At 39.5% G+C, this 267,449-nt stretch overlaps 13 protein-coding genes and 1 long non-coding RNA gene across 26 annotated transcripts; 11 read left to right on the top strand and 3 right to left on the bottom strand.

Moving 5' to 3' along the window:
* Positions 1-1,259: 1,259 nt before the first annotated feature.
* On the top strand, positions 1,260-19,655 carry LOC144021314 (ovochymase-2). The gene is made up of 25 exons (XM_077525496.1): positions 1,260-1,420; positions 2,629-2,759; positions 3,868-3,961; positions 4,045-4,185; positions 4,326-4,423; positions 5,588-5,702; positions 5,776-6,012; positions 6,261-6,470; positions 7,912-8,052; positions 9,326-9,571; positions 9,647-9,832; positions 9,966-10,075; positions 10,154-10,254; positions 11,381-11,658; positions 12,830-12,993; positions 13,069-13,252; positions 13,340-13,558; positions 14,499-14,633; positions 14,860-15,081; positions 15,203-15,385; positions 15,812-15,924; positions 16,421-16,515; positions 16,606-16,895; positions 17,056-17,216; positions 18,570-19,655. The coding sequence occupies exons 1-25, from the start codon at positions 1,270-1,272 to the stop codon at positions 18,759-18,761; spliced, it is 4,197 nt and encodes a 1,398-aa protein (XP_077381622.1). The 5' UTR covers positions 1,260-1,269; the 3' UTR covers positions 18,762-19,655.
* A 125-nt stretch (positions 19,656-19,780) lies between these two features.
* fam13a (family with sequence similarity 13 member A) lies at positions 19,781-117,658 on the top strand. Of its 3 annotated transcripts, XM_077525497.1 has the most exons (25): positions 19,781-20,178; positions 21,991-22,186; positions 23,203-23,412; positions 24,780-24,957; positions 82,278-82,319; positions 82,992-83,130; positions 86,311-86,382; positions 88,529-88,728; positions 95,330-95,371; positions 97,710-97,751; positions 97,825-97,998; positions 98,271-98,466; positions 99,412-99,479; positions 99,671-99,713; positions 104,780-104,900; positions 109,266-109,473; positions 110,340-110,481; positions 110,594-110,675; positions 110,757-110,962; positions 111,049-111,132; positions 112,090-112,185; positions 113,524-113,673; positions 116,002-116,192; positions 116,343-116,444; positions 116,624-117,658. In XM_077525497.1, the coding sequence occupies exons 1-25, from the start codon at positions 20,152-20,154 to the stop codon at positions 116,742-116,744; spliced, it is 3,132 nt and encodes a 1,043-aa protein (XP_077381623.1). In that variant the 5' UTR covers positions 19,781-20,151; the 3' UTR covers positions 116,745-117,658. The 3 variants fall into 3 exon arrangements, with proteins under 3 accessions (XP_077381623.1, XP_077381624.1, XP_077381625.1); XM_077525498.1 differs by lacking the exon at positions 82,278-82,319 and having other exon boundaries at positions 19,782-20,178; XM_077525499.1 differs by lacking the exon at positions 113,524-113,673 and having other exon boundaries at positions 19,783-20,178.
* A 1,302-nt stretch (positions 117,659-118,960) lies between these two features.
* Positions 118,961-129,157, top strand: ppm1kb (protein phosphatase, Mg2+/Mn2+ dependent 1Kb). Of its 2 annotated transcripts, none has more exons than XM_077524366.1 (7): positions 118,961-119,128; positions 119,909-120,438; positions 121,244-121,344; positions 124,365-124,530; positions 125,584-125,728; positions 126,564-126,698; positions 126,784-129,157. In XM_077524366.1, exons 2-7 carry the CDS (start codon positions 119,969-119,971, stop codon positions 126,991-126,993), a joined length of 1,227 nt encoding a protein of 408 aa, XP_077380492.1. In that variant the 5' UTR covers positions 118,961-119,128; positions 119,909-119,968; the 3' UTR covers positions 126,994-129,157. The 2 variants fall into 2 exon arrangements, with proteins under 2 accessions (XP_077380492.1, XP_077380493.1); XM_077524367.1 differs by having other exon boundaries at positions 126,862-129,157.
* Positions 129,158-129,619: 462 nt separating this feature from the next.
* abcg2d (ATP binding cassette subfamily G member 2 (JR blood group)) lies at positions 129,620-143,242 on the top strand. Of its 2 annotated transcripts, XM_077524962.1 has the most exons (16): positions 129,620-130,448; positions 132,102-132,324; positions 134,618-134,677; positions 134,759-134,873; positions 135,823-135,975; positions 136,049-136,206; positions 136,479-136,630; positions 137,697-137,798; positions 137,919-138,169; positions 139,726-139,808; positions 140,202-140,291; positions 140,923-141,044; positions 141,748-141,902; positions 141,974-142,063; positions 142,141-142,247; positions 142,874-143,242. In XM_077524962.1, exons 2-16 carry the CDS (start codon positions 132,110-132,112, stop codon positions 143,019-143,021), a joined length of 2,001 nt encoding a protein of 666 aa, XP_077381088.1. In that variant the 5' UTR covers positions 129,620-130,448; positions 132,102-132,109; the 3' UTR covers positions 143,022-143,242. The 2 variants fall into 2 exon arrangements, with proteins under 2 accessions (XP_077381088.1, XP_077381087.1); XM_077524961.1 differs by having other exon boundaries at positions 129,620-132,324.
* Positions 143,243-143,916: 674 nt separating this feature from the next.
* pkd2 (polycystic kidney disease 2) lies at positions 143,917-158,123 on the bottom strand. The gene is made up of 14 exons (XM_077525172.1): positions 157,258-158,123; positions 156,330-156,443; positions 155,758-155,891; positions 154,312-154,787; positions 154,002-154,230; positions 152,197-152,367; positions 151,332-151,513; positions 149,948-150,068; positions 149,778-149,876; positions 149,582-149,703; positions 148,175-148,292; positions 146,745-146,911; positions 146,524-146,671; positions 143,917-145,505 (listed from the first exon to the last, which is right to left on the bottom strand). The coding sequence occupies exons 1-14, from the start codon at positions 157,688-157,690 to the stop codon at positions 145,341-145,343; spliced, it is 2,679 nt and encodes an 892-aa protein (XP_077381298.1). The 5' UTR covers positions 157,691-158,123; the 3' UTR covers positions 143,917-145,340.
* A 1,488-nt stretch (positions 158,124-159,611) lies between these two features.
* Positions 159,612-168,436, top strand: g3bp2a (G3BP stress granule assembly factor 2a). Of its 3 annotated transcripts, none has more exons than XM_077524021.1 (13): positions 159,612-159,794; positions 161,171-161,289; positions 161,377-161,458; positions 162,902-163,075; positions 163,163-163,253; positions 163,765-163,870; positions 163,960-164,140; positions 164,603-164,698; positions 164,770-164,872; positions 164,964-165,023; positions 165,419-165,550; positions 165,683-165,810; positions 167,307-168,436. In XM_077524021.1, the coding sequence occupies exons 2-13, from the start codon at positions 161,195-161,197 to the stop codon at positions 167,580-167,582; spliced, it is 1,524 nt and encodes a 507-aa protein (XP_077380147.1). In that variant the 5' UTR covers positions 159,612-159,794; positions 161,171-161,194; the 3' UTR covers positions 167,583-168,436. The 3 variants fall into 3 exon arrangements, with proteins under 3 accessions (XP_077380147.1, XP_077380149.1, XP_077380148.1); XM_077524023.1 differs by having other exon boundaries at positions 165,683-165,801; XM_077524022.1 differs by lacking the exon at positions 159,612-159,794 and adding an exon at positions 160,033-160,343.
* A 2,655-nt stretch (positions 168,437-171,091) lies between these two features.
* Positions 171,092-187,633, top strand: uso1 (USO1 vesicle transport factor). 4 transcript variants are annotated; one of them, XM_077523748.1, is made up of 26 exons: positions 171,092-171,337; positions 172,047-172,133; positions 172,586-172,650; positions 173,403-173,479; positions 173,681-173,692; positions 174,728-174,828; positions 175,389-175,491; positions 175,568-175,623; positions 175,707-175,827; positions 176,533-176,711; positions 176,842-176,982; positions 177,052-177,140; positions 177,378-177,532; positions 177,733-177,938; positions 178,370-178,390; positions 179,857-179,967; positions 180,290-180,408; positions 180,531-180,712; positions 181,352-181,473; positions 181,555-181,693; positions 182,664-182,833; positions 183,164-183,229; positions 183,327-183,425; positions 183,519-183,623; positions 185,821-186,036; positions 186,210-187,633. In XM_077523748.1, the coding sequence occupies exons 1-26, from the start codon at positions 171,272-171,274 to the stop codon at positions 186,273-186,275; spliced, it is 2,874 nt and encodes a 957-aa protein (XP_077379874.1). In that variant the 5' UTR covers positions 171,092-171,271; the 3' UTR covers positions 186,276-187,633. The 4 variants fall into 4 exon arrangements, with proteins under 4 accessions (XP_077379874.1, XP_077379875.1, XP_077379876.1 ...); XM_077523749.1 differs by lacking the exon at positions 173,681-173,692; XM_077523750.1 differs by lacking the exon at positions 178,370-178,390 and having other exon boundaries at positions 186,210-187,630.
* Positions 187,634-188,066: 433 nt separating this feature from the next.
* coro2aa (coronin 2Aa) lies at positions 188,067-212,468 on the top strand. Its single transcript, XM_077523753.1, has 12 exons — positions 188,067-188,229; positions 204,250-204,450; positions 204,649-204,765; positions 205,677-205,826; positions 206,076-206,255; positions 206,374-206,490; positions 208,459-208,563; positions 208,642-208,738; positions 210,096-210,208; positions 210,301-210,391; positions 211,592-211,818; positions 211,957-212,468. The coding sequence occupies exons 1-12, from the start codon at positions 188,215-188,217 to the stop codon at positions 212,089-212,091; spliced, it is 1,548 nt and encodes a 515-aa protein (XP_077379879.1). The 5' UTR covers positions 188,067-188,214; the 3' UTR covers positions 212,092-212,468.
* A 1,454-nt stretch (positions 212,469-213,922) lies between these two features.
* On the top strand, positions 213,923-216,694 carry LOC144020613 (uncharacterized). The gene is made up of 3 exons (XR_013283931.1): positions 213,923-214,060; positions 215,874-216,035; positions 216,231-216,694. It is a non-coding gene; the product is annotated as an uncharacterized LOC144020613 (long non-coding RNA).
* On the bottom strand, positions 214,734-220,847 carry anp32b (acidic (leucine-rich) nuclear phosphoprotein 32 family, member B). 2 transcript variants are annotated; one of them, XM_077524257.1, is made up of 7 exons: positions 220,600-220,847; positions 217,696-217,845; positions 217,503-217,625; positions 216,252-216,453; positions 215,906-216,018; positions 215,747-215,801; positions 214,734-215,455 (listed from the first exon to the last, which is right to left on the bottom strand). In XM_077524257.1, the coding sequence occupies exons 1-7, from the start codon at positions 220,651-220,653 to the stop codon at positions 215,370-215,372; spliced, it is 783 nt and encodes a 260-aa protein (XP_077380383.1). In that variant the 5' UTR covers positions 220,654-220,847; the 3' UTR covers positions 214,734-215,369. The 2 variants fall into 2 exon arrangements, with proteins under 2 accessions (XP_077380383.1, XP_077380382.1); XM_077524256.1 differs by having other exon boundaries at positions 215,888-216,018; positions 220,600-220,843.
* A 1,728-nt stretch (positions 220,848-222,575) lies between these two features.
* hemgn (hemogen) lies at positions 222,576-226,624 on the top strand. 2 transcript variants are annotated; one of them, XM_077525597.1, is made up of 5 exons: positions 222,576-223,828; positions 223,939-224,019; positions 224,832-224,922; positions 225,246-226,129; positions 226,204-226,624. In XM_077525597.1, exons 2-5 carry the CDS (start codon positions 223,962-223,964, stop codon positions 226,239-226,241), a joined length of 1,071 nt encoding a protein of 356 aa, XP_077381723.1. In that variant the 5' UTR covers positions 222,576-223,828; positions 223,939-223,961; the 3' UTR covers positions 226,242-226,624. The 2 variants fall into 2 exon arrangements, with proteins under 2 accessions (XP_077381723.1, XP_077381724.1); XM_077525598.1 differs by having other exon boundaries at positions 222,577-224,019; positions 224,832-224,910.
* An 823-nt stretch (positions 226,625-227,447) lies between these two features.
* On the top strand, positions 227,448-231,584 carry trmo (tRNA methyltransferase O). Its single transcript, XM_077525466.1, has 6 exons — positions 227,448-227,656; positions 227,861-228,003; positions 228,098-228,272; positions 228,599-228,756; positions 229,477-229,956; positions 231,187-231,584. Exons 1-6 carry the CDS (start codon positions 227,508-227,510, stop codon positions 231,414-231,416), a joined length of 1,335 nt encoding a protein of 444 aa, XP_077381592.1. The 5' UTR covers positions 227,448-227,507; the 3' UTR covers positions 231,417-231,584.
* Positions 231,585-232,149: 565 nt separating this feature from the next.
* Positions 232,150-244,868, top strand: spag5 (sperm associated antigen 5). 2 transcript variants are annotated; one of them, XM_077525397.1, is made up of 25 exons: positions 232,150-232,223; positions 232,499-232,575; positions 232,664-232,765; positions 233,370-235,756; positions 235,943-236,141; positions 236,217-236,333; positions 236,647-236,739; positions 237,115-237,249; positions 237,322-237,441; positions 237,538-237,630; positions 238,120-238,254; positions 238,552-238,645; positions 238,745-238,892; positions 239,147-239,197; positions 239,291-239,465; positions 239,708-239,829; positions 240,213-240,381; positions 240,455-240,590; positions 241,318-241,555; positions 241,861-241,993; positions 242,999-243,079; positions 243,152-243,301; positions 244,278-244,352; positions 244,450-244,530; positions 244,658-244,868. In XM_077525397.1, the coding sequence occupies exons 2-25, from the start codon at positions 232,549-232,551 to the stop codon at positions 244,727-244,729; spliced, it is 5,133 nt and encodes a 1,710-aa protein (XP_077381523.1). In that variant the 5' UTR covers positions 232,150-232,223; positions 232,499-232,548; the 3' UTR covers positions 244,730-244,868. The 2 variants fall into 2 exon arrangements, with proteins under 2 accessions (XP_077381523.1, XP_077381524.1); XM_077525398.1 differs by lacking the exon at positions 232,150-232,223 and adding an exon at positions 232,230-232,408.
* Positions 244,869-245,684: 816 nt separating this feature from the next.
* foxe1 (forkhead box E1) lies at positions 245,685-249,333 on the bottom strand. The gene is made up of 2 exons (XM_077525608.1): positions 249,188-249,333; positions 245,685-248,859 (listed from the first exon to the last, which is right to left on the bottom strand). The coding sequence occupies exon 2, from the start codon at positions 248,834-248,836 to the stop codon at positions 247,775-247,777; it is 1,062 nt and encodes a 353-aa protein (XP_077381734.1). The 5' UTR covers positions 248,837-248,859; positions 249,188-249,333; the 3' UTR covers positions 245,685-247,774.
* Between the last annotated feature and the right edge of the window lie 18,116 nt (positions 249,334-267,449).

Genomic DNA, 267,449 nt, shown 5'->3' on the forward strand with positions numbered 1-267,449 from the left:
GATCCCCAAGCAAATGGCGATAATGGCGAAATGCAGCACATTTATCAATCTGCAATATTCCCCCCGAAAACAAGCTTGGCGAAACGTTATGTAAGGATTTTTTTTTTTTTTTTTTGCTTTTTGCCTTGGTCTTCGTGTCCCCAACGGAGCCATAAGCTGCTTTTGTTGCGTCATCTGTTCTGTCATGGAGAGAAAATAAAAAGTAAGTACTAATCTGGAAATAAGAACAACTAGAAGGAAAAGAAACGTGTTCACAGCAGGAAATACAACAGGAAGTATAAGTTGAGACCGAAAGCAAACAACCTCAAAATAGCGTTAATGGAAGAAGCCGGATAACATCTGTGTTGTTGTCGCAGCAACCTTACATGCTCTACATTTCTGGCCTCTAACATTGGTGGACCAGCTAGACCACAGGGCATGCCTAATATATTGTCCAACATGGCCGCCCCAATGGGAAAGGCCTACGGGAAAGAATCTGAGGTGTGCCTAATGTTTTGTCCAACATGGCCTTAAAAAAAGGACAAGTACGGGAAAAGTCTTCAAAGCACGAAACACGGACCTCAAGAAAACATTCCCAAAATGGCGTTAATGGAAGAAGGATCGCATCTCTGCTGTTGGCATGGCAACCTCACATGATTGGTCTGTAACATTAGTGATCCAGCCAGACCGCCTCTTGTCATGCTAGCCCTAGCATCAACGCTAACCTTACTGTTCCTAATCGTATTCAGTACTCATGGCAACCCTCGTTGCCTATTTTAGTGGTCTTAAATATCAGTGGACCAGTCAGCACACTTCTCATGTTATGTTAGCATTAGCATCATTTTTAGCGTTACTTTTCAAACTTAACCTATTAAAGCTGTCTATATCTCTTTGTTGTGTGGGCATTAGCATCGAAGCTAACAGTCTATTCCGAGTCATATGTCGTCTTAAGTACCGGCGGGCCAACCAGGGTTGCTTTTAGCATCAGCGCAAATGTTACTTGTTCCCATATTGCCTATTATACTGATCTGTAATGATAAAACATTTCAAAAGTGAACAAACTTTAAAATTGCATTTTAAATAGCGCATTTCATGGGACCCAATAGGGTTGAACTGAATGCTGCTCACATGGGCCTTGTCTGATAAAAGCATGTAATAATGAGCAAAGTTTCATTGCTCATTTACCCACCCTGAACGTGATGCCCCACCTAACGGCCAAAGTACACACACACACATGCACACGCACACACTGCACTGTTCAGTGTCTCCACCATGGCGAGGAGAGGGAGCATGGAGATGGACAAGGAGCACGGTTCTTCCCGGGGTTTGAGCACCCTGGAAATATGTCTGATGGTCCTCTTCTTGGTCATGACTGGCGTGAGCGTGGCCCTAGTGGTCCTCTACTTTGTCCAGGAGGAAGACACCGCGCCTCTACAAGAGGGTGAGGATGAGCCGTCACTGAAGTTGAGCAATCGTAATGAGGAAAAGTGGTGTCGAAAATGGATGGATAGATAGAAAAGTGTAGATATGATGTTGAATTTAAAATTCGGCTTCATAAAATAATTGTAGTTAAATCAATTGGTGTGTAGTTATGCAAAGTAAAAATAAGTTAAATTAGAAATGTGAAAAAAAAAAAAGTTCACCTAAAAATAATTATTAATTAAATCAATTAAATAAAATGACCCTTTGGAAACGAAGAATTTCAACTTTAAAATGTTATTATTTTTTTTTCTTTTAAATGAAAAAACACGTAAATTGGGAAAGAATTTGCAGCTTTCAAAAATATAATCAAATGCAAAAAAAAAAAAAGAGAGAGCCATATGTCTATATAAAATACAAAAAAATAGAAAATCATAGAAGCACAAATAAAGCTTGGAAAAACTGCAAATAATGCTAAAAATTATTAATCATTTAATGTGTATGGTTAGGTAAATGTGGAAAAAAAAGGCAAAAATTCAAATTATATAAAATATAACTTTTGAAAATAAAATGCAAACAAGTTAAATTAGTTTTTCTGAAAAAGTAGCAAAAGACAGCAATTGAGCTTTAAAAATAAAATGAAATGACACTTATTGTTCTAAAAAAAAAAAAAGTTTACAAAGTTGTCTATTTAAAAAAAAAAAAATTAATTGTATTTAGGAAAAATCCCTTGACAGTGGTTAAAATAGCAACACATGTTGCACATGAGGATCAATCTACCGTACTGAATACATTAAATGCCTCATTAGTCAGCCAAATGATGCAGCTTGTTTTAGATCTACTAAAAAAATTTATTCTCTGTAATTTTTTTTTTTTCGGCATACAAGTTTAAAAATGAGACTGGGTAATGAAAGAAAATTGTAGATTTTTTTTTTCTTTCCAAAAAGTAGTATTTGCAATTTTAACCAATTCAGGCAAATGACAAAAATAAGTTTAGTTTTAGTCTTTTCCACTCTTGTGATTTGCTTTATTTGTGCTGATAACCAAACAAGAAGAATCTTTTTTTCCCGAATATTAACTTCAGTGGCGTGCAAGCGGGGTGAGGCCGGCAGGGCATCCACAGTCCCCTGCTCCCACCACCATGTGGAATTACTGTTCTTTGAAAAAAATGCCACCATGTCTTTGGCAATGTTCAGCGCAAGTGAATGCATAGCTGTGTCCCCTCTCCAGGGCCGGACTCAGGGTGCGGCGGCCCGCAGGAGCTGACCGCAGCGTCGGGCACCTTCGCCAGCCTCCATTACCCCAGTAGCTATGACAACGGCAGGAGCTGCTCCTGGCACATTACCGTGGACCCCGATAAGGTGACTTGACGCCCGCTGTCGCATCCGTTCTCATGCTCAGTTACGACTTTTTCTCGTTTTGCTTCCGCAATGATGGACAGTTATGTCATGTTTTTCGAGAGTTTCTTCTTAGTTTCATTTCTCTGATGATGGAGAGTTGCGTGTTCTCGTTTTACTTCTGTGAGGAAGGACAATCAGGACATTTTCTTGTTTTTCATGTTCGTCTCTGTGACGAAGGACAATTTGGAAGTTTTTCTGTTTTTATGATGATGGACAGTGGCTACATTTTGTTTTATTTCTGTCATGGTTTTTTTCTGGTTTCATTTCTGTGATGCCAGCTATGACGTTTTCTCTACTCCTTTGACAATGGTCAAACGCAAATGTTTTTTGTTTATCTGTTCCATTTAATTAACGATTGACAGTTATGATGCTTCCTCGATTTAGTTGTTCAATGATGAACAATTACGACAATTTCCTGTTTCCAAGTAAATTTTTTTTGATAATGAACACTGAAATTATGACATTTCTATTTTTTCAGTTTTATTTTTTATTTATTTTTAATGTTTCATTTCATATATGATATACAGTTACACTGTGGTGAGCAGATGACATTTTCTCACTGTTAATGTTATTTAACACCATTTTTCATTCATTTCAATGATAAACGAACTGTTAAGACATTTTTTTCCATCGCCTCTTGTTTGAAACTGCCATTGAATAAATACATTTCACCGTACTTGACTCGGCTACTGTAGTCAGAAGTAGTTTCCCCCCCTCTTGAAAAGCAGCTTTTCTTTTGAAGTGCCTACCACAGAGGCTGAGCGCGTTGCCAGATCGCAAGTGGAGTTTGTTTACTGATTGTCTAATGTGAGGCCAAGCAGCGGAGGACAGCTGGGGTGGACGCGAAACAGACAGATGGCTGCCTCTGTCCCCTTCATCCTTCTTTTCTGACACACACAAAAAAAAAGAAGACAGACCGCAGAGAAAACCTCCGTGCCAAAGCTTCACACTCTCGTAGCATTAAAAGTGACGAGCTTGTGTCGTACGTGTCAGTTAGCAACATCTCATTTGCCCCTCCCCACTCAATCAAAAGATGAATGAGATGATGAAACGTTTGTTTTGGTCGCAGGTGATCTCAGTGTGGTTTGAAGAGTTTGCCTTGGAGGACACCAACTTGTGTACTGCAGACTTCATCACACTGCGAGATCCACTGGGAGTCATCGGTCAGTTGAACAGTCCGAAGTTGAGGATGTCCAAAATTGACAATGGTTGGTGACGATGATTTTTTTTTGTGCGACGTTTGCAGGGAAATACTGCGGCTACAGCAAACCGTTGCCTTTGGTGTCTCTCACCAACCGCCTGACCGTCTACTTTGACACCAATGACAGGAAAACGGACCAAGGATTCAAGGCTCATTACGAGGCCGTGTCTCCGGAGCGCACGTCGGGTAAGATGACGCCACATGACCTAGAAAATGGAGTGTCGCTGGATGAAGGTGGAGGAATGGGAGAAGGGGATCATGTGTGTGTGTGTGTGTGTGTACACGTGTACCCTTGGAAATGAAGTGTCGTCCATCCTTGCCTCCAGAAATAGCTGGAGCTGGTGGCGCTCTCCAAGGTGACCAAGGGGATCTGCTGACCCCTGGCTTTCCGGAGCAGAACTACCCTAATGGAGCGCTCTACCAGGTAGTGCAAGAATGTGGTAACCAAAAGGTTGCCTTGGGAGAGTTTACGCAACTGTACATGATACAAGCATTTATTTGAAGGAGGTGTTTATTTGTAAGCATGGGTATCCTGGTGAAAAATGTTTTTGGAACCCCAATTGGAACCAATTATCCGATCAAACAATGACAACAAAAACCAGTTAAATTCGGAAAATCAGTTTTGATACACATTGGACCAAACTGAATTGAGTCGTTCCATTTTAATATATCAAGATACGTATCGACTCGTCTTTTATTCCGAGATAAACACTTTTAATACACTCAAATTAACGGTACTAACAAATTCATTCTTGCTGTAAAATGACAAGAGACTCATTGCATCATACCCTCTCGAACTACCCAATCGACTCACATCTCAAATTGAAACGGCACACTTTAAAATAAACCATTCTTGAATTGTATTGCACCTCATGTATTGACATATTATCAAATCATCTTTTATTGCAAAAATGCACACTCCCTCAAAGACATTTCATCCCATTTGAACTCTGTTGCTAACCAAAATAGCAGCTCCTACCAAGGTTATTATAGTTTTGGAATTTTCATTTTAGTTAGTTTTTATTTTGTTTTGTTTTTTAATGTAGTTAGTTTTAATTTGTTTCAGGGTGGTTCTATTAGTCTTAATTAGTTTGACTTATTTTAAATAATGTTTAATTTGAGTGTCGTTGTAGTTTTAGTATGAGATTTTGTTATTTTAAAAAGTGTATTAATTGTGGGCAATAGTTAATTAATAAACACTTTGTATTAACTGATGCTAGATGACTTCACTCCTGTGTGAGACACTTTCAAACGATCTTATTCCGGTTAATATCAAAGTAAATATACTTAAACTCACATTTAAGATTATCCCCAAAGGCTCATGTATTTAATTAATTACCGAAGACTAAAACGAAGGACATTTTTGCTGTAATTATACTTAGTTTTAGTTTAGTAAATGTATTTTCATTTAGTTTCCGTTTTCAAAAAGCATTTTCGTTTTTATTTTATTTTGTTAACGAAGTTGTTTTTTAATTATAGTTTTAATTTTTTTGTAAGTTTCCGTTAACTAAAATAAGCTCGGCTCCTATTGATGTGTGTAAACAGCCTCGCAAATTATTATAATTTTTTTTTCTGTGCGTTTAATAAGTGGAAAATCACCGTGCCTGAAGGCGAGCGTGTCCGATTGACGTTCACCTCCTTCGACTTGGTCCCGGAGGTGTGCGGAGACTTTGTTCAGGTCTACGATGGCTCTTCGTCTTTAGGTAAGCGCATGATAATAACTCATAATACTTCTGTTTCAAAAAGGCTTATTAACCTTTCCGTGTCCATTGGAAGGCAAATTTTGTGGGGGGGCCTTACCCGACCCGGTGGAATCCAGCACCAACACCATGATGGTGCGCTTCAAATCGGACAGCAAGAAGAGCTCCAGAGGGTTCCGTGCCACCTTCACCAAATCCAGCCTCCCGCCTGTTGTGATCCCCACCACCATGAAGCCCACAACCACGTCCAAACCCACCACCCAGACACTCCCACCCACCACCCAGACACTCCCACCCACCACCACTTCTACTGGTAAAATACTGTTCTTCTTTGGTCCTGTAAACGTATTGCTTGTGACAAATTGCACTTAGGCCTCGCAAGCTGGCATACAGTAAGGTCAGCATTTTTCCATCCTGAGCTTTTTTGTATTGTATTGACAGTTTCTATAATTGCAACCTGGGAGTGGCGGTATTAAGAAGTGGATTAAGTCGATTAAGTACCCACTTAAGGTCCAGGTGCCGAATGAATTTTCGCACAATCACAGACTTTTCTTTTCTCAGGTGGTGCAGTTATTCTCAGCGGGCGCAAAGGGACCATCCAGTCAGTGGGCTTCCCCGATCCGTATCCCGCGCACCAGAACGTCTCGTGGAGGATAAGCGTACCCAAAGGGTTTCTGGTGAAGATGCAAGTTGTTGAATTGGCCATCACGGGGGAAACGGGACAGTGCAAGGATGACAAGTTGGTCATATCGGACGCTTACAGCACACTAGGTGATGTATTTGATACATTCCTATTGCTTGTTAGCATTTTGATTAGTCTTCATCTTTCTTTTCTTATGAAACGTCAGTAAGTATCAAATGTTAGCATGTAATGCCACTTTTCCACTGCAGGTACTATTCTGGAGTATTGTGTAGCGTTTGCGTAATCCTGCCAACTATCTAACAATATCTAAGACTACAAATGAAGTAACGTCTCAATAAAGGAAGGAAGGAAGTTTACTGGCTGGCTGACTGACTGACTGACTGACTGACTGAGCTGAGCTGAGAAATTACTAACTAATGAACTAATGAACCAAATTTTTTGCATAAAAACAGGGGAATCTAACTAACTAACTAACTAACTAACTAACTAACTAACTAACTAACTAACTAACTAACTAACTAAATAACTAACTAACTAACTAACTGAAGTAACTCACAAAATTCCAGGTAAACTAACAAATGAATGAGAAAACTAACTAACTAACTAACTAACTAACTAACTAACTAACTAACTAACTAACTAACTAACTAACTAACTAACTAACTAACTTAAAGGAGCTCACTCAATTCCAGGTAAACTAACGAACGAACAAGAAAGAAACCCCCCTAACTAACTAACTAACTAACTAACTAACTAACTAACTAACTAACTAAAGTAACTCACAAAATTCCAGGTAAACTAACAAATGAATGAGAAAACTAACTAACTAACTAACTAACTAACTAACTAACTAACTAACTAACTAACTAACTAACTAACTAACTAAGTTGAAGGAACTCGCTAAATTCCAGGTAAACTAACGAAGGAACAAGAAAGCAAACTTAACTAACTAACTAACTAACTAACTGAAGGAACTCACTTGATTCCAGGTAAACTAACAAATGAACAAGAAAACTAACTAACTAACTAACTAACTAAGTAACTAACTAACTAACTAAGTAACTAACTAACTAACTAACTAATGAGCAATCTAATGATCAAGCTAACAAACCAGCAAACTAGCTAATAAGGGAACTAGCTAAGTAACAAGCAAACTAACAACTAAGAAATGAACAAACTATCTATCAAAACAAACGAATTAACTAACCGACTGACTGAACGGCATACAGTATTATTCCCCACAGTCTCGGCTTTGCTGCCGCACTGTTGCGGCCCTCAGTCTCTCCCCGAGGATAAAATATGCAGTATGTCCTCTTAGAGTGTACTTTGAAATATTGTCAGAATGCTATCAGATTGTAGATCCAGACTGAAGACATTTCCCCGAAGTGAGCCTCTTTAACTTTGAAATGAGGATCCCTGATGTAGTGGATATGATAATGGAATAGCATCAGAGTCTACACACACGCACGCGCGTGCACGTGCAAATGCACGCACACTCACAACAATGGTCGGGAATGATAAATGGTGTCCTCTGCATGCCCGCCTAATGGTCTCCATGTCAATTTCCAGGCACGCATTGTGGCTACATCCGACCTCCAGTTGTGGTGGCCGCCACCAACACTCTGTCTGTCTCCTTCTTCTCTGACAGTCGCCTCACTGACAGGGGCTTCTCTGCCAAGTGGGAGGCCGCGTACCCTGAGGATATAGCAGGTACGCACACGCAAACACACATACTGTACATTGAGGAGGCTGATTAAGCATCGCAATAAAACGTGACACCCTTCTGTCCCGCACTTATACCAGAGCGATTACAAAAGCAGCATGGACTTTGTCACGTTGAGCCTCCATCAGCATAAAAACAAAGATTATCATTTTTATTTACGACTTTCTTGATAAGATAGCAAGGTCGTGCATGGGCATGATGGAGATATACTTACTAATATGTATTTGGAGTGCACAATAAACAATTTTGTTTGTGCATTAAAAGTGAGCGGAATCTTAAACACAGTAATTCGTTAGAAAAAGTTTCACATTGTAACACAACAGACAAATGACATAGAATTACAATTTTTTATTGTCATCTTTTTATTGTACATGGCTGTATTGTATTTCAATATTAATATGATGTACCTTTATCTGAAATAGTCCAGTTTTTCTTTTCATTGAAGGGATGGAAATTAAAATGTGATTAATTGGCAAAATAATTGAGAGATTAGTCTTTTACTAGAATAATTATTAATTGCAGGCATTATTATTATTATTATTATTATTATTATTATTATTATTATTATTATTATTATTATTATTATTATTATTATTATTGCATTATTATTACTATTATTAGTATTATTATTGCATTATTATTATTATTATTATTATTATTATTATTATTATTATTATTATTATTATTATTATTATTATTATCATTGCAGTAGTCGTAGTAGTCAAGTCAAGTCATCTTTATTTATGTAGCGTAGTAGTAGTAGTAGTTGTTTGTTAATGATACATTTATCTAATGTACAAAATAGCTATAATAATAAATTATGCTAATTAAATATTATTTTTACGCATTAAAGTATATAGTAGTACTCATAAAAAGTGACAATAATCACATTCTAAATTAATACATTTTTCTTTTCTTTTTTAATGTTTTTTTTTTTTATATATATTTTGTGATACCCAATAATCTATCTACTATAATCCATGTACATTTATAATCTACTATCATTTGAGATATACTGTAATTGTGCATATAATTAAAGTTCTAAAATGGTTAATTATTATTGGTTTACACAGGTTATACACATTACAAAATAGATCACGTTAGTATTTGTATATGAAAGTATGATATAGAGTGAACGTATGGTATATTTCAGAAAGGAAAATAAAAGTATGTGACCTTGGGTCAGATTCCCTCAAAATAGCCAAGGATGCTTGCTTCCAAAATACACAAACTGAATTGAAGTTTTGATTTTTGGTTCAGAAATCCAGGGATGCGGCTTTTCATCTAAGGAGGAGATTGGGGTGATGAAGTCTCACAACTGGCCAATGAACTACAAGGCCAACGCCGAGTGCATGTGGAGCGTGGCGCTGCCGCCTGGCAAGAAAATCTCGCTGACCTTCACTCACTTTGAGCTCGAGGCCAAAGACTTACTGTCATCCAAGTGCTTCGACAACGTTGTGGTGTACGACATTAACGGCTTGACCAACGCCTTGAATCAAAAGCACGGTGGGTACTATACTAGCGACACGTGGCAACCTCGGACGGTGGAAAAACTCAAATTACTCTCGGAATCTTTCGTAGGACCATTTTGCGGCTCCAACATCCCTCGAACTATCAAGACCAAAGGAAGCAGACTGGTGGTACGCTTCCATTCAGATTTATTGACAGAGGCCAAAGGTTTCCGGGCCTACTGGACTACAAATCCCAGCCTGCCTGCGCCAACTGAGCCACCTGTTCTGCCTAATCCTTGGGACGACATCGAAATAGGTGGAGTATTGCTATGAAAGTTTGAAGTGGGATTAGATTAGGGTTAGGGATCGAGTTACAGTATCACGCCAAATATTTCTTCCACCTTTGCTCCAACAAAAAGATGAATAATTTGTTTCTGATCCTCTTCCAGACTGGCCCATCCCATGTGGGAAACCAGCCATCCCTACCTCCATTATGTCCCGCATTGTGAACGGAGAACCAGCCAGGCCGCACTCGTGGCCTTGGCAGGTGTCCATGCAGGTGGGAGATTACCCCCTTAGCCCCTCCTCTCTAGCAGTATTTATGTCTTAACTCAGACGTGGTTGTCTTTATTATCAGGTGTGGCCGTCCAGTCGACCCGAACCAACTTTCTTCCACACGTGTGGCGGCACTCTTATTCATAAGAACTGGGTGCTCACAGCAGCTCATTGCTTCATCAAGTAAGTCAATCGGTATCAGCTGTATTCCTAATAACTACAAAATACTGTATGCATGTATTAATTTTGTCCACACGGGGTCGCTATCCTCACATTTTACACTCTATTATCTGTGACTTTGAATGTGTGTGGCTTTAAAAGGTGGGGCCTGGCCTGGTGAGTGACATGGGAGTCAGCGAATGAGATGAAGTGGCAATAAAATAACAACATAGGCCATTGCAAGCCTTTTTTTTTCATCAATTGCTTTTTAAATTTTAATATTTAAATGTATTTCATGACCAGAATTATTATAGTTTTGGAAGTTTTCATTTTAGTTGTTTTTTATTTCATTTTGATTTGTATTTTTATTTTTTTAAAGTTTAGTTAGTCTTAATCAGTTTTCAGGGTGGTTCTGTTAGTTTTTATTAGTTTAAGTTATTTAATAAATGCTTAGTTTTAGTTAGTTTCAGTATTAGTTTTAGTTTAAAAAAAAAAGTGTATTACTTGTACGCAGTATTTAAAAAAAAACACCATGGGAGCGACATCATCTGAAGGTGCTTTTCTATTGGCTTCTGCTAGATGACATAATTTCTGTGTGACACACTTTCAAACGTCTTTTGCGGTGAATATCAAATTAAATCTGCTTAAAATCACATTTAAAATCATCCCCAAAGGCTCATGCATAAATTAATTATCAAAGACTAAAACGAAGGACATTTTTGCTATAATTATAGTTTGTTTGTAAACATAAAATGTAGTTTCAGTTAGTTTTTGTTTTTTTAAAAAGCATTTTTGTTTTTATTTAATTCGTTAACGAAATTGTGTTTTGAATTTTAGTTTTCGTTTCTTCGTTAGTTTTAGTTAACTAAAATAACCTTGTTCGTGACATGAATAAAAAGGCGTATTTCATTACAAGAATAAACAGTTCTTATGAATACATCATTTGAATGAAAGAGAAGAGAGAGAAGAATAAATCTTGTATTTTCCACCCCTGTTTACAGGACATACTGTACTTGAATTTCACATTCAAATTGATTTACTCACAGATGTTTGTTAATCTTAGCTGGGCTTGAACCCTGTCGCCCGTGTAAAGCAGGTGCTCACTGTACTCGTTATTATTTTTGTACTAATCCATCCACTTCCCGCCCAGCTACGCCGACGAGCTGCACCGCTGGCAAATGTGCCTGGGCAAGCACAACCTGACCTTCACGGAGCCCAGCGAGCGCTGCTTGGGCGTGACGGGCATCTACCGCCACGAGGGCTTCAAGTATCCCACTGTTCCCACCGTGGAGTTCGACATCGCCCTGGTCAGGCTGGACGGGGAGGCTGAGGTCGGGGATCAGATCTCTTACGCCTGCCTCCCCTCCCCGGAGGTGGTCCTACCCGGGGGAAAGAAGTGCTACGCCACCGGCTGGGGGGACGAGACAGGTGTGTTGCACTCTAAAAATATCTGGGTCTAAAGTAACTCAAATTGGGTCAAAAAAGGGACCGGGGCTTATTCAATCAACCCAAATAGTTGGGGCAACTAAAAACCACACAAACTACCCCCAAAGATTGGGTTGATATGTGAGGTATCAATTTAATTTTGGGTTAAATAGCTCAAACATTTGGTTGGGATCACTTTGGAACAATTCAATTGGAGTATTCAATTAACCCTCCAAATTGGATGAAATGAATAACCCAATTAGGTTATATTTTTGGTTTATTCATTTGACCCAACTTATAATTAAATAACCCACAAAGCAGCCAAAAAATTTTTTTTTCTTTTGTTGAAATTGCGTCAAAAAGGGAACCGACCAAATTTTGTTGCTTATTTAATTAACCCCAAATCTTGGGTCGACTAAAAACCCAACAAACAACCCCCAAAAAATTGATATGTGGTTTGTTAATTTAATTTGACCCAACTTTTTGGGTTAAATAGCGCAAAAAATTGGTTGGGATCATTTTGAAACAATTCAATTGGGGTATTCAATTAACCCTCCAAATTGGATGAAATGTATAACCCACAAACACACCCACTCCAAAAAAAATAAAAATAAAAAATAAAAAATGGGCTGCCTTGTTAGTCATTAATTTAATTTGACACAACTTTTTAGGTTAAATAACTCAAAATATTGGGTCGGCTCATTTTTGTGTCAATTCATTTGGGTTATTCAATTACCCCCCAAATTGGATGAAATGAATAACCCAGAAAGAAAAAAAAAATTGGTTGCCTTGTTAGTCATTAATTTAATTTGACCCAACTTTTTGGGTGAAATAACTCAAAAAGTTGAGTTAGCTCATTTTTGGCCCAATTCAATTGGGTTATTCAATTAACCCAAAAAGTTGGGCCAAATGGATAACCCACAAAACAACCCAGAAAATGGGCTGCTTTATGGGTAATTTAATTAGAAATTGTGGGTTAATTTGACCCAACTTTTTGGGTTTAAATAACTAAAAATGTTGGATCGGTCCATTCATGACCCAGTTTGGGTTATTTTTGACCCAACTGTTTTTAGAGTGTAGCGTTTGTTCTGACAAGACAATTGCCTGGTAGACTTAGATCTAGATGATGGATGTGTATTGCACGAACAAACTTTTGTATTCTCGTTTACTTTAGGGGATTCCCTGAACGCCAAAGTAGCAGAGGCTCTAAACCAGGTGGCCTTGCCCGTGGTACCGTACGACACGTGCAAGCGGATGGACTACTGGTGGTTCCAGGTGAAGACTTCCATGATCTGTTGCGGTTACACGCTGCCCGACGAGCTCAAGTCCGTCTGTCAGGTAAAAAACACCGACACGAGATGGACGGAAGAAGGAGGGTTTCCCCCATGACGTTTCCTGGATTTTGCCACACAGGGAGATTCCGGCGGTCCTTTGGTGTGCCAGGATGGTCCCGACAGTCCCTGGGAAGTGCACGGAATCACCAGCTTCGGTCCCATCGGGTGCATCATGAACAAGAAGCCGTCGGTGTTCACCCGCTCGTCTGCCTACATTCCGTGGATCGAAAACGTCATACGCAAGGACATCTACAACCAACACAGTAAGGTTCATTCTTGTGTTTCTCGTTTGGTTGAGAAGTAGCAAATGTGCTCATGCTCTGTACTGGATCGTCATCCTCCCCATGTAGCATCTGGCTGCGGCGGTGCAAAGGACTTGACGGGCACAGGAGGCACGTTGTCGTCTATGGGCTTCCCAGGCAGCTACAGCAACAAGGCCCGATGCCAGTGGAACATCCACGCGCCCCCCGGCAAACTGGTGCACCTTCACTTCACCAACTTTTCTTTGGAGGAGAGTCTAATGTGCTTGAGCGACAAAGTCAGCATTTCGGATGGAACGGGAAGTCTGGGTATGGAAATGTAATGTTTATTTGTTTTATTGACTGTATATTAGATATATCTTAACTTGTTTATTTAATTTAAGTTTCTATTTTTTGTGTGTTTTACATTTTGTTTTTTATTTTGATGTTGTTTTTACTACTATATCCATAGTTTTGTGTTAACATAATTTTTTTATTTGATATTTGTTTTAATATATATATATATATATATATATATATAAAATAAATTTTCATTTTATGTAACTTATTTTATAAATATCAAATCATGATTGCTTTGTTCTGTTGTCATGTTTATTTACTTGGATATTAGATTACATAATTTATTTAATACACAAACATATTATTTAATCGGCTTATTGTTAATCATTAAATAAATTAATATTGATTATTAAATTACATGAGAGGTGATCGAACACCATAGTCACCACAAACACATAATATAATAAAAATAAAATAATAATAATAATAATAATAATCATACAATAATGCAATAATATAAGGCTTAAATGAATATAGTCTGTCATTTAATAAAAAAGATTAAGATTACAATTATTGCATTTAAAATATATGTCCAGTATTAACATATCTACAAAATGTAAATTTTTACCCCACCCTTTAATGTTTTTTTACGCATAAATCTTAACCAAAATCAATTTAAAAAATAGTTAAAGAAGTTTGAATTATTTTTTAAAACATTATTATTTATGATTTATTTACTTGACTAATACTATTACTAATACTATTAAATACACACGTTTAAAAATGTATTGTTTTCTTTTAATTATTTTGAATTTTATTGGGAATTTTTTTATTTTAGATATTTTTTGTCTTTTTTTTAAATTTATTTAGTACTTAATGTGTTTTTAAAAATGTGTTATTTTCATTATTTTGTGGTAAGTATTTGTTTACTGACAGCTTGTGCGTGTTCCTTCCCTTCCTTCCCTGTCAGGCACCTACTGCAGTCACACGCCACCCATGGACCTGGTGAGTGACGGGAGCTCGCTTCACATCAGCTTCTCATCCAACGACAAGGTGGTGGACACCGGCTTTGCGGCCACCTGGAAGGCGGTTGACCCTTCGGAAGGTAAAAGGTTTCACTAGAGTAGACAGTCTACTGCAGTTGTTCTCAAATTGGGGTGGGGTCTGCACAACAATTTGCAATTTATTATTGTGGTGTCATTTAAAAAGTTATAGTACGGTTAGTATGGCAGTAGTACAGTGTGCAGGTTTGTTATCCCCCTGTATCAAAAAAAGTTTGAGAACTCTAGGTCTAAAGATGTCATCTCAACTATGACTTCATTACGTTACAGCTCCTTGCGGGGGAATGTTCAGCAGCCCCCAGGGTGAACTCACCAGTCCCGACTGGCCCAAAGACTACCCCACCCAGGCAGTGTGTACATGGAGGGTCCGAGTCCCCGACGCCAAAAGCATCCATGTGGCCTTCACGCACTTTGAGCTGCAGGCCGTCAACCTGCTGGGCAACTGTGTGGACTACGTGGAGGTCTTCAGCGGGAGCAACATGATGTCCCAAGGTCTGTCATAGCATTTGTTTGTAAATATAAATATATTTAAAGGCCACATTTACAGTACTGAAAAGTTAATTCATATTGTCAAACAAGACATAAAACTATAAGGGACTCGTGTTTTCCACAGGTCTTTTCTGCGGCTTTGCCCTGCCGCCTAAACTGAGCGTGCCGGGCGACACGGCAGTCATCCGCTTCTTGAGCAACAGCGCCAACCGGCAGCAGGGTTTCCGAGGCTACTGGACCACCGACGCCGGCGTCATCCCGACACTACCCCCTCCCACGCCCAACCCGTGGGACAACATCACCATCAGTGAGTTTGGAAACGTAACGTGCCTCATTTACATTCAAGTACCTGAAAGAGATTCTCGTATAAGAGTACAAATAGTTGAAATATAAAATAACTTTGGTAGACGTTAATATTGCCTGAGTAAAAGTCTTAAAATGTCTGACAGTTGCTGTCTCCTACTTAAAAGTTATTTTCTGATATTATATGTGCGGGAGTATGGGAAGTAACAGTATTTTTAAAAAGTGAGTTGTTAGGATTTTGATCATTTGTATTTGTTTTAATTCAGTATCAGTTTGGGTCTGCATGTTGGCTATTGAGCTAAATTAGCTAGCACACATTAGCCACTTGCCTAAATAAGCTCTTGATAATTAAATCGTGACTTGACTAAATTAATATATATTACAAGACTGTTTACAAAGCATATCTAATACTTGGCATATCTCGTACCAGACTGGCCAGAGGACTGTGGAAATCCGGCAGTAACCCCCAACACGGGCATAGCAAAGGTTGTTAATGGAGAAGAAGCGGTACCCCACTCCTGGCCCTGGCAAGTCTCCATGCAGGTAATTGTCCAATATGGAAATCATCATAGCACAAACAACATAAGGAAATTAAATGTATAGAATCAGTGGTTTTGTTTTGTGTAAACAGAAATACATTTAAAATTACATTTTTAAAATGTTTCAAACAAAAGAAAGGCCCCACAAGCTTATTATTATTGCTAAGATACAGATGGAAAACATCATCTACATGCTAACAATTAGCATCTACATGGCTGTTTGAGAGCCACTTCGAGGAACTGATATTTGGACACAAACTGGGAGCAACACATGTAGACAGAAAATATAATAATAATAATAATAATAATAATAATAATAATAATAATAATAATAATAATAATAATAATAAAAATAGACAGAAAATATCGCCAAATGAAAAAAAAAAAAAGCCACTCTCTTCTTCTTTTGTCTGTATGTCTGTATTATACTGCCCCCAGGTGGCCAAGGCGGGCACACCAGATGGAGCGTCAGAATGAACTATATATTGTTTCCTCTGCAGGCCTCACCAATGTTTCCCATCCCTTACATGCACGGCTGTGGAGGTTCATTGATCCACAAGGAATGGATCCTAACTGCTGCCCACTGTTTCATGACGTAAGATAGACACAAAACAAGGATTATTTTGTTTTGGGTTTTTTTTCCCCAAAAAAGCATCACTTTCAAATATTCCTTCTGGCCTTCCAGACCTCTCAACAAAACCTCGTACTGGCGCATGTGCCTGGGGAAACACCACATGAACTCCTCCAGGGACGTCCCGTCGGCGGAGGCGTGCTACAAGGTGGACGGCATCATCCGCCACGAGGGATTTGTCTATGAGCAGGACCGTACTGACATCACCCATGACATCGCCCTGGTGCATCTGGCCCAACCCGTCAACATGACACGGGAGATCAGCCCCGTCTGCCTGCCCCGACCCGGGGCGGAGGTGGAGGCTGGGACGCGCTGCTTTGTCACCGGTTGGGGAGATGAGAAAGGTAAAAAAAAAAAAATGCCGTGTGAAAGGTACCGGCACAGAAATGGAGGGATGAAGTTGATTGGGCAATTTTCAGATCTTCTGGGGTAGTTTCAGAGTCGTAACACTGGCAGGACAATGCTTAAGTGTACAGACATTTTACCTTCTCTATTTATTCATAGGGAACATCTTCCCCAAAGTGTCTGAGAAACTCAACCAGGCTGCTCTTCCTGTGGTGGACTTCAAGACATGCAGCAAGCCCGCCTACTGGTGGGACACGCTGCGACCTTCCATGATCTGTGCCGGGTACGAGTCCCCGGATGAACTCAAGTCTGCGTGCCAGGTGAGATGACATGTCTGCTCCATAGGAGGCATCGCTTTTCTGGAAATGGCACCGACAGGATGTGGGGCGTCAAGTGGACTTGGCAATTTACTTCAGCGATTTAGTATCAGATCTGTAACACATCTGTGTGTAAGGGTACAGGGACGAGGGCGTTAAGTTTGTTTAACTTGATTTTGACTGATTTTACAAGGCCCACAGAATATTGTGTTCGATTGCTAGAAACAAACATGGAACCTATCAAAAGAAAGATTAGCATCTCTTCTTTCATCAGGAAAAAAAACACATTTGTATCTGTTTCCATTTTGCAGCAAATAGCATTAGAATACAGTTAAGTTTCATCAATATTCATTCACATTCACAAAAAGAGCTTATTGCAACATAATCCTGGCTGATCTCTTATACTCTGCTGCGGTCGTTTTTTTTTTTTGTAATAACTACCCTTGTTTTAAGCCACCTCTATATCAGAAGCTGCATCAAAGCCTTCTGTATGCTCTTGCATTAAAAAAAACAACAAAACATATAAATACATTTTTGGGAATGAAGGATAAAGTATTAAAAACATATTTACACGTTTTTGTAATTGAATGAGTTCAGCATATTCTGCAGTGCCACTAAAGGGGTGTGAAATAGTTGTGTTGAAGGCATTTGTCAACAAATACTCATTGTAATTCATCTCAGGATCTTTTACAATTGATGCGTCAATTTTGCAGCGGCTACTAAATCTATAACCCCTTTCACACTGCCCTTTAAAGCCGACTTTCCTGTGAAAGTCCCTTAAAGGTAATGAAGGGACGATGTTTAGCTTTAAAATTTCTAGGCTTGGACTTAGTATTAAAGCCAGAAAAGTGGATTGGTGATACGTATGTGTAAGGGGATTCCACAATGCTGGGAGGGGGGTATGAAGCATGAGGTTTAACACCTGATATTGCTCTCCCAATATCAGGCCGTTTCTGGATTCTGTGTGAAAGCCAAAAGCAGATAAAGGCAGGCTCCTCTTTTCTGGCTTCTAGTCAATAGACCCTTTCAAACCGCTTGTTTTATTTATTTATTTATTTTTTTTTACCCTGTGTCACTGAACTGTGTGAATGGTACCAACCCAAAATGTAGGAAGGATGTCTATTAGTTTTCTAATCAAGTTACAAAACATTTTTGAACATTTGTCGGTATATTTTTGGACTTGGGAATGGGAGCTGTATTCTCACGACTCGCGTTTACGTAACCGCCTGTTTTGTTTGTGACCATTCATCCAAAATACCTCAGTTTGCATGCTTATTCGCACACAAAGACGTAAATAGGGAGGGCATTGTTATCGTCTTGGCTGTAGCTTCATCCAAGTCTCTTTTCACCCCGCAGGGCGACTCTGGGGGCCCCTTTGCATGCAAGACCGTCGGGGTCAACGCAACCTGGGAGGTGCACGGCGTGGTCAGTTTCGGACCTCGGGGATGCATCAAGGACAAGAAGCCGTCGGTGTTCACGCGCGTTTCTGCCTTTAGCCATTGGATCCACGACAACATCAAAAAGTTCACATACGAAAGGGCCAACTAAGATAGAGTGGTACCTTGACATACGTCAAGTTTCATTTGTTCAGTGAACACACATGTAAGTTAAATCACTCTTATTGAATAAGAGAAAAAAACTACAGTATTTTGCTGTATAAAAAGGATGAACACATATTCCCAATATGATTTCATGCTTTATAATTCAATGCGTATTTGTGCAGCTCCTACTGGTGTGTACACTTTGGCCACCAGAGGGTAGTATAAAACATATACTGTACGTCCATCCATTTTTCGAACGTGCAAGTACTAAACACAAGTTACGTGTACTTTCACCTTTACCGTTTTGCTGTCTAACAGTGGAGCGCATGAGGCTCACCAGTCTGTCAACTTTTTGCAGGTTAAATAAAGCAAAAATAAATACATAAATAATTTGCTTGTAAGTCAAGATATCGGTATATTGTTATTTTATGCTGCTACAACTCAAATGTATAACATACACTAATACAGTAAAAAACTATGCAAATATGGAGCCTGCTCACCCCAATGTAGGACAAGGAACCATATTATATAAATAAATACAATGTTAATTATTTTCAACATATTTCAAAAAGTTGAAAATATATAATTTTACAATGTTACATTAAGGAGTAGCCTTTAGAGCACTAAATGCTATTATCTTGAAATGTCTGATAATGTGAATATGAGTAATTGAGGTTAAGTGTGTCTTATTTCAGAAGAAATCAAATATACACAATTCCCATGTCTCTTATCCTATATTACATAAATGTTAATCCATGAGAACAAAATGGTGTCTGTCTCCTTATAAAACAGTAGTACACTACAAACCATGTGCTTTCTCCCAGCCATAAGGAAAGTGGGTACTAATGAGGCCTACTACAGAATGTGAAAATCCTGGTGAAGTTGACGACCACCCAAAAAAAAAAAAAAACAAATCTTTTCAATTTGCCGAGAATTCACAAGCATTTTTATAAATTATATAATGAAACTGTACAGGTAAAAAAAAAATAGGCAAATTTTTTTCAACATGACAAAACCCCTGTGTATTTTCTTTTTCATCGTTGCAACTGCGCATGCGTCGAAAGTTTTGATTCCAAGAGACAGCCGAAAGGCCGTTTGAAGTTAGGACCGGCTCACGTGACCGCGCCTCGCAACCAATGGGAGAGCCCGACTCAGATTCCAGCCCAAGAGGCCAAAGACGAGAGGGAGGAAGCGATACAATGATAATAATGGAAAAACTAGCGACATAACTTTACCGGCATCTTTTGTCACACTTCTCTGCCTTTTCGCGTCGCTATGGGGTAACTTAATGGTGCATTTAGGTGCGAAAATGACATCATTTGTGTAAGAAAGTTTACTCCGGACGACTTGAAGGAGAGACGCATTTCTCCCCCCACATCCTCACCTTATGTGGAAGAATGGGAGCTGGAGCGCTGACCATCTGTGTGAGTAAAATATTACATTTTAACGTATTATAGATGTCTTCCGTGACTGCGTGGTGGAACTTTCTTACAGTGGTGTGCTCTTGTAATGATGCGTAATGATGTTCGAAATAGCGTTTGCGTTAAAAAAACAAACAAACGCCTTTCTCTTTGACGTGACGTCATCAACCAGACACCAGAAAGTGGACAAAACCGCATTCTTCCATTGATGTAGTTTTTTTTTTTCCCCATGGAGCACACTCAGCACTCTGTCACTCTGTGACATAACAAAAAGTAGGACCAGCACATCATTGTATCTCATTTTGTATCGTCCTTAGAAAAGTGTGCAGTTAATGGTCATCAAATGCATGCCAAAGATGGTGGCGAAAAAACAACATATGAAGACAGGGATGCCCATTTGACTAAAAGTGACTTATAATTAACCAAATAATGTTTTTGGATTCTTTTGAGGTGCCAAAAATAAAAATGAAATTCAAATACAACCCCCAACAATGAAAGCCATTTTGTAAGCCATTTTAAGCACATAAAAATGTAAACATTCAAATAACCTGATTTCAACCCAATAGAGCATGCATTGCAACTACTGACGAGAAACAAACAAGTAGTGGCAATTGCTTTCCTCATAGGGTAAAACAACCTTGCATGGCTACAGCTACAGGCAAATTAATGCTTACAAATTATTATGTTGCTACAATTCCACATGGAGTATGAAATTCTTCTGACTCGACAGTGAGGCATTAAACCTCATGCGGGGGGGAAAAAAAACCTCATGCGGAATCCCTGTTCACATGGATGCCGTCCCTCCACTGCTTGGCCCTCTAGTCACTACAAAGCATGCTTGGAAAATCCTCTCTGATACTGGTGTTGATTGCGGAAGTGTGTCGTGTTTATCATAGCATATACCACCGTCAAAGCCCACTCGGCAACATATGTGAGGAGGTGGGGGGTCGGACTCGGGGGTATGGGAGGCAGTTTAAGCAGCTGACCCTGGGTGGGCCATAAGCCACTATTGTAAGCCACAGCAAGGGTCCGCTCCCTTGTATGTGGTTAGTCCCACCACTGCTATGGAAACCAAGTGTGACAGACTCTGAAGCAGTCTATTCAAGTTTAATGATTCCAATTTTCCCCGTTGACTTGATGAAGTTAACCTGGGCTGTTTTGGTGTTTTTGCAGCGGTTAAGTTCTTTTACATATACCAAAATATATATACACTTAAATCTTAAATTAATAAAATAAAAAAAAAGTAGTTTAACCAATCATGCACAATTTCCATGTTGCTGTTAACAATATACAGTACATAGCACAAAAAAAAAGGGCCAAGAGTTGGGTCCTTGCTGTGCTAATGTAAACAAATGTGAGAGGCATGCTTGTAAAGTGTGTTTGCACACAAGCACAAATTGAGACAAGATAGACATAACAGCTGCTTAATATTTACCCATGGAATCTAATGACCACTGGTGGTTGTTTGATGAGGTCTTTAAATTGCACAGTGCATCAGATTAGTATTAACAGCATTTTTCACATTTTGTTAGCTTGCATTGTGAATATTTTCCAGATGCACTGCATGCTAGTGCGAACCCCTAATGAGACATTCAGCCTCTTCTGCACGCTTTCAGCATCTTTCACCTCCCTCGAGGGCTTCTCTATAAGTGTCTGTGTGGAACACATTTAATGTGTTGCATGGTAACCCGAGATCTGTCGTAGCAACGCTCACAGTCCCGCTCTCCTTGTTCTCCTCTTACCGGCACGCGGGTGCAGCATGGCCAAGGTCAGCTTCTTCGTCGTCTTCTTTACTAACCGCCGTTCTGTGTGCAGCAAAACAAAGCGGCGGTGCAGGTGAAGGAGGACATGAAGAAGATGGTCCAGATGCCTGTCCTGAGAGCACTCACGCTGGTGGCCAAGCACGACAGGATGTTCGGGGCATCTCTTGCCGAGCTAGAAGAGAGGGGCCTGACGGAGGACGGCGTGCCCCTGGTAGTGCGCAAGATGGTGGAGCACCTGCGCAGCAATGGTGAGGCAAAAAAGTAGCGATTCATTTTGGCTGGCATAGCCCCACTAGGGTCACAGGGTGCTCGAGCACTGGGCTAAACTCACATTGGGGGAGTGGGGGTTGGGGGGGTATTTCACTGCATATTTTCGACAGTGGACAGTTTTATTTAGGTTTTTCAAGGCAGTTACAGTGTGAACTGTTTATGTTTGAGCACTAGTTTGTTTATTTTATCAGCCATTTTTAAATTTATTCTCAGTTTTAGTACAGTTTCAACCATGCTTTTTATCATAGTAAGTCAACCTCATCCCGTTTTTATTTAGTAAATTTTTAGTCGACTATAAATCCAGCATTTTAGTCTTTATTTTAGTCCAAGAAAACATCATTTTATTGTATAGTTTTAGTCAACAAAAACTGTCAACGTTTTAGTCAGGACAGTCATTTTACCCATGTATATATTTTTTGTCAGTAGTTAATATTGAACATTTCGGATCTAAAACTGTTTCACATGAAATGTTCTCTCATCTTTTTGATGAAAAACAACTTCATGCACAATTACAGTACCGTATATCAACAAGTGGTTATTATGGCTCCATGTTGTGAGCTAGTAGTTAGCGGTCGGATTAACATTACGTTATAACTATAATTTACTTTATTTTATTTTACTTTTATTTAAACCTTTAACCGCGAATCCACCCCGTTTCTGTCGTGTGTTTGTGCATGTTTTGAAAGGGGGTGTGTCACTGTGTGTCACATGACAGTGTCACAGTGACAGATTAGCAGAGACAAGATTTTACAAAATCATAATAATTTTCATCTCGTTGTTGTTCATGAACTAAAATGTCCACAGATTTTAGTCCAGTTTTTATGAAGTGAAGTACATTTTCATTTCGTCTTCCTTAGTCGACGAAAATGCATACGGATTTAGTCTTAGTTATTGTTTATTAATGAGGGTTTTAGTCCTGTGAAAAATACGTGTTGACGAAATAATTTTTGACGAAATTAACACTATAAAACGGTGATGATTGTGACCCCCACAGCGCTGCAGCAGGAAGGTTTGTTCCGGGTGAACGGCAACGTGCGCGCCATTGAGGCCCTGCGGCAGCGCCTGGAAAGCGATCAGGAAGCGGACATCGGCAGCGACACGGACACGTGTACGGTGGCCAGCCTGCTCAAAAGGTACCTGAGGGACCTCCCCCAAGGCCTGGTGGAACCTGGCGTCCAAAAGGCGCTGGTGCAACACTACCAAGGTGAGGGAAAGATTTGCTTGGTTTGTTTGGTGGGTTTGAATTCATCTGTAGGAGCTGACATTTTGTATCATACACAACAAGACTAAAGGAAGTCTGGTGGGATACATGTTCGTCTACAACTGTGTAATTTTAGTTAAATATCATTCTCCACTTGATTTATTTTTAGTTTATTATCAACAATATATTTGCGTGTTTTTTTTAAAAATATATAATATTTAATTATACTTTAAATGGTGCAACTGCCATTTTGTGTGCTATTTTATGGCTTAAGTTATCAAACATTTGTGAAGTTGATTAAAGCTAATCATGGTCAGATCTTATCAGGTTTGTTTATTTGATTTTATTTATCATTATATATTCAGGTAAATAAGATTTTTTTTCCATTTGGTGTCAGTGCTATAGGTCAAAATTCTAGAAAATTGTTTTGAAAATATGTATTAGAAAAAATATAAAATTATTTTAATTTCTTGGGGTTTTGCTTTTCTTTTGTAACATGTATAAATATATTTATGTAAATATTCATTTTTTTAAGTTAGGTGTAAGTTCTAAATAGGTATAAATTCAATTAAGTTCTAAGATTTATTTTTAAGGGCTTGTAAGGGATAACTGTCAATTAACCGTTTTTAATAGTAAAGTTATCCTATTTACTTTTTTATTGTGTGTTATTACTGTATTTAAGTATGCAGTATTCTCTTAGTATGTATGTATTTAGGTATAATTCTTAACTACGGTAGGGTTTAATTAAGTTAATTGTAAAAAGGCCTTAAAATGGTAACTTTCACAACAAAAATGGTTCAATGTATAAAAACAAAAACAATATTCTCTGTGCTCTTTTGTATGTTTCTTGTGGTAAAACATTTTTTCAAGTAGAAATACATGTACGTAAATATAAATAAAGCATGTTTGTTGAAAGCTTGTGTAAGAAGACCTCACGATTTCAATAAATATTTTTTTCACGCAAATTTTTTTTCAGTCAGAATAAAAAAAAAAAATTCATGTATATACTTTTTTACCCTTCCCCTTCAAATTTGTGTGTGGACTTCCCTCTCTAAATCACTGTTATTGTAAATTGCACTGGTTCATTAAACAAATTTAGACAACTGGATGAACAATCAGGCTGCGCCATCAGACACGCACACGCCTACACACACGCATACATGCCTGACAAAATGTGCGTCATTGGGCATGCCGGGGCCAATCAGCATACATGTGTTTATCCAACTCTGACCCCGTTGTATTTCCCTAGTAATAGTATCAACATATTTTCCGGCTCTTTGCAGCACACGAATGCTCACGTATGCGATGCGGTATAGCTCATGATTGGAACAGGTGCCTTATTTCCGTGCCTGTGTTTTGTGTGTCCATAGAGTTTGGCGACGAGGGCTCCTGCTTAACCTTGAGGGAGCATCTGAAGAAGTTACCGGGCATCCACCTCAGCCTGCTGCGCTACCTGTGTCATTTTCTCACACAGGTGGACAGCAACCACCAACACAACCGCATGAACGCTCAAAACCTTGCCGTGGTGCTTGGACCCAGTGTCTTCCAGTGAGTGTGAAAATTCAAGGCTTTAATGCGCATAGCAAATTTTGTTTAAACCAGTTATGAATGGACCGAAATGGGATGTTGAATAATAATAATAACTAGAAAAAAAAAATTTCCCGTGGAAATTTTGGATGTGACTGCTGACTCTTGCAAGGCGGAAAGCCGAATGCAGTCTGGGTCACTTCCTACACGTTAACTTTGCAGGAGGATTAGCATGCTAAGCTAACATTAGCATTAGCGTGCTAACTTAGCATGAGCATTAGCATGCTAAGCTAACATTAGCATTAGCATGCTAACTTAGCATTAGCATGCTAACTTAGCATTAGCATTAACATGGTAACTTAGCATTAGCATGCTAACGTAGCATTAGCATGCTAAACTTAGCATTAGGAAAAAAAAAAAAAATTAAAAAAAAAAAGAAAAAAAGAAAAAAATAAATAAATAAAAAAAATAAAATAAAAAAAAAAAAAAAATAAAAAAAAAAAAAAATAAAAAAAAAACTTAGCATTAGCATGCTAACGTAACATTAGCATGCTAACGTAGCATTAGCATTAACATGCTAACTTAGCATTAGCATGCTAATGTAGCATTAGCATGCCAAACTTAGCATTAGGAAAAAAAAAAAAATTAAAAAAAAAAAAAAAAAAAGAAAAAAAAAAAAATTAAAAAAAATAAAAATAAAAAAATAAATAAAAAAAAACTAAATAAAAAAAAAACTTAGCATTAGCATGCTAACGTAACATTAGCATGCTAACGTAGCATTAGCATTAGCATGCTAACGTAACATTAGCATGCTAACGTAGCATTAGCATGCTAACGTAACATTAGCATGCTCAGCTAACATTAGCATGCTAACTTAGCACTAGCATGCTCACTTCCTGGTGAAACAGGTCACTTCCTGTTGAAGTCGGGTCACTTCCTGTTGATATTAGGTCACTTCCTGTTGAAATCGGGTCACTTCCTGTAGATTTTAGGTCAGTCCTGGGTCACTTCCTGTTGAAATTAGGTCACTTCCTGTTCAAATTAAGTCACTTCCTGTTGATATCAGGTCATTTTTAGGTCATTTCCTACTGAAATTAAGTCACTTCCTGTTGAATTTAGGTCTGTCTGGGTCACTTCCTGTTGAAATTAGGTCAATCCCTGTCATACCTACTCAATTGGCCAAGATGGCCGCCACTCAGGGGCCGAGAATCCTGGGTGCACCTCAACAATTGGACAAGATGGCCGCCACTCTGTGTGTGTGCAGTGGTGCTGAAGTCCCTGGCCTAGCTAATCAATTGACCAAAATGGCCGCCGCTCCATGTGGGCAGAGGCCGAGAATCCTGGGTGCACCTCAACAATTGGCCAAGATGGCCGCCACTCTGTGTGGGCAGTAGTGTGAGAATCCCTGTCCAAGATGGCCGCCGCTCTGTATGGGCAGTAGTGTGAGAATCCCTGGCCAAGATGGCCGCCGCTCTGTATGGACAGTAGTGTGAGAATCCCTGGCCAAGATGGCCGCCGCTCTGTATGGACAGTAATGTGAGAATCCCTGGCCAAGATGGCCGCCACTGTGTGTGGGCGGTGGTGGGGAAATTCCAGGCGTGGATGACAACAAGCAGCTCTGATTGGCTGAGGCAGTTGCTGTGCAGAAGTGAGAGAGTGGGCAGAATAGCTCAAAAAGCACCATTTAAATAGCAGTTCATTACATTACATTTCATAAACAAAAATATTATATTGTGCTTTGATTTTTTTTTATTAAGCGAAAATAGGGAATGATCTGAAGAGTTTAAAATTCGAATGGTTTTAATTGATCAAGAAATGTGGAAGTTAAGCCATAATCACTAAACTGAAAATGGGTTACTGTCACTTTAACAAATATGCGCATTCACGCACACACATTTCCTAAGTACCAGGTGGGCGAACATTTTGCTTGCTTCAATTGAGTTCTATGAGAAAGCGCACACCTCGAACAAAAGGCTCTCACGACTGAACGGTTTAAGATACAGATTTCAGAAATGCCCCGTTAGAACGGCAAGGCTTTGGGGAACGCAAGCATGTTCTCATCTTTTAAATCGGATAAAAAATGACCAAATTAGAGCAGGTTGAAAACGTGTGACTTTGAAAAAAAATGACAAAAAAAGGCGGCGAAAATAACATGGGGCTCAATGGGCGAAAAAGTGCGACTTCCCCTCGCTTCAAGTCAAATTAAAGGTACTAAATGACACCTTTGCCGCACAAAAGTGGGTTTGTCAGAAAGAAGACCCTTGTGACTACAAAATATCCAAATTTGATGTTTACTGAGCAAATATTGTGGCCACGGTGACGAGTTGAAGTGAAATTTTTGGAAAGAATTTTTTTTGTCTCTCCACTCTAGCGCTGATTGCTCCACTCTAGCAAACGCAATACACACTAATGGAAAGAGCCTCTTTTTCTTCATTTCACACCCTGTCTTTGAACCCGCACAGGAGGGAGCGCTTACATTTCTTAAAAAAAATTTCAACACAGAGCTAAAGATGGGAAAAATTGCAACAAAATGAGCTAAAAATCGTCTCGGTCGGTCAATGTATGTGCGCGCAGCGTGGCTTCGAAAAAGGTGTTAAATTTGTGGAGGTTTTTTCCCCTTCTCCATTCATTCCTATGGGACTTTTTGGGGGGGTTTTTGGGGAATTGCGTCGCCATGGTAACTCGAAATTCCGAAAAAAAATGGTACCCCGCCGAGTCAAATCGAGACGCATCTTTTGATACCTCACTTGTGCCGGTACGTTCTACGGTACGACCCGCATTTCGTCTGAAAAAATGTGAAGAATAAGACATAATAATAACTAGAAAAAAAAAATTTCCCGTGGAAATTTTGGATGTGACTGCTGACTCTCGCAAGGCGGAAAGCCGAACGCACTCTGGGTCACTTCCTACATGTTAACTTTGCAGGAGGATTAGCATGCTAAGCTAACATTAGCATTAGCGTGCTAACTTAGCATGATCATTAGCATGCTAAGCTAACATTAGCATTAGCATGCTAACTTAGCATTAGCATGCTAACTTAGCATTAGCATTAACATGCTAACTTAGCATTAGCATGCTAACGTAGCATTAGCATGCTAAACTTAGCATTAGGAAAAAAAAAAAAAAAAATTAAAAAAAAATAAAATAAAAAAAAAAAAAAAAATTTAAAAAAAAAAAAAAAAATTAAAAAAAAAAAATTAAAAAAAAATAAAAAATAAAAAATTAAAAAAAAACTTAGCATTAGCATGCTAACGTAACATTAGCATGCTCAGCTAACATTAGCATGCTAACTTAGCACTAGCATGCTCACTTCCTGGTGAAATCAGGTCACTTCCTGTTGAAGTCGGGTCACTTCCTGTTGATATTAGGTCACTTCCTGTTGAAATCGGGTCACTTCCTGTAGATTTTAGGTCAGTCTGGGTCACTTCCTGTTGAAATTAGGTCACTTCCTGTTCAAATTAAGTCACTTCCTGTTGATATCAGGTCATTTTAGGTCATTTCCTACTGAAATTAAGTCACTTCCTGTTGAATTTAGGTCTGTCTGGGTCACTTCCTGTTGAAATTAGGTCAATCCCTGTCATACCTAATCAATTGGCCAAGATGGCCGCCACTCAGGGGCCGAGAATCCTGGGTGCACCTCAACAATTGGACAAGATGGCCGCCACTCTGTGTGTGTGCAGTGGTGCTGAAGTCCCTGGCCTAGCTAATCAATTGACCAAAATGGGGGCTCTGGGTGGAGGAGTGGAACCGTCACTTACCTTCGGTGCCGGTTGGCGTGGGTTCGCTTCCCCACCTGGGAGACCATGTTTGATTGTGTGCGTGTTTGTGTGAGTGAGTGAAAAAAAAAAAAAAAAAAAAAAAAAAAAAAAAAAAAAAAAAATTGACCAAAATGGCCGCCGCTCCATGTGGGCAGAGGCCGAGAATCCTGGGTGCACCTCAACAATTGGCCAAGATGGCCGCCACTCTGTGTGGGCAGTAGTGTGAGAATCCCTGGCCAAGATGGCCGCCGCTCTGTATGGGCAGTAGTGTGAGAATCCCTGGCCAAGATGGCCGCCGCTCTGTATGGACAGTAGTGTGAGAATCCCTGGCCAAGATGGCCGCCGCTCTGTATTGACAGTAGTGTGAGAATCCCTGTCCAAGATGGCCCCCGCTCTGTATGGGCAGTAGTGTGAGAATCCCTGGCCAAGATGGCCGCCGCTCTGTATGGACAGTAGTGTGAGAATCCCTGGCCAAGATGGCCGCCGCTCTGTATGGACAGTAATGTGAGAATCCCTGGCCAAGATGGCCGCCACTGTGTGTGGGCGGTGGTGGGGAAATTCCAGGCGTGGATGACAACAAGCAGCTCTGATTGGCTGAGGCAGTTGCTGTGCAGAAGTGAGAGAGTGGGCAGAATAGCTCAAAAAGCACCATTTAAATAGCAGTTCATGACATTACATTTCATAAACAAAAATATTATATTGTGCTTTGATTTTTTTTTATTAAGCGAAAATAGGGAATGATCTGAAGAGTTTAAAATTCGAATGGTTTTAATTGATCAAGAAATGTGGAAGTTAAGCCATAATCACTAAACAGAAAATGGGTTACTGTCACTTTAACAAATATGCGCATTCACGCACACACATTTCCTAAGTACCAGGTGGGCGAACATTTTGCTTGCTTCAATTGAGTTCTATGAGAAAGCGCACACCTCGAACAAAAGGCTCTCACGACTCAACGGTTTAAGATACAGATTTCAGAAATGCCCCGTTAGAACGGCAAGGCTTTGGGGAACGCAAGCATGTTCTCGTTTTTTAAATCGGATAAAAAATGACCAAATTAGAGCAGGTTGAAAACGTGTGACTTTTTAAAAAAATGACAAAAAAAGGCGGCGAAAATAACATGGGGCTCAATGGGCGAAAAAGTGCGACTTCCCCTCGCTTCAAGTCAAATAAAAGGTACTAAATGACACCTTAGCCGCACAAAAGTGGGTTTGTCAGAAAGAAGACCCTTGTGACTACAAAATATCCAAATGTGATGTTTACTGAGCAAATATTGTGGCCACGGTCACGAGTTGAAGTGAAATTTTTCGAAAGAATTTTTTTTGTCTCTCCACTCTAGCGCTGATTGCTCCACTCTAGCAAACGCAATACACACTAATGGAAAGAGCCTCTTTTTCTTCATTTCACACCCTGTCTTTGAACCCGCACAGGAGGGAGCGCTTACATTTCTTAAAAAAAATTTCAACACAGAGCTAAAGATGGGAAAAATTGCAACAAAATGAGCTAAAAATCGTCTCGGTCGGTCAATGTATGTGCGCGCAGCGTGGCTTCGAAAAAGGTGTTAAATTTGTGGAGGTTTTTTCCCCTTCTCCATTCATTCCTATGGGACTTTTTGGGGGGGTTTTTGGGGAATTGCGTCGCCATGGTAACTCGAAATTCCGAAAAAAAATGGTACCCCGCCGAGTCAAATCGAGACGCATCTTTTGATACCTCACTTGTGCCGGTACGTTCTACGGTACGACCCGCATTTCGTCTGAAAAAATGTGAAGAATAAGACATAATAATAATAAACGCTTTTTCTGGATGGATACTAATATGTGACTGCTTTGCAGCAGTCACATAACTAGAAAAAAAAATTTCCCGTGGAAATTTTGGATGTGACTGCTGACTCTTGCAAGGCGGAAAGCCGAATGCAGTCTGGGTCACTTCCTACACGTTAACTTTGCAGGAGGATTAGCATGCTAAGCTAACATTAGCATTAGCGTGCTAACTTAGCATGAGCATTAGCATGCTAAGCTAACATTAGCATTAGCATGCTAACTTAGCATTAGCATGCTAACTTAGCATTAGCATTAACATGGTAACTTAGCATTAGCATGCTAACGTAGCATTAGCATGCTAAACTTAGCATTAGGAAAAAAAAAAAAAATTAAAAAAAAAATAAAAAAAGAAAAAAATAAATAAATAAAAAAAATAAAATAAAAAAAAAAAAAAAATAAAAAAAAAAAAAAATAAAAAAAAAACTTAGCATTAGCATGCTAACGTAACATTAGCATGCTAACGTAGCATTAGCATTAACATGCTAACTTAGCATTAGCATGCTAATGTAGCATTAGCATGCCAAACTTAGCATTAGGAAAAAAAAAAAAATTAAAAAAAAAAAAAAAAAAAGAAAAAAAAAAAAATTAAAAAAAATAAAAATAAAAAAATAAATAAAAAAAAACTAAATAAAAAAAAAACTTAGCATTAGCATGCTAACGTAACATTAGCATGCTAACGTAGCATTAGCATTAGCATGCTAACGTAACATTAGCATGCTAACGTAGCATTAGCATGCTAACGTAACATTAGCATGCTCAGCTAACATTAGCATGCTAACTTAGCACTAGCATGCTCACTTCCTGGTGAAACAGGTCACTTCCTGTTGAAGTCGGGTCACTTCCTGTTGATATTAGGTCACTTCCTGTTGAAATCGGGTCACTTCCTGTAGATTTTAGGTCAGTCCTGGGTCACTTCCTGTTGAAATTAGGTCACTTCCTGTTCAAATTAAGTCACTTCCTGTTGATATCAGGTCATTTTTAGGTCATTTCCTACTGAAATTAAGTCACTTCCTGTTGAATTTAGGTCTGTCTGGGTCACTTCCTGTTGAAATTAGGTCAATCCCTGTCATACCTACTCAATTGGCCAAGATGGCCGCCACTCAGGGGCCGAGAATCCTGGGTGCACCTCAACAATTGGACAAGATGGCCGCCACTCTGTGTGTGTGCAGTGGTGCTGAAGTCCCTGGCCTAGCTAATCAATTGACCAAAATGGCCGCCGCTCCATGTGGGCAGAGGCCGAGAATCCTGGGTGCACCTCAACAATTGGCCAAGATGGCCGCCACTCTGTGTGGGCAGTAGTGTGAGAATCCCTGTCCAAGATGGCCGCCGCTCTGTATGGGCAGTAGTGTGAGAATCCCTGGCCAAGATGGCCGCCGCTCTGTATGGACAGTAGTGTGAGAATCCCTGGCCAAGATGGCCGCCGCTCTGTATGGACAGTAATGTGAGAATCCCTGGCCAAGATGGCCGCCACTGTGTGTGGGCGGTGGTGGGGAAATTCCAGGCGTGGATGACAACAAGCAGCTCTGATTGGCTGAGGCAGTTGCTGTGCAGAAGTGAGAGAGTGGGCAGAATAGCTCAAAAAGCACCATTTAAATAGCAGTTCATTACATTACATTTCATAAACAAAAATATTATATTGTGCTTTGATTTTTTTTTATTAAGCGAAAATAGGGAATGATCTGAAGAGTTTAAAATTCGAATGGTTTTAATTGATCAAGAAATGTGGAAGTTAAGCCATAATCACTAAACTGAAAATGGGTTACTGTCACTTTAACAAATATGCGCATTCACGCACACACATTTCCTAAGTACCAGGTGGGCGAACATTTTGCTTGCTTCAATTGAGTTCTATGAGAAAGCGCACACCTCGAACAAAAGGCTCTCACGACTGAACGGTTTAAGATACAGATTTCAGAAATGCCCCGTTAGAACGGCAAGGCTTTGGGGAACGCAAGCATGTTCTCATCTTTTAAATCGGATAAAAAATGACCAAATTAGAGCAGGTTGAAAACGTGTGACTTTGAAAAAAAATGACAAAAAAAGGCGGCGAAAATAACATGGGGCTCAATGGGCGAAAAAGTGCGACTTCCCCTCGCTTCAAGTCAAATAAAAGGTACTAAATGACACCTTTGCCGCACAAAAGTGGGTTTGTCAGAAAGAAGACCCTTGTGACTACAAAATATCCAAATTTGATGTTTACTGAGCAAATATTGTGGCCACGGTGACGAGTTGAAGTGAAATTTTTGGAAAGAATTTTTTTTGTCTCTCCACTCTAGCGCTGATTGCTCCACTCTAGCAAACGCAATACACACTAATGGAAAGAGCCTCTTTTTCTTCATTTCACACCCTGTCTTTGAACCCGCACAGGAGGGAGCGCTTACATTTCTTAAAAAAAATTTCAACACAGAGCTAAAGATGGGAAAAATTGCAACAAAATGAGCTAAAAATCGTCTCGGTCGGTCAATGTATGTGCGCGCAGCGTGGCTTCGAAAAAGGTGTTAAATTTGTGGAGGTTTTTTCCCCTTCTCCATTCATTCCTATGGGACTTTTTGGGGGTTTTTTTGGGGAATTGCGTCGCCATGGTAACTCGAAATTCCGAAAAAAAATGGTACCCCGCCGAGTCAAATCGAGACGCATCTTTTGATACCTCACTTGTGCCGGTACGTTCTACGGTACGACCCGCATTTCGTCTGAAAAAATGTGAAGAATAAGACATAATAATAATAATAATAAACGCTTTTCCTGGATGGATACTAATATGTGACTGCTTCGCAGCAGTCACATAACTAGAAAAAAAAAATTTCCCGTGGAAATTTTGGATGTGACTGCTGACTCTCGCAAGGCGGAAAGCCGAACGCACTCTGGGTCACTTCCTACATGTTAACTTTGCAGGAGGATTAGCATGCTAAGCTAACATTAGCATTAGCGTGCTAACTTAGCATGATCATTAGCATGCTAAGCTAACATTAGCATTAGCATGCTAACTTAGCATTAGCATGCTAACTTAGCATTAGCATTAACATGCTAACTTAGCATTAGCATGCTAACGTAGCATTAGCATGCTAAACTTAGCATTAGGAAAAAAAAAATAAAAAAAAAAAAAAATTAAAAAAAAATAAAATAAAAAAAAAAAAAAAAAATTAAAAAAAAAAAAAAAATTAAAAAAAAAAAAATTAAAAAAAAATAAAAAATTAAAAATTAAAAAAAAACTTAGCATTAGCATGCTAACGTAACATTAGCATGCTCAGCTAACATTAGCATGCTAACTTAGCACTAGCATGCTCACTTCCTGGTGAAATCAGGTCACTTCCTGTTGAAGTCGGGTCACTTCCTGTTGATATTAGGTCACTTCCTGTTGAAATCGGGTCACTTCCTGTAGATTTTAGGTCAGTCTGGGTCACTTCCTGTTGAAATTAGGTCACTTCCTGTTCAAATTAAGTCACTTCCTGTTGATATCAGGTCATTTTAGGTCATTTCCTACTGAAATTAAGTCACTTCCTGTTGAATTTAGGTCTGTCTGGGTCACTTCCTGTTGAAATTAGGTCAATCCCTGTCATACCTAATCAATTGGCCAAGATGGCCGCCACTCAGGGGCCGAGAATCCTGGGTGCACCTCAACAATTGGACAAGATGGCCGCCACTCTGTGTGTGTGCAGTGGTGCTGAAGTCCCTGGCCTAGCTAATCAATTGACCAAAATGGCCGCCGCTCCATGTGGGCAGAGGCCGAGAATCCTGGGTGCACCTCAACAATTGGCCAAGATGGCCGCCACTCTGTGTGGGCAGTAGTGTGAGAATCCCTGGCCAAGATGGCCGCCGCTCTGTATGGGCAGTAGTGTGAGAATCCCTGGCCAAGATGGCCGCCGCTCTGTATGGACAGTAGTGTGAGAATCCCTGGCCAAGATGGCCGCCGCTCTGTATTGACAGTAGTGTGAGAATCCCTGTCCAAGATGGCCCCCGCTCTGTATGGGCAGTAGTGTGAGAATCCCTGGCCAAGATGGCCGCCGCTCTGTATGGACAGTAGTGTGAGAATCCCTGGCCAAGATGGCCGCCGCTCTGTATGGACAGTAATGTGAGAATCCCTGGCCAAGATGGCCGCCACTGTGTGTGGGCGGTGGTGGGGAAATTCCAGGCGTGGATGACAACAAGCAGCTCTGATTGGCTGAGGCAGTTGCTGTGCAGAAGTGAGAGAGTGGGCAGAATAGCTCAAAAAGCACCATTTAAATAGCAGTTCATTACATTACATTTCATAAACAAAAATATTATATTGTGCTTTGATTTTTTTTTATTAAGCGAAAATAGGGAATGATCTGAAGAGTTTAAAATTCGAATGGTTTTAATTGATCAAGAAATGTGGAAGTTAAGCCATAATCACTAAACAGAAAATGGGTTACTGTCACTTTAACAAATATGCGCATTCACGCACACACATTTCCTAAGTACCAGGTGGGCGAACATTTTGCTTGCTTCAATTGAGTTCTATGAGAAAGCGCACACCTCGAACAAAAGGCTCTCACGACTCAACGGTTTAAGATACAGATTTCAGAAATGCCCCGTTAGAACGGCAAGGCTTTGGGGAACGCAAGCATGTTCTCGTTTTTTAAATCGGATAAGAAATGACCAAATTAGAGCAGGTTGAAAACGTGTGACTTTTTAAAAAAATGACAAAAAAAGGCGGCGAAAATAACATGGGGCTCAATGGGCGAAAAAGTGCGACTTCCCCTCGCTTCAAGTCAAATAAAAGGTACTAAATGACACCTTAGCCGCACAAAAGTGGGTTTGTCAGAAAGAAGACCCTTGTGACTACAAAATATCCAAATGTGATGTTTACTGAGCAAATATTGTGGCCACGGTGACGAGTTGAAGTGAAATTTTTCGAAAGAATTTTTTTTGTCTCTCCACTCTAGCGCTGATTGCTCCACTCTAGCAAACGCAATACACACTAATGTAAAGAGCCTCTTTTTCTTCATTTCACACCCTGTCTTTGAACCCGCACAGGAGGGAGCGCTTACATTTCTTAAAAAAAATTTCAACACAGAGCTAAAGATGGGAAAAATTGCAACAAAATGAGCTAAAAATCGTCTCGGTCGGTCAATGTATGTGCGCGCAGCGTGGCTTCGAAAAAGGTGTTAAATTTGTGGAGGTTTTTTCCCCTTCTCCATTCATTCCTATGGGACTTTTTGGGGGGGTTTTTGGGGAATTGCGTCGCCATGGTAACTCGAAATTCCGAAAAAAAATGGTACCCCGCCGAGTCAAATCGAGACGCATCTTTTGATACCTCACTTGTGCCGGTACGTTCTACGGTACGACCCGCATTTCGTCTGAAAAAATGTGAAGAATAAGACATAATAATAATAATAATAATAATAAACGCTTTTCCTGGATGGATACTAATATGTGACTGCTTCGCAGCAGTCACATAACTAGAAAAAAAAATTTCCCGTGGAAATTTTGGATGTGACTGCTGACTCTTGCAAGGCGGAAAGCCGAACGCACTCTGGGTCACTTCCTACATGTTAACTTTGCAGGAGGATTAGCATGCTAAGCTAACATTAGCATTAGCGTGCTAACTTAGCATGATCATTAGCATGCTAAGCTAACATTAGCATTAGCATGCTAACTTAGCATTAGCATGCTAACTTAGCATTAGCATTAACATGCTAACTTAGCATTAGCATGCTAACGTAGCATTAGCATGCTAAACTTAGCATTAGGAAAAAAAAAAAAAATTAAAAAAAAAAGTAAAATAAAAAAGAAATAAAAAAAAAATAAAAAAAAATAAAAAAATAAAAAAATAAAAAAATAAAAAATAAAAAAAAACCTTAGCATTAGCATGCTAACGTAACATTAGCATGCTAACGTAGCATTAGCATGCTAACTTAGCATTAGCATGCTAACGTAACATTAGCATGCTAACGTAACATTAGCATGCTAACTTAACATTAGCATGCTCAGCTAACATTAGCATGCTAACTTAGCACTAGCATGCTCACTTCCTGGTGAAATCAGGTCACTTCCTGTTGAAGTCGGGTCAATTCCTGTTGATATTAGGTCACTTCCTGTTGAAATCCGGTCACTTCCTGTTGATTTTAGGTCAGTTCTGGGTCACTTCCTGTTGAAATTAGGTCACTTCCTGTTCAAATTAAGTCACTTCCTGTTGATATCAGGTAATTTTTAGGTCATTTCCTACTGAAATTAAGTCACTTCCTGTTGAATTTAGGTCTGTCTGGGTCACTTCCTGTTGAAATTAGGTCAATCCCTGTCATACCTAATCAATTGGCCAAGATGGCCGCCACTCAGGGGCCGAGAATCCTGGGTGCACCTCAACAATTGGACAAGATGGCCGCCACTCTGTGTGGGCAGTAGTGTGAGAATCCCTGGCCAAGATGGCCGCCGCTCTGTATGGGCAGTAGTGTGAGAATCCCTGGCCAAGATGGCCGCCGCTCTGTATTGATAGTAGTGTGAGAATCCCTGTCCAAGATGGCCCCCGCTCTGTATGGGCAGTAGTGTGAGAATCCCTGGCCAAGATGGCCGCCGCTCTGTATGGACAGTAGTGTGAGAATCCCTGGCCAAGATGGCCGCCGCTCTGTATGGACAGTAATGTGAGAATCCCTGGCCAAGATGGCCGCCACTGTGTGTGGGCGGTGGTGGGGAAATTCCAGGCGTGGATGACAACAAGCAGCTCTGATTGGCTGAGGCAGTTGCTGTGCAGAAGTGAGAGAGTGGGCAGAATAGCTCAAAAAGCACCATTTAAATAGCAGTTCATTACATTACATTTCATAAACAAAAATATTATATTGTGCTTTGATTTTTTTTTATTAAGCGAAAATAGGGAATGATCTGAAGAGTTTAAAATTCGAATGGTTTTAATTGATCAAGAAATGTGGAAGTTAAGCCATAATCACTAAACTGAAAATGGGTTACTGTCACTTTAACAAATATGCGCATTCACGCACACACATTTCCTAAGTACCAGGTGGGCGAACATTTAGCTTCAATTGAGTTGTATGAGAAAGCGCACACCTCGAACAAAAGGCTCTCACGACTCAACGGTTTAAGATACAGATTTCAGAAATGCCCCGTTAGAACGGCAAGGCTTTGGGGAACGCAAGCATGTTCTCATTTTTTAAATCGGATAAAAAATGACCAAATTAGAGCAGGTTGAAAACGTGTGACTTTTAAAAAAAATGACAAAAAAAGGCGGCGAAAATAACATGGGGCTCAATGGGCGAAAAAGTGCGACTTCCCCTCGCTTCAAGTCAAATAAAAGGTACTAAATGACACCTTTGCCGCACAAAAGTGGGTTTGTCAGAAAGAAGACCCTTGTGACTACAAAATATCCAAATTTGATGTTTACTGAGCAAATATTGTGGCCACGGTGACGAGTTGAAGTGAAATTTTTGGAAAGAATTTTTTTTGTCTCTCCACTCTAGCGCTGATTGCTCCACTCTAGCAAACGCAATACACACTAATGGAAAGAGCCTCTTTTTCTTCATTTCACACCCTGTCTTTGAACCCGCACAGGAGGGAGCGCTTACATTTCTTAAAAAAAATTTCAACACAGAGCTAAAGATGGGAAAAATTGCAACAAAATGAGCTAAAAATCGTCTCGGTCGGTCAATGTATGTGCGCGCAGCGTGGCTTCGAAAAAGGTGTTAAATTTGTGGAGGTTTTTTCCCCTTCTCCATTCATTCCTATGGGACTTTTTGGGGGGTTTTTTGGGGAATTGCGTCGCCATGGTAACTCGAAATTCCGAAAAAAAATGGTACCCCGCCGAGTCAAATCGAGACGCATCTTTTGATACCTCACTTGTGCCGGTACGTTCTACGGTACGACCCGCATTTCGTCTGAAAAAATGTGAAGAATAAGACATAATAATAACTAGAAAAAAAAAATTTCCCGTGGAAATTTTGGATGTGACTGCTGACTCTTGCAAGGCGGAAAGCCGAATGCACTCTGGGTCACTTCCTACACGTTAACTTTGCAGGAGGATTAGCATGCTAAGCTAACATTAGCATTAGCGTGCTAACTTAGCATGAGCATTAGCATGCTAAGCTAACATTAGCATTAGCATGCTAACTTAGCATTAGCATGCTAACTTAGCATTAGCATTAACATGGTAACTTAGCATTAGCATGCTAACGTAACATTAGCATGCTAACGTAGCATTAGCATTAGCATGCTAACGTAACATTAGCATGCTAACGTAGCATTAGCATGCTAACGTAACATTAGCATGCTCAGCTAACATTAGCATGCTAACTTAGCACTAGCATGCTCACTTCCTGGTGAAACAGGTCACTTCCTGTTGAAGTCGGGTCACTTCCTGTTGATATTAGGTCACTTCCTGTTGAAATCGGGTCACTTCCTGTAGATTTTAGGTCAGTCCTGGGTCACTTCCTGTTGAAATTAGGTCACTTCCTGTTCAAATTAAGTCACTTCCTGTTGATATCAGGTAATTTTTAGGTCATTTCCTACTGAAATTAAGTCACTTCCTGTTGAATTTAGGTCTGTCTGGGTCACTTCCTGTTGAAATTAGGTCAATCCCTGTCATACCTACTCAATTGGCCAAGATGGCCGCCACTCAGGGGCCGAGAATCCTGGGTGCACCTCAACAATTGGACAAGATGGCCGCCACTCTGTGTGTGTGCAGTGGTGCTGAAGTCCCTGGCCTAGCTAATCAATTGACCAAAATGGCCGCCGCTCCATGTGGGCAGAGGCCGAGAATCCTGGGTGCACCTCAACAATTGGCCAAGATGGCCGCCACTCTGTGTGGGCAGTAGTGTGAGAATCCCTGTCCAAGATGGCCGCCGCTCTGTATGGGCAGTAGTGTGAGAATCCCTGGCCAAGATGGCCGCCGCTCTGTATGGACAGTAGTGTGAGAATCCCTGGCCAAGATGGCCGCCGCTCTGTATGGACAGTAATGTGAGAATCCCTGGCCAAGATGGCCGCCACTGTGTGTGGGCGGTGGTGGGGAAATTCCAGGCGTGGATGACAACAAGCAGCTCTGATTGGCTGAGGCAGTTGCTGTGCAGAAGTGAGAGAGTGGGCAGAATAGCTCAAAAAGCACCATTTAAATAGCAGTTCATTACATTACATTTCATAAACAAAAATATTATATTGTGCTTTGATTTTTTTTTATTAAGCGAAAATAGGGAATGATCTGAAGAGTTTAAAATTCGAATGGTTTTAATTGATCAAGAAATGTGGAAGTTAAGCCATAATCACTAAACTGAAAATGGGTTACTGTCACTTTAACAAATATGCGCATTCACGCACACACATTTCCTAAGTACCAGGTGGGCGAACATTTTGCTTGCTTCAATTGAGTTCTATGAGAAAGCGCACACCTCGAACAAAAGGCTCTCACGACTGAACGGTTTAAGATACAGATTTCAGAAATGCCCCGTTAGAACGGCAAGGCTTTGGGGAACGCAAGCATGTTCTCATCTTTTAAATCGGATAAAAAATGACCAAATTAGAGCAGGTTGAAAACGTGTGACTTTGAAAAAAAATGACAAAAAAAGGCGGCGAAAATAACATGGGGCTCAATGGGCGAAAAAGTGCGACTTCCCCTCGCTTCAAGTCAAATAAAAGGTACTAAATGACACCTTTGCCGCACAAAAGTGGGTTTGTCAGAAAGAAGACCCTTGTGACTACAAAATATCCAAATTTGATGTTTACTGAGCAAATATTGTGGCCACGGTGACGAGTTGAAGTGAAATTTTTGGAAAGAATTTTTTTTGTCTCTCCACTCTAGCGCTGATTGCTCCACTCTAGCAAACGCAATACACACTAATGGAAAGAGCCTCTTTTTCTTCATTTCACACCCTGTCTTTGAACCCGCACAGGAGGGAGCGCTTACATTTCTTAAAAAAAATTTCAACACAGAGCTAAAGATGGGAAAAATTGCAACAAAATGAGCTAAAAATCGTCTCGGTCGGTCAATGTATGTGCGCGCAGCGTGGCTTCGAAAAAGGTGTTAAATTTGTGGAGGTTTTTTCCCCTTCTCCATTCATTCCTATGGGACTTTTTGGGGGGGTTTTTGGGGAATTGCGTCGCCATGGTAACTCGAAATTCCGAAAAAAAATGGTACCCCGCCGAGTCAAATCGAGACGCATCTTTTGATACCTCACTTGTGCCGGTACGTTCTACGGTACGACCCGCATTTCGTCTGAAAAAATGTGAAGAATAAGACATAATAATAATAATAATAACTAGAAAAAAAAATTTCCCGTGGAAATTTTGGATGTGACTGCTGACTCTTGCAAGGCGGAAAGCCGAACGCACTCTGGGTCACTTCCTACATGTTAACTTTGCAGGAGGATTAGCATGCTAAGCTAACATTAGCATTAGCGTGCTAACTTAGCATGATCATTAGCATGCTAAGCTAACATTAGCATTAGCATGCTAACTTAGCATTAGCATGCTAACTTAGCATTAGCATTAACATGCTAACTTAGCATTAGCATGCTAACGTAGCATTAGCATGCTAAACTTAGCATTAGGAAAAAAAAAAAAAATTAAAAAAAAAAGTAAAATAAAAAAGAAATAAAAAAAAAATAAAAAAAAATAAAAAAATAAAAAAATAAAAAAATAAAAAATAAAAAAAAACCTTAGCATTAGCATGCTAACGTAACATTAGCATGCTAACGTAGCATTAGCATGCTAACTTAGCATTAGCATGCTAACGTAACATTAGCATGCTAACGTAACATTAGCATGCTAACTTAACATTAGCATGCTCAGCTAACATTAGCATGCTAACTTAGCACTAGCATGCTCACTTCCTGGTGAAATCAGGTCACTTCCTGTTGAAGTCGGGTCAATTCCTGTTGATATTAGGTCACTTCCTGTTGAAATCCGGTCACTTCCTGTTGATTTTAGGTCAGTTCTGGGTCACTTCCTGTTGAAATTAGGTCACTTCCTGTTCAAATTAAGTCACTTCCTGTTGATATCAGGTAATTTTTAGGTCATTTCCTACTGAAATTAAGTCACTTCCTGTTGAATTTAGGTCTGTCTGGGTCACTTCCTGTTGAAATTAGGTCAATCCCTGTCATACCTAATCAATTGGCCAAGATGGCCGCCACTCAGGGGCCGAGAATCCTGGGTGCACCTCAACAATTGGACAAGATGGCCGCCACTCTGTGTGGGCAGTAGTGTGAGAATCCCTGGCCAAGATGGCCGCCGCTCTGTATGGGCAGTAGTGTGAGAATCCCTGGCCAAGATGGCCGCCGCTCTGTATTGATAGTAGTGTGAGAATCCCTGTCCAAGATGGCCCCCGCTCTGTATGGGCAGTAGTGTGAGAATCCCTGGCCAAGATGGCCGCCGCTCTGTATGGACAGTAGTGTGAGAATCCCTGGCCAAGATGGCCGCCGCTCTGTATGGACAGTAATGTGAGAATCCCTGGCCAAGATGGCCGCCACTGTGTGTGGGCGGTGGTGGGGAAATTCCAGGCGTGGATGACAACAAGCAGCTCTGATTGGCTGAGGCAGTTGCTGTGCAGAAGTGAGAGAGTGGGCAGAATAGCTCAAAAAGCACCATTTAAATAGCAGTTCATTACATTACATTTCATAAACAAAAATATTATATTGTGCTTTGATTTTTTTTTATTAAGCGAAAATAGGGAATGATCTGAAGAGTTTAAAATTCGAATGGTTTTAATTGATCAAGAAATGTGGAAGTTAAGCCATAATCACTAAACTGAAAATGGGTTACTGTCACTTTAACAAATATGCGCATTCACGCACACACATTTCCTAAGTACCAGGTGGGCGAACATTTAGCTTCAATTGAGTTGTATGAGAAAGCGCACACCTCGAACAAAAGGCTCTCACGACTCAACGGTTTAAGATACAGATTTCAGAAATGCCCCGTTAGAACGGCAAGGCTTTGGGGAACGCAAGCATGTTCTCATTTTTTAAATCGGATAAAAAATGACCAAATTAGAGCAGGTTGAAAACGTGTGACTTTTAAAAAAAATGACAAAAAAAGGCGGCGAAAATAACATGGGGCTCAATGGGCGAAAAAGTGCGACTTCCCCTCGCTTCAAGTCAAATAAAAGGTACTAAATGACACCTTTGCCGCACAAAAGTGGGTTTGTCAGAAAGAAGACCCTTGTGACTACAAAATATCCAAATTTGATGTTTACTGAGCAAATATTGTGGCCACGGTGACGAGTTGAAGTGAAATTTTTGGAAAGAATTTTTTTTGTCTCTCCACTCTAGCGCTGATTGCTCCACTCTAGCAAACGCAATACACACTAATGGAAAGAGCCTCTTTTTCTTCATTTCACACCCTGTCTTTGAACCCGCACAGGAGGGAGCGCTTACATTTCTTAAAAAAAATTTCAACACAGAGCTAAAGATGGGAAAAATTGCAACAAAATGAGCTAAAAATCGTCTCGGTCGGTCAATGTATGTGCGCGCAGCGTGGCTTCGAAAAAGGTGTTAAATTTGTGGAGGTTTTTTCCCCTTCTCCATTCATTCCTATGGGACTTTTTGGGGGGTTTTTTGGGGAATTGCGTCGCCATGGTAACTCGAAATTCCGAAAAAAAATGGTACCCCGCCGAGTCAAATCGAGACGCATCTTTTGATACCTCACTTGTGCCGGTACGTTCTACGGTACGACCCGCATTTCGTCTGAAAAAATGTGAAGAATAAGACATAATAATAATAATAATAATAATAAACGCTTTTCCTGGATGGATACTAATATGTGACTGCTTCGCAGCAGTCACATAACTAGAAAAAAAAATTTCCCGTGGAAATTTTGGATGTGACTGCTGACTCTTGCAAGGCGGAAAGCCGAATGCACTCTGGGTCACTTCCTACATGTTAACTTTGCAGGAGGATTAGCATGCTAAGCTAACATTAGCATTAGCGTGCTAACTTAGCATGATCATTAGCATGCTAAGCTAACATTAGCATTAGCATGCTAACTTAGCATTACCATGCTAACTTAGCATTAGCATTAACATGCTAACTTAGCATTAGCATGCTAACGTAGCATTAGCATGCTAAACTTAGCATTAGGAAAAAAAATTTTTAAAAAAAAATAAAATAAAATAAAAAAAAAATAAAATAAAAATAAAATAAAAATAATAAAAAAAAAAATAAAAAAATAAAAAAAACTTAGCATTAGCATGCTAACGTAACATTAGCATGCTAACTTAGCATTAGCATTAACATGCTAACTTAGCATTAGCATGCTAACGTAGCATTAGCATGCTAAACTTAGCATTAGGAAGAAAAAAAAAATTAAAAAAAAAAAAAAGAAAAAAAAAAAATAATTAAAAAAAAAAAAAGAAAAAAAAAAGAAAAAAAGAAAAAAGAAAAAAAAACTTAGCATTAGCATGCTAACGTAACATTAGCATGCTTGAGGCAGTTGCTGTGCAGAAGTGAGAGAGTGGGCAGAATAGCTCAAAAAGCACCATTTAAATAGCAGTTCATTACATTACATTTCATAAACAAAAATATTATATTGTGCTTTGATTTTTTTTTATTAAGCGAAAATAGGGAATGATCTGAAGAGTTTAAAATTCGAATGGTTTTAATTGATCAAGAAATGTGGAAGTTAAGCCATAATCACTAAACTGAAAATGGGTTACTGTCACTTTAACAAATATGCGCATTCACGCACACACATTTCCTAAGTACCAGGTGGGCGAACATTTTGCTTGCTTCAATTGAGTTCTATGAGAAAGCGCACACCTCGAACAAAAGGCTCTCACGACTGAACGGTTTAAGATACAGATTTCAGAAATGCCCCGTTAGAACGGCAAGGCTTTGGGGAACGCAAGCATGTTCTCATCTTTTAAATCGGATAAAAAATGACCAAATTAGAGCAGGTTGAAAACGTGTGACTTTGAAAAAAAATGACAAAAAAAGGCGGCGAAAATAACATGGGGCTCAATGGGCGAAAAAGTGCGACTTCCCCTCGCTTCAAGTCAAATAAAAGGTACTAAATGACACCTTTGCCGCACAAAAGTGGGTTTGTCAGAAAGAAGACCCTTGTGACTACAAAATATCCAAATTTGATGTTTACTGAGCAAATATTGTGGCCACGGTGACGAGTTGAAGTGAAATTTTTGGAAAGAATTTTTTTTGTCTCTCCACTCTAGCGCTGATTGCTCCACTCTAGCAAACGCAATACACACTAATGGAAAGAGCCTCTTTTTCTTCATTTCACACCCTGTCTTTGAACCCGCACAGGAGGGAGCGCTTACATTTCTTAAAAAAAATTTCAACACAGAGCTAAAGATGGGAAAAATTGCAACAAAATGAGCTAAAAATCGTCTCGGTCGGTCAATGTATGTGCGCGCAGCGTGGCTTCGAAAAAGGTGTTAAATTTGTGGAGGTTTTTTCCCCTTCTCCATTCATTCCTATGGGACTTTTTGGGGGGTTTTTTGGGGAATTGCGTCGCCATGGTAACTCGAAATTCCGAAAAAAAATGGTACCCCGCCGAGTCAAATCGAGACGCATCTTTTGATACCTCACTTGTGCCGGTACGTTCTACGGTACGACCCGCATTTCGTCTGAAAAAATGTGAAGAATAAGACATAATAATAATAATAATAATAATAAACGCTTTTCCTGGATGGATACTAATATGTGACTGCTTCGCAGCAGTCACATAACTAGAAAAAAAAATTTCCCGTGGAAATTTTGGATGTGACTGCTGACTCTTGCAAGGCGGAAAGCCGAACGCACTCTGGGTCACTTCCTACATGTTAACTTTGCAGGAGGATTAGCATGCTAAGCTAACATTAGCATTAGCGTGCTAACTTAGCATGATCATTAGCATGCTAAGCTAACATTAGCATTAGCATGCTAACTTAGCATTAGCATGCTAACTTAGCATTAGCATTAACATGCTAACTTAGCATTAGCATGCTAACGTAGCATTAGCATGCTAAACTTAGCATTAGGAAAAAAAAAAAAAATTAAAAAAAAAAGTAAAATAAAAAAGAAATAAAAAAAAAATAAAAAAAAATAAAAAAATAAAAAAATAAAAAAATAAAAAATAAAAAAAAACCTTAGCATTAGCATGCTAACGTAACATTAGCATGCTAACGTAGCATTAGCATGCTAACTTAGCATTAGCATGCTAACGTAACATTAGCATGCTAACGTAACATTAGCATGCTAACTTAACATTAGCATGCTCAGCTAACATTAGCATGCTAACTTAGCACTAGCATGCTCACTTCCTGGTGAAATCAGGTCACTTCCTGTTGAAGTCGGGTCAATTCCTGTTGATATTAGGTCACTTCCTGTTGAAATCCGGTCACTTCCTGTTGATTTTAGGTCAGTTCTGGGTCACTTCCTGTTGAAATTAGGTCACTTCCTGTTCAAATTAAGTCACTTCCTGTTGATATCAGGTAATTTTTAGGTCATTTCCTACTGAAATTAAGTCACTTCCTGTTGAATTTAGGTCTGTCTGGGTCACTTCCTGTTGAAATTAGGTCAATCCCTGTCATACCTAATCAATTGGCCAAGATGGCCGCCACTCAGGGGCCGAGAATCCTGGGTGCACCTCAACAATTGGACAAGATGGCCGCCACTCTGTGTGGGCAGTAGTGTGAGAATCCCTGGCCAAGATGGCCGCCGCTCTGTATGGGCAGTAGTGTGAGAATCCCTGGCCAAGATGGCCGCCGCTCTGTATTGATAGTAGTGTGAGAATCCCTGTCCAAGATGGCCCCCGCTCTGTATGGGCAGTAGTGTGAGAATCCCTGGCCAAGATGGCCGCCGCTCTGTATGGACAGTAGTGTGAGAATCCCTGGCCAAGATGGCCGCCGCTCTGTATGGACAGTAATGTGAGAATCCCTGGCCAAGATGGCCGCCACTGTGTGTGGGCGGTGGTGGGGAAATTCCAGGCGTGGATGACAACAAGCAGCTCTGATTGGCTGAGGCAGTTGCTGTGCAGAAGTGAGAGAGTGGGCAGAATAGCTCAAAAAGCACCATTTAAATAGCAGTTCATTACATTACATTTCATAAACAAAAATATTATATTGTGCTTTGATTTTTTTTTATTAAGCGAAAATAGGGAATGATCTGAAGAGTTTAAAATTCGAATGGTTTTAATTGATCAAGAAATGTGGAAGTTAAGCCATAATCACTAAACTGAAAATGGGTTACTGTCACTTTAACAAATATGCGCATTCACGCACACACATTTCCTAAGTACCAGGTGGGCGAACATTTAGCTTCAATTGAGTTGTATGAGAAAGCGCACACCTCGAACAAAAGGCTCTCACGACTCAACGGTTTAAGATACAGATTTCAGAAATGCCCCGTTAGAACGGCAAGGCTTTGGGGAACGCAAGCATGTTCTCATTTTTTAAATCGGATAAAAAATGACCAAATTAGAGCAGGTTGAAAACGTGTGACTTTTAAAAAAAATGACAAAAAAAGGCGGCGAAAATAACATGGGGCTCAATGGGCGAAAAAGTGCGACTTCCCCTCGCTTCAAGTCAAATAAAAGGTACTAAATGACACCTTTGCCGCACAAAAGTGGGTTTGTCAGAAAGAAGACCCTTGTGACTACAAAATATCCAAATTTGATGTTTACTGAGCAAATATTGTGGCCACGGTGACGAGTTGAAGTGAAATTTTTGGAAAGAATTTTTTTTGTCTCTCCACTCTAGCGCTGATTGCTCCACTCTAGCAAACGCAATACACACTAATGGAAAGAGCCTCTTTTTCTTCATTTCACACCCTGTCTTTGAACCCGCACAGGAGGGAGCGCTTACATTTCTTAAAAAAAATTTCAACACAGAGCTAAAGATGGGAAAAATTGCAACAAAATGAGCTAAAAATCGTCTCGGTCGGTCAATGTATGTGCGCGCAGCGTGGCTTCGAAAAAGGTGTTAAATTTGTGGAGGTTTTTTCCCCTTCTCCATTCATTCCTATGGGACTTTTTGGGGGGTTTTTTGGGGAATTGCGTCGCCATGGTAACTCGAAATTCCGAAAAAAAATGGTACCCCGCCGAGTCAAATCGAGACGCATCTTTTGATACCTCACTTGTGCCGGTACGTTCTACGGTACGACCCGCATTTCGTCTGAAAAAATGTGAAGAATAAGACATAATAATAATAATAATAAACGCTTTTCCTGGATGGATACTAATATGTGACTGCTTCGCAGCAGTCACATAACTAGAAAAAAAAAATTTCCCGTGGAAATTTTGGATGTGACTGCTGACTCTTGCAAGGCGGAAAGCCGAATGCACTCTGGGTCACTTCCTACACGTTAACTTTGCAGGAGGATTAGCATGCTAAGCTAACATTAGCATTAGCGTGCTAACTTAGCATGAGCATTAGCATGCTAAGCTAACATTAGCATTAGCATGCTAACTTAGCATTAGCATGCTAACTTAGCATTAGCATTAACATGGTAACTTAGCATTAGCATGCTAACGTAACATTAGCATGCTAACGTAGCATTAGCATTAGCATGCTAACGTAACATTAGCATGCTAACGTAGCATTAGCATGCTAACGTAACATTAGCATGCTCAGCTAACATTAGCATGCTAACTTAGCACTAGCATGCTCACTTCCTGGTGAAACAGGTCACTTCCTGTTGAAGTCGGGTCACTTCCTGTTGATATTAGGTCACTTCCTGTTGAAATCGGGTCACTTCCTGTAGATTTTAGGTCAGTCCTGGGTCACTTCCTGTTGAAATTAGGTCACTTCCTGTTCAAATTAAGTCACTTCCTGTTGATATCAGGTAATTTTTAGGTCATTTCCTACTGAAATTAAGTCACTTCCTGTTGAATTTAGGTCTGTCTGGGTCACTTCCTGTTGAAATTAGGTCAATCCCTGTCATACCTACTCAATTGGCCAAGATGGCCGCCACTCAGGGGCCGAGAATCCTGGGTGCACCTCAACAATTGGACAAGATGGCCGCCACTCTGTGTGTGTGCAGTGGTGCTGAAGTCCCTGGCCTAGCTAATCAATTGACCAAAATGGCCGCCGCTCCATGTGGGCAGAGGCCGAGAATCCTGGGTGCACCTCAACAATTGGCCAAGATGGCCGCCACTCTGTGTGGGCAGTAGTGTGAGAATCCCTGTCCAAGATGGCCGCCGCTCTGTATGGGCAGTAGTGTGAGAATCCCTGGCCAAGATGGCCGCCGCTCTGTATGGACAGTAGTGTGAGAATCCCTGGCCAAGATGGCCGCCGCTCTGTATGGACAGTAATGTGAGAATCCCTGGCCAAGATGGCCGCCACTGTGTGTGGGCGGTGGTGGGGAAATTCCAGGCGTGGATGACAACAAGCAGCTCTGATTGGCTGAGGCAGTTGCTGTGCAGAAGTGAGAGAGTGGGCAGAATAGCTCAAAAAGCACCATTTAAATAGCAGTTCATTACATTACATTTCATAAACAAAAATATTATATTGTGCTTTGATTTTTTTTTATTAAGCGAAAATAGGGAATGATCTGAAGAGTTTAAAATTCGAATGGTTTTAATTGATCAAGAAATGTGGAAGTTAAGCCATAATCACTAAACTGAAAATGGGTTACTGTCACTTTAACAAATATGCGCATTCACGCACACACATTTCCTAAGTACCAGGTGGGCGAACATTTTGCTTGCTTCAATTGAGTTCTATGAGAAAGCGCACACCTCGAACAAAAGGCTCTCACGACTGAACGGTTTAAGATACAGATTTCAGAAATGCCCCGTTAGAACGGCAAGGCTTTGGGGAACGCAAGCATGTTCTCATCTTTTAAATCGGATAAAAAATGACCAAATTAGAGCAGGTTGAAAACGTGTGACTTTGAAAAAAAATGACAAAAAAAGGCGGCGAAAATAACATGGGGCTCAATGGGCGAAAAAGTGCGACTTCCCCTCGCTTCAAGTCAAATAAAAGGTACTAAATGACACCTTTGCCGCACAAAAGTGGGTTTGTCAGAAAGAAGACCCTTGTGACTACAAAATATCCAAATTTGATGTTTACTGAGCAAATATTGTGGCCACGGTGACGAGTTGAAGTGAAATTTTTGGAAAGAATTTTTTTTGTCTCTCCACTCTAGCGCTGATTGCTCCACTCTAGCAAACGCAATACACACTAATGGAAAGAGCCTCTTTTTCTTCATTTCACACCCTGTCTTTGAACCCGCACAGGAGGGAGCGCTTACATTTCTTAAAAAAAATTTCAACACAGAGCTAAAGATGGGAAAAATTGCAACAAAATGAGCTAAAAATCGTCTCGGTCGGTCAATGTATGTGCGCGCAGCGTGGCTTCGAAAAAGGTGTTAAATTTGTGGAGGTTTTTTCCCCTTCTCCATTCATTCCTATGGGACTTTTTGGGGGGGTTTTTGGGGAATTGCGTCGCCATGGTAACTCGAAATTCCGAAAAAAAATGGTACCCCGCCGAGTCAAATCGAGACGCATCTTTTGATACCTCACTTGTGCCGGTACGTTCTACGGTACGACCCGCATTTCGTCTGAAAAAATGTGAAGAATAAGACATAATAATAACTAGAAAAAAAAAATTTCCCGTGGAAATTTTGGATGTGACTGCTGACTCTCGCAAGGCGGAAAGCCGAATGCACTCTGGGTCACTTCCTACATGTTAACTTTGCAGGAGGATTAGCATGCTAAGCTAACATTAGCATTAGCGTGCTAACTTAGCATGATCATTAGCATGCTAAGCTAACATTAGCATTAGCATGCTAACTTAGCATTAGCATGCTAACTTAGCATTAACATGCTAACTTAGCATTAGCATGCTAACGTAGCATTAGCATGCTAAACTTAGCATTAGGAAAAAAAAAAAATTAAAAAAATAAAAAATAAAAAATAAAAAAAAAATTAAAAAAAAAAAAAATTAAAAAAAAAAAAATAATAAAAAAAAAAAAAAATTAAAAAAAAATAAAAAAATAAAAAATTAAAAAAAAACTTAGCATTAGCATGCTAACGTAACATTAGCATGCTCAGCTAACATTAGCATGCTAACTTAGCACTAGCATGCTCACTTCCTGGTGAAATCAGGTCACTTCCTGTTGAAATTAGGTTAATCCCTGTCATACCTAATCAATTGGCCAAGATGGCCGCCACTCAGGGGCCGAGAATCCTGGGTGCACCTCAACAATTGGACAAGATGGCCGCCACTCTGTGTGTGTGCAGTGGTGCTGAAGTCCCTGGCCTAGCTAATCAATTGACCAAAATGGCCGCCACTCTGTGTGTGTGCAGTGGTGCTGAAGTCCCTGGCCTAGCTAATCAATTGACCAAAATGGCCGCCGCTCCATGTTTTATTTTTTTTAATTTTTTTTTTTGGCCGCCGCTCCATGTGGGCAGAGGCCGAGAATCCTGGGTGCACCTCAACAATTGGCCAAGATGGCCGCCACTCTGTGTGGGCAGTAGTGTGAGAATCCCTGGCCAAGATGGCCGCCGCTCTGTATGGGCAGTAGTGTGAGAATCCCTGGCCAAGATGGCCGCCGCTCTGTATGGACAGTAGTGTGAGAATCCCTGGCCAAGATGGCCGCCGCTCTGTATGGACAGTAGTGTGAGAATCCCTGGCCAAGATGGCCGCCGCTCTGTATTGACAGTAGTGTGAGAATCCCTGTCCAAGATGGCCGCCGCTCTGTATGGGCAGTAGTGTGAGAATCCCTGGCCAAGATGGCCGCCGCTCTGTATGGACAGTAGTGTGAGAATCCCTGGCCAAGATGGCCGCCGCTCTGTATGGACAGTAATGTGAGAATCCCTGGCCAAGATGGCCGCCACTGTGTGTGGGCGGTGGTGGGGAAATTCCAGGCGTGGATGACAACAAGCAGCTCTGATTGGCTGAGGCAGTTGCTGTGCAGAAGTGAGAGAGTGGGCAGAATAGCTCAAAAAGCACCATTTAAATAGCAGTTCATTACATTACATTTCATAAACAAAAATATTATATTGTGCTTTGATTTTTTTTTATTAAGCGAAAATAGGGAATGATGTGAAGAGTTTAAAATTCGAATGGTTTTAATTGATCAAGAAATGTGGAAGTTAAGCCATAATCACTAAACTGAAAATGGGTTACTGTCACTTTAACAAATATGCGCATTCACGCACACACATTTCCTAAGTACCAGGTGGGCGAACATTTTGCTTGCTTCAATTGAGTTCTATGAGAAAGCGCACACCTCGAACAAAAGGCTCTCACGACTGAACGGTTTAAGATACAGATTTCAGAAATGCCCCGTTAGAACGGCAAGGCTTTGGGGAACGCAAGCATGTTCTCATTTTTTAAATCGGATAAAAAATGACCAAATTAGAGCAGGTTGAAAACGTGTGACTTTTAAAAAAAATGACAAAAAAAGGCGGCGAAAATAACATGGGGCTCAATGGGCGAAAAAGTGCGACTTCCCCTCGCTTCAAGTCAAATAAAAGGTACTAAATGACACCTTTGCCGCACAAAAGTGGGTTTGTCAGAAAGAAGACCCTTGTGACTACAAAATATCCAAATGTGAGGTTTACTGAGCAAATATTGTGGCCACGGTGACGAGTTGAAGTGAAATTTTTCTAAAGAATTTTTTTTGTCTCTCCACTCTAGCGCTGATTGCTCCACTCTAGCAAACGCAATACACACTAATGTAAAGAGCCTCTTTTTCTTCATTTCACACCCTGTCTTTGAACCCGCACAGGAGGGAGCGCTTACAGTTCTTAAAAAAAATTTCAACACAGAGCTAAAGATGGGAAAAATTGCAACAAAATGAGCTAAAAATCGTCTCGGTCGGTCAATGTATGTGCGCGCAGCGTGGCTTCGAAAAAGGTGTTAAATTTCCCCCCTTCTCCATTCATTCCTATGGGACTTTTTGGGGGGGTTTTTGGGGAATTGCGTCGCCATGGTAACTCGAAATTCCGAAAAAAAATGGTACCCCGCCGAGTCAAATCGAGACGCATCTTTTGACACCTCACTTGTGCCGGTAGGTTCTACGGTACGACCTGTATTTCGTCTGAAAAAATGTGAAGAATAAGACGTAATAATAAAAATAATAATAATAAACGCTTTTTCTGGATGGATACTAATATGTGACTGCTTCGCAGCAGTCACATAATAACTAGAAAAAAAAAATTTCCCGTGGAAATTTTGGATGTGACTGCTGACTCTCGCAAGGCGGAAAGCCGAACGCACTCTGGGTCACTTCCTACATGTTAACTTTGCAGGAGGATTAGCATGCTAAGCTAACATTAGCATTAGCGTGCTAACTTAGCATGATCATTAGCATGCTAAGCTAACATTAGCATTAGCATGCTAACTTAGCATTAGCATGCTAACTTAGCATTAGCATTAACATGCTAACTTAGCATTAGCATGCTAACGTAGCATTAGCATGCTAAACTTAGCATTAGGAAAAAAAAAAAAAAAAATTAAAAAAAAATAAAATAAAAAAAAAAAAAAAAATTTAAAAAAAAAAAAAAAAATTAAAAAAAAAAAATTAAAAAAAAATAAAAAATAAAAAATTAAAAAAAAACTTAGCATTAGCATGCTAACGTAACATTAGCATGCTCAGCTAACATTAGCATGCTAACTTAGCACTAGCATGCTCACTTCCTGGTGAAATCAGGTCACTTCCTGTTGAAGTCGGGTCACTTCCTGTTGATATTAGGTCACTTCCTGTTGAAATCGGGTCACTTCCTGTAGATTTTAGGTCAGTCTGGGTCACTTCCTGTTGAAATTAGGTCACTTCCTGTTCAAATTAAGTCACTTCCTGTTGATATCAGGTCATTTTAGGTCATTTCCTACTGAAATTAAGTCACTTCCTGTTGAATTTAGGTCTGTCTGGGTCACTTCCTGTTGAAATTAGGTCAATCCCTGTCATACCTAATCAATTGGCCAAGATGGCCGCCACTCAGGGGCCGAGAATCCTGGGTGCACCTCAACAATTGGACAAGATGGCCGCCACTCTGTGTGTGTGCAGTGGTGCTGAAGTCCCTGGCCTAGCTAATCAATTGACCAAAATGGGGGCTCTGGGTGGAGGAGTGGAACCGTCACTTACCTTCGGTGCCGGTTGGCGTGGGTTCGCTTCCCCACCTGGGAGACCATGTTTGATTGTGTGCGTGTTTGTGTGAGTGAGTGAAAAAAAAAAAAAAAAAAAAAAAAAAAAAAAAAAAAAAAAAAAAAAAAAAAATGACCAAAATGGCCGCCGCTCCATGTGGGCAGAGGCCGAGAATCCTGGGTGCACCTCAACAATTGGCCAAGATGGCCGCCACTCTGTGTGGGCAGTAGTGTGAGAATCCCTGGCCAAGATGGCCGCCGCTCTGTATGGGCAGTAGTGTGAGAATCCCTGGCCAAGATGGCCGCCGCTCTGTATGGACAGTAGTGTGAGAATCCCTGGCCAAGATGGCCGCCGCTCTGTATTGACAGTAGTGTGAGAATCCCTGTCCAAGATGGCCCCCGCTCTGTATGGGCAGTAGTGTGAGAATCCCTGGCCAAGATGGCCGCCGCTCTGTATGGACAGTAGTGTGAGAATCCCTGGCCAAGATGGCCGCCGCTCTGTATGGACAGTAATGTGAGAATCCCTGGCCAAGATGGCCGCCACTGTGTGTGGGCGGTGGTGGGGAAATTCCAGGCGTGGATGACAACAAGCAGCTCTGATTGGCTGAGGCAGTTGCTGTGCAGAAGTGAGAGAGTGGGCAGAATAGCTCAAAAAGCACCATTTAAATAGCAGTTCATGACATTACATTTCATAAACAAAAATATTATATTGTGCTTTGATTTTTTTTTATTAAGCGAAAATAGGGAATGATCTGAAGAGTTTAAAATTCGAATGGTTTTAATTGATCAAGAAATGTGGAAGTTAAGCCATAATCACTAAACAGAAAATGGGTTACTGTCACTTTAACAAATATGCGCATTCACGCACACACATTTCCTAAGTACCAGGTGGGCGAACATTTTGCTTGCTTCAATTGAGTTCTATGAGAAAGCGCACACCTCGAACAAAAGGCTCTCACGACTCAACGGTTTAAGATACAGATTTCAGAAATGCCCCGTTAGAACGGCAAGGCTTTGGGGAACGCAAGCATGTTCTCGTTTTTTAAATCGGATAAAAAATGACCAAATTAGAGCAGGTTGAAAACGTGTGACTTTTTAAAAAAATGACAAAAAAAGGCGGCGAAAATAACATGGGGCTCAATGGGCGAAAAAGTGCGACTTCCCCTCGCTTCAAGTCAAATAAAAGGTACTAAATGACACCTTAGCCGCACAAAAGTGGGTTTGTCAGAAAGAAGACCCTTGTGACTACAAAATATCCAAATGTGATGTTTACTGAGCAAATATTGTGGCCACGGTCACGAGTTGAAGTGAAATTTTTCGAAAGAATTTTTTTTGTCTCTCCACTCTAGCGCTGATTGCTCCACTCTAGCAAACGCAATACACACTAATGTAAAGAGCCTCTTTTTCTTCATTTCACACCCTGTCTTTGAACCCGCACAGGAGGGAGCGCTTACATTTCTTAAAAAAAATTTCAACACAGAGCTAAAGATGGGAAAAATTGCAACAAAATGAGCTAAAAATCGTCTCGGTCGGTCAATGTATGTGCGCGCAGCGTGGCTTCGAAAAAGGTGTTAAATTTGTGGAGGTTTTTTCCCCTTCTCCATTCATTCCTATGGGACTTTTTGGGGGGTTTTTTGGGGAATTGCGTCGCCATGGTAACTCGAAATTCCGAAAAAAAATGGTACCCCGCCGAGTCAAATCGAGACGCATCTTTTGATACCTCACTTGTGCCGGTACGTTCTACGGTACGACCCGCATTTCGTCTGAAAAAATGTGAAGAATAAGACATAATAATAACTAGAAAAAAAAAATTTCCCGTGGAAATTTTGGATGTGACTGCTGACTCTTGCAAGGCGGAAAGCCGAATGCAGTCTGGGTCACTTCCTACACGTTAACTTTGCAGGAGGATTAGCATGCTAAGCTAACATTAGCATTAGCGTGCTAACTTAGCATGAGCATTAGCATGCTAAGCTAACATTAGCATTAGCATGCTAACTTAGCATTAGCATGCTAACTTAGCATTAGCATTAACATGGTAACTTAGCATTAGCATGCTAACGTAGCATTAGCATGCTAAACTTAGCATTAGGAAAAAAAAAAAAAATTAAAAAAAAAAAGAAAAAAAGAAAAAAATAAATAAATAAAAAAAATAAAATAAAAAAAAAAAAAAAATAAAAAAAAAAAAAAATAAAAAAAAAACTTAGCATTAGCATGCTAACGTAACATTAGCATGCTAACGTAGCATTAGCATTAACATGCTAACTTAGCATTAGCATGCTAATGTAGCATTAGCATGCCAAACTTAGCATTAGGAAAAAAAAAAAAATTAAAAAAAAAAAAAAAAAAAGAAAAAAAAAAAAATTAAAAAAAATAAAAATAAAAAAATAAATAAAAAAAAACTAAATAAAAAAAAAACTTAGCATTAGCATGCTAACGTAACATTAGCATGCTAACGTAGCATTAGCATTAGCATGCTAACGTAACATTAGCATGCTAACGTAGCATTAGCATGCTAACGTAGCATTAGCATGCTAACGTAACATTAGCATGCTCAGCTAACATTAGCATGCTAACTTAGCACTAGCATGCTCACTTCCTGGTGAAACAGGTCACTTCCTGTTGAAGTCGGGTCACTTCCTGTTGATATTAGGTCACTTCCTGTTGAAATCGGGTCACTTCCTGTAGATTTTAGGTCAGTCCTGGGTCACTTCCTGTTGAAATTAGGTCACTTCCTGTTCAAATTAAGTCACTTCCTGTTGATATCAGGTCATTTTTAGGTCATTTCCTACTGAAATTAAGTCACTTCCTGTTGAATTTAGGTCTGTCTGGGTCACTTCCTGTTGAAATTAGGTCAATCCCTGTCATACCTACTCAATTGGCCAAGATGGCCGCCACTCAGGGGCCGAGAATCCTGGGTGCACCTCAACAATTGGACAAGATGGCCGCCACTCTGTGTGTGTGCAGTGGTGCTGAAGTCCCTGGCCTAGCTAATCAATTGACCAAAATGGCCGCCGCTCCATGTGGGCAGAGGCCGAGAATCCTGGGTGCACCTCAACAATTGGCCAAGATGGCCGCCACTCTGTGTGGGCAGTAGTGTGAGAATCCCTGTCCAAGATGGCCGCCGCTCTGTATGGGCAGTAGTGTGAGAATCCCTGGCCAAGATGGCCGCCGCTCTGTATGGACAGTAGTGTGAGAATCCCTGGCCAAGATGGCCGCCGCTCTGTATGGACAGTAATGTGAGAATCCCTGGCCAAGATGGCCGCCACTGTGTGTGGGCGGTGGTGGGGAAATTCCAGGCGTGGATGACAACAAGCAGCTCTGATTGGCTGAGGCAGTTGCTGTGCAGAAGTGAGAGAGTGGGCAGAATAGCTCAAAAAGCACCATTTAAATAGCAGTTCATTACATTACATTTCATAAACAAAAATATTATATTGTGCTTTGATTTTTTTTTATTAAGCGAAAATAGGGAATGATCTGAAGAGTTTAAAATTCGAATGGTTTTAATTGATCAAGAAATGTGGAAGTTAAGCCATAATCACTAAACTGAAAATGGGTTACTGTCACTTTAACAAATATGCGCATTCACGCACACACATTTCCTAAGTACCAGGTGGGCGAACATTTTGCTTGCTTCAATTGAGTTCTATGAGAAAGCGCACACCTCGAACAAAAGGCTCTCACGACTGAACGGTTTAAGATAGAGATTTCAGAAATGCCCCGTTAGAACGGCAAGGCTTTGGGGAACGCAAGCATGTTCTCATCTTTTAAATCGGATAAAAAATGACCAAATTAGAGCAGGTTGAAAACGTGTGACTTTGAAAAAAAATGACAAAAAAAGGCGGCGAAAATAACATGGGGCTCAATGGGCGAAAAAGTGCGACTTCCCCTCGCTTCAAGTCAAATAAAAGGTACTAAATGACACCTTTGCCGCACAAAAGTGGGTTTGTCAGAAAGAAGACCCTTGTGACTACAAAATATCCAAATTTGATGTTTACTGAGCAAATATTGTGGCCACGGTGACGAGTTGAAGTGAAATTTTTGGAAAGAATTTTTTTTGTCTCTCCACTCTAGCGCTGATTGCTCCACTCTAGCAAACGCAATACACACTAATGGAAAGAGCCTCTTTTTCTTCATTTCACACCCTGTCTTTGAACCCGCACAGGAGGGAGCGCTTACATTTCTTAAAAAAAATTTCAACACAGAGCTAAAGATGGGAAAAATTGCAACAAAATGAGCTAAAAATCGTCTCGGTCGGTCAATGTATGTGCGCGCAGCGTGGCTTCGAAAAAGGTGTTAAATTTGTGGAGGTTTTTTCCCCTTCTCCATTCATTCCTATGGGACTTTTTGGGGGGGTTTTTGGGGAATTGCGTCGCCATGGTAACTCGAAATTCCGAAAAAAAATGGTACCCCGCCGAGTCAAATCGAGACGCATCTTTTGATACCTCACTTGTGCCGGTACGTTCTACGGTACGACCCGCATTTCGTCTGAAAAAATGTGAAGAATAAGACATAATAATAATAATAATAAACGCTTTTCCTGGATGGATACTAATATGTGACTGCTTCGCAGCAGTCACATAACTAGAAAAAAAAATTTCCCGTGGAAATTTTGGATGTGACTGCTGACTCTTGCAAGGCGGAAAGCCGAACGCACTCTGGGTCACTTCCTACATGTTAACTTTGCAGGAGGATTAGCATGCTAAGCTAACATTAGCATTAGCGTGCTAACTTAGCATGATCATTAGCATGCTAAGCTAACATTAGCATTAGCATGCTAACTTAGCATTAGCATGCTAACTTAGCATTAGCATTAACATGCTAACTTAGCATTAGCATGCTAACGTAGCATTAGCATGCTAAACTTAGCATTAGGAAAAAAAAAAAAAATTAAAAAAAAAAGTAAAATAAAAAAGAAATAAAAAAAAAATAAAAAAAAATAAAAAAATAAAAAAATAAAAAAATAAAAAATAAAAAAAAACCTTAGCATTAGCATGCTAACGTAACATTAGCATGCTAACGTAGCATTAGCATGCTAACTTAGCATTAGCATGCTAACGTAACATTAGCATGCTAACGTAACATTAGCATGCTAACTTAACATTAGCATGCTCAGCTAACATTAGCATGCTAACTTAGCACTAGCATGCTCACTTCCTGGTGAAATCAGGTCACTTCCTGTTGAAGTCGGGTCAATTCCTGTTGATATTAGGTCACTTCCTGTTGAAATCCGGTCACTTCCTGTTGATTTTAGGTCAGTTCTGGGTCACTTCCTGTTGAAATTAGGTCACTTCCTGTTCAAATTAAGTCACTTCCTGTTGATATCAGGTAATTTTTAGGTCATTTCCTACTGAAATTAAGTCACTTCCTGTTGAATTTAGGTCTGTCTGGGTCACTTCCTGTTGAAATTAGGTCAATCCCTGTCATACCTAATCAATTGGCCAAGATGGCCGCCACTCAGGGGCCGAGAATCCTGGGTGCACCTCAACAATTGGACAAGATGGCCGCCACTCTGTGTGGGCAGTAGTGTGAGAATCCCTGGCCAAGATGGCCGCCGCTCTGTATGGGCAGTAGTGTGAGAATCCCTGGCCAAGATGGCCGCCGCTCTGTATTGATAGTAGTGTGAGAATCCCTGTCCAAGATGGCCCCCGCTCTGTATGGGCAGTAGTGTGAGAATCCCTGGCCAAGATGGCCGCCGCTCTGTATGGACAGTAGTGTGAGAATCCCTGGCCAAGATGGCCGCCGCTCTGTATGGACAGTAATGTGAGAATCCCTGGCCAAGATGGCCGCCACTGTGTGTGGGCGGTGGTGGGGAAATTCCAGGCGTGGATGACAACAAGCAGCTCTGATTGGCTGAGGCAGTTGCTGTGCAGAAGTGAGAGAGTGGGCAGAATAGCTCAAAAAGCACCATTTAAATAGCAGTTCATTACATTACATTTCATAAACAAAAATATTATATTGTGCTTTGATTTTTTTTTATTAAGCGAAAATAGGGAATGATCTGAAGAGTTTAAAATTCGAATGGTTTTAATTGATCAAGAAATGTGGAAGTTAAGCCATAATCACTAAACTGAAAATGGGTTACTGTCACTTTAACAAATATGCGCATTCACGCACACACATTTCCTAAGTACCAGGTGGGCGAACATTTAGCTTCAATTGAGTTGTATGAGAAAGCGCACACCTCGAACAAAAGGCTCTCACGACTCAACGGTTTAAGATACAGATTTCAGAAATGCCCCGTTAGAACGGCAAGGCTTTGGGGAACGCAAGCATGTTCTCATTTTTTAAATCGGATAAAAAATGACCAAATTAGAGCAGGTTGAAAACGTGTGACTTTTAAAAAAAATGACAAAAAAAGGCGGCGAAAATAACATGGGGCTCAATGGGCGAAAAAGTGCGACTTCCCCTCGCTTCAAGTCAAATAAAAGGTACTAAATGACACCTTTGCCGCACAAAAGTGGGTTTGTCAGAAAGAAGACCCTTGTGACTACAAAATATCCAAATTTGATGTTTACTGAGCAAATATTGTGGCCACGGTGACGAGTTGAAGTGAAATTTTTGGAAAGAATTTTTTTTGTCTCTCCACTCTAGCGCTGATTGCTCCACTCTAGCAAACGCAATACACACTAATGGAAAGAGCCTCTTTTTCTTCATTTCACACCCTGTCTTTGAACCCGCACAGGAGGGAGCGCTTACATTTCTTAAAAAAAATTTCAACACAGAGCTAAAGATGGGAAAAATTGCAACAAAATGAGCTAAAAATCGTCTCGGTCGGTCAATGTATGTGCGCGCAGCGTGGCTTCGAAAAAGGTGTTAAATTTGTGGAGGTTTTTTCCCCTTCTCCATTCATTCCTATGGGACTTTTTGGGGGGTTTTTTGGGGAATTGCGTCGCCATGGTAACTCGAAATTCCGAAAAAAAATGGTACCCCGCCGAGTCAAATCGAGACGCATCTTTTGATACCTCACTTGTGCCGGTACGTTCTACGGTACGACCCGCATTTCGTCTGAAAAAATGTGAAGAATAAGACATAATAATAATAATAATAATAATAAACGCTTTTCCTGGATGGATACTAATATGTGACTGCTTCGCAGCAGTCACATAACTAGAAAAAAAAAATTTCCCGTGGAAATTTTGGATGTGACTGCTGACTCTCGCAAGGCGGAAAGCCGAATGCACTCTGGGTCACTTCCTACACGTTAACTTTGCAGGAGGATTAGCATGCTAAGCTAACATTAGCATTAGCGTGCTAACTTAGCATGATCATTAGCATGCTAAGCTAACATTAGCATTAGCATGCTAACTTAGCATTAGCATGCTAACTTAGCATTAGCATTAACATGCTAACTTAGCATTAGCATGCTAACGTAGCATTAGCATGCTAAACTTAGCATTAGGAAAAAAAAAAAAAAGAAAAAAAAAAAAAAAAGAAAAAAAAAAAAAAAGTAAAAAAAAAATAAAAAAATAATAAAAATAAAAAAATAAATAAATAAAAAAACTTAGCATTAGCATGCTAACGTAACATTAGCATGCTAACGTAGCATTAGCATGCTAACTTAGCAGTAGCATTAGCATGCGAACGTAGCATTAGCATGCTAACGTAGCATTAGCATGCTAACGTAGCATTAGCATGCTAACGTAGCATTAGCATGCTAACTTAGCATTAGCATTAACATGCTAACTTAGCATTAGCATGCTAAACTTAGCATTAGGAAAAAAAAAAATAAAAAATAAAAAAAAAATTAAAAAAAAAAAAAATTAAAAAAAAAAAAAAAAATTAAAAAAAAAAAATTATAATTAAAAAAAAAATAAATAAAAAAAAAATAAAAAAATAAAAAATTAAAAAAAAACTTAGCATTAGCATGCTAACGTAACATTAGCATGCTCAGCTAACATTAGCATGCTAACTTAGCACTAGCATGCTCACTTCCTGGTGAAATCAGGTCACTTCCTGTTGAAGTCGGGTCACTTCCTGTTGATATTAGGTCACTTCCTGTTGAAATCGGGTCACTTCCTGTAGATTTTAGGTCAGTCTGGGTCACTTCCTGTTGAAATTAGGTCACTTCCTGTTCAAATTAAGTCACTTCCTGTTGATATCAGGTCATTTTAGGTCATTTCCTACTGAAATTAAGTCACTTCCTGTTGAATTTAGGTCTGTCTGGGTCACTTCCTGTTGAAATTAGGTCAATCCCTGTCATACCTAATCAATTGGCCAAGATGGCCGCCACTCAGGGGCCGAGAATCCTGGGTGCACCTCAACAATTGGACAAGATGGCCGCCACTCTGTGTGTGTGCAGTGGTGCTGAAGTCCCTGGCCTAGCTAATCAATTGACCAAAATGGCCGCCGCTCCATGTGGGCAGAGGCCGAGAATCCTGGGTGCACCTCAACAATTGGCCAAGATGGCCGCCACTGTGTGTGGGCGGTGGTGGGGAAATTCCAGGCGTGGATGACAACAAGCAGCTCTGATTGGCTGAGGCAGTTGCTGTGCAGAAGTGAGAGAGTGGGCAGAATAGCTCAAAAAGCACCATTTAAATAGCAGTTCATTACATTACATTTCATAAACAAAAATATTATATTGTGCTTTGAATTTTTTTATTAAGCGAAAATAGGGAATGATCTGAAGAGTTTAAAATTCGAATGGTTTTAATTGATCAAGAAATGTGGAAGTTAAGCCATAATCACTAAACTGAAAATGGGTTACTGTCACTTTAACAAATATGCGCATTCACGCACACACATTTCCTAAGTACCAGGTGGGCGAACATTTTGCTTGCTTCAATTGAGTTCTATGAGAAAGCGCACACCTCGAACAAAAGGCTCTCACGACTCAACGGTTTAAGATACAGATTTCAGAAATGCCCCGTTAGAACGGCAAGGCTTTGGGGAACGCAAGCATGTTCTCATTTTTTAAATCGGATAAAAAATGACCAAATTAGAGCAGGTTGAAAACGTGTGACTTTTTAAAAAAATGACAAAAAAAGGCGGCGAAAATAACATGGGGCTCAATGGCCGAAAAAGTGCGACTTCCCCTCGCTTCAAGTCAAATAAAAGGTACTAAATGACACCTTAGCCGCACAAAAGTGGGTTTGTCAGAAAGAAGACCCTTGTGACTACAAAATATCCAAATGTGATGTTTACTGAGCAAATATTGTGGCCACGGTGACGAGTTGAAGTGAAATTTTTCGAAAGAATTTTTTTTGTCTCTCCACTCTAGCGCTGATTGCTCCACTCTAGCAAACGCAATACACACTAATGTAAAGAGCCTCTTTTTCTTCATTTCACACCCTGTCTTTGAACCCGCACAGGAGGGAGCGCTTACATTTCTTAAAAAAAATTTCAACACAGAGCTAAAGATGGGAAAAATTGCAACAAAATGAGCTAAAAATCGTCTCGGTTGGTCAATGTATGTGCGCGCAGCGTGGCTTCGAAAAAGGTGTTAAATTTCCCCCCTTCTCCATTCATTCCTATGGGACTTTTTGGGGGGGTTTTTGGGGAATTGCGTCGCCATGGTAACTCGAAATTCCGAAAAAAAATGGTACCCCGCCGAGTCAAATCGAGACGCATCTTTTGACACCTCACTTGTGCCGGTAGGTTCTACGGTACGACCTGTATTTCGTCTGAAAAAATGTGAAGAATAAGACGTAATAATAAAAATAATAATAATAAACGCTTTTCCTGGATGGATACTAATATGTGACTGCTTCGCAGCAGTCACATAATAATAATAAACGCTTTTCCTGGATGGATACTAATATGTGACTGCTTCGCAGCAGTCACATAATAATAATAATAATAACTAGAAAAAAAAAATTTCCCGTGGAAATTTTGGATGTGACTGCTGACTCTTGCAAGGCGGAAAGCCGAATGCAGTCTGGGTCACTTCCTACACGTTAACTTTGCAGGAGGATTAGCATGCTAAGCTAACATTAGCATTAGCGTGCTAACTTAGCATGAGCATTAGCATGCTAAGCTAACATTAGCATTAGCATGCTAACTTAGCATTAGCATGCTAACTTAGCATTAGCATTAACATGGTAACTTAGCATTAGCATGCTAACGTAGCATTAGCATGCTAAACTTAGCATTAGGAAAAAAAAAAAAAATTAAAAAAAAAATAAAAAAAGAAAAAAATAAATAAATAAAAAAAATAAAATAAAAAAAAAAAAAAAATAAAAAAAAAAAAAAATAAAAAAAAAACTTAGCATTAGCATGCTAACGTAACATTAGCATGCTAACGTAGCATTAGCATTAACATGCTAACTTAGCATTAGCATGCTAATGTAGCATTAGCATGCCAAACTTAGCATTAGGAAAAAAAAAAAAATTAAAAAAAAAAAAAAAAAAAGAAAAAAAAAAAAATTAAAAAAAATAAAAATAAAAAAATAAATAAAAAAAAACTAAATAAAAAAAAAACTTAGCATTAGCATGCTAACGTAACATTAGCATGCTAACGTAGCATTAGCATTAGCATGCTAACGTAACATTAGCATGCTAACGTAGCATTAGCATGCTAACGTAACATTAGCATGCTCAGCTAACATTAGCATGCTAACTTAGCACTAGCATGCTCACTTCCTGGTGAAACAGGTCACTTCCTGTTGAAGTCGGGTCACTTCCTGTTGATATTAGGTCACTTCCTGTTGAAATCGGGTCACTTCCTGTAGATTTTAGGTCAGTCCTGGGTCACTTCCTGTTGAAATTAGGTCACTTCCTGTTCAAATTAAGTCACTTCCTGTTGATATCAGGTCATTTTTAGGTCATTTCCTACTGAAATTAAGTCACTTCCTGTTGAATTTAGGTCTGTCTGGGTCACTTCCTGTTGAAATTAGGTCAATCCCTGTCATACCTACTCAATTGGCCAAGATGGCCGCCACTCAGGGGCCGAGAATCCTGGGTGCACCTCAACAATTGGACAAGATGGCCGCCACTCTGTGTGTGTGCAGTGGTGCTGAAGTCCCTGGCCTAGCTAATCAATTGACCAAAATGGCCGCCGCTCCATGTGGGCAGAGGCCGAGAATCCTGGGTGCACCTCAACAATTGGCCAAGATGGCCGCCACTCTGTGTGGGCAGTAGTGTGAGAATCCCTGTCCAAGATGGCCGCCGCTCTGTATGGGCAGTAGTGTGAGAATCCCTGGCCAAGATGGCCGCCGCTCTGTATGGACAGTAGTGTGAGAATCCCTGGCCAAGATGGCCGCCGCTCTGTATGGACAGTAATGTGAGAATCCCTGGCCAAGATGGCCGCCACTGTGTGTGGGCGGTGGTGGGGAAATTCCAGGCGTGGATGACAACAAGCAGCTCTGATTGGCTGAGGCAGTTGCTGTGCAGAAGTGAGAGAGTGGGCAGAATAGCTCAAAAAGCACCATTTAAATAGCAGTTCATTACATTACATTTCATAAACAAAAATATTATATTGTGCTTTGATTTTTTTTTATTAAGCGAAAATAGGGAATGATCTGAAGAGTTTAAAATTCGAATGGTTTTAATTGATCAAGAAATGTGGAAGTTAAGCCATAATCACTAAACTGAAAATGGGTTACTGTCACTTTAACAAATATGCGCATTCACGCACACACATTTCCTAAGTACCAGGTGGGCGAACATTTTGCTTGCTTCAATTGAGTTCTATGAGAAAGCGCACACCTCGAACAAAAGGCTCTCACGACTGAACGGTTTAAGATACAGATTTCAGAAATGCCCCGTTAGAACGGCAAGGCTTTGGGGAACGCAAGCATGTTCTCATCTTTTAAATCGGATAAAAAATGACCAAATTAGAGCAGGTTGAAAACGTGTGACTTTGAAAAAAAATGACAAAAAAAGGCGGCGAAAATAACATGGGGCTCAATGGGCGAAAAAGTGCGACTTCCCCTCGCTTCAAGTCAAATAAAAGGTACTAAATGACACCTTTGCCGCACAAAAGTGGGTTTGTCAGAAAGAAGACCCTTGTGACTACAAAATATCCAAATTTGATGTTTACTGAGCAAATATTGTGGCCACGGTGACGAGTTGAAGTGAAATTTTTGGAAAGAATTTTTTTTGTCTCTCCACTCTAGCGCTGATTGCTCCACTCTAGCAAACGCAATACACACTAATGGAAAGAGCCTCTTTTTCTTCATTTCACACCCTGTCTTTGAACCCGCACAGGAGGGAGCGCTTACATTTCTTAAAAAAAATTTCAACACAGAGCTAAAGATGGGAAAAATTGCAACAAAATGAGCTAAAAATCGTCTCGGTCGGTCAATGTATGTGCGCGCAGCGTGGCTTCGAAAAAGGTGTTAAATTTGTGGAGGTTTTTTCCCCTTCTCCATTCATTCCTATGGGACTTTTTGGGGGGTTTTTTGGGGAATTGCGTCGCCATGGTAACTCGAAATTCCGAAAAAAAATGGTACCCCGCCGAGTCAAATCGAGACGCATCTTTTGATACCTCACTTGTGCTGGTACGTTCTACGGTACGACCCGCATTTCGTCTGAAAAAATGTGAAGAATAAGACATAATAATAACTAGAAAAAAAAATTTCCCGTGGAAATTTTGGATGTGACTGCTGACTCTTGCAAGGCGGAAAGCCGAACGCACTCTGGGTCACTTCCTACATGTTAACTTTGCAGGAGGATTAGCATGCTAAGCTAACATTAGCATTAGCGTGCTAACTTAGCATGATCATTAGCATGCTAAGCTAACATTAGCATTAGCATGCTAACTTAGCATTAGCATGCTAACTTAGCATTAGCATTAACATGCTAACTTAGCATTAGCATGCTAACGTAGCATTAGCATGCTAAACTTAGCATTAGGAAAAAAAAAAAAAATTAAAAAAAAAAGTAAAATAAAAAAGAAATAAAAAAAAAATAAAAAAAAATAAAAAAATAAAAAAATAAAAAAATAAAAAATAAAAAAAAACCTTAGCATTAGCATGCTAACGTAACATTAGCATGCTAACGTAGCATTAGCATGCTAACTTAGCATTAGCATGCTAACGTAACATTAGCATGCTAACGTAACATTAGCATGCTAACTTAACATTAGCATGCTCAGCTAACATTAGCATGCTAACTTAGCACTAGCATGCTCACTTCCTGGTGAAATCAGGTCACTTCCTGTTGAAGTCGGGTCAATTCCTGTTGATATTAGGTCACTTCCTGTTGAAATCCGGTCACTTCCTGTTGATTTTAGGTCAGTTCTGGGTCACTTCCTGTTGAAATTAGGTCACTTCCTGTTCAAATTAAGTCACTTCCTGTTGATATCAGGTAATTTTTAGGTCATTTCCTACTGAAATTAAGTCACTTCCTGTTGAATTTAGGTCTGTCTGGGTCACTTCCTGTTGAAATTAGGTCAATCCCTGTCATACCTAATCAATTGGCCAAGATGGCCGCCACTCAGGGGCCGAGAATCCTGGGTGCACCTCAACAATTGGACAAGATGGCCGCCACTCTGTGTGGGCAGTAGTGTGAGAATCCCTGGCCAAGATGGCCGCCGCTCTGTATGGGCAGTAGTGTGAGAATCCCTGGCCAAGATGGCCGCCGCTCTGTATTGATAGTAGTGTGAGAATCCCTGTCCAAGATGGCCCCCGCTCTGTATGGGCAGTAGTGTGAGAATCCCTGGCCAAGATGGCCGCCGCTCTGTATGGACAGTAGTGTGAGAATCCCTGGCCAAGATGGCCGCCGCTCTGTATGGACAGTAATGTGAGAATCCCTGGCCAAGATGGCCGCCACTGTGTGTGGGCGGTGGTGGGGAAATTCCAGGCGTGGATGACAACAAGCAGCTCTGATTGGCTGAGGCAGTTGCTGTGCAGAAGTGAGAGAGTGGGCAGAATAGCTCAAAAAGCACCATTTAAATAGCAGTTCATTACATTACATTTCATAAACAAAAATATTATATTGTGCTTTGATTTTTTTTTATTAAGCGAAAATAGGGAATGATCTGAAGAGTTTAAAATTCGAATGGTTTTAATTGATCAAGAAATGTGGAAGTTAAGCCATAATCACTAAACTGAAAATGGGTTACTGTCACTTTAACAAATATGCGCATTCACGCACACACATTTCCTAAGTACCAGGTGGGCGAACATTTAGCTTCAATTGAGTTGTATGAGAAAGCGCACACCTCGAACAAAAGGCTCTCACGACTCAACGGTTTAAGATACAGATTTCAGAAATGCCCCGTTAGAACGGCAAGGCTTTGGGGAACGCAAGCATGTTCTCATTTTTTAAATCGGATAAAAAATGACCAAATTAGAGCAGGTTGAAAACGTGTGACTTTTAAAAAAAATGACAAAAAAAGGCGGCGAAAATAACATGGGGCTCAATGGGCGAAAAAGTGCGACTTCCCCTCGCTTCAAGTCAAATAAAAGGTACTAAATGACACCTTTGCCGCACAAAAGTGGGTTTGTCAGAAAGAAGACCCTTGTGACTACAAAATATCCAAATTTGATGTTTACTGAGCAAATATTGTGGCCACGGTGACGAGTTGAAGTGAAATTTTTGGAAAGAATTTTTTTTGTCTCTCCACTCTAGCGCTGATTGCTCCACTCTAGCAAACGCAATACACACTAATGGAAAGAGCCTCTTTTTCTTCATTTCACACCCTGTCTTTGAACCCGCACAGGAGGGAGCGCTTACATTTCTTAAAAAAAATTTCAACACAGAGCTAAAGATGGGAAAAATTGCAACAAAATGAGCTAAAAATCGTCTCGGTCGGTCAATGTATGTGCGCGCAGCGTGGCTTCGAAAAAGGTGTTAAATTTGTGGAGGTTTTTTCCCCTTCTCCATTCATTCCTATGGGACTTTTTGGGGGGTTTTTTGGGGAATTGCGTCGCCATGGTAACTCGAAATTCCGAAAAAAAATGGTACCCCGCCGAGTCAAATCGAGACGCATCTTTTGATACCTCACTTGTGCCGGTACGTTCTACGGTACGACCCGCATTTCGTCTGAAAAAATGTGAAGAATAAGACATAATAATAATAATAATAATAATAAACGCTTTTCCTGGATGGATACTAATATGTGACTGCTTCGCAGCAGTCACATAATAACTAGAAAAATTCCCGCGGAAATTTTGGATGTGACTGCTGACTCTTGCAAGGTGGAAAGCCGAATGCACTGGTCCGTTCTGCAAAGTTAGCATTAGCATTAGCATGCTAACTTAGCATTAGCATGTTAAGTTAGCATTAGCATTAGCATGCTAACTTAGCATTAGCATGCTAACTTAACATTAGCATTAGCATGCTAACTTAACATTAGCATTAGCATGCTAAGTTAGCATTAGCATTAACATGCTAAGTTAGCATTAGCATGCTAAGTTAGCATTAGCATTAGCATGCTAACTTAGCAATAGCATGCTAACTTAGCATTAGCATTAGCATGCTAACTTAACATTAGCATTAGCATGCTAAGTTAGCATTAGCATTAGCATGCTAACTTAGCATTAGCATGTTAAATTAGCATTAGCATTAGCATGCTAACTTAGCATTAGCATGCTAACTTAGCATTAGCATTAGCATGCTAACTTAACATTAGCATTAGCATGCTAAGTTAGCATTAGCATTAGCATGCTAAGTTAGCATTAGCATGCTAACTTGCATTAGCATTAGCATGCTAACTTAACATTAGCATGCTAACATAACATTAGCATGTTAACTTAGCATTAGCATTAACATGCTAACCTAGCATTAGCATCCTAAGCTAACATTAACATGCTAACTTAGCACTAGCATGCTCACTTCCTGTTGATTTCAGGTCACTTCCTGTTGAAATCAGGTCACTTCCTATTGAGATTGGGTCACTTCCTGTTGATATTAGGTCACTTCCTGTTGAAATCGGGTCACTTCCTGTTGATATTAGGTCACTTCCTGTTGAAATTGGGTCACTTCCTGTTGATTTTAGGTCAGTTCTGGGTCACTTCCTGTTGAAATTAAGTCACTTCCTGTTCAAATTAAGTCACTTCCTGTTGATATCAGGTCATTTTTAGGTCATTTCCTGCTGAAATTAAGTCACTTCCTGTTGAATTTTGGTCTGTCTGGGTCACTTCCTGTTGAAATTAGGTCAATCCCTGTAATTCCTAATCAATTGGCCAAGATGGCCGCCACTCAGGGGCCGAGAATCCTGGGTCCACCTCAACAATTGGATAAGATGGCCGCCACTCTGTGTGGACAGTAGTGTGAGAATCCCTGGCCAAGCTAATCAATTGGCCAAGATGGCCGCCGCTGTATGTGGGCAGTAGTGTGAGAATCCCTGGCCTTGCTAATCAATTGACCAAAATGGCCGCCGCTCCATGCGGGCAGAGGCCGAGAATCCTGGGTGCACCTCAACAATTGGCCAAAATGGCCGCCACTCTGTGTGGGCAGTAGTGTGAGAATCCCTGGCCTAGCCAATCAATTGGCCAAGATGGCCGCCGCTCTGTATGGACAGTAGTGTGAGAATCCCTGGCCAAGCTAATCAATTGGCCAAGATGGCCGCCGCTCTGATTGGGCAGTAGTGTGAGAATCCCTGGCCAAGATGGCCGCCGCTCTGTATGGACAGTAGTGTGAGAATCCCTGGCCAAGATGGCCGCCGCTCTGTATTGACAGTAGTGTGAGAATCCCTGTCCAAGATGGCCCCCGCTCTGTATGGGCAGTAGTGTGAGAATCCCTGGCCAAGATGGCCGCCGCTCTATATGGGCAGTAGTGTGAGAATCCCTGGCCAAGATGGCCGCCGCTCTGTCTGGGCAGTAGTGTGAGAATCCCTGGCCAAGATGGCCGCCGCTCTATATGGGCAGTAGTGTGAGAATCCCTGGCCAAGATGGCCGTCGCTCTGTATGGACAGTAGTGTGAGAATCCCTGGCCAAGATGGCCGCCACAGTGTGTGGGCGTTGGTGGGGAAATTCCAGGCGTGGATGACAACAAGCAGCTCTGATTGGCTGAGGCAGTTGCTGTGCAGAAGTGAGAGAGTGGGCAGAATAGCTCAAAAAGCACCATTTAAATAGCAGTTCATTACATTACATTTCATAAACAAAAATATAATATTGTGCTTTGATTTTTTTTCATTAAGCGAAAATAGGGAATGATCTGAAGAGTTTAAAATTTGAATGGTTTTAATTGATCAAGAAATGTGGAAGTTAAGCCATAATCAATAAACTGAAAATGGGTTACTGTCACTTTAACAAATATGCGCATTCACGCACACACATTTCCTAAGTACCAGGTGGGCGAACATTTTGCTTCAATTGAGTTCTATGAGAAAGCGCACACCTCGAACAAAAGGCTCTCACGACTCAACGGTTTAAGATACAGATTTCAGACATGCCCCGTTAGAACGGCAAGGCTTTGGGGAACGCAAGCATGTTCTCATTTTTTAAATCGGATAAAAAATGACCAAATTAGAGCAGGTTGAAAACGTGCGACTTTTAAAAAAATGACAAAAAAAGGTGGCGAAAATAACATGGGGCTCAATGGGCGAAAAAGTGCGACTTCCCCTCGCTTCAAGTCAAATAAAAGGTACTAAATGACACCTTTGCCGCACAAAAGTGGGTTTGTCAGAAAGAAGACCCTTGTGACTACAAAATATCCAAATTTGATGTTTACTGAGCAAATATTGTGGCCACGGTGACGAGTTGAAGTGAAATTTTTCGAAAGAATTTTTTTTGTCTCTCCACTCTAGCGCTGATTGCTCCACTCTAGCAAACGCAATACACACTAATGTAAAAAGCCTTTTTTTCTTCATTTCACACCCTGTCTTTGAACCCGCACAGGAGGGAGCGCTTACATTTCTTAAAAAAAATTTCGACACAGAGCTAAAGATGGGAAAAATTGCAACAAAATGAGCTAAAAATCGTCTCGGTCGGTCAATGTATGTGCGCGCAGCGTGGCTTCGAAAAAGGTGTTAAATTTGTCGATGTTTTTTCCCCTTCTCCATTCATTCCTATGGGACTTTTTGGCGGGGTTTTTGGGAAATTGCGTCGCCATGGTAACTCGAAATTCCGAAAAAAAATGGTACCCCGCCGAGTCAGATCGAGACGCATCTTTTGATACCTCACTTGTGCCGGTACGTTCAACGGTACGACCCGCATTTTGTCTGAAAAATTCCGGTTAATAAAGAAAAATAAGAAAAACTAGAAAAAAAAAATTTCCCGTGGAAATTTTGGATGTGACTGCTGACTCTCGCAAGGCGGAAAGCCGAATGCACTCTGGGTCACTTCCTACATGTTAACTTTGCAGGAGGATTAGCATGCTAAGCTAACATTAGCATTAGCGTGCTAACTTAGCATGATCATTAGCATGCTAAGCTAACATTAGCATTAGCATGCTAACTTAGCATTAGCATGCTAACTTAGCATTAACATGCTAACTTAGCATTAGCATGCTAACGTAGCATTAGCATGCTAAACTTAGCATTAGGAAAAAAAAAAATAAAAAAAATAAAAAATAAAAAATAAAAAAAAAATAAATAAAAAAAAAATTAAAAAAAAAAAAAATAATAAAAAAAAAAAAAAATTAAAAAAAAATAAAAAAATAAAAAATTAAAAAAAAACTTAGCATTAGCATGCTAACGTAACATTAGCATGCTCAGCTAACATTAGCATGCTAACTTAGCACTAGCATGCTCACTTCCTGGTGAAATCAGGTCACTTCCTGTTGAAATTAGGTCAATCCCTGTCATACCTAATCAATTGGCCAAGATGGCCGCCACTCAGGGGCCGAGAATCCTGGGTGCACCTCAACAATTGGACAAGATGGCCGCCACTCTGTGTGTGTGCAGTGGTGCTGAAGTCCCTGGCCTAGCTAATCAATTGACCAAAATGGCCGCCACTCTGTGTGTGTGCAGTGGTGCTGAAGTCCCTGGCCTAGCTAATCAATTGACCAAAATGGCCGCCGCTCCATGTTTTATTTTTTTTAATTTATTTTTTTGGCCGCCGCTCCATGTGGGCAGAGGCCGAGAATCCTGGGTGCACCTCAACAATTGGCCAAGATGGCCGCCACTCTGTGTGGGCAGTAGTGTGAGAATCCCTGGCCAAGATGGCCGCCGCTCTGTATGGGCAGTAGTGTGAGAATCCCTGGCCAAGATGGCCGCCGCTCTGTATGGACAGTAGTGTGAGAATCCCTGGCCAAGATGGCCGCCGCTCTGTATGGACAGTAGTGTGAGAATCCCTGGCCAAGATGGCCGCCGCTCTGTATTGACAGTAGTGTGAGAATCCCTGTCCAAGATGGCCGCCGCTCTGTATGGGCAGTAGTGTGAGAATCCCTGGCCAAGATGGCCGCCGCTCTGTATGGACAGTAGTGTGAGAATCCCTGGCCAAGATGGCCGCCGCTCTGTATGGACAGTAATGTGAGAATCCCTGGCCAAGATGGCCGCCACTGTGTGTGGGCGGTGGTGGGGAAATTCCAGGCGTGGATGACAACAAGCAGCTCTGATTGGCTGAGGCAGTTGCTGTGCAGAAGTGAGAGAGTGGGCAGAATAGCTCAAAAAGCACCATTTAAATAGCAGTTCATTACATTACATTTCATAAACAAAAATATTATATTGTATTATTATTATTATTATATTATAAGTTAAGCCATAATCACTAAACTGAAAATGGGTTACTGTCACTTTAACAAATATGCGCATTCACGCACACACATTTCCTAAGTACCAGGTGGGCGAACATTTTGCTTGCTTCAATTGAGTTCTATGAGAAAGCGCACACCTCGAACAAAAGGCTCTCACGACTCAACGGTTTAAGATACAGATTTCAGAAATGCTCCGTTAGAACGGCAAGGCTTTGGGGAACGCAAGCATGTTCTCATTTTTTAAATCGGATAAAAAAAAGACCAAATTAGAGCAGGTTGAAAACGTGTTACTTTTAAAAAAATGACAAAAAAAGGCGGCGAAAATAACATGGGGCTCAATGGGCGAAAAAGTGCGACTTCCCCTCGCTTCAAGTCAAATAAAAGGTACTAAATGACACCTTAGCCGCACAAAAGTGGGTTTGTCAGAAAGAAGACCCTTGTGACTACAAAATATCCAAATGTGATGTTTACTGAGCAAATATTGTGGCCACGGTGACGAGTTGAAGTGAAATTTTTCGAAAGAATTTTTTTTGTCTCTCCACTCTAGCGCTGATTGCTCCACTCTAGCAAACGCAATACACACTAATGTAAAGAGCCTCTTTTTCTTCATTTCACACCCTGTCTTTGAACCCGCACAGGAGGGAGCGCTTACATTTCTTAAAAAAAATTTCAACACAGAGCTAAAGATGGGAAAAATTGCAACAAAATGAGCTAAAAATCGTCTCGGTCGGTCAATGTATGTGCGCGCAGCGTGGCTTCGAAAAAGGTGTTAAATTTGTGGAGGTTTTTTCCCCTTCTCCATTCATTCCTATGGGACTTTTTGGGGGGGTTTTTGGGGAATTGCGTCGCCATGGTAACTCGAAATTCCGAAAAAAAATGGTTCCCCGCCGAGTCAGATCGAGACGCATCTTTTGACACCTCACTTGTGCCGGTACGTTCTACGGTACGACCCGCATTTCGTCTGAAAAAATGTGAAGAATAAGACATAATAATAATAATAATAAACGCTTTTCCTGGATGGATACTAATATGTGACTGCTTCGCAGCAGTCACATAACTAGAAAAAAAAATTTCCCGTGGAAATTTTGGATGTGACTGCTGACTCTTGCAAGGCGGAAAGCCGAACGCACTCTGGGTCACTTCCTACATGTTAACTTTGCAGGAGGATTAGCATGCTAAGCTAACATTAGCATTAGCGTGCTAACTTAGCATGATCATTAGCATGCTAAGCTAACATTAGCATTAGCATGCTAACTTAGCATTAGCATGCTAACTTAGCATTAGCATTAACATGCTAACTTAGCATTAGCATGCTAACGTAGCATTAGCATGCTAAACTTAGCATTAGGAAAAAAAAAAAAAATTAAAAAAAAAAGTAAAATAAAAAAGAAATAAAAAAAAAATAAAAAAAAATAAAAAAATAAAAAAATAAAAAAATAAAAAATAAAAAAAAACCTTAGCATTAGCATGCTAACGTAACATTAGCATGCTAACGTAGCATTAGCATGCTAACGTAACATTAGCATGCTAACGTAACATTAGCATGCTAACTTAACATTAGCATGCTCAGCTAACATTAGCATGCTAACTTAGCACTAGCATGCTCACTTCCTGGTGAAATCAGGTCACTTCCTGTTGAAGTCGGGTCAATTCCTGTTGATATTAGGTCACTTCCTGTTGAAATCCGGTCACTTCCTGTTGATTTTAGGTCAGTTCTGGGTCACTTCCTGTTGAAATTAGGTCACTTCCTGTTCAAATTAAGTCACTTCCTGTTGATATCAGGTAATTTTTAGGTCATTTCCTACTGAAATTAAGTCACTTCCTGTTGAATTTAGGTCTGTCTGGGTCACTTCCTGTTGAAATTAGGTCAATCCCTGTCATACCTAATCAATTGGCCAAGATGGCCGCCACTCAGGGGCCGAGAATCCTGGGTGCACCTCAACAATTGGACAAGATGGCCGCCACTCTGTGTGGGCAGTAGTGTGAGAATCCCTGGCCAAGATGGCCGCCGCTCTGTATGGGCAGTAGTGTGAGAATCCCTGGCCAAGATGGCCGCCGCTCTGTATTGATAGTAGTGTGAGAATCCCTGTCCAAGATGGCCCCCGCTCTGTATGGGCAGTAGTGTGAGAATCCCTGGCCAAGATGGCCGCCGCTCTGTATGGACAGTAGTGTGAGAATCCCTGGCCAAGATGGCCGCCGCTCTGTATGGACAGTAATGTGAGAATCCCTGGCCAAGATGGCCGCCACTGTGTGTGGGCGGTGGTGGGGAAATTCCAGGCGTGGATGACAACAAGCAGCTCTGATTGGCTGAGGCAGTTGCTGTGCAGAAGTGAGAGAGTGGGCAGAATAGCTCAAAAAGCACCATTTAAATAGCAGTTCATTACATTACATTTCATAAACAAAAATATTATATTGTGCTTTGATTTTTTTTTATTAAGCGAAAATAGGGAATGATCTGAAGAGTTTAAAATTCGAATGGTTTTAATTGATCAAGAAATGTGGAAGTTAAGCCATAATCACTAAACTGAAAATGGGTTACTGTCACTTTAACAAATATGCGCATTCACGCACACACATTTCCTAAGTACCAGGTGGGCGAACATTTAGCTTCAATTGAGTTGTATGAGAAAGCGCACACCTCGAACAAAAGGCTCTCACGACTCAACGGTTTAAGATACAGATTTCAGAAATGCCCCGTTAGAACGGCAAGGCTTTGGGGAACGCAAGCATGTTCTCATTTTTTAAATCGGATAAAAAATGACCAAATTAGAGCAGGTTGAAAACGTGTGACTTTTAAAAAAAATGACAAAAAAAGGCGGCGAAAATAACATGGGGCTCAATGGGCGAAAAAGTGCGACTTCCCCTCGCTTCAAGTCAAATAAAAGGTACTAAATGACACCTTTGCCGCACAAAAGTGGGTTTGTCAGAAAGAAGACCCTTGTGACTACAAAATATCCAAATTTGATGTTTACTGAGCAAATATTGTGGCCACGGTGACGAGTTGAAGTGAAATTTTTGGAAAGAATTTTTTTTGTCTCTCCACTCTAGCGCTGATTGCTCCACTCTAGCAAACGCAATACACACTAATGGAAAGAGCCTCTTTTTCTTCATTTCACACCCTGTCTTTGAACCCGCACAGGAGGGAGCGCTTACATTTCTTAAAAAAAATTTCAACACAGAGCTAAAGATGGGAAAAATTGCAACAAAATGAGCTAAAAATCGTCTCGGTCGGTCAATGTATGTGCGCGCAGCGTGGCTTCGAAAAAGGTGTTAAATTTGTGGAGGTTTTTTCCCCTTCTCCATTCATTCCTATGGGACTTTTTGGGGGGTTTTTTGGGGAATTGCGTCGCCATGGTAACTCGAAATTCCGAAAAAAAATGGTACCCCGCCGAGTCAAATCGAGACGCATCTTTTGATACCTCACTTGTGCCGGTACGTTCTACGGTACGACCCGCATTTCGTCTGAAAAAATGTGAAGAATAAGACATAATAATAACTAGAAAAAAAAAATTTCCCGTGGAAATTTTGGATGTGACTGCTGACTCTTGCAAGGCGGAAAGCCGAATGCACTCTGGGTCACTTCCTACACGTTAACTTTGCAGGAGGATTAGCATGCTAAGCTAACATTAGCATTAGCGTGCTAACTTAGCATGAGCATTAGCATGCTAAGCTAACATTAGCATTAGCATGCTAACTTAGCATTAGCATGCTAACTTAGCATTAGCATTAACATGGTAACTTAGCATTAGCATGCTAACGTAGCATTAGCATGCTAAACTTAGCATTAGGGAAAAAAAAAAATTAAAAAAAAAAAAAAAAAAAAAAAAATAAATAAATAAAAAAAATAAAATAAAAAAAAAATAAAATAAAAAAAAAAAAATAAATAAAAAAAAAACTTAGCATTAGCATGCTAACGTAACATTAGCATGCTAACGTAGCATTAGCATTAACATGCTAACTTAGCATTAGCATGCTAATGTAGCATTAGCATGCCAAACTTAGCATTAGGAAAAAAAAAAAATTAAAAAAAAAAAAATAAAATAAAAAAAAAAAAATAAAAAAAAATAAAAATAAAAAAATAAATAAAAAAAAACTAAATAAAAAAAAACTTAGCATTAGCATGCTAACGTAACATTAGCATGCTAACGTAGCATTAGCATTAGCATGCTAACGTAACATTAGCATGCTAACGTAGCATTAGCATGATAACGTAACATTAGCATGCTCAGCTAACATTAGCATGCTAACTTAGCACTAGCATGCTCACTTCCTGGTGAAACAGGTCACTTCCTGTTGAAGTCGGGTCACTTCCTGTTGATATTAGGTCACTTCCTGTTGAAATCGGGTCACTTCCTGTAGATTTTAGGTCAGTCCTGGGTCACTTCCTGTTGAAATTAGGTCACTTCCTGTTCAAATTAAGTCACTTCCTGTTGATATCAGGTCATTTTTAGGTCATTTCCTACTGAAATTAAGTCACTTCCTGTTGAATTTAGGTCTGTCTGGGTCACTTCCTGTTGAAATTAGGTCAATCCCTGTCATACCTACTCAATTGGCCAAGATGGCCGCCACTCAGGGGCCGAGAATCCTGGGTGCACCTCAACAATTGGACAAGATGGCCGCCACTCTGTGTGTGTGCAGTGGTGCTGAAGTCCCTGGCCTAGCTAATCAATTGACCAAAATGGCCGCCGCTCCATGTGGGCAGAGGCCGAGAATCCTGGGTGCACCTCAACAATTGGCCAAGATGGCCGCCACTCTGTGTGGGCAGTAGTGTGAGAATCCCTGGCCTAGCCAATCAATTGGCCAAGATGGCCGCCACTCTGTATGGACAGTAGTGTGAGAATCCCTGGCCAAGCTAATCAATTGGCCAAGATGGCCGCCGCTCTGTATGGGCAGTAGTGTGAGAATCCCTGGCCAAGATGGCCGCCGCTCTGTATGGACAGTAGTGTGAGAATCCCTGGCCAAGATGGCCGCCGCTCTGTATTGACAGTAGTGTGAGAATCCCTGTCCAAGATGGCCGCCGCTCTGTATGGGCAGTAGTGTGAGAATCCCTGGCCAAGATGGCCGCCGCTCTGTATGGACAGTAGTGTGAGAATCCCTGGCCAAGATGGCCGCCGCTCTGTATGGACAGTAATGTGAGAATCCCTGGCCAAGATGGCCGCCACTGTGTGTGGGCGGTGGTGGGGAAATTCCAGGCGTGGATGACAACAAGCAGCTCTGATTGGCTGAGGCAGTTGCTGTGCAGAAGTGAGAGAGTGGGCAGAATAGCTCAAAAAGCACCATTTAAATAGCAGTTCATTACATTACATTTCATAAACAAAAATATTATATTGTGCTTTGATTTTTTTTTATTAAGCGAAAATAGGGAATGATCTGAAGAGTTTAAAATTCGAATGGTTTTAATTGATCAAGAAATGTGGAAGTTAAGCCATAATCACTAAACTGAAAATGGGTTACTGTCACTTTAACAAATATGCGCATTCACGCACACACATTTCCTAAGTACCAGGTGGGCGAACATTTTGCTTGCTTCAATTGAGTTCTATGAGAAAGCGCACACCTCGAACAAAAGGCTCTCACGACTGAACGGTTTAAGATACAGATTTCAGAAATGCCCCGTTAGAACGGCAAGGCTTTGGGGAACGCAAGCATGTTCTCATTTTTTAAATCGGATAAAAAATGACCAAATTAGAGCAGGTTGAAAACGTGTGACTTTGAAAAAAAATGACAAAAAAAGGCGGCGAAAATAACATGGGGCTCAATGGGCGAAAAAGTGCGACTTCCCCTCGCTTCAAGTCAAATAAAAGGTACTAAATGACACCTTTGCCGCACAAAAGTGGGTTTGTCAGAAAGAAGACCCTTGTGACTACAAAATATCCAAATTTGATGTTTACTGAGCAAATATTGTGGCCACGGTGACGAGTTGAAGTGAAATTTTTGGAAAGAATTTTTTTTGTCTCTCCACTCTAGCGCTGATTGCTCCACTCTAGCAAACGCAATACACACTAATGGAAAGAGCCTCTTTTTCTTCATTTCACACCCTGTCTTTGAACCCGCACAGGAGGGAGCGCTTACATTTCTTAAAAAAAATTTCAACACAGAGCTAAAGATGGGAAAAATTGCAACAAAATGAGCTAAAAATCGTCTCGGTCGGTCAATGTATGTGCGCGCAGCGTGGCTTCGAAAAAGGTGTTAAATTTGTGGAGGTTTTTTCCCCTTCTCCATTCATTCCTATGGGACTTTTTGGGGGGGTTTTTGGGGAATTGCGTCGCCATGGTAACTCGAAATTCCGAAAAAAAATGGTACCCCGCCGAGTCAAATCGAGACGCATCTTTTGATACCTCACTTGTGCCGGTACGTTCTACGGTACGACCCGCATTTCGTCTGAAAAAATGTGAAGAATAAGACATAATAATAATAATAATAATAATAAACGCTTTTCCTGGATGGATACTAATATGTGACTGCTTCGCAGCAGTCACATAATAATAACTAGAAAAAAAAAATTTCCCGTGGAAATTTTGGATGTGACTGCTGACTCTTGCAAGGCGGAAAGCCGAATGCAGTCTGGGTCACTTCCTACACGTTAACTTTGCAGGAGGATTAGCATGCTAAGCTAACATTAGCATTAGCGTGCTAACTTAGCATGAGCATTAGCATGCTAAGCTAACATTAGCATTAGCATGCTAACTTAGCATTAGCATGCTAACTTAGCATTAGCATTAACATGGTAACTTAGCATTAGCATGCTAACGTAGCATTAGCATGCTAAACTTAGCATTAGGAAAAAAAAAAAAAATTAAAAAAAAAAGTAAAATAAAAAAGAAATAAAAAAAAAATAAAAAAAAATAAAAAAATAAAAAAATAAAAAAATAAAAAATAAAAAAAAACCTTAGCATTAGCATGCTAACGTAACATTAGCATGCTAACGTAGCATTAGCATGCTAACTTAGCATTAGCATGCTAACGTAACATTAGCATGCTAACGTAACATTAGCATGCTAACTTAACATTAGCATGCTCAGCTAACATTAGCATGCTAACTTAGCACTAGCATGCTCACTTCCTGGTGAAATCAGGTCACTTCCTGTTGAAGTCGGGTCAATTCCTGTTGATATTAGGTCACTTCCTGTTGAAATCCGGTCACTTCCTGTTGATTTTAGGTCAGTTCTGGGTCACTTCCTGTTGAAATTAGGTCACTTCCTGTTCAAATTAAGTCACTTCCTGTTGATATCAGGTAATTTTTAGGTCATTTCCTACTGAAATTAAGTCACTTCCTGTTGAATTTAGGTCTGTCTGGGTCACTTCCTGTTGAAATTAGGTCAATCCCTGTCATACCTAATCAATTGGCCAAGATGGCCGCCACTCAGGGGCCGAGAATCCTGGGTGCACCTCAACAATTGGACAAGATGGCCGCCACTCTGTGTGGGCAGTAGTGTGAGAATCCCTGGCCAAGATGGCCGCCGCTCTGTATGGGCAGTAGTGTGAGAATCCCTGGCCAAGATGGCCGCCGCTCTGTATTGATAGTAGTGTGAGAATCCCTGTCCAAGATGGCCCCCGCTCTGTATGGGCAGTAGTGTGAGAATCCCTGGCCAAGATGGCCGCCGCTCTGTATGGACAGTAGTGTGAGAATCCCTGGCCAAGATGGCCGCCGCTCTGTATGGACAGTAATGTGAGAATCCCTGGCCAAGATGGCCGCCACTGTGTGTGGGCGGTGGTGGGGAAATTCCAGGCGTGGATGACAACAAGCAGCTCTGATTGGCTGAGGCAGTTGCTGTGCAGAAGTGAGAGAGTGGGCAGAATAGCTCAAAAAGCACCATTTAAATAGCAGTTCATTACATTACATTTCATAAACAAAAATATTATATTGTGCTTTGATTTTTTTTTATTAAGCGAAAATAGGGAATGATCTGAAGAGTTTAAAATTCGAATGGTTTTAATTGATCAAGAAATGTGGAAGTTAAGCCATAATCACTAAACTGAAAATGGGTTACTGTCACTTTAACAAATATGCGCATTCACGCACACACATTTCCTAAGTACCAGGTGGGCGAACATTTTGCTTGCTTCAATTGAGTTCTATGAGAAAGCGCACACCTCGAACAAAAGGCTCTCACGACTGAACGGTTTAAGATACAGATTTCAGAAATGCCCCGTTAGAACGGCAAGGCTTTGGGGAACGCAAGCATGTTCTCATCTTTTAAATCGGATAAAAAATGACCAAATTAGAGCAGGTTGAAAACGTGTGACTTTGAAAAAAAATGACAAAAAAAGGCGGCGAAAATAACATGGGGCTCAATGGGCGAAAAAGTGCGACTTCCCCTCGCTTCAAGTCAAATAAAAGGTACTAAATGACACCTTTGCCGCACAAAAGTGGGTTTGTCAGAAAGAAGACCCTTGTGACTACAAAATATCCAAATTTGATGTTTACTGAGCAAATATTGTGGCCACGGTGACGAGTTGAAGTGAAATTTTTGGAAAGAATTTTTTTTGTCTCTCCACTCTAGCGCTGATTGCTCCACTCTAGCAAACGCAATACACACTAATGGAAAGAGCCTCTTTTTCTTCATTTCACACCCTGTCTTTGAACCCGCACAGGAGGGAGCGCTTACATTTCTTAAAAAAAATTTCAACACAGAGCTAAAGATGGGAAAAATTGCAACAAAATGAGCTAAAAATCGTCTCGGTCGGTCAATGTATGTGCGCGCAGCGTGGCTTCGAAAAAGGTGTTAAATTTGTGGAGGTTTTTTCCCCTTCTCCATTCATTCCTATGGGACTTTTTGGGGGGGTTTTTGGGGAATTGCGTCGCCATGGTAACTCGAAATTCCGAAAAAAAATGGTACCCCGCCGAGTCAAATCGAGACGCATCTTTTGATACCTCACTTGTGCCGGTACGTTCTACGGTACGACCCGCATTTCGTCTGAAAAAATGTGAAGAATAAGACATAATAATAATAATAATAATAATAAACGCTTTTCCTGGATGGATACTAATATGTGACTGCTTCGCAGCAGTCACATAATAAACGCTTTTCCTGGATGGATACTAATATGTGACTGCTTCGCAGCAGTCACATAATAATAAACGCTTTTCCTGGATGGATACTAATATGTGACTGCTTCGCAGCAGTCACATAATAATATTTTAATAAATGTTTTGTTTTTTTGTTTTTTTTTTTACATCAAGAATTGCATTCTTCAATGAATTATTGTATTAAATAATGTAATCAGAAATTATTTTTTAATTTTCTGTCATTCATTCAACAGATACCTAAATTGTATCAAGCGTCTGGGATGTTTGGCCACCAGGTAGTGCTGTTGCCTCTCAAGTTGGCCTGTCATTTTTAGTCACTTACCCTACTCATCAAATAACCATATTAATATTTAACCATAATTAATAATGAAGCAGATTGTTTTTACATTATGCGATACAATTCAGAATCAGAGCTTGAGGAAAATAGTCCTACTTGGATCTGAAGTTAATAAAATAGATGAATACACAAGGCCGTATTTTAAACATGCATTGATGTACATATGTCAAAACACAGCATACAGTGCACAATGCAACCTCACCAAGATCTTAAATAAACAATGAGTCGAGTGGTTTCGAATCATCTTTGCTTGCTGACCCATTTGTCAGAATCCTACTCCAACATTCCAAGTCATACAATGTGTACGCAAGCACCTACCATAGCACGTAAACTGATTATTTCCAGTGTACGGTATTAAAGATGTTCTCGGACATTGAAGCGTTAGCTGCCGAGCCCATTTCAATGTAGTTGCTAACCAAAAGAGCAGCACCAAAATAGTCCATCAGCTCAATTAAAGCTTGGCGACACAATGCATGTTATGAGCAAGTTTGCTGCACAGCATTAACTTTCATCTTCTCTGGCAGTTAGCACTCCAGTCGACTCTGGTCCACAGTGTTGTGTTTGTTGACCATGTTTTTTAATATGTCATTCTCTTCTTCCTGTGGTCAAGCGTGGCTCCTGGGTTCGATGCCCTCAATGAGCAGAACATCTGTAACAAAATCTTGGTCCAGCTCATCCAAAACTACAGCAGCATATTCGAAGCAGACATAAAAGACAAAGAAAAAGAAGAAGATGTCATCCCGGTCAAGGTACGTACAAATTTTGTTATTGTTTCTGCTGAGTGCAGTACAGCAGATATCATCTGATGCGTCTTAAAGCATCTGACCTATGACGCCACTCTTGGCCTTTTTAGCCAAGCAGGGCGGCGTATGGACAGCCACTTACGTAATCGCGGGCTAACAATTGATCGCTGTATTGATCGTGGGAGGTGGACATCTTGTCATAGGTGGCCTGTGCCTTATACATCTATTGATTGCCTTGTTTGGCCAGCAGGAAAGCAACTGGAACAGAACATCCGTCCTAAAAACATCTCTCTCTCTCTCTCTCTCTCTCTCTCTCTCTCTCTCTCTCTCTCTCTCTCTCTCTCTCTCTCTCTCTCTCTCTCTCTCTCTCTCTCTCTCTATATATATATATATATATATATATATATATATATATATATATATATATATATATATATATATATAAAAAGCCTTAAAATTTGTGATTCTCAAAGGTTAGTATGCATACCATTGTTGATGGTACGCGGGCTCCCTCTAGTGGAACACTTTTTTTTCCTTTTCTTTTTTTTTTTTTTTAATGTACAGTATCGGTAATTACTTTTTAAAAGTACAGATTATTTGTATTAACTTTTACGTAAAATACATTTGCATTTAATCTTTTAGTTGTTTTTCAAACACTATTTAGGTATGTTTTGTTAACTTATTTGCAATACATTTTATATTTGAGAACCACTGCGCGAAATAAATGGTTTTGGATTTGGAAACTGACCAAACATCCCATCTCTATCTTTGGCTTTTGGATAGAAACAAGTGAAGCAGTTGTGCAATACACAATGCAAAATCTCAGCTCAGTTTGGCAAGAGGTTTAATGACAATAGTAAGTATGTGTAATTTTTTTTATTTTATTTATTTATTTATTTATTTATTTTTTGGGAGGGGGGGGGGGTCTTTTTGTGTTATTTTGCTTTTTTTTTTTTTTTAGGATTTTTCAACACTGTTTTTCAATAATTACTCCAAAACACGACATCATGTGTGACGTCTTAGTTCATCAAGTATCAAGTGATGAACTTGTATGCATGTATTTCGGATTTTATTTGTGTTGTTTGACTTTTTTCTTTGGCGATTGGGGTCTTTTTTGGTGTTTTTTTTTTTTTTTTTTTTTTTTATTCCAAGAAGATGCGGCTGTGCACATGTTATATGAGACCGAAGCACAGTTCAGCTGGAATCAAATGATGAACTTGTGTGCATATGTTTTGGTTTTTCATTGGCATTTCATGTGTGTGTGTGTTTTTTTTTTTTTTTGCGACATAAATTTCACGGCACTCTTCAAACCTCAACGTGCTAGATGCAGCTAAAAACATTTCCAGAGCATGATAAGACAGTCCAAGATTTCTGACTTGATTGACTTGACATTTAATTTTACTCTTCGCCGATTCAAAATGTTTTCTGTCCAATGCAGCAAAAAGCAGCCCCAGAACTAAATTTTGTGACACTAGCCAGCACATTTGGCCCCGAAAACCATTAAGAGTGTTCAGATTTCACTACACTCTGCACGGATTCAAGACGTGTGCTGGATACAGCAAAAAGCAAGCCCAGAACAAGTTAATATCAGTGATCTTTGTGACTTTTCCTTTCTTGTACAAACTATTATGAATTTAATTATTAAGTAACGTTTTTACTGTGACACAGTTCCTACACAAGGAATATTTGGAATTGCCAAACCGCACTTGTAGATCCACTTTAGGAACTTCATCCTTCACAGTGACGTCTTTATGGGTGATGGATGGATGGATGCTTGGTGGCACGTTGAAACGTGACTTTGACTGCCAGGTTGTTCCAGTCGCTTTCAGATCACCGAAAAAAACATGCGCACGAAAAAACATCCAAGAAGTTTGTCCAGGCTGTTTCCACCACAGTCTAAAGCCGTGACAGCAGTACTTGTGATCCACTCGCATACTGGATTTTAATTTCAGGTTTATTTGTAGTACTACTAATGTTTCCTTCGTCCACTCCTCTGCTCTGCTTCCCGTAGTTGAACAAGCATTAGCGGTAGCCACAGTTTTGCTCACTTGAATCAAATAAGAAATGTCTTCTTTTTTTTTTTTTTTTTTTGGGAGTTGCGATTTGTTTTCAGCTTTTGCATGCTTACTTTGAAGACAATGTACTATCGAGAAAAGGAAGGTGTTTGTACCTACTGGCGGTTTTATAACTATTGCTGGAATTAATAAGAAACAATTAAAATGGGAACGGGGTGGTTTAACTGGTGTTTTTCCAGACAATGCGCGCGTCATTCCTGCAGGATGAACTGTGTGCGTCTTCCCCCCCACGAGCATTCCTACCCTTAAGGCTTTAGCATTGTTGTTTGCTCCCGACATCCCCAGGTGCGTGCGCCCTTCAAATTCCCTCACATAGGCCCTTTTAACACCGACCATGTGACGCATGAGACGCGATTAGCGTGACGCGGGCCTGTTTATGGAAAAGCTGTTTTTCTGCGTGCGCTCGCGGCTTTGCAGATGTTATCAGCTGACTGCGGCGGGGGAAGGTTATTCGCACACACCAGTGTTTCAAATATTTGCTTAGAAGTTTTATCATAGGAAGACGTTCAGAAATAATGAATAACATAACATTTTAATTAGTTACATTTTGAATTATATTTATGTTAAAATCTTAGACTTAGACTTAGACTTGACTTTATTGATCCCTTTGGGATGGCTCCCTCTGGGAAATTTACATTTCCAGCAGCAATAAGAACAATAAAAATAGAAAAATAAAATAAAAAATAACTCAATCAGTCAATCAATCAATAAGGTTATTACACCAGAGATTGAATTAATAATACTAAGAAGAATAATAATAATAAAAATTCAATCAAAAAAATAAATAAGGTCATTACACCAGAGATTGAATTAATAATAATAATAATAATAATAATAATGATAAAGTAAAAAATAAAAATTAAGAATATATGTTTAACTTAAAGTATTTAAATTCAAGAGTACTTCGACCTAAATAAATAAAAATAAAAAAATTAAATTAAAATTAAAATACATATAATTTTATTGTAATTTTTGTATGTAATATTGTTTCTACAAAATGGCAAAATTTAGTTTTAATTTAATTTAAATTTTTTGGAATAAATTTACTATAGTAATTAATTTATTGCAATTTCAAAAAGCTATATCCATGTTTATTTTTTTTCCACCAAAGGTTGGACATAATGATGCAGAATCTCCATACCAAGCCAACTGCAGCACACACGAGAAGCCTCGGAAAAGGAAGGTACTGTGTACATATCATTCATTCAACGCCTTTCCCAGTCATCTGCGTCTTTTCCTTTCCAAGATCTGTTTCCTGCTTTCTTATCTGATTTTTTTTTTTGCCTTGGCACCCATAAAGCACATTATAGTTATGTATCAGGCCTTTTCGGATGATGGTCACATGATTGATGTATAGGAAGCAGGAAGCAAATCAAACAAAACAAATAGTAACTGGAATTTAAAATGATACGACAGAGCAGGTAGGTTTGACACTGGTTGGAATGCTTCCATTTTGTTTGGATTGCAAATCTGTGCATTTAGAAATCATCCATTCCAAGATCTTACGACTAAACTAGGGATAGGCGAGTACAGTATCGGGCCGATACCCGGCCTTATTTCAAGGTATCATGTTCGGGGCAGTCGGCTCACTATACACAGTAGATGTTGAATGTCCTAAATCAGTTATTCCTAAAGAAAATAGCTAATTAAGTGAAGCTACAATAATGTTACCACATGATTTAAAATAAGGATACAGTTGAAACCCAGCAATTCATGGCTTTGACCTCCTTAATGATTGATTAGCTCATTAATCATCACCACACTTATTAACTTACTTCATAAAATCTGTCTCACCCTCAAGGCCAAACATACCTGCGAAAGATTTTCAGGCAATAAAAAATATCTTTTCATATCGTTGCTGTTTGAGATTAGCGCTGCCACTGACACATTCACGCGCACACACACATCACTGCTTAAGCTCTTAACATTGTCTGAGTTCTGTATATTTCCTTGAGTAAACACAGTAGTCATGTTTATTACTTTTTATATTGTACTTCCTCATGTGGTGGCCGGGGAGTGTTTATTTACTCAAATGCAGCGTGTACCAGGCATCTCTTAAGTATATCTTTGTTTATTTTTGTTTAAGATAAAGCAATTACTTTTTGTTTATTTCAAAAGCAACAATGACAAAAAAAATGGCTTTGTTTAGGGTAATAATGATAATATATATTTTTCATTATTAGGAAAAAGAAAAAGTACCATTGGTCAGGATACAAATTATTACTTGAAAAATTATCCTAAAAATAACCAAAAATACATTTTCTTTGTTCTGTTTAAAACAAACAACCAAGCGCATTCAAAGTGTCTCACTTGTCTTAATTTGAAAAATATTGAAAAAAAATTTACCTTTCTATGTGGTTACTTTATAAGTTGAGTACAGCAGTGACTCAAACCAGGTCAAAAAAAATAATTCTATAGAATGTTAGTGTTGGCGCACACAATAACAATGCAAACAATTTTTCATTTGTTACTGATCATTTATGTGATCAGCAATCTGATCGGAACAACCCTTAGATACTTGATTTCTTGTGGACAGCAATGATTTTCACTAATGTCTTCATATATGATTGAAAAATGATATTTGAAGCACAAATACGTCATCGTAAGAAAGGCCTGTGGTGCCTGTGGGTGGTCAATCTTTGTCTTTCTGTGAAAGACATATTTAGAAGAATCAATACCACATCCAGGAAGAATTGGAATTGGGTAGCAGGTCAAGCTGAAGAAGCAGCAGCGGTGGCGCTAATTACAAAAATCCAGCCATTAGGTGACTAGAATTGGGTCGATGGGAGGCATTTAGTGAGGACCTGAATGGAAATGGCCCGCTGAGAATTGGCTTTTAACCGAGCCCATTACATCAAGCGTTCCACCGCTGGCGTTCGCCGTGACATCAGAAAGCTTTTTGTGCCACAGTCCCACATTAGGACGAGTTCGCTGAGGTTGGTCTCGTTGTCGCTGATAATGCAGAGGGGTCCATCTCGCAAGGTGGCCGTGGTCAGGTTACGATTCTTCGCTTATAATACAATCGGCGGGTCGCTAAACCTATACCCGCTCCGGGTTGGCACGGTAAATCAAATAGCAGTTGAATGTTTTTTTTTATTTTTTTTTTATTTTTTTTTTTAATGGTTTCAGCTGCGCCTTTAATTGCTTGCTGCCCTCTTTGGCAATCCTCAAATGCACGTTTTATTACGTCCTGAGAAAAGGTTGTGTGTGCGTGCGTGTGTCTGTGCGTGTGGTATCAGATGGGCAAGTGTCAAAGGCATATCTGGCCTCACATGCTGACTCGCCTTTATCGTCACTTTTCTTTTTTTCCTCTTGTGGTCGTAAAACAGGTGAAGAAAGCCAAGAGTGATGGGAGTGCCCCTCAAGGAACCGGCCCTCCGGTCCACATGCCACTTCCCCACAGACGGGGGCCTCTCGGCGTACCAATAGTGGTACCTCTGACGAGCGGCAGCCCTGATGAGGTCATGGAGACGACTTGCAGGGACACCCCCGTCGTCCCTGCCTGTTTCCATGGCAACCTGGATGACAGGTAGGAGGGGACATGCACAACACAACACATTTTCCATATGATGAAAATGATACGAAACTAATAATAATAATAATAATAATAATAATAATAATAATAATGATGATGATGATGGTGGTCCAGTGGTTAGCACGTCCGCCTCCCAGTTCTGAGGACTCGGGTTTGAGTCTTCCTGGCGCTCCGAATTGTCCCTAAGTGTCCTTGTGTGTGTGGATGGTTGTTCGTCTCTGTATGCCCTGCGATTGGCTGGCAACCAGTCCAGGGTGTACCCCGCCTACTGCCCATAGCCAGCTGAGATAGGCTCCAGCACTCCCCGCGAACCTTGTGAGGAATAAGCGGTCAAGAAAATGGATGGATGGATGATATTATTATTATTATTATTATTATTATTATTATTATTCGTGGGTGTGTGGTATTCATTGGATTTGATAGTAATCATTTTTGAAAAACAAAAACAAAAAATTGTTTATAGCAAATTTTTCACTTTTTTTTCCATTTGTTTTTTTTCTGATCATTAAATTATATATATTTTTTTTTTAAAAAGCCAGTATTATTGCAATAATTTTTTAATTTATTACCGGTAAAAACAACAACCAAAAAAAAGGCATTTTCTTTGTGATGGTTAAACATTATAATATATATATTTTCATACTTTTAAAACCGAAGAACGTGACATTTTTTGTCGCAAATAAAAAGATAATAACCAAAGCATTTTATTTGTATAGCATACAAATGTGTTTGTTTTTATCACCTAATATGTATGGCTCTTACCATACTGAATATTTCGTTCAAAAAAATCCAGCTGTTGTAGACAGCTGCACCCCTAAACAATTTATTAAATAAAAAATGTTGCAGGAGAGGCAAAACCAACCAGAATTCAACTAAGGCTCCAGTCGTGGTAACTATACTAAGTTATTTCGTTCAGAAAAATCCAAACACTATACATGTAGACAGCTACACCCCTAAACAATCATTGAAATAATACAAGGCCATCCCTCGTTGCAACAAAGCGTGCTCAGAAACTAAGTTGCAGAACATCTAGTAACTTGTGCTGTTTAGCCTTGACTGCGTGTGGAGAGGGAAGGGGTGAAAAGTGAGTGTTTGACAGCAATCAGGAATCTAAAGCCTGAGCCCCATGGCCTTGAGCCTGAGGCATGCGCACAAGCCTATTATAAGCACCTGAAACTGAAACCGTGTCAGTACCTTTCACGCAGAGCTGCAACACAGGGAAAAGACGGCTGCGATGGGCTGTGTGAAAGGGGCTATTGATTTAAATTTACTTGCTTTTGAGTCTACCTCAAGAGCAGCAAAATACTCCTTGAGGACTCCTGTCATGTCACGTGATGCAGAAAAAAAAACACTATCTTTGAAAAGCGAGCAGTGTGAAAGGGGCTTCAGTTGTTTGGAAACCGCAATACTATATATGTTAAAACATGGAGCTGCTGCAGCACCACATAAATGGTGGATGAAGACAACTAGTGAATTTAACGCATTCTGAGGTCATACCTCATCATAGCTGTGTAAAATGTATGAGTATTGGAAAATTCTGCAACAGGAGTGTGAAATTTAAAACTTGACCCACATTTCTCCCAGCCTGATGTGTGGAAAGGGCAGAACCAGTGTATCTGACATTCTCAGAGGCTACTGAAAACCTTCGGCTTTGCGATGATATCACCCAACCTTAAGTCATGGCTTTGATTAGCAGTAGAGAAAATCAATAATACCTTTTAACCCAGCTTCTGATTGTATTGAAACCATCAACTCTCTCGAGACTGATTGAACATTGGGCCAAGCGGTGCGTTGACAAGCACGTTCCCCCATAGTCTGACCGCTGACCTGAGTGACAGCATGTGTATCGAGTCGTACAGTATATCGGTTACAATCTATAGCAGGGTTTCCCAAAATTGGAGTCGGGACCCAAAGTAGGTCATGGATGAGGGTTTTGGTTAGGTGAAGGCTATTTTTTTTAATTTTTGGCTCGTTTATGTTTGGGTTTGGCTACGTTGTGCTTTGTTTAGAATTAGTTATTTTATCTTATTTTAAAAAAATAAATAAATTTGTTGATGTGAGGCAGCACATGACCTATATTTACACATATGAAAAACAACCTATTGAACAGAAACCTCTTACGTCCAAATGTTGTCATTCCAGGCTCAAATACAGCACGGTAGATGGAGAACATACAATATGGAGCAAAGCAATAAAACGCGGTACGAATGATGATAGTGAAGCTGTGAGATGAGACATCCAAATCTCTTTAGACCCATCGTGTCTCTTTAAATCACATTTTAATAGCGTGTCAGCGCCAGATTTATTGACTTGTTACAAAATTGTATATGACACATCTCCACCAGATCTCCTCACTTACTGTACACACAATATGTAAAGTCACGAGTCAATAGTGTCACGTGGAAGGCGCAGCAGTAAATCATCAGGGTGGACCCTGACATTCCCCTCTTCGGATCGTATTCGGGGACCAGCAGTACAGTAAGACCAGGGAGTCCAGTAAAGTGCGTCAGCAGTCTGTGCTAGTATTTACCAACAAATGCACACACAGCAAACCAAAACTGAGTATCACATAAGTACAGTAAATCCCCGTTTATAGCGGGGATTAGCGGGGATACATTTCATACCTATCTGCAATGTGAATATCTGCAATATTGTAGTTTTATGCTTCCAATGAACTTTTTAATATGTGATTAATATAGGGTTGACTTCCCTTCAGGCTTCATATCTTTGATAAAAAAATTGCCCAAATCACAAAAATAACCAGGCTAATTGCAAGGCAATGAAACAACGAGAATTGCGGTGAGTTCCAAGTCTGTCCAGAAGTAGTTTTGCCATGACCTGGCTGACTAAGAATCACACAGGCAAAAAAAAAAAAAAAACAAAAAACATTTTTTGAAAACACATTGGTACTCTTTTATTGACATTGTAACAATAAGTTTAAGCTCACTTGAGCTAATGACATGCAAACTCGGAGTAAAGCTGTAACAATACTTTTGTCCTCATACCATAATCTCATATCATATCTTTATTTTAAGGGGGAACTCAAACCCAACCCCCAAATTGTTTTTGACAATATGTTCTATGCAGCCCCACTGGTCTAAATACGGTATTCTGGTTAATGTTGCGTTAGTGGAGTTAAGCAGCAAAATCCAGACGTTTTTATCCATTTCAGGGGGCGGCCATTTTGCCACTTGCTGTTGACTGAGGATGACATCAATGTTGCTCAGGAACTCAGGTAACAACCAATCACAGCTCAGCTTCAGAAAACAGGTGAGCTGTGATTGGTCATTGCCTGAGCCCTGAGCAACTGTGATGTCATCTTCAGTCGACAGCAAGTGGTAAAATGGCCGCCCCTGAGTTGGATAAAAACGGCCTGATTTTGCTTCGTAACTCTTATTCCACAAATGCATTATTAATCAGAATGTCATGTTTCGACAAGTGAGGTCACATATAACATATTACTGTCAAGAAATGTTTGCTGTTTATGCTAATTTTCCACAAGTTCATTCTGTAATATTCATATCCGCCATTACACATTCATAACAGTTTGCACTTAGTTTCCTTAAGGCATGTGTTAGATTAAGACAGGATGCGTGTGTGTGCTTTATTCTTGTTATTCCAATGCCCTGAACTCCAGGAATAAGCCGTACTCAGAACAGGTCAAGTCCAAAAACTTGCTTGACACAAAGCCCCATAAAACTCCTTCCTATTAGTGACTTAGTATATTGTTGACCATCAATTGACCATCTTTAATGGCCTTAACGCATGGCTGCCTCCTTCTTTGTATGAAATAAACGCCTGGGCGATCTCACCTCCACCTGAAATATGACACCACCATCACTTGGCCGCACGTGAGCCAATATAGCGGCGTCGTGTGAACTCGCCGTGCTCCCGGTCACATGCAGGGCGATGCATACTGGCTTTTGTGTGCGGTTGCAATGGTCCACGGGTTGACCGTTACGCAACTGATGCCTTCTCAGAAAAGCGTCTTCGGAGCCGGGTGGGAGCGAGGAACATCGCAATGAGGTTTGAGGGTGAGTGGCGATGGCGTCGCTGGCAGGTTGTCAGGGCAGGACTCATCCATCATCCGTCTGACTGCACTTAAGATGTCATTCGAAAATCTGCTCTTTCCAACGAACATACAGCTCACGTTTTTCAGTGAACCTAATGTTTATATTGAGAAAGCCAAGACATTTTTGTCTTCAACAAACTTAATGTACTTAGTGAGTTCTATAAACTTCTAACGTATGCTTTCATCAATACTGAGTAAATTTTAGTTTTCATTTCAGTCTAAAGCAACCTCGTCTTCAATAAATTTGACCTAACGTACTTTGAACCTACTGTGCATTTCTGTAAGACTGTTTAGACTTGGGTGAACCTAGCATGATCTAGAAAGCATAGAAATTTGTTTTTGACGGTCCTAACATATGGTATTGAAGACAATGTACAGTCTTCTTCAAACTTAAGGTACGATATATTTTATTATATATAAATGTTTTGATAAAAAGACATGTTGCGAAACATTAAACACGAGTTACAGTCTTTAATTAATGTGTCAACCATGTGTGTTTTTCGTAAATTAAAGAAATTTTAATTTTCAATACACCAAACATGGACTTTTTTTAGGCTGATGCCGATTCTGATATTTGGCAGAATAAAATTCTGATATCCGATTAACGGGGCAATTAAATAGGAAAACGTTTTTTGTTACCCTAACGGTTAAAACAATTAAGATATGAATAAAAGAACATCTTAGTGACAGAGACTAAGCTGAAAGTCAAACAGCAGCAATACTTTGTTCTTTAGTATTGAACTTTACATCAGATATAATTTTTTTTCCCAATGTCACTGGCTTTCTCTTATTTTGTAATAATGTTTAAAAAAAAAAATACAAATACATTTTTTTTTTTTTTTAAAAGCCACTGTTTATAGCCGATTTTAAAAGAGCCAATAATATTAAATAGGCCGGCCGATTAATCAAATAATCGGTCAGGTCCTTGATTATATTATTTATGAGAGTTGAGTTATTTAATTGTTGATTTCGTACTAACAGAACATGTTTTTGTTAACGCTGAAGATACTTTAGGCTCTTCAACGAACATACCATACATGTTTTTGTAAACAATTTAGTCATTGCTGAACTTAATGTACGTGTTTTTGCAAGCAACATTGAAGACGATTTAGCCTTCAGTAAACCTGACAAATGCGTCTTCAGTCAATCTTATTGTATATATTTTGTAAACAACAAAGTGTTTTGCATCTTTAAGTAACCTAAAACAAGCAAAAGCAAACAAAATAAAAACAAATCCTGATGGATTGGCTTATTCTTGGTATAGTAGTTTTCCATTCAGCAGGGAATGACCAATGTGTTTCTCTGCAGCCCCACAAAGCGTCTTGTTATCCCTCCAGTAAGGTAGTGGGTAAGCTGGATTTCCGCTCTTTTGCAATGCAAGGCAACAGCGAGAGCTAATATTTAATACGCTTTCCAGACAGTAAAAACACCAGCCTGGAACACGAATGTCAGAACAATTTAAAAAAAATAAAATAAAAAATAAAAAAATCTCAAGCTGAAAGGAATGGTCCATGTCTCTTACACTTTGTGTGGTTTGTGAAGACTTTTGAAGCGCTTTTGAACTTTGGCCCATTTTGCTCGCTGCCGAACTGGAAACCTAAATCCTTTGTTTTGAATCTTATATCTGCTGCCCGCCTGCCCCTTACAAGAAGCCGCATGGTGGCCAGTCACGTAGCAAAAACACATCAGATTAACAATCAAATTAAGACCCTTGCAAAAAATGAATAAAAAATAAATAAATAAATAAATCTTTCTGTTTGACTTGATGTGTCGCCAGAGGGCTGATGTTTATTTCAACATTGGTTTTGTATTTCCTGCTCCTAATTACAACTGATACATGGCAGTAGCACCGTTGAAGTCAGTATTGGCCGTTATTTCAGTGCATAAAATAAGGGCAGTTTGGGTCTCAATAGGAAGTGAAATATTTTTTTAAAAAAGGTTAGGGTTATTAATGACTTTTAAAATATAAGAAATGTAATATAAAAATAATATTTAAAAATAATGAAAAGTTAAAAAAATAATATCACAAATAACATTTGATACTTTATTTTACATGATAGAAGTAAAAAATAAATAGTAGTTTAAATATTAAATAGCTTTTAATAGGAATAAAATACAATATTGCACTTTTTTTTTAATCAATTGCTGCATGGAAGAGTCACAGTATTCTAAAGGGACTTGTGGCCGGCAACTTTTTATTGTACAGTAATCAGTACCATGTTATTTTGCCCCTTGTGACTTTTAAGGAAGAAAACGAACATTCAAGTCCGCTTTTGGAGAAAACAATGCGAGCGATTACGAAATTTCCTCCTGCCAGCGATGGTGTATGAAAATATTAAGCAACGTCCACTGCCAGAGCCGAGCCGCTCAAGTAGTTGCATAATGCGCAACCAAGCGCTGCCCGGCTGGCTTAAATCCAGTCAGCAAGCAGCAGCCTACATCCTGTGAAAGCTCACTTTAATCAACACAGACACATTCCAGTCACCACAAAGATAACTGATTGTGTTTGTCTTTATGTTTTAGCGGCCAGGAAGATGAGAGGCCAATATCTCCTTTCTACATGAGGTAGGCCCTATCGGAAAGCTCATTAACAGCTTTTTGTTTGTGGGGGAAGTCATCATCATCATCATAACTGGTAAACACACCACCTTGAAAAATGCTTGCTTATTTTACATGACATCTATCAAGGCGGTGTGTTTGGATTTTTTTATTTTTTTGGTTCCATGAGTTTATCACTTTTGCTCTAGGGATTCTTTTTCCCCACATTTGAGTCATGATGGAATAGTTCGCCTGGCCCCAGAATACAAATTGGCTAGTCCCACTAATCCCAACATGAACTAGAGCGTAGCCTGCTAACATAGAAATGGACACAAATCATCAGTAACTCGCAGGTTAACTCCTACGGCGTACTTGCACTGTGTTCCACACACACTTTCATAATTTATTTTATTTTATTTTATTACCTTTTGCCCACCAGTTATTGTTCCAATGAGTGTTTGAGCACAAGTTCAGAGTGTCCTGGCTAATATGCCACTGTGGTGTAACGCAGGATTAGCAGAGGAGCGGATGGTCCGGGTTACACAGTACCAGCCTGATCAAACAGTTGCTTTACTACACTCTAACTTGTTTTTTGTTGTTGTTCTAACTGAAGGCCAAAGCAGACCATTGTTTGCTGTGCACAATACACTACCTAAATGTTAACATGAGCAAGTGTTAGGGCGTTTAATCTCGCCAATTTCCAGCAATTACAGTCAAAGGTTAAGTCAACACTGGTAAGCCATTAACCTGTTTTATGTTGTTTTAACCTAGAGTGTAAATGGCAGGTCTATTCTTAGCGTGTGGACATTTCGATGTCTGTTATGACATTTTAAGGGGTCCGTGTTTATCTGATTGCTTACATACATTATATTGGTAATAGTCAGAATCTGTCACCTTCACATTGAGCGTGTCACGGTTGTTGGGTGCGGAGTGAATGTGGTGGAAGGGCCCAATGGCGCAGACACATGACGGAGGAACGTGAGGATTTTATTTTCAACAATTAAGAAATGAGAGGACGGAACGTGAGAGGACTGTTGACAAGTCTGTGACGAGGTGTGGGCGGACTTGGCTGGACGCGGACAGACTTGGCATGATGTGAGGCGAGCCTTGGCATGACGTGAGGAGAGACTTGGCTTGACGTGGGGAGACTTGGCTGGACGTGGACAGACTTGGCAGGACCGTGACAGTCTTGGCATGATGTGAGGCGAGCCTTGGCATGACGTGAGGAGAGACTTGGCATGACGTGGGGAGACTTGGCTTGACGTGGGGAGACTTGGCTTAACATGGGGAGACTTGGGTTGACATGGGGAGACGTACTCAGCTGGGAAAACGTGGAGTGAGACACACTTGGTTGGGAAAACGTGGAGCGAGACACACTTGGCTGGGAAGACGTGGAGCGACTTGATCAGACGACGTGAGGAAACTTGACTGTGGCGACATAGGTAAACTAGACTAAGACGACGTGGGGAAACTAGACTTAGTTGATGAGAACAGAAATTATGACAAGACAAGGCAAGACAAGACAAGACCGAACCAAATGGTACACAACAGACCGGAACACGAGGCAACCTAGTAGGGAAAATACTCCCACACGGAGGGAACACACCACACAGACTAAATACACCACACTAACGAGACGCTAACACAACACTCCTGGGGAAGACAGCAGGCAGAGGGCACTATTTGGCAACACACACTGGGAAGGGTAGACACACACAGGTGGGCAAGGTTAACGATAAGACAAACCGGACAAAAGACAACATAAACACCCAAAAACTAAGCAACCAACCAACCCCACCGAATCGAAACGTGACAGAGCGCTGTCATACCCTTCCGGGCCTCTGCCAAGGTGTACTGTTTATTGTCAACACTGGTGTTTGTGGAATATTTTTCACAGGTCACGCGACACGTGTAAAATGGTGCTTCTCTGTGTGTTTTGTATCATCACATTCCAAGAAACATTTGTAATGTTTTTGCGACCTGACCCACATGAAAGTCATCCAATTGGACCTTTAGCCAACATCAGGTGATGGTTGGTTCAGGTTGATTAAATGGTTAGCTTAGTAGGTAGCTGGTGAGTTGATTAGTTTGATGGTTGGTTGGATGGTTTGTTAGCTGGTTGCATGATTGATACTAGGTTGTCCGGTGTTTAAGTTGGTTACATTGGCTTACAGTGTGCAAGAGGCAAGAACTCATTACAACATCAGCAGTAAAATTTAAGAGCCGTTTATCAAACTAATTACAAAAGCAACAACACAAAGTCATGATATTCGTTATAGTACAGACTGTAACGGTTCCAGAAGGAGCCATTGTGGTGGAGGTTCAACATTTCTCAGTTTGATTCGCTTTCTTTTCCTTCTTTCAGTCCTCACTCCTCTCCTGCACTTCACTCACCTGATGCCGTCAAGTAAGTCACATCTTCTATGAGCATATTCATCACTTTGGGGGATATTTATTGTATTTATATCCCCTCTTGACAGAATCCTGGACAGGGCCATCCGTTCGACAGTAAAGCAGCACCTCTTCGATGACGGTCACCAGGCGTCAGACGGTGGCGAGCTGAGCCCGCGGCGGCCCCCTTCAACGGCGAGGCAGCGGCGACGTCACCGCAGAGAGCAGCAGGACGACGGCTCCGGACAGCTAGACAGAAGCGGGTACGTTCATAAAAAGTGAACTCTGATTTTCTTAAAAGTGAAGTCACTGCTGTAATAAGCTAAATCCTTGTTGATGGACACCTGAGTAGACGAGTGCATTAGTCAAGCAACAACTGCACCAAATGTCAATACAACTTGTGGACGGTAAACAGAATTAGCCCAGAATGCTAAACAACACAAAGGCTATAAAATGTGTGCTTTAACTCAACGTTGAGTTTCACCAAGGCCAGAGCGCACGCAAAGCGGACCACTTTCATCCCTTCTCCTCACAGAAAGGACACCAACAAGGAGAACATCCCAACATTAGGGAGCAGTAGCAGCTCCGGTAGAAGCCTGAGTGAGAGCGCGGGCGGCGTTTATGTCGACTCTCACGGTGGTGGACAGAGCGCGCCGGTGGTGGGAGCACCGAAACCCAGGAAGTGGAAACACAACCCGACGCTGGCGCAGTTCAACCAGGAAGTCTACACAGTGAGTTTTCTTTATTTGCTCATCACTGTACTGTCTTTGGTTACACAATATTATAAAAACAGGAAGATTTTGTTTGTTTAGTTGGTTTTACCAATTATCCATGCCCATACAGGCTTGCAAAAACAGACTGAAAACATTTTACAGGAGTCTTCAGTTTATAACAGAGTTCTGTTCCTACTAATCTACGCTAACACTGTAAAAATTCATAATTAAAGTGAATATTTTTATGAAAAACGCGAGTTAGTCAGAAATAAATACAAATTAGTCAAATAGTATTTTTTCGTCCTTTTGGAGGCGACGGTCGGCAGCGCACATACTGGGTGCCAACCACCAGAGCTGATGTGGAAGAAATGAAAAAATAAATAAATAAATCTGGCTTTAATACGCTGCAACGATCTCAGCACATCCAATAGGAGAATTGGTAGCAAAAAGACAACATGAAACAATTTTTGTCTTATCATAAGATTGACAAATGTGGCTTGATAAATAAGACGCAAAAATGAACGGAGACCTCCACTGCTTTGAATGTACCAGGTTGGTTTAAAATGGTATGAATATGTGATTTTAGCATCCTTAACAAGGAAAAAGGTCTGCATATGTATAAGCAAAGCCACGGCTTTCCGTTTGTCAAATACATCTTGCCGTCCTCATTCCTACTGTTTTGGTTGAATTCCTGTGTTTTGGTTGAATCAGCATGTCGAGATCCGAACTCGACTCCATGCCTATGATTTATGGACATCCTATAGAAAATACCCCCAAATCATTCATGGTTATGTAAAGATATATTCATCTCTATAATTGAGGTAGCATGTATTACTTTTCTGTTCCTTTTGTATATTTCTCATTCAAGAAATCCAGTTCATGTGATTTGAGTGATGTCATGGCGGCTTGAAGTAGAGGTCCAGAAATGACACTCATAACGAAAATGTTATTTTTGCATTGAAGGAGTCTGTTGTTATGTCGGCAACCTTTGCGAGAACCAGGCACAGCCACATGGAGCCCTATAAGAAAAGGTGAGCTCCTCGATTTTTTTTTTCTTTTGAAATATGCTCACATCACAATGGGCTGCAAAAGCTTGTTTTGGGTTGATGAGCGTGTGGCTGCCACCTGCAGATCTCAGCGGCGTTGTGTTTATACAGTACACTGAGCCACTGGACAAAATCTGACATAAACATATTTTTTTCTTTTCCATCACATTTTCCAGGAATGACGCTTCAAGAAAAGATGACCTTCCTTCACCCTCACAGGTACAGATCATACTCTCGCTTTTCCCCCCCTCCTGCCAGTATAAATGTATTGTTGGCCTCTTTCACACTCTAATTTAGTGTAATGAACCCACCAAAACCCAGCGAAGCGAGATATTGCCGCGACATAACTTGCCTTTTCCGGCATTCCCTCACAAACCTCTGTTACGTCACTGACATGAGACTACCTCTGAAGATGGAAAATTTGACCCATTTTTTAGCCTCATTCACCTGGAGGTCCCCTAAAATCAACCTTTGTACAAATAAAAATGCAAGAAAATGCCACCTTAGTCTGTGTAAAAAAGGGTTGTGAACTCATGTTCTTAGCTTTAAAGGGGAAGTCAACCTTAGACATTTTTTTGATAATATTATTATTATTATTATATTATTATATATTTGTGGAATATGAGTTATGAAGCAAAATCCAGCCGTTTTTATCCAACTGAGGGGGCGGCCATTTTGCCACTTGCTGTCGACTGAAGATGACATCACAGTTGCTCAGGCAACAACCAATCACAGCTCACCTGTTTTCAGAAGCTGAGCTGTGATTGGTTGTTAACCGAGACCTGAGCACATATGATGTCATTTTCACTCGACAGCCAGTGGCAAAATGCCCGCCTTCGGCTATTGATAAATACTGCTGGATTTTGCTGTTTAACTCATATTCCACTAACGTAATATTAACCAGAATATTGCATTTTAAACTAGTGGGGCTGCATAGAGCATATTATCCATCCATCCATCCATCCATCCATCCATTTTCTTAACCGCTTGCTCCTCACAAGGGTGCTGGAGCCTATCCCAGCTGGCTTCGGGCAGTAGGCGGGGTACACCCTGAACTGGTTGCCAGCCAATCACAGGGCATACACAGATGAACACCCATTCACACTCACAATCGCACCTTGGGACAATTTAAGAGTGTTCGATGAACCTACCATGCATGTCTTTGGAATGTGGGAGGAGACCAGAGTACCCGGAGAAAACCCACGCAGGCCACGGGGAGAACATGCAAACCTAGAACATATTGTCAAGAATTTTTTTTTGTGGTTGCCTTACCCTTTAAAAGTCCCTTCCTACACGTTACTCTGAGTTGAGTTGGGGTCACCACTGCTATGTGTGGAATCACAAGACTGCTGCTTACTTTTTGGCCTGCAGTTCACCTTTAATCTTTATGCTCTTTATGTTTAATCTGGTCTTTGTATGTGTTTTGTGTCAAAAATATTCTCATCAAACTAACACGCTTACAAGCCTCTTTTATACAGAGATTATGCAAAATTATGAATTTGTTAACGTAACTTTACAACCTTTTTTTTTTCACAAAAGTAGGCAGCTTTTTTTTTTTTATTCCTGTGGCATTCAGGGGTACAAAGTTGTTTTTGCAGGCGGTTTTATAGGAGATCACAGGCGACGACATAATTGTTATGGGGCACGGGGGGGCACAAGGCCAACAGACGACCTTATCAAGTCTCTGCAGCTGTTAGGTGTTGTGTTACAGTGCTGCACTGTGAATCGGACAACAATTGCAAATGTCTAAGTGGCCCATTAAAGAAACACTCCAACAAAGCTTTGCGCCTGCTCGTTCATCATTCACGTCAGAGTTGACAGGGAACTAATAGCTAGGATATAGCAACAAACCACATTAAACATTGTCTATTTATGGAGAAGCTAACAGATGTTGGTAATGCTGATGATTTATTATAAAATCAACCTAATAGAAACCTTTTCACCTCACAATGCACCTTGTGCCTTTCCTTGAGTAGTCATTCTTTTTCAACAGGCTACTTGAAATACACACAAAAACACCTTTTTTAAGTATTGACAGCAAATATGGTTAACATACCTCAATGTAACTTTAAGCAGCAAAACAGCGACTTTAAGGGTGGCACACAATTTCCACACAACAACAGTTTCATTAGCGCCTACTAATGAATCGAATAGCGCCTAGCTCCCTTGATTGGGTGCAATTAAAACCCACACAACCCTCATGAGGCTTTTAAAACATCTTCTCGGTGCTTTGAGTCAGTGTTACGTAAAACAAAGCTGAGTAATTAACATCAATGTTACGACAAGAACAACATTTTGCTTCTTTAGGATTCAACGCTACTCTGGTTGCTTTCTATTAAAGACGGTTCCTCAGATAATGCTTGATTGATTTTTAGTGATTAATCATTATGGGATCACCGTGAGGTGTAAAACATGGGATTCTCTGGGGAGTATCAGATGGGATTAACGTGAGCGCAGATGTTGTAGCCACACACACACACACACATTAGCCCTTAAAGCACCATTACGTCATTGGGAGAAGCCCAGCTGGTACAACAGCAGGTTAAGCCGGACAGTGCTACACACGAGACCCTTTCGCGCTCTTGTAGAAGCCGGCATTTTTCCAATTTTCTTCAGCGACACTCTTCTGTATAAACATACACGGAATTCGAAGTCGACCAGCTGTGACAGATGCAAGAAGCCACCTGCGCGTAAACTTCGAATGTCTAAACTTTTTTTCCACGGAAGACCACATAGGAAAAAATGGAAAAAAGGGGTGGCTCTGTGTGTGGTTAATTCTATTTAGAGCTGTCAAACTTAATCAATCCCACCCCCTTTTTTTTTTTAAGCACTATACAAATATGAAGTATGAAATAAACACAAATCACTAGTTAATAAACAGTAATACAGTAAGTGTGTTAAATTGTCATACACTTTAATGCAAATTTAAAATGAATGAGATTAGTCGATTAATTGATTGAATAATCGTTATATTAATAAATTCTAAGAATAGTCGATAGTGACAGCACTAATGCTATTGCTAACTGGTTCAGTGTAACATAGGCTGCAACCGACAGATGTAAACAAAACAAGTCTTTCCAGATACGTCAATTTCCTCACTCACTATTTTCCAAGACAGCTCTCGGTTGAATTCAGATCAGTTTCCCGGACTGGATAAATGGTCATTTTCATGCACGTTTGTTTACATGTCATCATCAGTGACACTGCTTTGTTCCCTCTCCTGTCAGTCAACATGCTTGCTTACCGCTTACCACACATGATGATGGTGACATTTTAGTTACAGTAAATGTGTGATCACCCCCCCCCCCCCCCCCCCAAGTTAAAATATAAGCCTTCACTTGTAAACACTGCCCGAAAATGTGACTTGTACAATTCATTTTATTTACGGCGGTGGGGAATTAAAATCAGAATCCGAGAACAGCTTGTGCGAGCTTCCAATGTATGACAACTAGTAACGGGATCCAAGTGCCACCCTTCCAGTAGGTAGTCTGTGGCATTTAGGGAGCTCCTGTCGCTCCGTGTCCTCCTCTGGTTTTTCCCTAAAAATAGCCAGTCCCACACCCGGAGACAGAGGAAATGAGACCCTATCAGTTTAGTGTCAAGTGGACACGCTCTAAATGCACGTCCAACTCGGAGCAGGCGTTGTTTTCACGATTACTGTACACTCCCTTCCAAAAGTATTGGAACAGCAAGGCCAAAAGGGTCTTCTGAAAACTTTCTCAGGACATTGAATCGTTCACAATTGGACTGTTGTGGTTGTTTCAAAGACGTTTCACTTCATATCGGAGCAGGCTTTATTAGTTCACGTACATCGGATAGATGGGAGTTGGGATGAGCGCCGAAACGTCTTTGAAGACAACAAAACAGTCCACTTGTGATCGATTCAGTGCCCTGAAAATGAAACGACCTCGATTCTGCAAAGAGGAGCCTGCTAAAGATCCCAAATAGCAGGCGCTAAACTGTGTGTTGACGCAAACACAGTGGTGTCAAACATACGGCTCACGGGCCACAACTGGCCCGTCGGGGTCCAATCTGGCCCGTGAGGACAGAACACAAACTGCAGTTTTTCACTTAAATTAACTGTTATTTTGTTGCTTTTTTTTTTTTTTTTTTTTTTTTTATATTAGACTGACATAAGATAACAATAAATGGGTATATTTTCAGAAGGTACTCACAATTATTTGCATTAAAAAAAAAAACAGCTAATATTTTTGACCTGTCATTATTTGTAGCTTATCATACTGGTCTGGAACCCTTGCGATCACATTTGGGTGCAAATTTCAGGGAGCGCAGCAAGCCCAAATGGAAGTTGATTGTTCCGATAATTTTGGGTAAACCAGCAACCACACATGCAAGCCATGTTTTTATTTGATGTAGCTTGTGTTTGACTGTTTCACAATTTAATGGACTCACATTCTGTGTAGCACTGTGTTTGAAAGTACGAACAGCAGATACGCAAACGTGCTCTTTGAGAGGCCAGCACCTGCGCTGACACACGGAAATGCAAAGTTGAAAGGAGTTTTGTCATCCGTGTTATGGCATGACACCTTCTTGTGAATGGTTCCAAGTTAAGCTTTTAAATCATGCAGATGCTCCAAAAATGCTTTGCAGAATAGATTACATGATGTGATCATTTTGTTTCTAGCATTCCAAATATGTTTACACAAGCAGAAAGAGTCGTTCTCCCTGTCGCCTCACGATTTGCCTATAATGTCCTCGTCAAGGTTATACACGGTATCGTTGATTTCATGATAGTTACACTCAACTATTCAACAGTTTTTCTGCTCTCAAATAGCATAATGGGAATGCAGCAAAGGAATTGGATGCACTGTTCCAATACTTTTTGGAGGGGAGTATATGTATGATTTTAATTCAAACGTGGGAGGTAAGATGGAGGAACTTATAGTGTAAATACTTCTTATCTGAGATGAATGTTTGTCTTTTGGGGGGGGGGGGGGGATCAGCTTGTCAGCCTACGTGTGCTGGCTCACAAGCTGTGACTTCCCTCCGGCATCCCTCCTCCCCTCCTGCTTGCCGCTGCGAGACAAACAAGTCCTGGGTGGGGAAGAGAGCGAGAGAAGAACACTCCCACTCTCTCCCACCCCAGCCACAAACAGAACGGGCGTGTGTTTTGGCTGGCCCCCTGGCGGCCAATGGCGAGCCGGGTCTCCGCCCCCCCTTTTCCGCAGCTTGCTTTTTAAGACAGTGTGTGTGCGCGCGTCCACTTGGAATCAAAGCTCAAGCGAGCTCCTCTGTCTCTTCGCCCCTCTCTAATGGTTGTGCAGACGCTAAGGATGAAGATCCAGGAGTCTCCCGTCGTGGCCTGCGACGGCGGGGAGGTGTACGCTCCCGAACGGGACAAGGCGAGCTGCGAGGACGTGCCCCGCCTGGACAGCAACTGGGGAGGTGAGGAAAGAAGGAAACGCGTTCTTGGAAGCTTTTTCACTGCACAGCGCATGCTGCTTTTGCTCGCAAATGCGCTCCTGGAAGATTTATGGCGATGACGGTTTGACGCATGCCCAGTAATGCAGTTTTTAGCCACTTGTTTTTCCGATGACATTTTGCTGTTTGCATATCACTTATCCACACGTGGCACTCGAGTTCTGTGTTGTATCCAAGTCACGCGACCAGCATGTTCACTGGAAACAAGCGCTAGCATTGGTTGTTTTTTGTTTTTTTTTAATTAACACTCCCGGATAATGTTGCACTCGCCGTTGCTTGTTTGTGGATAACGAGCAACAGGTTGATGACGTCACGTGTTTAAAACCCCTCTTTTGCAGGCGTGCCATATGTTTGGAAAAACAAACGTGTCAACTTGAATTTATAGCACCTTGGGGAGGGGTTGGGGTGTGTGTATCGGGGTAATAAGCAGAGGGTGTCTGGGGGGCTCTCTAGTGGCCAACTGAGAGAGGACGTGCGCGACAGCACGACGGTCTGTGAGCAACAAATCGCTGACGTCAGGCCGAAACTTCATACGTCACAATTCGATACAGTTCTTTAAATAAAATAAATAAATAAAAAACATATACTATTGGTTAATTCACACGTGTAGTTTTTTTTTTTTTAATTGACCATAAATTGTAATTTTGAAAATTATTTCGTTTCTTAAAAAAAAAAAAAAAAAAACGTTCAGCTTAAACTTTTTAAGCATTCACATGCAGTTTCTCCAGTAATTTTATTCTTTATTTATTATTAATATATTGTAATAAGCACTTGTGGGGTCTCTTTTCGGTTGGCTGGTTGAGGTCAAATGCAGGCCATAGGTTGCCCACCCTCTGCTCGTGCTATAATGGAAGTTGTTGACCACGACCATGATTGACTTTGTGTGTCTGCATTAATGTAATTGTAGTCATATGTGGATGAAGTGATACGTTTTTCTAAGTGTGGTCCGCTGGCCACAGAAACCCAGAATTATCCATTTGGAATATTTGGAGATTTTAGATACATTTTCTAGTTCCAGTGTTCCTCTGTATGATCTTGAAGCATCAAGGAAGGTCTGTTATTTGGGGGTATTTATATAATACGTATAATTATTATGTGCCATCATAACTACAAAGTAAATACTAACATTTCAGTTCCCTTTTCTACCCGATAGAGAGCTACTGCAATGCAATTTCGCAATGTTTTTAACTCCACCTTGTTGCAGTCAAGGCCAATGACTCAAACATGTCAGGATAAGCACTGATGCAACAACATTCTACAAATTTTTAATTAACTGACCCCACGACTTTCATGCCTGACCCTATGACTCTACAATGCAATGTAGATCTAAAGAGGACTCACATTGTTGATTATAACTTCTTGTTTCCAGTTTCACCCAGCCACGCAGTCAAATTTTTTCCTCCATTTTCTCTTCCAAAAATAACTATTTATAACCTTTAATTAAGGCTAAGTGGCAGGCTACCTAAAAGGGTGGAACTAGACGCACGCCTGTGTGTTGATTGATAATTGTTATCTTGATATGAAATGTTCTTGTAGCGACATCAAAACCAAAGAATGTCACCCGTTGTCTGGTGAATTTATTCATGCTGACTCAGCAGTGCTGCCATTTTAGCATTGTGGGCCGTGCACGCTGTATACATACATACTGTCAAAATAAACTGCACGGCAGCTGGGGGACACCTTCGTCCCAGTCGACTTGATGCCAGCAGCGTCTGTTATGGCGACTGTCAGGTCGCCTGTGTGCGTCCTTGTACATCTGCCAGCAGAGATTTGCTGTTCAAAGCCTCTCGTGGCTGCAGATGCGCCAACAAGACTGTTCAACCTGCTCTCATGTGTTTGTCACGTTCCATCCGAGTCACATTCAAAAAGTATCTGTGTTGCTAAATATGGATAGGATCTTGGAAATGGAAGCAAGGTGGTCATATTATTTATTTTTTTCTTCTTCCCATTTCTCACCCCCCATGTCTGTGTTTCATTGATGGGGAATGCTAGTTTACATGATTATAATTTTTTTCAAGCCTGAAAAGAGGCCTCAAGGTTGTTGTTGTTGTTGTTGTGTCTTTTGGCTTGTCCCATTAGGGAGGAGGGGAGTTGTTTTACAGTTTTTATGTCGGATGCCCTTCCAGACAAAATGGTCGTTCGTGTTTGTACACTGTACTGTTTTATCCTTGGGAAATGGAAATGCTTCTCAAGAGATTTCCAGTTTGGTAATTGATGTCAGTACATATGAAAACAACAGCAATTAAAAAAAAAAAAAAAAAAAAAAAAAAGATATCAGTATTGTAGGTCTTTTGTATTTTAAATTGTTGGGATTTTTTTTAATGCTATATTTCATAGATAAAAGTAGAAATACTTAAAATTTGGTAATCCTTTCTATTTTCTTTTTCTTGTTACTTGGAAAAAAACAACAACTTTTTTTTTTTTCTTTTTCTTTTTTTTTTTTTTTTTTTTAAATTCACCATGTGTGCTAGTTTTTGGACAATGTTTTCTTTTTTTTATGGGTAGGTTAGTATGCATGCCTGGGAGGACATGTATTTCAAGAAAACCATGCATTTTATTTATTTTTATTAATATTTGATCTGAAACAGTGATGTTATGGATTGTTTCATTTTTATTCATGTTGGACAGTTGAGACATCACCGCCCCAACCTATTTTTTCGTCATTTATTTATTTATTTATTTATTTATTTATTTATTTTAAATCCGTAACAAGTTTTTTTTCTCCTCCTTATTTGGGTGGACATGTATTTAAATAAAAGCATGCATTTTAATATTTTAGCTGAAACAATTATGTTATAGATTGTTTCATTTTCATTCATGTTGGACAGGTGAGACATCACCCCTCCGCGCCCCTGTTTTTATTTATTTTTTTATAATCCGTAACTTTTTTTTTTTCTCCTTATTTGGGTGACTATTGCCCTCTACATACAGTCCAGTACATATGCTTGTTTATGTGGACATGTTCTAACATGCCAGCACGAGAAGACATCACAATGACCTTTTTGGTCTGCATGGCAACATGCTCGAGCATTCCGGAACATTTTGTCAACCTTTTAGCTAAATGGCAAGCTGGCATGTTTTGTGTTTCATTAGTTGCACTTCATGTGGTTGATTTAAAAGGATTCTCCGAGCTTTTCTGCTGCGTGATGAAGGGCGCGTACGTGGAGCCTGCGGGAAGATTCAAGCCCCTCCTTCCCCTGGGGTGAATTTAGGCAAAACTCACCATGGTTAAGAAAAATATGCAGCTGCACTTTTAGGGTATTTGTATTTTGCCTGCTGTGCACTGACACCTTCGAATGTTTTTACTGATGCTTGGCTTGTTTTTCTCTTCAACATGAGCATGGACTGGAAACCTACCGGTACTTTTTTTTTTTAAACTCCCAATTCGATTCTGGGACAGTTTTCTTTTTTCAAGCTCTCCAGATTTCCTACTCAAAAGGAGTTTTTGGGAGTTACATTGGAAATCTCTATAATACATATCTTTTTATCATGCACACGCTTGTTGATAAGTTTTTAGCCATATTGAGGTCCCCAAAAGAAGACTAACCATTCAGTACATGTGTATAAATACCGCATCACTGGTTGCGGGCTTTCGTGTGGAAAAAAAGCTGCTGATAAAGTGCAGCAGTGTCCTCTCTGACAAGCTGCCGCTCTCTCCACTGCACATGTGCACATATATAATGTCCCGCCATATGGGGCGAGGTACCAGAGAACAAAGTGTACCTCTCAGCGGGGGGTCGCGCCCTGACATTATCCCGCCGAGAAAGCACCAAGCATTATTAATAGAGCGAGGATTGTCAGTAGACATAATTATGGCCCGGGTGGAGACGAGAGGATAAACACAGAAGAGAGAGACAGAGTCCCAGTGGAAGCTTTCCCACTTAGAGGTCCAAACAAACAGGCTGGGGGGGTGGGTTGGTGTGCTGCTGTCTGCTGACTTTGCTAGCGACGGAGAAGATTTAGCATGCTTCTATGGCAACACTTGGTCCTCTTTTGTCTTTGAACACAAGCGGCGAGGAAAAACGAGTGCAAAGGCTTCTCTTTTTGTCTCTTGACTATGCTCCAACTGGACAAAAATGTCCTCATTCATCCAGCTCAAGAGTCCAAAAAATGCCTTTTTGTTAGCTAATGCTCAAGTTATGCACAAGTTTTCAGTTTAGAACCTACCAGACTTGTATTATACAAGCTGCTTGCTTCACCATTTTGAGTTGTTTTCAAAACATAAATGCTAAATAACACAATGGCAAACTATATTAATAATGCTTTAGTGATTTTTGAATACCTTCCTTTTCAATGTGACATGAACACGTATGCACGTTTTGCAAACAGAGCCAGTCTCTGCGCTACAGCGCGACAACACGGACCGCGATGAGGCCCGCGTGTCGCCGTACGCCGGCGGCCGCCTCATCCGGCAGCTGCTGGAGGAAGGCAGCGACCCCATGCCGTCCCCTCGCTTCTACGCCTACGGACAGTGCCAGCAGTATCTGGATGACACGGAAGTGCCGCCGTCGCCGCCCAACGCTCACTCCTTCGTCAGGTAAACACCATCGTCATCGCTATAGGACAGTCGTAACGCCAAAAAAACTGCCTGGTAAGATGAAATATCCTGGCAGACAAAGCTTGGTTTTGATATATTTTAACCTTTTGTTAGATTTTAGTTTTTGCAGTATAACTACAGTATTTATGATTAGTAAGGCTGGGTATATGTTCTAATTTCCTCGAGCGACATGATTTTGATTCACAAGAGTTCAGTTCGATTCTATTTCGACTTTTTTTTTTTGCTTTGATTCGATTCACTTTTGATTCAATCTGCCCTAAGACAGCTGGGATAGGCTCCAGCACCCCAGCCACCCTTGAGGAATAAGCGTTTCAGAAAATGGATGGATGGATGATAAAAAAAATTTATTCCAAATTACATTTTGCAAAAGGCAGTAACTGGTTAAATGATTTAGTTTATTAATGAACGTAAACGCATGTTACAATCACTGTGTTCCACAAACATTGACAGCAGCAAGGACAAGGTGAACATTTTTCAGAATTCTAATTTAATAATTGTAAATATTAATTAAAAAGATTCTAAATTGTCTTATAGTGCAATAAGTCAGGTATTTCATAAATGTACGAAAATGCTTTTAAATTCATGTGAACAGTACATTTCAAGAAAACGGCAACATATTTTAAAAAAGTGGCATTTAAAATATTTTATTATGAATTTATAAAAGCAATATTAAAATAATCAATGCATGCTGTTATGAATCGATATCCGGCTCGAAAAGGAAAATTGATTCAATATTGATTATAGTTTTGGATTTCTATATATATATATATTTTTTTTTTTTTGGGGGGGTTTTGTTTTGTTTTTGTTTTTTTTTAACCCGTAATGATTCGTACTTTTGTCTATAGTCGCAGGAGGAGCTCCTCTCTGGGCTCCTGCGATGACGACAAGGAGGAGCTGACTACGGCTCAGCTAACCAAGAGGATCCATGTCCTGAAGAAGAAGATCCACAGGTTTGAGGAGAGGTTCGAAGACGAGCGTAAATATCGGGTGAGTGAACATGACACCATATTGGGACAATTGATGAATCAGTCAAGGATGTTTAAATTGGGGTGGATTATGATGTTTAATACAGGTCATTTGATGTTTTTCTTTATTCCAGCCTTCCCACAGCGACAAAGCTGGTAACCCAGAGGTGCTGCGATGGATGAACGAGCTGGCCAGGTTGCGCAAAGAACTCAAAGGTAACCACTAAGAAACAGCCTGCAAATGCTGGATAAATGATAAACAACATCATCATCATCATCTGTCCTTCCTCCCCCCAGAACACAAGCTGATGAAATCAGAGGAGGACCTGCCGCCGTTGACGCGGCAACGCAGCAACACGCTGCCCAAGAGCTTCGGGTCGCAGCTGGAGAAGAAATCCACGCAGGAGAAGGTGCCCAAGCCCCCCGTGGAGAGCACGCTAGAGGGTATCCTCAAGAAGTTGCAGGAGAAGCGTCAGGAGGTGGACCGGCCCGAAGACATCAAGGTAGTAACGCCGTTGTGGTGGGATTCCAGCAGAAAAATCGTACAATGACAGTCGGGCATTTGACTCTGTGTGTTCCATCCTGATAGGATATGACCAGAGAGCAGATTGGAGCTGAGAAACTGGCACTGCAGAAAGCTCTGCTCTACTACGAGAGCATACATGGACGACCAGTAAGTCAACACTTTTGTGAACGTGATGACACCTTTTCACTACACAATTATCATGACAGGGTGTAATAGTTTGGGATTTATTTATTTATTTATTTATTTATTTATTTATTTATTATTATAGTCTGTTTTTATTTTGTTTTAAAATTCAGTAAAACCAAAAAATGCTTTATTTTTGTAATTTTAATATTAGTTTTTGTTTTGTGTGTGTTTTTTTTTTTTAATGGAGTACAGTTAAATTAAAATTATTAGTTTTTGTTTATTCCCTCATTTTTATTTTATTTATTTTTTTGGGTAGTTTGCTATCCATTCATCCAATTTTATGATGGCAGCAGCATTAGCCAAAAATAAATAAACGCACATGATTGTGTTAGCGTAGCCTGTTCGATAAGCTAGTTTATTATTTTAATCATGTTTTGAATTTATTATTTTAATTACATTTTTATAAAACCACCAAGCAGGTGCTATACTCAGGGGTGGGCAAACTCGGTCCTCGACGGCCAGAGTCCTCCAGGTTTTGGATGTTTCCCTTCTCCAACACAGCTGATATATGATCAGCTCGTCAGCAAGCTCTACATAAGCCTGATAACAATCCTGTTGATTGGAATCAGCTGCGTTGGAGCAGGGAAACATCCAAAACCTGCAGGACTCCGGCCCTATATAGCACCACTGTGCTATACAGTGGTTAAGTGGAAGTATAAATAGGGTTCCTTTACCTTTTTACCTGATCTCCTGACTGTCCCTTGGGTCCAGACACTGAGAATAAGCTTGTTGACACTTCCCGCTGTGACCCAGATTTCCAGTGGAGTGTGAACAATGACTTAAGCAGTCATGGTGATTATCTCAGATCACTGATGCTATTGTTAAAAGAGTTTCCCGCTGACTCCATTCGAACTCTGTTGCTAAACCAAAACAGCAGCACGCTATGATAACAAGCCCTCTTCGTTTTCATCCCCTCAGGTGACCAAGAGCGAGCGGGAGATCATGAAGCCGTTGTACGACAGGTACCGGCTGGTCAAGCAGATCCTGTGCCGAGCCTCCACCATCCCAGTCATTGTAAGTCACCGTGACATAATTCCAGCCTTTTTTTTTTTTTTTTTTTCTCTGTCTCTCTTGTGCACCCGCCGGGTAGCCTCGCTTGTGTCCAGAGCACATTGTCCAAGCGTCTGCGGACGCTTAATCCCGGCTCAATGTTGTTGGGTTTAGTGTCCGACCGGGGCGTCTGTGGCCACACGTGTGCGGCCCACCCTGCAGGCACTGAATTAAAAAAAAAAAATGGCCCCCAAACATTGCACCCATTTCTGTATTTGTTGAACATTATTTATTATGTAAGAAATGATCTCCATTGAATGTCGTTACGTAACGGTCTTTCTGTAATCCCCCCCAACATCACGCAAATTGGGACCACTGTCCTAGTAGTGTCCACTGTCCATGATACCTTGATGTGCAGAATTTAATCCTAGCAAAACAAAAAAACGTCCAAATAACGTGTCTTTGAGTCTATCCTGCGCAGCCGTGAAGAGCTGTTGTGAGCCCATCGATTGAAAACTAAAGCTGATATCAAACGGCAACTCCTGAAGTTATTTGCGCATTATAGCTGCAACATGAACTTTTCGAGGCACACGGTTGTCGTGTACAGCAAGCGTTATATCAGGATGCGAACACAGGACAAGTTGTGTACTGGAGCGTACTTTAGAGATGGGCATTTGAAGAAATCACCTCCATTTGGACAGTAAAAAAAATAATTCTAAAGAATAATTCATCATTTTTTTAATTTTAATTATTTCTATATTTTATTCTTGTATTGTTTTCAATTTCTTCATGTTTTTATTATTTTTATTATTTTTTTATTTTTACTTGAAAATTGTACCTTTATTTTAAGATGGTAATATTTAATTTTTATTCAAGAAAAATTAATGTAATTTATGTTTTATTTTTGTGTGTATTTTTGCTTGTATATTTGTATTTTATTTCAATATTTTATTTTTTTCATCATTTGTTCTTTTATCTTTATATTTGTTAATATTTTATTGAATATTTTTTTTGTATGTCATGAATGTTTAATTTTATTTTATTCACGTATACTTTTTACTTCCCATTTTTGGCCACTGAAAAAAGCAACACTTTCCCTGTTACCAAACATTCGATGTAAGAGCTATCAATCAGACTGAAGATGCTTTTTATTTTATTGTATTTTTTATTTTATTTATTTTTTTTGTATAAAGAATAAGTACTGGACCTTATCTCAATAATTGAACTATAAAGACCTACTGATACACTAACTTCTGCGCCTTGGGGAACCGCAGTCCGGCCATTCCATTTTCACCAAGTCACCATGAAACTGTCCATGGTGTTGTTGGTGATCCTAATGCAAAAAAATGTCCGTGTGGCCAGTGCGGCGGCGGCGGCGGTGCTGTAGCCTCCACGCCGGTTAACGGCTACTTCTCGACGTCACCGCAGGGCTCGCCCTCCAGCAAGCGCCGAGGCCCGCTGCTGCAGCCTATTATCGAGGGCGTAACCGCGCTCTTCTTCGACGACGTCAAGGTGAAAGGGCTGATGCTGCATTGAGCTGCTTCCAAAATCAGATCCCCCATTGATTTTATTCATTTTTTGTTTTTTTTGTTTTTTTTGACAACCCTTCAAATCAGGGGTGGGTAATTTGTGGCCCAATGGCTGCTCCGCTATTTAATCCGGCCCATTGAGAATTAATTGAGCAATTGTCTCATGAATTAGGTTAATTAAAATGTATTTTTTCATTTTTTTGTTTCGATTTAGTTGTATTTCTAAATAATTTCATTATTTTTTTTGTTGATAATAAAAAGATAAAATATTACTAAAATGCAGTCTTTTAAGAAATTCAGCAATTGCTTAATTATAATTAAAGTAATTAATTATACATATTGTAAAATAATATACCACTAATTACATCCATTTTTTTTTTACATAAAATTCAAAACTATTTGTGCATATTTCTTTAATAGATTAATTAATTACATTAATTATAAACAATATGAAGATGCACTTTTACACAAAATACAACATGTTTTAAACCATTTGATACTTTAAATTATTGGTTATTAGATTAATTATAAATGCAATTCTCAAAATTAGCGTAAATGATTTTACTAAAATGAAAAATTACACTTTAAATTGTAAAATGTAACTAAATTATACCATTTTCCAAAATGGGTTGATTAGCCATGAGCAGACATTTTTACTAAGAAAATAAATAAATAAATAAATAAATAAACAATTTTTCATGTTTTACGTTATGATAAATTACGAGCAATATAATTTAAAAATTAACATGAATCATTTATATAATTTTCCATATTTTCCATATGCATTACATTTTCTTTATGAAAGACCTTGCCCATCTGTGCTTTAAAACTCAAATGTGGCCTTTGCATTCCAAAGTTTGCCCACCCCTGCTGTACATGAGCCGCATCGTGGCTGCCTGTTGATTGGACAGCTGTGTGCTGTTTTCCGCATCCTTGTCGTGTTGAATTAGTAGCTTGTGGTTGCTTTTAGTTTTGTTGTTGATACATTGTACTAACACGGTTCTCACCAAATACATAAAGCAAATGGAAGTAAAAAGATGTATACATAGTAGTGACCTCCACCAAGGCAAAACCTCTCATTGCATTTGCTTGTTCTTTGACAAGGTTTGAGTTTGTGTATTGCTGACGTGGGGTTTGTCGCTGTGGAGCATGAATTTTGGTCTTCTTTTTTTTTTCTTTTTCTTTTTTTTCCTCTCACTTTCTTTTTTTTTCCCATTTTTTTTACATTGTGGAGCACGGACCTCTACCAAGGCAGATCATGTTGTGAATTATAATTCTACTAACTAACATTTTGCGTCTGAATGAGGGCTAAGAAAGCTTTGTTATGATTGTGACCCACTAAGCCAAATCACAGCCAGTCTGGGTATGACTAGACCAGTCTTGCCCGGTCCGGATCAATCTCGTCAATCAGTCAAGGCTATATCTTGACCTGTCTTGATCCAACCTGACTCGAGAATAAACTCACTTGAACAGTGACAGCCAGTGTCGACCTGACTCAAGCCACAGCCAATATAGGTTGAACTCAACCAGTCAAGGCCAAAGTCAAGTAGCCTTGACCCAACTGGGAATGGACTGTCCAAGTTGGTATTAACCTGACTTAAACCAATTTCAACCCAACTCGACCAATCTAGGATAATATCAACCAGTTGCAGTCAGTCTCATGTGATTTGACCAGTCTCAATGTGACTACCTTGTCTCAACGAGTCTGATTCTGACTTTACCACTCACTGTCAATTTTACTTGTCTCAAGCACTCTCACCCTAATGTGACCAGTTACGGCTAGTTTTGAGTAATCTCAACCAGTCTTAACCTGACTTGACCAGTCTCAAGTAGTCTCAACCTGACTTGACCAGTCTCAGCATGGATCCTCTATTCTTATCCTGACTCTAGTCACGGCCAGTCTCAACCTGACTCGACCAGTCGCAGCTGGTTTCAACCTGTCTCAAGCAGTTTTACTCAGTCTGCTAGTTTGACCTTGAACAGTCTTTATCTGTCACAGCCAGTCTCAAACAGTCTGTAGTTTCAAGTAGTCTCATCCTGACTTGGCCAGTCTCAGGGTGAATCGTCCATCATTAACCTGACTCAAGTAATCACGGTCAGTCTCAACCTGACTTAGTCACTTAGACTTTAGTCGCAACCTGATTTGACCAGTCCCAGCCAGTCTCAACCAGTTGCAGCCAATCTCAGCCTAACTCAATCAAGTCATGGCTTGTCGCAGCCAGTCTCGACCTCACTGGAACCATTTTGGCGAGCGTCGACAAGTCACAGCTAGTATGGAGCCCCATCTCACGCTCTCGGTTTCCTCTTGCAGGAGGAAGAGGATGGCTCAGAGGATGATGGCGATGCCAAGACTCAGTTCTCGGTGACCTCTCGACCTGACCTAAATGTGCTCAGCTTCCTGGGTCACGAGGACGTGGACGGTTTCATTTCCCCAGTGGATGAACTGGCGCCCTCCAACAATGTCACAGACATGCGGCTGTCCAACCTGCACTCCGCCACCACGTAAGTCTTCAATAACGGCAGAGACGGACGGATTCACCACGAAATGGCGCTACTCACAAAAAGTTCGGATATGAGTGAAATCAGGGACACTTGCGTGTAGTGTAAGTCAGGTTTATTTCAATAACGTGAGATTTTGTTGTCGTGCGGTAGACGAGAGCTGGTGGAGCAGCTCCAGGAGACGCGAGAGGAGAAGAAACGGATCCGCAAGAATCTCAAAGAGTTCGAGGAGCAGTTCTTACGACAAAATGGAAGGTAAGAACAGGGTTGCAATGAAAATACGAAAATGTACGGAATTTGGTTTCAGGTCTGAATAAGCATAAATGATGTAAACTTGCATATAGAAAAATGTTTGTATCCATGACTGTTACCACTGTTCTGTTTTCCAAAACAAAATTAATATCTAAAAATAATAATAATGATTTTGTTTCTAGGAACGTTCAAAAGGAGGACCGCTCGCCTCTAGCCCCAGAGTACAGCGAGTATAAACATGTCAAAGCCAAACTGAAGCTACTGGAGGTCCTCATCAGCAAAAGAGAGTCCAAGTTGATCTGAGCAAAAAACGAGTCAAATCAAAGACTTTGGTCATGATAGTTTGTCCAGCGATCGGTGGTCGTGACCGAAAACCCCAAATCTTCACCGCAAACAATCATGCTTATAATGTCTACTAATTTATTTGTGTCCGTTTGTACTACAACAATCTTTCTCACCTTTTGCCATAGAAGTCTTAAAAATGATAAACATGAAATTGTATTTTTAAAAATTTTACCAGGAAGATGGTGCGGGATATTTTTATACGAGACACTTTATATTTGTTGCAGATTTAATGTCAGGCGTAGCCTCTATAGAATAATGCTTGCTAAAAAGACTGTGTTGTTAGTATTATGGGCCACATTTTAAAATGGAAAAACAAAATTTCAGCGATTGGATGCACTCTGTTGAAAATGCATGTATCTTTTTTTTTTTCTTTTTTTTTTAATAAAAAAATAGAACAAATTTTTTGCATTTACGATAAAAACAAAAACAAAAAACTTTGACGCACTTTTCATAGGCTAGCTTCTTTGTGTCATTTTTTTAACGTGGCCCAAAATACTTCCATAACCCATAGACTCACAATGTGTGTGTTTCGTGATCAATGCAAGTAGTAACATCAAACAATCATGTTTGTTCAGTTTAGTCAACGAGTGTATGAAAATTTTGTGTGGTGAAAATAATCATAAATGTCCACATCTTTTCCCTCCTGCTGTAAAATCTGAACAACATATGCATATGTTTACATTTGTGTGAGCATGTACGTTTCTGTTCTTTTTCCACAATGGATACAGATGAGTTGATCAGTGTGAATATCGGTTTTTGTTGAACGCAAGCACTGGCGAGGCTTCGCACATTGAGAGTGTGTACATTTTAGTACATAAACTGTATTTGTATTTTGTATATAATTATGAATGTAAAAAGATATTTTTACTGACTCTTTGGATTTTCTTTGTCTTGAATCACTTTTTTGTTGTTGTTGTTGGGAAACATAATTCTAAGTCATCTAAAAAAAAAAAAAAAAAAAAGTTTCTAATTACCTATACAATGTCATAGACAACGAGTAGTTAAAATTGCCTGCAAATGCAACAAGATGGTGGCAAAGCAATACTTTGCTATGGTCCTATTAAATAAAGCTTCTCCCCCTCACTTCATTGGCGCCGTTATGCCACATGATGGCGCCAAAATAATACTTGTTAGGTTGAATATTGTAGACCGAAATAAATGGATGGATGAATGGATAATAATTTTGGGAGAATACTATTTTTATTTTTGTCTGACAAAATCCTCAAAAAGTATTGGAATTCTGGCCACAATTAGACCAACGTTTTTGTCACCTGACCTCTACAGAAAAAAAAAAGTTCAGTGGTCAATAGCGAATTGATGGTAATACATCATTTAGAAAATATAGAATTGTTATTACATTTCCTCTTTAATTTTTTTTCCAAAAAAAAAATAAAATAAAATTTTTGTTTGTCAGATAAAACAATATTTGCGGAATGTTCCAGAGACGGCTGTATAGTTATATTTTTTTGCATCAAATCTCAATGATCCCGCATGACATAGGCCTAACTCCCAAAATAAATCTGCCAAGGGAAGATCGTGTGATGTAACAGGTTGATGTTGATGTTATTACATCTAATCCACGCAACTAGTAACACTGTACACAATAATATAAGCTTTTAAACCCCTTTTCGTGTCTTTATTTAAACTGCAGTAGAAGGGAGTGTGATATGATTGAAAAATAAAACCAAAGGTATACAAAACTACTGTTTGTTTGCATAGGACTCAAGTGCGTGTGGACAACCTTTTTATGTAACTTGTGTGTGAGTGTGACAACACATTTTAAATCACCACTGTCCACCAGGCATTTCGTACTTTGCTAACAGTGGAGGGAAACGGCGATAATAACAATAAGAGAAATAAATTAAAAAATAAAATAAGGGGGGCGAGGGATGGTTAAGGCGACGCTAAGCTCGTACGGGCAATGCCCCTACCAACATGGCCGCCACACGAATAAAGTTAAATCTTCGTTTGTAGTATTGACACTGGAGTAGTAAACAGAAGAATTTAGGTCACCTGCTTCTGTCTGAGTTGTTGCTTGCCTCCTAGTGGCTACCCACACAAGCTACTGATTGCTGATTGGTCGTTTTTAGCGGTCATCTGCACTCATAACGACCAATCAATTGCGTTGTATGAGGGGCGTCTTTAGAGGAGTCGCGGTTTTTAGCCTTCTGATTGGCTGGATTCCTTCTATTACCTTGTTTAACAACATTGCGTTACACAAGCTAACAAGAGAAGGGAAGAGGAGTGTCGTTCGCCAGCACGCGTAAACCATTCATCAGGGCCACAAAATAAGCGTCTTACGGTGAATAAAACAAGATTGCTGTATCAAAAATCCATCTAAGGTATGGTTATTCAGTGGTGCTGTTTATTTTGAGAACAAACCGCCGAAGCTAGCTAGTCGGCTAACTAGTGCTAACGATAAGATATATGCTAGTTACGCAGTAAGACAGAAATGCACAGAACTGACACATTTGTCGCTTTTTAATGTACTAAATATATTCTTCACTGCAAGCATTACATAACAAAGGTGGAGAACATACGTGATACGAAAGGGGATATGGTACTTTCAATATATCAAGTAGCCAGCTAATATTCGTCGAATAACTTGGTCACACGTCGTCACCACCAACATATTAAAACACCTTGAATTGAATTGAAACGTGTGAGATGTAACCATTAAAGCTGGCTTAAAAAATAACACCGTGGGTAATTGGTTATTATAAATATATACTATACATTATATTTATTTGCTGTTATTTTGTAAGTAGTTTGTGCTTAAGCTAAAGTCAAAGCAATAAAACATGACTTTGACACCATCTTCTCTCATTGCCATGGAGATATGTTCAAGTGAGTTGAGAAGTTTCCTTTTGTCTCATCCCAGGTGTTTCCTATGGCAATTGGAAACTACTATTATGTGTAATAAATCTGATTTTGCTTATTGTCATACAGGTTAATTTAATGCATTTGTTAAAAAATACATGGGAAGAGGGTCTTAGGAAAAAACTGGCACAATAAATCGTAATCTCAATATTGAGTAAAAAAAATAGTTTTCAAAATTATTTGAGCTCTACTGTGCGAGTAAATATCAAGTCAAATGATTAATAGGTCTCCTGTTTGTCCAGTGTTTAGTGATCGCATCCCACGATATCCAGTGCTTCTCTGGTATTCCTGCTGTAAGGGTGATGTCAATCGCCTTTCTCGCCCGCCTGGCAAGGTTCAATTGGCCCCATGTTGGACGCAGCAGCCTTCCCCAAATGGGCCTGGCGCCCCTCCCGTTGAAGCAGGACATCGCCCTTCACTCCACCACCCCCAAGAGGCAGATCCACACCCCATCGGAAAACCGCCACAGCGGCACGCGCTTCGACGCCGACAGCAGCGGGCGCCCCACCACCTGGGACTCGTTCGGCATCTGGGACAATCGCATCGACGAGCCCATCCTGCTGCCGTCCAGCATCCGCTACGGCAAGCCCATTCCCAAGGTCAGCCTGTCCAACGTGGGCTGCGCCTCGCTCATCGGGCAGCGCAAGGAGAACGAGGACCGCTTCCAGCTCTCCCAGATGACCGACAGCATCATCTACTTTGCCGTGTTTGACGGTCACGGCGGGCCGGAAGCGGCGGATTTCTGTCACCGATACTTGGAGACTTTTATCAAGTAAGGATGTGGTTTGATTGGGTTCACCTACAGAGAGTCGATTATCTGTTAGAGGTCCGTTTTCAGTCGACATCATGTCATTTGTTTCTTCTTGGGTCGGTGTCAAAATGTTTGGCAACTGTTTGCTCCAGAATTCTCCAACGTTGTAAACGTTAGCTTTTCACCATTCACTATTGTTTGTTCATGGTGTCTGAAGCAATCACGGCACGTGAGAGATTCTCAGGTCATCAGGGCCATATAATTGGTGTGAAAATTATTATTTACTGTGGATATAAAAAGTTGCTGTTCAAATATTTTGTGATGTAAAAATAATTAGACCAAGATAAAAATAATAATAATAATAATAATAATAATAATAATTTCAATGCTTTCTTCCACCATTAATCTATAATCTGTAGAATTCAATTGAAAAAAAAATTCAAATGTAGTTTCACAAGTGTCCAATAAAGTTTCTTTACATATGATGTCCAAGGGGCTGCCATAAAGGTAATTTTCAAAGCACCTTTCACACATCCTGTTAAAACCAAACGTGTGAAAGACGCAGACATGGAATAGAGTGAGTGAGGGGATTTCCAACGGCTCTTCCGCTGAAGTTTAACTCAACTAGTCAACTCAGTTCTCCCACCCTGTTTTTGTAGGATGTTTTCATGGAAGAGGCTACTTTGCCAGCATTTATTTACTAATCCGGCGTACGACAAACACAGGCGAGGCTAATATTTGAGGAATTTATTTTGAGAGGAATGTTCACAAGGAATTCATAGTTGATCTCTGTGCACATAAACGTTTGTTTGTTTTGTCGTTGCAGGGATCTTGTGGCCGACGAGGACAATCTGGAGCTGGTTTTAACGCAAGCCTTCCTGGAAGTAGACAAAGCTTTAGCCGAGCATTTGCAGCGCTCCTCAGATGGTAGGTTGAAGAAAAATATTATTGGTCTTTTCAACTTGAGTTTCGTCATACACAATGATATGCTTATTTTTGTTGTTGTTGGGTTTAGCGACATGGAGCTGTCATTTAAAACGGAAGTTATCTAACAAAAGAACAAAAGATGCTAAACCCAACAAATGGCGGAGCACACTAATGTCTGCTTTTGGCATCTAACGAGATGAGTGACACGCTGAAATGACAAACCACAGTGAATGCAGCGGGTGCTCGCTTTATGACAGTCCCACCATACGAGATTAAGGACCTGAATTTCTACGATTCAAAATGGCGCGCACTAAGTTGCGTCTTCACTAACAGTTCAGTTTAGAATGTTTAAAAAAATAAATAAAAAAATCATCTCCTTCACAACTTCCTTAAAACCTGTTGTACTTCCGCGGGCACAGTGGTTTACCGGTACTTGTTTTTTCCTTTTTTTATGACAGCTTGGAATGTCAAAATGCCACCTAAAAAGTTACGAGTTCCTTTTCCATCATAACCAGCTGGTAAATTTGCTCCAAATCAAAGCTTGACCTGCATCCTGGAATCAATCATTCTATCATTGTTGTTGTTGTTGTTGTTATTATTATTATTATTATTATTATTATTATTATTATTATTATTACCAGTTCATCAGCCCATGTCAAAACTGAGAACCCGCTGCATTTTTATTGGCGACAGTTGTTTAAAATAAAAAAATATTGGAGATTGAACAGCATTTTGCTGTTCCTCTAAACAATGGCTTTAGATGTGAACCATTATACGCTCTGTCCTTGGTAGGGTAGAATCTAATTTTAATCTCATGGGCATCACAACACTTTTCCTTTGGGAAGTATTTCATCCTCGGAAAGAAATGTGAGTAATTTACTCTTTGGTTATTAGGGACAATCTAAATTCAAGTAATAAGGGTTTTTCCACACCCACATTTAGCAGTGTCTCTCAGTGTTATCAGTGTTAGTACACAGGCACCCTCTAGTGGCATGCAAAGGTCCTAAATTTTAAAACTTCCTAATGTTACAGTGGCATAAATCTTTTTTTTGGGGGGGATCCAGTACAGTATATTTGTTAAGTATAGTTGAGTTGTTTTTAATTAAGTAGACTCAACTTGTAACTTGTATCTAATATTCAGGTACACATTTTGATTGACTGACTGATTTGATTGATTTATTGGACATATAAACATAACAAAAATATAAAAAGTTAAAAAGTTGTATAGATAGTGGGTCCAATTCTTATTTAGTTTATGTGCCATGTATTTTAATTGAATCATTTTCCTGTATTTAAGTGTTCGAACTGCATAAAGCTTAAATAACATCAAATATAGTTTTAGGAATAAAACCTCTGCCTCGGTTTCAGTGAACTTCTTGACGTAATATGCTTACGTACTTTATAAATGGTTATAGCGGGCAAAGTCAATTTTTTAAGGTGCTACTTGGTGTAAAAAAAAAAAAAAGTTTGACAATCATCAATCTACATCATCCAGTGCATGCAAATGAGTATTCCCGTGAAACAAATTCAGTATTTCAACGTAACCCAACTGTGTTTGTTTAGGCTAATGTTAACAACACGAGTTGACGTGGCACCCACGGGGGGGCCGCGCTGTGTGAAATGTCCCAATATGCCTGTGTGTGTGTGTGCATGTTATCTACGGCAGCTGCGGACCCAGCTCAGAGCTGGAGGCCCTTGGCACCAATGTGGATGACGAGGGGCTAGATATTGAAGGAGAGAGAGTCCAGCGGGTCCTAAATCCTGGACTTCTGGAAGGTTCCCTATCTTTCTCTCACTCCCCTCTCCCGCTCTCTCTCTCTCTCTCTCCATCTCGATTCTCTCTCTAGCTCTCTCTCTCTTATCTTAACGAGTGTTTGCGAGAGCTTCTTGTGAGAGCGCGCGTCCGTTTGAGAACGTCTGTTGTCACCTCTCTGCCAGCAAAACTCCACACACGACGCAGCATGTCTAATGTGCACAATTGGCCTGGGAACAAGCTGCTCTTGCAGAGCTCAAGTTCAGTGGTCATGCATTCAAAACATGTCGTTGCTGTCCAACTGGCAAGCCCGTCAGACCGCGTCACTCAGTCAGTGGAAGCCATTTTCGGAAAAGCAAGAGTGGAAGCCATTTTATGGCATTTTGCCATCTATCTATCTATCAAGAATATTTTCAAAGCCTCATACATTTCACCAAATAACTTGCAAATCACGTTGCGTTACGTGAAGTTGAATAACTAAATTAATGTAATAATAAATACAGATGCATTTGTGTTTAAGCTTGAAAGTTACGTTTTGCCATTCACGATCTGTCTCCGACTTCCCACATTCCTTGAATGTAGCATAAGAGGGTGTGCACACTTGTGCAGCCACATTATTTCAGATCGAGCTTTAATAAAAGTATATCAATGAGGTAAAGGTTAAAGGTCACATTATTAGTGAAAAATTCTGAAATGATATTTTAGTCTCATTTTTGTATCTCACAAAAATCTGGCATTTGATCACGGGTGTGTAGACTTTTTATATCCACGTTATGCCCCTTTAAAAATGAACTTCCAGCTAGTTGAACAGCAACGAAATGTGTAAATGACTAACACAGTTTGAGAAAATTCAATTATCTTTTCTTTTTCTTTTTTTTGCTGCTGCTGGTGTAAACTGTAAAAAAAACAAAAAAAACATCAACATCTGAATGCATTTGTATTAGTTGACTTTGTATGTGATTGTTTAGTTATCAAATGTTAAGTGCTATTTGAGATGTACATTTCACTGAACACACTCAACTGTTCAAAGTGCATGTGCAACAGTCCCCCCTCCCCCTCTTCCTTCATTGACAATTGTATTATCTACTCCATGACACCCTCGCCCATCCCTGTCTTCATGTCTGTGTGTTGTGTGTGTTGTGTGTGTGTGTGTGTGTGTGCGTGCTCGACATATCCGTCATCCATCCTGTGGTTGTTCTTGTGCACACCTGCGAAGCGTCCACTTCCGCCTCTCACGCCTGGCCCTCCTCCGTTAATGTCTCTGTAGCGCCCGGGGTGAACGCGGGCACCACCGCCACCGTGGCGCTGCTGAGGGACGGCATCGAGCTGGTGGTGGCCAGCGTGGGCGACAGCCGCGCCATGCTGTGCCGCAAGGGCAAGGCGCTCAAGCTCACCGTGGACCACACGCCCGAGAGGAAGGACGAGAAGGAGAGGCGAGTGTGAAAATGCTCCGAAAAAGTTTGGAGTTCGCTGTACTCGGCTTGTTTTTTTGTTTTTTTTGTACTACGTATAGCAGGGATCTGCAACTTACAGGGATACTTGACTCATTGATAATTTTCAGCAGTGAAAAGTGAATATTTTGTCCAGAATGAATTTGTTAACTTTATTATTTTTCATGTACAATTAATAAAATCGACTGATGATGACATCACCTGTGCTGAAGAAATAAGTAACAGCCAATCATAGCTCACCTGTTTTCTGGGTTTGGTCAGTAAACTGAGTCATGATTGGTCGTTCCCTACTTCCTCAGCACAGGTGATGTCATCATCAGTCGACAGCAAGTAGAAAAATTCAAGTTAATTTTGAGTTAAAGTCCCTTTAACACAACTGTTTGTTTTTTTTTAACGCGTGACAAAAAAATCATTGGTTTCTTCCCCCCAGAAAAATAAAACACAAGAAAAAATAATTGTTGAAAAAAAATCCACAAATATTATTGCATCAAAAAATAACCCCCCCCCCAAAAAAAATAATAATAATAAAAAATTAAATAAATAAATAAATATTATTCATTAAGGGCCAACTCGTAGGCTGCCATTTGCCCTCAGAACATCCTTTGTTATTAACTCATTCAAAGCAAAAAACGAATAAACATGTTTTTTTTTAATACTTTGTCCTTCACTCCCAAAAACGGATTTACACGTTTTTTATGCAAGCGCTGACAGAAGGCTTTGATGCAGCTTCTGACATGAAGAGATAGCTTAAAGCAACAGTAGTTATTACAAAAAAAACGGCCAGCGGGTGGCCATAGAGTATGAGAGATCAGCCAGGGCCATGAACAAGCTCTTTTTGTCAAGTGTATATCTTAATGCTAATTGCTGTAAAACGGAAACAGATAGTTTTTTGGGTAGGTTCCATGTTTTTATATTAATAGAACACAATATTCTGTGGCCTTGCAAAATCAGTCAAAATCCAACCCAAGGGGGGTTGCTTCAGTGAAAATGTCTGGGAGTGAATGAGTTAACGTGCCTTCATAACTGTCTGCTTAGGATCAAGAGGAGCGGAGGCTTCATCACCTGGAACAGTTTGGGGCAATCCAACGTCAATGGCAGGCTGGCCATGACGCGAAGCATCGGGGACTTTGACTTGAAGGGCACGGGAGTCATTGCCGAGCCAGAGACAAAGAGAGTCGTGGTATGTTGATGAATGTTGTTATGAGGTGAAACACCTCTCGGTTAGTTGTGGCCGTATTATAATTCCTGGCCAAGGAGAAGAACCATAGTCTGTCACTTGGGGTCAATAATGGTTGGGTTAGCTGTGTGTGCCTTTTAATTATTTTTTTTCTGACTGCATTTATAAAGTGCGGAAGTATATTGCATTCAAAAAAAAAAAGATTTTCTGACTATTTTTTTCGGGGAGCTTTGTTTTTTGTTTTTATTTTCTGTTTTTCTGAATATTTTTTTCTGTTTAACCGAATAGGAAAATAGAAAAATTACTCAGAAAAACAGCACCAGCTTCTTCTGAGTAATTTTTTTCATTTTTTTATTTTTTTTTATTTTTTTTATATTTATTTATTTATTTTTAAATAATTTTTCTCCCATTTTTCTTACATTTTTTTATTCTGTTTTCTGATTAATTTTTCCTAATTTTTCTGAATAATTTCGTCACCCTATTTTTCTGAATATTTTTTTTGACAGAAAAAAAACAGAAAAAATAGTACACAAAAAATACAAAGCTCCACCCAAAAAAAATTGGTTAGAAAAACAGTTTTGAGTGAATGCAATACGCTTCTGTAACAGCGTAAAAAGAAAAGAAAAATACGGTAATAATAATACTACACCAACATGATAGAATAACTTTCAATACAGTAGTACAAAGTCACCTCTAGGTGGTGCCAAACTATAATTCATCCATCCATCCCTCCATCCATAATAGCTCAACAGCTCTTCTTCATTAGTGTGAGCTGTAGTCTATACAGCAGCTACATGGGTGCATCCAAAATGCTATGAGGTCTTCTTTGCCCCACCAGCTGAGCCCCGTGCACGATTCCTTCCTGGCGCTGACCACCGACGGCATCAACTTCATCATGAACAGCCAGGAGATCTGCAACGTCATCAACCAGTGCCACGACCCAAAGGAGGCGGCGCAGCGCATCTCTGAGCAGGTACGAGCCGACGTGGCCTCGACCCGGTCGCCTTCTTTGGAGATTTCAATCCGATCGTTTGGTTCTTAACAAAGCCCGTCTGTAGTTTCAAAATTGCGGTGTGGCCCCACAACACGCACTCCTTCACACGACTTGTAAACGACCTTGGCGTGTCCTCCGGCAGGCTCTGCAGTACGGCTCGGAGGACAACAGCACCATCATCGTGGTGCCCTTTGGCGCCTGGGGCAAGCACACCAGCTCGGACACCAGCTTCTCCTTCAGTCGAAGCTTCGTGTCGAGCGGGCGCTGGGCGTAGCGGCGGGTTGCTGGGGGGAAGGGGCGTGGTCAAACGTGCAATAGTCGATAGCGTTTGTTTGTGAAAAAAAAAAAAAAAGACGTGAGACAACTGCTGCGCGAGCAATCGCGCAATCAACAAAAATGCACTAAAAAAAAGTCTTGACAAACATTCTTAGCCTTTGAGCGTTTTGCTGCTAACCGCTAAGAAGTATTCGACTAGCTAGTGGGTGGGGGGTTGTTAGCGCTTACATTGGGAACGCAGTTGTACCTCCTACTGTGAAGTCGGAATTGAACAAAGATTTTACTTTATGTCGCACTCGACAAAAGCAGTTTCTAATATTACAATACAATACAAAGTCCACAATTACTATTAAAAAAAAAAAAAAAAAAGTTTTAGAAAGTGGAACTCAAGTAAAAATAAAATTTTTAAATAATATATTCAATGCAGTACCACTATCCTAAAAACGGTATTCTTATTAATTTTGCATATGTGGGATGCGAATTAAGCAGCAAAATCCACCCATTTTTTTTCCCATCTTTTTTTCCATTTTGTCTAATTTGGAGAAAAAAAAATATTTTACAGGAAATAAAGTTGTAAGTTACAAGAAAAAGGTTGTACTTTTACAGAAAATAAAATTTTAAAACCTCAAAAAAAAGTTGCTTGAGAAAAATTATGATTTTTCATTTGAAGAGGAAAATATAATTTTAAGAAAAATAAAATGGTTCTATTACAAATATTGTGGAAACAATATTTTATGTGAAAAATGATACGTTGTAATATTAAAAGAAAAATGGTTGTAAGTTGTAATTTTATGTCAATAAAATGTCCTATACTATGACAAAAACAATTCATTTTACACAAGAAATATAGCTGGAATTTTAGGAGATTAAATTTGTAACCTAACAAGAAAAAGTCATTCTTCTGCAAAAATAATCACATGAATATTCAAAAATTTGACTTTGTATTTTTTTTCCTGGCATCAGAGCAAATTTATAAAAAGAGAAAATAAAGGAACGGAATCATCAAGCCAAAGTCAGCTGCACGTTCGGCAGCGAGCCATCCAAGTTAATTTCATTTCATTTTGTTTTCACAATTTATTTTTTTACGCTTGCCTAAATTCTCGTAACATCTTTAAAAATAAATGATGAATTTTATGACGGCAATAGGTTGACTCTGAAATATGGCATGTGTCAGGTCGGACTTTGGAGGTTCTGACTGTTGCTGTTGGCAGCACTTAACATTTGCACTTGAAGAAAAATCAATTTGGATGACTTTTTCATTTTGAAACGAGTCAACGTCGTCCATTTTTCAGACTGTTAAGGAAAGAGGGTGTGTCGTTGACTCCACGTTTGGGATTTGTGGTGTACATAACTGTAGAAGCTCGTGGAACTCAAGCAAGGGTGGGCAACCTTTTTCGGGTCAGGGGCCATTTGAGGGACGCTAATATATTGGAAGCATGTTGACATAACTTCACTTATTTATTTCAAATCAACTTTTCATCTTGAAATGAATAAAAATGCCATTAAGCTGTTCTTAGACAAAAAAAAAAAAATCAAGTGTCGTATATGGCGTAGGTTGCCCACCCATGCACTTCTTCCAGGATTGTTACCAAAAATGGTTTGTACATTTGCCTATAGGAATCATTTGCACAGTCTAGCTAGCGGGTCAAAGATGTGAATGAAGAGCATGTTTTTTTTTTTTTTTTGCCAGAATGTTCTTTTGGGCCCCAATGAGTGAACCTGACATTTGTAAACATATACCTATATATATTTTTTGCTTATATTCTGTGATCACAATCAAATGTTTCATCAAGATGGAGTGAGAGCGGCGCTGATGTATTCAGGGTACAGAAATGTACAGCTTAGGTTGTGTAAATAGGAGATATTTATGCACAAATGTTGATTTTTATTGTCTATAACAAGTCAAGCACACGCCGAGTTGTAATTTAGCAACATGCATCCATCCACGTTTGTAAATATTGTTCACCATGGGAAACAACGCAACCTCATTTCAAACCCACTCATCTGTGAACGACACTGTTTCTCTTCGTTGCCTTTTATATCGAACTAACTACTACATCATTGTTATACGTATGTGGAATGTATACTCGGGACGTACTGTACATAGTTGGACATGTATTGTGTTTCACAGCAATGACTTCATTAAATATGTGCTCCTGGAAGTGTACTAAAAGTTTTGTTTTTTAATTTTGGGTTATGAATGAGATCCAATACAAGAGCGCAACCAAATTGAATTCTTTGCCTGCCAAACGTTATCCAAAAAAACCCAACGGTGCCAGCCAATTTGGAGCATTTTCAGTCATCTTCCAAAGCAAACAGAATATTGTGCGGTATGAGGACATAAATATGGTGGATACCATATGAAAGATTGGATTCCATTCTTTCATGAGAAAAAAAAAAGTATGTTTCTACCTTATTCCGTTATTTAGTAATCACCATTTGAAATTAGGTCATTTGAGTGACATATGCGAAATACAAAAATATTTAAAAAAATAAAAACCAAGCTATTTGTGAAAAGATACATTTTTTTGCACAACAGTGACTTTGACACCAATATTTTTTTGTTTAGTGACAAGGCAGCGCTGCCCAAGACGTTGCGCTGCCCTTATTTTTTTTTTTATTTTTTTTTTTATAATTTCAGAATAGTCATAATACAAAAAGTTAACATCCATTTTGAACTTTTTTTTTTTTTTTTCCAATTTTAATTCATCCATATTTTCACTGGAATGATTAAACACGTGTCGCCATTCAGCAATGTCAGCATCAGATGACACTTTTTAAATACAAATACGCCATTAGCCATGAATGTGTGCATGATGCTGAGCTCACTGGTTAAACATCCGCCTTGAACTACCCAGGCCAGCTAATGCTCACACATATTGTCTTTATTCCAATATCACTGTCACTGCCCAATAATAACGTACAATATCTCCAATTGTTTATATTTTTCTCCCAAACCTCTGATCAAGGTTAGTTTTAAAAATGTTCTTTATTTATACTTTTGAAATACAATATTAAGCATCCGTTTGTTAGCAGAATTACTTCATTAAAAATGTGATCATTTAAAAAAAAAAAAAAAGGAAACATGAACTTTCAAGAAAATAGATGGATAGAATTATTTTTAATTGCTGGGATTATATTTTATTATAAACTTGATCTTTTTAATGCACTGAAATTTTTGTTTTTAAAATGTCAATATTTGGTTGTAAGATTTAAAAAAAAAACTCGCAAACAGTGTACTGTGCATTAATTGTTAATATTTGGTCATAAGAATAAAAAAAGAAAACAATTTAGCGCTGTTGTGTTTGTGCTGTTAAGAGCAGTGAGCAAAGGGTTAAAGCAGCATGCTGTGACGGTGACCTTTTGACTCGGAGCTCTCATGAGATGCTTGTCGGCGTCTCTCGCCTCCTCCTGCACAGTGCAGCGTCGCTCGCTCGCTCGCAAGGCCCGCAGGTGAGTTGCTCCTTATGCTTTCATATTTATTTAAGAAGCACAAAAATAGAGAAATTCACATGGCATCACTGCTCTTCGCCCGTATGCTTTTTTTTGTTTCTTTTAGTCAACATTGTGATACATGATGAGTCAATCGTGGACATGCTAAATTATACTTTTTAAAAAATATATTGTACACTTTATTTTATGATATATTTTCAGTCTTTGGTACTTAAATATATCAGACTTACAAAAAATGTAACTATCTTTATGATATCAATATAATATAAAAACATGCATTTTAGACAATTTTACCATTTAAAAAAAAAAAAAAAAAGTGTAAAAAATATACTGTAATTATTTCAAAATTGCCCAAGCAAACACACATGTAGTAGCTAGTTCTAGTTTTCCTCAAATACACTTTCCAAAGCCACGGCATAAAATTTTTAAACTTAAACAAAATGAATTAAATACGAGTCATATGTAAATACATTATATTGTCTTCATATGTAAACATACAATTTGATATCAACCGTTCGCGTGTTCTTCAGACGCCAAAAGTAAGCTTGCACTTGTATGTTTGCAATCAGCTCAACCTTGTCTCCGTTTTCATGGACAAATAATATTGACATTATTCAAGCTTCATGTTTATTCAATATGTTAATGAAGCCGTTGTGTTCCATTCATTTAGTCTTTGTGATGAAGTGTGAATTTGCTGTTTAAAAATTCAGCCGGAAGCCTGTTTGATTTAGCAACATGATTTTTGGTGAACATGTCATGAATACAGGGGGAAAAAAAAAAAAAAAAAAGTCTGGAGAAGCCGTAAAAACAAGTCTGACAGTTTGGTTTGAAGCGGCCATTTCGGACAGGGTAAACAGTAGTGCAATTCAGTTTTTTTTTTTTTTTGACAGACTGCAGAAATGCCTTTGTCGTCGTCTTGAATTTTTTATTTTTATTTTTATTTTTATTTTTTTTACATTAGGCAGCAGTTGAGACAAAGTGGAAAGTCAAGCAATGAAAAAATGAAAAATTGGGTTAATTGCAATTGGTTCTTACTATTTGGACTTTTTTTTTTTTTTAATTGAGTCCCACCACTCCAAAAATATTACACAACAAATATTTTATTATTTGTATAATATGGGCTTGAGCACAAAGGGGTGAGCCCCAACATGAATTGGCTTGAAAATGTTTGGAAATTCAGGCCCACAAAGACAATTCCACTTAACCACAGAAAAATTGGTAGGCAGGTCTACCGAGAATAGACCCACAAAAAAAGTCTCAAGAACCAATGCCTAAAACGACACAGGAAGTCTTCCATTTTGGATCAAAGCAGATCATTTTTGTTTATTTCGACTACTTCTAGAAGTCCTTCAAAGACTAATTTTTCCTCGAGTTTTTGTCCAAGGGTTTTAATTTTTGTCATTGCATGTTAGCAGAGCAAGTCAGCCAAGTTTGGTGATTCGCCGTAAATCATTCATTTAAGCAACACCCAAAATTGATTTGGAAATGTTTGAAAATTCAGCCCCCAAAACCGATTTCGCTTAGCCACATGAAATTTGGTAGACATCTCCATCAGGAGCAGATCTACAAAAAAAAGACACAGCAGACCTTTTAAATTATTTTTTTTAGTCCAACTGCTACTACTAATAATAATAATGCATACTTTGCTGACAGTGCGCAAGATGGAGCGAGGCTGTCACGTCAACGTAGCGATGCTGGACGACGTCGGCGTCAACGGCCTGCTGGGTTCAAAGGTCGCCGCGGTGACGGAGCCGCCGGCCAGGCAGCCGTGCGGGTCCACCGTCAGCTTCCACAAGGTCGGCTACAAAGTTCACGTGAGGGACGGCTTCTTCTGCAAAAACACCACGAGTCCTCGCCAGATACTATCGGACCTCAAGTGAGTACTTTTTTGTTTTTGTTTTTGTTTTTTTTGGTGGCTTGGTATGTCAATTTTAGCACCTTTTGTAGCTGTATAAAAATTAATTACATTCTTCTCAATTAATCATAATATATTTGTTGACTGTAAAAAGAAAAAAATCTATTTTTTAGTAGCATTCTGGATGTTTTCAAGAAGACGTTTTTGTGACTTTCTGTCCCTTTGCATTAGCGTAAAATAATGTTCATACCTCCTAAAATCCCAATCATTTGGTAAATTGTCAATTAAAAAAAAAAAAAAAAAGTCTTCTGTAGGTTACCTCATGGCTGTGTTTTTGTGTATGCGTGTTTATAGCCTCAATGTACGACCATTGATTATTATTTCATACCACCGTATGCCATTAATTCCAATAATTTGTTGATAACACTGAAAACATTATAGTTCACTGCTGGGGTGTATTTTGTGAGTATTTGTTCTTTAATTTTGTAAATTGTCATAAAAAAAAAAAAAAGCAAATGTAAATGTGTTTTTGTGGTTTTCTGTCCTTTTGTACGAGTGTGAAATAGAATATTAATTAATACATGGCAAGTTTATTTGAGTAGCACATTTCATACACAAGGCAACTCAATGTGCTTTACACAAGAAAAGGCAACACATAAGCATCAACAAAATAAATAAAAATATGTTACAAAATTTACAAAAAAAAACATACAATAACAATATTAAAACATTATTCAACAAACTTTAAAACGTTTAGCATAAGGAAGTTTAAAATAATAATACAAATAATAATTAAAAAGGATGGCTCCAATTTTGTAATTTTTCAATTTAAAAACAAAATCCACTCTTTTTATATTTATAGTTCCCCCCTGTGTGTTTTTGTGAACGTGTCTGAATGTGTCTCTTAACTAAATGAAAGTTTGTAATATTTTAAATTGCTAACAGAAAAAAAACAGCAAAGTCCTTTTATTGTGTTTGTGACTTTGTCTCCTTTTTGTAACAACGTCAAATCTAATTTTATAACCTCTCAACTCTAGTAATCCTAATAATTTGGTATAGTTTATTTTATAAATGATTTTTTTGAAATGATTATTTTTTTTATTTATTTTTCCGTCCTGCGTGTGCTCGTGTTTTTCCAGGTTTAACTACCACTGTGGGGACCGACTTGAAATTGTGGGGACATTTTGTTCAAATTGAGACCTCTTTTTGAGGGTCAAGACTTGGTTTTACGGTTTAGGTTTGAATTGGGTTATGGTTGAGGTTAGGGTAAGGAGGCAATCATTTTTGATGGGTGATGTTCGGGAAAGGCACAATGTCAATGAGAAGTCCCCACGATGATACAAAGAAATTTGTGTGTGTGGTTTCCCATGCGAGACCGAATTATTCCTTGCATTAATCATATGATATTACGCACGGTTTCTTGCTTATAATCTCTCAGTGCGGTCGGCGTCTGCCAAGGGAACGCATTAGAACGGCGTCACGTGACCTTTGGCCAAGCTTCTGGTCAATCTTTTAATTCCATTTTGTTCGACTGTACAAAGTATGTGTGAGTGTGTATGGCTTGTTCTCGCTGAACTCTTTGGCCACTTTACACAAATTTAATGAGATTCAATACAATAACTGTATCAAAACAATTCTGGCCTCTCAGAAGACCTGATTAATCCTATTTTTGGACCAACAACTTCACGGAACGCCCTTTCAATTTGTCAACGATTCGTTTTTTTTTGTTTTTTTTGTTTTTTTGTTATCGGTAATTAAGTGGCCCATTCTGCCGTCACGTGTGACCCAACGAACACACGTGACGTGCACGAGTATTTTTCTGAGAAAGGATGTGAAACAGCTAGCCTAAAACTCCTTACGCAAGGTCAGGCAAAATGATGTGACACATTTGTAGGTTTAATAAAAGACAGATAAAGTAAAGAAACACAAAAAAAGTGTTTTTATTTTCGAAGAGTACGTATAATAGGGATGTAATGATATCCAAACGTCACGACACGATATCACGATATGGAGGTCACGATACCGATAATTATCACGAAATGGGGGCCAAAACATCCCTAATGAAAATGAAATTTCACTAATAAACTAGCCACCAGAGGGTGCTAGAACTGCACAAATGGAAATCAACCTGACTTTTTAAACAGATATGTTCCCTTTAGATATTGTGAACATGACTATGACTAATATTGTGAACTATACATGGACAAATTAAGGGGAAATTTTTCAAATGACAAAAAATTGAGTCGAAAAAGTCGACACCATGTTTATTAATAGAAATATTTTGCATTACTAAGTGTTTGTTTTTGTCCTGCAGTGGTATCATGAGGCCTGGCCTGAACGCAATTCTCGGGCCGACCGGAAGCGGAAAGTCATCGTGAGTGCACCTGACTTCTGAAAAAAAATAAAATAGATGTCTGCATGAATGTTTGATATCTTTTTATGTCGCTCTGCCAAGTTTTTTGGATATTCTTGCTGCGAGGAAGGATCCATGTGGCCTCTCGGGGGAAGTTTTAATCGACGGAGCGCCGCAAGCACCCACCTTCAAGTGTCTGTCTGGCTATGTGGTCCAGGTACCTTTTTTTTTCAATGTATTATTTACCAAACAAACATTTAAGTACATGTCCCTAATTGATCACAACAACTAATTATATTGCTAGTAGGGATGTAACGATATCCAAACATTACGATACGAAGGTCACGATATGAAGGACAATATTGTGGGGGGGGGTTAGCGATATTTAAAAAAGATCACAATATTGTACAAAAAAAAAGAGCTCATACTAAAAAAAAAAGCACAATATTGCGCTTTTGTACATAACAGCAATGCATATAAACCACCTACAATCTCTAATAACAATATTGAGGCACTTACTTGCTAATGCAAGCACACATTGATTGCTTCATAAGCAAATTAGGTTCCCCTTCATCTGACAATTAGCATAGATTTTAAACATGGAAGGCCAAAACATCACTAATGAAAATTAAATTGAACTAATAAACTAGCCACTAGAGGGTGCTAGAACTCCACAAATGGAAATCAACCTGACTTTTTTTTTTTTTTTTTAACAATTGTGGTCCTTTTAAATAATGTGAACATTACGACGACGATATTGTGGCAGTTTTAATGTCACGATATCACGATATTGCCCTTATCATTACATCCCTAATTGCTTGGTAATTAAAGATCAATTGATTGTTTTCTAAATATGGGAAAGTCTTTTTTTTTTATATTTTAAACTTCTGTTTCCAGGCCAGTGCATTATTCCTCACTATAATAATGAATTTTTCATACCTAACATCTACCATTTTTCAAAAGCATAAATTCAATTATGTTAGCTAGCATAGCCTACTAGCCTGGTTAACACGCTAGCACTGGGCCCATCAATGGTATTAGCTTGCATTATTAGCTTGCATACTAGCCTAAATGCCATGCTAGCATTAATGGACAAACAAGAACTTTACACAAATGGCATTAAGTCATCAAATTCACCTTACACGCTAGTTTTCCCTGTGTACCAGGAGGACGTGGTCATGGGTACGCTAACAGTGAGGGAGAATCTCCGTTTCTCAGCAGCGTTGCGCCTCCCCGCGCACGTGTCTGAGCGCGAAAAAGAAGCCCGCGTCAATCACCTTGTCGCGGAACTCGGCCTCGCCAAAGTGGCCGACTGCATGGTGAACATGATACAGAAAGGTCCGTTTCAGGAAGGGGATTGTTGTGGAAATGTTCCTTCTTCGGTCTTCCCAGGTGGGCACACAGATGACTCGCGGCATCTCGGGAGGCGAGAGGAAGCGGACCAACATCGGGATGGAGCTGATCATCGATCCCTCCGTGTTGTTCTTGGATGAGGCCACCACGGGCCTGGACGCCAGCACAGCTAACTCCGTCTTGTTGTTGCTACGAAGGTACGTACGTATATTATAAAATGAACCGAGAGCAGTTTCTTCCTGTATGCCTAAAAGACAGGATGGGAAAGGATTGACACATTCAGTAATCGTTTTCTAATAACTTTAGAGACCAACACTTCCTGTCTATCTATCTATCTATCTATCTATCTATCTATCTATCTATCTATCTAGCTAGCTAGCTAGCTAGCTAGCTAGATAGCTATCTAGCTAGCTAGCTAGCTAGCTATCAATCAAAATGTTTACATCTGTACTGACTCGTGTGGCTACAGGATGGCCAATCAAGGGAGAACCATCATCATGTCCATCCACCAGCCTCGCTACTCCATCTACAGACTCTTTGACTCGCTCACTTTGCTGGTCGGAGGCAAGACGGTGTACCACGGACCGGCGCCAAACGCATTGGACTACTTTGCAAACATCGGTAATCGCTTGGCCCCCCTGTAGCTTGTTTTTTTTTTTTTTGTTTTTACCCAATAAGTATGAATTCTGCTAAGGCCCAAGAATCCTAAACATACCATTTGACTGAAAAAAACAAAAAAACAACTGTTGTTCCACTCCAGACCTGTAGGTGATGCTCTAACTAGGTCCGGACGGTCGGAAGTCGGCTTTAACAGTCACTTTTCCCAGTTCTGACCTGAAAGCGTTCGAGGCGAAAGTAAACAAAATGGCGGATAGTGATGAATTGTTTTTTTTATATTGGTCCTCAAAACTAATTTTGCCCTCCAGCAAACTTGCCTTCTCGCAATTTTGCCTTATTTATTGTTTTTCTCTTATTTTATAAGCATTCCATACAGTTCCGTAGTTCACCGTATCATTTTATGCAGGTAGATAGCGGCATACTGTCGCATACGTGGAGTTATATTGAATATTTTTGAATAAAGAAAGCTATCTAGTTTTATACTCGAGTAAATTCTGTTCTGCCATTCACGGTCTGTGTTTCCCAACGGGTCGCCAGTGACGTTACGTTGTAGTCTGTCGGTGAAGTTGGGCTACTTCTCTTTACCCCCCGACTTTGCAAGTGGGATTTCCGAGTTCAAGTTCCATACACACTTCCTGGTTTGATTAAATCCTCAATCAAATGTTCTCAGAATTATGAGTACCGGAACAAACGTAGCCATTGTATTTTTTTATACATTGGACATTTTGTAGCTTACATTGAACCGAACATAGAACAAAGAAAACCGAGACTTTCACAAACACAATTTAGTCCTCAACAAAACATTTTTGTAAACATCAAGCATGATTTAGTCTTCAATTAAACTAACTTGACAACACCAAAGATAACTTCATCTTCACTCACCTTAATGTACATGCAAGACAATTTAGCCATCATGGAAGCTAGCATTCGTGCGTTTTGCGTCTTGTCGTGGCTTGTGGGGTTCCCCAGGGGTCAATCCTGAGACCCTTGTCGTTCAGTCAAGCCGGCTATTATGTATATCCTCCCACAAGTATGCAGATGAGACTCAAAATTCGAATTTGTCTTTCAGGATATTGCTGCGAACCCCACAACAACCCAGCCGACTTTTTCCTGGATGTGATCAACGGCGACTTCGCTGTCACCAGCATGTCCAAAGGCTGCCTTTCAGGAGGTGATGTTTACAATTTCATTTTTACATTTGTATGTGGATGTGTCTAAAACAAGTGGGTGAGTGGCCGCAGTCAGTCCTGTAATATTTTATTAGCACCTTTACGTCCAATTCCTGGGTTAGAACTGGACGTGGAGGAGGTGGGCAGGTCCAGACAGAGAATGGAGGAGCGCCTCGTTGAGGAGTACAAGAGCAGCGGCTACTGCAGCGACACGCTGGCGCAGCTGGAGCGAATCGCTCAGGACCGGCGGCACTCCCCGCCGCCCGCCTCCCGTACCGTCAGATACAACAGCTCATTTGGCCACCAGCTGCGTTGGGTGCTGCGGAGAACCTTCCAGAACCTCATGCTGAACCCGCAAACGTCTGTGGCACAGGTACCTTTTTGTAAACATTGAAGACAATTTTGTGTGACACAAATAAAAGTATTGGCGTCAAATCAAAGACAATTAAGTAAAACAAAAACCCCATTGCAAACGTTTTTTGTAAACATTGAAAAATTTGAACTCTTCCTTTTCATAAACATCAAAGATGATTTAGTCGTCGACGAACGCCCTTTGGTGGGATCAACCTGACGTTTCAAAGCCTTGAGAAGTCTCCTCACTTTAAGAATTATTAACAGCCAATTGCTCCCAGATAAGACTCCATAATCCCACCAATGGGGATCTGGACGGCGTGGGCGCCGTAATCGGCTTTGGTGACTGCAGTGACCCGACTCTTGCCTCCTTTGGGCTTGATATCATATCTGGCCTAAGTCCCCCTTGAACCCAAACCCCCACTATAGCCCTGGCCGGCGCTACGGGCGACGCATCACATGACGTCGTCACGATTCCATCACTCCAGCGCCTCGGAGCTTATTAGGTGAACCCTTCACCCTGGGAACCGCTTAGATCTGTCATAATGTGTCAATTGTTGGGATTAAAACTTTTTTTCGCTTTTCAGACTCTCTGTTGTCAAATCCCCAGCAAACATCCACTCGCCACCAGCTCTTTTAGTCCCTCTCCTTTTCATTTTTTTAGATCATTTGATAAAAAAATGAATAATTAAATGTTCAAAAAAATACCCGAGTCCAAATGTGGTCAGAAAAAGAGACAAAAGGTAGATGAGATAAAAGGTAGATTAAAAAGTTTGAACAAATACCTAAAAATGTCCACAAAGTTATCATAAAATACCCAAAATGGAAGAGGAAAAGCAGAAAATTTACCATAAAATGTCCATGAAATTGCCAAAAATGTCAGAGAATAAAAAAAAAGCAGAAAAGAAAATGTTAAAAAAGTACCCATAAAATGTCCACAAACAACAAAAATAAATCTTGAAAATTTCCACAAAATTGCCAAAAATGTCATAAAATTGTTAGCAATAAAAAGGTAGAAAAATGTTTAAAAATATCTATTAAAAAAAAAAGAAAACAGAGGCCAAAAAATACCATAATGTAATGTAATAAAATTGCCAAAAATGTCAGAGATTCGACAGAAGTGAAGAAAAGGCTAAAAGTAAAAATGTAAAAAATAAAAAAATAAATAAAAAGAGGCAAAAAATACCATAATGGGAGCATAAAATTGCCAAAAATGTCAGAATTTTGACAGAAAGGAAGAAAATGCTAAAAATGTATGAAAAACTTACAAAAAAATAAAATAAAAAAAATAAAGTACAAGAAAATGAATCTCTACGTATTGGATGCTCTGATATTTTTGTGTTCTGGTGCAGCTCTAATTAGCTCTTGGGCCCTCAATACAGTAAATTAACACTAACACACTGTTTCGTTTATCAAAATCTTCAAAAGTTTTGCAGCTCCAAACAGATTTGTGGTTATTTGCTTGGCCTAAAATGGCTCTTTTGACAGGAAAGGTTGCTGACCCCTGAGCTAGGAAATGCTTGTCAATGAACTAAGATAGTAAGCCAAACGTGTGTTTTGTTTACACCCCTTGTGCAGGTGGGGGTGCACGTTTTCCTGGCTCTCATTGTGGGAGCCATTTTCTTCAGGGTCCAAGACGATCAGAGTGGCATTCAGAACAGGTGAGTTGAGGAACGCATAAAGAGCTCCAACGCAAAAGCAGACATCTTGAGAATTGCATAAAATGAGTTGCCCTCTAGTGGCAAAAATTCACAATTTAAAAAAAAAAGAAAAAAAAGCCTATACATCCCTGTACTGTACGTGCATAATGCCTCGTTGAGAATTGCATTCATTCCTATGGGGGCTCGCTAATCCTCTTAACGTTGGCACAAGCTGGTACTCACAAGGTCAGCAAAGCACATTTGAAAGTTGAACCGGTCTCCAGACCCGCCATAAGAGGTCATTGCATTCACGCTTGCTGGATGAGGCTTTAGCGGTGTCCCTTGAGGACGCCAGTGGGGGGGGTCAGAGAGTGGAAACCAGACAAGGCCTCACCTGTCTTCTTCTTTTTCCAGGATGGGGGCGCTCTTCTTCATCACTACCAACCAATGTTTCAGCACCGTGTCGGCGGCCGAGCTCTTCATCGCTGAGCGGAAGCTATTCACGTATGTTGTCAATTAAGAATTTTTATTTTATTTTTATTTTTTATTAATCCATCCAGTTCAGTGATAAAGTGAAAGAGTACTGGTGCAATACTGTATGTCGCCACTTGGCAAACTTAAAATACGTACAGTAGTTTGGAAACATGAAAGACTTCATTTGCATATTCAACAAATTTATAACAACACATTTTCGTAAATATCACAGAATATTTTAGTATTCGAAAAACAAAATTATGTACTTTGTGAACACAGATTTTAGTATTCAAAAAACTTAAAATATGTATTTTTGCAAACATCCAAGTCCCATTTGAGTATGACATAAACTAATAAATAAATAATCAAATACGTTTTTATCGTAAACATCATATATCAATTTCAATTTAAGTAGGGTATTTGACAAACTTAAAATATCTATTTTAATAAATATAAGACCCATTTGAATATTTGACAAACTTAAAATATGTATTGCGTGTATTATATGTATAGACATTAAAGACCATTTTAGTTTTTGACAAACTTATATAAGCGCTTTTGCCAAACTTGGGTATTTTCGTTCACATCAAAAACAATTTAAGTATTAGAAAAAGAAAAAAAAAGTATTATTGTAAATAATATATGGCTGGTTATGCCGCAGACACGAGTACATCAACGGCTACTACAGAGTGTCCGTCTACTTCCTGTCCAAGGTGTTGTCTGACGTGGCCTTGCGCACCGTCACTTCCGTCATCTTCAGCTGCGGCGTATACTTTATGATTGGTAAGACCGTTGCAAAAAAAAAAAAAATGTTTTTCTGACTAATTTTTGGGGGGAGCTTTGTTTTTTTTGTTTTTTTTAGGGTTTTTTGTTCTCTGTTTTTCTGAATATTTTTTTTTATGTCATAAAAAAAATATTACGAAAAAAATATTCCGAAAAACAGGAGGAAAATTACTCAGAAAAACATTATTTAAAAAAAACAGAAAATAAAACTATCCAGTCATAAAAAACAGGTCAGTTGTCTGCAACAAGTCACTTGGAGTTCAGAGGTCAGAAAAAATTACTCTGAAAAACAGAAGTTGGTGCTCTGTTTTTTGGAATATTTTTTTTTTCCTGTTTTTTGGAATACATTTTTTTGAATACTGTTTTCCCCCCTGTTTTTCTGAGTGATTTTTCTTCCTATTTTTCAGAATATTTTTTTCCCCGTTTTTCAGAATATTTTTTTTTTATAACAGAAAAAAATATTCAGTAAAACAGAAAGAAAACATTCAAAAAAATAGAAAAAAAATAAATATTCAAAAAAACTAAGAAAAACAGTTTGTTTCCCCCCCAATACGCTTCCTTACATACAAGTGTAAAAAAAAAAATAATAAAATAAAAAAAAAAATAAAAAAAGTTAACCATTGGTAGAGTTCAAGACGTCAAAAATATTTTGCCATTGTTTGTTTGTGTCCATTCTCCTCTTGCTATCGTGAACCCGCTTCAGGGCTGAAGGGCACCTGGTCCGCCTTCTCCGTGTTCACGCTGACGGTGACGCTGGTGGCGTACACGGCCACCGCCATGACCATGGCCATCTCGGCGGACCAGACGGTGGTGGCGCTCGCCAACATCTTCATGACCATCACCTTCGTCTTCATGATGGTGAGGGAACGCAAAGGGCAGAATTTGGAATCTATTTTGAGTGGATGTCGGACACGTACGTTTTTTTGTAGATCTTCTCGGGTCTTCTGGTGAACCTTCCGAGCATCATGAACTGGCTGGCCTGGCTCAAGTACTTCAGTATTCCTCGCTACGGCCTGGCGGTAAATCCAGCTAGAGACGGAACAAACCCCCCCCCCCTCGGTCTTTCGTCTCTCACTGTGGACTTTTGGACCTTCAGGCCCTGAATATCAACGAGTTTGTGGGGTTAAAATTCTGCCGGGATGCCAACGTGTCAGCCGCCGTGACCGGCTGCAACTGCAGCGTGGCGGCCGCCGTTGGACTCACGTGAGTGGAAGAAATTTGCCGGGTTATGCGGCACGGACTCCAGTTTGCTGCTCTGTTGTAAACTTGCTGCTAAAGTAACTTTAAAAATCTAAACACTAACTAAATGTACTGTATTTTACTGGTAATAAAAATTTGTTTACAAAATGTTTGCAAAGGTGTACAGTTATAAGTAGTAATGATTAAAAAAAAAGTTAAAATTTACAAAATTTTCCACGAATAAAGATGTAATTTTATGAGGATTTTTTTTTTCTTTTACAATTAGTAAATTAAAATACAAATCGAAAGGAAAAAGTTGTAATTTTACAAGAATAAAGCTATCATTTTTGCAAGCATAAAGCTAAGGCAAATACATTTTCAAAGGTAATTGTGAGAATGTAAGGTTAATGAGAATTAAGTTGTAATTTAACGAGAGTATAATTTTACAAGCATAAAATAGTAATTTTACAAGATTAAATTAGTAATTTTACGTGAGTAAAGTGGTAACAATTTTACAAGATTAAAATAGTAATTTTACATGAGTAAAGTGAAAATAATTTTCCAAGATTAAAATAGTAATTTTAAATGAGTAAAGTGGTAACAATTTTACAAGATTGAAATAGTAATTTTCCAATGTCATTTTGTTGCAGATGCACAGGCGAGCAGTACTTGGACTATCTGGGGATCCAGTACGACACGTGGGGCTTGTGGGAGAACCACGTAGCGTTAGCTGTCATGCTAGCGGGCTTCCTGTTCATTTCTTACCTGAAACTTTGCTACATTAAGAAATTCACTTAAAAAAAAAAACAACAACAACAACATTAGCTCATAAGTGTTCGGTAGGAAATTGTACAAAAAGTTACATTTTTATTTATAAATATTTACATCTGATCCATTGTTTTAAAAGTAGATGTGATTTTTGTCGTACATTTTTTGTTTTTGTTGACCTCAGCAGTAAACATTTGAAATTGTACTAGATGAAACATTTTGTACGATTGTATTTACATATAAATGTTATCATGAAAGCACAAAAGTGGTTTGTTTCTTTTTTTTAAATATCGAATGGAACAATAATGCATTAAATAAAACCCACAGGTCTACGATATATTTAAAATGAATAAATATAAGTTATATTAATATTTCAACAGTATTCAATTCAATATTAAACACCACCAATGGTGTATTAAATACATAAAAACATATATTTGACATTATAAATGTTAAAAATGATTCACAATCAAAGAAAGTTGCAGTTATATAAAAGTAAACTTCTTAACCCTTAGGCCCGTTTTTGGCTTTTTGATGGTTCTGACCAAGTCATTTCAAAATAAGATATATTAATATTTTAATTCAATATTCAATTCATATAAATTAATTTCACAACTTATATGAAGTTAATGTATTAATTACTTACACCAATGTATTAAATTAAAACATGCTTTACATTACCTAGAAATATAATGTAAATAAATAAAATAAAAATGCTAAAACTGTATTTTTAGTTAGCTGTAAATATAAAAAGTACATAAAAATATTAAATATACAATTGCTAAATTTAAAAAAAAAATACACAATTCAATGTATTTTGGGGGAATTAATCACACCAACAATAAAAAATATAAGAACAATATATTATATAATTATATCTAAGAAAGCTGGAAGTTTGTTAACCAAAAAAAAAGCTCTGAACAACTCCAATTTTGACATCACTTTTATTTGATAAACACATTTTTTTTTGTAAAAAGACAGATAATAAAATATTAACGCATAGGATAAAATATAAACACATGGGTTTCCCATGAACACTATTTGCACTCCAAATTGAAGTTTGTTTCAAGTTACATTGAATGTGTGTGCGTGCATGTGTGTGTGTTACATTGATAATAATAAAAATGTAGTTCATTGGAAGCTTTGAGGCAAAATGCACACTTAAGGCAACTATTATGAATTAAAATCAACAAAATAAACATTGGTAAAAAGGTGCTTCTTTTGGTATGTGTTCAAACATGACGATGAATGAATGTGTGCAAAAAAATATAGCCAAGCCACATATTTGGATGTTTGCTACAAAAAAATAAAAAGGATAAAAATAGAATACATTACATATTATTATTGATATTACAAGAATAAAGTTGTCATTTTATGAGATTTTTTTTACATTGCAAGATAAAAGTTGGGTTATGAAAAAAGTGTGATTTTATGGGAAAAAATATTACAAGAGTAAAATTGGAATATTAAAAGAAAAAAAGAAGTTCACAATATTTATTTTTTTTTATTCCCGGTAATATTAACTCTTTTTCTTCTATGATGTCATGTGATGTTTTAATTTTTTTCCCATAATGTCACAACTTTATTCTCATACAATTTTTTTCCACATAATAATGATGTTTTTTTTGTTTTTTTTCCTCCCAAAAAAATTACCAATTTATTCTTGGGTGGGGAAAAAAAATCCCTCAAAATAATGCGACTTAATTTTTCACAAAATGCCAACTTTTTCCTTGTAACAGTACAACTTAATTATCGTATTTATTATTATTGTTTTTAAAGATTCTCGTACCAAAGAAGACAAACATTCCCACAATATCACCCTTTTTCTCACAATATTCTTTCATGTTTACTGTAAGACTTTATTTAGCTTTCGTGTTAATTTTCTCACAACACAGCCACTGAAAACTAGAGTGGGCTAACTCCATTTTGGACATTTTTAAGTTAAGTGCATAGACGAAAAGGTTTAGTTACAATTTGAACATAAAAGGCAGCAATTTTTGCAGATGATGATGATGATGATGAATTGGTCGGACGCTATATAAATAAATGCCAAGTACAAGACGTAAATCTCACACTCAAATGACAAAAATGGAGTGAGCACACTTTAGATTCTCCGCGTCTCATTTTATTCTCATAACAACGTGACAAATTGGTCAAGTATTTCATTTCTTTTCAGCTTGGTGGTCCCTCATATCAGTCCTTCATCAATCCTTCATTTGCCCGACGCAAACAATCAAGTATTGCTGTTTTTTGTGACAGCGGCGGTGATGACTACTTTTGGAATTGCGAAAATGTATTCGCAACCAAGGAATCCCTTTAAGTGTCTTATTTATTTATTTACTTATTTATTTACACGTGAGCGCTCCCGTTGTTGTCCGCGGCGTCCAGGGACAGCGATGAAGGTGGGCGGGGACGGGGCCGCGGCGTGGCCCCGCCCACCTGCGAGGAGACGTCGTCCGACTCCCAGCGCTCCAGTTCCTCCCTCACCAGACGCTCCTGCTCGCTTCGCTCCTCCTGACAACGCGCGCTTACAAGTTACTCGACAAACTGGTTGGGCTTTCAAACTTGGTTAAGGTTTCAAATTAAGAGTTTTTAATTAAAAGTAGGTTTAGATTTTCAAATTAGGATTAAGGTTACAAATGAGGGTTTCAAAGCATGGTTGGGGTTTCAAAGTAGGGTTTTAAACTTGGTTAAGGTTTCAATTTTGAGTTTTAAATTAGGGGTTAAAAGTAAGTTTAGATTTTCAAATTAGGATTAAGGTTTCAAATTGGGGTTTTAAATTAAGGTTTCAAACCATGGTTGGGGTTTCAAAGTAGGGTTTTAAACTTGGTTAAGGTTTCAATTTGGAGTTAAGCTTACAAATTAGGGTTTCAAAGCATGGTTGGGGTTTCAAAGTAGGGTTTTAAACTTGGTTAAGGTTTCAATTTGGAGTTTTAAATTAGGGGTTATAAGTGGTTTAGATTTTCAAATTATGATTAAGGTTTCAAATAGGGGTTTTAAATTAAGGTTTCAAACCATGGTTGGGGTTTCAAAGTAGGGTTTTAACTTGGTTAAAACTTGGTTAAGGTTTCAAATTAGAGCTTTAAATTAGGGGTTAAAAGTAGGTTTAGATTTTCAAATTAGGATTAAGGTTACAAATTGGGGTTTCAAAGCATGGTTGGGGTTTCAAAGTAGGGTTTTAAACTGGGTTAAGGTTTCAAACTTGGGCTATGGTTTCAAACTGTGGTTTTAAAGTAGGCTTAGGCCTTTAGGGGTTCAATGTGATTTCAAAGTTGTGTTTCCAATTGGGTTTTTAACAAGTAGGATTTAAAACTAGGATTTGGGTTCCAAAGTAGGGTTTCAAGCTTGGTTTAGGGTTTCAAATTAAGGTTAAAATTTCAAAGTGGGGTTTCAAATTAGTGTGAAAAACGTGTTTTAGGGTTTCAAATTAGGGTTTTAACCTAGCGTTAGGGTTTCAAAGTGTGGTTTAAAACTATGCTTAGGGTTTGAAAGTAGGGTTTGTTCTTGCGGCCAACACGAATGAACGCCATACCTCCGCGGCTCCTTCGAAGAGCCTTCCCAGCACGTCCCTCCTCTTGACGGTGACCCTCTCCATGGCCTCCAGCTTGACGATGACGGCGTCGATCTTGGACACGATGCTGCCGATGGAGTGCTCCATCCTGTCCACGCGTCTCACCAGCCTGCCAACGACAACGCCGCCGTCACGCGAAAGCCGCCAGCCCCCCCGTTTCCCCCCGTTTCGCTGCGGCGTACACTTGGAACTCCTCGTAGGAGACGCCGCCCGAGCTGCTGCCGCGGCGCCGCGAGCTGTGCCCGCTGTCCTCGTCGTCGTCCTCCTCCGAGTCGTCCTGGCCGCGGGGCGGCAAGCCGCGCCCGCTGCACGCGCGGGTCGGAGAGTTGCGCTCCAGATCCAAGTCCTCCTGCAAATGCACTCGGGGTCACTTCGCACTCACCACGGACTGAAAATGCTTTTTTTTTTTTTTTTTTTTTTTTTTTTAAATAACTTTGAAGCGCTAATCTCCAAATTATGGAAGTTTTTTTTTTTTGGTAAAAAAAAAAAATTAACATTTTTCATTTGTTTTCTGGTAAAATAATAAATTATGCTTCTTCACAATTCAGCAATTTTGAATTCACCAGCTTGCGGAATTAATTTTAGAAACTTCTGTTTTTTGCGTCGTCGCTTTTTTGTTTTTTTCTTATCCGTGTTTTTATATCAAAATGAATTTTTTTTTGTGGCGTTTCGCTTTCATGGTCGGGCCTTGGCCGCGATCCACCATCGATATACTGTATTACATTATCCTTGTAAAATAATATTTTTTTTCACATCATATTTTTCATAATTTTTTTTGTCGTAAAATCACATTGTTCTCATGAAAAAAAAAAAAACTTCATACAATGTAACTACTATTTTCTTGTAATCTTGGAATATTTTTTCTGCAACACTACACGTTTTTTTCCCCTTAAACAAAAGACAAAAAAAACTTTCTCTTGCAAAATTTGAACTATAGTCTGATAATGTTACTTTATGTATTTATTCTGTTAAAATCACCGGGAGAAATTGCAAAATTCTGACATTTTTCTTCCAATATTGTGACTTCATTTCTTGTAATTTAACTATTTTTTAAAAGTACATTAACTATAAAGTTAATAGAACATTAACTTTATTATAAAAATAACTTATTTCTCATAAAATGACACCAACAAAAAAAAAAAGAATTAAAGCCAGACTTTTTCATACAAAATTATTATTATTATTATTATTATTTTTATTTTATTTTTTTCTCTTCCTCAATCATTGACAACTCCATTGTGGTAAAATTATTCAAATATTTGTAAAATATAGGGGTGTTTTTTTCTTGCAATAGTATGACTATTTTTTCACGTTTGTTTTCATAAAATGTCAGCTTGAAATACATTTTGTATGTAATATTACATCTTTGTCACATAAAAATTGCATTGATAATATTACAACTTAAAGTATAACAGCTTAGTAAAATGATGACTCTAACATTACAACAAAATTACTTAAGTGTTTCCTTTTTTAACCTTGATGTTTTCGGATGAACTTCAACGCTTTTAGTTTTGTGTTTCATTAGGCAGTACAATATCCATCCATCAATTTCTTAAAATGTGAAAAAAAAAACCTGTTTTTTTTCTTTTTATCTTTTAGTCTTTGTACTTACTCGCTCCTTCTCCAGGTCGTCTCTCATCTGCTGGTGTTCGTGTTCCGTCAGCTCCTGGTCACCGTCGTGGTCATACTTGGCAAAGATGGCCTGGATCTCGGCATCCGTGTGGCCCTTCCTGTGCAAGCAAGGCAGCACCAACAATGCTGTCATGTTAAAGACAATAATCACATGACGTTACTGTTCTCTAAACCTATTTGCTGTTTCTGTACAATCATAATGTTACTCTGGTGCCATTTTGCCGCAAGGAAACAACTGAAGTAATTTAGGGAGCATTATTTAGACAAAAGTAGTCCTTTGCTGCCATCTTGTGTCTGTAGACAATTAGTAAGCCTTACAGTTCTTCAGTTACTGTAGATGCTCTTTCTTATCATTCAAGGATGATTTTTTTTTCTTGGAAAACAAAATCTATATTAAAAAAAAAATTAAAAAAACATCTTGATTTTTTTTGCTTTCTTGAAAATTATCATCTTTTTTCTTGTATTTTTTTTCAGTGTTAAATGAAATGAGCCTTTTTCTTGAACAATCCACCTTTTTTCTTGCAAAACTACAACCATTTTTTGTTCATAATTTTAGATTTCTATTCTCATAAAAACAACTTTTTTAATTAAATCAAGACTCTCACAATATTAAAAATCTTATAAAATTACATTTTCCCCATAAAATGTATATTTTTTTGCTACTAATATTACAACTTTATAGTCTTCTTGCAAAATTACAACCATTTTGTTCATAATTTTAGATTTCTATTCTCATAAAAACGACTTTTTAATTAAATCAAGACTCTCACAATATTAAAAATTAATCTTATAAAATTTACATTTTCCCTATAAAATGTAGATTTTTTTGCTACTAATATTACAACTTTGTAGTCATAAATTAAGAAAAATTCCCCAAATTTACCTTATTTTCATAACTTTGCAACTTCTTACAAAATCACACATATCCTCACACTATTAGAACTTTTTTTTTCGCACAGTATCACATATTTATTATCCAAAGATTGTTTTTTTTCTTAGAAATTTACAACTTTATTTGTGTAATATTACACCTTTTTTCTAGTGTTATGATTTTCTTTCTTGCAAAACTACATTTATTTAATTACGTCTTTTCTTTTAGACTTTTTCCTCTCAATGCTACAACTTTTTTCTTGTAATATATATTTTTTTTAAATCTCTTAAAATTACATTTTTTTTTCTTATGGCGCTACTTTTCCCCTCACAATTTAACATAATTTTTCTCATTAACTCATTCACTGCCATTGACGGAAAAAGACGTCAAATGATGCATTTTTTTTTCTGGTCTGGCAATGAATGTGTTAAATTAGTTTTTTTTTCTCACAAAATTCTGACTGAATGAATGAACACCTCCCCAATATAAATAACTTGGTGGAGTTAACACGCTTACCCCTTTAAATGCTGTCTGAGGTCATCCAAGTTGAGTTTGCCTCCAGCCTGACGGAGGCTGTCCGAGATGTCGTCCACTGCCGTCTTCTTCAGCCGGAGTTTCATCAAGGCTTTGTTACAACCCTGCCGGGAGCAGTTTTTTACGTCGTAAGCTCCTTAACTTGATTCTGGGTAAAAAGCAGAAGTCGTCCCTTTACCTTCTTGATGAGGTCGCTCATCTCCATGTCCGACCTCTGCTGAGACATGTCCGCCTTCACCTCGGAGTACGTGTCGTTGATGATGGCCAAGAACATGTTCTGTGTTGAAGGCGTGTCAGTGAAGAGTGCGGGAGTAGCCGTTTGCGTTGGTGACACGAGCGCGTGCTCACCATGAGGATGAAGAAGATGAAGAAGACGAAGGTGGTGAAGTAGATGGGCCCCAGCACCGGGTTGGCCTCCTCGATCTCGGAGAACTCAAAGTCTCCCAGGATGATGCGGAATTGAGTGAAACTACATAAACAAAGTCAGATTTTCATTTAATATGTTTTGCCCAAAATTGTTACTTCAACAAATGTATATAAAGTACAGTGGTACCTCTACTTACGAACATCCCTTTAAACGAAATTTTCAAGTTAACTCCTCAACAGGAAAATATTGCCTCTTGTTACGAAACAAGTTTCAGGATACAAAAGGTAAAAATACAGTATGGGCTGTACCTTAGCATAAAATAGATAGATAATAGATATGTGTCTATGTAGCGTCCTCGTCATTCGCCCCTCGGGCCATGAGGTGTTCAGACAGTTTTACGTAAATGTATTAACTAACAGTCGACGCATTTGTGCAAAAATTCAAACAATTGGTGACTGATGAAGGCTTATGTTGCACAGTAAGTTTTTAATTGCGACGAGACGGGCCTTTTTTGGGAAAAAATGCCTCGCCGTACCTGAAGTTTCCGTCAAGTTTCTAAATTTGTTGAAAAGAATCACCCAGAAAAAAGTGTTCACCATTAGGGCGATCGCTCACTATGATGCTGCTTTCCTTGGACACTTTCGGAGGATTATTAAAAAAAATAAAATAAATAAAAAAACATCCTTGGATCAGTTCTTTACAAAACACCAGGAAAAAAACAATTCTGAGGGAGAACGTGAACCAAAGAGGGCAAAAAACGAAGAGGACCGCAGATGACCATCATTTTTATTCTTTACTCTATTCTTTGTTTTTGTTTTTTTACATTATGCGCAACTCTCATTTATTGTGCAATAATATTATGTAACATGTATTTGTTACATGTTTTGATGCATTTTTATGCTTTATAAAACATTTATGTCTGAATTTTGTGAGGCTTGGAACAGATTAGGGCATTTACATGGAAAATGTGTCTCTACTTACAAAATTTTCTACTTAAGAACTTTCTTCCAGAACCAATTAATTTCGTAAGTAGAGGTACCACTGTAAAATAATTACAAAGGGGCTGTTTTGATTAGCAACAGTGTTCAAATGGGATTGGTGATTATTCTTAAGAAGATTTTTTTTTTTTTTTTTTTTTAGGTAAGGCTTTTATTTGTGCAAGTGGATGACACACCCAGCATTTAATTGAGGGGTTTATTAGTTTGTATTGGACACATGGTGGAATCAGGTCATTATAGAGTTGGCGCTGCTGTTTTGTTTAGCAACAGATTTCAAATGGGTAATTATAACGATGATGTGGTAGAACCTGTTACTCAAGAAGCACTTGAGGAACTACGGCGGATCGTAAGTGATTGCTGCTCTTACATGCTGGCCTGGAAAGTGCTGAAGTCGTTGACTTGAGTCCCAAAGAGCAGGTAGGCCAACTGGGCGTACGCCAGGAAGATGATGAAGAACATGATGGCGAAACCAACCAGGTCCTTGGCACAGCGAGACATGGTGCCCGTCAGCTGACTCATGGTCTTGTTGAAGTTGATAAACTTGAAGAGCTGAGGGAAGTGATTGCAATTTCAACTATAGTCTCGTGCTATTACATCTTCATTGTCATAAAAATGCAACTTCTTTTTAGCACTGTTTTTTCTAATATACTTTTTTTTTTTTTTTATTCGCAGTATATTACATTTTAAACTTGATTGCAAGTACAATTATTGCAAAATTGTGATTTTTTTTTTTTTTTATAATATTACAGCTGCATTCTCACCAATTTTTTAAAAAATGTCCTTTGTGGAGGTAATAAGTAGGGCTGCACGATATTGGAAAAAAGTGATATAGCTGTTGAATATCGCGATATCGATATTATTGCGATATTTAACATGTACCTAAAGAAATAACATTTTTATTGTCAAATGAAAGAATAACTTTTTGTTCATGTGGTAAAAAGCAAGTTCAATGTGTTCCTAGTTAATTAATTGTAATTACCCTATTATTACCCTGTAATAACCCTGTAATTACCCTAAACTATTAGATGGTGATGCACATTTAAGTTTGTGTCTGATTGGTCAATTTTAGGTAAAAGCCAAAAATTCCATATGAAAATTATTGCATGTCTTTGCGATATGCACATTGCATGGCCCAATATCACGATATCGATATTTTTTCGTTATATTGCCCAGCCCTAGTAATAAGCACACTTTTTTCATTCAAGTGAAAATACCGGAGTAGACATGCATACCTTCACCCAGGAAAAGAAGACGATGACCGCCACCACGTTGTTGAACTGGAGCTGCAGGTTGGCCAGGGGCTCGAAAGTGGGGTGAGTTGTGTAGTTGTCCAGCAGGGTCTTGAGCAGGTGGCTGACCATGGCTGTTCTCGTTATGTTCATGATGATGGCCACCACACTCAGCTGCAAAATTGACAACACACTGAATATCACAATAGCTATCAACAGTCGCGTTTATTTACATAGCCAAAGAAAAATGAATATTACAGAGAAATGAAGCAGATGGGGCAAAGTCAGTAAGTTGCAAACTGGTAAACATAACACTATGTTCATTTGAGATGAGTGTGTACTTTTTCAAAAAGGGTAGTCAAGTCAAAAATGTTCTTCACAATAATATGTTCTACGTACCCCCACTAGTCTAAACACAGCATTCTGATTATTATTGTGTTTGTGGAATATGAATGAAGCAGCAAAATCCACACTCACGGAAATATTTCAAGCCTAACTTAAGATTCGCATTTTTTTTTTTTTTCGCATAACAAATTCCATCCGCATTTCCTCACAAGGGTCACGGGGGTGCTGGAGCCTATCCCAGCTGTCTATGGGCAGTAGGCGGGGTACACCCTGAACTGGTTGCCAGCCAATCGCAGGGCACGCAGAGATGAACAACCACTCACACTCATAAGCACACCTCGGGATAACAAATTCTCATTCACTTTTTTTTTTTTTTTTTTAGATAATTTTAATACAAACCTACCAAATAAAACTTGTGTGATACATATTCATTAGTCTAATAAAGCCTATTTATGTATTTGAAATGCATAATCCACAGGTTTATGTATTTAGTATTAATAAAGTATAATTTATTTATTTTTTTTTTATTTTTATTTTTTTATGTTTTTGGATGTATGCATTCAGTTTCATCCCAAAAACATAAAAATTTGGAGGGAAAAATGGGTATAAGTGTTTTTCACATAGCAGTATATTTATCGTGTACAGTGTGCCCTTGCTATAACATGGTTAACTTTTCGCGGTCTCGCTATATCGCTAATTTTTTTTTTTCAGTCAAATTTTGCATTAGTCAAATTTTGCATTCATTTTTTTTTACAGTAATATACCCATTTTATAAAATTTATGAAGGTTTGAACATTGTGAATGTTTAAACAAGAGTGAAATGTGAGAAGATGTAAATGCCTCAATGATAAAAATGTACAAACTGTGTGGTGGGGGTTTTTATTGTCTTAAAATATTTATAATAAATGTAAAACATAAAGCTAACTACTTTGCGGATTTCAATTATTGCGGGTATTTTTTTTAAACCTAACCCCAGCGAAAAACCAGGGAACGCTGAAAAGGTAACCTATTATGCAATTCAAACAATATACTTTATGTATTTTAAATAAATACTCTCATTATTATTCATTTAGAGTAATTATACTTTATCAATACTAAATACATAAATCTGGGGATTATGCATTTCAAATAAGTAGGCTTTATTAGACTAAGGGATATGCATCATATAAGGTTTATTTGGTAGGTTTGTTTTAAAAATATCTTAAAAAAAAAAAAAAAGTAAAGTGGAATTTGTCATGTAAAAATTTTTACATACATTTTAAGTTAACATATTTCTGCGAGTGCACCCGTTTTTATCCATCTAAAGGGGCAGCCATTTTGCCACTTTCTGTTGAGTGAAAATGACATCACAGTGCCTAAAGGCTCAGCTTGTGAACGTCACATGACCAAACCCAGACACACGTGACCTACGATAGGTCGAGCCAATCACAGCCACTATTTTAACATCATAACCAGATACGTACAGTGACGATGAAGACATCCAAACAGTTCCATAGATTCCTGAAATAATGCAGGCGGTGGATGCGGATCTCCAGCGCCTCTTCCACCACGTAGTAAAGGATGAAGAGGCAGAACATGACCTCGCACAGGCCCACAAAGTAGTCCCAGCTGGACATGTATCGGATCAGGCGCACCGTCTGGAACTGCCAGGACGTCACCACCCCGCCAGTCGCCGGGAACTCAACCAACAACCTGGTAAACGTTGTTAGAGTCAACACCTAGCTACGTTACACATTGTTCAACTTGTAATACTTTCATACAGACAATTCTCACCTGACAATGCAGAAGAGGTTGATGTTACCGTTGTAGACAGCGAAGTCGAGGAAGACGGCTCGGGTGCCTCTGTCGAGCCACAGGTGGTCTTTGAGAAAGCGCAGCTGGGCCGCCGACTCCTCCCTGGCCCGGGACAGGTCTTGGTAATATCCCCCGCCGCCATATTTGGACACCCGGCCCCAGTGGCTGCTCCCGTTGGCGCCGGCCTCCGCCACGTGCGTCCACGCCGTCCCGTTCCCGGGCCCGAAGGGGGCGGTGTCCTCGTTGGCGCGCGTGTAGACGTCGTAGCAGTCCCGGACTTGGTCGCGTAGGTCCTCGTGCACGCTGCAAGACTCGTTGCGGACTTTGACCTGCCGGAGGCGTGGCACCCCGAGTAGGAGGTTCTCGTAGAAGATGAGAGTGTGGTTCTCGGGCAGGCTCTTGTTGTTGTACCACACTTCCCAGTACATACCGTTGAGAAAAGGTCCCTCTGTGAACTAGGAGGACGAGGAGACATGAATATACTATAGTTATCCAAAAGTACATATCGTTGCTGCTATGTGAAATACACTTATGTCTATTTTTTATTTTTATTTTTATTTTTTTTAACGTTTTTGGGATGTCTGCAGTGAGTTTCAACCCCAAAAACATAAAAACTATTATTATTATTTTTAAATGTCACTTTTTTTCCCCCATTTTTAATTTTTATATTTTTGGGATGTCTGCATTCAGTTTGATCCCAAAAAATATAAAAAGAAAGAAAAAAAAAAGACAAGAAAAAAAATGGTCATTTGTCGATGTGGTAAATGAAAATATTTAAAATGATCATGCAAAAACAATTTAATATTTTCTACTAAAATGATAGTTCAAATTGTATTATTTATAATAATAATACTAAATTACTATTTACAATTAATTAAGTTATAGGTAAGCAATTATTTAATAAAATCTACTAAGTAAAATTTGTTTAGGTACATTTTTATTTAATGATTTGTATTTACAATAAATCAATTAACTAATATTTTAATGATATAAATAAAAAAATATACAGGAAAAATTGATCAGTAATATATTTTGAATAGTATTTTACAAACTGGTATTCACATTTTTTTCATTGCATTTTTTTCAAACAATGAAATCATCTCTTAGCCATTTATTTTTGTGAGGAAGATTATAAAATGAGTTTGAAAAGACGAAACATTTTGGGATTATCATTTGTTTGCTTACAACTATTAACATAGATGTTTATAATTTTTAGTGTACATGCATATTTCCACTGTAACCTACGAATAGCAAAGACATTACTGTATGTATTATTTTTTTCAAATAAAATTCCACCAACCAAACAACTATGCAATGCCATAAATTCATATTTTATAAAATGGTTCTCGGACCATACTTTACTGCGCTTTTAGGTGTTTGCGGTAACCTTGAGATTACTTTACACTAAATGGTGATGAGATGTACCTTCCAGAAGTCTTCCATAGTTGAAAGGCTCCGAAATGTGGCTGGCTCTCCAGGTGAAAGGGGTGTGTCCAGGAAAAGTTGCGACATGACTTTGGTGTAGTAATACATGTTGGTGCTCACCATCCCGTACGTCACTGCACACCATTTCAAACACACATATGCACATTATCAGCAAATTTACTGAATAAATCATCGTGTGGTGCAAATATAGTTGGACAATTGCTTTCAACACAAAAAGGCAAGAGAAGTAAGTACCGGATGTGAAAGAGGCTTTTCTTTACACAATGCAAGTCTGTATAGTAGAGCTGCATGGCATAATGTGCCAGGAAACATTTTCCTGAACCGCCCTTAACCACACACTGACATTTTAAAAAAAAATTTTTTTTAACTGAAGCAGCAAAAAGAAAAGAGAGCAATGTCACCGTGAAATGCATATGCTCTCAATTTTCTGGCTAGTCGGGTAATTTAATCCCTGTGCGGAGTTATTCCATCTGCTCAACTCATTACTGGTGATTTTTTTTTTAAGGTTTCTAGGTCACCAGTGAAATTGCAGGTTTAGATGGGGTACTTACGAACGCAAAGGGTGATGAGGAAGGCGACGTAAGTGAGCATCTCTCTCAAAACATTCCACAGGTAGCGCTCTCGACTGCTGTCGTTGTCCTCCATCAACTCCGTGCCCCACAGAACTGCAACGGGGGGACACAAAGTACTTTTGTAGGGTTCCTCTTTTTTTTGTGTTGTATTTTGTGTTTGTAAATGAATGGCCTTTTTGGATGCCAGAACGTGCCAGAAAACTCACCAAAATGCAATTAGGTTATTTTTCAAAATTGTTTCGCTCAAATGAAAACCTTAACGGCTTGGATTGTCGATCACCGATCACGATTTCACGAATATCGTCCGATCATGATCGGTGGCCAGTCGATCGGAACACCCCCTTCATTGAAGACTTGAAATTGTCCATAAATATAAATATGTCACATTTTACAATTTTATGGGCTGCAACTTGCAAGTAACTATTATTGTAATCTGGTGATTAGTTTGTTGACTAATTTCTAGCCGAATATTCAAAATTGGGGTATTATTTCAAATTGACAGTGCACAAAATGCACCCACATAAATTTCTTAAGATTCAGTTACTGGTTGGTCCATAAAATATCAAAAATTGGCAAAAATGCTGATCATTGTTTTCCAAAGTAAAAGCTAATGTTTGAATGTTTCATTTTGATTCAACATGACTAGAATGAGTGCTTTCATGTACGTCTACAGAAATCCAAGGTCTCGAAACAATTGACTGATGATCAAAATAATGATCCATTAATTTGATAATCAAATAGATTTGATTATTAAATTAATCTTGACGCCTCTATCTTGTTTTAATATTTACAATAAATCAAAGAGATAAGTGAATTTCAAAAAGCAAGAAAAACGAATACATTATTTCAACTAACTCAGATTTGAAAGTTCAATTTGTGTGTTAAAAGAATGACGAGAGTGTTTTACTTCTAATTTTCTGGAGTATCTTCTTCATACAGCTGCTATGCTCACGCCTGCCCTGCTGCCCTTCATCCGCACTCGGGCTCGGGTAGGCTCCTCCCGAGTGCATGTGATGGCTGCCTCCTCCTCCTCCGACGCCGCCGTTGTAGCTGCCCAGACCGCTGCTGCAGCTGCTGTTGCTGGAGGCCGAGGACGCCGACCTCCTCCCGGGACTGGCTGCAGGCCAGTCCGCTGCCATGATCTCTTCGCCGGGCTCGAATCCTGGGTTGTCGCGGCTCCAGGCTTGTCTGGACGGCGAGGACGGAGTGCCAGCTGTGATTCCCTCGGCCGTCGAATCCTGATGCTGCTGCTGCTGCTGCTGCTGGATGTTCTCCATCTCGATGCCCTCGCTCGCCTCGCGGGCGACGTGCTGGGGTTTTACCCGAGATGATGAGCTCATGGTACTCGGGCTGCTTTTTTAATCCAAACAAGCATACGTCACGGATGGGTTTAACAGTTGGAATATTACGCCACACTTCAGGAAAAAAAAACAAAAAAAACGCAAACACCTCCAAAACGACAAAAAAAAGTTATAGTGAAGCAGAAAAAAAAGTTGAGAAAGTTGATCAAGAACAAAAAGTTAACTTATTTGGCGAACTGGCTCCTAACACAACGTCGTTGCCTAAAAATCCTCCCAACTAGCTTTGCCTCTAAAATGGCTCACGTCGCCCCCCCAAAAAAATAACACAAAAAGATGCCCAAGAAAACTTGAAGTTTGTTGTTTATTGGTTGTTTTCTTCTACAAATACCATTGAAGACGGCAAATCGTCGTGTTTGCGTGAAAAAGATGAGAGCGAAAAAAGTTTCCTCGTCCCGGGACAGCCATCTTGTTCTTTCTCTGCCCCCCCCCACCGCCGCCCGCCCCCTCAAATAAAAAGAAAAACAGTCATTCTCGGGTTACATTAATAGTCGGGCGTTGATTAAAATCATGGAAAAATTGACGCAAATCGCTTTTTGACATTTAAGACGTATCACTAAACATATAATTTAGCACTGCACTGTACTGTACGTTGTTATTATTATATATATATATATATTTATTTTATTTTATCTATTAGTTTGCCTGTCTGGTTGCGTGTTAGTGTTGCTATATGCATTATTGTGTAAATTGACAAATTGTGGCTAAAAAAAATGTTTTTGGTGTATAAGGTGAATGATGTTACGTAACATTATGTATGTTGCTGATCAGTTACTATGGCAACCAGAACAAGCACAACAACCAGTCACGGATTTTCTGACCTGAAGATAGGGGGCCCAACACCAGTGTTTTTTATTTAATGTTATACTTCTGAGATGGTGAAAAAAAAAAGAGTTTTTATTCACATTTGTTGTAAATTCAAGTATTTGGGTTTATTGTTTGTTTTTTATGTAATCGTTCGTGTTGCACAGTGGAGGTCGCTGTTTGTTCAGTTCCCCAAATGTCGATGTCAAAAGCAACATTTAGATACTTGGGAACCGTTTTATATGATTAAAAAAATCATTATTGTCTTCAGTAAAAGTTCATGTGTCCCATGTACAAATAGTTCTGTGCATCGTGGTTCTTTTTGACCAGTGGAGGCCGCTCACTGGTAAATTAAATTATGTCGTGAGCAACTGTTTGGTCTTCTCGCTTAAAGTGTGAAAGTCTTATGAGGCTTGATCCTTCCTCCATATTTTGAAAAGCATGCCACGTGTTATTAAAAAAACATAACTTTTTAATCGTAAAAAAAAAAAAAAAAGTCTGCTCCATAATTTGACAGTTCGTAGAAGGATTTCTTAGGGGAGACGGGCCAGTACTGTATTGGTTTGGGCTAAAATAAATAAATAAATACATAAATAAATAAATAAATAAAAGTATTGGTTAGGACTGCCCTCTGGAGGCTGCTGATTGGTCGGTTTGCTCAAATGACACTTAATTGTTATCATTGAGATATTTAAAAAAAAAAAATGGCACACACGGGAAACTTAGGAACTGTTGTAAAATTGTCTGTTTTTTTTCCCCATAACTTGACATTTTGCAGCATTTTCTGAGGGGCAGGGCCAATATTGTGCCGTCATGTTCGTGATTGGTCGGTTCACCAATATCAATAATCTTCATTATTTATTCATTGTGATCGTTTTTTTTAACAACAAAAACTCGACAAACATGTTATTAAGACATTTGGGGATAGTTTTATATTGTGAAAATGCAAGCTACGTCTTTCTCCCATGTTGAAAAATTTGTAGAAAGTTTTTCGCAGGCAGGACTTTGGTTGTGTCGTCATAGTTCGTGACGCCCTATGCGGACCGCTGATTGGTCAACGCGCCGCGCTAGGGGCTTCCTGTTCCAAAACGCAGGGGTATAACAATAAAGCGAAACCTATCGCTTTAAATGTTCGATCGCTCATACCTCAGAGATCATAAATCGTCGTCTCGAGAACTGTAAACATCTGGCTGTGTGTGTTCGCGGTTCACAGTCGTTATATTACTGCTATTAATATTATTACTATAATCATTCTGTCTACATAGATAGGTCTAACAACACGGTAAGTTAACATCATCCTTCCTCACAGCTAATGTTATGGCTGGCTACCAAGCTAAATGCTAACTTTAGCCGCATTGTCTCGTTAAACTGCTGTATAAGAGAAGCGGACAGTTCGACAAACTCGTTTTTTTGTACAAAAACTGAACTCCACATTGCCTGGCAATTATTAAGATTTGTACGTTCTCGACGCTGCCTTTTGTTTTCCAACACACTTTACCGCCCCGGCTTTAGGTTAAGGCTCGACAATTAAGTTGATTACAAATTCTGGATAATCGTTTTCGTAAATAGATTCAATGTATTCAATATCCTATTTTCTAACGAACACGTTGCAACAGCTCTCAAAGCGTTCTGTTGCGTCGTTTGTTCTGTTGTGTCGTTTGTCCCCCTTCATCTTCGTTTAATGTTAATTTTAGCAACGTGCCTCCTTTATTGCGTGGTCGTTCTTACGCGCTTTGATAGAACTCGTATAAATTGTCTTATTTACACGATATTGCGGCCAATGTAACCGCCAGTGGCCTAAGAGTGAAATAAATAAAGACGACGCCACAAGGTAGACTAGCCCCGGTGCTAACGCGAGTTAGCGCGGGGTTGCCGGGGGAAATTTTGTTTGTTTATCGCAAACGGAACTCGTCAATATTACTGTGTTCATTATTATTATTGTTTTTAAAATTAGGATTATCGTCGACAAGTCCAGGGGCGCAGTGTAAGATAATCAGAGATGATATAATAGTACAGATAGGAGGCTTGAGATGTGCATGTAGGCCAAGACTGTACAAAATGGCTGATTTTGAAAACGTACTTCTGAGGGCTGATATTTGCAAATAATCTGCCTTTAAATGCCTTGCCTGTGTGTCATGTGTAATTTCGGGCTGCTTCTTTGTCTCACTTGATGGACGTGATGTCACTCGGAGCTTCAGATTTAGCCTCCATGCTAACAGTCAGCTGTTGTGTGGCTGTGCAGGCCTTGAAATGAGACAAAGAACCTGTTTTTTTTCTGCAAGCTTTATTTATTTAAAAGTCTGGATTTTTCCTGCATATAAAATTTGGAGTAGGCAACCTCGGCCTTTTATCGGGCCGTCTAAACAACCGACATCATGAAAGATGTTATTACCTGAACAGTGTTGTACTGGTTTGGTGTCATTTTTAACTGCAATTGCGGCGTTAACTCGTCGGGATGGCGCTGTTGTCAGAAACAGTTGGAAGTGCTCCTAACTTGTGACAAATGGCTACAGATTCCCCATTCTCAAATGATCAGAATGGTACAATCTCTGCTTTAAATTGAGCCAAGAAACACCGAAACTTGAAAATGTTACACTTAACTGCTATTTTAATGTAGATAAACCATGTTAACACTAAACTCTGTCTTTTGTCCCCCAGCACTTATTATTGTTTACCAAAGAAATGGTGATGGAGAAGCCGAGTCCCCTGCTTGTAGGGCGGGAGTTTGTGAGGCAATATTACACGCTGTTAAACAAGGCGCCAGACTACCTGCACAGGTAACGCTTGACGTGCAAATATGAGACACTTTGCCGTTTGTTGTGGAGACTGTATTCCATAACTGTTTAATGCTGCTTCGTTGTCAGGTTCTATGGGAGGAACTCTTCCTATGTTCATGGAGGTCTTGACCCGAGTGGGAAGCTGGTGGAAGCGGTGTATGGGCAAACGGTGGGTCACCAATGTTTTTTTGTTTGTTTTTTTTTTAATTCAGATTTAATTCGCAGTACAGTGGTACCTTTACCTACGAGTGCAGCACCTTATGAATGTTTCCATATCCGAGTCATAACTTGGTTCGTTGTTTTGCTATACTGCCTTTTGAATTGAATTGGGGAAAAATAGAGCAACCAGGGTACTGTTAATGCCTTGGAATATGGGCAAGGAGAACCATACTCGCTGATGAACTTGCAGCCATTTATTTGACAGTCACCCACACAAATACAAAATGCGAACACTCACACAACTTGTTCTCACACACAGATTAATCGTTTCCAGCTCCTGACGTCACTCACTGGGCCATGCCCTTTAATCTGAATCAAGATCATCTTTACTGGCCGAGTATCTAAAAAACACATAATTTGTCTCTGGTAGTATGAGCTATTATAATATTGCAGGAACAAGTAACTATGACAGACAAAGGCATGACACGTAAGTATAGAGGGGCTTTATGGAATATGAGGGTGCTATTTGTGCTGTAGGACCAATCAGTGACAGTTGTGCAAATGAAGCGGAGAGTCAAGGAAGATAAAGTGAACAGTGGTGCTGTCATTACAATACAAAGACAGTTGTGCAGATGATGGAAATCATCGTCGCGCTGATCAAAGTAACCAGTAGTGCAGTGATGTTGAAAGTCTTTAGACTCTTTGTCAATTGCTGTAGAATATTGTTCAATGATAGTTATACAAATGTGTAGATAGTTGAACAATAATCAATAGTAATACTGTCACACAGGAATGTGACAAGTTGTCAAATATTTGCAAGGTGTCACTATGGAATTTTGAGTTAACTCATTCACTGCCTTTGACGGAAAAAGACGTCAAATGATGCAATGCATTTTTGCTGGGCTGGCAGTGAATGTGTTAATTGTTTAGGGAATTGATAGCAAGAAGCTGTTTCTGGTTTTAGTGTTTATAGTTCAAGACTGCCTACCTGGGGAAAGGAGCTGAAAGAGGTGGTGACCAGGATATGGAGGGTCAGAGAGAATGTTGTCTGACATTGTCTTGGTTCTTTTCATACTGTGCAAGTCCCCAAGATCGGGTAGGGGGTTTCAAGGCACTCGTCCAACACACAAATACTACAAAATTAATTTCACCTTAGGGGACTAATTTTCTTAACTTCTTTTGTTTCTTTGGTAAAAATGTGACAAATAATTGTCATATTTGGGCCTGGAATAGTTACTTGGCAGCAAGTCATTCCTTTTCTCTTGGTCATCACTGGTTGGGATGACATCACAAAAAGCAAAAGAAAACTCAAACTGCATATTCATTGGCGGTTAGTGGCAATCTTTCAATTTTCCACTCCACCTTATCTACTGTGTTACTCTAGATATTAACAGTTCAAATCAAAAGCGGATTTGGATTGACTGACAAGTTGTGTTGTGTGTGCATCCTGTAGGAAATCCACAAGAAGGTAATGTCACTGCAGTTCAGTGAGTGCCACACAAAGATCCGGCATGTGGATGCCCACGCCACCCTGAGCGACGGTGTAGTGGTGCAGGTCCTTGGAGAGCTGTCCAATAACGGGCAGCCCATGCGGAAGTTCATGCAGACGTTTGTGCTGGCCCCCGAGGTAGACTATAGCTGTATATGTTGGTCTGTTATCCACGGCTGTTTACAAAATATCAAAAATGTCAGTCATTTAAATTGTCTTTACCAGGGTTCAGTGGCCAATAAGTTCTACGTACACAATGACATCTTCCGTTACGAGGATGAAGTTTTTTGCGACTCGGAAGCTGAACTTGATGAGGGTAAGGCCTTTGCAAATAAAACGGAAAGGTGAAATTTGGAACTGGACCACTGTTTTAAGGGAAACGTATCACAAGTGCGTATATGCTGAAATAACGATCATATCTAAATTTATTCACAAGTTTACAGACTCGGTGTGAAATATGGGCGCTTAGTTGAACATTAAGCTGTTATTCTGTTATGAATGGAAAGAGGCAGATAGATAATTGCCACCTCATGGAAGAATGTTTAATTGTACTGCCTGTCACTGTTTGAAACTAACAGACAAATGAGCAGAGATGCATTATTTGTAGTTGGTAAGTTCTTTTTAGGCTATTAAGTGAAATGAGCTATATTACTGTGGGACACTGTGTTGTGCTGTAGCACAATGTTTGGGAATCACTGCCTGAGAGGTTCCACTGTGCCATGTTTGTTAGATTTTAGCTTGAGTTTTCTTTTTTTTTGTTATTTTTGATGATTGTGTTGCAAATTCTCTGACTGACAGGTGATCAATGGTAACTGTTGTCCTTTCAGAATCGGAGGAGGAAGTTGAAGAGGAGCCAGAAGAGAGGCAGGCATCCCCCGAGCCACTGCAAGAGAGTCCCAACAGCACCGCCTACTACGAGCCTCACCCCGTCACGTACGCTCAGCCTTATAGGTTTTTTTTTTTAATTCATTTTGTAGCGTTACTGTGTTAAAAAAAAAAACAACACATTTTATTCTCCACAGTAACGGAGTGGAGGAGCCCATGGAGGAGCCTGCTCCCGAGCCAGAAATGGAACCAGAGCCTGAGCCCAAAGTCGAGGAGATAAAGTCCGAAGTGGATGAGAAGGTTTTGGAAGAAATGGAGGAAAAAGCTCCCTCACCAGCCCCAGTGGAGTCTCCACCCCATGCACAGGAGCCACCCAAGGTATGTGATACTCCACGAGGAGCTTTGAAACACATTATATTGATCAGAAGCTCTTCTTAACAACTTTGATTAAAGCTTTGATTCTTTTTTTATTTTTTATTTTTTGTCCCCTCTTCACTTACACCTTGAGATTTATGCAATCAGAGTTGTTTTTTTCTGTTCCCTTAGTTACTATAACAAAAATAAACTCTGCAAAAATAAACTCTGAAGTTGTTTGCAGGGAGGAAAAATGGCCAGTGTGGGAGGATAAATGTGGATATGAAATTTGAAACGTTACTGAATTTGTGGCATGCTTGTACTGGAATGCATTATCTTATTATTTTCCAGAAAAAGCTTATTGAGAACCTTAATTTTTTATTTTTTTTAATAGGACATGCAAGAGAACACAATTTATTAAAATATAAATTACCATAATATGGATACACAAAATTTTCATTGGACGGTTTAATCTTTGCTTTGCAGACCTTCTCTTGGGCCTCTGTGACCAGCAAAAACCTTCCTCCTACCGGCACCTCCTCTGGAATCTCACCCCACGTTGTCAAAGCTCCAAGCTCACAGGTAAGCATTCTGTAAAACATTACATAAACTACTTAACTATTACATTACATTTTTGTTGCATCCGTCTGTAGGCCCGAGTTGAAGCCAAGCCAGAGACGCTGGCGGCGCCGCTCCGACCCAGAGACCAACGCACCCGCGACAGACCGACCTTCCCTCCGCGAGGACCCCGACCAGGTAATGCCCAGTGGCCAGTTTCATTCATATTCTGCCATGACATTCTTTCAAATTCAATGAAATCTAAACTTCGTGTTGCTCTCACCACTAGATGGCGTCCCATCATCGGACACACAAATGGGAAAACCGCACTTGAGTTTTGTTAACAAAGGTAAATGTGAATTTTGAAGTCAGATTGCAGTTGAAGAGTATCATAATTTGTATCTTATTTTTATATTCTTTTTTTTTTTTTTCCTCTTAACTTTTTTGAATAAAGGTATTCAACATTATAGCTTTTTATGCCTAAAAGTCTAGTGCAGTAGTAGTTTAATACAAGTATGTTTGCGAACTTTTGGAGATTTTCCTCAAAAATAGATTATCCCACCCCTCCCCCCCTTCTGGTCCTTCAATAAACATAAAAAGACAGACTATTCAAAGCAAATTCTGTTTTTTGAATTACCCCACTCCACTCCCCTTTCTGCAATTCGCACAATTTTTTTTCATGAAACCAACCCCCACCCCCTCCATTTTTTTTATGCACGCAGTAAGTTTTTTGTTTTGTGTCAGGTGGCAGAGGGGAAGGTGAATCCGGCGAAATGGACGGCAGGCGAACCGTGCGCTACCCGGACAGCCACCAGCTTTTTGTCGGCAACCTCCCACACGACATCGATGAGGGCGAGCTCAAAGACTTTTTCATGAGTACGCCAGGGTTTTCATTTTTGAACATCATTTAGGCTACGATTGGCGGACTAGATTGGTCTCATCCATGACCATGCATTTCGAGTTGATGTATGATATAATTGATCTTTTTTTTTTTCCCCCACTTTGCAGCCTATGGGAATGTCGTGGAGCTTCGCATCAACACCAAGGGTGTCACCGGGAAGCTCCCCAACTTCGGATTTGTGGTTTTTGATGACTCTGATCCCGTGCAGAAAATCCTTGGGGCCAAGGTATTCGGGGCATGTATTGACATTTCATTACCCCATTTTGCTCACTGGGTGGTGTTTCGGTATAGGTCAAGGATTCCCGACCACTGGTCTGCACAATTCCCCCTATATAGTTTTTTTATATTTAAGAAAAAGTAGTATGTTTGTTAATCTAATTATCTCAGGCAGGACAATTAAAGGGCGGAACAGTGGACGAGTGGTTAGCATGCCTGCCTCCCAGTTCTGAGGACTCGGGCTCGAGTCCAGGCTCCAGCCTTCCTGGGTGGAGTTTGCATGTTCTACCCGTGCCTGCGTGGGTCTTCTCCGGGTATTCCGGTCTCCTCCCACATTCCAAAGACATGCATGGCAGGTTAACTGGGTGCTCTGAATTGTCCCCAGGTGTGCTTGTGTGTGTGTGTGGATGGTTGTTCATCTCTGTGTGCCCTGCGACCGGTCCGGGGTGTACCCCGCCTACTGCCCAAAGTCAGCTGATAGGCTCCAGCACCCCCCTGCGACGCTTGTGGGGAATAAGCGGTCAAGAGAATGGATGAGGACAATTAAATATATTTTCACAAGATGTCAGAAGGCATACAATCAACCTCCGTAGCCATTTTTTTGCTAGATTGTATTTCGTGAGATTTTTGTGAAGTAAAATTATTTGCCTTAGCTCAATAAAGATTTAAGTTACCAAGGACCAACATCGTCGACCAAAGTGAAACAGAAGATTTTGTTTTGTTTTGTTTTGATCCATAAATTGCAGCATTTGTGCTGTGATGCAATTAATTGCGCAGCCCTATTTAAGACATAGTTGGTTCACATGCAAAAATGCAGTGTCATCACTTCTAACACGGGAGAACATGCAATATAATGAAGACTGCGGATACTACGGCAATGCACAGTAGTAATATTTGGCGCATGGGTTTGTTTCTCAGCTTGTCAACATGAGCTCCTTGGTTAGCCTTCTTATTGTTTTCCTGGAAGAATTCCAATCCATTTGAAGCACTTTGCAGTGGAAGCAAGTTATAGATTTTGTTCTCAACTAAAGAAACGATGCCAACCTTTAAAGCAAAGGGAAAGAAATTTAGTGGCATTCATATAAACACGCTTAATAATTACTTTCCACCTATCTGATCGTTTCTGTTGGATCTACCAGTATTTGGAATGGACAGGACTGCTATTTATATACCACTTTTTAAGTTGGAGTTCCCAAAGTGCTTTTGCTGCCAGGTCCACTGGAAATCGGGGTTTCGTGTCTTGCTCAAGGACAGTTGGACATGGTCAGCAGGGGTGAGGATCAAACCCACAACCTCAAAATGGGAGATTACCACTGAGTCACACCGCCCATTTTGCTTATAATGCAAATTTTGTGATCAGCTGTAATGTTTTTTATTTTTTTATTTTAAGCTTTCAAGCATTTTTCCCAGCACCCCCCCCTTCCAAGCTTTCATCAATGTCCATACTAAACCTTTTCCTTACTAACATGAAAGAAGTTTTCCCCCCATATAATATGTATATTCTTCCGCCCACAGCCCATCATGTTCCGAGGTGAAGTGCGTCTGAACGTGGAGGAGAAGAAGACGCGGGCGGCACGCGAGCGAGAGATCCGGGGCGACGACCGTCGGGACATGAGACGCAATGACCGAGGACCCGGAGGCCCGCGGGGCATCATGGGGAGCGGCATGATGCGGGAGCGTGACGGCAGGGGCCCACCTCCCCGTGGTGGCATGGCCCCCAAGCCGGGCATGGGTTCCGGAAGGGGCTCGGGAGGCCTTGGTGAAGGCCGCTTCACAACCCAGCGCCGCTGAGAAGAGTGGGGAGTCTTACCGCCGGCTTCACCTGTCATCTGTTTTAATTTTTTTGGGGGTTCCCCTTTGCTTTGGAATGTGACGCACCCTGTCAAGCTTATTTAGTTGTAAGCCGAAGATCCTATTTTTTTTTTCTTTTTTGCTATGGCAAGAAATCACGAACTTATCATTTGTACATTTTTTTTTAATTTTTTTTTTGTGGGGAAAGCAACCAGGAGTCATCTTGTGCCACATTCGGAGGGACTGAAAGACTTTAAGTACCATTTGAAAAGAAAAAACAGCCCGTTATTCTGGATAAATGAGATTATCTGCCTTGACTTAACCTTCCATTGCACATTTTCTATGCTCTATGCTCTGTTGGAAGATGCAAAAGTTGTGCTGTTCTGAAGGGAAAGGCCTGCCTTTTTTTCCCCCACTCTTTCCGAGAGACCACTGTTTCTAAATTTGCAGAATGAGTTCACCAATATGCACTCATGGATACTTTTTTTTTTTTTTTTTCTTATGTCGACATTCTCGCTCGGAAAGCCGTTGAAGCGACACGACACAAACGGGGCAGGCCTCGCTGCTGTGACCAATGTATACCGAAAATTTACATTTTACTGCTGGATGGACAAGATGACCTATTTTTGCCTCGTTTCTAAGTATAAATAATCCAGGATGTTCACCAAATGACAGTATGTCTGGACGTGGGTGGGTGGGGGACAAAGGATTAAGAAGAATGGAGGAGTGGCGCTCTGGTTTCTTTTCATTCAAACTTTCTTTTTTTCTTTTCTTTTTTTTTCTCGCCAGCTAGGGATGAAGGACGCCTTTCCTGTCGACAAAAGTGACAGAATAAATGTACAGCAAAAGTCATAGTTTACTGTTTCGCATTCCTTTCTCTTGATATATAAAAACAAAAAAGCGGTGCCTTCTGCGTTCACCTTCTTCGCTCTTACTAAAGCGATGCCATTTTTGGACTTTGGTTGAATTGAAGTTTAATGTTTATGGTCCATTTCCAGTTTAAAGATGTGACTCTTTGTACATTTTCTTTGCTATTGTTTTGAGGGGGCCACCTTAAAAGGTACTTTTTTTTTTTTGTGTGTTTTTTTTTGCGTTTAAATATGTCATGTTTCAATAGTGCATAGCCACCATAGTTTCTTTTTGACATATTGGAACCTATATGACATCAACTCAACTGAAAAAAAAGACTTGGCATAAAACTATGTAAAAATTGTACAGACAATGTAGGAATTATGATCAGTCAAAAAAATGACCTAATGCCAAGCATAAATGTTTACTAAAATAAAGTAAAATTAATCAGTTGGGGAAAAAAGGCAATTTGTCACTTAGCAAATTGTGTGAATGTTATATTTAGATAGTTGGATTGCATATCTTGAAGATTTTTCCTGTTCTTTTCATTTCCTGCTCTATCGTTATAATCAGATTTTTTTTTTTCCCTCCCATTGCTGCTATACTTGTAACTATTCTGTGGCATGACAAAACATGCAAAACAAGCAACTTCATGTTTCCTCACCAAAAATTAAGATGAAGTCTTAACTTTTTAGAGGTTCCACATTATGCTTATCCCTCACAGGTTTTCCCCAAAAACAATTTTGTAGACAACCTAGCAAATACCTGAATTACTTTTCTAGCTGCATTTGTATTTTTCATAACGTCGCTTACTCATTGCACTTAACATAATTCATGTGCCCGACGTAGTTCTCTCTCTTTTTGCTCTTTTATGCTTCTTTCATCCGGTAAAGGAGAAGATGTGATATTGTTTTGATAATCTTGCACTGAAAAGGGGGAAAGCGATGTAGCAGCAAAATAATGATGTAATGAGGTCTTCCTTGTCTGGTCGGTATTGCAATTTATTTTTATTTTTTTGGGGGGCAAGATTTCCTGGGACAATCTGTCAGTTTTGAACACGGCCTCCAAAATTTATCTGAATCAGTGCAACTTTTTTCAGAGAAGCGCTTTTCCCCATATTTTTTTTTTCTTGAGTTTTCTATGTGACAGTGAAGATCTAACCCCCATTCCCTCACGAATCCTCCAAAGCAGACAAAGCTGTAAATTATTTTTCTCTCTGATTGCAACTGGATAGTCACAGTGAATTATGCCAGTCCTTTTTGAATGAAAATAGACTGTGTGCTTAAAAAAAAAAAAAAATGATAGCCATCTTTTACTGTTAACTTGCCCTTGTTGCTATGATACTATTTTTTTTTATTTTATTATTTTTTTTTTAAGTTTCCTCTTGGTTTGACTTTCCTTTTCATTTTGAATGTGTCAGACTTAATAAACTACTGATATCAGCACCACTCATAACATTGCCCGTGTGTTGTGCAGCTTTCCTATTATTGCAAGGTTTTTACAGTAATTATCCAAAGTCAAATGCCTCAGAATTTGGAGCGTTTTTATTTATTTATTTATTTTGCAAAAGCACTACACACAGCCTCAAGCACACCAACTTGATATGTGTGGATCAAGTCCAGCTTTAATGTCCCTTTGCCCTTTCCTCTCATCTGGAGCCATCACAACTCCCATCAACACTCCTGCCCTTGAAGTTGCAGTCTGCAATATTCAAGTGCCTAGAAAGATTTGAATGCAGTCCCACTCAACTACTGCACACACAGCCTCGTGTATGTGCCTTCGAGGCACCTTTTTAATCATGTTCGAAAGGTTTGATGTTCTGATGTGTTTTGGAATTCACAATCAACTTACCCGATGACGTAGTGAGAATGGCGCCTTTGGCGGTGGTTTTCCAGGCCTAGTGATGTAGCTGTCTGAATATGACCATTACATTTATATTTTAGTTGTCCCCCTTTTTTTCAAACTTTTTTTTTTTTTTGTGAACAGCAGTTCAGTAATCCACTCAACACTATAAGTGTGCAACAGAGCTGTGTGCTGCAGTTGGACCAACATACTTGGTGTGTGTGGTGCACACAAAAATGAGTGCTATATTAATGGGTAATGCCTTTTCTGTCTCTAGTCTGACCAGTTTTGTCATCCCGTGATACATGATTGAAAATTAAATTAGAGGCGTAAGATGCGGACAGAGATGGATAATTTTCCAAAGATAATTATATTCTACTGTGTCAGGTAATACAGTTTTAAGACAGTTTTTTTTTTTTTTTTTTTTTGCTTTTTACGTTTTAAAACTACTTACAGGGTCCACACTTAAAGCCAGTAATATTATGATACTGTGTGTTTCTACTCTAAAAATACTAAAATAATAATTGATTGATTTATGCTACTACATATATGAATTTCAATAAAAAAAAAATTTAAATTTCATTCTTTAAATGAAAAAAGAAATGAAAGGGGACACAGAAAGAAGTAAAACTTGTGATATCTGCCCCTAATCATCAACACCAAAAAATCAAAGTAACAAATTATTAGAACTGTTTGACAGTTGTTTTTTTTAAACCTTCTTTGGCCTAAAACGCCTCAACCCTGATCGTTTTTGTTGTTGTGGCCCTTTAAATGTGGCCCTAGTGGGCCACGTATCGCCACGTCCTCGCGCATGCGCAGTGTCCTTCTCCCACGAGGAGTTCCGGGGTCGCTCTGTCAACCTCACAAAAATAATTACAAAACAACAACAACACGCGAGTCTGTACACTGCTTCATATTTTTTCCCCTCACCTGAATCACGTCGAGGAGTCTCCGGAGTGTCGTCGTCGGAGGCGCCGCTTCTACTGACGTCTGCAAAGATGAACTTCTTCAGGGGAGTGATGGGCGGGCAAGCAGCCGGGCCGCAGCCGACTGGAGCGGAGACGGTATGAAGCTAACCCCGGCTGACTGCAATTAGCTTAGCATTTGCTCCCTAGTACTCCAAACGCGTCTTTAAAAGTGCCTGTAAACTCCAGTTAAAGACAAACCTTACATATACGTGGCGTCCTCCATTTAATGAAGTAATTTGCCTCGTTTTATCACGTTGGCTAATCTCGATGCTAATGTTGCTAACCAGTCATTTACTGCGTTTGCTACGTGCAATCTTTAATAATTGTTTACTCATTGAATGCAATTTAGCATATCAAGTGATCGTTAATCCAGTCAAGATGTTGCAAATGACTTTGTACCGATCAAGGACTTTCATATCAATGTACGTAATGGTATTTGTAACAGCTCTCATGGTTATTATTCTTTGACATAATATGTAACTTGTTTAAAGTAAACATAATATTAAAGGTTTCATATGGAGTCATCAACAATTGACTGTTATGCATTTAGTATGTGCAACATTCAAGTATAAAGCCTTGCTTAACAGGCACAGGCGCATATTGATCCAATCACATAGTTGCTTGTCTTGCTTCATCTGCATTGTGTTAGTTGCTTCATCTGCGTTGTGTTGTCCAAATTGGCTGGATTGTGTCCCTTTTTTTGCCATTTATAATAACACCACATTTGGCATATCTCTCTCTCTCTTTTTTTTTTTTTTAGTTAAAATGTGAGCTTAATAACTAATAACACTTCCTCTGGTGATAGATCCAGAAATTGTGCGACAGAGTTGCCTCGTCGACTCTCCTGGAAGATCGCAGAGATGCAGTCCGTGCACTTAAATCACTCTCCAAGGTAAGATCTAAATCAGGGGTCACTGACCTTTTTGAAATTGAGGACTACTTCTTAGGTACTGCACATCTGCTTCACAGTTCTTAGTAGTGTTGTCACAATACCAAAATTGTGACTTTGATGGTACACCTCCATGAACTACCTTGATACCAATATTGTGGTGTTTCCTTTTCAAGTGGACGACAGACCCACTGTCTAGTAGAACAGAGGCTACTAATTGAGGATATATTGTCCATTTTACGGTTGCCGAAAACAATTAAAGCTCTTGAATGTTTACTGTCTATCGCGCCTCATGCCAACAATAAAATGATCAAGCATTATTAACATGAGCTAATAATTGCAAGTTGTTGTCAGTTGTGTTGTATTTCAGGGCAAATCGAGTTCTGAAATACCTTTTAATTGTCTGGTTTCTGTTGGACCTGTCTGTCTTGAAAAAATTGTCATTTGTTTTGTAGAAATATCGCATGGAGGTTGGCACACAAGCGATGGATCACTTGATAAACATCCTGCAAACTGACAGGCATGTATCAATACAATTGACACTAATGCAAGTTGTCATTTAATCTGTTTCACACGCAAAACTGTCATCCACAAAACACCTTTTATTAATTGTACAAGCAATGTTTTTGTTTTGTTTTTTCTTCCCAAAACATCGCTGGCATGCATGTGTAAAAATGACTTGACAGCTCTATTCTAAATCCAAAATTTCGTGATACAACCACAATGAACATTTTAAAACAGTTCCCATATGTCTTACTAACATGACATGTTTTGTCCAAATCACCAGGATCAAGAATAAGAGCATTCTTTCTGTAACAATTTATTGTCTTCCTGAAATTAGCTAGGGTTTTGGGGGCAAGCCCTGTCTCATATAAGTGAGCTACTGGATAGTGTAGGTCAGCTTGAAAATGGCCCTGAATATTCACCGAGCCTAGCTGATTATGTCAGTATGGAGGAAGTGCGGAACGGCTAATAATGTAAATATCAAGATACTTATTTACTTAGTCCTTACTTTAACACTTGATGGGTTGGCATTGGCAGACATTTCAGAAACCCAGCAACATTTTATTTATTTTTTTAAATAAGGAATAAAAAAAAGTTTCCCTGTAATGTGTCCTCTAAAACACTGCCTGTACAGTACAGTACAGTATAGGATTTATAATTGTGAATTTGTGACCGGACCAGACTCTGAAACACAATTTCAATTTCACTTATTTCCTTTTGGAGTAATAGTATAACATTGCTATTCACATTTGCTCTGAAATCCAACAGGTCGGACTCTGAAATCCTCGGCTATGCTTTGGACACGCTGTACAACGTTATCTGCAATGACGAGGAGGAAGAGCAAGGTAGCCACTGACGACAAATATTGAATGTCATTTAAAAGAGGAAAAGGGGAAACTTAGGTGTCAACTTTGCCATTTGTTATTCTTCATGCGGACAGTCACTCATTGTGCATTGGGATCTTCCTGTACGCCAACAGTTGTGTGTTTTTTCAATGTAAAGATTGTCGTCTCTCTCTCCTTCTCTTCCATGTCTTAACTTCACAGACGAATCAGAAGGTAAAACCTTTTCACTGTGCATGATTGCCTCCCTTTCCCATTACACTGCACCAACCGCACACCTCATCTAGACATGAGTCATAGCTCATTGTTGAAAAAGGCCATCATTAATAATGTATTTAAAGGCACTTGTGCTGGCTTTGTTTGTCTCTAGAAATTACATGTCTTTAAGGGATCGTATAGAAACAAAGCATCAATCCGTCTTTGCCTTATAAACGGTACCCAGACAAGCTTGCCACAATGGCGTGCACTTTCACATAACATAGCGTCCCACAATAAGCTCATTCAAGGTCCTCAGCATCTCACATAAAATAAAAGCTCAGGGGTCGTGCAAACTTTACTACTCCACATTGGTGTTTTAAAGCATGATGTCATCTAGTGTGTTTTTGGCTTGAGGAGGAGGGAGAGTTGCTTGCAGCAACAGATGAGTCCACTCAATGAAATCCTTTGGTAAGTGAAAGAGAACCAATCAAAAAAATGCGTCGGCTCGAGCAAGATTTTAAACATTTTGTGGCCCACATAGTGGTGCAACCGTGTTTGCTGTTTTCAAAGCCACAGTTTGGACATTCAACGATCTCACTGCATGGTATTTAGAGTAGCCAGGGACTCTGATACCATTGCCTTGTGTTTGGTGTTTTTAGGCTTATCGTCATGTTCCGTACAGAGTGAGCAGTAAAAAAAATAATGATGACACCTGTGGTAGCTAAATAAAACTATGAATTAAACAAAGTAGGGCATCATTGTTGACAACATGAATACACAATTAATTGTGTGTCAAAACTTATATTTTTTTAAAATAAGGGAGCGTGATCGTACATTGACCGTATAACTTGGACCAGTTTGCTGCCAATTTTGACGGATCTCCGTGAAAGAGGCTCGACTAAAACCACTTATCCAATTCCCTTTATAGTATAGCCAACAACTAACAAGGGCTGAATGCGGCAAACTCTCTCCCTTAGTAGTCCTCCCTCTATTTTCCTGTACCTCTTGAACTACCTCACCTGTCATTTGCTCCTCTTTTTTTTTTTTGCACAGATGAGACTGCCCAGAAGCAGGCGGATGACCTGGGTGCCAAGTTCACAGAGGCCTTCATCCAGGACCCCGAGCACATCACACTGCTCCTCACTATGTTGGAGGTACTGCTCTAGAGATGGAGGGGGACAGCCTTGGCATAAAGGTTTATATTTATAGTACCACCTGTTCTCCTCACATAGTGGCTTTATTTAGCCTATTGCGGAGAATACAGGGTGTTTATTCAAGTTGAGGAGGCCTTTACTTGTCCAAGTGTATTTTTTTTTTGCTAATGTTTAATATATGCTAAGGGTTGTAGTGACTCGTCGACGTGTTAATTTTACCTCTGTAACGACAGTTATTTAATCGCCAAACACAGTTTGGCACTAACAACATGGACGCTTCACAGAAAAAATGCACACACATCACACTCAGACACCTTCATGGCATCACAAACAGTTGGAAATAATCAGGGGAATTTAAGGAGTTTGCTGAATGGCCAGTCACATGACAAAATATGCAAATAAATGAACGCCTCGCTCCAAATAAATGTCTCTTGTGGATTTTGTGGAAGTGCATTGCTTTCGCACTTTTCTCTTTGACTCTTGTGATGAACGTCAGCTTTACCGATGCCACATCTTCATCTTCTCTGTCCTGCCTTTTCGTCCGCATGTTATCATTCTAGGAGTTTGACTTCCACGTGCGCTGGCCCGCTGTGAAGCTGCTGACGGCCCTCCTGAGGAACCAGTGTGTCCAGCTGCAGAGCATCATCCTGGTCAGCCCCATGGGTGCGTTTGTTTCTTTTTTGCATACCCTCTAGCTTTTTCCAGTATGTATGCATACAACGTTTACTTGCACTTGCAGGCGTCTCCAGATTGATGGACCTGTTGGCCGATTCTAGAGAAGTGATACGCAATGATGTGAGCACTTCTGGAGTTTTACATTCTATAGCGTTTTATTTATTCAATACAAAACCAGATTGTCCCATTTTCCACTCGCGCAGGGCTTGCTGTTGCTTCAGCAGCTGACCAAAGGCAACGCTGCCATCCAGAAGATTGTGGCCTTTGAGAACGCCTTTGAGCGCCTCCTGGACATCATCACAGAAGAGGGCAGCAGTGATGGAGGTACAAAAAGTTCCGAGACACGAGCTCTGATTTGTTATTTAAGTGGCGAGTTTGCGACTTTCTAATGCTAGCAAGATTTGAATGTAGCCTATCTTCACTCCTCCCTTTGACCCCTCGAGTTTATGACCCCTATCCATATTTTGCATAAGCTCAGCAATGGTTGCTACATTGCTAGCATGTCTTTTTCCACAGTCTCAGGGCTAGCACGGCAACTGTGTGCTTTCACACAGCGTCGCACTGAATCAATGACAGCGTTGTTTACTCATTCAACACCTGCGATCCCCAACCTTTTCTCCGCCACGGACCGGTTCCACTAGACAACATAATTTGACGTTGTGTCAAGGAAACAAATGAGAACAAATGATTAAAATACCGATCTCCATTCTGCCGAATGTAGTTGTTGTAATTAATGTCAGTTTCTCCTCAACAAACAAGCCAGTCTTGTCGTGTTCCGCAACACAGCTTGTTAAAAGATGTGAGGATTATGGATGAGATAAAATAAATAAAGAAGCAAATAAATCCTACAATTTAATGGCATATTTTCTTTCAATGGATATCATGTTACTATTGTATAATAGCACAAAAGACAGAATTCCATTGGAAAAAAGGAAAACTCAATACACTTGTGGATTTTTACTTTAGGATTCTGGTGATTCAATTCCGCGTTCCTTCCAATAAAGCCGGTTTGCGTGTCTTTGTTAATAGGCATTGTGGTAGAGGACTGCCTGCTCCTACTGCGCAACCTTCTCAAGAACAACAGCTCCAACCAAAACTTCTTTAAAGAGGGCTCCTTCATCCAGCGCATGAAGCCGTGGTTCGAGGTCGGCGATGACAACTCGGGCTGGTCGGCGCAGAAGGTCACAAATCTCCACCTCATGTTGCAGGTACCATACACGCATCCTTGTCAGGCTTTAAGCAGATAAAATCGATCATATTGAACATTCTGCCAGCCCTAACTCTGCTTTATAGCGACACAGCCAAAATACTCCGTGCGTTGTGTTTGCTTGATCTCAGCTAGTGCGAGTCATGGTGTCCCCGGTGAACTCGCCGGGAGCTTCGGCCAGCTGTCAGAAGTCCATGTACCAGTGTGGCCTGCTGCAGCAGCTGTGCACCATCCTCATGGCCACCGGCGTGCCGGCGGACATCCTCACTGAGGTAAATCGCAATCAGTAGGACACAATTGGGAAAAGTATTTTCAAACCTTTTGTCGCCGCTTCCTTACAGACCATCAACACTGTGTCAGAAGTCATCAGGGGCTCACAGGTCAACCAGGACTACTTTGCGTCAGTCAATGCGCCATCGAACCCACCCAGGTAAAACCCAGCTTCATTTGCTGAATTGCTCTATATGCAAAGCACTAAAATGTCACAAAATGGCACCAAAGCCCTGCCTAACAAAGAAAGTAGTGATCTCTGTCAAGGATATTCAGTAAACCTTGACTATTTTGGGGACTGAAACCTGCAAAAAACAACAACAATATTTTAACATAAAGATGCTACAAAATGGTGGCAGGGTTATGACCTCACCTGTCCTCTCGTCTTGGTCCGTAGACCTGCTATCGTGGTCCTGCTCATGTCCATGGTCAACGAGAGGCAACCTTTCGTGCTACGCTGCGCTGTGCTCTACTGCTTCCAGTGTTTCTTGTACAAGAACCAGAAAGGGCAAGGGGAGATTGTGGCCACACTGCTGCCCTCCACTATCGACGGTCAGTCACACTCTTTATGCGAGAGAGATGTTAATGTGGCAACGCGTAAAGAGTCAGCTTCTTTAGTTGTAGTACACCAAAATATAAACAGTAGGTAGTGTGCTGTCTATTTGAAGAATGCCTGTTACCTTTTGATTCTTTTAAAGCGTACACTGCCAGTTGCAGAAAAAACATTTAATTTACATTGCGTACCATTGCAGCCAATTCCATCTCAGCCGGCCAGCTGCTGTGCGGCGGCCTCTTCTCTGCCGACTCCCTGTCCAACTGGTGCGCGTCGGTGGCCCTGGCGCACGCCTTGCAGGACAACCTCACCCAGAAGGAGCAGCTGCTGCGGGTCCAGTTGGCCACCAGCCTGGGCAAGCCCCCCGTCTCCTTGCTGCAGCAGTGCACCAACATCCTCTCCCAGGTAGATGGGCGTCTGCAAAATTACAAAATTGTATTTTGATTGCGTGTCATTTTAAAACCAATCTCTTAGAAAAACAAACGGTATAGACGTTACACATTAACAATGCATTTAAACACAAAAAGTAAAAACTATAAGGATTTAATTAAAATATATCGACATTGTACTTAAATATAAACAATATTTTTAAGCTTTGAACTTCAAAACAGAAACCTTTAGGCAGTGATTCGCTAGCATACGAAACTTTGACAATTACTCTCCTTTTGGCATTTAGGGCTACAAATGGTTGTTTAATTGTCATTATGGTTAGGACTAGAGGGAAAGATTTCTCCCCTTTGAGGTGTCCCTATACCCAATTTTTTTTCAAAGCCTTATTTTATTGGCCATAGGTTGACTGGCATTAATTAGACTGGTGTCACGTTGTGGTTTTTCAGGGTGATAAGATCAGCCGGCGGGTGAGTAAAGTGCGTGCTACATGTGTTTGTGTGTAGTTTGAGCGTGTTTTTTTTTTTCTTTGTCTCGGCTTGGCTTGTAGAGGAGGAAGGTCTTTTGAGTTCTATGTGTTTGTGTGACAGGGAGCTTGGTGACTCGCAACTCCTGGTTCCCCTTTCTATCCCGTGGCTTGTAATCAGGTTGCACTGGTGCAGAAATCACCCCTTTTGGGCTTTTCAGTTGGCGTATTTCTTTGTTTCGGGGTCCACCACACTGTTTGTACTAGGCAGCTGTCGGTATTTGTGGGTTTATAAAGTCGATATTACGTTTAACGTTATGTTTAATTGAAATTAATTATTAATTCTCTGAATTTATAATCTCATTGTATCAAAGACAAATAATTTCCAGGTAGACTTTGTCATTGAAAAAAGAAGAAGAAGAAAGACACTCCCCCATGTTTAATTGAAATAACGTGTATTATTTGCTATTATAATTCTTAATATTCAATGTGTCAATTATTACACCCATCCAAAAACCTGTATTAGTATTAAAATGATTCTTCTGCAATGACACAGAAAATCACAGCTTTACAGATGCCACGTCTACTCTGCAGGCGGTCAATGACCCTTTACTGGCCCCACCTATTTATTTATTTTATTTTTTTCTCGTTCGTGACCATGGAAATAATTTTTCAGGCATGCAAATACAGTTCTGACTGTATTTCTCCTGTATGGTCACAGCATTTGAAGCCTGTTCTATTGTCCTTTGTCCAATAAGATATTTTGTTTGCTTCAATTTTGTGCAATGCGACTTATTTGGAGACTAATGCTGAAAAGGTGACTTTAGTAAACTGTGTAGGTTATGAAATGCTGAATAAGTTGAGCTTGTTGCATGTGGTTTGCAGCCTGCAACTACAGCTTCTTGCCTTGCCACTGTGTTTTTAAGGTATATTTAGTTGTATTTTAACAGTTTTGTTCCCTAAGATGGGCAATGATTATTTATAATTGATGAATATGAAAGAATATTTACGAGTCTATTTAAAAAGCATGTCGTGGTTTGTAATGTTAATTTGAAAATTGTCTTCTCCCACCATTATGCCAACATCATGATGTTGTAAGACATTTTCATTGTGCAACCTAACCCATGTCTTTTATTTTCATATTTTATTCATTTTTTGGCTTCTAACACTTTAAAAACGTCTTTTACACAGATGATGTCATTCATAAAGAACAGTGACAAATGCTGACTATTTTTAAATGAAAATAATGACAAAATATATTTTTTAAAAGCTTACTTTTACAAATTTTCTCGTATGAGATTGTAACTATGTTTACCAATTTGTTGTTTTTGTGTAAAAGTTGCTTATAACTAACAGCTGATTGAAATAAAGCAGCAACTATTGATTTGTTGAAAAGTTTAGACTGAAAATGAGAAATTGTGATTTTCAAAATACTATTCAGAATGCTTGTCTCTGTTATGTGTTCCACAGGGCAGCAAGGTGCAGACCAGAGTGGGTCTCCTCATGCTGCTGTGCACGTGGATCAACAACTGCCCCATCGCCGTCACACACTTTCTACACAATCAGGAAAACGTCCCATTTGTATCCTTGGAGAGCTTCAGTTGCTGTGCTCAATCCGATCGTTCTCTCTATTTTAAATTGGTGATCGAAAATAATAAGGGTAAAAAATGATTTTGTTTGAGTTCGGTATTGTTCTAAGATCAAAAATATGATGTTAAAAATGGACCACAGGACTGAGATTTAAATTGGTTTAGTATCGAGCATTAATAAAGCAAAATGTGCTTTTTAGCTGCCATAATTAGTCAACAGAGACATATAGAGGCATTCATGTTCATACACATGGTTGTCCTCACTGCTAATATAAGTTGTTGTCATTAAATATCCTTGACTCTGGCCGCTGTAGCTCACAGCGCAGATCTCTGAGAATCTGGGAGAGGATGAACGTCTGGTGCAGGGCCTGTGTGCGCTGCTGCTGGGCATCTGCATTTACTACAACGACAACTCGCTGGAGAATTACACAAAGTGAGCTCCTCACCTCCCCGCCTGCCGAAAAGATCACTTGTTTACTTGAGGCTGAACATTTTTAATGTTTTTTTTTTTTTTTTTTTTTTTTTTTTTTTTGGTGTGTTCGTCATCCACCTCAGAGAAAAGTTGAAGCAGCTGATCGAAAAACGCATCGGCAAGGAGAACTTTGTCGAGAAGCTAGGCTTTGTCACCAAACACGAGCTGTACTCGCGTGCCGCACAGAAGCCGCAGCCGGTTTTCCCTGCGCCGGACCAGATGCTCTTTGACCACGAGTTCACGAAACTTGTCAAAGAACTGGAGGGTCAGTACATGGGGAAACCTCTGAGATTTGCTTTTGTCCCATAGGAAACTATGCAAACAGGTGATTGTCTATCTTTTCTTTTGTATATATATTAAAAAAAAAAAAAAAAAAACTTTGCTCCCAAAAACGTATAAATACGTTCTATTTTAAATATTTTAACTGTCCCAAACACATATTTTGTACGTTTTTTTTTTTTTATGCTATAACACACAGAAGGCTTTGATGCAGTCTCTCAACTGAAAAGAATGTGTAATAACTACCATTCTTCAACCAAACGGCCAGCAGGTGGCAGCAGACCAAAGGAGATCAACCAGGGCCATGTTGAAAAAAGGCTCAAATACTCGTAATTCGATTTGTGAATAATGATGAAACTTAGCTATATTCTCATGCTAATTGCTGCAAAACAGAAACAGATAGAAATGTACTTTTTTTTTTTTTTCCTGATGAAAAAAGAGACTTTAATGTTATTCTTTTGGTAGGTTCCATGTTTTTATAGCAATAGATCACAATACTCTGTGGGCCTTGCAAAATCCAGTAAAACAGCCAGGAGTGAAGGGGTTATTTCTGTGTAAATGGCTGGGAGTGAATGAGTTAAAAGCATATTTTACAGAATATTTCCTAACTTCTTTGTTGTGACAGGAGTGATCACCAAGGCGGTCCACAAGTCCAGTGAAGATGAGAAGAAGGAAGAGGAGGTGAAGAAGACGCTGGAGCAGCACGACAACATCGTCACGCAGTACAAAGAGCTGATCCGAGAACAGGTAAACCCCCTTTCTTGAGGGGAAAACGGCGCATCGAGAGCTCAAGTACTTCTGCGACTGATTTCGCTTCTATATTGTCAGGACGCCAAGATACAGGAGCTGAAGGAGCAGGTGTCCTCCATGACCTCCCAGAATGAACAGATGCAGGCCACCATGGCCCAGCAGCTGAGCCAGATCCAGCAGCACAAAGACCAGTATAACCTCCTCAAACTCAAGCTTGGTATGTTCAATGCTATAAAATGCATGAAAGACGGAATATCCAAAGTTTGGGATCAAGTATGACGTGTACAATTGCCAACACTAGATAACGCATCATAGTTAGCTATTTTAAAATAGCCTGCCATCGCTAGTTAGAACATATTGTATCGCTCCCACAAGTTATCAAGGATAGACATTCAGACACGAGCTTCCGATGCCACAACTCGGGTCATTTGCTGGCACCCATGTCACTCACCAGACTATGCCCCACCTTTTAAAGTCGTACACTCTGACGTAGCGTGAGGACGGCGACACCAAGGAAAGAAAAATAACGTGCATCTTACATGCACCTGACGTTACAATAAATTTGTATCCGTTTAATTGCAATTTTAAAATATTTGATGATAACTGCAGCCCTAATCTAATTTAATCAGTTTATTTATTTATTTGTGCAATTTTCAACATTGGAATTGTCTCTCTCCTGTAGTATTTTATTGTTTAATCAAAATATATAAATAAAAATAAATAAAATAAATAATAATAATAATAATAATAAATAAAATAAAATAAAATATATAAATAAACAAGCTAAACATAGGCCCGAACAGTTTTTTTTGGCAAGACATTCTCACCAACAATCCATTATTACCCATTATAAGTGAAATAGACAGGGTGTCTTTTCACTTTTGGTGTATTTTACAAATATCTACACAGTTAACTCTTCTATTTTCATTTTATGAAATAATTGGGTAATTATAGTTTATCATGTATCCTAAATAATGCAATAAAACACTATTATTAATTAATATTGCTATTTTTTAATATTATTCATTATTGTTCTTATCATTAAAATACACTTTTTTTTTTTTTTTTTACATATTTTAATTCAACGTTTTTAACCGTAATGCCTCCACGACGAATGACTTGGCCTATCTGTCCATGTTAAAGATGAAATCTAAGTTTGTCCAATGGCATCTCCGTGTAATTTGTAGGCAAGGAAAACCCGAGTCACGCCAACAACTCGCTGGGCGACGGCGCTCACGTCAACGGCATGCAGACCGAAGAGGTCGCGCAGCTTCGAGAGGAGATGGAGGAGCTGCGCAGCCAACACGCCCTCCTCCAGGCTCAGCTGGGTGAAAAAGACGCCATGATTGACTCACTGGTTAGTTGTCTGTGATAGTTTTAGTCTTTGTAAACAACCACAGTGGATATGAAGTACGAGTCAAATTGTGACATAAATGTTCACATAAATAATCCCGTTATCATTTTGGAATGACAGCCATTGTGTTTTTTTTTTTTGTTGTTGTTTTTTTTTTTTAAATCAATTCCCAAGTGTCTTAACATGTTTGTGACGTGCTTTTGTTGAACTAGAAGGTTTATTCAACGTATATCCCTTTTGCCGATTTTTCTTATTCGTGGCAGAACTTGCACCCTATGCACCAAAAAAAATGCACTTAGTGTAGTAATTTTCTAATTGTGTTTGTTCTCTTAGCGGTCCGAGGGGTCTCAGCCAACCGAGAGTGCCACGGGAGGCTCAGACAACACAGAACTCCTCAAGGTGACCAACATAGTCACCTGTCACTGCCACTGTTGATGTTGATAATAATGAGAATGAATGAATGTAGTTTACCTCCATGACTTGCTGCCGCTTTTAGGAGTTGGAGCTTCTGAGGAGTCAGGTCCAGTCGCAGGCAGCTGAGATCACCCAGCTCAAGTCAGACAATGAGAACCTGCTTAGAGGGGCTGAAACGGAGGTAAACACATGCAAATTCAGGACTTAAAAAAAAAAAAAGAAGCCGAAACAAACACTTAATAATGTAGTTAATAATCAAGTTGAACCTCCCCAGTCTACAGGTGCTGCCCCAAGCGGTGACTTCTCATCAAATGCTACCAAGATGGCCGAACTGGAGAGCAGACTAGCGGCACAGACGTCCGAAATGGAGAGTCTGAAAGTGCGTGAAAAATATCTCCTACTTTATAAGCAAATTAATCATTGAAATGTTTACAGCTTATTCATGCAATATTGCAGTACATTGCATTTTTTTTCGTGTGTCGAGAAAACCATATATGTGGTTGATGAAAATATTTTTTTTTCGGGGGGGAGGGTGTTTTACAGTACAGTATACTTAAAGGAAGGCTCCTTTAATTTTACATGTATGGCTTGATTGGCAGTAAATAGTTAGTATAGCTACGAAACATGCATAAGAGCTGAAGAATACACTCCTATATTGATTTATTTAACTTTTTTCAACATAGAAGTACTTCCGTGTTGCAACGCCCCTTAAGTGGTGACGTCACTAGTGTGTATACTCGCTTGGGGAACAGTAGTTCACGCAGACATAACAACGAGGAAGACACAAACGTCAGTTATGCCTTACTGTATTGCAAAATTTTGCAAGGCGTCGGCAAGGAAAAACCCGCGAGACCCCCCCCCCCCCCCCCCCCCCCCAAAAAAAAAAAAAAAAAAAAAAAAAAAAAAAAAGCTACTTGAGTAGACAATGGTTTGTTTGCTAAGTGCTGTCAACCTCCCGAAGGACAACCAGGCGTGCGCGCAGCGAACATTTCAGGCATGAGGACTTCGAATATATGTTACAATTTGAGATGGGGTACGCCACACGCCTAATACTAAAGCCCAACGCAGTACCGAGTATCTTTAAAGAACCAGACGTGGGAAATAATCAAGCCGATGGAGGAGCCGCAACTGCTAGCAACACGGAGCCTTCACTCTCACAACAGCCGACACAAATCGAGGTCTTACTACGGCCACTGAAAGATCTCGGAGAAGCGAAGCAAATTTAAAGCGAAAGGTAGGCATGTTTCGGGGGTGGGGGGGCATTGGTTATTATACTGCACGGACTGTTTTATTTCATAATTCATTTGAAGGTGGCCAACGCAGGGGCACGTCGGCACGTTACCGTAATGCACAGTATTAACAATCGTTGGGGCGGCTGGCTTGACTTCGTCTTTTCGAGTGGCGGCTGGCCTGACCGCAGTGGGAAAAAAAAAAACAGCTAGGGGAGGTTGGGTGCTGTAACGACGATACATTTAATTTTACTATTTTTTCTTTTTCCTGAAATATTTCGTCAGTTCCACACGTTTTGCATTGCTCGTACTGTGTGTCACTTTACCTGTTGGATATTTGCTCCTCCAAGACTTTTCTTCTTCACATCTTTCATCGCAACCAAAGCTATCCTGAGAATGTCTATTTAGTATTGCCATGTTGAATGTCTGATGTTCCAGGATGCAGTTGAGATTGTCCGCAAGGAACCGATCCTCGAGTTCTTTCATTTCCAGACAGCACACATTCATTAGCGGATTGTCCATTCCTGCAGCTCCCGCACGAGCACCACTCACCCCCCGCCTGATTCACTCGTTCGTCAAAGTTTATTTTGTGCCCGAAAAGACCATCTGGCGCCACAACTTTCACATCCAAGGCAGACTTTCCTTCGGTAGTGTTATTTTGTCGTGTTGGCTCGAAGCGATAAGGTTTAATCCTTCCGGGTTTGACGCTAGATGCACGGCTGCGTTGCATAGTGCTTCCATAGTGTAGCGTTTACACACTAGTGACGTAAACATCCGGGTTATTTAGTCACGTGTAACAAACATGCCGGCGTTCGATTCATTTTAACAATGGTTTAAAAGTTATTAAATGTACATAAAAAAATAATCACGTCACCAAATTAATTATTGAAAAAGTAGCAACTTTTTGCTGCTAAAAATGGATCAATAAGTAAAGTGTCCCTTTAACAATCGATTTTTTTTTTTTTAAGTTTCTTCGTTATAAGATTCAAAAACAGGACATTATTTCAAATTGACAATGCAGAAAATGTGCAAACAATGAAAATGTGCAAACAAAATTAAGAGTTAGTTAATGGTTATAAGTGCCATGTAAAAAAAAAAAAGGGCAAAAATGTTGATCATCATTTCCAAAGTAAAAGCAAATGTCTGCAAACGTTTTATTTTGATTCACACAAAGGTAAGTATGCTTTCATGGACGACTGTAAAAATCTGAGAATATTTACAGTTGAGAGGCTTGAATTTGAATTTTATTAATCAAATACCAAAAGTAATTTTTGATTAATCAGGTAATTGATTAGTTGTTGATTCTACTGCATACTCTTCATTCCTATGTCATCATCCGCTCATCAGGAGGAGGTCCAGGGCCTGACGGAGGGCCGGGCGCAGCTGGAGCAGCAGGCGGCCTCGGCCACCAGCTCGGCGGCCATCCTGCAGACGGAGATGGCCAAGCTCGAAGGGGACCTGCAGGAGTCCAAGAAGGAGCAGGACGACCTACTCATGCTGCTGGCCGACCAGGACCAGAAGATCCAAAGCCTCAGGCAGAGACTCAAAGACCTCGGAGAGACGGTATGCAGTAGGACTGATGATAACTTATAAAGAACTAAAACTGGAGCTTACTGTTATGTAGGAAAGTAAAATACCTGAAGGGTTATTTAATATTAAATAAAGTAGCTTAGTGACTCCATATTACATCTATGAACAAAATCTATGTAACCACGGAAGACATTTTGTACCCGCAGGTGGACGACGAGGACGAGCTGGACACCCGGGACCAGACTGACGAGGACGACGAAGACGAGGATTAGAACACAACAAGAGGACCGATGTGAGGAACTTGGACTTTGATATTGAAGCAGGTGTTCTCTCTCTCTCTCGCCCCGGCGGTCGCCATGTTTGTTCTTCACTTTCCACACAGTGCGTACACCTTTTTGGCATCTTGACTCAATTCAGTGCATTCATCTCATAGAGTTGACACACGTCAAAAACAACAACATAAGTTAATTTGAACTCACCTGACACATTTAGACACATTTTCTCCCCAAAAAGTAGCATAAATACCACGTTGATTTGCTCTACGATATGCTGCACAAACTGACACAAGATGTAAAAACGGATTTAAAAAAAATATTTTTTTTGTCATCCAGCTATATACTGTGTAAACATTTATGAGCCAACTTGAGAGCAAGAATTATAAATGTTGGTAAATTAAATTTTACTAAATCAAAAATGCAGTTTGTTAGCATTTGTTATCATCATATTGTCACAGATTTGTTTCTGCTGATGGGCGTGTCCTTCACTATGTTGCAGTACCTCTTCCTCAACACGAGAGAGGGGCAAACGCCCTCCATTTAAAAAAAAAAAAAAAAAAAAGAGCGCGCCAACCATTGCAGTATGTTCTATAAATACACATCCAGCTTTCTGTCAACCAACACAGCTCCAATGTACTGGTTTTATTTTTGACATGGAGCTTGTGGAGGAAAGTCAGGAATAGGAAAATTTATTGAAATAAATATATAAAGTGTTTTGAGTTTGACTGTTTGAAGACTTTTTTTTTTTTTTTATAAATACAGCCTATAGAATTTTTTTTCCCTGGTTGACAATAAATTTTTCAAGAAACAAAAAAAAAAAGTTTGAAAATCAAATAAAATTATAATAAAATGTAAACAAATATTTAACCACAAGTTATTAATTTATATACAGTACAGTACCAGGCTGACTTTGTACGAGAAGCAGGGTGCATCCTGAACGAGGTCCCCAGCCAAGCGCAAGCATTCACACACAAGGACAATTTGGAGTCTTCAATGGGCCTGACATGCATGTTTTGGACATGTGGGAGGATGCTGGAGTAACTGAAGAAAACCCACGCAAGTACGGGACAATATGCAAAGAAGGCCAGAGAGTCTATCCTCCCAAACTTGGGGCAAATTTGCTAACCACTAGTATTTGTAATAAAATCTTCTAAAATTTGTGTTCTACTTTTGTTAGTTATTTGGTTAAACATTTCCGTTGTGCCTTGAGAAACAAGTTAAGAGTTCTTGAAGCCATGAGCCACAGATTGTGAGCCTTAAACTTGCGATACATGTGTATTTAAAATAATCACATATCCTGCCCGACTGTACAATGGGGAACCACATAGGCACTTGATATGGTGGTGTGGTATTGTTAGTTTGTTACCCTTTTCTATAACAATATTTGTGGGTATATATTGTTTATCCTCTGTAAAGAACGACTTGAACAGTATGTATTAAAATTAATTAATTCAAAGGTAACCTAATATTTTCTTCGTTTCTTACTATTTTTATTAGATGTACTTGTTTTGTGTACGTTTTTATTACGTGTTTTAATTGACTTTTTTTTTTTTTTTATATATATATAATTACATTTAAATTTTTGTATTTGTTTTTAAGTTTTTTTTTTCGTAGACTCTTTACCTATTTCTGTATTTTATTTATTTTTAACCCCAAAGTACCTTTTATTTAAAAAGGTAGGTTTTAATAATTAATAATACTAACGATCCCAAGAGAGGCCTCGCCCAGCTCTTTATCCCTCCTTCCCTCTCCGTGCTGTTCCTCCTCCTCATCCTCCCCCTTCTCCAGCAGTTTAAGCTCCCGGACTCGTCAGCGTGTTAGCCCCGCCGAGCACCATGACGACACCGGCTCTGCGCTAACTGGGAATCCGCGTTCCACTGTTCCATTACGCGGGCGGGGAGGGTGGTGGGGAACCGCTGTCCGCTATCACCACCGCATGACCGTCATAAAGGTGAGTTTTCCTTTTACCGTGTGGCGTGCGGGAAGACGACATCTTGGCCGGTGTTGTGTTCGTAAGCACTTTCGCTCACAACATCCGTGACACACGTGCACCTGCTAACTTTGAATGGAGCCAGTTTTACTAGCAATAAATATGAACACAAGTTATTTCAAGCACCGTGAGTACTTTTATTTATGGCAAGACAGCGAGTCGCATTTTTGTTTGAAAGAGCACTCGACTTATCCCGTATTTGATGCAGGGGCGTGTTTAGTCATGGGGTCCTCTCACATACATGTACAACACTGTCTTAAATTTTATTTTGAACACTGAAGAAGCTCTTTAAATGGTTTTCTATGTTACAGGTTTAGGGATGCTTAGCTAGGTAAGCTACATTTCACTGTTTTGTACATTTTAACAGAATTTCCTTGGAATGACAAATGGGAATGGGTAGGTGCTCTGAAAAAAAATCCACAAATATATATAGCAACAAATATTTTACATATATATATTTTAAAAAGTGAAAAAAATAAATAATAAACTGCAGGTGCAGAACTGTTAGTATGTGGGAGTCCACTGTACATTGATGTCATATTAGTAATAAAAAAAACAAGATTTTCCAGTGATGTAGTGTAACTAACTGTATAGCCTTAGTTGCCATCATGGAAAAAAAATAGGCAGATTTTGTCCCTTTCTGACAAATTTTCTTTGAAATTTGACTGAAAAAGTAATAATGTAAAAAAAAAAAAAGTTTTAGATATACGACGTAAGCTGCAACCACTCGGCTGTTTGATTAGCTGTTTGACTGAACAGAAATTAATCAATGAACACTATTGTTTCGTATTATCTGACACATTTATCCACACATCTTTTTCATAATTCTCTTTAATTACTTTGTTTCCATTAAAAAAAAAAAAGAAAATACTGACCAATTTGACGAGACAAGTTGTTTGTTTACATTTGAAGGGCCACTTTGCTTGCTAAGCTTGTACTGACTGCGTGTTCATGACATCCATTCTCTCCTCCCGGTGGGGGTGGTGTTCTTTTCAGTGCGACCACCAGTCGGGCAGATACTTGGGGGTCTCCATTGTGCTCCCTCGCACTCTCGTCTCTCGCCCATGTAAACAAACTTAAAGACAAAAGACCAAAGCGGTGCAAGCGTCTAATGACCCGATGCTAATGCTATAGCCGGTGGTGGGAGGAGCACGTGTGCAGTGTTTTGGCCCGTTTTAACTTGGTTACTAACCAAAACAGCAGCACCTACCAAGGCAAAAAAAGTCTCAGCCTTTGCTGGTTTTTGAGCAAAAGGGCAAGGCAGATTGCCTGTTAAGTTAAAGGTCGATCTGTGTGAAAGCCAAGGCAGATAAACGTCAACTCATCCGTCATGGCAATTTTACCGCATCTCTGCGCAAAAGTCACCGTTATGTCAACGCCGGGCATCAGTTGGTACATGTTAGTCAAACCTTGGATTGCCTCTGAGTCAGGACATTTTTTGACAGACTGGTGCAGACATGTCCCCGTTGCAATAAATGAGTCAAAGGTGGCGTTATGCCAGTAAGCTACATTTACAGTGAGTGTGTGGTGCGGTGGAGTTGTCAGAGTCCAGCAAATGCAGGACATCGCCCAACCAGACAGGAAATAATAAATCAATAATTTCAAGATGAGAAATGAGCAGCAAAATGATAGCGCGTGCGTTCATGTTGATATGTTGCGTGGCAGGCTGTTAACACATACCTGGCTGACATTCTCGCACTTTGTCCAACAGATGACTCTCGTCTTTAGCTATGTAACGAAAACCCACCGATACAGACGCCCCCCCCCCCCAGTCATATACGTTCAACACTCCATCATCAACTGTATTGCACTTCGTTTTTGTGGGGGAATGGGGGTGGGGCTCAGCTGAGTTTGAGGCAACACTTTGGCAAATATTGAACAATTCATTAAAATTATACTTCAAGGTGTTTAATGCCATCCTCAGTTGGCGTTAACTGGCATACTAAACAAAGATAATTAAATATTGAAAAAAAAAAAGTACTTCTTGTTGTGTAAGATAAAAGTTACAATTTTATTTGGATTATGTTCAAAATGTTTAATGGCAAACAATGCTATCTCCATCGTCCATTTTGACCAAGGCCCCTCCGTTATTATTTTAGCACTGGTCATTCCCGTGTCATCTCGATCATAACCGCTGCTCGTGAGTTCGTTCACAACATGACAGCTGCGCCAGAGCGTTTGCGGATTATCTGATGCTACTCCTACGCGGGCCGCACATCCAGAGGATTACCTCAAATAAAAAAAAGTACTGTGGGTGTGTTTGTGTGTGGATTAGTTCCATGCCGCACATTGGGGTTTGGGTTGGGGTTTTTTGGAAGTGGAAAAGAGCATCATAATCGGATCAGATCCTCGGACGTTGAGCATCAAAATGGTGGGCTGTTTGTTGTGTATCCTTTTGATGCCACTTTTTTTTTTCCTCGAGCATTTAATTATGTATCTGTTCCAACTAAGGATCCTTTTAAGCAATTCATTAATTCATCGTGTCTTGATGCAACAGAGGCAAAGAAATCAATGCATTTTTAAAAATGATTTCCCTCAATTGTCTTAACTATTAACTATTTAAAAAATACAGTGGTAGAAGTTCAATGAATAATCGACCACAAATTGATGATCAAATCAATTTATCTTGATAATCGATTTACAATGTAGGAACCTTGTTAAAAAATTATTAAAATACTTGGAATTGCAGCCTCTCAACAGCAAATATTCTCAGATTTCTGTCATCCAACATGAACTCAGACTATTTTTTTATTCCCCCACAAAAGGACATTTCTACTTTTACTTTGTAAAACAATAATCAGCATTTTTGCTGATTTTCTGACGGATGTTTGTGACCAAACCCATAACTGAATTGTGAATTTTCTGCATTGTTGTTGAAATGTCTTGTTTTTGAAAGCAATAGAAATTAAAATCGATAAAATAATTGATTGTTAAAATAATTATTAGTTGTTGCACTGATACAGCGGTGATATGCGGGCAAAAGAGAGAGAATTTTTTTTCTATGTGGTCCTGATCTAAAATATAATAATATAAATATACATAAAATATTAAATAACAATCAAATAATATACAGAAAATGTCGGATGAAAATAAACAAATAAAACCAATTTGGATATACACTACAGTATATCCATTTGATTGTACAGTGACTAAAATGTGTCAACTGTCTATGGTGGCATTTAAAATTTTACAAAATTAATCAAGTCAAAGTCAAACTTCCACTACTACTATTATTTCTTATGAGAAAATCCTAACACAAAGTCCAAATAAATGAAGGTCTAACAGCTTCCTCAAGGACCATTACAGATTTAATAAAGTCCTCCGCAGATCATACTAACTTTCTGAAAAATACAAGTGAATAGAAAGGTTTTATTACTAGGCCTATATATGATGAGCATTTAACTTGATCGTCCTACTTATTATTTAAACTTTTCCTGCTGTTTAGCAGCAGATGGGTCAGCGGAGTGTGATTCATTATTCATAAGTAGAAAAACAAAGGTTGGTTGTTGTTTGTGTTTGTCCACTATATTGATTCCAGAGAAGTAACCCAAGAGTTTCATTTTACCGCATGACAAATGTCCATTTTTAGTCTCCTTTAGATGTCACGGCGCATATTTTGTACAACGGCGAGTTTCACGTGTCGGCACATAAAGATGTTAAGTCAGCCTGGAGCTCAAATCTTTTTTTTGCTTTTTTTTTTTTTAACAGAACAAAGTTGAGCATTTTATAACGGCAACTTTCTATTTAATGGTGAAAAAGTTGATTTTAAAATTACGACGAAAGAATCACTTGCTAGGCTAATGCTAGTACCACCGTGCCTCATGTGGCTGCTAGCTAGCTATTTGGCTAGGCACTGTTGATGATAAAAACAAAACATTCTTTGTCTCCTGATAGCTTACGAGCTAGTATTTAGCTTTAGTTAGTTTTTAAATTCACATTATCTTTTACAAGTACGTGAATAAATAATGGCTAAATATTTTAGTAAAAAACAAAGCAGTATTGGCAGTATTGGACAAAATGAAGACGGTAGAGGATAATGATAGATGGAAGAGGGAAGGAACAAAGGAAGGCAGATAGGAATGTTGAGAAGATTGAGAAGAAGGTATGAGATTTAAAGAAGGAAAGTAGAAATGTATGTTTGGGGGGGGGGGGCTGTAAATATGTAAGTATATACGTACTGACATTCTAACCCCAGCCAGTACATACATACATTAGCTCTCCAAGTGCTATTAGCACAGCTGCTAGCCGGCACTTCCTGTGTGTGGTGTATCGCAAGACATTAATGCGTTTAGCTGACGGAGGAGATCTGATTAGCGGTCTGTGTGTTGTTTACCGGCGTGGCCCAATGCAGTGTAAATACCGGCGAAGATAATCTCCCTGGCCCCCCGCCCATGAGCCGCGGAAAGTGAAACTCACCTTGACGACGGTCGCTATGGCTAGCCTATGTGAATTTAAAGATGCTTATTGTGGGGCGAGTGATTAGCATGAACTTTACAGAAGTTTACATGGGATTGTTTTCTTTTGCTGTACTGTATTTTATTTATTTGTTTGTTTATTTTTTTTGGTGATGAGATGTTCATGGCAATGTTTGCTTACCTGCTTCATTCAATTATACACAATTGACCTATTTATTTATTCATTTATTTATTATAATGAAACTTTTGCAGTTTTGTTAGCGTTTGACTCGGCTGGTCAAAAACAAACAAAACACCTGATTGTCCTATGCCCCCAGTCGTCATAGTAACGAGTGCTGCTTTTGGCCTTGACCCTGAAGTAGATGGAGGCATACTTCCTTAAAAAAAATTTCTTCCCCCACTTTCTTTTGAAATGGTCAAAACACAAAAGCTAGAAACAACCTGATGTTCCATTCTTCTGGCATGTAGTCATAAAAAAAAAGGGCCTGACATCATTCATGAACGAAACCCAACTAGCGTATCCGCTAGTTTCCTGTGATGTGGCTCCAGTTAGCTGGCTACTAACGTGTTAGCCATGCGGTGAGATCACGCCGCGTATGCGTTGAGATATTCGTGGGTGCCAATGGAATGGCCCGCGCTGCACGGGCACGCCAATTGTTGGGGGGGCGGGGGAGTGGTGAGATCACGCTGACATGCTGTACTTTAGCCGTCAAAATGATGAAATAGAGCCTTTTATTTGAAGTCTGTAATTCTTTGGCGATCAAGTGGACTACTGTGTTCGTGCAGTGGCGTCACGTCTGGGGAAACTGTTCAACTTGAGTTGTTGGTGGAGGCACAATGTTCTGTTCCCACCGGCCCCAAGATCCAAAATAGCATCCTCCAAACCATGAACCAGGCATTAGCCCACTAACATCAAGAGAAAAAAAACAAAAATATGTCAGTTATTTTCTCTTTTGTTAGAAGACTACACTTTTTGACGTTTGTGTGAAATTTGAAATCCCCTGCTTCAGAATGTAAATTGTACTCTAACATATGAATTAGACAAACGTCACTTCTTGAACATTGTAGGCCTATTTGTTCTTTTTGGCATTTAGCTGCTATTGGAAGCAAACCTCCTCTTTCAGAATGCATATTTTAGAGTCCAGTCCATCTCAACACCTGCCTAAAGACAAATACATTTGGCCTTCCACTATTTCATAAACACCTTTTCTTCTCCTTGCTTCAGGATTAAAAATGGAAGTGGCGAATGCAGAAACCATTTCTTATACAGAAATGTGTCATTCGTTGTTCTGCGCTGACATTATGTCTTAAAAGACATTACCAGCAAACTATTTCCTTTCATTTGGCTAAGTGCTAAATTGCTAAGTGCTTGTGTGTGTGTTTGCGTGAGTGGAGACTAATAGACTTTAAGAACTGGGCAAGAGCTAGCAAGTCCAAAGAGATGCTGTGTGATCAAAACATCCACTGGACTAATAGCTGGATGCAACATAAGCGCTACTTAAGCTAATAGCCAGCTAGCATCTGTGAGAACACAAGCGCTATTAGTCTTTTGATGCTGACCTTCCGACGGCCCGGCGTTGTCGCTTGTGATTAGCCGTCTGACTCTTATTTTGACTGGAAAACACCTGCTTACCTTGCCTTTGTCGCAGTCAACGTTACAGCTATGCAATAGCAATAACTGACTCCCTTCACGGCAACGGTAAGCCTGTACTGTATATTGTGATATAAATTTATGTATAAAAAAAAAAAAAAAAAAAAAAAAAAAGATAAGGAATTATTTCTGAATTGTTTGTATAGTCTTTTGTAAACACTATTTTGGGAAAAAAATAAGGATAACAAAAAACAAAGATAAAATGTAATTTTGAGAACATTTATTGTAAAGATCTCAAAATTCTACATTAAAACTCAGTACTCAATGGTGCGAATAACGTGGATATATTTAGTTTATTATGCAGTCATATGCCCAGTGGTTGAACACCTTGTTTAGCCATGCTAGCTAGGCTCAAAACGTAAATACATAAATAAATAAATGTGAAATTTCTCTGACAAAGTTGTGTATTGACTTTGACCATTCTTTTGTGACAAAACAGCCTGAAAATAACACATTCCTCAAATGAAAGTGAAAAATATCATGAAAAGTCATAATTGTTTGTTACTGCTACTCCCTAGCAGGATGACATAAGACGAAAGGACTATACCATTTGTTTTTGTGGGGGGGGGGCGTTGTGGGGGTTGGACGGAATTGAGAGGAACTTTTCTACTGTGATTTAAACTACAAAATGCGAGCAGCGGTAATCTTACAACCACTTTCTTGATTCAATTTGCAGTTTCGTGGTGGATGACACAAGATGTTTAGATGGACAGGACTCAAACCATTTGTATTATGAAGCATAAAAAATGTAACAACTTTATTCCCAGAATACGACTTTCCTCCCGTAATATTAGAGCTTTGTTTTGGTAATATTATGACTGTATTCTTTTGATATTAGAACTTTCTTACCATAAAAACTGACAACTGATTTCACAATCCACAAGAGACCCCCCACCTTTTTTTTTTTTTTTTTTCTTTTAAGGCCCCACAAGTGTTTATCTAGAGTGGCCGTTGGACTTTGGTGTCTGCAAAGTATTATGGGTTGTGCTTGCATGTATATTTTCCAATAATTGATATGCAATCCATAATATTCAGCTTTCCAATTGAACTACGGAGTTGAGTTTAGCGCAGCAGTTATTGATCAGCCCGCTGCGCTCCTCGCTTGTTTGACCGTGTGAAGGCCACCTGATTTGCAGTTGGGGTTTTTTTGTGCTGTCCTCGTATGGACCAATCAGCTGGCTTTCGCCGCTCGCTGGTCGAATGGCCTCTTGCGTAACCTCTGGCGTTGTGGACAGGCGAGTGACCGTTTGGGACTGCGTAGACACTGTTGGGGACATACGGGAACTAACAGTACAAATAGAAAGTACAAATACAAGGGAGGGAGGCTTGGTATGATCATAACTTTGTAATATTACAAGAACAAATAGTTGTCTTTGAAATTACGACTTTTTATCCCCACAACAATTCAACTTTATTCCCGTATTATTATGATTCTATCCTTGTTATATTACATTACAATCGTTGCGTTATTATGGCTTGCTCGTAACATGCCGACTTTTTTTTTTCATATTACAACTTTGTTTTTGTGACTGTACAACTTTATGTCCATAAGACTTTATGATGCTGTAATATTGCGACTTATTTCCTTTACGATTAATACTATTAATTTATTGACTATTACTTCTTCTAGCATTGAGGTTATTTTATTTTATTTATTTATTTATTTATTTATTTATTTATTTATTTATTTATTTTTATCATTGAGGTCATCATCTCATTACAACTTAATTCCCATAGTATTCCGATTTTATTTCATAACAGTGCAATTTTATTCCTGTACTGGTAAGAGTTTAATGACTTAATTAGTACTGTAGTATTACAACTTTATTCTTATGGAAGTTTTACTTTATTCCCATAGTACTGTGATTACTTAATTATTATTACAATGCATTTCCTGGAACATTCTGACTTTATTATACAGAGAGAAAGCCTTCATAACCTCTCTCTCTCTCTCTCTCCCCCTCCCTTGCTCTCTCTCAAAGGGAGTGTACACACTCGTCTTCCCTGTGCTTGTTCACACACGCATTTGCCGTCACGCCGAGCGTGTGTAAATGCGGCGTCGGTGGTGGATGCAGTGGAGATAAAGTCAATGTTTCTTTTTCCCCCCCGTGCCGATCCGCTTTGCCCTGGAGACATAACAGATCGTCCCTCAAGGACCCCTTCCCGCTGAGCCCCCACCCCACCCCCACGGTCCCCCTCCTCCGGTCAGGGTGAGTGTCATTCTCCTCGCCGAGCGGGTGCTTTCATGTCCTGGTGTGACAGGTCACTGTGTGGAATTTGGCGTTGGCTTATTGATCTTTTTACTCAACCGGCTGCCGAGTCCGCAGCTGCACTTTTTCCCCGGGAGTAAAACTGCAGACGAGATGAAATGCAATTTTGTGGTGCCAACTTGGGTTGAGAAGTCGTCAAAACTGATTGCCGCAGGCACACTTCCTCCTCCTGAAAGTTGACGTTGTCCACAACGATGACAATGACATCATCCTTGGTCTTGACCTGCTTGACTTGCGACATTTTATGGAAGTTGGACCTTTTCATTGTGGCCTCGTGGTTTGCACGTCTGCCTCACAGGTCTGAGGTTCTGGGTTTGAATCTCAGCTGGATTTTGCACGTGTTTGCATACTACCAGCTTCTGCCTACGTTCCAAATAATGCAAATGAAGTTTGACTTTGCATTTAGACATATTTTAGACTCGACTTTTGAGATGGGGCGGCACGGTGGCTAGTGTTTACACGTGGGCTTCTTTTTAGTAACAAAAACATAGCCATAGCGTAATAGAATAATTACATGGAATGTAAAGAATTAAACGTTTTTTTGGGGGGGGGGATTTAGTTCTACAATTCACTTTATTGTGCTGCTCCCTTTGATGTCCCCACCTTGGCCACTGGGGCAGTATAATACAGTCATGTAGACACAAATAAAGAATAGACTTTTTTTTTTTTTTTCCGCTACTACTCAGTACTAGGGATGGTCGAGTACCGGTACCAGATATACCACTATTGGGCCGAGCTATCGGCTACTCGTGAAGAATACCAATGCCAGTTGCCAATACTTAAAGCAAATAAACAAATCTGACATTGAGTAAGTCTTGCCAGTAGTTGGTGCTACCCTGCGGCCGTTTGACACATTGATGAATCATTATGTTCATCATAAAGACAGAAAGGTCTTTGATTCCAATTACCTGCCATTTAGTTTTATGTATCATAAGTACTAGTGGTATTGGTGAGTACTCAAGAGTGAAAACTCATACAGGAATTCGTCTGAAAAACATCGCAATTTATTTGGAAGCTGTAAATTACCGGTAGTCTTTTTTATTTTTATTTTTTTTATATTTATTTTTTTTATAAACAGGATAAAAAATATATGCCTGTGAGTATTTTTTTTTTTTAAATCTGTCTAAATGTCTTATTGCTCCTCCATTAACCGTTACCAAGTCAAGTAGACTCTCCATGACTTTCTTTTACTACTGTACATAAGACTAAGTCCTTATTAATCATTTCTCATAGAGGATAAAGTATATCTGCTTGTACCTAATGCATAAAGGTTTTAAACCGCTATGATCAATGTCACTCGTTAGCGTGTCAATGGTGTTTTCCATTGTACCATTGTACGTTAGAATTAAGCAGGGCCTTTCTTTTACATCACATTCACACACACTGTATGTTATTCTACACCAAAAACACCTTCCCCTTTTCTCCATTGCTTCAATCCATTCCAACTTCAAAAGATTCACATTAAATTACACATTCCAAAAATAGCTTTTCCCAGAATTCCGCATTTTCCACAAAAAAAATAATTTCATTCACTTTTTTTTTTTTTTTTTTTAAACAGAATTTTTACTTGATATATTTTAAACACAAAAACAAATCGTGTTCCCAATCTGCAGTTGAGTAATCCGTTCCAAACTGTCGCTATCATGGTAAAACACATCTGCCAATCACCCCGCCCTCGGCGCGCACTCCTGTGCGTGTTAATCATTACATCTCAATGTGTTCTCTCTGCCATCCGCTTGTAAAAAAGGACTTATCTGATCATGGATAAAGTTGGACGCCATCAGTTATTCATTTCTGACCAAACCTTCTGACAAATGCAAATCAGTTGCACCTGGAAGCTTCTGTAAAAACGTAATTTGTATCATCTAGGTTTTATTCTCGCTGATTTCGACAAGGTTATGGTTCAAAAGTGCCCGGTCGAGTTTTTCAACACATTCCATGTTATATCGAGGAACAATGCATGGGAAAAACAGACAAATTGACCAATTGACTTGGTCCCACATTCCGTGTCGATGTCTTGTCTTATCTTCTCGTACTCTTTGAAACATCTGCTAGATTAGCTCGTCGGTTATCTTATTAGAAAAAGTTAAGACTTCCCCTGCTTCCCCTAGTACTTGTAGGATCGATGCATCTCGACCAATGACCTTAAATGTGACAGTGGTACGTCTTCAGGTTTAACCCCGCGGTGACGGTCAACCATCTTGGATGTACAGTAGGTGAGACTGTCATGCGCATATGACCTCATAAACGCACAATGATAAGAGATTAGGTAGTTTATTTGGGTGACTGCATTTTTGTCACAAGGTAGTAAATTGCTCGAGAATGTTTAACATCTGTACATTCCTCATATCGGGGAATTAAACAGACACAAGGTGAAAGGACAAAGGAGGAAGTTGGCGTTTCAGGTTAAAGGCTGCACAAGGTCACCAATTGTTTGGATGGAGAGTCATGGCCGACAATTGGATTTGAGTTATTGATGTGGGTTAGCGGATTTGGTAGCGTGCTTCGTGTAGCGCAGCGTTGCCCTAGTCAGCGCTGTGTTGACATCTCATGTAAACTTTGAACTCCCCGCGACTGTTTGGCCAAAGAGAGGAGTGGCCGCCTGTGTACTAGATTATGACTTGCTTTAAATGCGGTATGGTATGCTCTATATACTGCAGCGTTAAACTACAGAGGCAAATATACTGCGCAGTCCTTTTTTTCTTTGCTCTCTAAGCCAGGCGTGGTCAAAACGTACTGGCATAAATGAATACATCAAGAATTATTTTTGGACTTTTTTTTTGATCAGCAAGGAGACGCGTTTAAAAATAGCCACCTTGGTGTTTTTCGTCATGCGGATCTCAGACTGCAAGATGCCAGCTTGTATTGCCTCATTACAACCTGCTTTTTAAGATGCCATCTTGGTATTTCTCTCTATAGTGTGCTTACGTTTGAATGGAAAAGAGGGTAAAAAAAACACAAAAAACAACTTGATAGGGTTGTCTATTTACATAACAAATGGCAATCGTTTGAGGAAAGGTTGTTACAGTATCATCTATAAAAGATGGAAATTAACAGTTTGGGGACATTGTCTACAAATTTTTCCAACTTTTTTGTCAGAACCGTTTATACAGAGCAGCATCACAAAAGAAAGCCAGAAAATTGTTGGGTTGACTGAATCCCCGTATTTCTTTTATTTATTTATTTATTTAATTAATTAATTTTTGTCATATACGGAACAGTGGGGAATAAAGCCAGAAAATTGCCATGTCGATTTGCTTAAAAAATAATAATTAAAAAAAATGTGGATGCTGTTTACACGTATCATTAACATGGTAAAAAAAAAATTGCCAGGACGATATCAAGGAAAGAAGCCAGAACTTTGCGGTCCCCATTCCGTGACAGTGACGAAAAAAAATGTCATAGAAGAAAGCCGTGAATTTACGTATTGTGACTTCCTCCCCCTTTTTGATGTAATGCTGTTATACAATAAAGCAACGCATAAAAAAACATTGCCAGTTCGCGTTGTCTCCCTTTGTGTCTGTGTTGCTTATAAAGAACCAACACTGAAGAAAAGTCGAAAACCTGTTGGGTTAATTTTCCCACCCGTTCTACCATGATGCCGTTTTTACAGAGCAGCAGTTTTTGAAAAAGCTAGAAAATCGCTTAGTTACCTCAATTCCATGTCAGTTCATAACGAACAGATACGAAAAATGGTCGCGCAACTTCTTTCCTTCTATTTTGTTTCAGTGTCGTTTATACAGAGCAACGCCGCAAAATAATTGAATGAATGAATGTTCCCATTCCGTGTCATTGCTGTGAGTATAAAAAAACATGGAAATCCGCTTGGTCGACTAATAACCCAATTCCGTGCCAGTGTGCTAGAAATTTGTAAAAGACTTCTTCTTATTAGACTTCTTCCAATGTGGCCGCAATGATCAGCCGCAGCACCTGTCTCTTTATCTAATTCTATGCTTACGTGGTCCTAAAAACCTTTCGCAATACCCCTCTTCCTTATTTTATGTCAATCAACACAGCACAGCCCTCACAAGCGTTGGGAAGGCCGATTAATGTGATGCCAGTTGGACGTGAGGACGTGCCAAGGAGCGTCTTGGCATTCTACCTTGGCAGCGTCTCAGCATAAAGACTTGGCTGCTCGCGGGTCGACCCAAATGCTGCCAGGGATTATCACACGTACAAGTGTAAACAAACCTCTGTCAGGGCACGCTTTGGTGACGCAGTCGAAAAAGGAGTGGAGTCACTCGTGTTGATTGACCCTTGGCCAAATTCAAATAATGGTGTTGGTTTTTATTGTGGAGGAGAGCAGGTGGCGTCTCTTTTTACAATAGACAACTTGTTTACCTGCACAAAGGAAGTCCAATATGTTGATACTCACGTTCACGTATGGCTATAAATAAAACTATCACTCCATTTGAATCGGTATCTTGTAACGGCCAGGATCGCTTTTACCTGCGAGGCTTAACGAATCTCCTCAGCATTGAGGGGAGACATTCCGGCTTCTCAGAGCCGGCCTGAGGGCGGAAGGAGATAAAGAGTGTAAACTGAGACGTGGCGTGTCACTGTTCTCGTTCTTACTTTTTGCGGCACTCATAATTCGAGCTGTAAGTATCACATTTAATTTTATCTCCTGTAGAGCTTCTGCATCATTAGATTTTGTCGTATTAGCACTTAAAAACTCTTTGCCCCGCTTTTAGTCTACTGGCCTCTTTCTTGGTATCTCTTCCACACTCTTGACACTGTGCTGTGAGACAATAGCAGTCCTGCTGTTGAGTTTTTATCTTCCTCTAACCACCTCCTGGCATACAGACCTGGTTCTGGGTATTTCTCGCTGCTTGGTTGGCTTACATCTCTTCTTGTGTATTTCCCCGTCTCCTGTTATCCCTTCCATATTCTCAACACCGTGAGACCAGAAGGGTTAATTAGAGTTAGGGTTAATAGAGTAGATTTGTACCTCCCTTTGCTTTTGACACAAGATTGGTTGACTCAGGGGCAGATTAATGTCTTGCTGCTTGGTAGCCCAAGTCTTGAATAGGCTGCTTGGTAGCCTAGTCTTAGATGCTAAGACCACCTGTTGGTTTACTGCCTGTCTCTTGGTATCTCTTACAGTGGTTACCTTCCTCCTATTACCACCATCCAGTCTGTCTCCTAGTATCTCTTCCATCTCTGTCTCCTGGTATCTCTGCTTGGTAGCCTAGTCTTAGGTGCTAAGACCACCTGTTGCTTTACTGTCTGTCTCCTGGTATCTCCTACGCTGGTTACCTTCCTCCTACTACCACCACCCAGTCTGTCTCCTGGTATCTCTTCGACATTCTTCACACTGCTGAGGGAAAACAGAACAGATCATGGCCTACTACCAGTTTTTGAGCTCTTCTGACCACCGTCTGGTGAACCCACCTGTCTTTTGGTATCACTTCTTTGCTCTTGGCACTGGTACTGTAAAACGAAGGAGTAAATGGGGGTCCTGTTGCTGCGTTGTTGACCTCCTATGGCCAATTCCTAGCATATTCGCCTGTCTCTTTGGTATCTTCTGCATGCTTTTGACACTGTGGTCCTACTGGTTTTTGCCCTCCTCTAGTCATATCCTGCTGAGTACCCTCTTGTGGCCACCACTTGGTGTACTGTTTTTTTCTGCTGGTGTCTCCTACTACTCAACATTGCACTGGGAGACAAAGGACCAGATTGTGGACCTTCTTCTGTGTTGTTACCCCCCTGTGCTTGCACCTCTCCTGGTCACTAGCCTGTTTCTGGGTTTCATCCCTACACTCTCGGTCCAAAATTGCCGCATGCTAGTGCGAACTACTCTCAGGCTACGACAATGAGATAATGATATTTACAAAATGGTAGTATGTTGGGTGAACTTCTTGCTAGTTCATGTCAGAATGACTTGTGTGATCAAGTGGTGATTTGTGCATGGTATCGTATGTTCCGAAGGTTTTGCAGGCCACTTGCCTAAATCAGGAAGTCATGGATTGGCAGGACAGGAAGTGTTTAAGGTGACTTGGAGGCAGTCGAATGTTTGTCAAGACTTACGTTTCCATTTAAGCAGCTGCTCCGTCGCAACGTCTTGTCCGTCAAACTGCTCCACCCTTTATTTATAAGTAATGAGCATGCTTGCAGGCAGCAGGCAAGCTGGCAGGCGGAGTAGCCAAGCAGACATGCTGACGGGCTAGCCTTGGTCCCAAGGGAGTAGACTCACTTATCTCACACCATAATGACATATGCATCGACTATCTGGAGGGGGAGGTCACTCAAAAAGTATATGCTGGATCTCTGTTCTTGGAAATGTCTTGTCATGATTGGCCTCTGACTGCATTAACCTTGTCTGACTGATGGGATAAGTAGAAAAACAAAGATTGTCATATGAAAAAATAATTAGAGAGGATGAAGGATACTACTGTGAGGTTGCACAAGTACTGATGTTTGATGATTAGAACCGCAAATCTCTTCATAAAAAAAAACAATGGTTTTACAATCAACTGTGTTTGGGTTGTCATACTCGACTAGAGAATATATCATCAAAATGAAAAACAGTGAGTCATTGGATAAACTGTGGTTTTGGTAAATGATAAATGGATAGGTTGCGGTTTTGTGTTAATAAGAGTTTGGAAAACATAGAAAGGAAGTGGGACCAAAACCGCTACCATGTGGAACACCACACATCCAACGCGTCATTGTACGGTAGTGGTAAATCGAAAACATTGAGTCTGTCTGGTTATGCTGCAGTCACCTTGGAAGAGATCTACTACTACTGCTGGTACTACTATTTCTGTTTCTATTTCCACTACTACTACTACTACTACTACTACTACGACTGCTACTGCTACTAATAAAAATATGACTACAACTACAATTCCTATTACTACTATGTACTATACCGTTTCAAATATTACTAATAATTCATTTCTACAATGTATACTACTGTAATTATTACCTCTATTACTTATACTATAAGTTACTGCTATTGGTAATCCGAGGACTAAAATGACTTGCTTTGCCTAATTCTATTACTATTACTAGTGTACCTACAATTACTTCTACTACTAATACTGCTCTACTACAACTATTACTAATTCCATAACAAGTATTACTACTATACCACTTCTCTAACTACATTTAGTGTACTACTACTATTACATAGACTTTTCCTACTTCAACTTCTACCACTAATATTACTGCTTTTACTACTAATACTGCTACTTTTACTCTACTAGGACTGCTAATAATCATAATAAATCATAATAAATTAAAACTGGATTTTTTTTTTCCTTTGTATTGTAAAATAAATCAATATATTCAATATTCAGAAAACAAATCTTTTTAATTCAAATATAGTCCTTTTTTTTTTCCCTCCTTGATTTTTACATACTGGTAACCCTTATTTAACCAGGTTGGTCCCATTGCGATTAAAAACCTCTTTTTTCAAATGGGACATGGCCATGACAGGGAGCAGCAAAACGTTGCAGACAGTAAAGAGTGAGACAAATTAAAAATTCTCAAAGCACAACATTTTGGATTACATGATCAGTAAAATTGTTCAATTGTTTTCCGGGTGTTTTTTATTTTTTGTCCCTCCTTGGTGGAGGTCTTAAAGTTGTGAAGAATTTTCTTCACAACTTCATAGTGTGTCTTCCCCTGTTGTTGTCAGATGTCATGGCGTCCTCAGTACCGCAGCTCCAAGTTCCGACACGTGTTCGGCAAAGCGGCCCCCAAGGAGAGCTGCTACGACGGCGTGCCCATCACTCGCAGCGTCCAGGACAACAACTTCTGTGCCGTCAACCCTCGCTTCATCGCCGTCATCACTGAGTGTGCGGGGGGCGGGGCCTTCCTGGTCCTCTCTGTCCATCATGTGAGTGTTCGTACCAATAAAAAAATGCCATACTGGACATTTGCGTGCACTCGATGGCATCGTTACTAAGCCTGAAAATGTATATTGTACCTTGTAAAAGTAAATCATTTAGACTATTTTTGACATAGAGGACATAAATGACAGTAATTTGAAATTGACTGGTAGCTTGTTACTTTTAGCAATATATTTACTCCTCAGACGGGTAAAGTGGACCCTCACCACCCGCGAGTGTCGGGCCACAGGGGAAATGTGTTGGACGTCAAATGGAATCCCTTCGACGACTTCTGCATCGCCTCCTGCTCCGAGGATGCCACGGTTTGGAAACATACACGCCCACACACTCATATGCGTTCTGCTGTGGCGTCATTCCCTTGAATACGAGGGAGTAGAGGCACGATAATTTTCTGGTGCCTCACAAAAGGCGCAAAGAGGAGCCAGGAGTCATCCCACACATTCCTCAGGAACAAATCATCGAGCTTTACCTCCTTGGCACTTGTGACGTTTGCACTTCACTGGTTGGCTTCCAAATGTAGTTCTACTTAGAATATTGCATAAAAATAAACAAACTTTCGGGCTTTTGCTGGAAAGCAACAGTAAGAAAGTCAGGAAAAACCTAAAAAGTTGAATGATTTATCTTGGTCACAAAATAAGAACCTGGCATTTGAACAGGGGTGTGTACACTTTTGATATATATACTAAAAACTAAATACTTCTAAAATGAATAGTACAAATTATTCCATAGATGCTAATTCTACATCTCAATTGAGAGGGTTGGTTGTGAATTATGAATGGACAAACGAACAAATTCTGACTAAATTAAGGGGATACTTCACTTACTTAGCCCATTATAGCAATAAAAAGTAAATATTTTGTCTATAATACATTTGATACTTTCATTGTTTTTCATGTACAATTAGTACCTTTAAAAACACATTTTGCAACTTGCTGTCGACTGAAAATGACATCACAAGGGCTCAGGTAACCAATCACAGCTCACCTGTTCTCTAGATTTGGTCATGTGACATTCGCAAGCTGAGCTGTGATTGGTTACCTGAGCCCTTGTGATGTCATTTTCAGTCGACAGCAAGATGCAAAATGTGTTTTTAAAGGTACTAATCGTACATGAAAAATAATGAAAATATCAAATTTTTTATAGGCAAAATATTAATGTTCGACTGCCAAAAATGGCTAAATAAGTAAAGTATCCCTTAAATGTGCCTCTTAAGGTGAAGGTGTGGGAGATCCCACCTCACGGCCTGTTCAAGAACATGACGGTGGCTTGGAAAGAGCTACAGGGCCACAGCCGCCGGGTGGGCCTCATCGAGTGGCACCCCACCGCCAAAGACATCCTCTTCAGCACGGCGTACGACTACAAGGTAACGAGTTATCACTCCACGATCTATGTCAAATACTATTAGCAAGAACTAGAGCGTATCACAATGCAGCTCAACAGGTCTTAAGCACTTGGAAGAGTCCTCCATGAAAGCAGATGAATTCTTTGTGTTTTATCAAAATAACACATTTGCTTGTATTTTTTTTTTCTAACCAAATGAATATGTTTGAGTGAGGCTGGCTGACTCCAAAGTATCCAATTCAGAATTACCATGCTTGATACCCGCCTCCAGGTGATGATCTGGAACCTGGACTGTCCGGAGCAGGTGATCAAGAATCCCGTGCGGACCATCAGCCAGCACACGGACGTGGTGCTGTCCATGTCGTTCAACTCGGACGCCAGCCTCATGGCCACGACGTGCAAGGACAGGAAGGTGCGGCTCATGGAGCCGCGCTCGGGGACCCTGCTGCAGGTAGCCTCGGAATCTTATTTGGAGACTTTATATTTTAGCGCAAGATGCACAACAAAAAAAAGAGGTCATAAGTATTGTTAGCGGCGTTTAAGTGCCTGTGTTCTGTGCCGGTTGCCAGGAAGCCAACTGCAAGACGCACAAGGCCAGCAAGGTGGTGATTCTAGACAACGTCAACAAGATGCTCACCTCAGGAACGTCCAGATGGAACGAGAGACAAATCGCACTCTGGGATCTGGTAAGCCATTCAAAATGATGGGTTAAACAGGAGTGGTACTACATCGGGGCTAGGGAGTGCTACGCCCCCTGTCAAAAATTTGACCCTGGTTAAATCACTTTAGTCATTTAAAAAAATATAAAAAATTTACATTTTAAAACATGAAGAAATTCATCAGTAGCCATTCTATTCCAATCCAGTCTCTGCTTCCATATAAAGTAAGTGAAGTGATGAAATTAGATTACCTTATCACCTGGCCACCTAAATGATTTCATTTGCTACTTTACTTCGTTTTATTTGACTTAATTGTAGAACTTTAGTTTGCTTTGTTTTGCGTCAATTTCCTACTTTGATTTTTTTTCTTCTTTTGAACACATTACTTTTTTTTTTTTTTTTTTTTTTTTTTTACATTTTAGCACTTTTTTTTTACTTGATTTTTGCATCCGATCAATTTTCGTTTTATTTCTACAAAATATTAATTTTATATTTTATTTTAATTCATTTTACCGCCTTTATCTTAATTTTACATTTATTTATCCATCAATTTAGCATTGTTTTAAAAGAAAAGACCCATGCATTACCAGGATTATAATCCCAAAATGCAAATATAACATTGTAATTTTATTTTACCACCTTTCTGTTGAGTTGTATTTGACTTCTAACATAGTACGCCTAAAAGTGTGATTTGGCGTCTTGGAGAGATGTTTATGAGCATTTGTAATGATGAGAACGTCTGTCACGTGTCAACTACAGATTATATTCCCTCTGACCTCGTTTTGCCTGCCTGTCCAAGAGATTGATGTCACTTCCGGCCCAGTACAACTGACCACCAATAAAAAAATAAATAATAATAATAATCCAGATTTTTGTTGGGTAAGAGACCCAAGGATGCTTTTAGTGTGCAAGTGTGGATGGAATTGGCAGCCTGAATCAGAACACGTGCGTTGATGTAATGCTTGAAGGAGGTCACCTCAGGCAGACAAGATAGGTGAATCCTGTAGTGTAACAACTCTGACATCTAGTGGACACAATCAAGGACGAGCATCCCATATACAACAGATCAGCATTTGGGACACCAGCATTGTTTTACAATTGTCCATCATTTGGCAAATTTAATTAAAAAAAAAATAGAGGTCAAAGATGTGTATCCAAAATGAAGTCATGAATTTAGACACAGCACATGGACGCACATAAAACAGCACTTCAGAAGTATTCAGAAAATGACTAATATCACAGCTGAGCCATTTAAAGTGGCAGCAATAGAAGAAGTCTTGTTTGTGACTGCATAGTGTGCCTCCTGGTGGCCAAGACAGACACACCAGTAGGAGCTTCACAATGAATTGGATTGCAGCATTAATGTGCATTTTTCAGGGTGGCTGTCGTAACATTTGCATTAATTTCAATGGAAAAGATGATTTGATATAAGTAGGGCTGAAACACTATAATTATGCAAGTTCCGTTTGGACCAAACAAGATTTATTAAAATAGTCATTTTAAAATAAATTTAAAAAAAACAACTGCAAATATATACATTTAAACAACTCAAGATTAGTTTAATAATCTTTTATTTTTGTTTACAATTATGCCGATTTTGTAATTGTAGAATGTAATAAATGAAATTGTAATTGAATTTTGATTAATTGCACAGCCCTAGATATAAGAGTGTTTTGAGTTGCAAGTGTGGTTACGGAACAAATTAATCTTGTATCTGTTTATATTATATATATTATATTATAGCATGATTTAGTGTTGTGGTTGTTGGTGTTTTGACATGCAAGCAGGATTATGTCCAAAGTGAAGGATTAAGAGATTGAGTGTTTTTTTTGTGTTTTTTTTTGGTAATTCTCTGAGAGTTTTTTTGTTTGTTTTATGTGCCACTGGCTTTTTACATGGAAGTCTTCACATTATATTTAACGTATTAGAAATAATTTACGTCTTTCCAATATCTGTTTACTTTCATCAGTCTTAAACTCAACTATTGTTGTTTAGGACGACCTGTCAGTGCCTTTGATGGAGGAAAACCTGGATGGTTCGTCAGGGTTCCTCTTTCCGTTCTACGACCCCGACACACACATGCTGTACCTGGCGGGGAAGGTGAATTGTTAGATTTTAAAATAGTTGAATTGTTGCTCTTGGAATGAAGTTAGCTAAACCGCGTCTGTCTTCCTTCAGGGGGACGGGAACATCCGGTACTATGAGATCAGCTCGGAGAAGCCGTACATTCACTACCTGACCGAGTACCGCTCCAATTTACCTCAGAAAGGGATGGGTAAGGAACACGCACGACAATGCACAACAAACTTTAGTCTGTTGAAGACGAACGCCTGATGCCAGCGCGCACACCTGCAAGCAAATCAGCCAGCAGGCTTTTGTGTAGTCGAAGCAGATGAAAATGACATTTGCACATCACAATTTTTTTTCTGTTGGAAATATGGGAATTTTTAGCATACTTTTTTTTTTTTTTTTTTTTTTTTTTTTTTTTTTTTAAGTTAAATCTTTGAATGTTTTTTTTGCTAATATTTCATCTGTACTCTTTCTATAAAGCCTTTAAATTTACTCCCACTTTTTATGGCAGTATTAAAATGTTTCTATTTTTGTAAAATATAATTTCACATTTTTTTTATTTTCATGACTTATTAACTCATTCACTCCCAGCCATTTTCACAGAAGCAACCCCCTTCGCTCCCGACTGTTTTACTGGATTTTGACGGATTTTGCAAGGCCCACAGAATATTGTGTTGTATTGCTATAAAAAAAAAAAAAACATGGAACCTACCAAAAGAGATTACAAAAATAAAGATTACAGTGTATTCTTTCATTCGGGAAAAAAATACATCTGTTTCCATTTTGCAGTAATTAGCATTAGAATATAGCTGAGTTTCAGCATTATTCACAGATCTGTTTAGAATTGTGGGGAAACAGCTTGTTTACATCATGGCCCTGGTTGATCTCTTATACTCTGCGGCCACCTGCTGGCCATTTTTGTAATTACTACCATTTCTTTCACCCGTTCTCTGCAGTAGTGAGGCTGCATCAAAGCCTTCTGTATGCTCTAGCATAAACAAAAACAAATACGTATAAATAAGTTTTTGGGACACTTAATACATTTAAAATAGAACGTATTTATACGTTTTTGAAGCAAATGGGTTAGAATGTTTCTATTCTATTTTTATGACTTATTAACTAATTCACTCGCAACCATTTTCACTGAAGCAACCCCCTTGGCTCCTGGCTGTTTGACTGGATTTTGACTAATTTTGCAAGGTCCATGGAATATTCTGTTCTACTGATATAAAAACATGGAACCTACCAAAAGAAAGATTAGTGTTTCATCATTATTCACAATTCCTGGTGAAAAAACTGACAAAAAGAGCTTGTTGCAACAGGGCTGTTATACTCTACTGCCACCTGCTGTCCGTTATTTTTTTTATTTTTTTTTCCTTAAGAACAACCATTGCTTTAAACCACCTCTTCATGTCAGCACCTGCATCAAAGCCTTCTGTATGCTTTTGTAAAAAAAAAAAAAAAAAAAAATGTAAATACGTTTTTGGGTGTGAAAGAGAAAGTATTAAAGACACTTGCACTGATTTATGTCAGTCCGAGTCATTTCTCTTTGCTATTGTCAGGTGTGATGCCAAAGCGCGGCCTGGATGTGAGTTTGTGCGAAGTGTTTCGCTTCTACAAACTGGTGACTGTCAAAACTCTGATCGAGCCGCTCTCCATGATCGTCCCTCGCAGGGTAAACTAACCAGCTGGCTCACAGTCTCGCCGCAAGCAAAACCGATTTTGGAAGTAAGGTCATATTTTCATATTTTGTGGCGTTTTTTGCAGTCGGAGTCGTACCAGGAGGACATCTATCCCATGACGGCCGCCAACAAGCCCGCCTTGACTGCCGACGAGTGGCTCAGCGGCATCGACAGAGGTCAGGAATTCATTTAATTTTTTTTAATTCTCAAAATATTTTTTTTCTTTAAAAAATGTGTTTATTCTTGTATAATTTTAACTTCTAATCGGACACATATTTCCTAACAATTTTACAATTTTATAAAATTTAGTTTATTTCAGATATTAAACATTTTATTCCCATACTTTTGCAGTATTTTTCTTCTAAAATTTTGAGTTTATTGTAAGAAATGATTTTTTTTTTTTTTTGTAATATGTTTTTTATTCTCTAAATTTAAAAATATTTTTTCTCCTAAAATGTTGCGTTTATCTTAAATAAGTTAATTTTTTTTCTGGTAATGTTTACACTTTTCTTGCAATTTTACAATATTTTTTCTTCTCAACTTTTGCATTTATTCTTATAAAAGTAAAACTATTTTTTTTGCATTTTTTTACACTTGCAATTTAATTGTATGCTATTTTTTCCTTCTAAAATTTTGAAATAAACCTTGTAAATTTTCACCTCTTTCCGCTATTTCACATTTTTATTCTCATGCTTTTATAGTACTTTTTCTTCTAAAATGTTTACTTGATTGTAAGATTCAAAATTTTTGGGGGTAACATTTCAATTTAAAAAAAATAAATTTTCAATATTTTTTGTTCTAAATTTTTACTGGATTATAGTATGTTTTAATGATATTTTTTCTTTTTTACATTTTCTTCTAAAACAGACTTTATTCTCATCTTTTGAGACAAATTCAAAATGTAAAATTAAAAAATGGCTGTAACATTTTGAGTTTCTTTTTGGAATTGAATTTATAATTTGACGTATATTTTGTGAAATATACTTTTGTTTTCCTTGTAACTCTTAATTACAACAGTTTCTTTTTTTTTTTTTTTTTTTTTTTCTTTTTTTTGCATTTGCTTAGTCTGGTGTATTTGAAATATTTCTGGTAGTATTGCATTTTTTATTTCTTGTAAATTAATACTGTACTTGTTCTCATAATCACTCATATTTTGGCTGCATTGTCTTAAATTAAAGACATTTTTTCTGGCAGTATTACATTTTTCTATCTCAACATTTATTTTGACCTTGGCTATTAATTATTAGTGGGGGTTTTTTGTGTGTGTTTTTTTTTTTTAAATGTAACATTGTGACTTTGTGTAGGTCCCGAATAGTACAGGATGTCAGCACAGTGACCGTACCACGTACTTTCAATTCCTCCCGTCTGATGTGCAGGCCCGGTGCTGATGTCGCTGAAGCCCGGCCATCCCGTGGACGACTTGTACAGCCATACCAACAAAGGTCCGGGCAGGTCCCATGGTCGGGCCGGGTCGTACATCGGTGAGCAACCCGGTGGCATCGGCGGCAGGACGGGCAACAACGGCGTGGCTGACGATGGCAGGACGGCGGTTAGCAACGGACAAGACTTCCTGCTCTGCTCGCCGCCCAAGACGGAAAATGAGGTAGGGAAGGACTCGTCGTCGTCCTAGTGAGATGTTTTCCCATGTCATTTTTCCACAAGCACGCATGTATTAAAAAAAAAGAAAAAAAAAAAAAGCCTAGCGAGCGAACACGACTTTTTAAATCCCCGTTGTCCGCAGCTTCGCGTGAAGTTCCACAAGCAGCAGGACGACATCCGGCGTCTGGTGGAGCTTCTCCATCAGAGGGACGTGCGCATCAAGCAGCTGGAGCTGGAGATCAACAACATGAAAAACTCTCAGCAGAACTCACTTTAACATTTTCCTTTTTTTTTTTTTATATATATTTTTAAGCACGCTCTTCCTATATTTGCCGGACACACGTAAAGTTGGACGTATTGTTGATGTAAATACACATTGTGATTTGTACCTACACGCTTTTATTAATAACTTGCACACTTTTTTTTTTTTTTTTTTTATATCGCAGCTATGCAACTTTGTAGCTTTTTTTTTTATAAGCGGAAAGAAAAAAAAAGTCTGCTTTAAAAAACAAAACAAAGATGTGTGATTGTATGCAAAATTATTTTTTGTTGGCTTCAAAAAGTACACTGAAAAGAAATAAAAGAGTTGTGCAAAATTATAAGAATAAATGTGTGATATTTCAAAGATTAAACTTCATTCTTATGATTACTGAACTATTTTTGTAAAATATTTTTTTTCTTTTAATGTGACTTTTATCCTTGTAAATGTATTGTAATATTTTTACACTTTTTATAAAATATAAATTGATATTTTCTTCTTTACTTCGAGTTTTTTTTTTTTTTATCCCAGAAATCTAGTAATTATTTTTCCCAAGAATATTTTGAGGATAAACAAAAAAAAAAAAATCTCAATTTATGAGAGTCAGAATACGAGTAAATACTATGAGAAAACGTACGTATATGAACTCAAAATTTTACAATTTTATGCATTGAGACTCAAAAAGCTTTATGGTAAAACTGAGATTTTGTTTTTGTTCTGTTCATGCATAATAAAAATAAGTGCAATTATGAAATTATTATAAAATCATCTTGTATTTTCTTTTCCCATAAATTAAAAAAATTCTAAGGTTTGATTGAGTCTAGCAATATTGCACATTTTTTCACAATTTTTTTTTGTTCTCGTTATTTTGTCCTCCTAAACTTACTGACTGCCATTGATTGCTATATAAATTTTCAAAAATGAATAGTAAAAATAAACAATTTTCTTAATATTGCACATTTAACTCGTACAATTATGATGTTCTAACAATATTCGATAAAAAAAATTGTTCACTCCTACAAATTTTTTTTGCCATCACACAAGTAAAAAGCAAATGACCACGACGCTTTGTGCTATTTTTCTTTTCAGTGTACTGATAAATGTGCTTGCGTTTTAATTTCTTTATGAACGGTGGTGTGAATGTTTCCATCGCAGCTTTTGTATACGCTGAGACCAAACGTTTGCTTTCATGCTTATTTCTCATCCAAAATCAGGAAGTGGTGCTGCTAAGTGGAAGGAAGCAACATGCTCGGACATGAAAAGCTGACACTGGTCTTTACTTGAGGTCGAGTCACTGTGAAAAAAAAAAAAAAGGAATGTATTTACAAATCTCCCATGAGCACCACTTAATCACTTTTTTTTTTTTTTTCATTTTAACAAGAATAAACTGGCACACTCATCCAACAAAATGCCTTATGGTTCATTTTAGTTATTTGATTTTTGTAATCATAAAATGTGAGATTATTCTGAAAGTCTAGTGCTAAATTGACTCCCGCAGAGTTGATTTTAACATTTAACAGTTTATAGTATAGCTCCACATTGTCCAGAGTTAAATCAACACTCGAGAGTACTTTTTTTTTTTTTTTTTTTAGCTCACTAAGCACAGTTAACAGTAATATTTTTTTTTTCTCACACAAATTTTTGAAATTTAGCCTCTTAGTATTCCTAACCTTGCTATCGCAAGATGAATTGTCGCAGTATTTGTGAGTTCACAAACTCCGGAGATTAAATACACCTTGTACCGCTCCCGCGGATAACAGCCGTTCTGAACCACTGGCGGTTCGGACCAATCACAGAGCGACATTATGTTTGGGGGGCGGGATATACAACTGTGACGAAACCAGGAAGCCAGCGCCGAAGTAGGGGGCTAACAAACAAACCCAACATGGACGAATGGACGCTACATATAATTCTGTTCTCGCAGAATTTCTCACAGTTTCCTTGTTGAATGTTGAACAGCGAGAGGCGCTTCGTGGATTTCTAGCTGGTAAGATGTTCGTGCTTTTCCCTCTCTTTGACAAGAACGCACACGAATTTTTCACCCGTAGCCGTGATTGGTTAAAACAAACGTGTAGAATGTCGCATCGTCCAACCAGCTCGAATTATTGTACAGAATGTCCCTCCTTTTGCCGACCAAATTACTGTGGAGATGTACCGCTTATTGCAATGTTTTCATTGTAGGCCTTTTTAAAATTATAATTACATTTTTTCCTTCTAAATTGCACATTTTCTTGGTAAGATTTTTTTTAATCAAAATTGGAAACCACACCCCCTCCCCCCCCCCCCTTTTTTTTTTTTTTTTTTTTTTTTTTTTGTAAATTACGTTTTCGTGTGTGTATGTGAAATCAAACAAGTGCTTCCAGAAGCATCTTATCCCTCAGGCCAGTTGTTCATACCTTCCCTGTCAGAGAAGTTTTGTCTTGGTCATCTTTTCACTTGGAGGCGTCATATAACGTAATAACACCACCCCCCCCCCCCCCAAAAAAAAATAAATAAATAAAATAAATAAATAAAATAATAATTCATGACTATACTTCTAAAATACCAACTTGTATACAAGCACTAATTAATTCTTGGCAGTACATTATTTATGGGAATGAACATGAGCAACAAACCCCCCCCACCCACCATTTGGTCATTTAAGCAACCAGCAACGCACAAAATGTTAACATTTTATTTACAAAGTTGTTTTCTTGTCATACATAAAGTAAAAATGTTGCTACAACCAGAACGTGTGCAACGGGCGGCCACGCCAAAAAGCAAAAACTGCATGGCTCACTTGGCTGCACAACTGCTATAGCAATAACTTTATTGGGGTGGTGGTGGTTGAGGGCGGTGAAAGGAAACAACACAAAAAGAAAAGAAAGAAAAATAACTGCCCCTCCCATCCAATTTTTTTTTTTTCAGTCAACAAAATATTAAAAGCACAGACCCAAAAAACTAGACCAGTCCCAAAGTCCTCACACGGGAACATAATGTGGGATTTCAACAGTGAAATTGTGGAATGCTGAGTGGCAAGGCTGCCTGAGAACCCTGGGAGCTTTTTGGGGAGGGTGTGGCTCTCATTTCCGTGGTGGAGAGGAGGAGGAGGGGGTTTTGGTAGGTAGGCAGGTAAAAAAAAAGTTGTTTGGTGGGGGTGGTGGGGGGGTTGGTGGCTGTTGGTCCACACAAGCCACCCGTCCAGTATAGTCTTGGCCCAAAAAAAGAGCTCGGGAACAGGGGAAGAAAGGAAAGGGGGCGGGGCTTCAGGGCTGGAGGATTGCAAGTCGGACGTTGGGGTTGGTAGATCTCGCTTTCTAGTCGTCCTCTTCGTCATCCCATACGTCGTACTCATCCTCGTCTTCCCGCTTTCTCTTCTCACCTTTGCCGGCGGCTACTGCATCTAAAACAAAAAAAAACAAAAATCAGCATCAGCTCGTTCTACTGCACTGAAAGGTTAAAATAATTTTGGATTGTTCATTATAGTTTGTTGTTCTTCCATTTTGACTTGCAGGTTTGTTTTTTTATTTCCCCACATGCTTTATATAAGCACACAGAAGAACGGTAACAGGTGGATACATATTTGATGGAAAAGTCTGCCATCTAGTGGAAGAGCTTTGAATTGTTTTGCCTTTCACTATGTTACCAGTATAGATGGATGCAAAGTTGAAGCGATAAAGCCACCAAGTAATACCTTCAACATCTTCCTCTTCATCGTCTACTTCCCCATCCAGTCCATAGTCTTCCTCCTAGAAGGGAGCATTTTTTTTAATTTTTTATAGTTTTTATGAACTCATGAGCTCATCATCTTCCCCTCGCAGGTTTTGGTCTTCACCTCGTCTTCCCCGCTGACCTCTTCGTCGTCCTCTTCTCCCTCAACTTCCTCCTCGTCTTCTTCGTCCTCATCTTCCTCATCAAGGTCATCGTCCTCTCCGTCCTCGTCTTCCTCGTCCTCTCCCTCGCCCTCTGGAGGACAAAAAAAGGTACAACAAAAAGGGAAGTTCGAGGCAACTATTTTTCAGACCATTTAAAAGGTGCATTGCAGAGTCTAAAATGTTCAAGCTATTTCTTCATCATGCATCCTCCAACAATGCCCAGATTAGTACAAACTAGCACCCTGACTGTCGACATTTTCAAATGATCACTTCTTCGTCCTTCCTCGGGAAAAAAAATGGCAGGTTGACTCCATCAGCGCCTACCTTCATCATCGTCGTCGTCGTCGTCGTCCACGCCGTCCCCGTCCACCTCCACGTCCGAGTCGGACGCCTCCTTGTCCTCGCAGTCGTAGCCGTCCAGGTAGGTGAGCTGCGGTAGCAGTTTGAACACGCTGTCCTTGTAGTCGCTCATGTAAGTCACTTCGCAGTTGAACAGGTCCAAACTTTTCAGGTGCTTCAGCTTTTTCTGTGAGGTCAAGAACACTCGGTTATAGTTTGGGTCACATTTGGGACAGTAACGTTGGCATGATGCCATTTGAAATGAGTGAAAAAGTTTGACGAGAAAGTTTTCCAAAAGAACACGTCCGCAAGCCAGAGGCATTATATTTATGAAGAGTCCGTTCTCTTTAACAAATCAGTAAGCCTGTGCTCCATACCACAAAAAATTAATTAAAAAAAAATAAATAAAAAGAAAGAAAGAAAGAAAAATCCAGCAAAACCTGTTTTGGCGGCAGCAGTGCCTTCCATTTTGTGAGTGAACGGAACACCGTCGTAAACATGAACCCTGGCTTAGACCCCGAATCAAAAAGACAGTAGTGATGCATATCAGCCAATGTTAAGCTAACAATTCGACTGCAGACCACATTTTATGCTCAGTCTTTAATTAGTCACATAATGGAGGAATTCCAGAACTGATAAACCACAAAAACTTTTGGCCAAACCACCCAAACTCTCTATTGATTACATCTTTGTTTTAATGTAGTGATAACGTGAAAACCCCCACCTAAGATGGCTGCCAGTGTCTTCACTTCTCCCAGTGGCGACGAAGCAGCATTGACAGTCCAGTCCATTCATTTGCAAGTCTGGGGTCGCCTTTCTATTTCGTCATTCTCGTGGCTGACTCTTTAGGCATGACTAATCGATTTGCGCTCAATCAAACTGTGTAGCAGTTAGATTAAGGACATTTGGGAAGGAACACCGTATTGCTTGGTGTGACTAATTCATAGAGTGTATTCGGCTTTTGACCCAGGGGTCACCTGGGCGAGCCAATGTTATGACAAATAAAACATCTCTTTCAAGCTCCCGTACATTCAAAAGGTGTTTGAAAGGTGTTTCTGTTTAGACAGAAAACATCTTGGACTTGACGTTAGTAAGTAGTAAGTACGGAAGTGTAGAGCTGCCAATGTTTGCGAGTTATATTTGAACATACTCGCCATCCAAAAATGTTTACTCCACATTGGCAACTCTACGCTTCTGTAAGTAAGAGATGTTAGTTTAAAAAAAATGTGGACATACCAGTGGTTCCAACGTGCTGAGCTCTTTCAATTTGTTGCCACTCAGACTTAGATGTGTGAGGTTGGGGAGTTTCTGCGCTAAGACCTCCAGGCCGCCGCTGATTTTGTTGTCGCTCAACTCCAGCTGAGAGACGAGAGAGAGAGCTTAAGTCCCCGCAGCTTCTCAGCATCAGGCGAGTGCCCGGCCGCCTTACCTTTTTGAGTTTTTCTAGTCTGGGTATGTTGGAGATTGACAATAAGCCGACGTCTATCAAACTGAGGAAAACCAGGTTGACGAACTCATCTGTCAAGCCTTCGGTATTTCCGTTTTCCGTTCGGCAGTTGTCGAGGACCAGTTCTCGTACCTGATGTATGGAAAACACGACATTTATTATTGTTTGATAAATACCTCAAAACTGTTTTTTTTTTTTTTTTTTTTTTTTAACACAACTCTTGGTATTGACTCCGGATGCTAGATCTCATTAGACCAGACTACTTGCTTATCCTCGCTAGGGTCACAGGTGTGTTGGAACCTGACCCGGCTGACTTTTGAACCAGAGGCCAGGGACACCCTGGACTGGTCACCAGCCAATCACACTTGTATCGAGGGACAATTTAGCCTTCAATCAACCTATTGAAATGAAAGACTGCTCAAAAACAGGACTGTCCTAGCCAAAAGGGGACGTCTGGGTACCCTACTCTAAAGGGGTCATGTACATTCCGAAACGTTACGGATGTCATCTTTCTGGACACGCTATAATAGGAGTCCTTCATTTCTGAAAATGTATGGATTTAAAATGTCATATTTTATGAAATGTTCTTGACTCTTTCTGAGTCATATACTTTTTGAGTTTTAAAGGGACTCATGAGTTGTGCACTTTCATGTTCTTGACTGGAGAAGAGTTGAAACTTTATGAAATTTTAAGGACTTCATCAGTGCCGAGAACATTCCAAAAATGTAGGCACTTCACAGTCCTTAAATGTACTTCTAACCGGTCTGTACTAAAATAAAGTAACTTAATGTCATCATTTCACCCGACAACCAGACCATACAAAATTCAGATTAGTCACTAAAAATAGCCATAAATCTACACTACAAGTATTTTAGTTATAAAGTCCAAGTTATAAAGAATACGGGCACAAGTGCCGTTAGTTAGGCTAAAGGGAAAAACTTAACACCGCTTACGCTGGTCAACACAAACGCATTTGCAAGACAAGAAAAAAAAAGTTGGGATTTTTCAGGGTAAAACACAGGAAGATGGAGGCTTTATCAGTTTTCAAAACACATTCCCATCACTTATTACGTTCACCGTCGATACATTTACTTGTCGGCCGGGCCGTGCGAGCCTCAAGTGGCGTGTTCGCATAGCCAGTGACAAATGCTGATTTCTTTTTTTTCCGAGTCAGCTAAGCTACAAGCTAGCAGCTAGCAGCCATTGCCCCTTTTAAACGCCGCCGTGCAGTAGACGAGAAGTGTGCGCGGCCGCCATTAGCCCACGCCGCAGCAACGGGCAGGATTGCGAATACACCCTTTTTTTTTAGTACACACTTTTCACGGTTTGTTTGCGCTCGGTGGAGAAAACGGAATATTCCTCGTCGTCGAACGAACGGCGCCCGTTTTTTTGCTTTGACGATGTTTTGTGGTAAAAGGGTAGCGAAGGGGGAAAACACTGCGAACGGAAATTTAGTCCCCCCTTTAAAAAAAAATCAAAGATGGAGACTGTTCCTTTCTTCCAGACCTCCAAAGACGACAGAATGGCAACATGGCGACCTACGGAGAAACAGTATGCCGCTACGAGCCTGTTTTTTTCCCCTAAGCGACACGCGTTGTTTAATAGACATTGTGGAGACCGACGTGTTAACACGGCTGCTTTTTAAAATACATTTCGCCGTCGTGTTTTAGTCCCGAGGACAAACATCGGGCGTCGAGTTTTTGTCTGCCCACGCATGGCGCCACTAGGTGTCGGAACTTGTGTCAACCCAAAGGAAGGCTAGTCTTTCGGCTTAATAACACCACCTGGCTAGAACACAATATCCCTAAAATATATTGTCGAATGTGACAATGGTGGCGTTTATATTAGTCGGGATGCGTGTTCGAATGTATGGGGGATTTAATGACGCCATGCATTTTTTTTGTAGGGGCTGCCAGCACTATGGCGGATGGGCTAATATGGCGGGAAGACTGCAAGTTGGGAGCCTGACGTTTAAAAATGAGCCCCCGAGCCGTGTGGCTCTTAATAACACTATAATCATAATACACGTTTTTAAGACAATAAGTCACAATTCTGTAGTGCGTGGTGATTTATTGGTAAGAGTTTCCCAACAGTCCTTTTTCAACTTATCTTCTCAACACGCCGAATACGGAAATACACCAGAGTTCATTATTATACCAAGCTACGATTAAAAACGAATTAAAAGTTCAGATTTTACGTACAAAATTTTGTTTTACGAGGAGCAAAGTGTCCGTTTTTTTTGTTATTCATACCGTGTGAGGCTGTGAGCGCTAACCTAGTTATAATGACGTGACTCCCGAGCGGAAATGGATGGGTTGTTTTTTTATTTTTTATTTATTTAAATAAAATAAATGTTCCGACATTTTCATTCAATTCGCGTTATCAGGTCATAACCCTGAACGGTCTGATGTATTTTTTGTTAAAACTAGCGCCCCCGTTCAGCGGTTAAACACCAGGCTAAGTAGCAGCAAACATGGCTACCCAAGTCGCTCGAAAGCTCCACCGCGAGACAGCACCGAAATGCAGCAAGCATGGGTGCATTACATTTCCTTCAAATATCCCCAGAAAGAGCGTACTCGTGGTCGGGTCAGGGCCGGGGCGGCTTTGGAGCTGGACCACCGAACACACGAGGGGGGTGGTGGCTGCGAAACGGTTAAAGCGCTGCAATAACGCCGAAGCGAGCGGAGGAATTGCCGCGTTCCCCCTTCGTCTCCCGGCTAGAGGCTCCGCTTCGTTCGACAAGAGGACCGTGTGGTGTCCGTCACGTTAACCGTACTCTGAAGCAGATTTGACGGGGGGGAAGTAGCAAGCTAAGCTAACGCGGCTAGCCCAGAAGAAAACTAAAGGGCTTTGCTTTTCGGGGGGGGGGGGGAAAGCACGACTCACTTCAGACGGTGTCTTGTTTCGTAGCTCCAAGTGGATCCTGTTTTCCATCAACATGGTGCCCGCCGGTGGTGAAACTTTTCTCGCCGGGGCTTTTTTGTTTTTCCTTAAGAGGGTCCTCCAGTCCAAAACGTAGAGAGATGCCCTAACGGCGGAGGGAGAATATAGGGGGGTGGGGGGTAGCCGTGTATAATGAACTGAGCCGACGCTAAGTTAGTCGGAGAGGAGAAACCATGGAGGGAAACCGGACTGAAACAAAATATAATGCTCAACAGCGCCACCTGCCATCAGAAACGCCCAGCCCAGCGCCTCCTAAAGGGGAAGCTGCACAGCTTCAAAAACAACAGTGCTTGCTGTGCGTGTCTGTGTTGCTGCATTTAGGTTAAAACAACCTACCTCTTTGGTAAACGTTAAAAAACACTTTTAGTCAATAAGATCACCTGTAGTCTACGTTTTCCTGTTATTTTTAAAGAATACATAAGCTGCTTTGAAAATTACTGAAATTATTGTGTGACTTTTGATCAATAAATGAACTATTTGGTTAATATCTTGCGACCAGTTGTCTTTATTTATTTTTTTCAGTACATATTTTTTAAGTTTGCATTAAATAGAGTTTTGTATTGTGCATGCAAGATGGCCAGGGTACCCCCATTTATACTAAACCCCTCCTACCTTCTGGAAACGGAGAGCTACTTCTTGGGCACCAAGTTATGCAAGGGGCTACCAATTTCATATACGTACTTCTTAACTAACAAATTTGTTCCAATAATTTCCTCATTGTCATTTTGCCCGCTAGCTGTTCTCCACAAATGCTATGATTGGGTCATATGCTACCTTTTGACCTTTGACTTCTTTTCACTTTTTTTTTTTTTTGCCATAAAATTTACAACAATGCAGTTTGATTTAAAAGTAATAGAAACATTTAATGCAGCTTACTGGCAAGTGTTTCTTTTTTACAATAGTAAGACAAAAAAAGTCATAGCAAGACCAAAAAAATGTCACTGATGAGCTATTTTGAGAACAGGCCCTCAGGCTACTCAAGTGGCCCTTAGGGGCAACCTGGTGCCCGCAGTACCATGTTGGTGACACCTGTTCCAAAACATTCTCATTTTTTCAACAATATCAAAATGTGTATCTTATTTATAACATGCATGCTACTGTTTTTCCACATTCCACAAATTTCTACTCTACTGGCATCCCCAAACATCCATATTTCTCAAATGATTCCAACCATTCTGATTTCAAAAAGTTTAGTTTCAGACATTACTGTTCTTCACGCTCCACAATTTTCCACTTTATACATACTTCCAGAAGGAAGAATGAATATTACAGAGTTTTTTTTTTTTAAATCGACAAATAAATAAAAAAAAAGCAAATTTTCTCGACTGATTCATACCATTCTAACTTCAAAATATTCACCTTTCCCATAATTCCACTTGTATGCTATTCCAAAACAGAGACATTTTTCAACTGACTCAGCATTTATCTTTTCCTATTTTTCATCTGCCAAAAAATTCCACTTTCTACAATAGTTAAAACATTTGACTTAATGGAGAAATGTTCTATTAAATTTTTAAGAACTCTTATCTATCTTGAAAATGACTATTTTTTTTAAGGATTCATTTTTTTTCTATCAGAGAAGTCTCATAGTTAATGGGGAAAAAAAATGCAAATTTACCCATGCATGTCATCCTATATGTAATCCCCCCCCCCCCCCCTTTCAAAGTCTCACATTTGGAATTCCATCCATGATTTAAATTTAGTTTTACAAAATTTTAGTCTTTCAACGACATTCAAATTTCTACAAAAATGGCATTTTGTGGTTTTCATTGATAATGATACACTTAATTATATTTATATTGTTATTATTATTGGTAGTAGTAATAGTAGTAGTAGTAGTAGTAGTAGTAGTAGTAGTATTTAAAGCCTTTCATTTCCGACCTTTCATGAATAATGAATGTGCCCAATTACTCCTTTTCACTTTGTACACAAACATTGCAATTCAGTGTTTTGGTACTTAGAAGAGGGTACCAGAAGATGGCACTCTTGTGTGATTCCTCAACATAGACTGCCTTGTGCAGCTTTTTTTTTTTTTTTTTGCAGCACACCGCATCCTTTACAGTCATCATTCATGAACCTTAGGAAACGTCTGTATACTTTTCAAGGAAGTCTGCTCACTTACTGGTCTAGCTTCAGAAATGTGTTCCTCTCTGGGACTCAAACTTGATATATGGGAAATGAAAACTGTTTCTTTTTGAGAACCGGTTCTCAGTACAATAATTTGGTTTCTAGGAATCATTTGTTTGCCTGACGATTCCGTTTATTGATTCGTCTTACGTCGCATATGAGTGATATAACGATATAGCCTACTATATGTCGTAGAACGATATAAACACGTCTACCGTGCGATAGAACTCTATAGCAATTCTGCTGTTATTTTAGATTTCCCTCGCCAGTACAGAGGGAATCCTGCAGTTGTTTTCCTCAGCTTAGTAACTATTAACACGTTTGTCCCGATTATTGGTATGTGTGAACCCTGCTTTACTCTTAACTATTGGGGGACCAGAGAAGAATATTACCTCGGTAAATATTTGGTCCTGAACCCAAATGTGAAAGAGTTTTAAAGTACTGATTGCAGCAGCCAGAGATTCTTCACCAAAAAACTCCTCACTTCTAACATACAGTAGTTTTGCGGGCTATTGGCTTAGTTAAGTGTTATTTACTCTGCTGGACTGCCTCCCACTTTTGACTCCGACGCACGCGCTTACACAAACACACACATGCACACCCCCGAGGGTCTTCAGGGTGCTGTGGGAAGATTGAGAACACACCCCTATTGAACTGCTCTCCCTTGGTTAAGATAAGTGTAGTGGAAGTTTCTGTTAGAAGTGAGAGGAATAATTTAAAAAAGTAACTTTAAGGATTCAAGTTATTCAATGCTTTCTGTACCGTAGACAGTTTACAATAGAGCTACTCACGCCCTCGACCATTTGATATTGGCTAATGTAGCAATCATTATCCAACGTTGGTCAAAGGTTACCTGCACAACTCAGTTTCATGTTGTTTAACTGCTCACAAACAAGCACTTGTTTTTGCCCCCTTGCATGATGTTTCCTGCTGTACAGAGGCACATAAGTTGCTGCTTGTACTTAGCTCTGTCAGAGCCGTGCCAACACCTCCGGCTTTACAAATATGATAAGACCAGCCCTGTAGGAGCACTGGCTGAACAGCGGTAATGGTTAACCAGATAATTTCATATTTGGGCGGGAGTTGAAAACAAGCTTGTCTTTCCCTTTTTCTTTTTTTTTCTTTTTCAAACGCCTGCTTTTCAACGAGCTGCAGTTCATTCATAGCGAGGATTTACCATGGAGGAGACCTTGCAGCAAGAGATTGAATATGAAAGCCCGAATGAAGAAGACAAAGGTATGGATTCAGACTTGCTTTTTATTTGAAAATAGAGAGTTTCTTTTTTTGTGTCTTAGTTTCAGGCATTGTTGTGTTTATCCAGCACTCCAAAAGATCTTCACCAACCAAGAAGAAATCCAAGACAGTCGTCTTGGATTTCTTAAGGGCTTAAGGGCAAACGACTTCTTCTTGGTTGTTGAAGACTGTTAACCTTTAATCTAAAAGACGATTAAACCACGAGGAAGAAGCAACTAACAAAAAGTCTGGTTGCTTTCAATTCTTCTTGTCTTCAACAATCACAAACAAGTTTAGTTGCCCTCTTGGATTTCTTACATGGTTGCTGAAAAAAATGTCACCTTTAAGAAGAGAAGAACCACTCTGGAGTGCAACTTGGTTGTTGAAGATGGTTCACCTTTAACCCAAAAAGAACAGGGAAAGCCAACCAAACATCTTCTTGGCTGTTGAAGTTGGTTCATCTTTAATCCAAAAGAACTGAAGAAACCAACCAGAATTTTTCTCAGTTGTTGAAGATGTTTCACCTTTAATAAAAAAACACTTTTTGGATTGAGTTGAACCGTCTTTCGCACCCAAGAAGAAATTCAAGAAGAATCAAAGGCAAATGGAATTCTCCAGTAGTTGCTGAAGATCACCTTTAATCCAAAAGAACCGGACTTCTTGTGTCATAGACTCCTATAAACTTATTAACAGTAAAACATCTTCAGCAATCAATTGAAAAGTTTTGAGTTTTACCACGATCTGGGTGACGAAATTTCAACAGTCTGATAGTTTCCTTAGATTGTATTACCACTTTGGTTTCTGTGTTTTGAAAGGTGGGATCCGCCGTCGATTGAGGGACAGAGAACTTCTCAAGAGGAGAAGAGCCGAAGCAGAGGAGAAGGAGACTTACCAGTGGGTTTTGGGGTAAATTTGTAAAGAAGCATTAGTAATCGGCATTTATGTAGGATGGTTGGATGTGGACTCTAAAGACAAAGTTTGCAAAGGGTGTGGTTTCCAAACAACGTGCACCATGAATACATTATCATCGCCTAAGATTATCACTGCCCTGCTTATACTGAATATGGGGCAAGAGAGATTACCAAAGGTTGCTCCCGTCTGGTGGTCTCATGTTGATGCTGCACATTCAGGTCATGGACTTAGTACGATTAGCTTATCCAAAGGCATCAAAAGAGCTATATCAAAAGCCGCTATTATTGAGACTAATCCCAATTGTGGACGTCTTTCAGATTGGAGAGCCTGGGGAAAAGACAGAAGATTGCACAGAGGAGAGGCACAAAGAGGAGGGGCCGTCCCAGGAAGACGGACTGCACACCAGAAAGCTCTTTCACCCAGGAAGGCGAGATTGTGGACCCTGAAGCTCCTGCTGTCGTGGTTCTTCCACAATCAGTGGAGGTGATACCGGCATTAGCATTGGACTCTCTATCCACTGTGACCAGCGGGACTCTGGAGCCAGTCTCGACCTCGTTGCCAAACCCTGTCCTTACTCCAGTTCCAAACATAGCACTCGTTTCACCTGCAGGTCTTCTTCCGCCTCCCATCACAGTTCCTCCGGCTCCAAGCCAAGATCTGTCCATCGTTCCAGATGTTTGTCCGCCTCCCATTGCGGATCTTCCAGCTCTAGCCCAAGATCTGGCCACCGTTTCAGATCAAACTTCAGCTCCAGAGCTTGCGCTGCCTCCCACCGCGGTTCTTCCAGATCTGTCCACCGCTCCAGATCAGGCCTCAGTTCCAGATTCAGATCTTATTCCACCTCCCACTGCAGTTCCTCTCACTCCTGTCCAAGATCTGTCCTCTCCAGATCCAGATCTTGTTCCGCTTCCCATCGCTGTTCCTCCAGCTTATGCCCAAGATCTCGCCACAGCACCAGTTCAATATTCAGCTCCAGAAGTTGTTCCAGCTTCAGCTCCGGATGTTGTTCTCGTGTCCGCTCTATCCCAAGCCCCTATTTCAGAAGCAGTTGGAGCTCCTACCGCTCCCCCTCAACGGGTGGAAAACCTGTCCACTGAGACACAAGACAGGGAGAACCTCGACCAGGTCCTCATTGAAGATTTGGGCCCAGACGAGCTGAAGAATGATGTACCTCCAACTCAGGACAAAACAGCTAATGAAGGTGATTACATTTGTGGAAGGAGAAATACACGTTATCTAAATGTGAAGCAACATCTTGTCTTTTATATTTTCCAGATGAGAGCAAGAACCCGTTCAACAATGAAGCAGAATAGAACAAGACAGAGTATTCACAATTCCATCATTGTCTGACTCCTCGCTTCTGATAAGACTACCTCCCAGGAAATTGATTCTGATTCTCTTTAACCACTCTTCGGACACTGGCTCATTTCAGAAGGCGCAGTCCCCTGATGAGTTGTTTTATTGTTCTGTTATTTGCTTCAGTTTTGTTTTAGCTCAAAATTAAGTGATGGTTGTTGCACAAGAACAAACAACAAATTTAATTGTTCCCCCCAATAGAACCGATGACTGTCTCGCCATTGTCAAGTATTATTTTTAAAATTGTGTGACTCTCAAGCAGCAATATCTTTGTAAGTAGGGAATTGTTATGTTGAATTTGTAAAGCTGTTTCACCCAATAAAATACAATATGTTGCTCACGTCTGCAGTTATTGCGATTCATTATTATCTTGGCAAAAATAAATGTGTTGAGACTCATCTTCAACTTCCCATTTATCATCATGAATAGGCAAAATTTAATAGATTAGAGACCTTAAGGATAAAGCTATTTTAAACATGCTTAATTTTCATAATAAAGGAAAAATTAAATGGCAAATGGAGAAGTGTGAGTATGATGGAGAAGTGTATTATTGTTTGTGTCCTGGACGTTTTTCTTGTTTTTTTATTTATTTATTTTATTTTATTTTTTTTATTATTTTTTTTTATCAGTGCTGCTTTTGCCATATTGGGCTGAGCCAGGATCGAGGTGACACTCATGTTTGCTGGATCTGGACAAAAACAATTTTCCCTCATTTTTTATTTTATTTTTAACCATTGCCTGTAATGACAAATGTGTGTTTACTTTTTTTTTCTTTTAAAATCTCCTAGCATCTGAATACCCTAGTGACCATATGATCTTAAAATGACAGTTTATCTTGCACAAGATTACTGAGCGTTTTTTCGTTTTTTTTTTTTTGCCCTGAAATAAAAGCTTATTGAATGGAACAGAAAGCGCAAGGCTGCCCTTTGCCGGTTAAAAAGTGCAACTACTATACATGACGTGCGTTTGATAGTCTGTTTAATTGCAAAAATGAATTTAAGGAAAGGCGTGAGGGACATGAACAAGATTTACAAACTACGAAAGACGTCAAAATGATCACACAACACGCAACTACACAGTAGTTGCATGTTTTGTGAACAGCATCGTAGTAGACACATCCTTGAATTGCAGTTCCCATATGATCGATGGGTGGCAGCAGCGTGCCATGATCCATTTTTCTTGCCATTGTAAACTCAAGATCAAGTGACACGTGTTTACAGTGCATGCTAGCAGTTAGCCACGGAATCAATCCGGTGATATTTTTTTTGCATTTTATATACAAAATGGGTCCTGTCTGCAACTGTTGCAGCGAACACGTTGATAAATTGAAACAGCAGGTGTCTGTGATGCGAAAAGAGATCAAGAATCTTCGGTAGGTTGCTTTAAAACGTTATTAGAAGTCGTAAAAAGCATCTTAGTACTCTTTGAAATAGGTCGCTTGTTAGCAATCCATGACTCATTTTCTTTAGCGCAAGTCATGTAATCATTAACTTGTCAGATTCTGTGGTTGACATAACATAACACAACGGAACTTCAATGATTAAACCGAGGGACACAATTTGCCTTTCACCAACAGGCAGATGTTGGAAACTGCAACCAGAGCTCATCGCAAACATTTGCTTTCTATCGAGTCTGCTGTGTCCAAGGTTGGTGTCCTGGAGCCTAAGAAAAGCCAGCCTCCTCCTCCACCTACTTCATCCCAGGCAGCTTTAGAGCATGGTAACAATGTTGCAATGAAACAATTGTTTCACTATTGCTGTGTTGTTGTTGTTTTGTTTTTAGTTCAAATGTACAATTGTCTGTGCCATTGCAGGAAGAATCCAAACGTTGCCGATTGGTTACATCCATTCCTGTTTTTCCGAGAAGAACGGGACACCCAGGCAGCCCACCGTCTGCGGATCCTCTAGGGCAGAACTGCGACTGCAGCACAGTGTCTTCAATAACCCCGAGCATGCCCTGGTAGGGCTTGAGCAGTTTTCTCATATCTGGTAGGTCACACGGGTTGGTATATTTGTTTTTACAAGCTCCAATTTTGTTTGCTCAGACTCATACTTCTGCAACTCTGGAACCTCTCAGAATGGTTCATACTGAAAATAACAGTCCGTTCTCCACTGCATAAAATGTCAATTAAATGAATGTACTTCACAGTTAGTCTTCCCCCCCCCCCCAACTCTAGCATAAAGGCATTTTTTTTTTCAAACTAAAAGTACACAGGACCAAAATGTCTGAGCTGCCAGGACAGCGATGCTGCATCTTCCTCCTCTTTTGTCATCTAAAGCTGAAGTCTCATGAAATTGTCTTCTTTCCACTCCAGGGTTATCTTTCTCTTCCACAAAAACGGCCACTTGAGTCACAAAGCCAAAGTGAAGCCCCCTAGACTGAACGGAGAGAGGGTCGGCCTGTACTCGACTCGCAGTCCCCACCGGCCCAACGCTTTGGGCCTGACTCTCGCAAAGCTGGACAGAATTGTAGGTGCGTATAAACCTTTTAAGGAGAAATCTTTTTTTCGTAGTAGTGTTGCTCAAATTGGCCCACTGAAATTCGGAATGGTTCTTTCACAAACACTTTTCCAATACAAATCACAAAAGATTTACTTAGTTGTTCATTTCAGGCACCTAAGAGATCCAACTATTTGCATATAAGCAGTTAAAAAGCACATTTTCCTTAAATCCCCTTTAACTCATTCACTCGCCGCCATTTTCACAGAAACAACCCCGTTCACGCCCGGCTGTTTTACTGGATTTTGACTGATTTTGCAAGGCCCACAGAATATTGTGTTCTCTTGCTATAAAAGCACGGAACCTATCAAAAGAAAGATTAAAGTCTCTTCTTTCATCAGGAAAAAGAAGTATGTTTCTATCTGTTTCAGTTTTGCAGCAATTAGCATTAGAAGAGAGCTAAGTTCTCTATTCAAAATTGTAAGTAATCTCCTTTGCTCTGCTGCCACCTGCTGGCCGTTTGTGTAATAACTACCATTTCTGCAACCGTTCTTTGCAGTTGAGAGGCTGCATCAAAGCCTTCTGTATCCTCTAGCATAAAACAACAACAACAACAAACAAACATACGTATAAATACGTCTTTGGGACACTTAAAACATTTAAAAAAAACATATTTACACGTTATTGGGAGCAAATGAGTTAAAATTGGACAAATGCGTGTTTGCTCATTGATTACTCTGTGCTTTATTCCTAGGTGATACAATACATCTGTCAGACATCGACATGATTGCAGGAACCCCTGTGCTGGATATTAAACCCTACATCCCTGACTATGACTCACCCTGCAGTAGGAAGACCACAGACTTGGAGCCTTGTCAATCAAACACAGATCCCGCCCCTTTGTCACTAACACAAGCGCAGTTGTCTGAAAAAGAAGAACGTCAATTTGATGATAGTCCAACTACAAACCCAGTGGAGCCTCTCACCATGTTGGATGACGTGAAGGCCTACCTGAGCAAAGGTGAACTCCGTCAGCTAAGTTTTGACTGCGAGCGCAGTTCCGTAGACGTTGAGGCCCGTCGTGACGAGCGGGACCGGCGGCCGTGTTTCACAGAGGAGGCCTACAGCACCATCGCTGGCTGGATCAGAGAGCCGCCAGTCGGCAGCCTGGAGGTGCGCTTCACTCCTCACGCTCAGAGGGAGTTGGCACAATTCCTTCCGACCAGCCGTTCAGGTAATCCTTTATGAGTCGTGTTCACCAGATCAGCCACATTTCCACCAAGTGGTTAATGAAATTGAGTGGGACACTTTGGCTAATTAGTTGATCGATCAGTTAGATTGTTGGTTAATCGGTAGTAATTGGTTCATCTTCAGTCAGTTGGTTAGATCTTTTTCTGTTCAGACTTGGTTAGTTGATCACTTTGTCAATCGATTAATAGATTAAGTTAATTACCTCATTGTATGGTCGGTCAGTCAGTTCATTGTGATTTAAGTTGGATAAGTTAATCAGTTTCTAAGCTTTTTAATCAGATGGTTGTTTTTTAGTTATTTATCTTGGTCTGTGAGTTAATTGGCTTATTGCTCTGTCAATAAGTTGATAGTTAGATCGTTGGTAGGTTAGTTAGCTTGTAGGTGGGCCAGTTAGTTAGTCTGTTGTCTACGTGTTAAGTGGCTGGTCCGTTGGCCAGTTAAGATGTTGATGGTTGGATCGTCGGTCCATCGATTAGTCAGGCGGTCAATCAGTTGGCTGGTTGATCATGGTCAGTTTGTGCATTTAGCTCGTTGGTCGACCAGTTAGTTAATCAGTTGGTCAAGTTAGTTAAGCTAATTGGTCAGTTAGTTGCTTGCTTGGTTGGTCTTTGGTCAGTTAGTAATTTATTTAGATTGGTTGGTTGGTTAATTGGTTGGTTGGTCGATTAGTTATTTATTCGATTGTTGGTTATTTTGGTTGGTGGGTCATCCGGTAAGTTGGTATTTAGACATTGGTCAGTTAGTTCATTTTTTTGTTGGTTGGCATGTTAGTTCGTCCAGTAGCTCCTTGGATGGCCAGTTATGTAGTTAGTCAGTCTGTCAGGTAGTTAGTTCATAATTTGCTTATATGTGAATTAGTCAGTTTGTAATTTCTTTACTTATGTCATTGGACGGCCAATCATTTGGTGAGTTGGTTTGTTGGCTGGCAGGTTCGTAAATGAGTTAGTCAGTTGGTCTGAGAGTTAATTGGTTGGTCAGTTGGTTCGTATGTAGGTTATTTAGATTGTTAGTTAATATCGGTTAGCCCAATAGTTATTTGGTTGGTCTGTGAGTTTGTTGGTTGTAGGGCATTTTACCTCTAATGTCGCTGGTTGTTTTTGACAATTGATAGGCACTAATTCAGCAGTATAGACAACTGAATCAGACTGGATGGAAACTGGTTTTAAAATATTTTTCAGTCTAAATAATAATACAAACTTTTCATGGCTTTCAGGTCCCTCTGATCGTCCGAGGTTCAGGTTTCTGCGTAGCTCAGACGAGGCCGCCGCCGCCATCCGAGGGGTGCTGGCTGCAGACCCGAGGTCTGTCTACAGGAGAACTCGATGCAAAGACAAGCTTTTCTTCTTCGTCATGGACACTGCCGACATAACCTGCTGGTTTGGACCAGGTTTTGCCGAAGTGCTACGGGTTCAACCTGTTCAGTGTCCCATTGGCTCCATTTAGAATGACCTCTTTATGACCGGCATTTTGTTTTGTTATGGCATCCGTGCATTCAATGTATTCCTTTTCTGCAATTGTTTTCAACTTGTTATACTGCATGTCTCATGACCTTTCTGCGGTAGAAATACTGGTCCTTACTCTGTTGATTCAAAAATAAAGATTCTATGACTATTGCTTGTGTGTTTATCCAAGTCTTGTGACAAATGACATTGTGCTGTTCAAAGCATCGACATATTAAGAATCATCTATTCATCTTCTGTCCTGCTTATCCACCTGAGGGTCACAGGTGTGCTGGAGCCTATCCCAGCTGACGTAGGGCATACCCTCCACTTGACGGCAGCCGAAACAGTCCTATAATGATAGTAAAAAAAAAGTGTAATACTAATAGTACTATATTATAAGAGTAATAAAATAACTTAGTGATGATATTTATGCTAATATTAATTAAAAAGTCAGTGAAATAAATTTTAAGTGAATTATTGTAATGAATAAAAAAATAACATTTTATTGACCAGCTGTAAATATAAATAATCAAACCAATGTTTTATTTAAACTTTCCTTGCGTTTATATATGTAATTTATGACCCCCACCACGCCTGTGTTTAATTTATTTTGAAACGTATTCATAGGGCCCGAAAGACGCACACAAAAAAAACTCGATGCAGTTCCGTAGTGTCCTTTGAGTGGCAGCAGTGCACAGGAAGAGTCCAAATCTACTTGATGTAAGATGACGAAGAAGAAGTCATGGACCAATAGCAACGCGGCTGTTTCTGTTTGAATGAAACGCGGCTGTTGACAATTTCAACGAAGGTTTGACCATTGTTTTTCATAAACATTTTAAAAATTTGCCGTGAGGCGTTTATGAAGCATTAAGTTGCGATATTTTCTGGACTTAATAACAAACTAGCAAACTAATTCCAGCGTTTTAAACAACTAGACTTTAGAGTAGGGACTTTGGTAGCCTAGCAAACATATCAGATCTCCGTCGCCGTTCAGTAATGCCACATTTTATTATCATGTTAGGCAATGTAACATACAGTCGTTAACTACGACCCAGGTATATATTTCTTTTTATTTCATTACAGGAAGCCTTATTCCTATTTGCTGGAACCGGCCGCTTTACAACACTCCAGTGATGTCAAGTCGAAGTGTGGAAGGCTCGGTAAGACAAGAGCATTGTTTTCGTCAAGTTTGCCAGCACGTCCACATCAACAATTCATATTTTAATTTGTATGTTTTTGTTTTTTTAGCCTTCCAGAAGATGTGGGCAGCGCCCTCCCTTGAGAAGTGTGGAGAATGAAAAGCAATCTCCACTGAGACCCAAGTCCAAATCAATTTGGAGCACAGAAAAGGTACCATGTTTCTGTTTGAAATACTTGTTTTTAAGCAGAAAAATACGTAATATGTGCATACTAAAAAAATTTGATTCTCTGCTGCAAAATGCAGTACAGTACATCAGCGATTACAAATTGAGAGGAACATATTCATATTTTTACTGTGCCAAAAGAAACTTTGTATTGGCTATAAAATATATTCGTACTGTCAAATTAAAATAAATAAATAAATAAATCAATGAGACAAATGTTTTTTTTTTCTTTTTTTGCACCTAAAAAAAACATTGAAATATAGCAAAGAATTGTATAACCGTTATGCACTGTATTAAATTTGGAATTAATATACTATTGTTGTAAAACTGAAATTAAAAATAAATGTATATTTAAAAATGATGAAAATGTATTCTTAAAAATAGATCACTTATATGTCGTTGATTTCTCTGTAGTGCAAATGAAAAAAATGAACACTGAAAACAGAAAACTCTTAGATAAATCATGTTATTGTAACAGCTGAACTTTTTTTTAAACTAGTAGCATATTAATTTTGTGCTTAAAAATATTGAAAAAATGCAATTGTTTGTGTGTGTTTCTGCTACTCTAACGCAGTAAATATAATCAACAGGAGGATGCTTGTCTTGCCCTGTGCTCTCCTCCACCAACCAATGTGAAACAAACACAAACCATTGAAATGGATCCTTTTGGACTCCCTGATGTCACGTTTAAATCTTTCATCTACTCTAGTGGTGAAGTGGTGATTTCAGAAGAGCCTTCACTGCGTCCAGAAGACCACATTATTTTGCCTCAGGACCAAACTATTGATGACACTTATGGCACAAGTGAGACCTGCAACATACACATGGAACATCCTTACTGCCAACCTGAGCAAATGGGTGCTGCTTTTGTTGATGCCGCTCCAGCCAACACTGGTGCGATGGATGACACTCTGAAGTGTTTTGCCTGTGACAGCAATGAGGTGGAAGTCTTGGATGCCTCCGGGCGTCTGGGTGAAACCATTCCTTTTGTAATGGATGGCGAATGTATGGATCATCCTGATTACTTTCAATGTGAAGGCATTCCTAGTGCTGTCAGTAATGTTGCATTGAAGTCATTCACCTGCACTGGGGGTGAGGGGGAAATTCCCGTTGCAAAAAAGATAAATGAGACAGTTCCTCTATCCGAAGAGCAGATGACAACCAGTCTTTCAGAGCTGAGCTTTTTATTTGCTGATGTGCAGCTCTGCAGTGATCACTTTGGCCAGTTTGAGACCAATGGGGACACCTTTGAACAAGTAGGTGCCTTGCGTGCTTTTCTAGAAGAACAAGCTGAAAGCTCCCAGTTCCTTCATAAAAACAAATCTCAAACACTGGATCCCATTCAAAAGAGTCAAAATGATGTTGTGGTTACTCTCGCACCAGTATCAGAACAGAATTGGACTCACAATTCGGTTTCTTTAAAAGTCAAAGATGAATTTGATGATGAAAAAATTCCTGTGGTCACTAAAATGTTAAATGAGACGTTTCCTTTTCAAGCAGAGCTAAATGCAAACAATTATTTAGAGCCACAAATTTTACCTGCTGATGTACAGCACTCTGGTGATCATTTTGAGAAGAATCCTCTCACTGAAACCAAAATGGACAATTGTGGACAAGTTGCCGGTGTTCCGGAGGAACAAACTGGGCACTCGGATTTCCCGACCAAGAACCAAACTCTCACAATGGATCCCATTCAGCAGAGCCCAACTATTGACATTGTAGGTACTCTGACACCAGCACTGGACCACACTGTGACACATAATTCAGTTCATTTGGAAGCCCGAGAGTCACTAGATGATGAAAGTCCCGTTGTCACTAAAATGGCGGCTCCTCTTCCAGTTGATCAATCTCTCACACTGGATCGGACTTTGACTCGAGCTTCAGAGACATCAGAGAGGCATCATGTTATCGCTAAAATGGCTGACAAGGTCGTGACTCTTCCAATTGAACGAATCACAAGTGATTCATTGTGTCGTACAGAGCCAAGCTTTGTACCTGCTGATGTACAGCACTGCAGTGATCATTTAGACCCGTGTCCTGATAGTAATGCACCTGCCTCATACTGCGTGGATCCTCTGATTGAGCCTAATATTGACACTTGCAGACAAGTTATTAGTATTCCAGAAGAACAAGCTGGAAATATTCAGTTTACGACCAACAACGAGGCTCTCAAAATGGATCTCGTTCATAAGAACCAAAATGTTGGTTTCGATGTTATAGGGACTCCTACACCAGCATCAGAAAAGACTTTGGCTCCGGAAAAAGTCCATGAGACACCAGAGAGGCATGATGATCACAAGATGTTACCTGAGGTGCAGCCGCGTCCGGAACGCATTCAGTCCAAGGATGCAATGGACAGCGCCCTTGGTTCGTCTGATAACGGAGCAGATGTGCCATCACCTGTGGACAAACCCCATGAGACCATGCCCAACGTATTAAAAGTGCTGTCAGGCTGCCCTGCTGTAGCTTCGGCGCTTCGAAGGGCGTCCCTCTCCATCATGAGGGCTCGCAGGGATACAGCTGACGACTGCAAGCAGAACATATTTTCACCAGACCGTTCCGAGCTGGCCGCTTTGTGCGCGGACCACTTGGAGAGTCCGATGCCTCGTCCCCTCTTCAACTCCACCACTCTGTGTAACAAGCAATGGCCAGAGGGTCCGCGGCCAGAAGATTTGAGTGAGAAGTCTCAGGGGCCAGAGGCTCCCGATGGACCCTTCATTCCGGACGGTCCGCTCCAGCAGCAACTGCGACAAATGGCGGAGTTTCTCATCCTGGCGTCAGGCAAGATGGATTTTGCTGCACCTCCTGCTGCTGCTGCTGATGCTCCTCCTGTAAAGTCCTGCAACGTCTGCGTGGGCGTCACCCCCGTGAAAAGGATTGATCGAAGCCTTAATACGTCGGGAGGGTTTGAGAGAAAGGGGGATTTCTCCAAAGCAGACGCATGCACGCTTACTGATCCTCTTCATCTCCTGTGGAAGTAAGTGCTGGAAATTCTTGAGAAATATTATGTGTACTTGTATTATATTATTTTGAGGGGGAGGATGAAATTATTTTTTAAAAATAAGTTTGAATATTTCAAATATAAAATGGTGACTTCATTTGTAGAAGACTGAACTTGATCACCCAGCTCTAACCGGTCTTCCCTGTTGGTGTTCATGGGCAGCTGGCCCCCAGGCAGCCTGGATTGCATGCCCAGAGAGGAGCTGGAGCAAAGGCTGATGTCGAGCATGGTCATGGTGGAGGCCTTGGTGCAGCAGCTGGCCGTGGCCCAAGCGTCGGTGTGCGTCGCCCCTACTGCCGGCCCGCCGCCATCCGAGTGGCGGAACAAACTGGTGCAGACGGACCACACTGAGCTCAGCCAGGTGAATGACTTGACGTGGAAATATGGAAATTATCAGTAAAATCGTTGTCTAATGTTTTTTATTTTTTCCACCTAGACCACAATGTACAGGGCCTTGTATCTGGAGACTTTGAACAGGATTGGCGACTTGGAGCAAGATGAAAGGTCTCTGCGGGAACTTGCCCAATCTCTGCAGGGAATGCGTGCCACCATGGTAAGACTCGGGATTCTTGTTTTTTTTTTTTTTATTATTTTCTTAATGGAAGATGTTTCCCTAACAAATAGTATTTCCGAGTTTTCTCAGATGAAGGCATCTGCACATGTAACTGGTCCTATGCTGTAATTTCTTCTTTCCGCCGACTTAATATACAGTGATGCCTGCATAGGCAGTTAATCTCTGTTTTTATAATTTTTCCACATCTAATATCCTGAACCAAAAGGACCAACTTTTGATGTTTCTTATAATTTCTGACAGTAATGTAGGAAATATAATGTGAATAAAAACAAATCTAAATCTAACCCAACAGACATCATTGACCAGTGACACCGAAGCAGCACTCTCTGACATGAAGCAAATGGAGATGCTTGTTAGAGAGGATCATCAAAGTCTCGCTTCACATGTAAGCCTGATCCGAAATATCACATTTATTTATTTTTGGCCATATTAAATGTTTTTTTTTTTTGGAGGGGGGGACTTGGAATTTTTTGAGAGTAATATAATTGCTTTCAAGAAAAGGTTATACCATCTGGATGTTTTTGAGAAGAAAAAAAAAAGTAAAAGAGGAAAAAGTTTTTTTTCTTTTTTGTTTTTTTTTTTCCTCCAAGAAATAAGGGTTTGGAATTACAGCAGTTGTATTTTACTTAAAAAGGAAAAAAAAAAAGTATTTATAAAAAATGTAAAAAATAAAAAATAGAATAGCTTTAATGAGCTGTGAAAAATCAGTGTGTGATATGTGTCTTGTCAAACTAGAATTAATATATATTCTCCTTTTTAGTATGCTGAGATGAAGTCCTCGTATACAACATTCAAGGAAACGCTAATGCAAATGAAGCAGAAGGTCGAAAAAGCTTACCGACAAAGAGACGAGATGAAGACTCAGATGGAAGATGCCCAGACATCCAAGGAAGCAGTAAGCCTCATATTTCTTGTGTTTGACACTGTGAAAGAAGCGGCCTTTCTACTCCTTTGTTTGTGTGTTCAGGCCTTCAACACCATGGAGCAGCTGAGGACTCGCTGTGCCAGTGAAATTGCGGCGCTGCAGAGGAGCATCGGCTCTCAGCAGGAACTCCTGACTGCCCTCAATTTTACCTTCCCAGAGCAGGTGAAAGGAACACAAATCAAAGTGACTACTGTATATTTATCAGCATCTTCTCTGAAGATGTCACTTTATATCCTGTTCATCTTCTCCACCACTCAGGTTGCACTAAACAAGACCAGCAATGAAACCCTAAACTCTGCTTTGGATCTTCTGCACCAAACCATGGAGGATCAGTCCAAGTTGACTCAAGAAGTGGGTTGCATATATTTGAGCAAATTTGTCATTATTTCTCTTTATTAATTAAAGTGCCCCACGGTACTTTAATGCTTGAAAGTTTAAATGGACACCTGTAAAATACAGTAATGGGTCATGGACAGCTTCTAAAGCATAAGCATTTAATCAGCATTTTTCTAAGTTTGTGCTAAGTGCATACTCTGTATTTGGAAAATTTGTTTCCTTAAAAAAAAAAAAACACCTAAAGTAAGAAAAGAATTGCTGAAAAATACTATTTTTTTTCGTCTAAGATTCTATTAGCTTTAAATTCAATTTTTATACATTCCTCATTTAGAGACAGCAAAGTGCTTTGGCAATGTGTGCTTTTGCTTATTTTAAAGGATCCTGTGATCTTGGAATATGGCTCTCTAGCACTTATCTTTGGACCTCAATAATTGTGGTGGCTTTGGCATTGGGGGTCTGCCTGGCAAGTTCCTTATACCTAGTTGATAGTTGTTGTTGCTGCAGTTGTCCGAGGTCCGGAGCCTCGGGCAGAGGACCGCTCCGCTGCTGGTGGACCTGAACGAGAAGACGGCAGCCGCCCTGAGGGAAAGAGACGAGCACATGTCAGCGCGAGACCGAGCTCAGGAGAAGAGAGAGCAGGTTAGCCTTTGGCAGTGAGGCCTTCAAATAAAAATATTTTTTCCCCTCTTTTTTTCATGAATATCTGATTGAAATTATTATTGTTTTCTTCCTCTTATGGAACAATCAATTTTCTTTTTTCTCCCGATATCAAACAAGCGATGCATCCATTTTTTTTTTCTGAAAATTTTAATGTATTTTTATTTTATTGCTATTGCTTTTTTTTTTAAATCCATATTTGTATTTTTTTTAAATAGTCTTGCAAAAGATTGAATTGTAATCACCTGATGGAGTGCTTTCTGATTTGCTTACATACAGCTGGAAGAAGAGCTGAGGCATACTAGATTAAGTTTCCAAACTGCGGAGGAGCAGATTGGTGACTTTAGTCTGCAGGTGACAATTCTGACCTCAGGTAAAATACACAACAGAAGCTGTAGTGTAATGAGTTAGAGCTGCCGATAAATTTTTTTTTTTTTTTTTTTTTTTTTTTAAACCCCCACTCTCCTCCCAGAGATGGGTGTGCTGCGTCACAAGCTGAAGGAGCGCGAGGAGGAGAGAGCCCAGCTGGAAAGGACCATAACTGAAATGTCGGCCACCGTGTCCTCCACGACAGCAGCCCACACTTTCCTGGAGCACACATTGGCCGAGGAGAGGTCCAAGTATGTCCTACTATGATTTATCACTGAATTACAGAATAATGATCTTGAATAAATCTTTGCTTTGCGATGGTACTGACATACAGTACGTTAGAGTATTTTCACAATTAACTACTATAGTTTGTATGGTGTATATGTGGTCATGTGACACAAGATGGTATGCTCAATTACCACTGTCCGTACTGCTTTTCATTTGATTGTTTCATAATTATGTCTTCTGTGATTGATTTTCAAAAGCGTCCTTACAAATGTTTCAGGTTGCATCAGGCACAAAGAGATGCAATCGAGGCCAAGGAAACAGCAGACCAGTGAGTTATGTCTCTAAATTTATTCACAAGCAATTTAGTGAAATTCAGACAGTTGAGCGTTCTCTCTCAATGCCTGCAATTTGCTGTGCTCAGATTGGCTTCATCGCTGTGCCAGGCGGAGGAGCGGGCCGCCGATCTCGTTTGTAAACTGGCAGAGCAAGAGGTAGATATAGCCCGACTGCAGGCACTCTCGCAGTCGCAGAGTTCACAGATCCAGCAACTGAGGGACGTCCACGCGCAGCTCCGCAACGCGATGGAGCTGAACGAGGTGGGCTTGAGTCACCAGCTACGCAATTCCAAAACTATCACTTTGAAGGAAACCAAAAAAACAGCACGTTTGTTGACATTGCATCTTCATCAAGAGAAAGGCCTTTTTAACACTTTATATTATATTGCAGGACTCAGAATAATGTGTGTTAATGTATTTATTAAAACAAGCTGGATAATACTTTGCCCACCCCTGGCCTAAAGTGCATATATGAAGTTAGTTGTGCTTTGTTTGGGTTCCAGTACCTGGAGTCGGAGAACAAGGTGGCCCAGGAGCAGTTTGCTGAATACGAGAGCGTGCTCAGGGCACTCCACGAGAGGAACATCCAGTGTGAAGACCTAAGAACGGAACTCTGCCTACTACAGTGAGTCTTCTTTTTGCACCACGGTCATTGCATTAACTCTTAACAGTTGTTTCGACAGTGTGTATTGGCCTCTAATTTAAGCACCAACAAAATAACTCATGAATAGATGCTAAACAATGAATTTAATTTAAATCGACATCGCAATGCAGTAAAATGCCATTTCCAAAAAACTCGGCTTGATGTCGATTTGTTGGTAGGCTTTAACTTTTATTTCTATATTCTGGATCATCCAAAATTATTGGCACCTCTCGTTAGGATGTTTAGGGGAGCTAATTGCAATTAGTTTATTTTTCAAAAATAACTCAGCTCCTCTCATAAGTCAAGATACCACTAAATGAGAAAGGTTAACATTAGTTGTTCTCCCACAACTTGATGATGTGCAGGCAAGAGAGGCGGAGTGTGCAGGAGGAGCTGGAGGCCACACAGGCGAAAGCCAGCAAAGCCCAGCTGAAGCAGGCCGAGGAGTTCGCTCAGGCCGTCACGGAAATTACCTTACTGCACCACATGCTGCGAGGGGTGACCAACGAGCTGCACGATGTGCTCGGCGTCGAGGTAAAGGGAGATTAGTCGATGGAAGCGCATCCTTGCGTCGTGACTGAAACAATTCGTGCGCGTTGTTTTTCAGAAGCCAGAACCAAAGAACTCGCAACCAGCTCTCAAAGTGCAGCATCGGAACCCGGCCAGCTCTTTTGTAGACTCCGTCATGGTTGCATTAACTGCCGAGAAGAATGAGGAGGAGGAAGAAACCAGCACACCAGACGGTAACTTTAAAGTCAGGAGTGCAAAATGTATTTCATCATCATGAACCACATCTAGAATGGAATGGAATGGGCCGAGGAAATTAAGATGCAGAATTTTGGAAAGGTAATTTTTTTTTTTTTAGCATAATAATTGCATTTTATTTTGTCGTAAGCAGACATACATGCAAAATTATCTAAGATGCCTGAGATTTCAACACATTTATTTGTAGGCGGAACTTTTACGGGTAAATGTTTTATTGTACCATCGATTCTTTCATAGAAGGAAAAAAAAAAGCTTGAGTTGAACTCCATCTATCCGTTTTCTACCGCTTATCCGGGTTCGGGTCACGGGGTTAACAGCTTCAGCAGGGAAGCTCAGACTTCCCTCTCCCCAGCCACTTCAACCAGCTCCTCTGGCAGGATCCCAAGGCATTCCCAAGCCAATCAAGAGCGCTTTCTGGGTCGTCCCCGGGGGCCTCCCGTCGGTGGGACATCCCTGGAACACCTCTCCCGGGAGGCGTCCAGAAGGTATCCGAACCAGATACCTAAGCCATCTCAACTGGTTCCTCTCAACGCAGAGGAGCAGCAGCTCGACTCCGAGTCCCTCTCGGATAACTGAGCTTCTCACCCTATCTCCAAGCGCCTAGAAATTCTGTCCATAAAAGTTCTGAACATATAAAACTAACCCATTCAATTGTAATTTGTCATTGTATGTACCCGGCTAAAGTTGATGTTTTGTCTTTTTAAGTCTCCATGGACACGCCGAGAGACAGCATATTCAGCAAGCACAGTGCCTTCACACGCTTGCTGGTCCCCCCGAATAAGAACCTCGTGGCGCAGGAGATTGACGAAGAGGAAAAGGAGGAGCAGAGCAGCTTGCTGGAGGTGGTGGGCCACCTGAGCAACATGGCTTCAGAGCTAGTCAGCGTCCTCAAGTCTGTGCAGCAACACAAAGACGCTCGGGCGCAGGAACTGCAACACACTGTGTAAGTAGACAAAGTCTAACCTTTGTGCTTTGTGAAATATTTTTATTGGGATGTGCGAGTAATTATGACCTCACTGTCGTAAACAAAAGCAGTTCAGCTCAACCTCTTCTTGACAATGTTAATGACGTTTTTATTCCACAAATAAGATATTTCAATTAAGTTAGGGTTAATGCATTTAATCATGAAAAGGTCTTCATTTGTTTAAATTAGTTTTTAATTATTTACAGTCATTTTAAATAATAGACACTCAACACATACTTGTTAGTGAATGTAGCGTTGTATTCAACTGCTACTGTTTCTTCTAGCTGTAGCCTGGAGATGGCGCTGCAGGATGCAAACAGCAAACACAGGGCGGAGGCATCTGAACTGAAGCGTCAGCTGGGCCGCATGCAGGACCAGACGGAGCGCTACCATCAAGCACAGCAGCAGCAAACCCAGGTTGGAGGTGCAGCTTATCATTTTAACAGTGCGCTCAGAAAGCATTCCGCTTTAGCCTCTTTTACCTCCGTTTGGATCGTTCTTTTCTGTCTGGAAAATGGGAAGAGTGAACGTACACTTCCGTCTTCTCTAGCATTGCAATGGTGTTTTTTTTTTTTGTGTTTTTTTGGCCTATAAACTCTATTAGGACAGTTAAAAATGGCAGCAAGTGCATGTGTTGTTTTGTCATTTAAGGTGGAAAGCCGTTTAAACAATGCTTGCTTTAAGGTGTGCAGTTACGCAAACGCTTTCAGCACTCCATCTTATTGTATTAATGATATTAATTTATGTGACGACACTGATAAAGTTAATATTTTATTACAATAATTCATCCATCCATCTTCGTAGCCGCTTTTCTTCACAAGGGTCGCGGCCGCGTGTGGGTGCTGGAGCCTATCCCAGCTGGCTTCGGGCAATAGGCGTGCTTTTTACAATAATTAGGAAAGATAATTATCACTATTCATCATTTTATTTCTATAACTTCCTGCCAATGTTTACATGTTCAAATTACCTCTGCAACATTCCAAGAAAATCACAATGTCCCATCGAGTGAGCTGTTTTTGAGCAGGGTAGCAGGGCTACCCACATGATCCTTGGGTGCTACCTGTTGATGAACCGTGCTGTACAGCTTTTCTAGATTTGCAGAGACAAACTGAAACTGAATACCGTATTGATGATATATGACAAAATGTCTACTCATAATACTCTGGTGAATAAAGATAAGATACAGCAACAAATGGTTTGAATCAAGTTTTCCTTTCTGCTCTGTGTCAAGGTCACCTCAGTACATATTGCTCTTGTTTGGTTTATAAAGTTGTAGGTTTTTCTGCTGCTCATTACGGGTGCCAATGTAGCAGGAGGATAGTGCGGTAACATAAAATGAGGGGAAAGCTAAGCATTGTGAAAACTTTTCCGATCAACTCTAATGCGGGAAAGAGTACCGAACTGTTTGTTTCCTCACGACAGGATTCGAAGACGATAACAAAGCTGATGAATGATGTCACCGAGGCCCATGAGCTGATGATGAAACACAAGCTGGATTCTAACGTAAGAGCCTCTAACCTTACTTGGAGAATAAGCTTACATGCCTAATGTGCTTTTCGTTCGCTGCCCCAACAGGAGTTGCGTAAGGAGATGATGGAGCTGCGTCGCTCTCTCCGACAGAGTAAAGCAGAAGTTGAAATCCTACAAACCGAGCTGAGCAAAGCTGGCGGACAGACGGCCGACGAGGCTCACGAGAAGGAAGAGAAGCTCTTGTTGTTAAAAGAGGTACAACCACGTTGCGTTTCTTTGGATGACAGTGATTCCCTATCCGGTTGGCGTGGCATCTTAGTTTGCTGCGGGATATCATCAGGGGTGCCCTGGGAAATTAATTCCACTAAATTATTATTAATTGCAAATATGTCTTTGTTTATTTATATATTAGAGATGAGATTAGTGAGTAGCAATGCAATGTATCTTTGTACTGCCGATAGCGTCCTTATTGTCCTTATAATACTAGGGTGAGCACATCAATGAAACATAGAGAAAGCAAGGAAAAATACACAATAACAGATAAGCAATTCAAACAGCAATTCAATGAACAACAAAAATAAATAAAAAGCTACTGATATATTACAAGATTAATATAGTGAAAAAAAATCTGACATCAAGTAAGTCCTTACAAGAGTAGTTGGCACTAAACTGCAGCAGTTTGTCACGTCGGCGAATCATCTGCGTCAGAAAGGAAAGTCTTTATCCACAAGTTTTTGTCACTGCGTTACCAGATTTCACACTGGGTAAGTCAATTTCTCTAATGGGTGCCTTGGTTCAATAAAGGTTGGGAAACACTGCGAGTTGAGGAGTTCTCACGTTATGGTCCGATGAAACCAGAGTTGAACTTCAATTGTATATACTAATCAATTATGACTGTATGACTCAGAAAATTGCATTTTTTTTCTTGTAATATTTTGTCTTGTCTTGTTTTTGCTGATTCAATTTTCAAGATATAGTAATATTCCTTTTAGAAATATTTGCTTTTTTCCCCCACGCTTGTAAATAACCTTTTCTTTATTTTTCCTTATAATGTACTACATTAGTCTCATAATTATCTTTTTTCTTTTATTCCCATAAAATTACAACTCCTTTCTTATATTATGAGTAGTTATCTTAAAATAAATTACCTGCAGGCATTGTACTTTGGATGTTCCATTGTACTATTATTTTCAACTTAAAATAATCTCTCACTCCTTCATATCCTGTCCAGGTGCAGCGACTGAAGACTCGTCTTCAGGAGTTGGAGGAAGCCAGAGAGAAATATATTGAACGGGCAAAGCGACATGTAAGTTGACCTACACAAAATCGGCACACAAAATAGCGCGCTCCGTTCATCCGCCAAGAGGCTTCCGTGTTCACTGTGTGTCGTCACCTCGCTGCAGAAACACGTCCAACAAATGAACCAGCAGAAGTGTGAGAACGAGGTGCACTTGTTGAACAACATGATCAGTAAAGTCCGCGAGGTACGTTTGCGAGCTACCGCCATCCATAATCAACAACACATCAGCACTGTAATCGTTTGGCACAGACTTTCATTTGTTCTTTTTGTTGTTGTTGTTGTTGTTGTTGTTGTTGTTCTTTTCCTTGTAGAAGTTGCTGTCAATGCCCGAGTTGGTGAAGAAGTGCGAGCAGCTACAGCAGCTTTTGGAATATTTGGGCTAAAATGTTGTCGTTTTTATTTTCTATGCTCACGCATTATGTTTACACTGTCTGTTTTAACCTCACTGTGTTTCAGCGCTTTTTGTGTTCTGTTTAATGTAAATCAATTTTCAATGAAGTTCTAATAAAAACTTCAAGTTTTTAGTGCAAAAAAGGTGCAATTTTCTGAAATTAATTTTTTTTTCTTCTCCTTTAAAAAAAAAAAAAAAACTTTATCCATTAATAAATATGCATCATGGCGATAAAATGAAATTTTCAAACATATGGTAGAAAAGTTCCAGGACTGGTTTGTTTAAAAAATAAATAAATACTTTATTCAAGGTGGGATGACAAATTTCTATGCTGACACAATCATTTCAGATCTTTCAATTGGCCAAAACTATGTTAGGAGTATTTTGTGTGTGCGTTTCATTGGCACGCCCCATATATAGGTCTGCATTTTTTGCAATAATATAATTTAATGCAAATTATTTTGCAGCCTCCTGAAACTACAGCTCATGGACCCCAGATGGTCTGGGGACCACATTTTGAGAACCACCAAAATATATATTGCCTATATTCAGTGCATTTGTTGGCCCCGCCACACGTTTTAACTGTAAGATTCCACTGCACTCCACAGTTGGAAAGAAAGAAAAAAAAAAATCACAATTCAGCCCTGTCTGTCACTACGGCTTCTTTCCTAGGCACGTAATCAAGTGTCTCACGCTAATGAAGTGCTTCATTTCAGGTCTCATCTTGTCTGGGTTGAGACAGACACACAGCTACTGCCACCGTTGCTGCTCAACCTTTTCCTTGGCTGAACTATCGCGTTACAAATCATTGCATCGCTTGAGCAGATTAGCCGAATCTTTAAGTGTTGAGGCGGGTCCAAAAGCCTGGCTCCAGACGCTGCTTCAAAAGCAGCTGGGCTGAAACGACAGAGAAACAAGCGCAGACAGCAGAGAAATGCACCCATTGAGGCCTTTTGGAATAGTCCACTTTAATTTAGATGTTTGACTCCTAAAGAAATGTTATACAATTACCAAAATAGCAATATTTTCTTTTCTTTTTTTTGCTTTTTTTTTGCAAGACCACACATGCACCATTCTTCATACAAGCCATTTTTTGCAAAGCATTTGACCATTAAGCCCAATAACTTAAGGAAAAACAAAACATTATTAACCCTTAAGAGATCTGAGGGACATTTTTGTGGAATTTTTTTCTTTGGTTGTTGAATGAATGTAGGTTGAATTTTCCAGGCTATATTCTTTACAATAAAAAATAAAAAACTTCTAGCTTCATAAGTTTTACCTCGAAGAAGTCCACACTACGTTATAATTTAATTGAATCAATAACGGGTAAAGGATTAACATTTTGTGCTGAAGCCGGTCATTTTAAATAGAATTAACTTAAACGGAAACTTGTTGTGCTTAGCCATGCGCGTATTTCATTTTGGTCTATTGACTTTATTATTAGACTTAGACTTGACTTTATTGATCCCTTTGGGATCATGCAGCTATTTTTTCCCCCCCGATTTTTCTACAGGAGCCTCTTGTTGCTGAAATGTATTTCATCAAGTGGACATTTAAATAAATCAATGTATTTTTTTATGATACAAAAATAATATTTAATATGTATATTTCTGGCATAAAAAAGGGAAGTGGACAATAGTTATGGCTATTGACAAATGAGGCAGGCTATTTAATAGACCTCTTAAGGGTTAAACAGAATCAAAACGTGTCCGTCAAGACACTCACAAGCAGACAAAGGTATTATGTACACTTGCACACCGTGAAGACGACATATTCGCTATACAGCTCACTATGACCAACAAAGGGGGAAAAAAAAAAAGTTGTCAGGTTAAGGTGATGAATCACGGCCTTATTCTGTCCTCAGGAATGCATAAAGAAATATGTGACACAAGTCTCTCTCTGTGTTTGGGTGTACTGGAGTATGACAGTGAACCACAACCAACTAGATTGGGCAGACTTACTTACTTAGATGACCAAAGTCTAGGCCAACCGCTGAAACTTGTTAGTTTCAGGAAGGATTCGAATAGAAACCGTTGCTGCAATGTGGGCCATTTGCAGCAAAAATTATTTTTAGGGGCCCATGCCATATACCAAAATTCCCAATTGAGATGGTCTGTGTAATTTGCCTGCATTTCACTTTCAATGTTTGGTTGGCAATGCAGAACAAGAAAATTCACACGGTTTTATATTGAGCTTTAGAGTTGCAAAAATCCAGTGAAAGTATTTCCAAATAAAATAGTAACACAATTCTATTCCTCACGTCTCGATAAATAAAGATAATTCAATTACAGCAGCCAATAGCGTGACGTGCCATTGTTTGCTCTACTTTCTTTACTTTCGATTTTCTTTAGAAGTTGTTTTGGTTGCGAATGTGGAGATGTGATTCTGCTTCTCACTACAGGGGCGGCACTATTCTAATGGAATACAGGGCCACGGGCCACCCCAAATTCCAGAATTTTTTTTTACTTTTCGCTTGATCTTAAATGCTGGAAAAACATAGGTTTGTAAAATCAATTTTTTGGGGAGGGGTCGGGAGGAGATTAATCAAGGGGCCACAGTTGCCCATCCCAGATAACCTGTTAAAATTTATCGAATTCCTAAGCATATCTTTACCTGCACCAGGTCCTCGAGGGCCCCATCCTGCATTATACACGGTTCCCTCCACCAACACACCTTTTTAAAATGATAAGCAGGCTCTGCAGAAGCCATATAACAATACTGATCATTTCAATCTGATGCGTTGGAGGAGGGAACCCTAAAACATGCAGGATCGGGGCCCTCGAGGACCAGAGTTGGGCCCCTTGACCTATACTAATTGGTTTTAGCTTGTCGAATAAATTAAAAGATGAACAATGTCAAAGGGGCCATTGCATTTCTTCGATATTCCTCTCTGTGTATCGTGGAAGATAATGTTTGACACCACTGAATTATAATGTCCTAGTCGATTATCTCCAAAGATAAAGATGAGGGCAGTTTAGTGTGAAAAGGTGCAAGAAAAAAAAAAAAAAACCTTTACAGGGTGCCATAATGTCAGCCATCAGATAGCAGACACAAACCTGTCCATGTTCCCGGTGTAGGGCGGATGCCGGAGGTAACCCCCTGCATTGACATTGTTGTACTGTGAGAAAGACCCTAGCTGCACTGGCGAGACCCTGCCATAGGGGTCCGCCATCTCCCCCGAGGAGGCCAGACGACCGGATGCGGCGTAGACCTGGCTGTGACCTTGTCCGTAGGCGCCTTGGGGGGCGGCGTGGTGGTGGTGCGGGTGGCCGCTCGGTCCGGAATAGGCGAACCCAGGGTGCACAGAGGCAGTGGAGCGGGCCTGGGCGGCTCCTCCGCATGCCTGGCTCTGGAAAACTGGTGCCAGACCACAAGGGCTGGATCCGTTGGGGATCCCCTCTGGGGTGAAGCTGCGGCCGGGCTGCTGCATCCCGTCCGGCCCCTGAGCTCCCAGAACGCCGGCTGGAGGGCCGATTAGGTTGTTGATGCTGAACATGCGAGTCTGAGCTGAGCCGAAGCCGGGGGGCGACGGGGAAGGATAGTAGGCCGAGGGCAGCTGCTGTCCGTAGGACGGGCTGACGGTCATGTTGGGGTACACAGGATTGGAGTATGCTGCCGACCTCGCGATCTGGACCGGCGCGAAAACCGGGTTCTCGTGCCCGTACGAGGCGTAGGTGCTTAGGTCGCATCGCTTGAAGCGCTTCCTGCGCCTCAGAAAGCTGCCACTCTCAAACATGTCCTCGGCGTTGGGGTCCAAGGCCCAGTAGTTGCCCTTCCCCGGGCGTCCTGGCTCCCGGGGGATCTTGATGAAGCAGTCGTTGAGCGTCAAGTTGTGACGGATGGAGTTCTGCCACTTCTTTGAGTTGTCCCGGTAGAAGGGGAAACGCTCCGTGATGAACTTGTAGATGCCGCCCAGCGTCAGCTTGCGGTCCGGGGAGTTGGCGATGGCCATGGAGATGAGGGCGATGTAGCTGTAGGGCGGCTTGCCTCTCTGCAGGGGTCTTTTCCTGCGTCGACCTCGGGGCTGATCTTCCGGAGGGTCGCGAGCCGCTGAGGAAACATCCGCCGGAGGGTCTTTCTCCACTTTCACCACCGGCATGTTTTTTGGCTCCTCGAGAAGGCCTACAAATGAAGTAATCACAAGTTGTTATAACCTCCGACTGAAGCGTACCAGAGTTCCAAGATTCAGGGTTTTCTTTGTTCCAAGATTAGAGGCTGTCATTTTTGGAGGGTTAAGATAATAATGTTGCACTTTAAGCTACTGCCAAATAACTTGTTCAACTGAGGCCCTTGTTGCTAAAATCATACAGAACTGGGAAAAAATGAGACTACTGCAAAATAATCCCCAGCAAATCAGACCTGCAAATTGAAGAGATGAACCTGCAGTTCCAATCTTGGTGATAGTCCCAGTCGAACAAATCAAAGACATAATCTTTTGACAGCAACTCACCGTCTGCGTCCGAATCCAGCGCTTCTTCCCAAGGCGGTCAATCGAGTTTCCCGGCGGTGGGATCCTGGCGCATTCGAGCTCGTTCCCACCCGCGTCTTCTGAGTTTAGGTGGAAGTGGTGAGAAGCACGTCTTCCATGCGTGGCGTCTGAGGTGTGTATGAGAGTGAGTCACGGTGCTGCCTGGGAGAGATTACCTACGCCTTAGTACCTGGGGGGCCACACCCCCTTGTGCGAGCATCACATGCCTCTTTTGCCTTCACGCTGATGGACAAGTCTACATCAACAAATGATGTATGCGTGCCGTGAAATGTCTTCCAGTGAGTCGTCGAAAGTTTCAAACCTTTGTCAAGTTGTCAATGTTTGCGCACCATCAAACAAAGAGCATTGCGTGTTGTGCGTATCACCAAATACACAGAACTTTGTCTCACGAATGTCTGCTAGCTTAACGCTAACACTCATCGCGAAATGCTAACAGGCTAACGGAATTAGCCTCAATGTTTCCGTATTGATGCACGACCGCCAGTCTCAAGACTGGTCCGCATTTCTAGCAGTAAGTCAGATTCATTCCCAGTGAAAATTGTACTCTGATTAACTAGGTTTTGGTTTGAAGCGGCCATTTTGGAATTCCCCAAAAAGAAGTTCCCGTAAATGAGGAGGCACGATGCTAAATTGTGAATTTTTTTTTTGCTTACACCATAAAACAGAGGAAGGGTTTAAGGAACCGTTTTGCTGTCATTTTACTCAGACTTCTAGTTTGTTGTCAGTTTGATTATTTAGAGGATTCGCCCATTTGTCACCACAGCTTTGATTCCTCTTGATATGCAAAGTCCCGTTTGAAGTCAACCTCAGTTTATTTTCAAAAATGGTCCACGTTGTTTGGAAGCCGCGGGCCTCAATGGCCTCTTTAACGGCGAGTTGCGCCGTGTGTTGTTGTTGTACGCGGCTCCCCTTGTTTGCTTTGCCCTCGCGCTGAAACGAGGCAGCTGCGTTTGAGGGATGGAAAATGGTTTGTGTTTTTTCAACCCGCCGATTCAGCATGCAAAATTCAGGCCACCAACTTATCACAGATTGTTCTTTTATCATGTGCTGTGGTTGTCAGTGTCATCCAGAAACGATTTCATTCAGATACTGAATGAGATTTATTGTTATTTTTTTTTAATCAAGTTGAAGAAAAACAAATTAGTTTGGCATTATGGTGTACAATCTTGAGGGGGAAAATTTAGGCTGTAACATGACGAAATGTGGGAAAGGCTGAGTGCAGTGAATCCATTTTTTCACAAGCTGTTCAATTAAGTGTTTTAAAAAAATAAACAAAATTTTCTGTTTTATGTAATATGAAGAGTTTCTGCAAATATTCCAACTTTTTCTGGTAACACTAGATTAATGAATTGACTTTAGTTTCTCATTATATTCACATGCAAGCATGAATTTATATTTTTTTAATGATTTTTTTAAATTTATGTAATTGTGTTTTTCACATTTAACACAATTTTTTGCAAAATTACGACTTAACTGTACTTAAAGAGGTACTTTACTTATTTAGCCATTTTTGGCAGTCAAACAATATTTTGCCTATAATAAATTTAATATTTTTATTTTTCATGTAAAATTAGTACCTTTTAAAAAACACACATTTTGCAACTTGCTGTCGACTGAAAATCACATGGTCTCAGGTAACCAATCACAGCTCAGTTTGTGAATGTCACATGACCAAACTTAGAAAACCGGTAACGGCACTATACATGAAAAACTTAGTTACTTACTGTCTGTTTTTGTCCCATATTGGGTTTGTTTTGACCAAAACTATTTTTCGAATATATTAAAAATATATATTAATATATATTATATTAAAAATTGAATATTTAAGCCAATCTATGTAAGTCTGCTAGCTTAATGCTAACATATAATACGAAATGCCAAAGATTGGCTAGTGATAATTGGCATAGATCTATATTGTTAACAAAAAACAAGCAATCAAAACCATCAGTTAAAAATCTACGATATAGCGATATAGCATTGAACTTAAGTCTTTGTTGCCATCATCTGTCTTGTTCTTGTGGCATTGCGATATAGCGAGGTTTCACTGTAGTTTCTTTATCTTTGTGCGTGTAAATGTATTGACTGAGCGTAGCTATTTAGCCCCAACTAGGATGGGCTTCACTGCCTTAATCCCTAAAACAAACAGTGAAGAACACGGGCCCCAAACACTCCCAACCTCTCAACGCCGCCACCGCGACTCGCGAGTTTGGGCGAGTGCATGCTGAGAGCGCGGTTAGCCGGGTAGCCGCCGCTGAAAGGTTCCGTCGTTCGGGCTGGGGTCCTCCCCGACGGGTATGTCGTCCATATGGACTATAAAGTATCAACGTCATTGTTTCCCAACCTCAAAGACTGTCGTGATGGATGTTCAATTAATGCGTTTACTGTAAATGAATGAGTAATGTTACATCTATTTGATATGTCACATATGTGTCATATGTGTTATATGTCATAAAAACATAAGCAATTAAAAATGGTAAAATAGTATTGCATATATTTCCTTGTTTCTTGGTTGTGTTCAAATAAATAAATGTAATTAAAATAAGCAAACATGCACATTTTTTTTACTTTATTTCCAAAAATGTTTTTCCAATTTTACTTTTATTTTTTTGTTTTATTTTTTTTATCCCTAAAAATAAAAATAAATGGATTATATTTTATTTATTATAATATTTATAAATATAAGTATATAATTATAATAATTATATTATATTTAATTATTATAATTTTATATATCATATATTTTAATATATTATAATTATTATTATAATTATTAATTATAATAATTATAAATTATTATTAAATATTTTACAAATATTTTTAAATAAAAATACAATTATTTTAATGTTTGTCATGATGGTGGCACTTGGAGAGCTAAGTATTATTATTTTTTAGGTGGTACTTGATCTAAATGTTTGACAACCACTATCATAATACATATAATAACCAGTGGCCAAACGTACACACAATTAACAGCACAATGGCGCAGTCCAAACAACTCCAATTGGACATTTCACACCAATAACAGGTTTCTGTTTCCTAAAGCCGCGTGTAAACATTTGGAATATTCTGCGATAATACCCGTTTGATTGTGTGTTTACTTTGCCGTTTGACAGGCGTTTTTTTTTTTTTTTTTTGCCGGCCGGCCTCACCCTCGGCCCTAAGACGGCTTCTTATGCTCGGTGGCAGCGAACAATTGACGCTGACTCATTTCCCAGCTCGCTCATGCTCATATTTGCCATAGTTTGCTCATGCATCAGCATCTGGCGGCCGTGCAATGTGTACACTTGATATTTGTCCATGAGCCTCTTTATCTCCTGCTCTGTGCTGCCGCATTAAAATATGAATTGGCACCACTGAGAGGTCGTCAACAGCGTGTCCTGCTTCTGTTATCATATGAGAAGTATGATAGACGTGCATTGTTATGCTTGTAAAGAAGACATTGTGCTTTATCTTGAAAATATTTCAATTTTTTTCCTCTTTTCATTCAACAAAAAAGGAAACTTAAAAAAATAAATAAATACAGACAATATAAACATTAATAATGGCCAGACAAAGAAATTTTCATTGGGGGGAAAAAAAAAAAAACCCTTGCATTTCCTGGTTAATTGGGACACAAACAACAAAAACATATACATATACATTTAAAAAAATATTTACAATTAGTTCATGAGTTAATGAGTTGTTCATTTCCAAACAAATGTCTAAAAACATTCCAAAGTTAGTAGTGCCAAATGGATACCGTGGCTTTTAAAGGCTTACACATAAAATGACATTTTTAATAACTGTTTATTTTCTTCATAATATTTTTTTAATTCATCTCATCCCTCCAGTTATTTTTCATGCAGTGAATTTTATTAGAAAATGAAAATAAATATAAACAAAAAAATAAAGGTACTGTAGTTTTGTTTTAAATTCTTTTCTATTTTAATCTATCAAGCTAGTAAAAAAAAAATCTTATTAATTATATGTTTATTGTTTAACTTTTGCAATTATAGCAAAACAAAACAGCATTTTAATTGCAGGTCTTAAGAGAAGAAAAAAAATGAAATTGTGCAGTGGTCCACATTTAAAAAAAATTTTTTTTCTAAAATTAATGACTTAATTATCATAAAATTATCGTAATTATCAAATTTGTATCTAAAAAAAATATCAATTTTTTTTCTTGTCATTTAATTTTTAAATTTTTATTTTAAATAATTATTTTAAACATGAACACATGACATCTCTAAAATGACTCAAATCTATTCAACTTTTTATCTAAACAAGTTTATGACTTTATTGTCATAAATCTCAGATCTTCTACTGAGTTTAATGTTTAAAAAATAACAGCAATCACAGTGTAATAAGAAAAAAAAATGCTGGGGTTCACGGTTTTAATTGATTACATTTTATTTTTAAAAAACAAAATTCTGAGCAATATCTTACATTTTTTAAAATGTATGTATATTTTATTGTCAAGTCATTGTAACCAATAGATTATGCTTTAGCTTAGCTCTTTGCTTTAGTACTGTATTATGTTTGTTTTCAAATTGAAGATGCATCTAAAATAGTCGAGTTACAAAGTGATACGAGTCGTGAATGTTGCAGTTTCTTGTAGTTGAATTCGTGTGACGTATCATACGTGGATCAAGTAAAGATGCCAATTGACCGTGCAAGCTGCAAAGGCCCACATCAGTGCGTGGCAGCATAACTCAAGGATGATTGCGGACAAGCCCGGGCCAGCCCTCGACTCCAGTTTAGGATCAAGTTTGGCATTTGTCAGTGTGATGAGGTCGTCTTCATTGAAGAGCTCTTGGCTTCAGTCAAGCAGAGAGCCAGGCTGGATCGAAGAAAAACAAAAACAAAAGTGGAGGGTAGGGAGGGGGGTTGTCTGTCAGGAGACGCAAATGGTGACTTTGTGGCGGGGTTGGGGCCATTCTGTGTCCCGTGCTGCTTCTTTGACTTTGTCCCGGCGAGAAATGCTGTCTGAGCAAACAAAGGCAAACAAATGAGACATTTGAATGTCAACACTTGTACTTGTACCATGTGACGGACGGACGGACAGATGAACGTATGCTCGCAGGTGCTTGACTGATAATATATCAGCGCGTATCATTTTATATTGTCAAATCTGTGTTAGTGAGCATTTCTCCTTTGCCGAGATAGCCACATCACGTGTGGTATATCAAGATGATTATTTTGCAAGTTGAAAACACAATTGTGTTTAGCTTGTTCTTTGACTTTTTTTGTTGTTTTTGATGATGCCATCATAAAAAAAAGGTGAACTGTGATAACACTTGAGTCAACAATTGAACTCATCGCGATGTAGCAAATGATGGAGCAAATGTTTCTTATTATTATGCGCATTGGGGCAGTCCCGTGAATATTGAGTTGGCAGGTAAATGTTGCAGTTTTGTCCGAAGTGCGTGTGAGTGTGCGTGGACGTGTGCGTGTTTGCATTAGCAGCTGCAAGGTCTTGTTGCAGATGCAAAGTCTGACGGTTGACTTGCTCCCATCCCAGGCCAGTTTACATAACTGAAGAAGCGCTGCACGCTGCCCACACACAGCCTGCCGTTAAAATCACTATTGACAAACCCCACTTCCAATGATGTTGCCGAATGGTGGGAAACGTAGAAAAAAAAAAAAATACATACAAACTTACAAAACCTTTTCAACCTTTGTTCATTTGAACACACTACAAAGACAAGATATTTAATGTTGAGCATTTTTGCTCTCTGTCATGTCTGGGTCACGCCAGAGTGGTCACGCCAGGTAAGTTTGCGTTAATGACCTGTTAAATTGGGTTCACAAACATGAGGTCAAGTGTCTGTTATGTACTGATGTAACAGCATCTAGTTTCAACTGGGTTTAGGCTATGTGATGTCAAGACCCATGTGATGTCAAGAACTGTGATGTTATGTGACGTCAGGAGCTTTGTCACGTCAATCTTTAATCCTTTGCTTAGTCACAACCTGAGTTGAGTTGAGATCGATTCACTGTCTGTAGTAGCGGTTTGAGAAGTGTGTGTTTGTCGGATGGGTGGATTTTAGAACGGAACTCGTATTCCACAAATGCAATATTAATAACAATGTTGTGGTTAGACTAGTGGGGGCAGATACATTTTATTGTAAAGAAAATTTTGGGGTTGACTAACTTAAGGCTTAAGCTAACATTTTTGTCTTTTTAGCGTGACCGTGATACACTTTTGTTTTGTGTATGAACTATTCTTTAAAAGTAAATATTTTAACGACCAACGCTATTTCTTACAATCGTGGTCTCTTCATTTGTGAAGCACATGATGAGCAAAACCCACTGAACTGTATGCACTTTTCCGTTGATTCCGCATTGTAACGATGTTGCTCCTCCAGAAGTTTATCAGGTGGACGATCACATTCTCCTCGCGTGTGTTTGCCATTCACAGTCGGTTGCAGTTCAGGTTTTTCTCCGAGTGACTCACGACCCTTTTGTGGAACTCGCCCGCCGCCGCTCAACGCCGTGACTCTCACGCCTGGTTGCAAATGTCACAGCAAGTGTGTCAGTTGCGTCCGTGTGTCAACACCTGGCACCTGGCTCGGCCCGAGAGGGGAGCCGCCCCCTCGCCGCGCTCGGACCCGAGCTGTGCTTTTTTTGTTTTGTTTTTTTGTTCTACTTCGTCAGGCGACTTTCATTTACCTCGGACGCATCTGTTGTCTGACAGATGGCCCGTCTCTTTGCGAAGTAGTGTCAAGTTTGCGAGGATTCCACGTTGTTTTGTCGTCGTCAGGAGTTGCGTCATGCACGTGGACGCACTCGCTTGCATTTGAGTCAATCTTTATGGAGGACCAAAACTGTCAAAAATGTAAATATATAAATAAATGACTAAAAGTGAAACTAAAAATCAATATAAAAAAAATATAATTCGAAAATTATATCTAAAAAAATAAATATAAATGGAAATAAATCCGGTTTTTATTTTCAGTTTTAGTCATTTATTTATCTATTTAGTTAGTCATTTATTTATTTATTTAGCCATTTATTTATTTAGTTATTTATCTATTTAGTTAGTAAATTATTTATCCATTGATTTAGTCATTTATTTAGTTATTTAGCCATTTGTTTATTTAGTTATTTATTTATCTATTTATTTAGTCATTTATTTATTTATTTAGTCATTTATTTATGTATTTAGTCATTTATTATTTATTTAGCCATTTATTTATTTAGTTATTTATTTCTCTATTCATTTCGTCATTTATTTATTTCGAATTTTGGCAGTTTTGGTCCTCCATAAATCTTTGGTAAGTTGGATCTGACAATCGTAACCCTATGCACCAGAAAGACTAACCCTAAATGTAACATTTTTTTTCTAAGATAGAATTCAGGGGATGCCGATAGCATGAAAACGGCAGAGGCCCCAGAACTGAACCCAGTGGAACGCCATTTTTGATTGAACCCAGGTTAAGAACCACTGCTTTTACATTTGACTTAACAAACAAAATCTGCATTAAAGTGTCTCCACAAAGCACGTACAGCTAATTTGATCCCACAAAAATAAAATCCATCACTCCTCAGCTCTTGTGAACTTCTCCTAAGTGGCATAACTGTCGTTGACCGGCGCACAAGGCGGCTTTTGTGCGTCCATCGCTCCTGACAAGCTTTCAGCGCCGCCTAAATCCGCCACCCCCCCGACTGGCGAGCAGGAAGACACAAGCACTCAGGCGGCTTCCAGCCAGAATCCGCCGTCCGCACGCTCGTGTTTTCTCAGCTGTCATACTCGGCTCACCTCGACAGGCATTGTGACGACTTGATGTTCAGGCTCTTCAGTTATGTGAGCTCATTTTTTTTTTTTTGCCTTTTCATTTCCTTATTCCTGTAAATGCCTGTTTATCGTGGGAATATGTTGTGGCCCACCCGCAATAGTGATAATGAGCAACCTAGAGATGACGGAATTATTATTTTTTTGCACACTTGGACAAAATTTGTTGGTATCCATCTGTTAAGACAAACAAAATTAGGGCTGTCAAAATTAAAGCAACAACTCTGGAGATTAATTTAAAAATTTTAAAGCGTAAAAAAAAAAAAAAAAAAACTCAATTAACTCTTAGTTATTTACTTCCACTTAGCCATTGGCGGCAAAATGGACAAACATGGACTATAGGTAGTTTTCACTTATTGGAGAATTCTCAATTAATTTACGTACTTTACAAAACCAAATTCAAATAGCGTATTAGTTGTACGTCTTTGATGATTCATCTGAGATCAAGATGGCCTGCTCAAATTCCCCCCACAAGGACTAAAAAATCAACCCTTCTGAAGTGTGCCGCTTGCGGGCACAACGAAACCTGGAAGTGTGAAGTTATGAAGAAGAATTGTTTCCATGAAAAAAACAAAAAATGAACAATGGCATGTAAAGCTGACTCCATATTGATCGTTTTGTTTAACAGCTGTAATTTACAGGAACATAATTCTATTCAAGGATCGAAGAAAAACTATTAGTACAGTCTGATTCTGATTATACTTTCTAGTTGATGATTTAACATTAGAGATAGACCGATAATCGGTCGGGCCGATAATCGGGGCCGATATTTGACATATTGGTACATATCGGTATCTGTCTGTTTTATTAATCTGACGGCCGATATGAGCGATCCATTTAAAACTCCGTCTTTTCGCTTCGAATGCAGCCCAGAGCGTCTCTGTCTGTTATGGAGTCCAACTCCAGCAATGTAACGCCCATAGCAGCATTTGATTGGTTAGCCGTGCAAAAGCCAGAACCAATCAGTAGTGTATGCCGTGTATCACAGTAGCCGGTCACACACGCGCCCACGGACACAACGCGAGACACACATGCTTCGAAGGTAAGTTAAAAGAGAAGAGACTCCGCCGATCGTTTCACCATGATAAGCTAAACACATTGAATTATGTTGTGTATTAAATGCACTATATGAATGGAGCTGCATTGCCTTGCATTGAATCCCCGCTAGCTAACAGTGGTGTGTTCAGCTTAGCATGTAGGCGAACACCCAGTAGCTAATTCGCTACTTGAACTACTCGGGGAGGGAATCACACACATTTTCACTTAATTAAGTAAATAATGTTTGTTAGAAAGGTTCCAAATATTAACAGTTGTCATTATTATATTGTCTAGTTCCATGTTAAGAGTAGAGTAATGTCATTATATTTACCTCTCGTGACGCACACATTGCATTCTGGGTCAGGTCCACTACTTGTTGCATAGCGGTTATTATGCAGTGAGATGCCACAGTGACACTAAATAGCGTTTAGTTACTTTATATTGTGTTTATTTGTCGCACTGGTTTGCCATTGTGTGCCTTAAGCTTCGACGTCGATTTGATTGACAGCTCGTTGTGCACCTCGTTAAAGTCCGCTCCGTAACAAATTAAGTGTCTCAAACACCGTTTAACTACACGAACGTGTTCTCTTCCGTATGTTAGACATTATCCTCTCAATGGATGCCACTAATATGTAACATCTACGGCCGTAGTCGGCTGCAATTAATGTTCAGTGATGTAATTTCGTTACGTGCATCATACTTTGAATAATGAGCTCATGTTTGGTGTGTTGTATAACTTTCTCGTGTGTTAGTAACTATTCATGTGGACAGCTAAGATAGTGCTTGTTAATGTGAATTAGCAATGTTGCAGCCTAGTTATTATTTAGACAAGTACATCTGTGCCATTAAGTGATACAGTACAGTACAGTAGTGAGAGAATAGTGTGCCCATATACACACGTGTCTATAAGTGTAAAACACATTAAACAGCAGAAAGTGGCAGCGGTCCACCGCAACAATGTCTGTTTAACCAAGTTATTCTTACTATTATTATAACCAAGTTATTTTACTCTACCTTTTTCTGCGTTGATTGGGGCATCCAAAGTGGCAGTAAACTACATGATGAAGTGTCTTTTGACAGTTCTCTTGTAGAGAGGAGTAGCATGATATTGCTGTTCTCGATTTAAGATCCTCAGCTTATCAAAACTGTGTATATGGTAACAATAACAATAATTATAATAAGGTCTACAAGAACTGTATGGTGTTCAGGGATGAATAGTTTTTCTCATGGAATTTTTTTATTTTTTTTTGCTGTAGTAATAAGTAATGCCACAGCTGATGCACATTTTGAATGACAGGGTTCCTCCTATTACTTCAAAATATAAAAATATAACATTTATAGAATAAAACTACAAGTATCCCAAATGCTATAAAAGGTAATGTCACATTGGCCCCCACATTTAACTCCCCCCGCCACCAACATCTTATTGCAGATAGAAGGATGTAAAATGAAAAGTGTAGTGTGAGAATCCATTGTAAAGAACGGTTAGGGTTTGCATTATTCAAAAATTTGGTGCCAACATTTTAACTTTTACTGCAAATGAATATCGGCTTCAAATATCGGTTATCTGCCTCCTTGACTACCGATAATCGGAATCGGTATCGGCCCTGAAAAAAGCATATCGGTCTATCTCTATTTAACATTAATTACAAGATTTTATTCAAGTAGATATCTGTCACCGAGCTTCGTAGACGCAGAAGTAGAAAAATGTGATTAATCGTGATTAATTATAGAAAAAATGCGATGAATTAGTTTAAAAAAATCAATCGCTTGACAGCACTAGAAAAGTCATAATAAATAAATTGATGAAAATTAACCAATGAAAAACAGACTTTGCTTTTCAATTGTGGCTCGACAGAATTATTTTAAAAATCAAATTCATGAAATGATGGTAACCCTAAACGTGACTAAAACATTTAATCATAGCGACAAGGCGGGCCGGGTAATTAGTATCACAGGTGTTAGTCAGTCCACCTATTTAAAGGGTGACAAGTAGTCACTGTGTACTGCACTAAACATGGATCAGAGGAAGCAAAGGGAGAGAATTGTCTGTTGTACCTCTTATTAGGTTGTAACTTAATATTTTGTCCCACAACCAATTAAAACAACGCCATTTTTGTAACTTTCAACTAGGCTTCTGCAACACTCAGCAGCACATCTCTCTCGAGAATACATTGCTAGTTTTCAGATTTCATCGACCCCTGCACAAATTCAAGACACACCACCCGTGTCAGGTGTAGCAAAGAAGCCCCGGAACATAAGAGATATTTCACAGTAGGGACACTGTTCTTTTCTTCGTATGCTTCATTTCAGTTCCAGATTTTTCCCGTCAAGCGCTGTAGAAAATGGGTGGATGACTGAGCTGCATGCTGCTTCACCAAGCCTAAAGACATGATGATTCACTTCCATAGTCCAAAAAAAAAAGTGATTTATCCGCAATGAATCACATCTCTTAACAGGATTAGAAATAATTATTGCGCTTTTTAAGTTGCATTCACCGCCTTGCATTTTTGAGCGATGGTTTTTCCGCAACCGCTTGCATTGGTCGCCGGCCAGCCGAGTGGCAGGATGGCAACGCGCGTGCAGAAAGGTATGCGCTTCCTTTTCAGTGCCACCTGTGTGTCTTTTACCAAAGGGATTTGTACCTCCTCAATCACTGACACGGGCGGATTATGTGTAGTTAGGTCAAAAAGCCAAACGCAAGCCGCGTCTTGTGCGTGCCAGCGAGTCAGTCAGCCACTCAAACGGGAGAAGCATATCGCTCGCGCTCCGCAGCACACGGCTGCAATTATGCAGCCGGATACAAGTCCTACTTGACATCCGTACTCTGGTGTTTCATAAAAATGGGCTACGTTTGTGTCATTTAGGTCCTCATTGGTCCTCATGTTTTGTTTTGTTTTTTTGTACCCCTAAATACCATAGGGAAAAAAATAATATATATATTATTATTTTCAACTTACTTCGTGTTAAAGATTAGTTCTTAATATGAAAAGAAAAATGCACTGAGCTGTCACCGTCTTAGAAGTGCAGTTATGCCATCTAGTGGCAGAAAAATGACCTCAACACAAATCAATTTCACTCTTTTTTTAATTTATTTATTTTTTTTTTACATCTTTTTAATTTTAACAAAATTTTATGAATTGTCATAAAATGACTATCAATGACTAAATGATGGAACCGTATTTCTATGAGTTTAACATTTTTTTTCCACTTTTATGTTGAGTATGAAAACATTTTATTATACATTTAGAACAGTTCTAAAACTTGCGATTAACAGATATTTATATAAGGGCTGCACAATATATTGAAAAAAATATATCGATATTGTGATATTGGCTCATGCAATATGCATAACGCAAAGACATGCAATAAGTTTCATATGGAATTTTATACTTTTATATGGAATTTTATGCTTTTATCTGTATTTGACCAGTCAGCCGCTAACTAAAATGTGCACCACCATCCAATAGTTGAACATTATCGAGTTGTAATTACAATAAATTAAGAATATTGTAGTTATTGAGTATTTTGCTGCATGAAAAATGTAATTCTTTCATTAGATCATACAAATGTGATTTCCTTAGGTACATGTTAAATATCCCAATGATATCTATCGCTATATTCAGGAACTATATCGCATATTGCATGATATTCCGATATCGTGCAGCCCTAAGATATATATAGTCAACTATAATTAACCAGACAATAATTTGGAGGGTTTCTCTGAGTGTCGACTTTTTACGCCGGCGTCCGTCAGCCGTGTTTTCCGAGTAAGGACGTTAATTGACTTGTGACGGAGGACCATGGAGTGTGCACGTTTGCGGTTACGGGACATGGGCCGCGCTGCCACGCTGCTAAACGTGGCGCTCAGAGGTGCTGTCAAGCGTGGAGAGGCACAATAGGCCGCGTGGTGGGCGCGCCCGTCTCCGGGATTAATGCGTGTGAAAGGATCCCACAAGCAGACAGGTTCCACCAGCCCGCATGGCTCTACGAAGCTGCTGAAGTGGGGAACAGCCTGCAATCTTAAAGGGGTACCACCGAATAAATGTTATGCAAGAGGTTATCGAAGCTATGAAGCTGTCGTTATCATCTACTGTATCGTCTTTTGTTCATTTCTCCTCATCTTTTCTTTCAAAAGTTTCATCTCTATGTTTACAGTAACATTTCCAGTCACCCCCCACGGTCCACCATGACCCTTCATCTCTTTGGGCGACTATAATAGGGGTGCACATTCCTCATATGACGTGTCGCAGGCGGGGCCGGGCGAATTTGTCGGCTGCATGACGCCACTCCCGCGATTGGCTGGAGGGGTAAACAACTGTCTGTCGACAGGAACGTCCCCCTGTTGACAAAACAAACACAAAATTGCAAAATACAGGCTGGGGGTGGTGTTGGGGTTTAGGTAAAAATCACCACCACACATTAACAGAAGCACAGAGTTGTAGACTGAGAAGGAGTTCATGGGTATCAATCCTGTATTTATTTTGTGCATTTTCCTGAGTGAAAACGGGAGACCCCGCCTTTAAATGATTATACTTGTATTTTAAATATTTTTAATCACCTTTTTAATACAAAACACAAAGTAAAAAAAAAAAAAAAATACAGTATATATATATATATATATATATATATATATATAATATAATGAAGTGATTTGAATAATGGATGGATGAATTTAAACTGAAATGAGTTTAAAAAAATAAATAAATATATATATATATAATTATATAATATAATGAAATGTTGCAGGTGGGAAGTTACAATCATCATAATTGTCATTCAAATTTCTTCTCCCCGTCAAAATGTAATTGTTTGTCAACTTGTAGTGTGGGAGGCGCCATTTGAATGGGCCGACGGATTTGCACGCCAAATGCGCTGCCATTGTCGTGTTTTGCATTCTGGCCTCATTTGAGGGCCCTACGCTGTCGTTGGGTCGACCTAAAAAACAAAACAAAACAAACAAACAAAAAACAACAACAACCAGAAAAAAATTATCATCTAGGATATGGAATTTAAAAAAAATATATATATTTTTACGGGCACTATTGATGTTTTTTTCCTGTAAATAATACTTTAATAATACAATTTTATTCACATTTGACAAGCACTTTCTGACAATTTCAATACCTTTTGGTGTCTTTTTCAAATCACTCTCTCTCTCTTCGCAGCCGATAACGTGTTAGAAAGTAACATGCTCCTCTAATCAATCAATTTTTATTTTTTTTTACAGTAACAGCTAATCTAATGCATTACTTTTCTCAGTGAACTACAGTTCATTTACAAGGTTGTAATTTGTTACCGCATGACGACAATACAGCGTTCATTATCAAGTCGTGGTGCTGTCGAATGCCTCTTGGGGGCAGCAGAGAGTGACATTTGACAACTTTTACGTAGCATGTGCTACAAAGCTAATAACACATTCAAACAAATACAAGTCACTATTTTGAGTTTGTAAAAACAATATTAACTCATTCAGTGCCATTGACAGCTATACACGTCAAAGTAAGGCTGTGCAATTAATCGAAATTCAATTATAATTTCAATTATTACACTCTACAATTACAAAATCAGCATAATCATAATAATCATAATCAAACTAAAAAGACTATTGTGTTGTTTAAATGTATACATTTGCACCTTTTTTAAATTTTAAAATAACTAAGTTGATCTTTTTTTTTTTTTATCCAAAAGGAACTTACATAAATATAGTGTTTGAAATAATTTTGTCTTAATATTTTTTTTAATTTGTTTTATATGTTTAAAAATGTTCTTGTTTTGTACCAAAAAATAAAAAAATTAAAAAAAATATTGCCCTACTGCACAGTGCATATGCTGCACTCCAACTTTCATGTTTTTGCCAACATAAATAAATATATATAATTATAAATTATGTTTGGTCCAAAACTTAATTATAGTGTTTCTATTTTTTTTTTAATTTGGTCCTAATATTTTTAAATGCTTAAACATTTTCTTGTTTTGTGCCAAAACATAAATAAAATAAATAAATAACCGTTTGAACAATCGTGATTTCAACTTTTGCCAAAATAATCATGATTATTATTTTTCCCATAATCGAGCAGCCCTACGTCAAAGATCCATTTTTACTGGGCTGTCAGTGAATGAGTTAAGGACAACGCACTGTGCTGTTGACAAAGTGTTATCTCGCTTCACAATTGCTACCAGTATGTCAAATTCTAAAGAGCAAAAAGCCAAAACACGCACACGCAGGCTGCCACAGAGCCGTCAGACCGGCCTTACTGGCAGGTCGCTCCTGTCCAATGAGCGTGCGCGTGTGAGCGACAGGCGTATTATCCGCCTGTGTGGGGTGATGATAGTCGGGCTTTCCCGCTGAATAGCGCAAGTATGTATGAACGCGGCGGCCAAACATGTAATGACACACACGCTGGCACACTCCCACCGACAGCTGCTTCATGGGTGTGCGTCAAGCCCTTTATTCACATTTTCTTATGCATATTTGGCCGGATTAACCCCGCTGTTGAAAAAGTTCAGAAAATACATCACCATATTTGTCTTTATTTGAATCTTTTTGAGCGCTGAACTAAAAATAATGGTGGTTGCAAAAGTGTGCACACCCTGCACCTGCCACCATTCAAGTGCCCTTGATTAACCCCAAATCAAGTTAAGCTGTTCTCGTAGGCTTGCATATTTGTTAATATGTGATTTACATTTACTATTTATTGTTTGTTTGTTTTTTTTCTCTTTGGGGACAAAAGTAGATTTGAAAATTCATTGGAGCGTCTACAGACAGGTGGAGTAAAAAAAACAAACACGTTTTAGTAAGTGTTTTTGTGGATCTACAAAAAGTATTTGACACCTTAGATCATGAAATATGACTGTATAAATTGTTTAATTATGGTATAAGAGGTGTCGCACACCAATGGGTTGCCAGTTACTTAAAAAATAGAAAACAGCATGTTGAATTTAATAATAGGCCATCAAAACACAGTTATGTAACTTGTGGGGTGCCCCAGGGATCAATTCTGGGGCCAGTACTCTTTCTTCTTTATGTAAATGATATTACAACCATTTCGAAATTGTTAAAATGTATTTTGTTTGCAGATGATACCACTCTTTTTTTTTTTCTGTGAAAAATATATACATGTAATAGAGAAAGAGTTCAAGAACATTATGAAGTTGTTTAATACCAACAGACTGTCTATAAATATTAATAAAACCAGATTTATGATATTCAGTTGTAAAAATATGGATATTGAAGTAACTTTTTTTTGTGAGAAAAAAAAAAGATATTGAAGTAACTGACAGTGCAGGGAATGGAAATAGAAAGGACAAATGAAATAATGTTTCTCGGTATTATTATTGATGAACATTTAACATGTTGATGATGAGTAACCATTATAGAAATGCAGCATAATATTTGAATATTAATTCATCACAGTTTTAAAAGTAAGTTAAGTTTATTACATATATGCATAATGTACTAAATCACTCACAATATGTCATCTCAATGCAAAATATTAGCGGCTATGGTTTTGCAGAACCGGTTCATGTGGTGAGTTGTGCTAATTGTTGCATGAGTGAAAATTGTGGTAGCGTCTGTGACCACTGTTTTGTTTTGTTTTGTTGTTGTTTTGGCCCACTTGTGGCTTCAGCTCGGCCAAAAGCAACCAATTGTTTATGCACTGCCAGTTAAACAAATAAATAAATAGAAAAATAATTACATAAATAAATAACATTACATTTTGTGTTTTTGTTGTTTTGTTTAATGGACTTTTGACTGATATAGGATGGTGGCTATCAGCTTGCTTCTTCTTTGCCACTGACGACATCAACGGGTGGATTTGTAAGTTGCATGTATATAAAAATCAAGTCGTCGTTGCAGGTGAGTTGTGATGATGGATCACATCGATGTGGTTCCGCGTCCAGGTGGGCCACCCACGAGGAGAGAGGCTCCCTTGGAATGCTTTTTAATCCATTGCCTCATCACCCCCCCTCCCCCCTTTAAACAAAGACAACATGTATAGTAAGGCGTATAAGTTTTTTTTTTTTTTTTTTAATGACCATGTATATAATAATGCATTTTAAAAAAGATGACCAAGGCGTTTTTTTTTACTATACATATTATTATTATTATTATTATTATTATTATTATTATTATTTTTAATAAAAATGCCTTACTATACATGGTCATTTAAAAAAAACCCTTACTATACAACTATACATGTTTTGGTCATCTTACTATTAATGGTCTTTTTTTTTTTTTTTTAAATAAAAATGCCTTACTGTACATGGTCGTTTATGATTACGATTATGATTTTTATTTTATTTTTTAAATAAAAATGCCTTACTGTACATGGTCGTTTATGATTACGATTGTGATTTTTTTTTTTTTTTTTTTTTAAATAAAAATGCCTTACTGTACATGGTCGTTTATGATTACGATTATGATTTTTTTTTTTTTTTTTTTTTTTTTTTTTTAAATAAAAATGCCTTACTATACAACTATATGTGTTTTGGGCATCTTACTATTAATGTTTTTTTTTTTTTTTTTTTTTAAATAAAAATGCCTTACTATACATGGTCGTTTATGATTATGATTATGATTTTTTTTTTTTTTTTTTTAATAAAAATGCCTTACTATACATGGTCGCTTAAAAAAAATACCTTACTATACAACTATACATGTTTTGGGCATCTTACTATTAATGTTTTTTTTTTTTTTTTTAAATAAAAATGCCTTACTATACATGGTCGTTTATGATTAAAATTATGATTTTTTTTTTTTTTTAAATAAAAATGCCTTACTATACATGGTCGTTTATGATTACGATTATGATTTTTTATTTTTTTTTAATAAAAATGCCTAACTATACATGGTCTTTTAAAAAAATACCTTACTATACAACTATACATGTTTTGGTCATCTTACTTTTAATGGTCTTTTTTTTTTTTTTTTTTTTTAAATAAAAATGCCTTCTATACATGGTCGTTTAAAAAAATACCTTACTATACAACTATACATGTTTTGGTCATCTTACTATTAATGGTCTTTTTTTTTTTTTTTTTTTTTTTTATAAAAATGCCTTACTATACATGGTCGTTTAAAAAAAATACCTTACGATACAACTATACATGTTTTGGTCAATTTACTATTAATGGTCTTTTTTTTTTATTTTTTTTATAAAAATGCCATGGTCGTTTAAAAAAAAATACTTTACTATACAACTATACGATGATAGGTTACTGTAGATTATATGAATGTCTACATAAAAAGATAGATAGATAGATAGATAGTATTCGAACCTAGCTTAAATAAGGCGACAGTACTCATAACAAACAAATCGATGACTGTCTGTGTGAGCCAGCCAGCAGTACACCATGTTGTCTCTAGAGGGCGCGCCATCTCCACTCCTATTTGTTTCTCTTGTGTCG

This window comes from Festucalex cinctus, chromosome 6 (genome assembly GCF_051991245.1).
Source record: "Festucalex cinctus isolate MCC-2025b chromosome 6, RoL_Fcin_1.0, whole genome shotgun sequence".
NCBI lineage: Eukaryota > Metazoa > Chordata > Actinopteri > Syngnathiformes > Syngnathidae > Festucalex > Festucalex cinctus.

What these genes read in the sequence shown, in the direction of transcription:
- LOC144021314 (XM_077525496.1), top strand. Translation starts at nt 1,270, where the DNA reads ATGGAGATGGACAAGGAGCACGGTTCTTCCCGGGGTTTGAGCACCCTG. An exon ending in GCTGCCCACTGTTTCATGAC is followed by an intron (nt 16,516 to 16,605) that starts GTAAGATAGACA and finishes CTGGCCTTCCAG; the next exon opens with ACCTCTCAACAAAACCTCGT. An exon ending in CGGTTGGGGAGATGAGAAAG is followed by an intron (nt 16,896 to 17,055) that starts GTAAAAAAAAAA and finishes ATTTATTCATAG; the next exon opens with GGAACATCTTCCCCAAAGTG.
- fam13a (XM_077525497.1), top strand. Translation starts at nt 20,152, where the DNA reads ATGGGAGCTGGAGCGCTGACCATCTGT. An exon ending in AACGCTCACTCCTTCGTCAG is followed by an intron (nt 109,474 to 110,339) that starts GTAAACACCATC and finishes TTTTGTCTATAG; the next exon opens with TCGCAGGAGGAGCTCCTCTC. An exon ending in GTTGCGCAAAGAACTCAAAG is followed by an intron (nt 110,676 to 110,756) that starts GTAACCACTAAG and finishes TCCTCCCCCCAG; the next exon opens with AACACAAGCTGATGAAATCA.
- ppm1kb (XM_077524366.1), top strand. Translation starts at nt 119,969, where the DNA reads ATGTCAATCGCCTTTCTCGCCCGCCTGGCAAGGTTCAATTGGCCCCAT. An exon ending in TTTGCAGCGCTCCTCAGATG is followed by an intron (nt 121,345 to 124,364) that starts GTAGGTTGAAGA and finishes ATGTCTCTGTAG; the next exon opens with CGCCCGGGGTGAACGCGGGC. An exon ending in AGGAAGGACGAGAAGGAGAG is followed by an intron (nt 124,531 to 125,583) that starts GCGAGTGTGAAA and finishes CTGTCTGCTTAG; the next exon opens with GATCAAGAGGAGCGGAGGCT.
- abcg2d (XM_077524961.1), top strand. Translation starts at nt 132,083, where the DNA reads ATGCATACTTTGCTGACAGTGCGCAAGATGGAGCGAGGCTGTCACGTC. An exon ending in CCAAAGTGGCCGACTGCATG is followed by an intron (nt 135,976 to 136,048) that starts GTGAACATGATA and finishes CGGTCTTCCCAG; the next exon opens with GTGGGCACACAGATGACTCG. An exon ending in GGACTACTTTGCAAACATCG is followed by an intron (nt 136,631 to 137,696) that starts GTAATCGCTTGG and finishes TTTGTCTTTCAG; the next exon opens with GATATTGCTGCGAACCCCAC.
- pkd2 (XM_077525172.1), bottom strand. Translation starts at nt 157,690, where the DNA reads ATGAGCTCATCATCTCGGGTAAAACCCCAGCACGTCGCCCGCGAGGCG. An exon ending in CCTCATCACCCTTTGCGTTC is followed by an intron (nt 155,892 to 156,329) that starts GTAAGTACCCCA and finishes AATGGTGTGCAG; the next exon opens with TGACGTACGGGATGGTGAGC. An exon ending in TCATCTTCTTCATCCTCATG is followed by an intron (nt 149,877 to 149,947) that starts GTGAGCACGCGC and finishes CCTTCAACACAG; the next exon opens with AACATGTTCTTGGCCATCAT.
- g3bp2a (XM_077524021.1), top strand. Translation starts at nt 161,195, where the DNA reads ATGGTGATGGAGAAGCCGAGTCCCCTGCTTGTAGGGCGGGAGTTTGTG. An exon ending in TCAAAGCTCCAAGCTCACAG is followed by an intron (nt 164,699 to 164,769) that starts GTAAGCATTCTG and finishes ATCCGTCTGTAG; the next exon opens with GCCCGAGTTGAAGCCAAGCC. An exon ending in TCCGCGAGGACCCCGACCAG is followed by an intron (nt 164,873 to 164,963) that starts GTAATGCCCAGT and finishes TCTCACCACTAG; the next exon opens with ATGGCGTCCCATCATCGGAC.
- uso1 (XM_077523748.1), top strand. Translation starts at nt 171,272, where the DNA reads ATGAACTTCTTCAGGGGAGTGATGGGCGGGCAAGCAGCCGGGCCGCAG. An exon ending in GAGAAGTGATACGCAATGAT is followed by an intron (nt 175,624 to 175,706) that starts GTGAGCACTTCT and finishes CCACTCGCGCAG; the next exon opens with GGCTTGCTGTTGCTTCAGCA. An exon ending in ATCAGGAAAACGTCCCATTT is followed by an intron (nt 179,968 to 180,289) that starts GTATCCTTGGAG and finishes TGGCCGCTGTAG; the next exon opens with CTCACAGCGCAGATCTCTGA.
- coro2aa (XM_077523753.1), top strand. An exon ending in GCACGGCGTACGACTACAAG is followed by an intron (nt 205,827 to 206,075) that starts GTAACGAGTTAT and finishes ACCCGCCTCCAG; the next exon opens with GTGATGATCTGGAACCTGGA. An exon ending in GCTCAGCGGCATCGACAGAG is followed by an intron (nt 210,392 to 211,591) that starts GTCAGGAATTCA and finishes TCTGATGTGCAG; the next exon opens with GCCCGGTGCTGATGTCGCTG.
- anp32b (XM_077524256.1), bottom strand. Translation starts at nt 220,653, where the DNA reads ATGTTGATGGAAAACAGGATCCACTTGGAGCTACGAAACAAGACACCG. An exon ending in TCAGCACGTTGGAACCACTG is followed by an intron (nt 216,454 to 217,502) that starts GTATGTCCACAT and finishes TTGACCTCACAG; the next exon opens with AAAAAGCTGAAGCACCTGAA. An exon ending in AGGTCAGCGGGGAAGACGAG is followed by an intron (nt 215,802 to 215,887) that starts GTGAAGACCAAA and finishes GCTCCCTTCTAG; the next exon opens with GAGGAAGACTATGGACTGGA.
- hemgn (XM_077525597.1), top strand. Translation starts at nt 223,962, where the DNA reads ATGGAGGAGACCTTGCAGCAAGAGATTGAATATGAAAGCCCGAATGAA. An exon ending in ACTTACCAGTGGGTTTTGGG is followed by an intron (nt 224,923 to 225,245) that starts GTAAATTTGTAA and finishes GACGTCTTTCAG; the next exon opens with ATTGGAGAGCCTGGGGAAAA. An exon ending in GGACAAAACAGCTAATGAAG is followed by an intron (nt 226,130 to 226,203) that starts GTGATTACATTT and finishes TATATTTTCCAG; the next exon opens with ATGAGAGCAAGAACCCGTTC.
- trmo (XM_077525466.1), top strand. Translation starts at nt 227,508, where the DNA reads ATGCTAGCAGTTAGCCACGGAATCAATCCGGTGATATTTTTTTTGCAT. An exon ending in GAGCAGTTTTCTCATATCTG is followed by an intron (nt 228,273 to 228,598) that starts GTAGGTCACACG and finishes TTTCCACTCCAG; the next exon opens with GGTTATCTTTCTCTTCCACA. An exon ending in AAAGCTGGACAGAATTGTAG is followed by an intron (nt 228,757 to 229,476) that starts GTGCGTATAAAC and finishes CTTTATTCCTAG; the next exon opens with GTGATACAATACATCTGTCA.
- spag5 (XM_077525397.1), top strand. Translation starts at nt 232,549, where the DNA reads ATGTCAAGTCGAAGTGTGGAAGGCTCG. An exon ending in CCTCTTCATCTCCTGTGGAA is followed by an intron (nt 235,757 to 235,942) that starts GTAAGTGCTGGA and finishes GTTCATGGGCAG; the next exon opens with CTGGCCCCCAGGCAGCCTGG. An exon ending in CTCAGGAGAAGAGAGAGCAG is followed by an intron (nt 238,255 to 238,551) that starts GTTAGCCTTTGG and finishes GCTTACATACAG; the next exon opens with CTGGAAGAAGAGCTGAGGCA.
- foxe1 (XM_077525608.1), bottom strand. Translation starts at nt 248,836, where the DNA reads ATGCCGGTGGTGAAAGTGGAGAAAGACCCTCCGGCGGATGTTTCCTCA.